This window comes from Schistocerca nitens, chromosome 7, assembly GCF_023898315.1.
Source record: "Schistocerca nitens isolate TAMUIC-IGC-003100 chromosome 7, iqSchNite1.1, whole genome shotgun sequence".
NCBI lineage: Eukaryota > Metazoa > Arthropoda > Insecta > Orthoptera > Acrididae > Schistocerca > Schistocerca nitens.
The window spans coordinates 389,952,578-390,196,370 of NC_064620.1; the positions used below are offsets into that span (position 1 = coordinate 389,952,578).

The 243,793-nt window shown below is 39.6% G+C and overlaps 2 protein-coding genes across 6 annotated transcripts; one reads left to right on the plus strand and one right to left on the minus strand.

Annotated features, from left to right (window-relative positions):
- The first annotated feature begins 37,685 nt into the window (after nucleotides 1-37,685).
- On the plus strand, nucleotides 37,686-67,956 carry LOC126194714 (eukaryotic translation initiation factor 2 subunit 1). Of its 2 annotated transcripts, none has more exons than XM_049932957.1 (6): nucleotides 37,686-37,842; nucleotides 37,928-38,188; nucleotides 56,774-57,002; nucleotides 67,018-67,250; nucleotides 67,367-67,482; nucleotides 67,594-67,956. In XM_049932957.1, exons 2-6 carry the CDS (start codon nucleotides 37,951-37,953, stop codon nucleotides 67,786-67,788), a joined length of 1,011 nt encoding a protein of 336 aa, XP_049788914.1. In that variant the 5' UTR covers nucleotides 37,686-37,842; nucleotides 37,928-37,950; the 3' UTR covers nucleotides 67,789-67,956. The 2 variants fall into 2 exon arrangements, with proteins under 2 accessions (XP_049788914.1, XP_049788915.1); XM_049932958.1 differs by having other exon boundaries at nucleotides 37,687-37,842; nucleotides 37,913-38,188.
- On the minus strand, nucleotides 64,932-241,084 carry LOC126194713 (reticulon-4-interacting protein 1 homolog, mitochondrial-like). Of its 4 annotated transcripts, none has more exons than XM_049932953.1 (9): nucleotides 240,556-241,084; nucleotides 240,232-240,466; nucleotides 229,873-230,018; nucleotides 215,303-215,458; nucleotides 200,035-200,327; nucleotides 183,014-183,199; nucleotides 172,323-172,497; nucleotides 172,027-172,217; nucleotides 64,932-65,174 (listed from the first exon to the last, which is right to left on the minus strand). In XM_049932953.1, exons 1-9 carry the CDS (start codon nucleotides 240,601-240,603, stop codon nucleotides 65,105-65,107), a joined length of 1,500 nt encoding a protein of 499 aa, XP_049788910.1. In that variant the 5' UTR covers nucleotides 240,604-241,084; the 3' UTR covers nucleotides 64,932-65,104. The 4 variants fall into 4 exon arrangements, with proteins under 4 accessions (XP_049788910.1, XP_049788911.1, XP_049788912.1 ...); XM_049932954.1 differs by lacking the exon at nucleotides 64,932-65,174 and adding an exon at nucleotides 107,552-109,064 and having other exon boundaries at nucleotides 240,556-241,083; XM_049932955.1 differs by lacking the exon at nucleotides 64,932-65,174 and adding an exon at nucleotides 133,259-133,371.
- Nucleotides 241,085-243,793: the final 2,709 nt, after the last annotated feature.

The window sequence follows — 243,793 nt, forward strand, 5'->3', positions numbered from 1 at the left end:
TTAAACGACAAGCAAATATTTGAAATGATGTCTTTTCTGCAACACACTATTTACACCTCAAATTACTGTTGATGAAGCACAGACTGTAATCATGCATCACTGTCGCTTGTCCAACTCTCTCTGAAGTTGTAACACTTGTAGTTTTATTTCAGTGATAAACAATGAACTGCTCTAAATTTCAGCAACATCCGTGAAAAAAATTGCACCAGTAATATGGAAAAAGTAGTATATTGTGTTCTGGAGGTCCAAGTGTTTTTGCTATACATAAATGGTTTCTCATTAAGGAGTTTAGAATAACTACCTTTCTAACCTCCTGAGATCTCAGTCTGATGTGTATTTCTGGAGCTATTATCATTTCCAACAATTTTTGAGTCATTTTGATTTTTATCTATCTATCATGCAATGAAAAAAGTTAAATACAGTGGTTATCTCATTATTTCTGGAGGCTCTGAACCCACAACAAAAAATGGTGGGTGCCTGTTTGAGGTATCAAAATTGACCCCCTCTCACACCACAGGGGCAGGGGCTAGGATGGTTGTGTCTTTTGCCATTGGATGTCCCACTTCAAGACAAATAACTTCTATTACAATCATTTTTAATGCGATTTGTAGATTTCCAGATATTTCCAAAAAGAGTTTTAAATGCCTGACCCTCTGCATAGTGTCTCTCCTAGGGCAGGCGCGTTTTCTCGGGTATTTTAGAAGATATTTACAATTTTGTTTTTGCAGTATGTAGTTGGAATCAACTCACAGGAATAATGTTCATCATCTCCTTCGTGCTAAGCCTGCTGTCGACAGATAACGTCACTTTGTTTCTTATTACAAACAAAATGATTTTTAAAGGGGAATTTTATGAGACCATTTGACAGAGTGATCCCAAATTAGTCTAGTGCTATATTCCTTTTGGAGATATGCATGAATAGGAATAGCAAAACACAAAGAATAACCCGTACTCTAACAGTGATTGAGAAGTGCTGCTGCATGGTGGTAGCAGTCAACATGGGCAGGGCAGCACATATCAACAAAACAAATATTGCACTAGTCTAATTTGGAACCACGCTATTGAATGAGCAAATAAAGTTCCAACTTAAAAATAATTTTGTTCATAACAGGAAACAAATGGATGCTTTCCATTGAAATTTAGTGTTGCATAAAAGACATGATCAGCAGTATCTTTTTTAAGCTGAGTCCAGCTACAGATTGCACAACAGTAATTGCAAATGTCTGCCGAAAGATCAGAGAAAATGCGTCTGGCGACCTTTTGGAGAGACATCCAGCATACAACTAAGTATTTCTGTTCAAGAAACTATAATATACAGTACATTTTAAAACACTTTTTCCTTTTTTCTGATATTGTACTTGAGTGATAAGGTTATCAAAACATCTATTGCATTCCTTTTTGAACTAAAGCCAGATTTGTCAGAAGAAAGTGCAATCATTATTGTATTATATTGGTGACTAATTCTATTGCTCTCATATTGCAGTTGATTGTTGACTACAAACTTCATGGGTGAATAAATGCATTACAATGTTTGGCCAATATTCCCAGTTATTTTAACAGGTGCCTACAAGATATACTTGTATGAACTACACATGTTGTTGTTCTTGTGGTCTTCAGTCCAGAGACTGGTTTGATGCAGCTCTCCATGCTATTCTATCCTGTGCAAGCTTCTTCATCTCCCAGTACTTACTGCAACCTAAATCCTCCTGAATGTGCTTAGTGTATTTATCTCTTGGTCTTCTTCTATGATTTTTACCCTCCACACTTCCTCCCAATACTAAATTGGTGATCTCTTGATGCCTCCAAATCTGTCCTACCAACAGATCCCTTCTTCTAGTGAAGTTGTGCCACAAATTTCTCTTCTCACCAATTCTATTCAATACCTACTCATTAGTTATGTGGTCTACCCATATAATTTTTAGCATTCTTCTGTAGCAACATATTTCAAAAGCTTCTATTCTTTTCTTTTCTAAACTATTTATCATCTATGTTTTATTCCCATACATGGCTATAATCCATACAAATACTTTAAGAAAAAAATTTCTTACACTTGAATCTATACTCGATGTCAACAAATTTCTCTTCTTCAGAAATGCTTTCCTTGCCACAGCCAGTCTACATTTTATATCCTCTCTACTTCGACCATCATTAGTTATCTTATTCCACAAAGAGCAGAACTCATCTACCACTTTAAGTGTCTCATTTCATAATCTAATTCCTTCAGCATCACCTGATTTAATTCGACTACCTTCCATTATCCTTGTTTTGCTTTTGTTGATGTTCATCTCATATCCTCCTTTCAAGACACTGTTCAGTCTGCTCAAGTGCTCTTCCAAGTCCTTTGCTGTCTCTGACAGAATTACAATGTTGTTAGCAAACCTCAAAGTTTTTATTTCTTCTCCATGGATTTTAATTCCTACTCAAAAGTTTTCTTTTGTTTCCTTTACTAATTGCTCAATATACAGTCTGAATAACATTGGGGATAGGCCACAACCCTGTCTCACTCCCTTCTCAACCAATGCTTCCCTTTCATGCCCTTGACTCATATAACTGTCATCTGATTTCTGTACAAATTATAAGTAGAATTTGGTTTCCTGTATTTGACCCGTGCCACTTTCAGAATTTGAAAAAAAGTGTTCCAGTCAACATTGTTAAAAGCTTTCTCTTCTTGTTGTTGTTGTTGTGGTCTTCAGTCCTGAGACTGGTTTGATGCAGCTCTCCATGCTACTCTATCCTGTGCAAGCTTCTTCATCTCCCAGTACCTACTGCAACCTACATCTCTATGTGTACAAATGCTAGAAACGTAGGTTTGCCTTTCCTTAATCTGTCTTCTAAGATATGTTGTAGGTTCAGTATTGCCTCACATGTTCCAGCATTTCTATAGAATCCAAACTGATCTTCCTTGAGGTCAGCTTCTACCAGTTTTTCCATTTGTCTGTAAGGAAATCGTGTTAGTGTTTTGCATTGGTGGCGTATTAAACTGATAGTTCGGTAATTTTCACATTTGTCAATACCTTATTTCTTTGGAATTGGAATTATTATAATCTTCTTGAAATCTTGCTCTCCAGACGGTAGTGTTTAGTCATGGCTGGCTCACTCAAGGCTACAACTAGTTCTAATGGAATGTTGTCTACTCCCAGGGCCCTGTTTTGACTTAAGAATTTTAGTGCCTTGTCAAATTCTTCTTGCAGTATCATATCTCCCTTCTCATATTCCTCTAAGTCCTCTTCCATTTCCATAACATTGCCCTCCAGTTCATCACCCTTCCGTAGATCCTTTATATACTCCTTCCATCTTTCTGCTTTCCCTTATTTACTTAGAACAAGTTTTCCATCTGAGCTCGTGATGTTCATATGGGTGGTTCTCTCTTCTCCAAAGGTCGCTTTAATTTTCCTGTAGGCAGTATCTATCTTACCCCTAGTGATATATGCCTTTGCATCCTTACATTTGTCTCCTAGCCGTCCCTGATTTGCTATTTTGCACTTTTGTCGATCTCATTTATGAAACGCTTGCCCTCCTTTTCGCCTGCTTCTTTTAGTGCATTTTTATATTTACTCCTTTCATCAATTAAATTCAGTATCTTTTCTGTTACCCAATCATTTCTACTAATCCTTGTCTTTTTACCTACTTGATCCTCTGCTGTCTTCACTATTTCATCTCTCAAACCTACCCATTCTTCTTCTACTGTATTTCTTTCTCCTGTTCTTGTCCAGATTTCCCTAACACTCTCTCTGTAACTCTCTACAACCACTGGTTCTTTCAGTTTATGCAGGTCCCATCTCCTTAAATTCCTACCTTTTTGCAATTTCTTCAGTTTGAATCTACAGTTCATAACAAATAAATTGTGGTCAGAGACAACATCTGCCCCTGGAAATCTCTTGTAACTTAAAACCTGGTTCCTAAATCTCTGTCATACCATTATATAATCTATCTGAGACCTACCAGTATCTCCAGGTGTCTTCCACATATACATCATTCTTTTATTATTCTTAAACCGAGTGTTAGCTATAGTTAAGTTATGGTCTGTGCAAAATTCTACAAGAAGGCTACCTCTTTCGTTTCTTATACCAAGTCCATATTCACTCAATACTTTTCCTTCTCTTCCTTTTCCTACTATCGAATTCCAGTGCCCCATGACTATTAAATTTTCGTCTCCCTAAGTATCTGAATAATTTCTTTTATCGCAGCATACATTTTTCAATCTTTTCACCATCTGCAGAGCTAGTTGGAACATAAACTTGTGCTACTGTGGTAGGCGTGGGCTTCATGTCTATCTTGGCTGTAATAATGTGTTCATTATGCTATTCATAGTAGCTTATCCATGCTCCTATTTTTTTTATCCATTATTGAACCTACTCATGCATTACCCTTATTTGATTTTGCATTTATGACCATGTATTCATCTGGACAGAAGTCTTGTTCCTCCTGCCACCAAACTTCACCAATTCCCACTGCATCTAACATTAACCTGTCCATTTTCCCTTTTAAGTTTTCTAGTCTACCTGCCCAATAAGCGATCTGACATTCCACTCTCTGATCTGTAGAACGCCAGTTTTCTTCCTCCTGATAACCATGTCCTCCTGAGTAGTCCCCACACAGAGATCCGAATGGAGAACTTTTTTACCTCTGGGATATTTTACCCCTACACATATAATTCTAAAAACTTTGTCTTGTGCAATGAATACTTTTTGCCAAAGTGAAGAGTTACTCAATTATATTATCCTGTAAGCTAACAGTGAGTGAAAATATGTTGACTTGCTGATATTTATGTTGTCTTATGGTAGAAATAACAGTACCTAAACACCTTACTACGTTTACTACATGGTTTTTACAGCTTAAATTTTCATTTATATGCATATCCAGTTACATTAAATTTTTCATTCTGTTCGTATATATTTTTATTAGTAGACAACATTCATAGCAGGTAAGGTATTTTTAACAGTACAAAACTGAATCATCTGTATTTGTGTCAACGTTTAATTCTTTCATATAGTATTATAACTGACAATATTATTTTGATAAGTTAGACAAGACCCACATCCGACGGTATTTCAACATTTAAAAAATTTATCATATGCTTAGGGATGGTGTACACATCCGTTTCAGTAGAGCACTGCATTGGGAATCCAAAATATGATTGATTAAGCTTCCAATTACTACTTAAGTTATGTTACTGACATCTGCAGAATTACTTTCCTTATAGAGAGGCCTAACAATGGCATATTTTTTATCTATCTGGGAAGAGACATGGGACTAATGCCTTTTTAGTGTTTTTTGGACATTTCATCAAAGCCATAACAAATACAAACTTTTATTTTTGAAGGACATAATAATATTATTTATTGTGGATGGGAATCTGTGAAAAAATCTCATTTCACTATATTCTCATTCTTTCATGTACTGTTTTCGTTTCTCTTCTGATCTTCTTGAACAGATTTTCTCACTTACTTTTAAAACTAAATTATTAAAAAATATCTGGTACACATGAACTGGTCTTCACGATACTTCAGTTCTCTTTAGTAGAAACATTATCAGTTTCTAAGACTCTTTAAAAATCTCTTTTTTTAGACAATCGGTTATATTTCATTGGTTTCATAGTGTGATCGGTCTTTTTCTGACAAGACGAGCTTATGCTGGACATTTTTCTTGAAATGTTATGGTAGTGATCATAATATGACTGTACTCCTACATTTTTACTTGATCTGACTGTTTTTTAATTGTCTTTCTTTCTTCCAGAAGATACATTAAAATAGATACAGATCTAAGGGTTCTTTGTAGACTTCCATGTATTACATTTAATTGTTTTCTGGGAAAAACTGCTATGAACTTATTTTGATTTAGAACTGGCATTAGGTTCCTTTTAAACATCTCCCTAGCCAAAATGTATCAAGTTTTCTTGAAATATTCCACTATTTGGTCATTAATTATTGTTTTCATGGAGTGTTCCTATACTATACATGCAGCTAAAGTATGTAATGATACTGACTGTGCCTTGTGATCTGAGATCTAAGAACAACAGATGATATAGTCTCCAATGTTAATTCATAAGCATCTGCTTCAATATCCCAATCGATAGAAAATTTACTTATTTTTGAATTTATATTCATTTCTAATGAAAGTGACAACTTCTCCTTTACCCAGATATGGTGTATATGAATATGCTGCTAAATTGTAATCATTTACTACAATGCCTTGAATTCTGAGCTTAGGCCCAACATATGTTATAGTTGAATTTGACATCTTCAGAACAGTATTAATGGAAATGGAATCATCAATGAATCATTGAACAAACTGTTTGATGCAGCTTTCAATTTCTGTGAAAGTTCTGGCATTGAGTGTAAATTCTATAACAAATGAATAAAAACCATAATATGAAACTTCACCAGCAATTTTGAAGTCAAGTACCTGAAGGAGGTATACTCAATGATTAGCACCATTTATCAGAATTAAACAGACAGATTCAGGAATGACATAAGTTGTGGATGCATACAGAGCACTGTAACTTTTGTTTATGTCTACCATCGATAACTAAGAAATTAAAAATGATGTGCTGTCCTGATGATGTTTTTAAAACATGTGCATACATGCCCCCCACCATCGTTTTTAGTCACTGATAAATACTTCCACACACTCAATCTGATTTTCTACTTACACTGCATTTAACATGTCATTAAAAGAAATAAGTAGTCCATTTTCTAATGCAATTTCGCAGGTTTTAGATTAGGCATTCACAGAAATGCTAATGAAAAGAACACAATCCAATAAAAGTTGGTTATGAGAACATATGCAAAGAAAAGTGTTTTCTGAAGAGGAGAAAGTGTAAATCGAAAAGTAAATGAATGAACCCAACTACTTCTGAATACCTATTGAACTATATTTCTTGTTCCATACAGAAGTCAGATACACATTTGAAAGATGAGATGACAGCTTGCCATATATTAGATGTAACACTGAGACACCTGATGATGGAGATCTCTTTATTGCCACTGTACTATGATGAGTGGATTTCTAAAGTCACTGTCTCTACATTTGTGTGTTATTTTGGCTACTGTCTAAAATACCCAGAAGATAACTCACAAACTAAGACTTTTATCTCAAGAGTTCTTCTTTGTTCTATTTTTAGTGTGAGTCGAGGCTCTGACAAGCCGCAGGTTCTGTACAATTCAGATTGTGTAGTAGTATTCTGATTATAAGCAAATAAGCCAGGAACACCACTTTCCTAATATGCATGTTTTTCTATAATACCAACTGCAAGGAAGAAAACAAAACTGCACTTTGTTACAGCAAATTTTATTGGCGTCTACAAGTTTGTATCATTCTGTTTTGCCAGTACAGATAAGGATTGATAAAAAGAAATACTGCTGTTTCCTTTGTGTACCAAATGTGCAGAAGAAAAAATACGGAAACTTAATCTCAACTATGATGAAATAAGATATTTTAGGCTTAGACAACTGATAAAGTAAAGAAAGTTGTGGAAAAAAAGGCTACAAATTTTAGACATCTGTATGTATGGTATTTTAGAAATAAAATCAACATGTTTAAAAAATATGTAATAGCATTTATGATTATAAAAGTAGCAACCAGTCCTCATAATTTTCAGTCCAGTGAGTTATATATCAAAACAGTGAAATAAAAGTTGAATATTGAATTAGATCCTGGTAAAGTAAAAGAAAATCCCAGAATTCATTATCATGAAAATTTAGACAAAAAAATTAAGTAAAACAGAATGTGTTACAGATTTACAACAACTTTGTGAGATACTACTGGATGATCGATCAGTAGTGTAGCACTTGACACAGTCACGTTGATTAAATATTTTGGCCTAGCATTGCAGAGCGATATGAAGTGGGACAAGCATGTAATGGCAATTGTGAGGAAGGCAGATAGTCGTCTTTGGCTCATTGGTAGAATTTTAGGAAGACGTGAGTCATCTGTAAAGGAGACCGCTTATAAAACACTAATATGACCTATTCTTGAGAACTGCTCCAGCGTTTGGGATCCCTATCAGGTCAGATTGAGGGAGGACATAGAAGCAATTCAGAGGCGGGCTGCTAGATTTGTTACTGGTAGGTTTGATCATTACGGAAATGCTTCAGGAACTCAGATGGGAGTCTCTAGAGGAAAGGAGGCGTTCTTTTCGTGAATTGCTACTGAGGAAATTTAGAGAACCAGCATTTGACGCTGACTGCAGTGCAGTTTTACTGTCGCCAACTTACATTTCGCAGAAAGACCACAAAGATAAGATAAGAGAGATTAGGGCTCATACAGAGGCATATAGGCAGTCATTTTTCCCTTGTTCTGTTTGGGAGTGGAACAGGGAGAGAAGATGTTAGTTGTGGTACGAGGTACCCTCCGCCACGCACCGTATGGTGGATTGCGAAGTATGTATGTAGATGTAGATGAAAATATAGATATAAATTTTGTTATGAGAATTTTTGAGGATTATTCTGTGGAAAATAATACAGCCACAAATATTGTTATAGCAGCATTGAGTAAATCAAATACGAGGCTTAAGTTGAATGATATATTAGATAAGCTAGGAGAATCATTTATATATTTTGATACAAACAATATAGTATATATTCATAATGGTAAAAGTACTATATAAACAGGTTGTATGCTGTGTGAATGAACTGATGGGAGAAGGATACAACTGATTTAAAAATTAGACATTGACTGGACCTAAAAGTTACTGTCTAGAGAAAAATTATGAAAATACTGTGATGAAGGCAAACAGATTTAGCTTCAACTGTAAGAATATTAAAAAGTTTAATAGCAAATCAATGAGAAGATTAATTGAGAATGAAGTGAAAGAAAAGATATCATTGGAGTACAACCAGAGATGTTAACACAAAAATTTAATCAACAAGTAAGTTAAGAAAGAATTCTCACTTAAGTATGATAAAAGAATAGTTCAAGAAAATTATGAAACAATGCATAAAGGTAATTAAACTAAGTTTTTATTTTTTCTGATGCAAAAAATAACATTGGGAATTTCTGTTAAGCAATTATGTAAATGCAACAGCTGAGTGCGCTCAAGTGACCCATTTAGTAGTTCCAAGCTAAAATTAGTAAAAGAAGGCCACTCAGTTTCTATAGTGAGGCAAGTTTGGTTATATTGTTTGTCCGTGGTTTCTCTGTGTAATGAAATATTTCTTTTTCTAAAATCATAGACCATTTTGCAGGTACAAGTTTAAGGAAAACATTTAACTACACCAGACATTAAACTCACGAAGTAAACAGCTCTTGAATGACATTAATTGGTTATATTGAAGGCTGAAATTAATACATATGGGACAGCACTTATTCCAAATTAACTTTCCATTTCCATTTTGTTTTTTTAACACTGTCATATTGAATAGACGAGAAAGTTTTTTGACTCTCCTAATTCACCATTTCAGATGTGAGGTGTCAGCTGCTTCGCTTGTGACCCATGGAAGACTGCCAACACAGCACATGAACTGATTCAATCCTGAAATTTATGTAATGAAATGGAAAGTACGTGGATATAATTCATTTACCTCAGTGGACAGAAAGTTGCCTGCTAGTGTAGACAGTTTCCAGGTACTTTGGAAATTTCTGAAGTCTTCAGTTCCTTCCGAATTTGTTTAATACCAGTGCAAAACCAGCAGTTCATAAAATGAAGACTCAGCTTAGGAGCAACGTCCCTCACAAGACCTTTGCAGCCTCCAGCTTTCGATACCTCAACACTAATGTTATCCAAATTATTTGCAAAGTCATAAAAAAACGTCGCCTCATAAATTGCCCTTATAAAGTTTTGCCGCAACGATATTTTCCACATGGGTAAGAACATTGCAGACGCCTTTTGTCTGATATGTGCGCAGATTTTTTCTTTTAAGCCGTGTCCTACTTAAGTGACAGAAGCTACCGACAGCTTCAGGCGGAAAAACACAGCCGAATGTGCCAGGTATAGTTACAGAAGTGAGCTACATCTGTGTCGCTGCCTGTCTCCTGCGGCAACTGGCGACGTTTTAATTCAAACGTGTTTGAATCTTGTTGCTGCAGCACGTGCGACAGAGAGCAGCAGCCACATGTGTTCTTGGCAAAGCAGTGGAGTGAACGCGATGGCAGCTATGAAATACGTATCATCCGATTTTAATAAAAATATTCGGTGTAAAAATTTGAGTCTTCCACATCTAATACATTGATATCTTTGTTCGATAAAGGTCAGAATTTATTTTCGTTATTCGTAGTAGTTACTGTGCTGTACGAAATTGAGTACATTTTTAAGAATTTGTAGAGGTAAAATCACATTGTGTAGACTTTCCGCATACATTATTGTGTATGAAATGCAACCAACATACCTAAATTGTATTTAAAGTTGAGACCAGAATGATATCTCTTTTCATTTTAGAGATATTGTTTGCTCTATCCGCAGATGGGTCGCTCGCAGCGCGTCCGAACCTTTCCTGCGTTTTGGGAATCAAGTGGTCCTAAAAATCGTCATATCTCATAAACGGTTCAAGATATCGAAACGACGAGTTTTGAATATGACAGCACGTAAAAAGGACTATTTTATCGTATGATTAACACTCGATACGGTTTTGTAAACGCGTGAGCAGAGCAAAAACAGACTCCCTATAAATTACACGGTCAGGTTTAGTCCGAATTTTCATAGCCAAACAAAGAGAAAGAGATAGATAAATGGGGCATCAAAGTGACCAGCGTGAGGTCTAGCTTTGCATCAATATATTTAACTGCTTGCAAGTAATCAGGGTAATTAACGAAAACTTAATTAATGAGTTGATACAAAATAGAAATATTTCACTAAAAGCTGGGGCCAAGCTATGTAAATGAAGTGTCAAAAATTTCATCTGTTTAATGCCTAGCTATTTTGCACATAAAATGATACATTGGTGCGGTATTTAAATGTCAAAAAGACTTCCTTTGAATCAAGTACCAAAGTTAGGATGTTCGAGCACAGAAAACGTAAGGAAGGTGAACGATGAGTCATGCATGCTTTCTGAGAAAACTTGAAAATAAAAAATTATAGAAATCTGACAAATATTTTATGAAATGATTTGTGTAAAAGAAATAAGTAAATCAGAGAATCGTTCTATGTGCCTTTGAATGATGCTCGAAATAATGAGTAGAAAATGACATGCACCAAACATTTCCCTAATATTATTTATTTCATACTTTTAGACAAATCATTTCACAGAGTGTTTGACTTACTTTTCAAAAATTTTGTATGCTTTACTTCTACAGACTATTTAGTTTAATTGAAACGCTTGGCCTTAAAACTGTATGCTGCTGAATTACGTTCCCAACACGAAATATCTATAAAATTTCATGGTTCACTGTAATTTATTAAGAATTTAATGTGTGTGATACAATGGGATAGGTGTGTATACACATAAAAAGATCAAATTCTTTGGCAAAACCTTAAAAATATACTTAGAGTTGCTGCGTAAACAGTATACATAAAACATTGTATAAAGAATTTTAACTGAGTCAGTTAAAATATAAAAAAAAGCACATGTAATTGAACTGAACATCTTTCTGTGCTCGTAACCACAGTCTGCAATGCTACCGTTATAACATTTTTTTTGTTCTATATTGTTCGTTGAATTTGTTCATGACAGACGTCTGTTGACACCCGTTTAGATTGTTCATTGATCATTCACTCAGTTTTTTATTACAGAGGGTAGCTAAACCCTCTGACCGAATTTGCTGAGCTACATCTACATCTATATCTACATTTATACTCCGCAAGCCACCCAACGGTGTGTGGCGGAGGGCACTTTACGTGCCACTGTCATTACTTCCCTTTCCTGTTCCATTCGCGTATGGTCGCGGGAAGAACGACTGTCTGAGAGCCTCCGTGCGCCCTCGAATCTCTCTAATTTTACATTCGTGATCTCCTCGGGAGGTATAAGTAGGGGGAAGCAATATATTCGATACCTCATCCAGAAACGCACCCTCTCGAAACCTGGCGAGCAAGCTACACCGCGATGCAGAGCGCCTCTCTTGCAGAGTCTGCCACTTGAGTTTATTAAACATCTCCGTAACGCTATCATGGTTACCAAATAACCCTGTGACGAAACGCGCCGCTCTTCTTTGGATCTTCTCTATCTCCTCCGTCAACCCGATCTGGTACGGATCCCACACTGATGAGCAATACTCAAGTATAGGTCGAACGAGTGTTTTGTAAGCCACCTCCTTTGTTGCTGGACTACATTTTCTAAGCACTCTCCCAATGAATCTCAACCTGGTACCCACCTTACCAACAATTAATTTTATATGATCATTCCACTTCAAATCGTTCCGCACGCATACTCTCAGATATTTTACAGAAGTAACTGCTACCAGTGTTTGTTCCACTATCATGTAATCATACAATAACGGATCCTTCTTTCTATGTATTCGCAATACATTACATTTGTCTATGTTAAGGGACAGTTGCCACTCCCTGCACCAAGTGCCTATCCGCTGCAGATCTTCCTGCATTTCGCTACAATTTTCTAATGCTGCAACTTCTCTGTATACTACAGCATCATCCGCGAAAAGCCGCATGGAACTTCCGACACTACCTACTAGGTCATTTATATATATTGTGAAAAGCAATGGTCCCATAACACTCCCCTGTGGCACGCCAGAGGTTACTTTAACGTCTGTAGACGTCTCTCCATTGAGAACAACATGTTGTGTTCTGTTTGCTAAAAACTCTTCAATCCAGCCACACAGCTGGTCTGATATTCCGTAGGCTCTTACTTTGTTTATCAGGCGACAGTGCGGAACTGTATCGAACGCCTTCCGGAAGTCAAGAAAAATAGCATCTACCTGGGAGCCTGTATCTAATATTTTCTGGGTCTCATGAACAAATAAAGCGAGTTGGGTCTCACACGATCGCTGTTCGGAATCCATGTTGATTCCTACATAGTAGATTCTGGGTTTCCAAAAACGACATGATACTCTAGCAAAAAACACGTTCTAAAATTCTACAACAGATCGACGTCAGAGATATAGGTCTATAGTTTTGCGCATCTGCTCGACGACCCTTCTTGAAGACTGGGACTACCTGTGCTCTTTTCCAATCATTTGGAACCCTCCGTTCTTCTAGAGACTTGCGGTACACGGCTGTTAGAAGGGGGGCAAGTTCTTTCGCGTACTCTGTGTAGAATCGAATTGGTATCCCGTCAGGTCCAGTGGACTTTCCTCCGTTGAGTGATTCCAGTTGCTTTTCTATTCCTTGGACACTTATTTCGATGTCAGCCATTTTTTCGTTTGGGTGAGGATTTGGAGAAGGAACTGCAGTGCGGTCTTCCTCTGTGAAACAGCTTTGGAAAAAGGTGTTTAGTATTTCAGCTTTACGCGTGTCATCCTCTGTTTCAATGCCATCATCATCCTGGAGTGTCTGGATATGCTGTTTCGAGCCACTTACTGATTTAACGTAAGACCAGAACTTCCTAGGATTTTCTGTCAAGTCGGTACATAGAATTTTACTTTCGAATTCACTGAACGCTTCACGCATAGCCCTCCTTACGCTAACTTTGACATCGTTTAGCTTCTGTTTGTCTGAGAGGTTTTGGCTGCGTTTAAACTTGGAGTGAAGCTCTCTTTGCTTTCGCAGTAGTTTCCTAACTTTGTTGTTGTACCACGGTGGGTTTTTTCCGTCCCTCACAGTTTTACTCGGCACGTACCTGTCTAAAACGCATTTTACGATTGCCTTGAACTTTTTCCATAAACACTCAACTTTGTCAGTGTCGGAACAGAAATTTTCGTTTTGGTCTGTTAGGTAGTCTGAAATCTGCCTTCTATTACTCTTGCTAAACAGATAAACCTTCCTCCCTTTTTTTATATTCCTATTAACTTCCATATTCAGGGATGCTGCAACTGCCTTATGATCACTGATTCCCTGTTCTGCACATACAGAGTCGAAAAGTTCGGGTCTGTTTGTTATCAGTAGGTCCAAGATGTTATCTCCACGAGTCGGTTCTCTGTTTAATTGCTCGAGGTAATTTTCGGATAGTGCACTCAGTATAATGTCACTCGATGCACTGTCCCTACCACCCATCCTAAACATCTGAGTGTCCCAGTCTATATCTGGTAAATTGAAATCTGCACCTAAGACTATAACATGTTGAGAAAATTTATGTGAAATGTATTCCAAGTTTTCTCTCAGTTGTTCTGCCACTAATGCTGCTGAGTCGGGAGGTCGGTAAAAGGAGCCAATTATTAACCTAGCTCGGTTGTTGAGTGTAACCTCCACCCACAATAATTCACAGGAACTATCCACTTCTACTTCACTGCAGGATAAACTACGACTAACAGCGACGAACACTCCACCACCGGTTGCATGCAATCTATCCTTTCTAAACACCATCTGTACCTTTGTAAAATTTCGGCAGTATTTATCTCTGGCTTCAGCCAGCTTTCTGTACCTATAACGATTTCAGCTTCGGTGCTTTCTATCAGCGCTTGAAGTTCCGGTACTTTACCAACGCAGCTTCGACAGTTGACAATTACAATACCGATTGCTGCTTGGTCCCCGCATGTCCTGACTTTGCCCCACACCCGTTGAGGCTGTTGCCCTTTCTGTACTTGCCCAAGGCCATCTAACCTAAAAAACCGCCCAGCCCATGCCACACAACCCCTGCTACCCGTGTAGCTGCTTGTTGCGACTCGGCTTTTCACCAGAGCTAGTTGTTGCCAATTCGTGTCTAACTGTTTATTTAGATCTGTATTTAGGATTTTCAGTAATGTAGTCAGTCATTATCCGACATTTATTGGCTGTTAAAAGTTCTCGATCATGTAAAAAGCATTCGTCTTTAATTTATTGATGAGGTAATCGAATGCTCCTCTGCTCATTCATGTGTATTCGAAGAATTTGTCTGGTGATCTACATAGTTGATGATACTTATGAAATTCTCCATGGAGATTCCTCCCTTTGTAAATTTCATGCATAGCATTCCTTCACACTTTATTTTCTTAGGGAAGGTTGTAGCCTTATACTCCAGCTACAGTATTCTACACTCCTGGAAATGGAAAAAAGAACACATTGACACCGGTGTGTCAGACCCACCATACTTGCTCCGGACACTGCGAGAGGGCTGTACAAGCAATGATCACACGCACGGCACAGCGGACACACCAGGAACCGCGGTGTTGGCCGTCGAATGGCGCTAGCTGCGCAGTATTTGTGCACCGCCGCCGTCAGTGTCAGCCAGTTTGCCGTGGCATACGGAGCTCCATCGCAGTCTTTAACACTGGTAGCATGCCGCGACAGCGTGGACGTGAACCATATGTGCAGTTGACGGACTTTGAGCGAGGGCGTATAGTGGGCATGCGGGAGGCCGGGTGGACGTACCGCCGAATTGCTCAACACATGGGGCGTGAGGTCTCCACAGTACATCGATGTTGTCGCCAGTGGTCGGCGGTAGGTGCACGTGCCCGTCGACCTGGGACCGGACCGCAGCGACGCACAGATGCACGCCAAGACCGTAGGATCCTACGCAGTGCCGTAGGGGACCGCACCGCCACTTCCCAGCAAATTAGGGACACTGTTGCTCCTGGGGTATCGGCGAGGACCATTCGCAACTGTCTCCATGAAGCTGGGCTACGGTCCCGCACACCGTTAGGCCGTCTTCCGCTCACGCCCCAACATCGTGCAGCCCGCCTCCAGTGGTGTCGCGACAGGCGTGAATGGAGGGACGAATGGAGACGTGTCGTCTTCAGCGATGAGAGTCGCTTCTGCCTTGGTGCCAATGATGGTCGTATGCGTGTTTGGCGCCGTGCAGGTGAGCGCCACAATCAGGACTGCATACGACCGAGGCACACAGGGCCAACACCCGGCATCATGGTGTGGGGAGCGATCTCCTACACTGGCCGTACACCACTGGTGATCGTTGAGGGGACACTGAATAGTGCACGGTACATCCAAACCGTCATCGAACCCATCGTTCTACCATTCCTAGACCGGCAAGGGAACTTGCTGTTCCAACAGGACAATGCACGTCCGCATGTATCCCGTGCTACCCAACGTGCTCTAGAAGGTGTAAGTCAACTACCCTGGCCAGCAAGATCTCCGGATCTGTCCCCCATTGAGCATGTTTGGGACTGGATGAAGCGTCGTCTCACGCGGTCTGCACGTCCAGCACGAACGCTGGTCCAACTGAGGCGCCAGGTGGAAATGGCATGGCAAGCCGTTCCACAGGACTACATCCAGCATCTCTACGATCGTCTCCATGGGAGAATAGCAGCCTGCATTGCTGCGAAAGGTGGATATACACTGTACTAGTGCCGACATGGTGCATGCTCTGTTGCCTGTGTCTATGTGCCTGTGGTTCTGTCAGTGTGATCATGTGATGTATCTGACCCCAGGAATGTGTCAATAAAGTTTCCCCTTCCTGGGACAATGAATTCACGGTGTTCTTATTTCAATTTCCAGGAGTGTACATTTTAGGGGCTCCATTTTAGAGAAACAACTGGTTGGCGCTGAGCAGCCATCTTGTAGCACAATATGGTCGCTCGCATGCAGGACACCCGAGCTTTTCGCCCGATGCTGCTGCTTGTCGTTGGGGTGTCGCATATCCAGAAGTCGCTCGCTGTCGGTTGCTTCTCTCGCTCACTTAGGACACAGTCTTAGATAAGCTATAATATCTAACATACGTCAGTAAGCAAAGTGGCATATCACATGTATTTCCATTTAGAAGGCACAAATGCTTTAGGTATTTTGTGAATCTTCTTGCTTAATGCATCACATAACCTACCAGTAGACAAACCAAATAATCTTTCACTAAAGAGCTTTCAAGATTCTCCAGCACATGTTGTTGATCGAGTTGAGCCTCTGTGAAGCTATGTGGAACACACAGCGTTTTTTAATTGCGTCTTTCAGTTCCAGAAGTCTGTTCTTTTGCTGTGAAACTCTAGGTAACGTCTACTTCTGCCTCATATCTGACATCAAAGACAATTCACATTAATTTCACTTTTTTCACCAGAAGATAATCAAAGTTTAACAGGAATGGAAACACATGGTAAAATATGGAAACTCAGGAATTCTATTACTGATGTATGTTCATTGCAACTCAGGGACCATACGATACCGAAATGACGCTGAAGTAGATCTTGATTAAATTTTGCTGTCAGGACATAGCTGAGACTTCTTTTTCAAAAGTAATCAGATAGTCCTAATTTACTTTCATTTCTTAGAGAGTGGAGAGGTTTTTTGAAAGCGAAACTTTTACTTCTAATGGGGAGAACGCTTCTCCATTACATTACCATTTTGCAAGGCTCTGATTTATTCTGCAAAGCTCCCTTAGGAAACGAAGAGTTAAGTGCGTCCACTAAATTGTTCATGCTAGTGAATGATACTGTTGATTCACTGCCTTCGAGTCCTACCGCTTCAATTTCCCTGAAGTACTTTATTCTGTTGGCTACTGAGTTACTGAATAACTGCAGAGTCAATTCGACTTTCATTCGCTGATAAGACATCGGATCCAAGTAGGTGAGAGTTAATTTGGACAAACTTTTAATCCGGAGAATGCTGGGGAATTTTCTAACGCATAAATTTTTCGATAAAAATTGTCGACAAGTACCTCAGCTTTATCACAAAAATTATTTCTTGCCAATTTTATTGCATGCACAGTGTCTGAAAATGTCCAAAATATTCTGGTGTCGTCAACCATACTTGCTATAGGCCAAATAACTTTCTGTTTTTGCTACTAATTCTTACATTTTGCTTACTGAGTTTAGAACGATCAAGGAGATTTCATCTTACACATTTCATCTGGGTTTCGCAGAAGATTTATTTTGGTATTCGCTGTTCTTCATTTATTACATAATCACACAACATCTGGTTTCTTACACTTCGATATTCTTTTTAATGCAATTACTGCAGCATCTGGCAATGTTTCATCCTGTAAATTTTCCTTGGCAGAAAGAACACTCAGCAACATTGTAACTTCTCGTTCAACATTTTCTTTGCCGTGGTTTCTCTCTTGTGAGTATTTTACTGGTGATTTTCTTTTGTGTAATACTTTCGGTAGATATTTCAGTTAATCTTGGAAATAAATGAGGAACTGCTCCTGGTTTTGGAGACTAACTTTGTCTCGGAATTTTAACTTGTTCACTGTCGATGACAAAGAAGTCTGGTTTTGTGATAGGTTGCTGAGTGAAATGTGAATCACACAAAACAATTATGAGTCAGATCTCTCTCACTCATTTGGAAAACCCTTCTTCGTTTTTTGGAGGGCTGAAAAAACGTTTATCCTTATTTACTCTACAGCCAGATTTGCACTCTGGAATGAAACACATTGTCATTTTTTATTCTTCTTCTTCTTTAAATATGATTAACTATAATTCTTTACATCACTTTATCACCGCAGCCTTCCTCTGCAAATTTCACTCACAACACTTTTAACAAAATCATAAAATGAGCAAAGGCACTATCAAACACACCTTCCAATACTGCAAATTCAGTCTCAAGCGACAGTGTTGCTCATAGTTCGTGGAGACTCCACATGTCCTATGCTACCTTTAGTAATGAGTTGGGAGTCAGCATACTTTCACTTCTACTAGTTATGATCCATTAATAGATGTTATTTTATTTATCTAACAGTTTTCTGTTTTGTCTGTAATATTTTTTTATTTTTTATTTTACACATAGGAAGATTGTGCTACTAATTAAACACAGATCTCCAAGGAAAGTGCATTTGTATTTAATTAAAATCTAATTAGTCTACCTAGTGAGCATTACTTGGTATGTGCAATGATGCAGGAAGCAGAAATGATATTGTTAAGATGATTTATTTATCACATCAGTATTAAAAATAAAATAAACTATCTTTTGAGATAAAGTTTTTCTTACTTATTTTGTTCCCAAATTAGATGAGAGCAGACAGTTTGATAACTGTAAGAGACGAGGTGTGAGCATTGTTAAAGTGAGCTTGGATAGGTAGTGAGAATGGTCTCAGAGAAGAGGTAGTGGCTGCTCTTCAAATTGTTGCTCCAACACATTCATAAATTTAGCTTCAGTCCTGGTCTAAACTAACATTATTTTCTGTATTCAACTGAGACAGAATAAAGTTATAGGTACTATGCATATATTTTTCACTATGTTTTTTGTCGTCAGTCTTCTGACTGTTTTGTTGTGGCCCACCACAAATTCCTCTCCTGTACCGACCACTTCATCTCAGAGTAGCCATTGCACTCTACATCCTCAATTATTTGCTGGATGTATTCCACTCTCTGTCTTCCTCTACAGTTTGTGTCCTCTACAGCTCCCTCTCATACCATGGAAGCCATTACCTGATGTCTTAAGAGACACAGTTTTTGCCCTCTACTGCTCCCTCTTGTACTGTGGAAGTCATTACCTGATGTCTTTTAACAGATGTCCTAACATCCTGTCCCTTCTCCTTGTCAGTGTTTTCCACACATTCTTTCCCTCTATGATTCTGTGCAGAACCTCGTCATTCCCTGCCTTATCAGTGCATCTAATTTTCACCATTCGTCTGTAGCACCATATCTCAAATGCTTGGAGTCTTTTCTCTTTTGTCCGCAGCTCGTGGTCGTGCGGTAGCGTTCTCGCTTCCCCCGCCCGGGTTCCTGGGTTCGATTCCCGGCGGGGTCAGGGATTTTTTCTGCCTCGTGATGACTGGGTGTCGTGTGATGTCGTTAGGTTAGTTAGGTTTAAGTAGTTCTAAGTTCTAAGGGACTGCTGACCATAGATGTTAAGTCTCATAGTGCTCAGAGCCATTTGAACCATTTTTTTCTTTTCTCTTCCTGTTTTTCCGCAGTCCACATTTCACTACCATACGGTTCTGTGCTACAAACGTATATTCTCTGCAATTTCTTCCTCAAATTAAGGCCTATGTTTGATAATAGTAGACTTCTCTTGGCCAAGAAAGCCCTTTTTGCCAGTGCTAGTCTGCTTTTGATGTTCTCCTCGCCCCATCAATCGTTGGTTATTTTGCAGCCCAGGTAGCAGAATTCCTTAAGTTCATCTACAATGTGACTATAAATCCTGATCTGAAGTTTCTCCCTGTTTCATTTCTGCTACTTCTCATTACTTTCGCCTTTCTTCGATTTACTTTCAACAGATATTCTGCACTCAATAAACCGGTCATTCCATGCAGCAGAACTTGCATTCCTCCTCATTTTCACTCACGACAGCAATGTCATCAGTGTATCTTATCATTGATATCCTTTCACCTTGAATGTTAAACCCACTCTTGGACCTTTCTTTTATTTTTAACATTGCTTCTTCGATGTATAGATTGAAGAGTAAGGGCAAAAGACTACATACTTCTCCTGCACTGTTTAATCCAAGCACTTCATTCTTTGTCTTCCAGGCTTATTTTTCCGTTTGTTTTGTACATTTTGTACATTACCCATCTTCCCCTACAACCTACCCCTGTTTCTTATCAGAGTTTCGAACATCGTGCACCATTCTACATTGTCAAACGCTTTTTCCAGGTCGACATACCCTATGAACGCGTCTTGATTTTTCTTTAGTCTTGCTTCTATTAACAACCACAACGTCAGAATTGCGTTTCTGGTGCGTTTACCTTTGCTAAAGCAAACTGATTATCATCCACCACAGCCTCAATGTTCTTTTCCATTCCTCTGCATATTGTTCTTGTCAGCTATTTGGGTGTATGAGCTGTTAAGTTGACTGCACGATAATTCTAGCACTTATCTACTACTGCAGTCTTTGGAATGGTGTGGAAGATATTTTTCTGAAAGTCAGATTGTATGTCGCCTGACTCATATATTCTATGCACCAATTTGAATAAACGTTTTGTTGCCACTTCCTCCAATGATTTTAGAAATTCTGTTGGAATTTTATCTATCCCTTCTTCCTTATTTGATCTTAAGTCCTCCAAAGCTCTGTTAAATTCTGATTCTAATTCTGGATTCCCTATCTCTAGTAAGTCGACTTCTGTTTCATCTTCTATGTCATCAGACATATCTCCCTCCTAACACAGGCCTTTGATGTAGTTGCTCCATCTGTCTGCTCTCTCCTCTGCATTTAATAATGGAATTCCAGTTGCACTCTTAACGTTACCACACTTGCTTTTAATTTCACCAAAGGTTGTTTTCACTTTTCTATACACTGAGTCAGTCCTTCTGACTATCATTTCTCTTTCGATTTCTTCACATTTTTCAAGCAGCATTTCGTCTTAGCTTCCCTGCTCTTCCTGTTTACTTCATTCCTCAATGACTTGTATTTCTGTATTCCTGAATTTCCATGAACATTTTTGTACTTTTTTCTTTCATCGATAGATTGAAGTATTTCTTCTGATACCCATGGTTTCTTCGCAGTTACCTTTTTTGTAGTTATGTTTTTCGTTCCAACTTCCGTGATTGTCTTTTCTAGAGATGTCCATGTCTCTTCAACTCTACTGCCTACTGAGCTATTCCTTATTACTGTATCTATACCCTTAGATAACTCGAAGTATATCTCATCATTCCTTAGTATTTATGTATCCCACTTCTTTGGATATTGTTTCTTCCTGACTAATCTCTTAAACTTAAGCCTATTCTTCATCGGTACTACGTTGGATCTGAGTCTATATCTGATCCTGGGTAAGCCCGACATTCCAGTATCTGATTTCGGATTCACTATCTGACCATGATGTAATCTAACTGAAATCTTCCTGTACCACTCAGCCTTTTCCAAGTATACCTCCTCTTGTAAGTCTTGACTAGTTGAAATTTATTACAGAACTCAATAGTCTTTCTTCTGTCTCATTCCTTGTCCTAATCCCATATTATTTTGTAACCATTTCTTCTTCTCCTTTCCCTACAACTGCATTTCAGTCCCCCATTACTATTACATTTTCATCTCCCTTTATGTACTGTATTACTCTTTCAATATCCTCATATACTTTGTCTATCTATATGATCTTCAGCTTGTGATGTCAGGCTGTATACCTCAAATATCATTGTCAGTGTTGGTTTCTGCTGATCCTGATCATCGACCTGTCCACAGCAACACACTCTCTGATTTACATTTACATTCATAATGAATCACTACTCGCCTTACACCATCTTATGCTGCTGCTGACATCACCCTATAAACATCTGACTAGAAATCCTTATCTTCTGTCTATTTCACTTCATTGACCTCTACTATGTCCAGACTAAGCTTCTGCATATCCATTTTAAATTTTTTAGCTTCCATAACATGTTCAAACTTCAAACATTCCACGCCCCGACTCATTGGGAGTTATCCTTTCATTGATTACTCAATCTTTTTCTCATGGTCCCCTCCCCCCCCCCCCCACTTGACAGTCTCTTCCCTGAGATCTGAATGGGGACTATTCTGAAATCTTTTGTCAAAAGAGAGGTCCTCATGACACTTTTTCAATTACAAATTACATGTCCTGTGGATACTCGTTATGTGTCTTTAATCCAGTGGTTTCTGTTTTCTTCTGCATCTTCATGTCATTGATCCTTGTTGATATTTTCGCCTTTAGGGGCAATTTCCCACCCCAAGGACAAAAGAGTTCCCTGAATCTCTGTTGGCTCCTCTACCCTCTGAAAGCACAATGAGGGTGACCTCTCGTGCCAGAAGTCTTCGACTACCAATGTTGATTATTAATCAAAGTTAAAGAAGTGATAGGTTTTGAACTTGGAACAGAGGACGTTTTGATCACTAATCAAAGATGCTAACCCTAGACCATGGTTTCACTGTTTAATAACTCGAATATTCTCTATATTAAATGTAATTATTTTCAATTTTTTAATGATTTCAGTTAAATTTTAAGTATACAATATATACTGTATATTAAAAAATTACGATCATAAATTCAGTTTTTACGTGTCAGAGCTTTATCTCTGCTTCTTGAGGGTAGCATACTATGAAGCTATTAATTTTGAGGTTGTTCTCACTTATTAATGTTTTAACATTTTTGGTAAGGGAGTCTTCATTTTTTTCGACAGTTTATTTTAACATGAAGCATCTGTGAAACATTCCAAAATGAAATGATCAAAATCTCTGTATTCTTATGGATGTTCACTGCATGTGTACAGATCTACCACTCCAATCCCACAGGGGTGTGCGTTGAAAGATGCATGTCATGTCTAAAAACTGATGTGCCATGCCACCTTTGGAGATTCTTCTGATTGCACCTCTTCTTTTTTGTATATTGCACTGGACTGAAACAAATGAAACACACATTTCCTGCTGTGATGTTTGCTAGTGCTGTTCCCATTGATTATATGCCTCTTTTGCGAAACATGGAGCAAAACAGAATAAGGAAACCACGTAAAAATCGGGTGCATTTCTTTGATGCTTTCTTTGGCGAGATGATATGCTACTTCATTATTGTGAATACCTGAGTGCCCCTTTATCCACATTACATGTACATCTTAAGTTTTGTTGTTGACTGTCGTTATTAATTCATAATGTTGTAGATAAAACTGTTATCAGCTTTCCACTTTCGATGCTTTAATTGCTCCAGAGCACTTCTAGAGTCAGTCAGAATTAGTGTGTTGATCCCTTTTTCAGTTCCTAACTTTACTGCTTCTTTAATAGCTGCCACATCTGCAATGTAAATACTTCATAATGGAGGTAATAAAAACTTTTTAGCTAATTTATGACTACCATATAAACTTTAAGCTCTTGGTCCATTCTGTCATGTAGATAAAAAACTTCAGATTGGGAAACTGTTGTTTTATATTCTTTACTGAACACTGATAACATTCCTTTCTTCCATAGTCCATTATAGAGCGTATTTGTCCATAGTCAAGGATGAGGAGTATGTCTGGTTGGGCTCCTCACTACAAATAAGACAATCAGTGGTTTTTCTGTTTTCATAACAGTATCATTAAGATGTTGTGTCCTGGTTAATCTGCTACCTAGAAAAAGCCCTAATACCTTTGCTGATGTTTGTACATTAAATCGAAAAGGTCTCAGGCTTATCTTTGTTGGGTACGTTTGGTGTTTTCATATAAAGAAAAATACAGAATATTTTGTGACAAATGGAGACTGTTCCTCAGCAACCATTCATATATAGATCAACGGCGTTATTTGTCCATGATCAACACAATTCCAGGCTGATGGACGCTGTATATGTGGAGACATCATCTACATATTGTAGCACATGAGTAGTGGGGCCAAATATGTTTTCCAAATTTGCTACAAAAAAGGCATATAAGAGGGGGTTTAGAATAGCACCATGAGGTAGTCCTCTATACACTGAGAAGAGTCCATATAAATTGTTGTCTTGCTTTCTAATGTACACAGTTATACTGTGTAGATAATTTTGAAGAAGATCTAAGTGGTCTAATGTCTGCAAGAACAATAAAACGTCAATAGAGACATATGCTCCCAATATATCCAACAATAAAGCTGGAAGATAACTTCTCTTGTCAAGTGTCCATCATGATGATACTTAAATAGTCAACAGTGCTCCTCCCTTTCCAAAAGCCACACTATGACAATGGCAAAATTTTATTATGTTCCAACCACCACTCAAAATGTAATTTGAGAAGGCATTCAGAAGTTTTTGTTAAGCACAACGACAGTGCAGTTTGACGATATGACTCTGCTGTTGCAATATTTTTACTGAGCTTTAGTGCATGTACAATAATATGTGTGGTCCATTGTTGAGGAATTTTGCTCTGTGCGCATATTGCATTAAAGATCTGTAAAAATAAGTTTTTGATTCTGTAGGTAACCTGGATATCAAAGAGCAATTTATTTGATCATTTCCCAGTGCTTTGTAAGTAGAATATATAAGTACTATTTCTAATTTTTGGATTGTGAAAGGTTTTGCAAATAATTCAGTACATGCCTGTGCTCCTTCATGAATTCTCTTTCCAAACTGTAATATGTCTCTTTCTACTGCTGAAGGTGCAATAATACCCATGAAGTCTTCAAGCTAATTGTTTATACATTTTGGCAGTAGAGATTTCTTGTTGACTGTTCTCATCATTGCCCAGACGTCTGAGAGATGGGTATTTCTTGCAAAACTTTTGCATCATTTTTCCAGGAAGGTTCCTTTTGCAGTTTAAGAATTGTTTAGCTTTAGCTCAAAAATTTTCCCATATGGTGTTGCACTTGTACTGTGTAAATGCTAATTTACATTGATCAGCTACATGTGAATACTCAGCGTTCTACATGGCACAGTTCGAAATTTTTGATTTCTTGTCATCTTTTTCTGAGGAATGGAGGCTGGGTCTCCAGCTTTGACTATATTTACAAATTTACTGTAGATGTTAAGGCACCCTTCTCACAGGTCAAATGTACTACGTTCTTTGTCTAAAAGTCTTTGATATCTAGTCAAGTTTGCTTTCCTTACATTCCATCTTGATTTTGGTTAATAGGTAATATCAACTGGTGAATTATATAACGATATTTCAATTCGAAAATGATTGTATACTGTTGGATATGAGTTAACTTTCCACTCAAAAGTGTCTGCTAGTGATGATGCACAAATAGATAAATTGACAGCCGATTTTCTCCAATGTGGCACAGTAAACGGTGTTGGAGATCCATCATTTAACGTAAATCAATTAAATTCATCCCTTGTATCAAAAATGGATTGCCCAAGGATGTCATTGACTTCACACCCCAATGAAGAATTATGAGCATTAAAGTCTGCACGACTGTGACCTCAGTAGTTAAGTCCCATAGTGCTCAGAGCCATTTTGAGCCAAAGTCTGCAGATATTAAAAATGGTAGATTTAACTGATTAAATAATGATTCATGGTAAATGATGACAGCCAAAACAGTTACAGGATAAAGATTTATTAAAATTCTTGCCCAAGGTTTCGGTATATGTAAATATTCCTTCATCAGAAGAAAAATATCTAAAATTACAGCTTGCAATGGAGATTAATAAAACAATTGTGCCAAAGGTGTCTTCAGCAGTTAAGACAACTTCTCCATTTATACAACGTGATTATGGGCTCAGGGTCAATTTGAACAAAAAAGCGACTCCTGATTTGGTCTCTGTATAAATTGTGGATATATACAAGTATGATAGGATAGCTGTTAAACTAAAAATTAGTTATTCGAAATGCTTAAAACAAGGAATAATATAAAGTTTTAAATTCTTGGAAGAGTGGCACAGCTGCATATGGTATTTACATGCCAACTGTTAATTTGACATAACGCACAGCATTTTCATCTTCAAGTGTTATTTCATTCCTAAATGCATTTGTGGCCTCTGATTAACCTCTGTACGAACTCTATTTTTGGATCTAACATTTGGGTTTCGTCTGCCTTGTATTTCACTCTAGGCACAGATATAATGCCATAACCTGCTGTATAATATTAATAACCACCCATATGATTTCAGTTGACGCCATGTTGAAAGCTGTACAACTATGCAGAATTTGTTGTGTCCTTTGTGAAGGATGTCGCACGGTGCCACCACAGAAAGTCACAAGCTGTGGCGCCACATAAGTTGCGTGTGTGAACCTGGCTTTAGTCATCCTTCTGATGCTGAGTACTTTTATCGGTGATCCTATGGCTTGAATTAATTCTTCATCAGTAATGACTGTTTACTGTGAAGCAGCGACGAATCTGTTAAAATGTTTGCAGCCTATGTGGAGTTTTGGTCTATTCTAATTCTGTTTCTCCCAACAGATCTGATGTTTGTTAGGATCCTTCAGCAGTCTGGTTTTGTTTGAAAAATCCGTTCTTTCCTTCTATTCTTGTGTAAGATGGAGCTGATGAATCGACTTTCTACGATTGTCTTTGGGAATAAAGTAGGCCTACACAAATTCTATGTCTGACACTTTAACTGAATTAGCACTACTGACCATAGCATGTATTCAGATTGTTTTCACATCGGTTTGGAAGACATTTCATAATGCAAGGTAATATAACAGGTATCTGTGTGTTGCAAGTTATTGTAATGCAGTATTTGTGGAGTCCCTTAGTCAGTTTTATTCAGTAATTCCTCTGTTTTGCCTGCTTTTATACAAGTATATACAAAGGACTTTCAAGAAACATTAACCTCTGCATAAAAAGTCTGGAAGCTCTGTTGTAAAAAATAAAGAAATAGCGGTTGCTGGTGATTTTAATGTGGATTTATTGAAAAGTTCTGTCAGTGAACAAGTATTGCAATCGGTAACATTGTCATTCAATTTAATTCCTACTGTGAAATTTGCGACTAGGTATGTAAACGCTATGAGACTGCTATTGATTATATCTCTGGAGACAAATCTAGGGAAAAAAAGTCATATCACAAAAGCAATAGTAAATGGGCTATCTGACCATGACATGCAGCAACTTGTTTTAAATGTTGAAACATGCCAGGAAAAAAAATCTATTAAATCTGAGGACAGGAGGGTAACAAATCAGACAAAAATTGAAAATTTTAGGAGATTGCTCAAAACATGAACTGAATAGATGTTTACAATACTTCTGGCACAAATGGAGAATACAAAACATTCATTAATAAAGTTACTTTCTCTTTTGAAACTTGTTTTCCTCCAAAGGTAACTCAAATCAAACAGAAGTCTAAAAATAAATCATCGATTACACAAGAAATAAAGGTATCATGTGGGGCAAAAAAGAAAATGTATTTGCTATCAAGGAACAGCTCTGATGTTAGCATTGCAATGCATTACAAAGAATACTGCAAAACATTTAAGCAAGTAATCCAGAAATCTAAGCAGCTATATTACGAGAAAAAGATAATTACATCAGGGAACAACTTTAAACCTATATGGGATATAGTGAAGTCAGAGACAGGTGGAGCCAGAAAGGAAGAGGAACAGATACCTCTAAAAATAAATGAGACATTGGTAACAAGTGTATGTAGTGTTGCAAACCTGTTAAACAAATACTGTGTGGGGCTATCAGGTTCAGTAAGTGGTGCAATGAAATATATGAGTCTGATCTCTACAAATAATTTCAGTGAAATGGAAATGACACTCACTTCTCCCAAAAAAGTAGCATCCATCGTAAAATCCTTAAAATAAAAGTATTCTAATGGTTATGATAATACATCAGTAAAGTTAATCAAAGAGTTTACATGTGAGTTGAGTTCTATCTTAAGTTACTTATGTAAGCGATCTCTTATTGGCAGAACATTTCCAGAGTGGCTAAAATATGCTAAAGTTAAGCTTCTTTATAAGAAAGGGGATAAAAGATACTGTGGCGGCTTTCTAGTATGCCGAACTGTAGAATAATACGCAGTTGTTCAGAATAACTTTTATTACCTTCACACTCGAAAGCACAACGATAAACACAAACAACTCCAAGTCACTATGCCAACAGCAGCAAAGGTTATGCTCTAATACGTCAGCGATACGATCGCGCTAAACTCACGTGGCAAAGAATATCAAAGTGTTGCCACATCAGCCCCTTTTTTTTAAAACCGGGTGCTCCCAGTATGCCAGGGAACTTACACTTCACTTGTCTACCTGCTCTTGTAACCATTGTTAGAAACCGATCCTGTTCTTCCTGTTCCTCTGTGTGTGTTCCTGGGTTTTCGTCCATGTTCTCTGGCCTCACCATGATGGATTCCTCGTTGGATGAACTTGACACTATGGGTTGAATGCCGGGAATGTCCGCGCCGTTGTACGCGGGTTTGAGGCGCTCAATGGACACTTTTCTTGATTGCCGTTCTTCTCGATTCTGAACCAGCGTTCACCTCTCTCTATTACTCGGTAGGGATCACAGTATGGAGAAACGAGTGGTGGGCGTACTGCATTGCCTCTGAGCCACACATGAGATGTTTGCGTCAAGTCTTTATACAGAAACACCTTTCGTTCCCCGTGCCTGACAAGGCTGGTATTCTGGAGTTTTCGCATTCTGCTGCTAAGTTGTTGTGCAAACTGCGTGTAAAGCTCTGAAGTGGCCAATCGAGAGGATTGTGGCGGGATTAATTCCCCTGGGACTCTAAAATCTTCTCCATAAACTAATTGCGCGGGCGTGCACTGTAAATCTTCTTTCACGATTGTTCGTAATACGAGGAGGACCAGAGACAGTGGTTCGGGCCTATCAGACGTACTACACCTTAGATCAGTTTTGAGACTGCGGTGAAACTGCTCCACCATCCCCTTGCTAGCTGGATGATAACTAGTTGTACGAAAATGGTTGCAACCGCATAACTGCAAAAGTTCCTTAAAAAGCTAGCTCTCGAACTGTCTGCCCCGATCAGCGGTAATTTCGTGCGGTACACCAAACCAAGAGAACCAGGAGCATATCAATGCTTTTGCTACTGACTCGGTTGAGATGTCTCTTATGATGTAGGCCTCTGGCCATCTAGTGAAACGATCGATGACCGTAAGCAAATACTGGTGGCCTCCAGCATGTGGAAGTGGTCCCACAACGTCGACATGAATGTGCATAAACCTTGCTGACGGTATTGGAAATTGAGCTACTGGTGCAAAAACATGTCTGCCGATATTACTGCGTTGACACATTAAGCATGCGCGTGCCCAGTCTTCCTGTACCCCTGGCCACACTACTTTGGCGGATACTAGTCTTGCTGTTGCTCAGATTCCAGGATGAGAAAGATCGTGTAAGGCCTTGAAGATCTGTCGGTGGTATTCTTCTGGTATGTAAGGTCTTTGTCTTCCTTTATTCACATCACACCAAATCCCTTCTGGTGAATTCGGAATCGAAATGCGTTTAAGATGTAATGCCGTTGGATGGCCCTGTAGGAGACAGCACAGGAAAGGATCATGTTGTTGTGTTGTTGCTATATCTGACCATCGTACGGCGTTCAAACTAGCACAGTTGCGTAATAAGCAGTCTGCTACCAGGTTATTCCACCCCGCTATGTGACGTATATCCGATCTGAACTGTGCGATGTATTGTATCTGTCTACATTGCCGTGGTGAAGTGGGGTGTGTGTCACTCTCAAAGATGGCCACTAGAGGTCTATGATCTGTGAAAATTGAGAAATATTGCCCCTCTATCGATGAACGGAAGTGCTTGCCTGCAAGGTACATGGCCAACAGTTCACAGTCGATTGCGCTCCACTTTTGCTGCCTTTGGTCCAAGGTTTTTGAAAAAAGGCAAGTGGCTGCCATTCACCACTAAGTTCCTGTTGCAGTACCGCTCCTACTGCTGTCTGGCTTGCATCGACCATATTCGCCAAGGACGAATGTACTCTTGGGTGAGCCAGCAAGGTCGCTTGTCACAAATATTCCTTTAATCTATGGAACGCTGATTCAGCCTCTGATGTCAGTGGTATTACACGGTTTCCTGTGGTATTTCTTCCTATGAGCAGAGCCGTGAGTGGTTCTTGGGCTGTCACTAGGTGAGGTAAATGGCGGCGGTAGTAGTTGAGAATGTCGAGGAATCGGTGAAGTGCTTTGTGTGTTATTGGGAGGGGCATCCGTTGAACTGCCTCCACACGCTCAGGCAGCGGTGACAGATCTGCTGCCGAGACCACATATCCGAGAAATTTGACTGCCTGTTTGCCCAATGCACACTTTGCCTCATTAACTAAGATACAATAGGGTTCAAAACGCTGTAAAAGCAGTTGCAGGTGTTCTTCGTGTTCTTTCGCCGATGAAGAGAAAACTAAAACATCGTCCATGTAGCAAAAAACGAATGGCAGCTCTCGTAGCACTACATGCATAAAACGCTGCCAAGTTTGGGCCGCGTTTCTAAGACTAAATGGCATAAAGTTATATTCAAACAGGCCAAACGGCGGGATCACTGCAGTTTTTTGAACATCTGCTGGTGCCATTGGAATTTGTAAGTACGCTTTCGCACAGTCTATCACACTGAAGATGGTAGCAATGCCGATATTATAATTGAAATCCATCACATTGGGAACAGGATACCGATCGGAATTATTCGAGAATTGAGTGCCCTAAAATCACCACATATCTTTTTTGCGAACCATGTGGATGGGTGAAGCCCACGCACCGTCTGACCTAGTTATTACACCTGTCGCCAAAAGTCGATCAAACTCCGCTTGCGCCGCAAGCAGTTTCTCTCACGTCTTGGACGGAATGCAACTGGTTGGCCGGGCTTCGTGCGGATGTGATGATGTGTCTTATGAAAGCACTTCCTGGTGGCGTTCGCCAGGCGAATGACTGCTGAAAAGCGTTGAAGTATGCTGCAAAAAGATGCATCCTCCTTCGATGTTGTCACATTGCCTACAACAAACGAATCGTTGCATTTGAGAAACTTCTTCTTGCGTGGCTCACACATGTGCGTCCCGCATTATTGTAAGCACGAATTCGTAACGACGCGTTGTGGCACGGAGGAAGTGGTAGAATGACCGGGCATTTCACACTGGGCATTTGCCCCGATGCGGAAGTGAGGGGAGGCAATGTCTTTTCCTTGCGTATCGGAACCAATCGTCGATTGACAAGGTCTGGCATAAAGTGATATTTACACAAGAAATCTGCACCAATAATAGGGTCCAGTAGGCTACATCTGCTATTATGAAAGTCCATACCAGTTTGAAATCAGACTCGAGATGTAGCGCCAATCATTTCTCACCCTAAGTGGGGATTGCAGAGTTGTTGGCGACAGGGAGCACGTGATGTGACATAGTTTTTTGGATGTCACTATTTCTTCTAGGATACACACTAACCTCTGAACCTGTATCAATCAGAAAATTTTCCACAGATGCAAGGCATTGGATGAATAGTCTGTCCGATTTTCTAACAATAGATATCGTTTTCTTAGCACCGTTTCGTTTTCCTCCTGTCTCCGGGCGCCTAAAAGATTGATGACGAACGTTCGCACCCATTAATGACCGTCTCCGAAGTTTGCGATGCTGCAGGGTTGGGTACATTGACGAGCAGAATCGCGGGAGCGTTTGTGGAACCAGCACTAATGTTCTCGCTGGCTCTGAGGAATGTTATTCCTACGTCAGCTTAGTAAATGTTGTTGGTGCTTGGCGACTCGGACGTTAATTTTTGCCACTTGTGCTACCAACTATTCCATGGCGGATTCTTACGATGTGTGCTGGTGATGAGAGGAAGTGATGCCTGAACCGGAATCCATGGTGTCCGACTCTACAGGGAGGTCCATTGATAGTGACAGGGCCAAATATCTCATGAAATACGCATCAAACGAAAAAACTACAAAGAACGAAACTCGTCTAGCTTGAAGGGGGAAACCAGATGGCGCTATGGTTGGCCCGCTAGATGGTGCTGCCATAGGTCAAACGGATATCAACTGCGTTTTTTAAAAAATAGGAACCCCCATTTTTATTACATATTCGTGTAGTACGTAAAGAAATATGAATGTTTTAGTAGTACCACTTTTTTCGCTTTCTGATAGACGGCGCTGTAATAGTCACAAACGTATAAGTACGTGGTATCACGTAACATTCCGCCAGTGCGGACGGTATTTGCTTCGTGTTAAAATGGACCGTTTACCAATTGCGGAAAAGGTCGATATCGTGTTGATGTATGGCTATTGTGATCAAAATGCCCAACGGGCGTGTGCTATGTATGCTGCTCGGTATCCTGGACGACATATCCAAGTGTCCAGACGTTCGCCAGGTAGTTACGTCATTTAAGGAAACAGCAAGTGTTCAGCCACATGTGAAACGTCAACCACGACCTGCAGCAAATGATGATGCAGAAGTATGTGTTTTAGCTGCTGTCGCGGCTAACCGCACATCAGTAGCAGACAAATTGCGCGAGAATCGGGAATCTCAAAAACGTCGGTGTTGAGAATGCTACATCAACATCGATTCCACCCGTACCATATTTCTATGCACCAGGAATTGCATGGCGACGACTTTGAACGTCGTGTACAGTTCTGCCACTGGGCACAAGAGAAATTACGGGACGATGACAGATTTTTTGCACGCGTTCTATTTAGCGACGAAGCGTCATTCACCAACAGCGGTAACGTAAACCGGCATAATATGCACTATTGGGAAACGGAAAATCCACGATGGCTGCGACAAGTGGAACATCAGCGACCTTGGCGGGTTAATGTATGGTGCGGCGTTATGGGAGGAAGGATTATTGGCCCCCATTTTATCGATGGCAATCTAAATGGTGCAATGTATGTTGATTTCCTACGTAATGTCCTACCGATGTTATTACAAGATGTTTCACTGCATGGCAGAATGGCGATGTACTTCCAACATGATGGATGTCCGGCACATAGCTCGCGTGCGGTTGAAGCGGTATTGAAAAGCATATTTCATGACAGGTGGATTGGTCGTCGAAGCACCATACCATGGCGCGCACGTTCGCCGGATCTGACGTTCCCGGATTTCTTTCTGTGGGGAAAGCTGAAGGACATTTGCTATCGTGATCCACCGACAACGCCTGACAACATGCGTCAGCGCATTGTCAATGCATGTGCGAACATTACGAAAGGCGAACTACTCGTTGTTGAGAGCAATGTCGTTACATGTATTGCCAAATGCATTGAGGTTGACGGACATCATTTTCAGCATTTATTGCATTAATGTGGTATTTACAGGTAATCACGCTGTAACAGCATGCGTTCTCAGAAATGATAAGTTCACAAAGGTACAGGTATCACACTGGAACAACCGAAATAAAATGTTCAAACGTACCTACGTTCTGTCTTCTAATTTAAAACACCTACCTGTTACCAACTGTTCGTCTAAAATTGTGAGGCATATGTTTGTGACTATTACAGCGCTATCTATCACAAAGCGGAAAAAGTGGTACTACTGAAACATTCATATTTCTTTACATACTAGACGAATATGTAAGTAAAAATGGGGGTTCCTATTTAAAAAAAACGCAGTTGATATCCGTTTGACCTATGGCAACGCCATCTAGCGGGCCAACCATAGCGCCATCTGGTTTCCCCCTTCAAGTGAGACAAGTCCCGTTCTTTGAAGTTTTTTCGTTTGACGCTTATTTCGTGAGATATTTGACCCGTTCACGATCAATGGACCACCCTGTAATTTGCTGTATACTCCCGTGCTTCTATTGTGGTTTGTATTGACCGTTGCACAAGCAGAAGATTAACTTAAATTATTTGCTATGGTGTCTGCCTTCTTTGCTAATGTCATTAACGGTACATCTGTGCGGCGATGATGGCGTGGATGTTGGCTGGCAGTTTATGTAGCCACAGTACCCGTAAAGATTGTTCTGGCAGCAAATCTGGGCCCGCCAATGTGCGTAATGACCTGAGGACTTGCGACGGAAGCTTGTGTTCCACATGTTGTTCAGTGAAGATTTTTGAAGACATAGTGTCGGTAAAGTGTAGCGTTGTATTAGAGCCTCTTTTAACACTGCATAACTGCGTTGTGACAAGGTATCTTCCACTTCTTCTATCACTTCCAAGTCTAGACGTGAAACCAGAATGTTGAACTTATCAGTATCACAGGCTACCTTGCGTTGTTGAAATATACATTCCGCCTGTGTGAACCACAGCTATGGCTTCGTTGTCCAGAGAGCATGGAGTTAGACAGTTCCTTGGCCTATAGGCGTACTTCTACGTTCTCCTTTGGAAGAGCTTGCGGCAGGTGACGTACTTTGGTCCTCTTCGAAACTATTTGCCGCTACTGATGTCGGTGTAGTCATTGTTCCGACTTGATGTGTGTGAAATCTTATGGGACTTAACTGCTTAGGTCAACAGTCCCTAAGCTTACACATTACTTAACCTAAATTATACTAAGGACAAACACGCACACCCACGCCGGAGGGAGGACTCGAACCTCCGCCGGGATCAGCCGCACAGTCCATGACAGCAGCGCCTCAGACCGCTCGACTAATCCCGGGCGGCATTCCGACTTGATGTGTGTGCTGTTGCGTCTTCTTCGTGGGGTCACCACTGTGGCGGCTTTCTAGTATGTCGAACTATAGAATAATATGCAGTTGTTCAGAATAACTTTTATTACCTTTGCACTCGAAAACACAACGATAAACATAAACAACTCTAAGTCACTATGCCAACAGCGGCGAAGATTATGCTCTAATACGTCAGAGATACGATCGCGCTAAACTCAGGTGGCAAAGAATGTCAAAGTGTTGCCACAATACGGTCAAACAATCGACCAATTTCACTTTTGCTGGTTTTTTCGAAAATATTTGAAAACCTTGTGTTCTAGCGTCTTCTTAAGCATGCGACAGTATTGCTGAAGCGCCTAAACAAGTCAATATTTGCAAAGCGAATGATGTCAGATGTAGGAGGTATAAACATAAAAGACTTACATACTTTGCTTACTTTCATTCAGTTATGTCGTATGGACCATTTTTTGAGCTAACTCAACAAACCAACCAAAAGTTTTTAGAGTGCAAAAGTGTGTAATAAGATTCATTTGTGGTGTAAATTCAAGAGACTCATGTAGAAACCTGTTCAAGAAGCTGGATATTGTAACCACCGCTTCTCAGTATATTTATTTCTCAATGAAATTTGTTGCAAATAATAGACCTCTGTTTCCAACCAATAGCTCAAGACATAGTATCAATATAAGGAATAAGAACAATCTACATAAAGATCTAAGATCACATACCTCAGTCCAAAAAGGGGTCCAATATTCAGGATGAAACATTTTTAATAAATTGTCATCAACCCTTAAAAACTTGGTTCCAGATAAAGTACAGTTTAAACAGAATTTGAAATACTTTTTGGTAGGCAACTGTTTCTGCTCTAATGATGAATACTTAACAGGGGCTGGCCGGAATGGCCTGGCGGTTCTAGGCACTACAGTCTGGAACCGCGCGACCGCTACGGTCGCAGGTTCGAATCCCGCCTCAGGCATGGGTGTGTGTGGTGTCCTTAGGTTACCTAGGTTTAAGTATTTCTAAGTTCTAGGGGACTGATAACCTCAGATATTAAGTCCCATAGTGCTCAAAGCCATTTGAACCATTTTTGAACTTGACAGGGACTGTTAGGCCACCTTAGTTAAAAATGTCTGTTAGATTTCACTTTTGACACCACTTGGCCACAGTGGTCAAGATTAGATCTTTTGTGTTGGTGCATAGATTTATGTTTCATTCTGAGGGTGTATTAATTCTGTAGATATTAGCAGTCCCAGTTTACTGTAATGGATTCACCTATTTCGACTATCTCCTGACAAATGATCAGGATAGTGAGTATTGTATTCAAATGTTTTGTGTTTTTTTATGTTATACTTTCTAACATGTTCCACACCCATCAGAATTATCTCATTTTTGGTCAATGGGACGAAAACTAAATCTAATTTTTTTCCATCTGTCTCATTATATAAACGTGTGATTTTCAATTTACAGTTTGTAGCATCGACATCCATGTCAAACTGCTCACTGTCTTCGTGCTGGTTAATTAGAGGCACAGCCTCACATACATCTGTGTACCATTGCTCCTGTATTGCCAGTTCACCCCTGTTCGTCCGTAAATTGAAATGGCCACCTTCATCGTATTGCCCACTTTCCATATAAATTTCGAAACTCGCTAAAAAACGCCATTGGGCGCTGCAGCTGGCATTAAAAGTTGAAACTTATTTCACAAAGCGAGAAAATACAGGGCGACGTAAGCAGCTAATTCTATTTACGCTGCTTGACCATCCAGTGCAAAGAAACGGGATTTTTCAGTTCTGTTGGAATTAGGTCTGGACAAATGATATTCGCGTTCGAACGGGCCTGAGATTTCCCGATACGCCGCAGCGCTGTTTATGCTCTCGAGGTTGTACGAACAGTCACTTGACACTTGAACCGCGCAGCGGGATTCCAAGGGAAACTCAAGAATCTACGAACTAGCCGCAACAATAAGCTATGATTCTGCTTAAAATCTGAAAAGTTTGTACAACACTTAACAAATCCCTATTGTGTTTACCGAGCGAGGTGGCGCAGTGGTAGCACACTGGACTCGCGTTCGGAAGGACGGCGGTTAATCAATCCCGCGTCCGACCATCCTGATTTAGGTTTTCCGTGATTTCCCTAAATCACTCCAGGCAAATGTTGGGATGGTTCCTTTGAAAGGGCACGGCCGACTTCCTTCCCCATCCTTGATGAGACCGATGACCTCGCTGTTTGGTCTCTTCCCCCAAACAACCAAACCCCCTGCACATCACCTTTCCCCTTAAATATAGGGATTGGGATCCTATAGTGTTTGAACAAATTTACAATACGAGTTCTCTTACAGTACCGCTATGTATGGATGTACAAACATTTACGGTATGCCGATTTTTCAGTAAAGATAAAAAAGACGAAAACGTTGTTCTCCAAAAAATTGTACTTGACCGAACCCAGCATTACATTTTATTTGTTTATAGGAGGTCGTAATGATGTAGCAATTAGGTTGTAACCGAGCAATTCACTCTGCATTCACATATTACAGTAACAGACAAAAACGTTGCCAGATTTTAATCAGTTTTAATACAAGACATAATCATTCTGACGAAACAATCGAGGAGGTTAATCAAGAATTAGAAGCCGAACAAACGAAATACGTCGTAATAAGGCGACTGTACTTTTCGCGAATATGAATTATAGCGGCAAGACCTGTCTCGCAGGTAGTACCCCAGATGTAACTATACCGCGGGGCGAGTGAAAGCTCGAGAATTGGAGACGAGCATGATTGCAATCTTTTGTTTATTTATTAGTTATGCATGGTCGTAGAGACAAAATATTTGTCTTTGTTTCACAGCTATTTTTAGTATAAAAATGCACTGCGTATTAAAAACGCTAAGGCAGACCGTTCTGATACTACCAATAAACGCCACTAGATCGAAGGTAGGCCAGGGGGTGCTGACGGAACCCTAGATTTCCCAAACTGGGACGTAAACTGTTCGTAAAGTAGTTGGAATATCTTGTTGAATGATTATCTTTGCCGTTATTTGACACTGTTTCCAGTATTTTATGTCTATATGAAAGGGACTTGCCGAAGGTCTTTGCGCTCGCGGGTTCCACACATGTATTTTTCGATGTGACACGTAATTTTGTGTGTGTGTGTTGAATTTCGTCGTGAAATATATTTAATAACATCCCAGGCCAGTAGGCTATAGCTGTTGGACAGTGAGTGAAATAGTATGGAAGTAAATACACATAAATAGCTTTTCCAGATGGCTTCACACATGAAAACTAGTTGTCGTTGTTACAGGAGCCCAGCGCTAGTTGTCAACAATGCCGCTATCTTGCAGATTTTATAAGGAAAAGTATCCGGAAGTGGAAGATGTTGTTATGGTTAATGTACGCAGTATTGCGGAAATGGGGGCGTACGTCCATTTATTGGAGTACAACAACATTGAAGGAATGATATTACTTTCAGAACTTTCCCGTCGTCGTATACGATCAATCAACAAACTGATCAGAGTTGGAAAAACGGAACCTGTTGTTGTAATCAGGGTCGACAAAGAAAAAGGTAATTTGATGATAATCTCAATTACTTACACAACAAGATTCCTGTGCTTACTTTAGTGCAGTGCCATTAATGCTAGGGTTTCTCCAATAGAATGTTGTGGTCCAGGATGTATAGGCTTGTTAGTGTTTATTGTCCACTCCCTCTAGGGAATGTTGGATATTTTTTTTTTTTTTACTAAAAAAGATCATAGATGGAACTAGTTTTAGATTTATTTTTCCAGAAACCATGCCGAATATCAGTGACAATTTGTTTCCGCATACAAATTTCATTAAGCTATTTTATATTATAGGCAGTTGGTATGTATTTATAAATATTTCTTTCTTCTTCCTTCTTTCGAAGTTACCACTTTAGTAGAATCATTAAACAGTCGAGAAATGTGCCTTTCAGAACGGAATTGATTATATTGAGAAGAGGCACTGAAATGTTTACAGCAGCCTATGTTGTCTTTTTGATTTAATGTGGAAAACTATAATTTCCTGGTGATATTTTTTTAAAGGGCGATACAACATGAATGATTTCATCCCGAGTAGTTTCACAGATATAGATTAAGGAACAAGTGTGCAGTTCGTTTTTCTGTTTGTTTCTTTTAGGGTGAAGTGGGGTAAGTGTAACCATGGGGTTAGTGTAACCACGGCTTATGGTGCCTTAAAGAAGCTGTATTTTTTACCTCTGACCTATCACACATGTTAATTTACTCCTTTCTTTGTTATAGTTAACCATAAGTTGTCAAATCTGACATAAATTGGTAATTAATTTTTGGACTTGAATTGACGTCTACATTTTCACTCTGCGAGAGAGTGACATGCTCTGAATTTGGTGGTCTGTCATTTTCGCAGTTTTAAAGATAACTGCACAATTTTTTGGTTACAAACTAACTTTTGCATGATAATTTCAAATATGAGATTCGTTTTACTCTACTGATAAAGCTCTTCATATGCCAGGCATGGTTACACTTACCCCAACTTTTTCCCATGTGGGGCAAGTGTAACCAATCGGCTGGGGCAAGTGTAACCAGGGGGGGGGGGGTTACACTTGCCCCAAACAAACTTACCGGAACATATTTATTTAAGTTATAACCCTGTTTTTGCCATCACACTAGATCAACTAAACTGACCTTCCTGTGTGTGAAATCTAATTGAGACCAAAGTTAACTCATCACCAGAGACATCATCAAGGGGTAAAAATGAGCAAACGTGACTGTTCCAATCTCCTCACTGCTGTATGGAATGAAACACCACCTGAATTTGTGAAAAGTGGTTTTCAAAAAGCAGGAATATTCCCTTACAGTAGAGAAGTAATTGATAAAACTAAATATGATCCTGAGGCATATAAAAGATATGTAGCTCATACCAAATCTTTGGCAGAAACTAATCCATTGCCAGCTCTCGATAATGCAGCCATAGACTGTGTGGAAACTATGTCTCTAACAGAAAGTACTCAGATTTTTGGGAAGCTTCCAGATGAACAACCTCCAGAATTTTATAGGCCTACATCTACTGAGCCCTATAGTTCTCTCAGTATCAGAGTTCTTTCTCAAGCATTCCCAAGCTAACCAATGTTTCATTATGTTCTGGAACTTCTGATTTGTCATTTGAAAGGTTATTATTGGAAACAGTCCAACAGTGTAGTCCCACTGGTAAAACAAAGAAGAAAAGGATTGCACCAGGAGCTGAAGTTATCACTTTTCAAGATGCCATCTATAAAGAAAAAGATTTTAAAGGAAACAAGAATAATAAGAAGAAAGCAAAACAAAAAAGCATTATCGGCATAAAAAAGGGCTTGGCAATGAAAAGTAAATCTTCCAAACAAAGTGCTGTTACTTTATCCGAAATGGCATCTCAGAATGTTGTGGAAAAAAAAAAAATCACGGAATTCTCACGTGGGTAACAAGAAAAAAGACTGGAATTTGAATCAACAAGTGAAGAAAGTGAAACTGAAGGAGGCCTATCTTTAATAAGTAGTGATGAAGATGATAACACTGGATGATCTCAGGAAAGAAATGATAAGCTGTGAAGAAGAAGAAAAAGAGGCAAACTTTTTTGAAGCCAAAGATAAAATTACAGTTGGAAAACTATGTTCTGGTAGCTTTTGCAACAAAATGTAAGAAAGTTCATTTTATTGGCCAAGTTACCAAAATTATTGATTTAGGAGATCCAGAAGTGATTTTCCTCAGATCCAAAAGTAAGACAAAGCATGGCACCACATTATATTGGCCTGATAGAAGAGATGAGACGCAAGTTCCCTCCTCTGATGTCATTTCAGTGCTGCCTGAGCCTACTTTGGGTCACAGGGGAGACCTGACATTTGGTGTTACATTTGATTCATACAGCATTCACTGACTAAATAATAGTTAGGGCCTAAGTGTGAATATAATAAGTTGAATTAGGGCAGTTTAGCATTAAACACAAATTGGCAACAACTTTAGTTCAATTACCATGAAAAATAATAGAAAGTGAACTTATAAAGTGATTTTTTTTCTTTTCACTTGAGACTAGATATTTTATTATTTTTGTCAAATTGCCTATTAAAGAAAAAAATATTACTTTTGTAGAATTTAAACTAATAAATTACTGGCCTAAAACAAAAATAAATCATCTATGATGCATTCTGCTTCAGTGTTTTATGGTTTAGGCTAACACTTATATTTTTAGTTTAGCTAACAGTTTCTGTGTATTTCATAATATACAAAGAGGCAAGTGCAAAAAAGTTCATATCTTGAGTAACATTTAAGGTATTTTAATAATTTAAAAATCCTCAAATTCAGTAAAAATTGGGTAATCAGGTCACTTACCCCAAGTCTCTCTTACAATGCTCTGTGTGGGTACAAGAAGGCGGGGTTACACTTGCCCCGAACCATGGGGCAAGTGTAACCTCACAACACAAAATTTTGAAAACAATTATTTGACCATATAATTTTTTCTTTCAGAAACAAATTGTATATTGTTTAAAAGTCAATAAGTCAAACTTTAATCATGAGAAATTGCAAAATCATATCTTCAATAACAAGTTGACAATTTGGTGTCAAAGTTGAACTATGCCAAAACGTGGTTACACTTACCCCACTTCACCCTACCTCTTTTGTCAATGACTGTTTAATTGTTTATGATATCTGCATATGCCATTGTGTTTGCTCCTGTATTTTTTTCATTGTCGATAGATGCTCTGTGTAGGGAAGGGGGGGGGGGCATTGAAGAAATGAAATTGAATTATTTTGCAGTGTGTGTTGTTCCTCTACTAATTTGGAGACAAGGTTTTCAGGCAGTTTTTAACCACTCACTTTCAATTAAACATAAGTGTAACTTTCAAATTAAATGTGGACCACATCAAGTATGGTACATTCATGGACAGTAAGGATAGTTCCTTCACAGTTGAATTGATTTGGACTATGAAATCAATGATTCCCAATTACTCCATGGATTTGTCAACTGATTTTTGTAATGTTTTAAAGATTATATCCCCTGGTAGTGTTGTTGAAGGTTTTTACGTTCATCTAGGAAAGTGATTTAGCCCGTGAAGTGGGGTACGTGTAAACCACGTTTTGGCATAGTTCAACTTTGACACCAAATTGCCAATTTGTTATTGAAGATATGATTTTGAAATTGCTCATGCTAAATGTTTAACTTATTGACTTTTAAACAATATACATTTTGTGTTTGAAAACAGAAATTATATGGTTAAATAATTGTTTTCAAAATTTTGTGTTGTGAGGTTACACTTGCCCATGGTTCGGGGCAAGTGTAACCCCGCATTGTTGTACCCATACAGAACACTGTAAAAGAGACTTGGGGTAAGTGACCTGATTACCCAATTTTTACTGAATTTGAGGATTTTTAAATTATTAAAATATCTTAAATTTTACTCAAGATATGAAATTTTTTGCACACGCCTCTTTGTATATTATGAAATACACAGAAAATGTTAGCTAAACTAAAATATGTTAGCCTAAACCATAAATCACTGAAACAGAATGCTTCATAGATGATTTATTTTTGTTTTAGGCCAGTAATTTATTAGTTTAAATTCTACAAAAGTAATATTTTTTCTTTAGTAGGCAATTTAACAAAAATAATAAAATATCTAGTATCAAGAGAAAAGAAAAATTCACTTTATAAGTTCACTTTCTATTATTTTTCATGGTAATTGAACTAAAGTTGTTGGAAATTTGTGTTTAATGCTAAATTGCCCTAATTCAACTTATTATATTCACACTTAGGCCCTAACTATTATTTAGTCACTGAATGTTGTATGAATCAAATGTAACACCAAATGTCATGTCTCTCCTGCGACCCAAAGTAGGCTCAAGGCAGCACTGAAATGACATCAGAGGGTGGAACTTCCGTCGCATCTCTTCTATCAGGCCAGTAGAATGTGGTGCCATGCTTTTGTCTTATTTTTGCATCTGAGAAAAATCACTTCTGGATCTCCTAAATCACTTATTTTGGTAAGTTGGCCAATAAAATGAACTTTCTTACATTTTGTTGCAAAAGTTACCAGAACATAGTTTCCAACTGTAATTTTATCTTTGGCTTCAGAAAAGTTTGCCTCTTCTTCTTCTTCTTCTTCTTCTTCTTCTTCTTCTTCTTCTTCTTCACAGTTTATCATTTCTTTCCTGAGCTCGTCCAGTGTTATTATGGCCCCGTTTTCTGCATCACTACTTATTACAGATAGGCCTCCTTCAGTTTCACTTTCTTCACTTGTTGATTCAACGTCCAGTCTTTTTTTCTTGTTACCCACATGAGCAATCGGGGATTTTATTTCCACAACATTCCAAGATGCCGTTTCGAATAAAGTAAAAGCACTTTGTTTGGAAAATTTACTTTTCATTACCAAGCCCTTTTTTATGCCGATAATGCTTTTTTGTTTTGCTTTCTTCTTATTATTCTTTTTTGTTTTGCTTTCTCCTTATTATTCTTGTTTCCTTTAAAATCTTTTTCTTTATAGGTGGCATCTTGAAAAGTGATAACTTCCTGGTGCAATCCTTTTCTTCTTTGTTTTACCAGTGGGACTACACTGTCGGACTGTTTCCAATAATAAGCTTTCAAATGACAAATCAGAAGTTCCAGAACATAATGAAACATTGACTAGCTCGGGAATGGTTGAGAAAGAACTCTGTCTGATACTGGGAGAACTGCAAGGCTCAGTAGATGTAGGCCTATAAAATTCTGGAGGTTGTTCAGCTGGAAGCTTCCCAAAAATCGGAGTACTTTCTGTTAGAGATGTAGCTTCCACACAGTCTATGGCTGTATTATCGTGAGCTGGCAATGGATTTGTTTCTGCCAAAGATTTGGTATGAGCTACATGTCTTTTATATGCCTCCGGATCATATTTAGTTTTATCAATTACTTCTCTACTGTAAGGGAATGTTCCTGCTTTTTGAAAACCACTTTTCAACAATTCAGGTGGTGTTTCATTCCATACAGCAGTGAGGAGATTGGAAAAGTCACGTTCGCTAATTTTTTACCCCTTGATGATGTCTCTGGTGACGAGTTAACTTTTGGTCCCAAGTAGATTTCACACTCTTCGAACACCGCTACATCCATTGGCTGTAGGATGTGACTTGAATGAGGGGCAGCTTTATTATTGTAATATCATTTTCAATAGCACTTTTAATCACACAATCATCAATGTGTGTAGTGTGGCCATCATAGATTAGAAGGATAGGTCTATGTGGACCACAAAATTTCAAAAAAGATTTTTCAAAATAATTTTAAAAAATGTTTGACTCCATCCATCCATTTACTGAAGCAGCATAGCAGCTTACAGGAAAAGGAGATTGTGGTGGTGGTGCCATCCAAGTTTCCCAGACGTTCTTACCCTTGAACACTATGAAGGCAGGCAGCTTGTCCCCATCTACATTACCACCAAGCAACACAGTGGTAGTTTCCCTAGCAGTTCCCGCTGTGATTCTTGAAGAGGGAGGATTAGCTTTACCAACAACTTTGGTTTTTGTGGGTCTAGAGAGAAACTAGTCTCATCAATATTAAATATCTGCTTTGGTTTGTTTTCAACGTCTAAGTCTCTGAGTGTTTGTTTCAGAATATCAAAATAACCCTCAATGATGAAAGGATCAGAGCCAGCTATTTTTCATGCATATTCAAGGGTCTGTGGCTTTTTTATAGACAGTTTATGCCTTTTCTTGAGCCCCAGGAACTAGTCTTCTCCAGGTATACAATTCTTCAACAGATTTGGTATTTTATTTCTTCTTATGTACTTCCCAACCAATTCCAAAACTTCCTTCCTGCTTAGGCCCCACCCCCACTTTTCTAAAGTTGTCAGCCCATTTGCTAGTTGCCGCTCTTTTTCATATGGGATTACTGTAGATCGTCCTTGAGAAACACTTTTAACACCATGAGAACCTCTTATGTGTTTCTGAAGTGTTGAGTAGGGTATTTGATATTTAACACTAGCCTGATGCATTGTACAAATTCCTCTTTGTATATAATCAATTGCACCAGAAAACTGTTCTTTTGTGTAGGAAGTAGCACAGTTAGTCTCCCTCTGGTAGTTCCTAACCATTTTGGCACTTAATGTTTCACAGATAAAACTTGGCCTACCACACTAAGTCACAAATCTGAAATAAAACAATTCAACAATGGGATAGATAAATTATAAAAGATTAGGTTTACTCATGTGTAACTAATTTTTCCAAGAGAAATACATTCTAACCTTGCTGATGAGCCCTCAGTAGTCCAACCTCTCAATACTCCGGCACACATATGAAAAGACGACACAGAAATGAAACTTCCTGGCAGATTAAAACTGTGTGCCGGACTTAGACTCGAACTCGGGACCTTTGCCTTTTGCGGGCAAGTGCTCTACCACTGAGCTACACAAGCATGACTCACGCCCCGTCCTCACAGCTTTACTTCCGCCAGTACCTCGTCTCCTACCTTCCAAACTTTACAGAATCTCTCCTGTGAACCTTGCAGGAATAGGACTCCTGAAAGAAAGGATATTGCGGAGGCATGGCTTAGACACAGCCTAGAGGATGTTTCCAGAATAAGATTTTCACTCTGCAGCGGAGTGTGCGCTGATATGAAACTTCCTGGCAGATTAAAACTGTGTGCCGGACCGAGACTCGAACTTTACAGAAGCTCTCCTGTAAAGTTTGGAAGGTAGGAGTCGAGGTATTGGCGGAAGTAATGCTGTGAGGATGGGGCATGAGACGTGCTTGGGTAGCTCAGTGCTAGAGCACTTGCCCGCGAAAGGCAAAGGTCCCGAGTTTGAGTCTCAGTCCGTCACACAGTTTTAATCTGCCAGGTAGTTTCATATCAGCGCACACTCCGCTGCAGAGTGAAAATCTCATTCTGGAAACATCCCCTAGGCTGTGGCTAAGCCATATCTCTGCAATATCCTTTCTTTCAGGAGTGCTAGTCCTGCAAGGTTCACAGGAGAGCTTCTGTAAAGTTTGGAAGGTAGGAGACGAGGTACTGGTGGAAGTAAAGCTGTGAGGACGGGGCGTGAGTAGTGCTTGGGTAGCTCAGTGGTAGAGCACTTGCCCGCGAAAGGCAAAGGTCCCGAGTTCAAGTCTCGGTCCGGCACACAGTTTTAATCTTCCAGGAAGTTTCATAACAGCGCACACTCTGCTGCAGAGTGAAAATCTCATTCTGAACACAGAAATGACTTATCATGTTCAACATTGTTGTAAATCAAACAATGCTTCACACACTGTACTGTATTTATAAAAGGAAATGTGTTTTAAAAATATAGTAGACTTAAATAAAAAATAAAATATATCTCACACAAACTCAGTAGGCGTACAAATCCAGAACATCAGGTATTCTGGTATCCATATGTACAGGAAGGCCAGTTCAGTTGATCTAGTGTGATAGCAAAAACAAGGTTACGGCTTAAATAAATAAATATGTTCCGGTAAGTTTGTTTGGGGCAAGTGTAACCCCCCCCCCCCCCCCCCCCCCCCGGTTACACTTGCCCCACATGGGAAAAAGTTGGGGTAAGTGTAACCATGCCTGGCATATCAAGAGCTTTCTCAGTAGAGTAAACGAATCTCAAATTTGAAATTGTCATGCAAAAGTTAGTTTGTAACCAAAAAATTGTGCAGTTATTTTTAAAACTTCAAAAATGACAGACCACCAAATTCTGAGCATGTCACTCACTCAGAGTGAAAATGTAGACGTCAATTCAAGTCCAAAATTAATTACCAATTTATGTCAGATTTGACAGCTTATGGTTAAATATAAGAAAGAAAGGAGTAAGTTAACATGTGTGATAGGTCAGAGGTAAAAATACAGCTTCTTTAAGGCACCATAAGCCGTGGTTACACTAACCCCATGGATACACTTACCCCACTTCACCTTACATAACTGATGGACTGACACTATATTTACAGTAACATATGTTAGAAGCAGCACATTCATTGTACTGCACATTGAGTTTTGATTAAACTACCAATGTTAAGGCAATTATGAACAACTATTACATTTTGGTCAGAGCATAAGTTTTGCATAACACTGTGTTACCTAAGAAATTTATTGACAAAGCAGATGGAGAAATGTTAAATCAGATATTATGGGAAGGACTTTCTGAAGCCATCTTGTCCCTAAATAAATGCCTTATACTGGAATCAGATGGAATAAACTAATAATTGGTTCTCTTTTATTTCCTACCCTCAAACCCCCCCCCCCCCCCCTACACACACACACCTTCTCTCTCTCTCTCTCTCTCTCTCTCTCTCTCTCTCTCTCTCTCTCTCTGACTCTGATATACAGTTGCTGAACGACTCAAAGAAAACCTGAATCTCATTTCAAATATATACCCTGCTCATATAATTATTCTCAGTAGAGACTTCAATCTATCCTCGATATTTTGCCAGAAATACATGCTTGAAGTCTGTGGTAGGCATAAAAAGAAATCTTAAATTGTTCTGGATCCTTTGTCAGAAAATGATTTTGAACAATTACTTCGGGAGTCCACTCAAAGTGTAAATGGTTGCAAAACCAGTTGACTCTTTGCAACAAATAATTCTGAGCTAATGGGTAACATCATGATGGATCAGGGATTAGTGACCACACAGTAATTGTAGCGAGACTAAATACTGTAACACTGAATCTCACCAAAAATAAATGCCACATACATCTATTTTTAAGAAAACGGATAAAAAGAATTACTCGGTGCCTTCTGTCGAGACAGTCTCCATTCCTTCCAATTGGATTATGTAAGTCTTGACCAAATTTGGTTTAAAGTCAGAGAAATACGTAGTATTGATGGCAGTTGAGTGATATATACCAAATAAACTAGTAAGAGATGGCGTTGATCACACATGGTGCAGAAAACAGGTTGGAACACTGTTGCAGAAGTGACTAAAAAAGCATGCCAAATTTAAAAGAACACATCATCCCGAAGATAGGCAAAGTTTTATAGAAGCTCGAAATTTGGCATGATCTTCAATGAGAGGTGGTTTTAATAGGTTCCACAATGAAACAGAAAATCCAAATAGGCTGTGTTCATATGTAAAGTACAGTAGGGTCAAGTCACAATCAATACCTTCAATGCACAATAGAACAGTAATGTTACTTATGACAATGCCACTAAAGCAGATTAGATTAGTACTTGTTCCATAGATCATGAATACGACACTTCGTAATGATGTGGAACGTGTCAAAATTGTTCTGTTAGTAAACCCAGTTTTCCAATATTCCTTCACCAAAGACGGTGGAGCAAATGTTTCAGAATTCAAAGAGAGAACAACTGCCAACATGAGTAATTCAAAATTAGATATCCTTAGTGTAGCGAAGCAGCTCAAATCACTTAATAGAGGCAAGACCTTTGCTCCAGATTGTATACCAGTTAGGCTCCTTTCAGAGTATGCTGATACAGTAGCCACATATTTAGCAATCATGTACTATCACTCACTTGTTGAGAGATCCATACCTAAAGACTGGAAAGTTGTAAAAGTCACACAAGTACTGGAGAGTACTCTGCTATATTACTAAAGAGTAATCTGCTAAATTACAGACCCGAATCACTAATGTCATTCTGCAGGAGGACTTTGCAATATATACCATGTGAGACCTTAACTTTTCCCGGCGAATCGAATGTTCAAATAACTTACAGGTTTGCTGCCGGATAACGTCGTCGAACACCGCCGATATTTCGACAGGAGCACACCCTGCCATTCTCAAGGCACAAACACCATTCAGTAATTTTGTCTGCAAAACATTCAATTCACATAAAGTTTTTGAAGTCAGACACCTTTTCTTCACGAGTTGTATACAGAGATAGGTACTTCAACCCTTTTTGGCTTGTGTTTTGAAGGTTTTTGCTTTGAGAAAAATTGTGAGTATTTCTGAAGGTAATCATTATGAATTCTTTACATTGGGTAATCTGCTTCTTTTTAAGTAACTAGTTGTTAGCAGAAAAGTAACTGAAGAGCTTTTTAACCTGGAAGAACGTGACAAGTTGTGGTTTCTAAATGATGCTCAGAAACATAACATAGCAGCTTGCAAACGTTTGAGGGGAAGGACATGCTTATCATGTGCACCACTGAAAAATTTTACATTTTTAGACTCCAAAGTAAGAGTTAAAGAGAAGAAGCTGCAGTGACATTTTAATGGTCGCAAAAATGATGCTGCTCAATTTGTAGCAAGATTACTTACTAGATGAATGGAATGTTCTACGGTTTGAAAAAGATGATCCAGCTTTAGATTACAAAGGTATTGACATTTACTGGCATACGCACATCTCAAAAAGAGACTGGAGTTACAGTATCCATATGTTTTCACACTTGTTAAGGCTTCTTCTACAGTTGCCCATGGAAATACATAGAGAGAAGATATTCATTTCAATGCACACATTAGGGGAAGTCAGGGCAACAGTGACCAAAAAGTTTTTAAACAGTGTTTTGACTGAGGGTTGCTTTGGGACAGTACACCCATTTTGGCCATTGTCTCACAACTCATTAGGTATAGACAGCAAACATGTGCAAATTATACTGTTTATAAGGAAGATGTAAAAGAAAATGCATGAATGAGAAGAAAGCAAAAGAACAACAAAACGAAAGACATTTTGAACAAGAGATTAAAAGATGAATTTATTCCTGAGTTTCCCAGAACATTTTCGTGCTTCCTCCTTTCATTGATCAATTGAAGTATTTCTTCTGTTACCCATGGTTTCTTTGTACCTTTTTTTTTTACCATTGTTTTTCTTTCCAGCTTCTGTTATTGCCTTTTTCAGAGATGTCCATTCCCCTTCAACTGTACTGCCTACTGGACTTTTCTTTATTGCTGTATCTACAGCCTTAGATAACTTCAAGCTTATCTCAACATTCCTTATTATTTCTGTATCTCACTTCTTTTTGTTTCTTCCCGACTAATCTCTTAAACTTCAGCCTACTCTTCATCAGTACTACATTGTAATCTGAGTCGATATCTGCTCCTGGGCACACTTTACAATCCAGAATCTGATGATGATGCCCAACTCATAGAATGTTATCCTTTTGTTGATTATTCAATCTTTTTCTCATGATCACTTCCACTTTGGCAGTCCCCTCCTGGAGATCCAAATGGGGGACTATTGGAATCTTTTGCCAGTGGAGAGATCATTGTGACACACTTTTTCCATTACATGCTGTATGTCCTGTGGATGCACATTATGTGTCTTTAATGCAGTGGTTTCCATTGCCTTCTGCATTCTCATGCCGTAAATCATTGTTGATTCTTCCTCCTTTAGGGGCAGTTTCCCACCCCAAGGGCAAGCGAGTGCCTTGAACCTCTGTCTGCTCCTCAGCCCTCTTTGACAAGGCTATTGGCAGAATGAGGGTGACTTCTTATGCCAGAAGTCATCGGCCACCAGTGCTGTCTTAATGACATGGAATGGTCTGACGGCAGATGTAAGAGCTTTGTGTCCAACAGATACAATTGGGAACCAGTAGTGTCACATTTATTTAATATATAGTTGAAACATGGCATGCAAATGTGCTTGATTCCCATGCAAAAACATACTTCAAGTGGATAAAAGACAATTATACAGCCTTCATTTAATTATTAAACATGGTAATTACTGATCATAACTCCCCCCAGGGGATCCACAACTCTTTTGTGGATACGTGCGTAGCGAGCACGGGACCCCGAGCTGATGTGGCCTTCCTTCCTTTCCGGGCTGCATACCTTCCCTTTCCGCATCCTTCCCCATCCCCCATCTTCGCCCCCCCCCCCTCACCTCTGGCTCTTTCCTTCCCTTTCTCCCCCTCTGGGGGTATGGTTTGTGCCTACGTCTGGAGACGGACGCTTGTAAATGTACCACATTCTTCGCCTTCCTTGCTTGTAAGTCTTCATCCTTCCTTTGTCCTTCTCTTTTCCTTACCTCTTCTCTCTACCCTTTTCTCCGCTGCGGCGTTTGAGACCTCTCTTCTTTCCTTTCCCTTTCTCTTTCTTCCTCCCTGTGCATGTCTGAAGGCTGACCCACGCACTTCCATGCGTAGCCGGTGACGGGGTAACGCGTAATTCCCCGCCCCGGGTAGACAGGTAGGACACGTACGTACCCCCTGGTAACGGCCAGGCCCAGGGAGGGGTGATTACCCGAGCTGATACCTTCCGAAAGTGCCGATTGGTCCCTCCGTCCGTTTGTCGGGAGGTGTGACCTGAGGTGTGAACAATCACCTAAGGCGGGAGTGCCCTCAGAGAGGGCCCCCACAAGGGAGGAGCGAGCCATCGGAGACGCTGGTAATCATGGGGGATTCTTCCGCAATGGTTTCCTCACCTTCCACTATGTCTGCTCACAAACGTAAGTTCACTGAGTCTCAGCCACAGTCAGTTCTTCCATCGTTGCCACAGTTCCTTGTTGTTTCTCGGTCTGACGAAGGTCACGACTTCTCCACGGTCAACCCTTTCATTATTCAGAAAGGTGTCGACGCAATTGCAGGTCCAGTAAAGTCTTGTTCCCGATTACGGAATGGCACCCTGTTGTTAGAAACAGTCAGTGCCCTCCAGGCCCAAAAATTGCTGCGTACCTCACTACTACACACTTTCCCTGTCCGGGTGGAACCGCACCGTACCTTAAATTCCTCACGTGGAGTCGTTTATACACGCTCCCTCGATGGACTGTTTGACGAAGAAATTCAGCACACCTGTCTGACCAGGGCGTAACGGCTGTTCATAGAGTTATGAAAAGGGTTGACACGAACATCATTCCAACCCGCACTGTCTTCTTGACATTTGACAAAGTTCAACTCCCATCGAAAATCAAAGCAGGCTATGAGATAATTTCCGTTCGCCCTTACGTCCCAAACCCTACGCGTTGCTATCTGTGTCAGCGGTTCAATCACACCAGCCAGTCCTGTTTCAATCCGGCCAAATGTGTTACGTGTGGCAGGGATGCCCATGAGGGTGCTTGTCCACCTCCATCCCCTCGCTGCATCAACTGTATGGGTGACCACGCTGCTTCCTCTCGAGATTGTCCCGTTTTTAAGGACGAAAAGCTCATCCAGGAAATTAGAGTAAAGGAAAAGGTGTCGACCTTTGCTGCTCGAAAATTATTCGCCAGTCGACAGCCCACCGTGCCTCAGAAAGGAAAATACAGCACTGTACTTGCTTCTCCTCGGCCAACAAAGGAGGCGGCCACGCAGACTTGCGACCTCACCTTTAGTGCCACGGTCGTCAGATCGGCCAGCGCAAAGATCGCACGTTCAACCTCACCATTTTCACCTGCCCACTTTCTGGCTCACCCTTCGTCGAGTTCTGCTAAATCTCGAGCCCAAAAGTCAGACACCAAGACTTCGAAAAAAGAGCATACTCGTGAAGAGTTTTTACGTACGGCAACTTCCCAACCATCGGTTCCTCCTTCCTCTAAACATCATACTTCCAAGAAGGCTACAAAGAAACCCAGTTCCTCTCCTTCTCCGCCAAGGCGTGTCCCATCTACAGCACCACCTGGTGGAAATCGCCCTCAGCCGTCTTCTGTGTCGCCGAGGCGCACTGCTGGCGGCCGATCAACCGGCCGGTCGCTGGTGGCAGGAGCTGCTCCTGACCAACCTATGGATCAGGATCTGCCTTCGGCTGAATGCCATTCCATGCTGTCGGTCGCAAGCTCAGAGCAGTCGTTGAGTTGACAGTGACCTTGGTCACATTCCTCCATTTTCTGTTCACCCTATGTCCATTATCCACTGGAATATCCGCGGTATTCGAGCCAATCGGGATGAATTGTCGATCCTCTTACAATCCTACTCGCCGGTCATCTTCTGTCTTCAGGAAACAAAGCTGCGTCCCCATGACCGCTTTGTTCTCCCTCATTTTCAGTCCGTCCGATATGATCTCCCCTCTGTTGAAGGCACTCCAGCACATGGAGGACTCATGATTCTTCTCCATGAAACTCTCCATTATCACCCAATCCATTTAAACACTTCCTTCCAAGCTGTCGCCGTCCGTCTTTCCCTTTCCGGATACACGTTCTCTCTTTGTACTGTATACATTCCATCGTCCACACCAATGGCACGAGCTGATCTCCTTCATCTTCTTGGTCAGCTTCCACCCCCATATTTGCTGGTTGGGGACTTCAATGCCCACCACCCGCTTTGGGGATCTCCACATCCTTGTCCACATGGCTCACTATTGCTAGACGTCTTCCACCAAGCAGATCTAGTTTGCCTCAACACTGGGGTCCCTACATTTTTGTCTGCCTCCACGACAAATTTCTCTCATTTGGACCTTTCGGTCGGTACTGTTCCGCTAGCTCGGCGCTTCGAATGGTTCGCCCTTGATGATACACACTCGAGTGACCGCTTTCCATGTGTCCTTAGACTGCAGCCTCAACTGCCCTACATGCGCCCGCGACGCTGGAAGTTTGCCCAAGCCGATTGGACACTTTTTTCGTCTCTAGCGACATTCGATGACCGTCACTTTCCCAGCGTCGACGATGAGGTCACACATATTACCGACGTTATTCTTACAGCTGCGGAACATTCAATACCACGCACCTCCGAATTGCCCCGGCACCCCCCAGTTCCTTGGTGGAACGAGGCATGCCGTGATGCACTACGTGAGCGGCGACGTGCTCTCCGCGTTTTCCGCCACCATCCTACTTTGGCCAACTGTATCCGCTATAAGTAGCTCCAAGCGCGATGCCGTTGTGTCATCCGCGATAGCAAGAAGGCAAGCTGGAAATTCTTTATTAGCTCATTTAACACCTTCACTCCCTCCTCGGAAGTTTGGAGTCGGCTTCGACGGTTCTCAGGCGCGCCTAGTTTCTCCCCGGTCTCTGGGCTCACTGTCGCGCATGACACATTAGTGGACCCCGTCGCAATTTCTAACTCGTTGGGTCAGCACTTTGCTGAGATTTCGAGCTCTTCAAATTACCCGCCAGCGTTTCTCCCGAAGAAACGTGCAGCGGAAGTGCGACCTCTTGCTTTCTCCTCTCAAAATCGCGAAAGCTACAATACTGTTTTCTCCTTGCGGAAACTCCAACATGCACTCTCTTCTTCTCGCTCCTCCGCCCCAGGACCGGATGGTATCCACGTCCAAATGTTGCTGCATTTATCAACCCATAGTCTGCATTACTTCCTTCGCCTTTATAATCGAATTTGGACCGACAGTACTTTTCCCAGACGATGGCGGGAAGCTATCGTCGTTCCTGTTCCGAAACCTGGAAAGGACAAACATCTCCCCTCTAGCTATCGCCCCATTTCTCTCACGAGTAGTGTCTGTAAGGTTTTGGAGCGTACGGTGAATTACCGTTTAGCGTGGTGGCTGGAATCCCGCAGTCTTTTAACACCTGCCCAATGCGGATTCCGAAAGCATCGTTCTGCAGTTGACCATCTTGTTGCTCTCTCCACTTATATCGTGAACAATTTTCTCTGGACACGCCAAACAGTAGCAATATTTTTTGATTTGGAGAGAGCATACGATACCTGTTGGAGGACAGGCATCCTCCGCACACTGTTCTCTTGGGGCTTTCGAGGTCGGCTGCCCCTTTTTCTTCGCGAATTTATGGCAGAGCGCACATTTAGGGTGCGGGAGAACACTACTCTCTCCCGTACTTTCTCCCAAGAAAACGGGGTACCCCAGGACTCCGTGCTGAGTGTTGTACTGTTTGCCATTGCCATCAATCCAATTATGGATTGTCTCCTTCCTGATGTCTCGGGCTCCCTCTTTGTGGACGATATTGCGATCTACTACAGCTCTCAACGGACCAGCCTTCTTGAACGACGTCTTCAAGGATGTCTCGATCGCCTCCACTCTTGGAGCATCGAAACCGGCTTCCGTTTTTCTCCCAGTAAGACCGTTTGTGTTAATGTTTGGCGACGTAAGGAGTTTCTTCCGCCCTCCTTACATCTAGGTCCTGTCAACCTTCCGTTTTCCAACGTTGCTAAATTCTTGGGTCTTATGTTTGACAGAAAACTGTGCTGGTCCTCCCACGTTTCCTATCTTTCGGCTCGCTGTCTGCGATCCCTTAACACCATCCGTGTCCTGAATGGTACCTCCTGGGGAGCGGACCGAGTGGTCCTTCTCCGCCTCTATCGCGCCTTAGTGCGCTCAAAATTGGACTATGGAAGCATAGTCTACTCCTCTGCTCGGCCGTCTATTCTTCGGCGTCTCGACTCTATCCACCACCGTGGATTACGTTTAGTGTCTGGAGCTTTTTACACCAGCCCTGTGGAAAGCCTTTATGCTGAGACTGCCGAACCTCCGCTGTCCAATCGGCGAGCAGTCCTTCTGAGTCGTTATGCTAGCCATCTGTCTTCCATGCCTGCTAATCCAGCCCATGACCTTTTTTTCGACGCCTCCTTTGATGTAGGGTATGCAGGCCGCCCCTCCTCCCTACTACCACCGGGAGTCTGCTTCCGTCAACTACTCCATTCTCTTTCATTCCGCTTTCCTAAAACCTTCTTGACAACTTGGGGTACAGCACCGCCTTGGCTCTGTCCCCGGATCTGCGTGCTCCGTGACCTTTGTCGATTTCCCAAGGATGGTACCCCTTCACTTGTTTATCGTCGGGCATTTGCTGCTCTATGTGCACAAATGACGGACGCCACATTTATTTACACCGACGGCTCGAAAACATCGTTAGGTGTAGGGAGTGCCTATATTGTTGGCGACACCCCAAATCTATTTCGGCTTCCCGACCAGTGTTCGGTTTATACTGCGGAGCTTTACGCTGTTCTCCAGGCTGTCCACTACATCCGCCGCCATCAGCGGATACAGTACGTTATCTGCTCAGATTCTCTCAGCTCTCTCCTCAGTCTCCACGCTCTTTATCCTGTGCACCCTCTGGTCCACCGGATTCAGGACTGTCTGCGTTTGCTCCACCTGTGGGGCGTCTCGGTGGCGTTCCTCTGGCTCCCGGGACACGTTGGTATCTGTGGAAATGAGGCGGCCGATATTGCAGCCAAGGCTGCAGTCTCACTTCCTCGGCCAGCTATTCAATCGCTTCCCTTCGCCGATCTACGGAACGTTTTATGTCGTCGTGTTGTTCATTTATGGGACACGCATTGGTCGACACTTACCCATAATAAATTGCGGGACGTGAAAGCTCTTCCTTGTGCTTGGACCTCTTCCTCCCGAATGCGTCGTCGGGAGAAGGTAATTTTAACTAGACTCCGGATAGGGCACTGTCTTTTTAGCCATCGACATCTTTTAAGCGGCGATCCTCCCCCACTATGTCCCCACTGCTCTCAGCTGTGGACGGTAAGACACCTTTTAATTGAGTGCCCCTATTTTAATCCGTTACGCTCCCGTCTACAGCTATCGCCTGATATATCGTCGATTTTAGCAGATGACACGCGCTCCGCCGACCGCGTTCTCAAGTTTATTAGTGCCAGTGAAACGACGTCAGTCATTTGAAACTTTTTTTGGGGACAACCAACCCCTTTCTGTAGTGGATTTTTAAGGCTTCCTTCTGTTTTTAGTTTCTCCAATTTTATGACTTTCATTCTCATTGCTGCTGGTTTTAAATTTCGGTTTTTTACTGTTTCCTAAGTCACGGACCGGGCGCTAATGACCATAGAAATTTTGCGCCCCAAAACCAAAACAAACAAACTGATCATAACTGTTTCTTTTACACCCGTAAATGCTAATTATTATCTAGAACAATTCATTATCCTTATACTAGATTACATCTATTGAGAACTGTTACTTTATTGCTACATTATTTTTGAACTGTCAGTAAATTATGTAATACTATTTTGGTTTGTTGTACTGTCCTCCCCAAGATACAAATGTTTTATTAATTGTTATATAAAGCATTTTGTCGTTATTCGGATATATCACGGTAGTTTTGAGCTTCCATCCAAAAAATCTTGCTCAACTCGACAGCACAGGAGAGTGGGTGATTGAAAGATACTGAAGATGAGTGGAGAGCAGAGCCTGTCCTACCCTGCCTAGATGATCGAATAATTGTGTAGGTAAATATCTCTCTCTCTCTCACTCTCTCTCTCTCTCTCTCTCTCTCTCTCTCTCTCTCTCTCTCTCTCTCTGTGTGTGTGTGTGTGTGTGTGTGTGTGTGTGTGTGTGTGTGTGTGTGTGGGTTTTGTAGTTTTCTTGAGAAAATTTTCTTTTGTATTTGTTATTTATGTATTGCCGTACATAACAAATTGCTGTAATTACCTCTTGGATTTCACACGTGAAATAATTTCAGGTTACATTGATTTGAGCAAGCGACGTGTATCTCCAGAAGATGTTGAGAAATGTACTGAACGTTTCTCTAAGGCAAAAGCTGTGAATTCAATTCTTCGGCATGTCGCAGAGCTGTTGCAGTACGAAACAGATGAACAACTTGAAGAGCTGTATCAAAAGACTGCATGGCACTTTGAGGATAAACTGAAGAAGAAAGCATCTGCTTATGACTTCTTCAAACAAGCAGTACTGTGAGTAGCTTTTTGCTTAGTTTTTGGTTAATGTAGTATTGTATTTTATCTATATCTTACTCATGGATCTAACAACAAAAACAATCAATTTTTGACAAAATAATTTGTGTAGATAAAAAATCTACTCGCCCATACGGTGGCAGAACACACACACATAAAAGAGAGTTGCATTTAGGCAAGCTTTTGTAGCCAGTGGCTCCTCCTTCAGGCAGAAGGGTTGAAGGGGAAGGTAGAGGGGTGAAGGAAAAGGACTGGAAAGGTCTAGGAAAAAGGGGGGGGGGTTTGGGATCCCTTCAACTCTCCTGCCTGAAGAAGGAGCCATTACGTCCGAAAGCTTGCGTTATTGCATTCCTTGTTTATGTGTATGTTCTGCTGCTGCTTGGTGAGTAGATTTTTTTTTCATCTATACAATTAAATTGCTCATGAATCTACATCTTCCCCATACAAATTAGTGAAATGTGTTCTAGATATAACACAGTGCGATATTGAGAATTAAATGATTGTAGAGATAAAGAAGACCATATTACACACCAAAAGCTACTGTTTTAAGTGAAGTTTACCTGACAGCTTTTACACCATTGTTTTGTATTGAGTTTAAGAGGCTACCGATCAAGGTATGGAAATGACTTGTTGCTTAATTGTAGTGATCAATCAGTATGCCCTTTCTGTATGGAGCATCATATAGATCCCATTATACATAGTGTTTCTGTCCCACACAATACACTTCATGAGATTGTTGGGAGGACTGAGTACAGAAGTTTACATTTTCAGTTAATGTGGTACCAATGTGCAGTAGTAACCACTGGTGTTGTAACATCTTTAATGTTGTTCTGTCAATCCACAGTTGCTATTACAGGGTGTATACGGCCCGGGAGATCCAGAAAAAACCCGGGAATTTTTCATTGTTTTAGTTTTCTATTAAATTTTTGTAATTTTGACTGGTAAGAACCAATACTCTAACAAAGGATATTACTGTATCCCACTACTACAGAATAATACTTCAACAATAAAACATAAACGAGAGTAAAAAACGAAAATAACTTAAATTGCAAAGGAAATGTGCCGTATACGACGACGACACACAGTGCTCATGTAGGCATCTGCTAACAGAAAATTGTGTCAAAGGCTTTAGGAAGACTATGTAATGCTTCATAACAACAAATTGCCTCCTATGAGTGTAAAGTCACTACTTTAGATTTGTTTTAGCATTTAAGAGTGGGCTCATGCGCATCCGCAGTTGAGTCGCTTTTGGATAGTACTCGTAGATTCTCCCACTTCTGGCTACAGGCATGTGGCTGTTGGCTGCGCAAGCAGTCGCAGCAAGCAGCTAGATGCTTCCGGAAAAAGGGGGCACCAAATTCATATTCTGGAGGAAAACAAACTTGTTTCACAAAGCGCCTAGCATCCAGCGCACATTGGTCTAGATTGTTCATATGATTTTGAAACGCATCACTGTTGGTTTGTTTATGGAAAAAGTTCAAGGCAATCGTAAAATGCGTTTTAGACAGGTACGTGCCGAGTAAAACTGTGAGGGACGGGAAAAACCCACCGTGGTACAACAACAAAGTTAGGAAACTACTGCGAAAGCAAAGAGAGCTTCACTCCCAAGTTTAAACGCAGCCAAAACCTCTCAGACAAACAGAAGCTAAGCGATGTCAAAGTTAGCGTAAGGAGGGCTATGCGAGAAGCGTTCAGTGAATTCGAAAGTAAAATTCTATGTACAGACTTGACAGAAAATCCTAGGAAGTTCTGGTCTTACGTTAAATCAGTAAGTGGCTCGAAACAGCATATCCAGACACTCCGGGATGATGATGGCATTGAAACAGAGGATGACACGCGTAAAGCTGAAATACTAAACACCTTTTTCCAAAGCTGTTTCACAGAGGAAGACCGCACTGCAGTTCCTTCTCTAAATCCTCGCACAAACGAAAAAATGGCTGACATCGAAATAAATGTCCAAGGAATAGAAAAGCAACTGGAATCACTCAACAGAGGAAAGTCCACTGGACCTGACGGGATACCAATTCGATTCTACACAGAGTACGCGAAAGAACTTGCCCCCCTTCTAACAGCCGTGTACCGCAAGTCTCTAGAGGAACGGAGGGTTCCAAATGATTGGAAAAGAGCACAGGTAGTCCCAGTCTTCAAGAAGGGTCGTCGAGCAGATGCGCGAAACTATAGACCTATATCTCTGACATCGATCTGTTGTAGAATTTTAGAACATGTTTTTTGCTCGAGTATCATGTCGTTTTTGGAAACCCAGAATCTACAATGTAGGAATCAACATGGATTCCGGAAACAGCGATCGTGTGAGACCCAACTCGCGTTATTTGTTCATGAGACCCAGAAAATATTAGATACAGGCTCCCAGGTAGATGCTATTTTTCTTGACTTCCGGAAGGCGTTCGATACAGTTCCGCACTGTCGCCTGATAAACAAAGTAAGAGCCTACGGAATATCAGACCAGCTGTGTGGCTGGATTGAAGATTTTTTAGCAAACAGAACACAGCATGTTGTTATCAATGGAGAGACGTCTACAGACGTTAAGGTAACCTCTGGCGTGCCACAGGGAAGTGTTATGGGACCATTGCTTTTCACAATATATATAAATGACCTAGTAGATAGTGTCGGAAGTTCCATGCGGCTTTTCGCGGATGATGCTGTAGTATACAGAGAAGTTGCAGCATTAGAAAATTGTAGCGAAATGCAGGAAGATCTGCAGCGGATTGGCACTTGGTGCAGGGAGTGGCAACTGTCCCTTAACATAGACAAATGTAATGTATTGCGAATACATAGAAAGAAGGATCCTTTATTGTATGATTATATGATAGCGGAACAAACACTGGTAGCAGTTACTTCTGTAAAATATCTGGGAGTATGCGTGCGGAACGATTTGAAGTGGAATGATCATATAAAATTAATTGTTGGTAAGGCGGGTACCAGGTTGAGAGTCATTGGGAGAGTGCTTAGAAAATGTAGTCCAGCAACAAAGGAGGTGGCTTACAAAACACTCGTTCGACCTATACTTGAGTATTGCTCATCAGTGTGGGATCCGTACCAGATCGGGTTGACGGAGGAGATAGAGAAGATCCAAAGAAGAGCGGCGCGTTTCGTCACAGGGTTATTTGGTAACCGTGATAGCGTTACGGAGATGTTTAATAAACTCAAGTGGCAGACTCTGCAAGAGAGGCGCTCTGCATCGCGGTGTAGCTTGCTCGCCAGGTTTCGAGAGGGTGCGTTTCTGGATGAGGTATCGAGTATATTGCTTCCCCCTACTTATACCTCCCGAGGAGATCACGAATGTAAAATTAGAGAGATTAGAGCGCGCACGGAGGCTTTCAGACAGTCGTTCTTCCCGCGAACCATACGCGACTGGAACAGGAAAGGGAGGTAATGACAGTGGCACGTAAAGTGCCCTCCGCCACACACCGTTGGGTGGCTTGCGGAGTATGAATGTAGATGTAGATGTAGAAGTTGATTTCTGAATGACTCATAAGTTGATTTTGGAATGCGTGCATAGTGTACGTGATGTCACTGTCAGAAGAATACTCGTCACATCTAGAAATAAACTTTCCGCAGACAAAAGGGGACAGGGCTATACGAGCTGAGCAGAGTTAAGCCGAGCAGATGAATGCCAATCGCTGTCTGATTATGTGGTTGATTGGGTTTGCGAATGATCAGTGTTGTAATTATTAGCGAAATCCGTAGATTCAGACTACCAGAATGGAAATAAACGACTAACAGGAATAACAGGTGAGAAAGATTACGTATTATCTTCTCAGTGTATCTAAGAAGAAGAAATTTTGACAGAAAATTTTAGGCCAGATCACTACACTAGATAGGCCCACTTGTACAGTCCCTGATTAGCAGCCACTTAAGTTCTATTCTGGAAGTAACGCGGAAAATGTGTTGTACAAACATGTAACAGTGCCTAACTGGAGAATAATTGCGGGATAACTAAACCTGTGATTCTGGCAGGGTTAGTGAATTTAATCGGTGAACAAATTTTGACAATGGCAGGAATAGCTACAGAATTGGTGAAGATAAGATTGTTTGTTAGAACGAGGAAGGGGAAGAAATGGGGACATCACACAAATTATAGAAGAGTAAGACGATTCCAAATTTATTTAAAAGTTTCATAATAATACTTTTCGATCTCATGCTTGAGAAACTGGTGCACATGAATGAAATGTGAAACTGTTTCCTAACAAAGTTTTTTGCTTGTAGTAGGTCTTATAGGCATTTGATACTGGTACTTCGTGAATTATATTATGTCGTGTTGTAAAAATGACCATTTGTGCCAAAACAGTCTCGTTTATTTGGTGTGTGTTACAAAATTGCTGCTATATTAGAAAGGCCTATTTTGTTTTATCTAGCAGACAGTGACAAAACAGACGTAATCAGATTGAGAAACTACACAAGTCTTTGATATATTTGTATTAACAGCTTTTTCAGTATTAGATAATGACATTTTGATTTTTCCTGTAGCAAAATGTTTGACGAACTTTGATGAGGTAATAGATTCTTTCACAGAAAAGAAAGCACGCCATGTAAAGCTGTAGCAAGATCAGAGAGAAGGAAAAAAATGATAGGAGCTAAGGATTGAAGAAATGTGCACTTCCTTGCTTGTCTCTTGTCTCTATTGGTTTTATGTATCCTGTATTTAATTTTATGTCACACAAAACAGCAAGTTATTGGCTGATAGACAATAAAGAGTACGAATTTTCTGAAGAGTTCTTGTTCTCCCGATTACAAATAATCCCATGCGCTATTTTTTTTTTTTTTTTTTTTTTAAAGAGAGGGGCAGCCTGTCAAACCGGCCGACTGGGAGCAGGAGAGGCACCACAGGACATTTCAATTTCCACTGTCCGGAATATAGTTCGTTGGCATCCATTACAAAATATACACATTTCATTTCCACAGAGCGAAATACAGTGACGTGCGATAGAAGAATGATGTATGAAGAGGCGTGGCACTGCACTTTGGCACACTTAAGACTAAATAATATGTCTTACATTTCTTTGAACGCATATGTTTTATGTTTCAAACTTTTCAGAAAGACGAACATATTTTTGAAAATTAGATTTTTTTTTTTCAGTATTGACCCGGTTAGCAAATATTGTAGATCTGGGGCTGATGCGCAGAACAGTCTGGGTTATAGTGGGTAGTCTCCATGTGATCCGTGTTTACATTTAGGGGTTTTGCTGTTTCCCCTTCGTTTACTCTCACTTCAAATGAAAACAAAACAGAGCTATCAAGTGAATTATAATACATTCACAAAATTATGGAAGGCTTAAATACGTTCTTAGTTTCAGATTTTATTTTATTTCCACCTTTCTGACAGTCAGGCATTAATCGCCTTGCAGAACAATGAAGTTAGTTTTGTCTGTTTGGTAAAGAAATTTGACTTTTATTAACCTTTTCCACAGAGGCAGTCAATGTATTTGAAATGAAATGTTTAATTCCAGTTTCAACTGTTCGCTGCATTTCAGGTGCACATTTTCATCTTTTAGCATGTATGGCATTATGCCATAATAAAGAACCAAACATGATATAATACAGTACTAGTGCTCCAAGGAAATTCACATCCTGTAAACCACACAATCAAGTTAGAAGAATGCTGTATGAAGAGGCGTGGCACTGCACTGTCATCGGCTGGCGAGATCACGTGACATGAGCTATGACTGGCTGCAAAACTTCATCGCAATCTCGATTTCAATGATTCGGAAAGTAACGTGGTGTTTGGTGAAATTCCAATGTATACTTTCGTAATACGAAAATACTTCATTGGGAATCTGGACATACGAATGTGCACTTTAAGTACACACTTTGAATGTGCACATTTTAGTATGGTTCGCGAAATTCCGATGCTCTTGGAGTATCCTCTGGTGTCTTGTTTCTTTTATGACATATTAATGTTTTACACATATGAACGTACGGGCTCCTTATGTCATGTTAGCTGCGCAAGCACGGTGTCGCCTGTTATCTGCACTCTCTGGCAACTGCTGAAACGAGCCTGTTTCTAACAAGTCGCAGGAAAATATTGCGACTGTTAGTTTGAAAAGCGTTACTTTCAAAGTAAATATCCTTTTACATAAGTTGAACTATGTGCGAGAATACACCATGAATTTCTTAAATTACAGAGTGTTTGACTCTCATTTAAAAATCAACTCTTTGATGACGAGCTATTTAGAAGAATTTCGAACCCAGAAGATCAGACATTTATGTCATTATTAAAAATTTTACTGGCATATCTGTGTGATATATCTTAAAGTGTAAGACGCACAGAAAAGATCAACATTGTATGCAGAAGCTTAGTTTCACTTGCAGCTTATTAACCTTTGAGACCAATAATATATGTGAAAGCTTTTCTTTTCTTGTAGCAACACTATTTATATTAATTTAAACTATTAACTTCCCCTATTTGTGTGTTCGTGCTACTTAACAGTGATGTTGCTGTTGTCTGACTACATCACGCGTCCTACGCTCTGAATATCCGCTGTCATCACCTGGCGAGATCACGTGACATGAGCTGTGACTGGCTTACAAAAGTGCATCGCAATCTCGATTTCAATGATTCAGAAAGTAACATGTGGTGTTTGGTGAAATTCCAATGTATACTTTCATAATACGAAAATACGCAGCGTACCTGTTGCTGCACTTCAAAGATAATTCCAAAATGTGTCTTTTTCCCTGATTTTTGTTTTCTAAAGTGCCGAGAGGTTCTACGCCCGTGTATAAAATCATAACCATTCAAAGGATTGATAAGTTTTGCAGTTTCGAGGGAAAATACACTGTCACTTAACACGGAAAAAGTGTTTTCACCCGGGACAAAGTGCATTTTTAACCGGGAAAAATCCGGGAATTTTTTTTCCTTGTCCACGTATACACCCTGTATTAATGTTGTATTAATGGTTTTTAGGTTAAGACTGTCTGTCTGAAATGGAATAAAGGCAATATTTGTTTGTCTAGAAACATTCTGCCTCAGTTTATTAAGTCATCACAGTGGCCTGAAATATGTATGCATTTTCAACTTGCATATTCTGCTATTGTGCCTGGCAGTTGCAGTTACATACATGTGCCACATACAAATAAAAATTATACATGGCTCTTCTATCTAAAAATCTTTAATATAACGTTAAAAGATGTGCACCATCTGTTAAAGTAGCAAGACCACGGTTTGTGGTACAAACTCTATTACAATTACTAAGGATCAAGAAACAACCTGAAATTGATTCAGCTTCCTCTGAGAGTCCTTGTCACATGTGCAACTACATATGTTTACATTTGTGAATGTCTTTGGAAGAAGTAATTAGTTGTTAGGCATTTTGTTCCTATATGCTGAATGACAGTCATTGCTTCCAATGTTTTGTGGTTTTTGAGATGATAATTGTTCATTCACATGGAATTTAGATCACTTTGTTGCTTGTAAAGGGTGTCCTGCCAGCTGTGAAGTGTGATAATGAGAGGCATCTAAGAGAGTAAAGATCATGCTTGCACTGTTTTCAGTGAATCTTTGAAGATTTTAAGAGACCTATATTTCTTTATAAATTTCATTCACTGTTTCTACATACGTAATGCAACTAGATATGGGCTGAGTGGTTACATTTTTGTTATTGTTTCATTAACTTGTTGCCCAGATTTATGGAAAATTGTCATAATTGAACATGCTGTCTCTTTTTCAAACTGCAATGAGAATCCTGTCTATAATTATTTAATTATTCTGAATCTGCCTGGCCATGATACTACATGGTGGAGTGATGTGAACACTCTACACTCTCTTACATAATATTCCCCACCTCCACCCCTGCCCACATAACAGACAGAGTCATAGTTCCACAACAGTTTCGTAATTACACCGGAGTCAGTTTTTACTAGCACCAGTTGGAAAGTGCAGTCGGTGATCTCAGAACAGGGAACAACACGTCATCATATGGTGATAAATATGACACTTTATTTAATAATGAAGAGTAAAACCTTTGTAGAACTGTCATGATATATAACTTGGCAAGAAAGCAAATCCCTGTCAGATATACATGGCAAGAGTGCAGACAGTCATATAAATTTGTACTTTCTTCTTATGCTATCTTTTTTCTCTTCTTTCAGCTTACATATTTGATTCGCTTTAGAGATTTTTTCCTCCCAGCTGATGGATTTCCTGTTATTTGAGGCCTGTAAATAGAAAAAAATAAAGCTAATTAGTTTAGGATGGCAAGGTAAAATTTGTTTCATGTGCTTGCATATGGAGTGAATAGCATCATTAACGAATCAATACAAGTTCAGGTTGATATACTGCTTTCCTCTTGGTAGTCACGTAACATAGTTTCAGTGAAAAGATTCAGTGTAATTCTTGTGACAGCATTGCTAGGTATAAAGTTTTACAAAGTTGCCTCAAGCCACTTGTTCTCACCAAGGTCATGCTGCCCCACTGTGTGCTACATGTGCCATATACTGCTTGCACATGAGTAAACTAAGTTCACCTTTAGAAGATTCTGCGCTTGGCTGCTTGTTTCATGTAAGAGAATACCTTGCCATTTAAGGCAGACAGTAATTTTAACTTTTGAAGATGATGATAGGATATGCTCTAACACATTAGCAAATAACTAACATACCAGGTGGTGTCTTAGGCAGCACAAATCATACAGTAAGACAGAGATTGAAATATATAGAACAAATAATTGAAGATACATGCTATGAGATAATGGGATTGTGGAATTTGTGTTGCAGGATACAACAATTTAATCAGAAGATTGGTAAGGAGCTATAGGCTTATAATTTTTGTTACACATTTAAGAAATTCTATTAATATTAGACTGTTGATAAACGGCAAGCATTATTACTGCTTAGCTATGGGGAAACTAAAGGGAAGTTGTTATATGAGGACCACCAGCTTCAGTATAATTCCTTGTGTTCGCTTATAACTAGTGTGCCATGGGTTTAGTAGTGTGTCCTTAAAACTAGTCTGGAGCATTTCATAGTGTGTGCTTGAAACTAGTTTGCCTTAATATTTTCTTTTTGGTCTGTTCATAGCAAAACTAGTGCCAACAATATCAGGAATGCCTCAATAGTTTTGAACCTGGTGATATTAAATTTTGACCTAATACAGTATTACTACATTTTGATATGAACATCTCTCTCTTCCCCCCACGCCTTTTTCGGAACATACAAATGTAGGCAAACAATCGATAGCAAAATTTTAATTATTGTGAAATAAAAGTTTTAATAGTCTGTTGGTTATAAGCCCAAGTGCATGAAAATGTCAGCTTATTATGATACTGACCTAATACATAAACATAGTACATAGCTAATAAGTTTGTCAGTAGTTCTTGGATTCTCATTTTCTGTCAATAGTATTCACATAAATGCCCGTGTAATTCCTTTAGCAGTTATGCACATTCAGACAGTACTTACCTAACATGAGCATCGACTATATAGTCACTTAAGTTTACCACACTCCCCATGTTGATCATAGGCATCGACAACTGTTTCCAATTTAAATAAGCAGCATCATGTATTGTCACAGTGAGTTTTGGGTCCTAGGCGATTTTCGCTTGGCCTAGTTACTGAAACCAGCTGTGACAATAAATACATTTTTATGCAACCAGAGCCACTATTTATTTAAAATATAATATGATTGTTAATTAGGCCCATTATCAGGAAGGACCTGTTAGAAAGGAGTAAAATTTTCCATTTCATTGCAACAGTGAAATATGAGGTTGGCTCTTGATCTTAGAAATTCTGTTAAATTGATGTGTAAATATTAAAGGGATGAATGAAACTTAATTTCATTGTAAACAAACAAAATTGTAGGAAGTTTATAGTGAGCACTATTAAGATCAAAAGCTCTTTTAAATAATTTTTATTTTATCAGTGAATCTGATAGTCATAATTTAAAAACAGATTGTGTAGGTAGCATTGTTTGTTGGGAATGTGTGATTCAGTGGATTAGAGTTCCTTTTACAGCATTTCCATTATAAACAAGAATTAATCATGTTATTTTTCATGTTTACATCAGGGATCCATCAATACTGTTAGAATGCGGTCTAGATGAAAAAACGAAAGAAGTACTTCTAAACAACATCAAGAGGAAATTAACATCACAGGCAGTGAAGATTCGAGCCGATATTGAGGTTGCCTGTTATGGCTATGAAGGGATAGATGCAGTGAAAGCAGCCCTCCGAGCTGGATTGGCTTGTTCGACAGAAGAACTGCCAATAAAAATCAATCTTATTGCACCTCCGCTTTACGGTCAGACAATTTCTAATGACTTATTGTTACAATAGTGATAAATGGCAGTAATAAGGGTCTTTTCAAACTTTTTTAGATCTGTCAGTTATATTGCATATTTCTGTTTTGATCTACAGTTATGACAACATCAACACCTGAAAAGCAGGATGGTTTAAAAGCATTAAATAATGCAATCAACAAAATTGAAGATACTATAACAAATATGGGAGGAGTATTTGCAATTCAGATGGCTGTAAGTATTGTGACATGTAAAACAGTGTGCATTTACAAAAGTTCTTTTTTTTAATTCTTGAAGTCAGTCCCATGTTTACTGAAAAAGCTAATTCAGATATATTTTTGACAGCCTAAAGTAGTTACTGCAACAGATGAAGCAGAATTGGCAAGACAGATGGAACGTGCTGAAGCAGAAAATGCAGAAGTGGCAGGAGATGATGATGACGATGAGGAAGAGGGTCAAGTGTTCAGTGGTGAGGATGAAGAAGGTGGTGGTGATCAAGAAGGATCAGTTGAAGAAAATGGGAAGGCTGAAGAAGAATAACACATTGAAGCAACAAAAAGAAACATTTCTGCTCAACCTGAAGAGTAATTATTTAAGTGAAGGGAGTTTTCTCCCTCCACATTTGAGGAAAAATCTTCGTTGAAGTATTTAAGTGATGTTGTGATGTCTTTTGTAATTTAAATTTGAATAAAAATAGGATTATGGATATTTCTCTTTTATTATTGCATGGTGGTTGCACAGAAAGTAATGCCTCACTTTTTCTCAGTCGACAACAATGTTGCGAATGTGGAATGTTAGGTCTGAATTCTGTGAAGTTCTTGAGTGCACGTGCAAGATTTGTTTCTTCCAAGAGACAGGGTAGCTGCTGCAATGTTTCAAAATGCTATCTGTAAGTGATGTATGTTATAAGCAGTGCATCATCATTAACTTTCTCACAGAGGGGAAAGAAACTGTAGGGAATATTCACAAATGTTTGTGTGTAGTCTATGGAGCAACTGCAATTGGTGGGAGGACAGTTAGTTGCTGGATATAGAGGGTGAGGCCATCTGAAGGCACTTTGATGGAGCTTGCAGTGAGCAGGGAAACCATCCACAGCTGTCAACTTGACATGTTGCAGTATGCTGATGTTCTCATTCATGACTATCGATGCATTATGATTCTGCAGTTGGCACTGCTGCTGTCAATCAGCAAATGAAGTGTGGATGCAATTATCCTTACTCTTGGATATTCAATAGTGTATGCAAGATCGATTCCATGCTATGTTATGGTGGGACATAAATCTCACAGAAAAAACAAAACAATTTTTTTCTGAGTTGTAACATTTTGAAACTGAGGGGAGGCCATCGCATCCTGGATTGTGACACAATGATGAAACCTGGGGTTCAGCATTTTGATTTAGAAACAATAAGATAACCAAAGTAATGAAGTAATCTTCATTCTACACAGAAGAAAAAATTCAATGTAACTGCTTCTGCCAGTAAGATCATGACAACTGTGAGGGAGTGATTCTAAGTGTGATACCAAGAGACAGTACTGTTAATTTGAAGGCATATGTGGTCACATTAACCACACTTACAAAAGATTTCCAGCAACTTTGCCACTATAACAACCCACAGGATGTCTCTATTCAACATGATAACACTTAGCCACAGACAAGTTTGAGGACTTATTAACACATCATGAAACAAGGTTGGGCAGTTTTACCCTACAGATCTGACCCAACTCCCTTGGACTTCCAAGTGTTCCGGGCACTGAAGGGTAGCATTTGTGGAAGATATTTTGAGGAGATGAGGTGGTGATTCGCACAGTGCAGAAATGGCTTAGTGACCTGAAGAGGAACTGGTACTGATATGGCACACAAATTTGTGTATCGATGAAGGAATGCCACAGAACTGGAATGAGCTTATGGAGAGAAATAGGGTGTGTAGGTAAAACTCCCTTCTTTCGTGCGTGTAATAAACAACTGCTGAAGAAAAAAACATGGAGCATTACTTCCTAGGTCCCTTTGTATTGTGAATTATAAATATTTGAAGACACATTTGACATTTTTTTAGCAAAGAAAGGAAAACAAATGAAGGATGACAGTTTCGTTGAGTAAACAAAGATGTTAATTATAAACCTGAAATGTCAGCTACATAAATGCAGGTGCAAGTATTAGTACATGAAAGCCATTTAATGAAATTATGAATGAAGTTATTTGTGAATAGCACGTGTGTGTGTGTGTGTGTGTGTGTGTGTGTGTGTGTGTGTGTGTGTGTGTGTGTGTGTGTGTGACCAGTCATATTACAATACAAGGTATCACTAGCTGGTGAAAAGTAATGTACACAATGCTGAATTATGTCAACTATGAGGAACTTACATAATAATAATGTGCTTTCAGTTGCACAGTCATAACAGAAGACTAGTTGGTGCCACATTATAAGTTCGGTGGTTAGGTTACACTTTGTATTTGAAGGAACAGATTCTAGTATGGTGCTGGTGATTTAGGTTTCCCATAATTTTTCCTAAGTAATACAATTTCTTCAGTTAGCTCACATTGAATTATTTTACTATCATTGCCCGTCTGATTTAGTGTCTCCTTTGTCGAATGATAAATCTCAATGGTAATACATCAATGATAGAGATAGATATATTGGGAAAGAAAGCAATATTACAACCTAATGGAATGTGGCTCAACTGAATCATCTCTGTATCACAGTAAAGGTGGGTTTACATCTGTGTCATTTTCCGTGCACACTAGGTGCATGCAGCCGTTGCACAAAGACGCAAAGAGGAGCATATGCTGGTGTAAAGTCGTGCATGCCTCTGAATTGTGTGCAGGGGGGTGCAGGAATCTTCCCACACCAGACGGAAAAACATGCTCTTCTACTTGCGTGTGGAGCAAGGACAGCTGTACGGCAACTTACTGCAAGGTGTAAATGCACCTTAAGCATTGTTATCCACCCAGCAGCACACTACAATGGTTCTTGACGGAAAGGTGTGACCAAACGAAAGCAACTGCTAACTTTGTACCCCATACCACACGTACGCCTTTGGTAACAGGAACAGCTACTTTCGGAGCTCTTTTAAATATGTACAATGAATAATCTTAATATTTGATGAAATGTCAGTCTTGCTTCATCAATACTTGCAGTCTTATCACATAAATACTTTTGTTATAGGTATCAACTATTTCATATTCTATTTAGAATTTGTGCTGGGTCTGCATCTCAATTTTCTTATCATTCATTATGATGCTGTGCTCTGCTGATATTTACCAAGTGCACATCCCATTTTGGTGGTCTCGCGGTTCTAGGCGCGCAGTCCGGAACCGTGCGACTGCTACGGTCGCAGGTTCGAATCCTGCCTCGGGCATGGCTGTGTGTGATGTCCTTAGGTTAGTTAGGTTTAAGTAGTTCTAAGTTCTAGGGGACTGATGACCACAGCAGTTGAGTCCCATAGTGCTCAGAGCCATTTGAGCCACATCCCATTTTCTGTGAAATGTTTCATTCTCTCATAGTAATTTTACCCTCTCCATCAGCCTCCTTCAACTTCGAAGGGCAGATGAACATACAATTCAGTCATGACAATAAAAACAAGGTGTGATCCACCTATGGCATTGATTAAATTGTTTACTTAGTTGTCTTGAAAAATTAATATCATCATTTAACTGTGCTAGAGGGATCACATTCTACATCTGCATCTACATCCATACTCCGCAAGCCACCTGACGGTGTGTGGCGGAGGGTACTTTGAGTACCTCTATCGGTTCTCCCTTCTATTCCAGTCTCGTATTGTTCGTGGAAAGAAAGATTGTCGGTATGCCTCTGTGTGGGCTCTAATCTCTCTGATTTTATCCTCATGGTCTCTTCGCGAGATATACATAGGAGGGAGCAATATACTGCTTGACTCCTCGGTGAAGGTATGTTCTCGAAACTTTAACAAAAGCCCGTACCGAGCTACTGAGCATCTCTTTTTGCAGAGTCTTCATCTGGAGTTGACTGCAGTTCCAACACAACCACAGTTTTAATCTTTACGTCTTAGCAGATCGGTGGAATTAAAATTTTTCTATGAAGAGGCAGGACAGCCCATTCACATGGCTAAAAGCCTTTTACTGAAGCTTTTAGGTTTTCCCAACTATGAGAAGTGCAAATTAAATGTTGAGACTTTTTTTTTTTTTTTTTTTTTTTTTTTTTTTTTTTTTAAAGGGCACACCACCTGACAGAGAAACTAACCCAAAATAACTTATGAAAGTGAACTAACAGTAAAAGTGATTGTAGCAAATTAAATTGAATTGTAACAGCTGTCATGATTGACTGGAGTGTGGGGGGAGGACCACGTGCTAGAAATTTCAGATTAGATGATCCATAAATGATAACATGAAAAACCAAGGAGGCTAATCAGAGGTGTGCACGAGGCAAAATACACCTCTGTCCAATAGTGCATGAGGTCACAGAATGTAGCTGGGAGCCCATTACTTGTTTTCGAATGGCAGGCACAGATGTGAAGCCATTACGATGGCTTGGAGCACTATCCGACTACCGCATTTACTCGAACCTAAGCTGAACCTGAAAAATGAGACTCGAAATTCAAGGGGAAAGAAAAGTTTTAGACTGCACCTCCAAATCGAAACGTAGTTGGTCCATTGTAACATGAGACACAATTTAGGCCGAATGGATGAAGAGACAGCTACAGTAGTTTGGTTCGAGTCGTAAGCTTAGCTTAGCAATTAAGCTTTACCAGGTAGCAATTGCTCTGTGTCAGGCGCTCCGTCTGTATTTATGCGGGTACCCTTTCTTTTTCACGTGCTTCATCTGGTTTACAACGATTGCTCATTTTGCTTTGATCTGGTAAGTGCCGTTCTCTTTGTTATAGGTGTTTACATCACACTATGCTGAAAATGCATTATTGTACTGTGTCGTGCATTGTTTGTCGCATTCTGATAATGAGTGTTTACGACTTGTCGCCGCTCGCATCATGGCTTGCTTTTGTGCATGCTACCATTGCTTACAATTAAAAAAAAAAAAGAGAGAGAAGAATTGTCTCATTAGCGAAACAATGGCAAGAGACTGCTATTTGTGGTTACTTACTTTGCTGCTTTCTTTGATAATGATCAACAAGAACCAAATAATAGACTGCGTATGATATTCTGCACAGAAATTAGTCAGCTTAGATTTAAAAATCTAGTCGGTTGCTGTGCTTCATTTCTGACTGTATCACTATTCAGCATAAGAATAATACGAATATAAACATGACATGATATGTATATTCTTCTGTGTTTGCTGTTGTCTCACTCTAGTTTTGTAGTTTATTAGGCAGACAGGATTTAAATGAGATAGCAGCAAACACGAAAGAATACATGGCATAATGTTTACATTCGTCTTCTCCTTTTTTTTTAATTTATTTACTGATGCAGAGGTTTTGGCGCCAGTATTTATCTTTGTTCCTGCAAAGCATGCCTGTGTAGCGCTACATATATTCGACAGCAGAAGTTAGTTGTTGTGGCACCTACCAACATTTTTCAGAACTTCCGCTTCCTTTGCACTCGATTCTAAGCCACAGGCGGTTTTTTTTTTATTACAAAAACTGGAAAAAAAGTGCGGCTTAGATTCGAGTAAATACAGTATCCTCTTTGTGATGGTCAGATGTGTTCAACTAGAATCTAAACAATGAGTATGCGTGCCATCAAGTTCCCATGCAGTCCAACATCGGCCCACTGTTGCATCCAGGGCGAGGTTCAGGGCATTTTAGCAGATAAAATTCAACCTGGCATTCCTAATGGGCCAAAATCATTCGATGTAAAAGTAATTCTGAGAGTACCTCAAGGGCATGTTATAGGTTGGTAACTGTTTGCAATGTACATAAACGATCTAGCGGATAATGCTGAAAGTTCCGTAAGGTTGTTCAAAGGTGATGCTGTGTTATGCAGGTTGTCTCTCCTAAGAGTTATCAGGTGCATTTTCTCTAATATCTCACTGCATATTTGCAACACAACTGGAATCAGCCCAAACAAATACTGTTCACCATGTCTTTCACGTGACACCCAGTGTCAATGGAAAGCGTCGGTTTGTTTCCCCGTTACAAAGAAAATTATTTTTGAAAGCAGAATTTTATATCCCCATTCGACAGAGTGGTCCCACAGTATAGTATGATATTCATTTTATCAGTATTCGATGTGTGTTAACAGGACAACAAAGCATCATGAAGAATAACCAGTACTCCAAAAATGACAGCACCGCTTGGCCAACGCTGACTGCTGCCACTATGCAGCAGCACTGCTCGGTTGCTGCTAGAGCACTGGTTATTCTTCGTGTTTCACTGTATCTGTTATTACATATCTCTTAACCAAATATCACACTAGGCTAATTTGGAGACTTTATCGAATAGCTGTATCAGCTTTGCTTTACAAATAATTACCTTCTGCAAAGGGAACCAAACTTATGCTTCCCATCAACACTGGGCATAACATGAAAGATGTGATGAGTGTTTGGGCTGACTCCAGCTACATATTGCAAAAACAAAATTGCAAAGATCGGGCAAAACATCAGAGAAAATTCGGATGATGAATCTTAAGGAGGGACTCCTGGTATAATACACTATGTGATCAAAAGTATCCGGACACCCTCAAAAACATACATTTTTCATATCAGCTGCATTGTGCTGCCACCTACTGCCGGGTACTCCATATCAGCGATCTCAGTAGTCGACATTGTTAGACATTGTGAGAGAGCAGAATGGGGTGCTCTGTGGAACTCTCGGACTTCAAACGTGGTCAGGTGATTGGGTGTCACTTGTGTCATACGTCTATATGCGAAATTTCCACACTCCTAAACATCCCTAGATCCACTGTTTCCAATGTGCTAGTGAAGTGGAAATGTGAAGGGACACGTACAGCACAGGCTGACCTCGTCTGTTGACTGACTAGAGACCCCCGACAGTTGAAGAGGGCTCATAATGTGTAATAGGCAAGACATCTATCCAGACCATCCCACAGGAATTCCAAACTGCATCAAGATCCACTGCAAGTACTATGACAGTTAGGCGGGAGGTGAGAAAACTTGGATTTCATGGTCGAGTGGCTTCTCATAAGGCACACATCACACCGGTAAATGCCAAACGATGCCTTGCTTGGTGTAAGGAGCCTAAACATTGGACGACTGAACAGTGGAAAAAATGTTGTGTGGAGTGACAAATCACGGTCCACTTTGTGGCGATCCGATGGCAGGGCGTTGGTATGGCAAATGCCTGGTGAACGTCATCTCCCAGCGTGTGTAGTGCCAACTGTAAAATTCGGAGATGGTGGTGTTACAGTGTGGTCGTGTTTTTCAAGGAGGGGGCTTCGCCTTGTTGTTTTGCATGGCAGTATCACAGCACAGGCCTACATTGATGTTTTAAGCACCTTCTTGCTTCCCACTGTCGAAGAGCAATTCGGGGTTCATAATGCACACCTGTGGCAGAGTGGTTACATGACAATAACATCCCTGTAATGGACTGACCTGCACAGAGTCCTGACCTGAATCCTATAGAACACTTTTGGGATGTTTTGGAACGCTGGCTTCATGCCAGACCTCACTGACCAACATCAATACCTCTCCTCAGAGCAGCACTCTGTGAAGAATGGGCTGCGATTCCCCAAGAAACCTTCCAGCACCTGATTGAACGTGGAAGCTGTCATCAAGGCTAAGGGTGGGCCAACACCATATTGAATTTCAGCATTACCAATGGAGGGAACCATGAACTTGTAAGTCATTTTCAGCCAGGTGTAAGGATACCTTTGATCACATAGTGTATGTCAAGTGCCTGAAAACTAAAAGAAAAAGCTGAAGACCAGCAGGGGACTGACACTAAGTTCAAGGTCTGGCTCTGACACTCAGCATATATAAATGTAATTTTTTACATATAAATAAGCAAAAAGACCCATTACTATCTGATTATACCACTGGGAACAGTAAGAACCATAAAAATATATGAATAACTGTAAGAAGCAACCTAAAGTAGAATCACCACATAAAACTAGTACGAAAAATAAATGTCAGATTAAGATTCCTTGGAAAGATCCCACAAAATGTAATTCAACCATGAAAGAGGTAGCTTAAAAATCCCTTGTATGACAGATTCTTCAATAACAGCTGTCACTTGGGGATTCAATTAGTAAGCACAAAAGTGTCACTGTAGTACAGAGGAAGTTAATACGAGAAAAGTGTTGTGTATTATGTGGAGGTTCACTTTTAAGACCAAAAGAAAATACTTTCCAAGGACAGTTAAGCAATGTATTACTGCCTCCATATGCATGTTACAAAATGAAGTGATGAGAAAACCAAAGAAATTTGATCTTATTACCAACAGTCGGCTTACTCGTGCACCATTTGCAGTTCGAGCAGGAAAGGGGTGTAAATCAGACGCACCCTCCTCCACATTGTAATGTGGGTTGTGAAGTATAGTTGTACATGTGCTCTGCATTTCTTACTAGTTCAACTTACTACGGATCCTGTGTACTTAAGCAATAATGCAGTATAAATCAATAATGCAGTATAGGTCATTTTCATAGACAAACTGTGATTTCCTGCGGACCCACCAGTAAATAAAAGCCAGCTGTTTCCCTTTCCAACAAATGAATTTGTGTGATTATTTCTCTCAGACACTTGTATGACATCAGTGACTCAAGTTGTTCCTCATTCTGTAATTAATGGACATGAAATTTTACATTCCATAAGGTGCATTACTTTATTCCTCTACAATAAGAGCCAGTTTAAAGTCATTGCACTAGGCTGACAAATTTTGTCAGGGTACTGCTACAATTTTCATCAGTTTTGAATTGTAATTTGATTTGTATTATCAGTGAAATAGTTTACACTTTGGAGATACATTGGGTCCTTTTATTTCTAGGGTATATATGGCTCTCTCATAAGTTCGGTGGGTTCCTTGCATGGCTGCTGAAGATCAGTACAATCTCTGAATGAAGTCATCTCTGGGTGGTCGAGGGTATATCAGATAAATCTGGCGGGTATTCTTCCAATCATGCTAATGCCGTTTGACATTTTCAAACCTTCGTTTCCTGATAGATCACATGAGAAATGTGCACAGTAACTTAATTCTTCATCTAGATAAAGCCTTTCTCAAAACTAGTTACATGACAAGTAGGTAGATGTTTACACTATGTTCCAAATTCCTCACTGACAACTTCAGCGTACTGATCAATATGTGCCAATAACCCAATTCAGATAATTTGAAGTAACGCTTCAACCTAGATAAGGAGCACCCTGGCATATTAAAACTGTGTGTGCTGGACTGAGACGTGCACTATGTAGGAGAGCTTCTGTGAAATTTGGAAGGTAGGAGATGTACTGGCAGAATTGAAACTGTGGGGACAGGTCGTGAGACATGCTTGGGTAGCTCAGTCGGTAGAGCACTTGTCCATGATAGGCAAAGGTCCAGAGTTCGAGCCACGGTCCGGCACACAGTTTTAATCTGCCAGGAACTTTTGTATCAGTGCACACTCTGCTGCAGAGTAAAGAACTGGGACTGCGCACATTACTAAAAGCTATTTGTTGTGGCATATTAGTGTTTGACCGTTTTCCAACCTTGAACTCTGCTCTTATGTTGATAACACGTGTAATCACAGTCAGTCGAGTGAATGACTGTAGGTAAGCAGTTTACAACAGACAGGTTTTGTATTTTGCCAGAAAATGTTGTGTACAAAGTTTGGCAAAAAAGGAATGCGACTGACTGATGCTGCAAGTTTGTGTAATAAACAAATATTTTCAATAGTTGTTAACTTCAATATAGGATCTGTTACTTTTGATTTTCTGTCACTTAGTATTGAGTTGTGATAACTACTGTTGTTTAGTTTTGGATTATTTGCCACAGTTAAGCTCAAGTTCATTGCATGAAAGAGAGATCAGAAAACATGCTAGGTATCAGGAAGGAGTCAAAAGCAGCAGTGCAACACCTATAGCCATACTTTGACAGTTACACGGTATTTAATACTAACAAACTTTTTATCCTTTTGTTTTTGTGCCAACATCTGCAACCCTCTTGCCTGGAATATTTCACATGTTGACTGCCACAAGGCTTCTGGAGGACACAGCACAGCCTTACTGCTATGGCAGCCAATGGTCTTATGGTAGTCAGTGTGTCAAAGAATCACACAAAGACTGACTTTGATCACTAGGTGTCAATATCAACATGAATTAATAGGGTTTTTGGCATATGATCGGACTGTGTGTTGGTTATGTTGATTTCTGGATCTGAGATTAATAAACACTCATGCCTGAGATGGGATTGCTAAAGATTGTTAAACTTATATATAACGTGTGTGTGCGTGGGGGGGGGGGGGGGGGGGCACATGCAAACTCTTCGGTCACTTCGAAAGGGTCAACAGAAAGGTCCGATCTTACTCGTCGGCTTTGACCCGTGACGTAAGCGTGTTGTGCTGTGTGACGTCATTACGGCGCGGAAAACCTAATACATGGTTTGATGTACTCTTGTTTAAAGAACATGTATACGTAATATGAAGCAATTTGATGAACATATTGATCTGTAGCGTAGCCCACTTGAGGTTAGGTTGGGAGTTTTTTTTTGGAATGCGGCCGCGGCAGCGGCCGCCTATGATTCGAAAATATTGATTTGACACTAATGAAGCCTGTGGGGGGATGGGGGGGCACTGCAGACTCCCCCCACCGCATAACGACATATTTAGTTTCTCCCCACCCAAAAACCCCCAATTTCCCACGCTTGTCCCGTTACAGTCATTAGGCTTTTTGTGAAACTTGTGTATTTCAGTGTTTACAATACGTATTCGATGTTTTTATATCCGCCATATTGGAATTGTTGTTTATGGTCGTTTCCGCGGTATTTGTGACGTCATGGGTCAAAGCCGACGGGTAAGATCGGACGCTTCTGTATTTCCCTTCGAAATCAATGTGTTACGGGTAACGTTCAGATGCCATGGAATGAGTCAAAAAGTTTTAAACATATTTTAATTTAAAAAGTAATAAATACTAAATTGAAAAATCATTTTACAATGACTGCCTTACTGCACTGAATTTGTACAAGTCAGATTGTACTAATACTCGCATATTTAATATTATTAGTAATATGCACACACCAGTTGGTTCTACTAAGAAATTCATCAACGGAGGAGGAGGAGGAGGAGGAGGACTTGGCCACCAGTAAACCTTTTAGGCTGAAACTGAACTTTATTGGTTGTTAAACAAGTTACCGGTATTGAAAATGTGTGCTCCTGAATAATGGAGACCTTTTTGGATCAAAATAAGTTACCTTAAATCTTTGTGAAGATTATTTTTATTTCTAGTATTGATTCCAAGAACTGTGCTGTTTTTAAGAAGCAATATATTTTCAATGAAAAATTTCATTACACAATAAATGTATTGGGAAGCAGTAGTTAAATTCCTAGTTTCCTAAACAGACCTCTGCAGGAAGTCCTTGAGTTCACACCTCAAATAATTCTTGTTACATGTTTTTGGACCTGGAAAGCTTTCACTTAGCTTGATGAGTTACCCTATAAAATAATCCCATGTGATGTAATGGAATGAAAGTAATGATAGTATGTTAGAATCTTCATTTTCATATCCCCTATATTGGACAACATTTGCATTTCAAATAGAGATTTGTTTAGGTACTTCAGCTGTTCTGTGGTGTGTTCCTCCCAGTTGAATTTATAATTAAACTGTAATTCCAAAAATTTAACACTGTCCATTTCTTCTATCTATTTGCAATAATATTTTAGGTATATAATGGTGCGAAATCTCTTTACAAGTTCTGAACTGCATGTAGTGTGTTTTTACGAAAGAAATGGCTAGGAACCATTTATTAATGTCAATGAAAGTTTTATTAACTGATCTTTCTGAGACTACTCTCGATTTGCTATTTATTGCGATGTTTATATCATCTGCAAACAAAACGAACTTGGCATCTGGTTAAGATTAAAACATGTACTGCAAATGCACATGCGACCCCCCCCCCCCCCCCCCCACACACACACACACCTGCTCGCACAGCTGCACTCTCAGGCTGCTCAGGCCAAACTGGAATTCAAACTTGTTGAATGTGAACAAAAATTTGTAGTGGAAATCCCAAAACCCAGGTCTGGTTCTGTTTCACTGATGATATCTTCATGATCTGTCCTCCAGTCCAGGACATCCTAACCTCATTCCTTTACAACCTCAACATCTTCCCTCCTCCTGCTGTCCACTTTACCTGGTCCTTAACATAGTGTCCCACATTCAAGGATGTTGGGTTGACCTCCTCCTCTCTGAGGACTCAGTCCACACCTCTGTCCACATTAAACCCACCAACCACAAACAATATCTGCTTTTTGACAGTTGCCATCCCTTCCCCACCAAAAACTCCCTCCCATACGACTTAGCCACCTTGGGATGACATATCTGCAGTGACAGCAGCTCCCCTGTCCAGTATGCTTAATATATCGCAAAGGCCTTCACAAGCGGGCATTATCACCCAGATCTAGTCCACATTTCCCGTGGCATATCCCCACACAGTGCGGGTAAGCCACTACAAACACCATAGTGAATGTATTATTGTGGCCAAGATAGACATGAAGCCCACACCTACAACAGTAGTACAAGTTTATATGCCAACTAGCTCTGCAGATGATGAGGAAACTGATGAAATGTATGATGAGATAAAAGAAATTATTCAGATATTGAAGGGAGATGAAAATTTAATAGTCATGGGCTACTGGAATTCAGTAGTAGGAAAAGAGAGAGAAGGGAACTTACTAGGTGAATATGGATTGGGGGTAAGAAATGACAGATGAAGCCACCTGGTAGAATTTTGCGCAGAGCATAACTTAATCGTAGCTAACATTTGGTTCAACAATTATGAAAGAAGGTTGTATACATGGAAGAAGCCTGGAGATACTAGAAGGTATCAGATAGATTATATAATAAATATAATAGAGGGAAACATTCCACGTGGGAAAAAATATATCTAAAAACAAAGATGATGTGACTTACCAAATGAAAGCGCTGGCAGGTTGATAGACACACAAACATACACACAAAATTCAAGCTTTCGCAACCAACGGTTGCTTCATCAGGAAAGAGGGAAGGAGAGGGAAAGACAAAAGGTTGTGGGTTTTAAGGGAGAGGGTAAGGAGTCATTCCAATACCGGGAGCGGAAAGACTTACCTTAGGGGGAAAAAAGGACAGGTATACACTCGCGCGCGCGCACACACACACACACACACACACACACACACACATATCCATCCGCACATACACAGACACAAGCAGACATTTGTAAAGGCAAAGAGTTTGGGCAGAGATGTCAGTCAAGGCGGAAGTACAGAGGCAAAGATGTTGTTGAAAGACAGATGAGGTAACAGCCATGGGTACCAAGATGGCCCCCTCGTACGCCAACCTATTCATGGGTCGCTTAGAGGAAGCCTTCTTGGTTACCCAGGCCTGCCAACCCAAAGTTTGGTACGGATTTATTGATGACATCTTCATGATCTGGACTCACAGTGAAGAAGAACTCCAGAATTTCCTCTCCAACCTCAACTCCTTTGTTTCCATCAGAGTCACCTAGTCCTACTCCAAATCCCATGCCACTTTCCTTGACGTTGACCACCTGTCTTCACGCGTCCGTCCACATCAAACCCACCAACAAACAACAGCACCTCCATTATGATAGCTGCCATCCATTCCACATCAAACGGTCCCTTCCCTACAGCCTAGGTCTTCGTGGCAAACGAATCTGCTCCAGTCCGGAATCCCTGAACCATTACACCAACAACTTGAAAACTTGTGTCTGTGTACGTGCGGATGGATATGTGTGTGTGTGTGTGTGTGTGTGTGTGTGTGTGTGTGTGTGTGTGTGCGCGAGTGTATACCTGTCCTTTTTCCCCCCTAAGGTAAGTCTTTCCGCTCCCGGGATTGGAATGACTCCTTCCCTCTTTCCTGATGAAGCAACCGTTGGTTGCGAAAGCTTGAATTTTGTGTGTATGTTTGTATTTGTTTGTGTGTCTATCAACCTGCCAGCGCTTTCGTTTGGTAAGTCACATCATCTTTGTTTTTAAGACAGAGATTTAGGAACCAGATTTTAAATTGTAAGACATTTCCAGGGGCAGATGTGGACTCTGACCACAATCTATTGGTTATGAACTATAGATTAAAAGTGAAGAAACTGCAAAAAGGTGGGAAGTGAAGGAGATGGGTCCTGGATAAACTGACTAAACCAGAGGTTGTACAGAGTTTCAGGGAGAGCATAAGGGAACAACTGACAGGAATGAGGGAAAGAAATACAGTAGAAGAAGAATGGATAGCTTTGAGGGATGAAGTAGTGAAGACACCAGAGGATCAAGTAGGCAAAAAGACGAGGGCTGGTAGAAATCCTTGGGTAACAGAAGAAATATTGAATTTAATTGATGAAAGGAGAAAATATAAAAATGTAGTAAGTGAAGAAGGCAAAAAGGAATACAAACGTCTCAAAAATGAGATCGACAAGAAGTGCAAAATGGCTAAGCAGGGATGGCTAGAGGACAAATGTGAGGATGTAGTGACTTATCTCACTAGGGGTAAGATAGATACTGCCTACAGGAAAATTAAAGAGAGCTTTGGAGAAAAGAGAACCACTTGTATGAATATCAAGAGCTCAGATGGAAACCCAGTTCTAAGCAAAGAAGGGAAAGCAGAAAGGTGGAAGGAGTATATAGAGGGTCTATAGAAGGGCGATGTCCTTGATGACAATATTATGGAAATGGAAGAGGATGTAGATGAAGATGAAATGGGAGATATGATACTGTGTGAAGAGTTTGACAGAGCAAAGACCTAAGTCGAAACAATGCCCAGGAGTAGACAACATTCCATTAGAACTACTGACAGCCTTGGGAGAGCCAATCCTGATAAAACTCTACTGTCTGGTGAGCAAGATATATGAGACGGGCGAAATAACCTCAGACTTCAAGAAGAATATAATAATTCTAATCCCAAAGAAAGGAGGTGTTGACAGATGTGAAAATTACTGAACTATCAGTTAAATAAGTCACGGCTGCAAAATACTAACGTGAATTCTTTCCAAATGAATGGGAAAACTGGTAGAGGCTGACCTCGGGGAAGATCAGTTTGGATTCCGTAGAAATGTTGGAACACGTGAGGCAATACTGACCCTACGACTTATCTTAGAAAATAGATTAAAGAAAGGCAAACCTACATTTCTAGCATTTGTAGATTTAGAGAAAGCTTTTGAGAATGTTGACTGCAATACTCTCTTTCAAATTCTGAAGGTGGCAGGGTAAAATACAGAGAGCGAAAAGCTATTTACAATTTGTACAGAAACCAGATAGCGGTTATAAGAGTTGAAGGGCATGAAAGGGAAGCAGTGGTTAGGAAGGGAGTGAGACAAGGATGTAGCCTATCCCCAGTGTTATTCCATGTGTATATTGAGCAAGCAGTAAAGGAAACAAAAGAAAAATTCGGAGTAGGTATTAAAATCCATGGAGAAGAAATAAAAACTTTGAGGTTCACCGATGACATTGTAATTCTGTCAGAGACAGCAAAGGACTTGGAAGAGCAGTTGAACGGAATGGACAGTGTCTTGAAAGGAGGATGTAAAATGAACATCAACAAAAGCAAAATGAGGATAATAGAATGTAGTCAAATCAGTCGGGTGATGCTGAGGGAATTAGATTAGGAAATGAGACACTTAAAGGAGTAAATGAGTTTTGCTATTTGGGGAGCAAAATACCTGATGATGATCGAAGTAGAGAGGATATAAAATGTAGACTGGCAATGGCAAGGAAAGTGTTTCTGAAGAAGAGAAATTTGTTAACATCGAATATAGATTTAAATGTCAGGAAGTCGTTTCTGAAAGTGAAACAAGGACAATAAATAGTTTAAACAAGAAGAGAATAGAAGCTTTCGAAATGTGGTGCTAAAGAAGAATGCTGAAGATTAGATCGGTAGATCACATAACTAATGAGGAGGTATTGAATAGGATTGGGGAGAAGAGGAGTTTGTGGCACAACTTTACTAGAAGAAGGGATCGGTTGGTAGGACATGTTCTGAGGCATCAAGGGACCACCAATTTAGTATTGGAGGGCATTGTGGAGGGTAAAAATCGTAGAGGGAGACCAAGAGATGAATACACTAAGCAGATTCAGAAGAATGTAGGTTGCAGTAGGTACTGGGAGACGAAGAAGCTTGCACAGGATAGAGTAGCATGGAGAGCTGAATCAAACCAGTATCAGGACTGAAGACCTCAATAACAACAACAACAACAACAACATCCCCACACACCCCAAATCCTTCCAACACCCCAAGAACCCACTAAAAATGAGTGGCTGGTCATCACTCAATACCACCATGGGTGGGAACAACTGAACCACATCCTTCATCAGGGCTTTGATTATGTATTTCATGCCCTGCTATGAGGGTCATCATACCCAAGATCCTTCCCACTCCTACTAATGTGGTGATCTGTCATCCACCCAAAATCTTAGTTTGTCCTTATGCCACTCCCAATCCCAACTCCTTGTCACAGGGATCACATCATTGTGAAAGACCCAGGTGCAAGAACTGCCAAATCCACCTATCCAGAACTTCCAAATCCAGTCCTGTCACAGGCCTATCTTACCCCATCAGAGGCTGGGCCTCCTGTGAAAGCAGCCATGTTGTGTGCCAGCTCTGTTGCAACCATGCTCAGCTTTTTAGATTAGATTAGATTAGATTAATACTTGTTCCATAGATCATGAATACGACACTTCATAATGATGTGGAACGTGTCAGGCTAATAAAAGATGTCTGTACAAGATATTACATTACACAAAATATTGCATGACACTAATGTTTAAGTTGTTGTTGTGTTTTTTTTCCCCTTAATTTATATCTAAAAATTCAGCCAATGAGCAGAAGGAGTTGTCATCCAGAAATTCTTTTAATTTATTTTTAAATGTTAGTTGGCTATCTGTCAGGCTTTTGATGCTGTTTGGTAGGTGACCAAAGACTTTTGTGGCAGCATAATTTACCCTTTTCTGTGCCAAAGTCAGATTTAACCCTGCATAGTGAAGATCATCGTTTATCCTGGTGTTATAGCTATGCACACTGCTATTACTTTTGAACTGGGTTGGATTATTAACAACAAATTTCATAATTATTTTGGTATGGCTACCAACCATCTACTCACCAGGATGAATGGCCACCACCAAACTGCAGCTAAGAGGACAGTGAACCATACTGTTGCACAACATGTATCTGAGCATAACATTATGCTTCACAACCCAGCCATCTGGAACCTCCCCTCCACCACCAGCTTTTCTGAACTACACATATGGGAGTTCTAACACATTTTCCACTCCCAAAATCATCCCAGCCTCAACCCACAATTACCTACTGTCCGTACATCCTTCACCCAACAGTTTCTGCTACCCCCCCCCCCCCCTGTCCAATCATCCCCTCCCAACTCACATCCCATCATCCTCATTGTGCACTATTCTCTGCCAGTGCACCCACCAATGTTTCCCCCTTCTCTGCTCCTCTCCTTTCTGCTCTTTAATTCCACCTCCCCCTCCTCTTTCCCTACCATCACCCAACACTGTAGTAGTCTTGTCTGCCACCTCTAGTCCCTGCATGTTCTGCCAGGTAGAGCACTGCTTCCTCTTCTCCCACATGTACCCTGGTATCCCTCCTGCTTCCCTGCTGCATGTGGTGTGTGTGTGTGTGTGTGTGTGTGTGTGTGTGTGCGTGCGTGCGTGTTTAGTAAGGCTTTGGCTAAAAGCTTAATGTGTAACAATCTTTTCGTAGTACCTGCAGGCCAAAGTGTCATCTCTTTGGCAAGAAGAAATCTATCCATTCTGTAATTGTTGATATTCCAACATGGACTTTCCATTGTTTGACTTAAAAGGATGTGATTTACACAGTAAAATGCCTTTTACAGACAGAATAGCAAGATTATATTAAAATAAACAACAAATATTCTATGGGATTTTTCTTAAATCTATGCATTAAACATGTTCACATTTTGATGAGAATCCAGAAAGCTTGTATAAAGGGCTATAGAAACTGACAAATAGCAGAAAATCCCATTACACCATGACAATAGTGAATTTTAATGCAAAAGTGAGACAAATATTAAAGGAGTATTCATCAGTGAGGAACTTTGATTACATTATCAGATATGACAGAAGCTATACGCAAGAAGAAGCTGCTAGGTACATAGTCATGTTTACCCTAAACACATTCCTCAAGGGTAACATAAATTAAAAAATGAATTTGATAACGACCAAATTAAACTAAAAGTCAAATTGACTCTATCTTATTAAACAACAGAGATATTGTACATGATCTGATGATCACAAATCACTTCCCAACCTCCAGTAATCATACACTAGTTGGAGGCAGAGCAAATATACGTGCATAGCTGGAAAGAAAGAATCTCATCAATCTGGAAATTAGAAGTGTAAATTATGAGGATTAAATTAAGAACATGGGAGTATATCTGAATACATTAAGCAAGAAGTTCAGGAGAAATGGATAATTACTGACAAAGTTGCTTAGACGCACAACAAAACACATTGCAAATATGAAAAAAAAAAATAATAATAATAAACAGCATCAACAAGAAGACAAGTGAACAACATTATGTCGAATTAAACAAAACTAATAATGTCTACAAGTGGATCTAAGAAGATACATTGGAAAATTGGGTGAAAAAAAAACAGTAAAATAATAGTAATATGAAGAATCTCAAAGAAAACTGTACATGTATTGAAACTTCCTGGCAGATTAAAACTGTGTGCCTGACCGAGACTCCAACTCGGGACCTTTGCCTTTCGCGGGCAAGTGCTCTACCATCTGAGCTACCGAAGCATGACTCACGCCCGGTCCTCACAGCTTTACTTCTGCCAGTATCCCGCCTCCTACCTTCCAAACTTTACAGAAGCTCTCCTGCGAACCTTGCAGAACCAGCACTCCTGAAAGAAAGGATATTGTGGAGACATGGCTTAGCCACAGCCTGGGGGATGTTTCCAGAATGAGATTTTCACTCTGCAGCGGAGTGTGCGCTGATATGAAACTTCCTGGCAGATTAAAACTGTGTGCCCAACCGAGACTCGAACTCGGGACCTTTGCCTTTCGCGGGCAAGTGCTCTACCATCTGAGCTACCGAAGCACGACTCACGCCCGGTCCTCACAGCTTTACTTCTGCCAGTATCCCGCCTCCTACCTTCCAAACTTTACTTTTAATGTTCATTAGATGCAGAAAAAGATGGACACTTAATAATGACATTCTGACTGAGATGTATAACACCGTTAGATGTGAAGAAAGGGAAGTACTGGAACATGATGCTTTTTGAATAGCTATGATTATAGCTAGAGGAAAACTTAATACAAAAAGGGAACTAACAAGGTAGTTTCACAAAGTCTATGGATAGAGGCAATTCCTCGAAACTAGAATATTTCTCTAATTGTTTCACTTGGTGAGAAATTTAACAATGGAAACTCCAGGTAGGAATATCAGCAATGTAGGATAAGACAGATTGCTTCTTACCATAAAGAAGATGCGTTAAGTTGCAGATAGGCATAATTAAAAGACACTTACATGAAGCATGAGATGCTGGAGTTGGCGGTCATGTGTGCATGAGATATGCTTGCTTGTGTGTATGAATGATGTGTGTCTCTCTTTTGCTGATGAAGGCAGTGGCCGAAAGCTTTATGTAATTGTCTTTTATTTGTGCCTGTCTGCAACTTAACGTGTCTTCTTTATGGTAAGTAGCAATCTGGCTTTTCCTACATTCTTGACAAGAAATTAAAGAGACAAGGCTACGGACCTGTCCCCACCCCCTGCATAATGAACAAAATATACACTAATATTATCACTAACCACAGAAAAAACATTAGATTTTTAAATAAGTAAAGGAAAGAGCAGGCTTTAGAGGAAGATGTAGTACAATGGATCATTTGCAAGTCTTGAATGAAATTATAGAAAGGAGCTTTGAGTATGAATTACCACTCTGCCTGGGATTTGCGGATTTTTAGAAAGTTGATGACTCAATTTCAACAAAATCAAAGGTTTGGACATGGATATATTATAATGGACCATTTGAAAGTTGTGACTGAAATTACAGAAAGGAGCAATGAGCATCAATTACCACTAGTGCCTTGGATATTTGGATTTTTAGAAAGTTTTTGACTCAGTTTCAACAAAATCTATACTGATCAATTCAACCTATTCATCAATGTAGTGGGAAGTTCAAAACTGAAACAACAGCCACACAAGGAGATTCCATATCACCTAAACTATTCACAGGAGCCTAGAGGAAGCACCCATATCCCTAAATAAAGGAGGAGCATTAGTTAGTGGAACATATACCTGAGCCATCTTTGTTTTTTGTGAAGGCATTCTACTGTTCCCCTCCAATGCAGGTAAATTTCAATAACAACTGCCAGAACTTATCTTCTGAAATAGACAACAAACACACATTCACACAACTGCAGCTCACACACACATAACCACCGTCTCTGGCTGCCGAGACCAGAGTTAGGTGTTTCATAGTCCTTTTGTTGTGCCTGTCTCGGACTCTCTATCTCTGTTACATGCTGAGTAGAAATCTATACCTTTCGCAATATTGTCAAAAAGGATGTATCCAGTGGACCTGTATGTGAAGCACTGTGCCTTGCACAGAATACTATGCATCTCCTTGCCCTCCTCGACATCTTGTGAAGCACCTGAGTAGTTACACTTCTTCAACACTTTTGTGCAATTCTTCACTAGTCTTGTACTGACATTGAGCCACACGAGACATAAGAATTCCTGATAATGAGTTGTCTGGCATGGTAAGAACTGGGCTTTGCGGTGGCCATTTCAATGGGGCTGGAAATGTTTCTGAATCACACCCAATGCAGCAGCTTTGGAATGGTTCTCAAGGAACTCCAGCACATGAATGGCAAAGTGGGTGGAGTGCTCTTCACACATGTTCCATGATTCCATTGGCTTTGAGATGAGATATTAACCATGTTTGCAATATGTGATTTACATCCACTTGAAAAAAATATGGGCCAAACAGATTTTGTGATAACATTTCAGCCCATATAGTAACAGGACACAGGTTTTTTTCCAACTCTTGGAATTAATGGGGATTTCTTTAGACCACATTTCTCCTGTTTGAACTGTGACATATTACATATCTATTAGAAGATAACACTCTTAATTGAGATATAGTATTTGGTAATTGGGCTAACATGGAAAGCTGCAACTTGCTGTTCCACGATGTTGCCAGATTAATTCACAAATGTTGTCTAAATCATTTTATTTTCAATTTTTTAAATGTTGTCATGTATTGTTGACTGTGGTACCTAATGTTCAGCTGAGCTTTTGTGAATGGATTGCGCTCATGAAAACTAAGTGTTACAGGACATACACTCATCAGACGTAATTGGTTCCTTATCCTCTGGCCAAGCACTGCATGGCAGCTTAAGAAGTATGCATATGGATGCATGGATTGTCTCCTACAGTTTGTCACAACTGCACAATGGTGCATTTTAAATAAATTCATTGCAAATCATGTTCTCCAGAGAAACAACCATCATTTCACAACACATAAGCTGCAATAAAATATGCTACATTCAGTTTGCTACAGATAATTCTGTTCATGTTGACAGTCAGCTATCACACAATAGAGTAGTTGCACATCTAGCAAAGTAACATACACTAGATTTCAGGGACTGATGACAAATGGAAAGCTCCTTAGGAAGACACAGTCATGAGACCCAGCAGAAGGTGAATGGAGCTACCATGATTCATACACTAACATCACAGTAAATCTACTTGCTTATTAGGTATGAGATTGACAACACTAAATTGTTTAAAAGAACTAGCAGTATCCATTCAGTGAACACATGACACAAGAATACCCTTCATGTTGTGAGCACATCCTTAACTAAAGTGCATCATCATACACACATTTTCAGTAGACTTTCACAATAGTTGAAGATTATTAGCTACAAACAGGTTTACAAACCCAAAACAAAGACTTTTCTTCTTGCAAACTCTTTCTGTACCTGCATGGGTATGTAAGGTTTGTCCACTTAACTGTGCTAAAGGAATGTTATTCATGGAAATAATATTCACCTATGAACAGTTTAGGCACACTTGATTGTAGTATTATAGCTGCAAATCATTGAAATTAATTGAAAAGTGCAAACAACTATTGTTGCAAATTGATTGCTTGCCAGGCAATCTGACTTAAGTTTTGCATGGATTTTCAAATCCACGTTAGTCCTGGGATGGTTCCTAACAGCTGGTACGGCTGATACCCTCGCCTTTCCTTGTCCATTATTTAGAATTGTAAAATGAAGTAAATTCCTATGTTATGTGTTATTAGTACTGTGATTTTTATTTTTATTCTTTAATTCCATAGTTCAAAATTTTACTGTATATATTTTTTTAAATAAATTCTGGGCGCATTATGGTGTATGTTCTATGAGCTTCTACCATTAATACACAGGTTGAACTGAATAAAAATACACTAACACATAATGTCATGTACATAATCATAACTAAATTTCTACATTATTAATTTTGTCATGTTGCTTTAGTCAGATAATTTTCCTACGCTCATCATACAGGATTGATCAAGATTGTTGAAGCAGAGTTTTGTTATTCTTCAATATTGTTGGATTGCTTTCATTTCCAATCATGAGTAGGCAGTTCACAATGAATAATCACTTTGTATCTATTGCTACTGATTTGCATTAGAACCTTGAATTAACATAACATCTCATTGTGTTTGTCTGCTGTAAATGGAGAATGGCACAATTAATTCATGGAGTAACAGTGACAAAACAAGTGAACTTAAACAATGAAGCTCAAGCATCTGACAAGCAACACAACAACAACAACAACAAAAGGTGTGGGCACCTCTGCCCACCCCCACTTCCATGCACCCATAGATGGGGAGAGGGGGTGAGGGGTTACACACCTCAGCATGCACATGCAGTAGAGCTAGTTAACAACTGATTACAGAATAAGTGCAACAACTACTATTTTCTCTTATATTACATTCTTTCTACCCTTGTTTTCAGCAGTAAGTGTGCACCTATACTTAGCTCCTATTTTGCTTTTAGTTCTGAGCTTTAGGTCAAATATTTGTATTTTCTTTCCACTCTTGATAACAGTTTTCTTTGTGTTCCTGACAGTGTCCACAATTTCATTGCAAAAATGAACCAAAATTGTTATGATATGAGGATGTTAATGCAGGATATGTTGCATGTGAAGTTGTTGTTATGAGAAATCACAAAGGTGACCATTATATATGGGTCGTAATATAGCTTGGAGTAGGAAAACCCGTGTGCATGTGTGTATATGCATGCGTGCATGACGCAGTACACACTCAGTTTGGGGAAGGAAATTGGTGGTGTGCTTTTCAAAGGGACCAATCTGGCATTTGCATTAAATGGTTTAGCAAAAATGTGGTAAATGCCAATCTTAGTGGCTGGACGTGGATTTGAACCACCATCCTCCCTAATGGGTGTCTATTGTGCACCTTTCTTGTTTATAGGGTTTGCTGAATTAAATTGCTCCCAAGGTCCTTGTGTCACAAGTGGTGAATATTATGAAAAAAATTGATTATCTTCCATGCTGATGTAGTTATTTGCTTCCCACAAGAGCCACTACTTAAGTTCCACAGTGAATTCTGTTGTGTAGCAAAATGACCATAGACATTTGGTTAGGCAAACAAAATGACAAGATTATAATGCCACATGTATTCTATGGGTAGCATGCCACAACAGCCCCACCTCCCGCCCTAGTAGATTCTGGGAATTACTTCCAATGCAAGTCATTTGAAAAATAATGATTTTAGTTCCACAATGTTGCTGATAAAAGTACTATTGATCTGAAAGATATTTAAGTTCTCCGTTTTGTTTGTGTGCCTATCAATAACTCAGCACCTCCATTATTTGGTGAGTTCTACCTTCACTCCTTAAATTATTTATATTCTACCAAGTCCTTTCCATTACCATGTATGTAAGAAGTGTGGTAGTCTTCAGCTTTAAGGATTAGCAATTCATTCTGAATGTGGAAGGTGATACTGACAGTAACTAATGTCACCTGATGACAGAATAAGACAGTATACGAAGTGAGACAAGAAAGTAATGAGACTGATGTGAAAAACAAATGTTGCTTACCATTTTAGTCAAGTTTAGTGTTGTCTCCTTCAAAGGAGTCCCCTTCTGATTGCACACACTTTTTCCAGCACTTCTGCCATTGATGGTAACATTTCTGGAACTCATCTTCTGTAATATCCTCCCTCCAAGACCCTCATTACAGCTTTTTGGACATCTTGTGTTGTTTGAAAATGGTGTCCCTTGACTGCCATTTTGACTCTTGGAAATAGAAAAAAGTTGCATGGAGTGATATCTGGTGAATAAGGTGGCTGTGGTAGTACTGAAATTTGTTCTGGGGTTAAAAATTGTATGGGATGCAGAATCCAATTATCACCAATGTTGGCATGGACGCGAACTCTTTTACGAAGTCTTTCTAAAATTTCTTTGTAGTAATATTGGTTAACTGTTTGTCCAGGAGGCACCCACTCCGATTGATGTTCAGTTCTTCTCACGGATAATCTTCGACCAGATCATACGAGTTCACGCACCCTGGCCAAGTTGACATCCATCCGTGAGGTTGATGGTCATGGTCTTCATCTTCAACATTCGTTCTGCCTTCACTAAACATTTTATCCCAACGAAAAACTTGAGCTCTTGACATAACCTCCTCTCCAAAAGCCTTCTGAAGCTTACCGCAAGTTGTCGTCATGTTTTCACCCAATTCAACGCAAAAAGAAATGGCATACCATTGCGCAATATTATGTGGTTCCATTTCCATGACGAGAGACACAAATACGTGTTAACTTATTACAGCACAACTCACGACTGAGCAGTTGCATCGATGTGCTGCTTGGACTAAAAGCAGCTTATAGACCAAGGTCAAAGATATTGTGCCTACGCAAGCCTGCAGGGTTGACACATCTTGCAAAGAAAATATCAGTCTCATTACTTTATTGTTGCACCTCGTATAGGAAAGACCATTGCAGAAGCCAGGAGCTTAGTCATCCTGAAGTTTAGTCAACCAGCAAATATGTTTGAAACACTGATTTTATAGTTGTTTTAGTGTTTCATAATGCCATGGGCTAACACTTCAAAGGATTTTATCCAAATTGACCCTGGCAGTGAAATCCTGCTTGCTCTACTCTACTGGTTTATATGGCATGTAATTATGTGTCAAACTGTGACAAAAGTTTACAGAGGTTATATATGTCATATTAAAGCTCATAAACTCTAGCAAAAATCTTCCTCAATTGAAGGTAAGATTGACTGACCCCACTTTCTTTTTAAAACTGTTTGAAAGCTTTGGTTTCTATTGAGAAAATGACTTATGACCCAATGATTTTTTTAAATTCTGTCAACAGAGGATAACTGTGTATTTGGCAACTTACCTAGTGGCCAGTTATTTTGCTATGAAATGCAGAATTCTTTCAGAAAGTGTTCCACTAATCATTTTGAACAAAGGATTTTTCTTGGTATTCTTTCCCTCTCTGTCGTTTAACACCATAAGAGACTATGACAAGTAATAGAAGGCGTTTCTGGAAGCAATTTTTGCAGCCCAAAAGCACTGCATTCCTTCTGTGGCCACCTGTATTCTCTCCTCTGTTCAGCCGCTCTTTTGCTCCTGCTCATCGTGGAAGCCCTTAGAGTTGTTGGTCAGTGATCTGTACTTTGATACATTAGAGATGTCCTCATCCAGCCTATTGCTCTAGAGGTCCTTCGAAACTTTCTTGGAAGGATCTCAAGAGCATTTGTTGGCATATATAAAGTTCTACTTATTTTTGGGAAAGAAATCTCCTGATACATGACAAAAGAGACAGTAATTATCACCAAGGTGTTGTCAGTTTTTTTATGTAGAGAAAGAACTGTGGTAATCTTTAATCTATTGTAGAACACCAACCTGTATGCATCCATATGAACAGTATATAAAAGTGGTTGTAATATGTATGCTATTTTTTAAACATAATTTAATAGGCCAACTTACGGCACTTGAAATATATATGTTTCATCTTGGGATTTCTTGTAGGCCAACTCAAAGCTGCAGCTAGCCACAAATTTAAGTCCATTTCTTCTGGACTCCACTGACAATTTACAATGACACTCTGGAACACGGGTCCCTTGAGAAATGGATATAAGGAAGAGTCTGAGGAATAGAATTAGGTTTGAGTCCCCAATTTGCCACAGACATTTGACAAGCTGAATACTCTGCTTAACATAGACATTTGATTCCTTCAGCTATTATTTACACTAACACTCCCTTTTATAATCATGCATATTTTATCATTTTTCATGAGGACTGTAATAAATTTTCATATTTCTGTGGCTGCCATCACTTTCCTGGACTGCACATTTCTCTCCAGACATGAGCCAAATATACCTGGGCTAAGTTTGATTGCCATCATGCTATTTACAGTCTTAAACGCTTTTTAGAATTACATACAAACAGTGGAGGAACCTAAGGTGGGAGGTTACCCAGGAATATATCCTTGACTTCTCCAATTTCATATCCTGTCATTTAGAGGACTGATTAAAACGTGTGCGGGTTTCACACCTTATGGAATTCTCAGAGCCAGAGGTCATGCAAAAGTTCTGCAAATCCAACCACTGACTTATGTGTTGCAATGTATCTAGCTTAATGTAATCCAACAGATAAAAAACTACTCACCAAGTGGTGGCAGAAGAACATACATATAAAAAATATGGTGTATGCAAGCATTTGGAGCCAGTGGCTCCTTCTCCTGGCAGAAGGGTTGAAGGGAAAGGAAGAGAGGCGAAGGAAAAGGACTGGTGAGGTTCAGGAAAAGGTGTGGACTTTGGAAAAGTCACCCAGAACCCTGGCTCAGGGGAGACTTACCACATGGGTTGAGGAGGAAGAGAGTTTCCTTCTCATTCTGTCTGGTAAGTCTCCCCTGACCTGGGGTTCTGTGTGACTTTTCTGAACTCCACCGCTTTTTCTTCATCCCCCTTCCTTCCCCTTCAACCCTTATGCCAGGAGGAGGAGCCACTGGCTCTGAAAGCTCGCATACACCATATCTTTTATATGTGTGGTTTCCTGCCGCATTGGTGAGTAGAATTTTTATCTATCCAACTAATTATAATTTCAAAAATTTATTATTTTCATTGACTTACCTGGTTTGTGTTATAAAGTTAATTTCAGTCACACTCTCAAATCTGTTGATGTATTTTTTATGTTCTATTATTCCAATTTTTTTTATATTTTAGAATGGCTATTTCTTCCCCTCTCTTATCATTACACACTGGTTCCCTTTTTATAAGCCAAAAGTAAGGATATTATAATACATAAATATCACGCTGGGAGGAAACAGAGGAAGGCTGAGGAAAGTTAGAAAGGAGGGCCGGTCTTTCAGAACTCAATTCTGTTCACATGAGTTGGGATCCCCTCAGCCTGTTGTCTGAGTGACCTGCTTCTCCTTTCTAATGTTTCTCAATGCAGCCAACTTTCCCTATGAGGAAGGAACTAACAGTCTGGCACGCAAAGATTTTTATCTACTTTTTATATGTTTCTATATAATTTAGGAGCAAACAGGTACATAAATAAGACTGATAACTACACACACACACACACACACACACACACACACACACACACACACACACACACACACACACACACACCTCTACAGCTACATTTTCCCAGCCGAGTACACCATCTTGACCGGGGTACGGGATTGTGTCAGATAGAATGGATGAGTGGCACAAGGAGGTGGGAAGAGGGAGGGAGGATTGGGGAACAGCAAGTGACTGCTAGGAGGGAGACAGAAGGTGTGAGGGATAGGAATGTGTGAGGCAGCAGGAGCACAGGATAAGAATATGACAGATACGAATGTTATGCTGGGTTCATGCAGCAGAAGATGATAATGATGTGAAGGAGTAGACTGTGAGACAGTGACAGAAAGAGGATGGAGATCTTGTGGCTACAGGGTGTGGATGCAGGATGAGTAAAGTTTGTGTCCTGGGGCAGAGTGCTGGCAGATGTGAGGCAGGAGGCTATCAGAGACTCAGGCCTGGAGGATTGTGGGAATGAAGGATGTGTTGCAAGGACAACTCCCATCTCTGTAGTTCATAGACTCTGGTGTTATAGTATTGAGGGAAAGAGTCCAGTTGGCACAGGTTGTAATGCAGCCATTGGAATAGATGATTATGATGATGATGATGATGATAATGATGATGTTTGGTTTGTGGGACACTCAACAACGTGGTCATCAGCGCCCGTACAAAGTCCCAATTTTTGCACAGTCCATTTTCTTTTCACAATCCAATCTAGTCACTCTCACAAATGATGATGATGATGATGATGATGATGACGAAATGATGAGGACAACACAAACACCCAGACCCCACGCAGGGAAAATCCCTAACCCAGATGAAAATTGAACCCGGGAACCTGTGATCCAGAGGCAGCAATGCCCCTAGACCATGAGCTGCAGACATTGGAATAGAGCATGTTGTTCTAAGCAGTGTGCTCTGTCACTGGATGGTCTTGACCACAGTTTGGTGAAATACATTAATGTCTGTGGACAGCTGGTTGGTGGGTGGTTTTTTATCAGTCTTCGACTGGTTTATGAGGCCAACTAGGAATTCCTTGCCAGTGCGAACTTTTTCATCTCAATAGTATAACTTGCAATCTACATCCTCAATTATTTGCTGGCTGTATTCAAATCTCTGTCTTCCACTACAGTTTTTTCACTCTACAGCTTCCTGCAGTACATGGAAGTTATTCCTTGTCAATGATTTCCACATATTCCTTTCCTCTCTGATTTTGTGCAGGACCTCCTCGCTCCTTACCTTATCAGTCCAAGTAATCTTTAACATTCTTCTCTAGCACAATATCTCAAATGATTTGATTCTCTTCTGTTCCTGTATTCCCACTGTCCACATTTCACTACCATACAATGCTGTGCTCCAAAAGTAAATTCTCAGAAATTTCTTCCTCAAATTACGGCCTATACTGGATACTAGTAGACTTCTCTTGGCCAGGAATGCCCTTTTTGCCAGTGCTAGTCTGCTTTTCATGCCCTCCGTGCTCTATCCATCATTGATTATTCTGCTGCCTAGGTAGCAGAATTCCTTAACTTCGTCCACTTGGTGGTTCCCAATTACAATCTTACATTTCTTGGTGTTCTCATTTCCATTATTTCTTATTACTTTTATCTTTCTTCGATTTACTCTCAGTCCATATTCTGTACTCATTAGACTTTTCATTCCATTCAACAGATCCTGTAATTCTTCTTCACTTCCACTCAAGATAGCAATTCTCATCGGTGAATTTTATTACTCATATCCTTTCACACTGAATTTTAATCCCACTCTTGAGCCTTTCTTTTTATTTCCATCACTGCTTCTTCGACACATAGATTGAACAGTAGGGGCAAAAGACTACATCTCTATTGTACACAATTTTTAATCTGAGCACTTTGTTCTTGGTCTTCAACTCTTATTGTTCCCTCTTGGTTCTTGTATATTACCCCTGTGGCCGCCCTCCGTCAATCTGCTGTCATCAACTTCTCTGACGTACGATATTTATGTTGTTATCTACTGTATACGCCTCACTATTCGTTATATCTGTACCTCAGATGGAGCAGCCACAAACATCTTCACTGTAACATTGACTAAATTTTGGGTTTTCATGATAATTAATGTTAAGTTTTTGCTCAGTCGATCACCCTTCATTTGTTGCTGCGTTAACAAAGACATGATAGTTAATATCTTTGAATGTTACTTATTAATTACTAATACACACATAACTTTGGAAATCACTTTAGTTTTTTTATTAACAACATTCAATAATAATTAAATGATCGTGGATGATTGCATTTCATATAGAGGGAAAAGGAAGGTTGATCCTACAATTGCTCTCAGCAATTATGGCAACCAAAATGACTGGTATTTTTATTGTTCATCACTCAAAGATATTATAGCAAGGACTAGGATCCTTTACTATACCTTTACTATACTACAGTAAATTTTCTTGCAATTCAGCAAAAGTGCCCTGATCCCTTCCATAGTATATCACACAGAAACACCCACTATATCACACGCCGCAGCTACGCAGACTTATTCAGCACAGACAAGAGAACTAACAATACCCGTGCATGGTTTATACAGCATAATTTAGAAATAAAAGTAGCCACGTTAAGCTGTCTTTGATTTCCCTGAACCACTACTTTGCTGCGGGCATTATTCTGATGAGAGATTATACATCGATAATTTTAATTAAAACTTTTTTGATGCTATTAATTATTATCAATATTATTGATCACCTCTCCCCTCTATGAAAATAAGCCTGATAATACTGTAATTAATTAAAAGAATGGTTATATCCCACTTTTCCTGCATCTAATTTTCTCAGAATTTTGAACACCTTACACCATTTTACATTGCCAAATGCTTTCTCCAGGTCGACAACTCCTATGAGCGTGTCATGATTTTTCTTCAGTCTTGATGGTTGGTGGTTATGCCTACATTAAATGCTGCACAGAAATTGAACCAGAGATGGTATATGATGACTGCTTTCAAAGGAGACCCTGCCTCTGATGGGTTAGGATAGGCCTGTGACGGGAATGAAGTAGGATGTCCTGGGTCATTGTACTGAACAGGTATTGTGCCTTGGTCATTCAGAAAATAAGGCACACTGGGCAACAGGATGGAAGTGTGTGTGGCATAAGAAGGGACCAGGATATTACATAGAGCAAGTGGGCAGTGGAATATTACTTTGGGAAGGACTGTGGTAGGATGTTCTTTATTTCCAGGAATGATGATAGTTAATTGAAGCCCTGGTGGAGGATATGGTTCAGTTGTTCTAGTACGGTTCAGTTAGTCTAGTTCAGAATAATATTGGGTGATGCAGGAGGTGCTCCCTTGTATCTGGTTATTGGGGGTAGTGGGAAGATTAGGGACGCGTTAGGATTTGGCGCAGGAAATCTGTCTGTGGGTTGGGTTTGTGGGGTGGGGAGAGCTTACTGGGCCAGAGAATTCATGTGGAGTAACAGTATGAGAGTAATTTTTCAGTATGGAAGCGGTAACAGTTGCCAAACTACAGATATCATTGATGGTTAGTGAGCTTGATGTATGGAAAGAAATTTGGATGAAATCGAGTGTGAGTCAATGGGATTGAAGAGTACTAGGTGCAGCAAATGGGAAAGGTGTCAAGGTTATGGAGGAACGAGGATAAGGTGTATTGGCCCTGGTTCCAGATCATGAAGATATCATCAGTGAACCTGAGCAAGACAAGGTGTTTGGAGTGGCTAGAAAGGTTTCCTCTTTATCTTCCCCCTCACCCCCTCAGAGGAGAAGTAGTTATGAGTAAAGTTGTAATTAGTTAGACATTAAGGGGATGAGATGGTGGTTTTATGAGTGGGAAGGACTTTGAGAGAGGCAGTGTTCGATAACTGCAAGCCCATGAAAACGGAATATGTAGGGAGGTGGGGTCAACAGTGACGAGTAGGAATCCATGTAGTAATAGGGTGCTGATGGCTGAAAGCTGGTGAAGGAAATGGTTCATATCTTTAATGTGGGAAGCTAGGCTAGCAGCAAATGGTTGGAGATACTGGTCAACAAGATCAGAGATTCTTTCAGTCATAGCACAGAAATCAGTGACAATGGGACATCCAGAACTGTTGGGTTTATGAATTCTGGGAAGCATGTAGAAGGTGGGTATTTGAGGGTGAGGAAGGAGATGGATTCAGGGTAAAGATTTTGATATGGGCCTAATGATATAAGCACAGATTAGAGGTTATGGAGGACTTCTGGAATGGGATCACTGTAGCAGGGCTTGTAGGTGCAGGAGTCAGACAGTTGGCAGATGACTTGTGACCAAAATCTGGCCCTTATATATCATCACAATAATAATGATAAAACTACACATTGTTCGAAGTTCAATTTACAGAAAGTACAATTAAAACTTAACTCATTAATTAACTGAATACATCGAAAAATTACGTCTTTATAACAGTTTCTTCTACTGCGAGAGTTAGGCCAAATTATTTGTTTAAATCATGAAATTGACAAATATCATTATTCAAACAATGCTTTTGATAAAACTGTTAACTACTTTGGAATTAATTCAGGGCTGGTTTTGCTAACATGTTTTCAAATAGGGCCAAATAGATACTTTAAGAATACAATTAGTTGTTCTTCCAAACGTTTATAATTAGTACAGAATTTATATTTGTTTATACATCAACAATAGAATTTAAGATACGAAACAATTACTGATTTCTCCCTATAATGAAAGTATTAACTAGGAATAGTCTAAATAAATTAGAAAATAAATTACATACATAAAACTAAGCACAAAATTAGATCTGGTGTTATATTCTTTAAAACAGGGTCAACTTTCCTCTTTCATGAAAATGCAGATTAAAACTTACGCATGTTTATGGTACTTAGTTCAAACTGAAAAAACGAATTTAAGGAGGCAGATGGCAAAACAAGAGGGGAATTAAAATTATCCCAGATTGCTTCATCACAAGGTGACACATTTCCATTGCTCCACAGTCCAATTTCAAAGATCTCATGCCCACTTCGAATGTAACTGACAATGTCATTGGGTCAATGCAGGAACAAGTAGGTATTGTTTGTGGCAGAATCTTATTTTTAACAATGCATACTAAATGATACACTCCAAAACACTTGTGCATGGATCGGCATTGTACCAGATCGCCACCTATTCTGCTTTACAGAGCAAGAAAGCCTATGAACTGTATGTTTTGTGATGAGAGAAGTGGACATCTAACACTTTGTCATACCTACTCATTATTTCTCCACCTGTCAACCACTTTTCTTAGATGGTTGTAACAGTGGCATATGAGCAATTGATCCATTTCTATGATAATTGTAACAAGATTTCAGGCCACAGCAATCTGTACTTTGTCAAAGTCACTTCTATTGGTGGACTTTCCCATACTTCTATTGGTGGACTTTCCCATTTGCAGTCCATATCTTGCTAGAATGCTTTCCCGTTCATTTTTACTCTGCTTATATACTTACCTTACCATACTATGCGGCTACAACACCACCAGGCAAAATTCAGTCTTGTAGGGGCCAGTGGTCCTAATGTTTTGGCTTATGGAATGATGTGGCACAGTGGTTAATATAACAAACTCACATTGGTGAGAAGCAGAATTAAAATTCCAATTGTTTCCTGAAGTTTACACATATAATTCTGGGTGCATCACAGTTAATATAATGAACTCACATTGGTGAGAAGCGGAATTAAAATTCCAATTATGTTTCCTGGAGTTTACACAAATAATTCTGGGTGAATGCTGGGATGTTTGCTAAATGTTTCCACACCTTGTTTCCTTCTTCATTGTTTTCCAGTCTGAGCTAACATCCTCAATACGGCATTAAACTCTAATCTTACATCCTTCTTCCTAGTCAAACAGCTTGAAAACTACAATTTTAGTTCACATCTACATCCACCAGTGAGCAAAGATATGTTAGTGTTTTTGTTTTAGGCTGAGAGTATATTCCTGTTTTAAGTTTTCAAAATATATGCCTATACCATCCAAACCAAGAGAAATGGGAGACAGCAGTGAAGGAAAAAAGTAAAGGTGTACAAAGGTGACAGGTGTATGAGAAGAAAAGTCATTCTGAGTGGGAATAAAGTGACATCCAAATGTTTAATTTACTAGTATGAGTGGCATACAATAAGTAATGCAATACTTTTTTTTCCTTTCAGTTTTGTTGAAAAAATGCACAATTTTTTGTGGGACATGGTGGAATATTCCTGCCTTTGCCCCTATAGTTTCAAGGAGTTCTGATAAGTAGTGGCACTACATGTATTTTTCAAAATGGCATCTGTAACAGACACACATTACTAGCGGAGAGCTGTCATTGAGTTTATTTTCGCAGAAAACCAGAGCATGTATTTGCAGAATTCCAACAGAGGTGTTGTCTGTGGCAAGGTCTCATGTTTAACAATGTGCACTGAATGGTATGCTCCAAAACACCTGTGCAAGAGTCAGCTTTGTATAATACCTGCCACAGATCACCACCTGTTCTGCTTTACAAGGCACGCAAGCCTATCATTCTAACAGATTTATGGTTTCTTTGTGCTGGAGGATAACTTCAGTAAACCTCAACATTACATCTGAAAGAAAGTATGCATTTCTGTTCTAATCAAAAATGCCATACAATCATTATAATTGTCATACCTAAGGTGCACCTCAGAGCTGAGTGGTTAGTGTAGCTAACTGCCATTCAGAGAGCTTGCTGGTGAACAAAAGCACAATGAGTCACTGGGTGAGGTGCCTGTCATCATTGCAGCAAAATTGCACAAATCTGTCTGACCTACCACATGCCAGCCAGCTGCACACAGTTGTTGCTGTGAATCCTGCAGTGTTGGAACATGCAGACACTCATTCGAGGTGATCGATGGATTAGATTAGATTAGATTAGATTAATACTAGTTCCATGGATCATGAATACGATATTTCTTAATGATGTGGAACGAGTCAAATTTTCCAATACATGACATAATTAAGTTAATTTAACAACATACTTAAGTTAATATAACAACTTTTTTATTTTTTGTGTTTTTTATTTATCTTTTATTTTTTAAATATTTTTTTCTTTTTTCTTTTTTTATATCTAAAAATTCCTCTATGGAGTAGGAGGAGTTGTCATTCAGAAATTCTTTTAATTTCTTCTTAAATACTTGTTGGTTATCTGTCAGACTTTTGATACTATTTGGTAAGTGACCAAAGACTTTAGTGCCAGTATAATTCACCCCTTTCTGTGCCAAAGTTAGATTTAATCTTGAATAGTGAAGATCATCCTTTCTCCTAGTATTGTAGTTATGCACACTGCTATTACTTTTGAATTGGGTTTGGTTGTTAATAACAAATTTCATAAGAGAGTATATATACTGAGAAGCTACTGTGAATATCCCTAGATCCTTAAATAAATGTCTGCAGGATGATCTTGGGTGGACTCCAGCTATTATTCTGACTACACGCTTTTGTGCAATAAATACTTTATTCCTCAGTGATGAATTACCCCAAAATATGATGCCATATGAAAGCAATGAGTGAAAATAGGTGTAGTAAGCTAATTTACTAAGATGTTTATCATCAAAATTTGCAATGACCCTTATTGCATAAGTAGCTGAACTCAAACGTTTCAGCAGATCATCAATGTGTATCTTCCAATGTGTATCACAATCAAACACCTCGTTGCTCAACTTGACATCTCTGTTGGTAGTCTTGACACACTCATCCAGCAGCTGGAGTACTCAGAGGGATGTGCACGCACTGGATTCCTTGCCACATAACAGGAAACCGTATAGAGCAATGAAGGACCATCTGTGCAGAATTGCTTGCACATTAAAAGGCTGACCATGACAATTTTTTTGACAAACATTGTCACAAGTGACGAAACATGGGTTTATCGCTTCGAACTGGAAACAAAACAGCAATCTATGGAGTCACACCACACCTCCTTTCATTTGAAGAAAAAGTTCAAAGCCACACCCTCAGCCAGTAAAGTTATTGTGACATTCTTCCCTGAAGAGATTATTCTGTTTGATGTCTTCCCTCGTGATACAATATCAGTCCTGGTGTGTCTTCTTGTAAATGACAAAGCAAGGCCTCACACAAGTCTGTGCAGCCCAGTGGAACTCAAGAAAGATGACTGGACTGTTCTTCCTTATCTACCATACAGCCTAGATCTCGCACCTTGTGGATTTTATCTGTTTGGCCCAATGAAGGATGCACTACGTGGGAAGCAGTATGTGGATGACAGGAAGATTACTGATGAAGCAAGACATTGGCTCTGACACCGATCAGTAAAGTGGTACCACGGGGGCAGACAGGCCATCACAGTAAGGTGGCATGAGGGTGTTGCATTGAGCAGAGATTAAGTTGACAAATGTGGTTTTGAAGCCAAAAGAGTGGGGAATAATATGGTGTACCAGAATCCTGAATAAAACTAACCTGCTCTTAGAAAAAAAAATGGTTCGCATTACATATGGTATGCCCCTCATACAAAGATGATTGTACAATTTATTTGTGTGCAGCCATGTTCTCCAGGTAATTACTCCAACATTGTTCAGGCTGGAAAGAATAAACTTTTTCTAATAGGAGTTATCATTGTAACAGATTTAATGTCTTCTTTGAGCTGGAGGATAACTTCAGAAAACTTCAACATTAAATTCGAAAGAAGTGTACGCATTTCTTTTCTAATCAAAGATGCTGTACACTCATAACTGTTATATATAGGGTCTACCTCATAGATGAGTGGTTAGTGCGACTGACTGCCATTTGGAGTTCTTAGATTCAGTTCCTAGCACTGACAGGGATTTTTACTTGGTGTGTGTGTGTGTGGGGGGGGGGGGGGGGGAATGGAGTACACTCAGCCTTGTGATGCCAACTGAGCTACTTGATTGAACAGTGCTGACACCAGCCAGCGGAGTTAACTTTTTTACGTAAATGATACAGTGCAGGATTTGTAAAGCAATCAACAACTTTATATACTGTTTGTCAAACTTTTCCTAACAACTGAGCCCCTAGTTACAGACGGGCAAAAAATATTGATATATGTAAAAAAAATCAATATTTTTCCATAATAATATCAATATATGTAAAATTTCAAGGCCAGGGCAAAATCGGATAACAGCTGAATTATGGAAGTATGCTAGCAAAACTGCAATTTTCTTACTCCGGAAACTTTTTGAGGAGATATGGAAGAAAGGAATCATTCCACATGAATGGAAAATGGCCCTGATACATCCTCTTCACAAAAAAGGTCCTAAATCTGATCCCAACAACTATAGACGGATTTCCCTAGTGCATGTGACCTACAAGATATTGTCCAGAGCTTTACTAGAAAGAGCAGAATCTCAGTTGGATTGCCAAACTGGGAAGTATTAAGCAGGGTTTAGGAAAAGAAGATCCTGCCCTGGACAGACCTTAAACCTCAGAAACATTTTAGTATATCAGAAGCAGAGGGCAAAACCATATACAGTGACTTTTGTAGACTTCCAAAAAGTTTATGATTCCATAGATAGAATGTTGTTGTTCAATATTTTGAAGGAGCTTAGCTTGGAAAACATCATCAAGGAGACGCTCACAAATACATCCTCTAAAGTCAGAACTATTGGAACCTTTTGAGATCAGAACAGGGGTCTGACAAGGGGATGGTCTCTCACCCCTGCTGTTTAACTGGGCACTCGAAAAAGTTGTGCGGGAATGGAATGCAAAAACGAGAGGGGCAATAAGACTTGGACTAAAAAACAAAGGAATCACAATTATGTGTTTCTCATTTACTGACGACATGGTGCTGCTCGTGTAAACATGGGAGGAAGATAAAGAACAAATTGCCAATTTACAAGGGCAGGCAGGGAAGATAGGACTTAAGATTTCTTATGAAAAAATGAAGATTGTGAGGAATATACTAGATACTCCTAAGAGAATTAAAGTAGGAGCTCAAAAAATAGAGGTGGTTAGGAGTTTCAAGTACCTAGGGGAATGGACTGAATGGAACAACCTTGAAAGGAAAGCAAGAAGGACCAAAATGGAACTAGCTTTCCAGCAAACCAAAAACACACACAATAAGAAAGCCCTCTCTTGAAACACCAAAATAAAGCATTATAACACAGTAATTAAGATGGAAGCACTCTATGCAGCATAGACACTAGTCATGGCGAAGAAAGGGCAAATGGAGAAATTCGAAACCAAGGAGAGGAAAATTTTGAGGAAGATCATGGGTCCCAAATTCCAAAATAACAAAGAAGTTTTCTATAGAAATGAAGCCATCTATACAAAGTTGGAGAGACTCTCGAAAACCACGAGGAAAAGGATGATTGATTTCTATGGACACATACTCCGAATGAATCCCAGTAGACTAACTAAACGAATCTTTGACTTCTTTTACAAAAAAAGGACTAAACCCAGTCAGTTTAAGGAAGTGGAAAAAGGATTTGAGACAACTCCAGATTGCCGAAGTCATGTTAAAGAATGATACAGCCACGACTGTGACCAAAGACAAAACTAAGAGGTTCCAAGCTAAGATCAACGCCAGGAAACTGATTCAGATATCAGAGGAGGAAAGAAAGAAGAGATCCAATAGAATGAAGAACTTGGGGGGGGGGGGGGGAGGGAGAGAAATCGATATATATCGTTGATGTCTAAATTATGATGGATATATTGATTACTCAATATTAAATATTGTGTGTTGAAAGTGATATTTTTTACTGTCCATCTTTTCTCCACTCATAGGCACTATAGTTCTCATTGGCAGATTTCTTGCCCATTCCAACTACTACCAATCTTTGAAATCCAACAGTAAATGTCCTACAATGGGCTTAATTTAATTTCATATTCACTATTACAAATGAGCACCAGATCTGAACTTGAATGTATAAGCACTGGATATCCATGAAAGTGTTACTTCTATGTGTCATTTCTACCATTGCAAATGATACTTATGAGATGCAAAACAAACACGTTTGGTGACAGCACTGTATGAGAATGGTAAAAATTACTACACCCTGTTCCTTATCCCCTGAGTGCCTGGATCAAGAAAAGAGGGCACACTGTAAAAGTGACATAGACTTGAAACAGAAGTCACACACACTTACTGCACTGGTATTTACTGGAAAATTGAGTCTTGTTGTCTGAAATGTTCCATGCACAGAACACATATCAGAAGTCGGTTTCATAGAATGATAAACATGTAGCTTCTAGCTATCTGTACACACTTCACACCTTTTGTTTTGGGTGTAATTGTTTACATAATACTACAGTCACACTGAAGGTCATGAATGACCCACAATTACGAATATTAGTTTTTAATTTTTAGACAAAGCATTACATACCAGACATTTTTGTCAGTTTTCAATTTCTTTGCACACATTTTCCCATCATTCTGTACATCTGAAAATTTTCTTGCGGTAGAAGTCCATTCTGCCTGCCTGGATACACTGATGCATCACCTTCTGGGTGTTTGACAGCACTTCACAGCTGACAGTAGTCGTATGGTGCCAAATTGAGACTTTAAGGAGGTTACAAAGTCCACCTGCCCCCACAGTGAAATGAGTAGTGTAAGGCTGCATGGTATAGGGTTGCAGGATAATCTTCTTCCCAAAGCATTTGTCATGCAGTGCTTCAAAAATATCAGGATTTTGCTGGCAGCATTTATGATCTGTCCTGGTTAAAGAAAATCAACCAGAAGATGATTCCCATAACTTTCACAACAGATCACACTGTCTTCTTTTCTTTTTTGATGGTGAATTCAAATGGTGCCATTCGATACTCTCACATTCTGTTTGAGGCTCATAATGACTTTCATAACTTTCCACAACACTCATAAAAACACTGTCTCCTTCATTCTGAAATAACTGAATACAGCTTTGAATAGTGGTTATTTTCTGAACCTTATGTCCTTTGGCTAATAAATGAAGGGTGCAATGAGCACAAACTTTCTGATAGCCCAAACTTTGAATTATTTCTTGCACTACGCTACATTCTACTCTGAGGGTTTTTTGAAATTTCATTCACAATGAGATGTACAGCGCTTGAAGTGTACTCATCAACTTTTCACTTGTCGCATACCATGAAGACTGTTCAAGTGGCAACCTGAACATATCTCCATGTGCACACTGAAGTTGGAGATAAATTTCAGCAGCAGATTTTTTCCTCTTGAACAAGGTATTCAATAACAGCATGCTGTTGAAAATTTTGTGGTCACTTGAGAGAGGTGGTCATTCATTTAATTGCTGGAATAGCAGTTATAACAAAGGACTGACCATGACTTTCAGTATCATGCTGTACAGTCTCATGATAACACCAAACATGTCAGTACTTTTATATATAGTGTTTTTAACTTCTACAACAGTTAGAATATCCTGTGTCATTCAAAGGTCAAGAAAACCAGAAAAAAGGTAATCTATTCTGATTTCAGTCAGAGAACACTGACTTTATAGTGAACTTTCTTAAAATTATGAACTGTAAAGTGAGTTGAACAACTGTATTTGAAGAATGTGTTGGGTTGAATTACACTACATTATTTTCTTGGCAGTGCCTTTATCTGGAAGACATGGCAGAACTACTGAAAAGTTGATACATTCATTATGTTTACAGATAAAGGAGATAGGTCAGTATTTAGATTGGAATGACCTGCACTTTGAAGGTAGGGATGTCAGTGCGTAGTATGATTAATGGGAACAATGGAAAATGCATCTTGACAATGAAATAACGTCTGAAAACATCTCTGATTTATTTGTAATTGCTACATATTTAAAAAAATATATGCATTAACAATGTATTTTAACACTTAACAAAATATTTGTACTGTAAGGCACTATATTCATTTTATTAGTGCTATATACCAGTATTAAAACTGTGTAAGATCATCCTTTCTTAATTACCCTCCTACGAACTGCTAGCTTTCATACAATGAAACAATTTTAAAGCTTTATTGTCACACACTGCAGGTCTCTGCTAGTTTATTAATCGGCGCCTTGAAATCATTTGATCTTATAAGTGGTAACACTATATCCAGCCACTTAATTGTTAGCACAATTAACCAATTAAGATTAGCCTCAGCTTAACAACAACTTTTAGTTCTCAGAGTTAATGCAGAACTGTCTCAAACCAAATATCTCAAAGATTTGTTGTTGTAACATCATGTAACTGCATAGTAGATCTTTTGCCTTATTGATTACATTTCTACAAGCACACAAACTGCTGGGTAATAACTGCAATGTAGTATCAAAACTTAAACTGACTTTGGTCCAAAAGACAGCTAACTGTGAAACATTGCGCCATATGAATAAAAATTTCCTGTTCTATCACAAAGCGCTCATGCAAGACGACCACTGAAAACCTTTTCTGTTGGTAGCAAGAGCAGAAACATAAATAACAGCGTGGAATATCATTAAAAAATTCTCAAATAATTCTACAGTGAAGTCACACAGAATGATTTATAGTGAAAGCTCTGTTTTCTTTTATTTCATTTTTTTCTCACCTTCAAATCAAAGAAACAGATCAGTGTCTTGTTGTAGTAAGACGACAAGAAGCCATTGATGTGACAAAATAAACAAAAATAATAAAAGTTTATTTGATAAAGTCTTCTTAAAGATTAACACACTCTTATTCCCATTTCATGCAAAATGCAATACAGTGATATACAAATAAGAAACCCAATTTCAAATAAAATAAATATTCTGTTTTTCTGAAATCCACAGTGGTATATTTGAGTCAATTTGTTGACAGTCCTGGGGATTTAGCTGAAAAAACATCTCCATAAAACAACTTTTTACTCTCTTAGAATTTTTCATGAATGAGTAGCCACCTGAGAGTAAGACACTCCAAAGAATGAAGAAAGTTCTCACTGAATGCACCAACATTTAGTTCAATAATTTTAGTTGAATATAAAGGAAGAAAACAGCAAAGCACCATAGTGTGGTTCAGTGTAACATTTAAAAGTAACAGATTACAATACACCATGCAAAATCAGCATACTGTCAATTACTACAAACCAATACGAACACCAACTAATATCAGCCCATTATACACATATTAACAAAATTAAACAGTAAATGGTGATACTGAAACAATAAATGCCCTGCAAATTAATGCAAATGCAGTTGCATTTATATGACTATTGTGAATCAATACTGTAGTTCATCAAATGGTGACACATGGATTTCAAATGACAAATACAATCTTGCATCATCCAGGATCATCTGCTCACTAGGGTGCATAAGCTCCACATGTACAGCCATTTGGAGATCTAAGACATACAAATGAGTCAACATTGGAAAGAATTTCTTTCTAAAAATTATTAAATTAATACTGGAAGATTAGCAAGTAATTCAACATTGTCCTGAAAATGGAAAATATTTCAGGTGTTTTCCAAGCTTGTCTCTGTACTTATGAAATGTAAAAGCCTTGCTCCAATAAATTAACATCAATAACAAAAGAGGAAAAGGTCTAGCTTTTCGTAATAATTATTTCATTCTTTCATAGACATCACACAGATTTTTCTAGCATTCATTTTGTTATGCACCAAACTCATTTCTTCCACATTCACAAGAATGAATACTGGTGAAGCACATAAGTCTAGAGCAGGGTCGGCCACAGTGTGCAAACCTTCACAAGTGCACAATGTGCTGCACACATGCGGTCCAAAACTCAGCCTGTCATAGCACAGTTCGGTACATCTCGGGTTTGCGTGGTCCTTCTCAATATAGCACAACATTTTATTCAGCAGTGGATGTGATACTTTCTTAAAGCATTTGGTGTGGCTTATTGTGGTTGACACAGTTTTCTTCAGTTAGGCAGAATAGAGGTGTAAGCGCTGTTTATCCTTTGCAATTTGTTTACGGTATAGAGGAAGTTCATAGCTCTGGTGGCTGTTAGCACAAAAAAAGAGGCAGTCCAATGATCTAACATTGCAATCCTTTAAACATGAATAGGAATCACAGAGGAGAAGTAAAGAACTCTCAGTATCTATTATGTAGTTGCATAATCAATGGATACCACAAATTTGCACCACGCACAAAGAAATCGAAGATTTAGTTGAAGTTGAAAGAGCTAAAAATTGTAATGAGCAGCAGGTGATTTGTATGTGAATTGTTGTTCTGTACATCAAGAAGTACTTCGTGTTAAATGTTCAGGCATAAACCGGAATTAGTGAATAGTTAATTTTCTGTAGTCCCATGCATTATTACATCATCAGTTGCAATAGTTTTTGATGGAACATGTTATACAGGGTAGCACAGATAAAAGGAGCCTGTGTAAGTGTGAAGGAAGTGCAGTGAAATTACAGAAGCAAAGAGCAAAGTGACCCCTGCAACATCAATACACAGCTGTACATGTCTAAACATATTCAGATACACTCGGTGTAAAGTTCGGATATCGATAGCAGCAACTTGACAGTTAATGACGTCTTTCAGTTCATGTACTGTGTGTGGATTAGTTTCATATACCTTGCTCTTCAAGTGCCCCCACAGGAAAAAATCAATGGTGTTAGATATGGCGAACGTAGTAGTAATAAATGTTTCCTGACAGTTCGTTCCTCAGTGAAACCATCATGGAGTCATTCCATGAATACCTTAGACATGTGGCAAGTTGCCCCATCTTGCTGGAAGAAGCTGTATTGTCTTTCATAGTCAGTGAGTTGGGCACAAAATGTATCAAAAATTTCTATATTTGCAACCATGTTTAGGGTTGTTGTTGTTGTGGTCTTCAGTCCTGAGACTGGTTTGATGCAGCTCTCCATGCTACTCTATCCTGTGCAAGCTTCTTCATCTCCCAGTACCTACTGCAACCTACATCCTTCTGAATCTGCTTAGTGTATTGATCTCTTGGTCTCCCTCTACGATTTTTACCCTCCACGCTGCCCTCCAATGCTAAATTTATGATCCCTTGATGCCTCAAAACATGTCCTACCAACCGATCCCTTCTTCTAGTCAAGTTGTGCCACAAACTTCTCTTCTCCCCAATCCTATTCAATACCTCCTCATTAGTTACGTGATCTACCCACCTTATCTTCAGCATTCTTCTGTAGCACCACATTTCGAAAGCTTCTATTCTCTTCTTGTCCAAACTGGTTATCGTCCATGTTTCACTTCCATACATGGCTACACTCCATACAAATACTTTCAGAAACGACTTCCTGACACTTAAATCTATACTCGATGTTAACAAATTTCTCTTCTTCAGAAACGATTTCCTTGCCATTGCCAGTCTACATGTTATATCCTCTCTACTTCGACCATCATCAGTTATTTTACTCCCTAAATAGCAAAACTCCTTTACTACTTTAAGTGTCTCATTTCGTAATCTAATCCCCTCAGCATCACCCGATTTAATTTGACTACATTCCATTATCCTCGTTTTGCTTTTGTTGATGTTCATCTTATATCCTCCTTTCAAGACACTGTCCATTCCGTTCAAGTGCTCTTCCAAGTCCTTTGCTGTCTCTGACAGAATTACAATGTCATCGGCGAACCTCAAAGTTTTTACTTCTTCTCCATGAATTTTAATACCTACTCCGAATTTTTCTTTTGTTTCCTTTACTGCTTGCTCAATATACAGATTGAATAACATCGGGGAGAGGCTACAACCCTATCTCACTCCTTTCCCAACCACTGCTTCCCTTTCATGCCCCTCGACTCTTATAACTGCCATCTGGTTTCTTAAGAAATTGTAAATAGCCTTTCGCTCCCTGTATTTTACCCCTGCCACCTTCAGAATTTGAAAGAGAGTATTCCAGTTAACGTTGTCAAAAGCTTTCTCTAAGTCTACAAATGCTAGAAACGTAGGTTTGCCTTTTCTTAATCTTTCTTCTAAGATAAGTCGTAAGGTTAGTATTGCCTCACGTGTTCCAGCATTTCTACGGAATCCAAACTGATCTTCCCCGAGGTCCGCTTCTACCAGTTTTTCCATTCGTCTGTAAAGAATTCGTGTTAGTATTTTGCAGCTGTGACTTATTAAACTGATAGTTCGGTAATTTTCACATCTGTCAGCACCTGTTTTCTTTGGGATTGGAATTATTATATTCTTCTTGAAGTCTGTGGGTATTTCGCCTGTCTCATACATCTTGCTCACCAGATGGTAGAGTTTTGTCATGGCTGGCTCTCCCAAGGCCATCAGTAGTTCTAATGGAATGTTGTCTACTCCCGGGGCCTTGTTTCGACTCAGGTCTTTCAGTGCTCTGTCAAACTCTTCACGCAATATCTTATCTCCCATTTCATCTTCATCTACATCCTCTTCCATTTCCATAATACTGTCCTCAAGTACATCGCCCTTGTATAAACCCTCTATATACTCCTTCCACCTTTCTGCCTTCCCTTCTTTGCTTAGAACTGGGTTGCCATCTGAGCTCTTGATATTCATACAAGTGGTTCTCTTCTCTCCAAAGGTCTCTTTAATTTTCCTGTAGGCAGTATCTATCTTACCCCTAGTGAGACAAGCCTCTACATCCTTACATTTGTCCTCTAGCCATCCCTGCTTAGCCATTTTGCACTTTCTGTCGATCTCATTTTTGAGACGTTTGTATTCCTTTTTGCCTGCTTCATTTACTGCATTTTTATATTTTCTCCTTTCATCAATTAAATTCAATATTTCTTCTGTTACCCAAGGATTTCTATTAGCCCTCGTCTTTTTACCTACTTGATCCTCTGCTGCCTTCACTACTTCATCCCTCAGAGCTACCCATTCTTCTTCTACTGTATTTCTTTCCGCCATTCCTGTCAATTGTTCTCTTATGCTCTCCCTGAAACTCTCTACAACCTCTGGTTCTTTCAGTTTATCCAGGTCCCATCCCCGTAAATTCCCACCTTTTTGCAGTTTCTTCAGTTTCAATCTGCAGTTCACAACCAATAGATTGTGGTCAGAATCGACATCTGCCCCTGGAAATGTCTTACAATTTAAAACCTGGTTCCTAAATCTCTGTCTTACCATTATATAATCTATCTGATACCTATTAGTATCTCCAGGATTCTTCCAGGTATACAACCTTCTTTTATGATTCTTGAACCAAGTGTTAGCTATGATTAAGTTATGCTCTGTGCAAAATTCTACAAGGCGGCTTCCTCTTTCACTTCTTCCCCCCAATCCATATTCACCTACTATGTTTCCTTCTCTTCCTTTTCCTACTGACGAATTCCAGTCACCCATGACTATTAAATTTTCGTCTCCCTTCACTACCTGAATAATTTCTTTTATCTCGTCATACATTTCATCAATTTCTTCATCATCTGCAGAGCTAGTTGGCATATAAACTTGTACTACTGTAGTAGGCATGGGCTTTGTTTCTATCTTGGCCACAATAATGCGTTCACTATGCTGTTTGTAGTAGCTAACCCGCACTCCTATTTTTTTATTCATTATTAAACCTACTCCTGCATTACCCCTATTTGATTTTGTATTTATAACCCTGTAATCACCTGACCAAAAGTCTTGTTCCTCCTGCCACCGAAGTTCAGTAATTCCCACTATATCTAACTTTAACCTATCCATTTCCCTTTTTAAATTTTCTAACCTACCTGCCCGATTAAGGGATCTGACATTCCACGCTCCGATCCGTAGAATGCCAGTTTTCTTTCTCCTGATAACGACGTCCTCTTGAGTAGTCCCCGCCCGGAGATCCGAATGGGGGACTATTTTACCTCCGGAATATTTTACCCAAGAGGACGCCATCATCATTTAATCATACAGTAAAGCTGCATGTCCTCGGGAAAAATTACGGCTGTAGTTTCCCCTTGCTTTCAGCCGTTCGCAGTACCAGCACAGCAAGGCCGTTTTGGTTAATGTTACAAGGCCAGATCAGTCAATCATCCAGACTGTTGCCCCTGCAACTACTGAAAAGGCTGCTGCCCCTCTTCAGGAACCACATGTTTGTCTGGCCTCTCAACAGATACCCCTCCGTTGTGGTTGCACCTACGGTACGGCCATCTGTATCGCTGAGGCACGCAAGCCTCCCCACCAACGGCAAGGTCCATGGTTCATGGGGGAAGATGTTGAGGGTAGTGTCAAAAAATATTGGTCCAATGATGCATATTCCTCTTACACCACACCATACACTGACTTTTTCATCATGGAGCAGTTGCTGACATACAGTCTTAGGGTCTTTCACTGCCCAGTACTTTGTGTTCTGTGAAAAGATGAAATCATGCTTTATCATTCATGATGCAATGGAAGAGGTCTCATTGATGCTATTCAAAAGCCACGTGCAATAATCTACAAGTTTCTGACTGTCATCCTGCCGTAACTGTTGCACAACCGTAACACAATATAGCTTCACATCAAAACTTTTCAATATCTGCGGGCAACCCTTCCAACTTACATGTGCCTGTTGGGCCAATTTATGTGTAGACATCTTTGAGCTCTGAACAGTTCTTCATTGTATGTCCACAAAAATAGCTGGTGTGTGAACAGAAGGAATTCTTTGTCATTTTACATTTTGCACAGATCCGTAGGTGCACCAATTCTCTTCACTGGTAGTCCTCTGTCCAGATACATGAGCCCAAAAATGTTTAGAGTTTCCTTAACTGAATCTGTTTTCACATATGCTTCCACAATTTCAACTCTTTCTTTTATTGAGAAAGTCATTTAGCAGACAGCAGAGAGAAGTGTCTAACTTCACTGGTGAACTAAACTGAAATGTTCACAGAAGAATACTAACAGTACATTATTGCATAAAACTGTCCATTGTTGTAGATGTTTACTCTATTTCAAAGTCGAAATACTGCATTTGGATTCAAAAGGGATGTGGGCTACTTTTAACTGCATAACCCAGTATATTACTACACAGTTCGTTGGTTAAGTCAAAGGACATGTCTGGAATGTGTTTTTGATTTAAGACCTCCTATTGCTGAATTTTTGAAGGATAAAGGAAAGCAAGAATGAAAATTAGAAGAGCAGGAATGGATTGCAGACCTTGCATTTTAAATAGAGTTGACTGCTGACTGTCTCCAGTAAGACAGTGCAAGGTGAGAAGCAACTTATTTCTGACTTTTTGGCGAAAATGGATGCATTTAAAAAGAAAACTGCACTGTGGAAGGAAAACCCCTGACAAGGAACACTATCAATTTCCCTAAGCTCACTGGCTTTAAAGAAAACACGAATTTTCAACAATTGATTGCGGCATTGAAAGAATTACAGGAATAACTTTTGTAAATGTTGGAGGATACTGGCATACATCTGTTTTGAGATCATTTGCCATTTTAGTTGAAAATATACCTGCGCGTCTGTAGATGGAACTGGTAGTCCTGCAGTGTTATTCCTGAGTAAAAGACAAATTATTTTTCACTAAAACTGTCCAGGTGTTCTATGTCGTTTACTTCAGGAAGAGTTTTCATGTGTCCATAATGAGGTTATAAATATAATATCAATGTTTCGACCAATATACATACACTCCTGGAAATGGAAAAAAGAACACATTGACACCGGTGTGTCAGACCCACCATACTTGCTCCGGACACTGCGAGAGGGCTGTACAAGCAATGATCACACGCACGGCACAGCGGACACACCAGGAACCGCGGTGTTGGCCGTCGAATGGCGCTAGCTGCGCAGCATTTGTGCACCGCCGCCGTCAGTGTCAGCCAGTTTGCCGTGGCATACGGAGCTCCATTGCAGTCTTTAACACTGGTAGCATGCCGCGACAGCGTGGACGTGAACCGTATGTGCAGTTGACGGACTTTGAGCGAGGGCGTATAGTGGGCATGCGGGAGGCCGGGTGGACGTACCGCCGAATTGCTCAACACGTGGGGCGTGAGGTCTCCACAGTACATCGATGTTGTCGCCAGTGGTCGGCGGAAGGTGCACGTGCCCGTCGACCTGGGACCGGACCGCAGCGACGCACGGATGCACGCCAAGACCGTAGGATCCTACGCAGTGCCGTAGGGGACCGCACCGCCACTTCCCAGCAAATTAGGGACACTGTTGCTCCTGGGGTATCGGCGAGGACCATTCGCAACCGTCTCCATGAAGCTGGGCTACCGTCCCGCACACCGTTAGGCCGTCTTCCGCTCACGCCCCAACATCGTGCAGCCCGCCTCCAGTGGTGTCGCGACAGGCGTGAATGGAGGGACGAATGGAGACGTGTCGTCTTCAGCGATGAGAGTCGCTTCTGCCTTGGTGCCAATGATGGTCGTATGCGTGTTTGGCGCCGTGCAGGTGAGCGCCACAATCAGGACTGCATACGACCGAGGCACACAGGGCCAACACCCGGCATCATGGTGTGGGGAGCGATCTCCTACACTGGCCGTACACCACTGGTGATCATCGAGGGGACACTGAATAGTGCACGGTACATCCAAACCGTCATCGAACCCATCGTTCTACCATTCCTAGACCGGCAAGGGAACTTGCTGTTCCAACAGGACAATGCACGTCCGCATGTATCCCGTGCCACCCAACGTGCTCTAGAAGGTGTAAGTCAACTACCCTGGCCAGCACGATCTCCGGATCTGTCCCCCATTGAGCATGTTTGGGACTGGATGAAGCGTCGTCTCACGCGGTCTGCACGTCCGGCACGAACGCTGGTCCAACTGAGGCGCCAGGTGGAAATGGCATGGCAAGCCGTTCCACAGGACTACATCCAGCATCTCTACGATCGTCTCCATGGGAGAATAGCAGCCTGCATTGCTGCGAAAGGTGGATATACACTGTACTAGTGCCGACATTGTGCATGCTCTGTTGCCTGTGTCTATGTGCCTGTGGTTCTGTCAGTGTGATCATGTGATGTATCTGACCCCAGGAATGTGTCAATAAAGTTTCCCCTTCCTGGGACAATGAATTCACGGTGTTCTTATTTCAATTTCCAGGAGTGTATTTGAAAGGCTTTTTCCAAGTATAAAACTAAATAAGTCAGGATTATGAGGAAACCCGGGCGATAAAAAAATCTGTGAAACTGTCTGCATCTGCCCATATTCTGACAGTTTATGCCACAAATACACTCTAAGACAAGAAAACCAATGGACCATGATGGATGGAAATCAATAGATGTGATGTACTTGTGAACAAATGATTATAGTTTCACAAAAATTGTATGATTTATGCAAGAGAATGAACTTCACAAATTGAGCAAGTGAATAATGTGTTGGTCCGCTTCTGGCCCTTATGAAAGTAGTTATTCAGCTTGGTGTTGACTGATAAAGAGTTGCTGGAAGTCCTCCTGAGGGATTTCATCCCAAATTCTGTCCAACTGACATGTTACATCATCAAAATCCTGAGATGGTTGGAGGGCCCTGCCTACAATGCTCCAAATGTTCTCAGTTGGCGACAGATTCAGTGAGCTTGCTGGCCCAGGTAGGGTTTGGTAAATAAGAAGACAACAAGTAGAAACTCTCGCCTTGTGAAGGTGGGCACTATCTTGCTGAAATGTAAGCCCAGGATGGTTTGCCATGAGGGCTACAAAACTGGGCATAGAACATCATTGGTGTACCGCTGTGCTGTAAGGGTGCCGCGGCAGAGGGCTAAAGGGGTCATGCTACGAAAAGAAATGGCACCCCAGACCACCACTCATGGTTGTCAGGCCAAATGGTAGGTGACAGTCAGCTGGTATCCCTGTGCTACCCGGGGAGTCTCCAGACATGTCTTCAGCCTGGAATCCTTCAGTGACGAGTTCTGCTTTGAACTGAACCCCAATGACCAGCAAAGACATGTCTGGACATGCCCCAGACAGTGGTGGGACACCTGTCTGACTGTCCACTGCAATACGGCCTGACATCCAGGAGCGATGGCCTGGGGTGCCATTTCTTTTCATAACAAAACCCCTTTGGTCATCATCTGCAACAGTCTTACAGCATAGTGGTATGTTGACAATATTCAATGCCCTGTTTTGTTGCAATTTATGGCAGGCTATCCTGGGCTTACATTTTAGCAAGATAATGTCCGCTTTGCACACGGCGAGAGTTTCTACTGCTTGTCTTCATGCTTGCCAAACCTTCTTGGCCAGCATGGTTGCTGGATTTCTCCCCAACTGAGAACACTTGAAACATTACTGTGAGTACCCTCTAGCCAGCTTGTGATTTTGATGATCTAAGTGCCAGCTGGACAGAATTTGGCACAATACCATTCACGAGGGCATCCAACAAAAAATGTCAAGCCGAATAACTACTTGAGTAAGGGACAGAGGTGCACCAACACATAATTGACTAACTCAATTTGTGAAGCTCTTTCTCTTGAATAAATCATCCAATTTGTTTGTCTGTACATTACATCTACCAGTTAATTCCTTCGTGCTGCAAAATTTCTTTTGTCTCTGATCTATGTCATTGAGAAAAATTAAATATGAAACAAAGCCCCATGCAGCACTTTCACAGTTTCCCCTCCCCTCTCCCTTGCCCTGCTCAGAGAGTGTAACATGGCAGAGGGGGAAGTGTGCACTCAGATGAGAGAGATTCGCACGCTTTCAGTGAAAAAACAATGATGGTCGAGCCATTTTTAAAGCAACAAAGCAAATGTTATAAAGAAGCCATGAATGCAAAATCGATCAAGCAACTGTAAAAATTCAATAAGCCAATGCTGCATGAAATGTTATAAAAGTTTGACTGAGTCCCTCAAAATTATACCTTCCAGTACTTAAGTACACTATTCTGCAAAATAGTCTATGGTTCCTGAAAATGTATGTGTCCTGCCCTATCTGTGTATGTTATCAAAATAAAGCCTTATCTGCAGTGAAATTATAAAAATAAAACAAAAAGACACATACATGTTTGTGTAGAATCTCCTCTACCATCAATTTTACATATCAGTAATGAAACAAATTTATTTGTGAAATATGTAAGGAATCTTCGCATACAGTCATGAAAATTGTCTGTGTATTTTATATCTTAAACAGGAATTGAGTTTGAAGAAAGATATCATTCTACCTGGCTGTATTTTAAAATTGTACTTTATTACGCACTGCTGGTTTTGAGCATTGCTTATTTTCAAGCGTGCAAAGCCACTGTGGTTTGTGATAACGCATAATGAGATAATGCTTTTTGACAGCCATACTGCACACAATCACATATGGCAAACAATTTTTATTTCTCGAGGATGATGTATTCACATATGTTATACATACACTTGAAAATGAGCAATGCTTTAAACTGGCAGTCCTAAATAAAGTACAGTTTTAAAATACAGCCTACAGGAACAACGTCTTTCTTCAAATTTATCAAGACTCCCCTCCAGAAGAAATAGAGAAATGGCAAATTGGCCAAAGGCATACACTAACAAGGTATCAAAATAGTGTCTACAAAAACACTTATGACAGATCTACAAAACAAAGGTTTATGAAGTAGAGTTTTGTATTTTTTCATTCCTGGCTGCCCTTTATGTGCTGGCATAAGCTGTCACCACCACATCAGTCTATCAGAAGAGAGGCCAAAGACAGATTCGCAAGCAATGAGCCGCCAACACCCTCTCGACTGCCAGTATTTAGATCGCCGCCGCGGACCGGAGTGTTGTCAGTCACAGCCAGCCAGCCCAGTCGCAGACAGAGTCAGTCGCAGTCAGCTCAGTTACTAGCTCAGTCGCTATTCTAGTTGGTGTCTGTCAGGTCATGTCACTGGCTATGAGAGTGTAAAGTTTATAGTGAGACTTGTACTTCATCAGCAGTGAGGCTAATGTGGACTATTATGGAAGAGCTTGTACTACAGCAACTTGCATAAAGAGAGGTAGCCCTCTGTTTATGTTAATAAAGAACCCTGTTAATACATGTGTGCAGTTTTGTTGTAGAAAGAGGATACTGGCCACCAAACAACATCCTCTCCTTGCTTCTCATGGCACATGGTGCTACAGTGGCAAAGAGACAACACAAAAGTGGTGACAAGGATAATTCTATGCAGAATGCAAGTTAATTAACTTGGCCACAGATTTTGCTTGCGTCTCTTGTCTTTTAGCTTGCAGGGGTAGTCATTTTGCTGATTTGCTGTTGTGTTCTTGCATGTATTCCAGGAGGGGAGCTGCAGAACCAATCAAATTTCTCTTTCCAGAGGCTTTGCTTGCTTTTTTGCTATAATGTATTTGTGTAAACCATGGTTATCCTGTTCCCTCCACCCCCTACCCCTGTGCCTCAGCCGCAGATGACCAATGTGATAGATCTAACACAAGATTTTCAGGGTCAACAAATTGCTGCCTTACTGACGACGGTACCACAACTACTGCCTACACAAGCTGTGTTGCCTGCACAACCGCAAATGACCAGTCCAACAAGTGCTGCCAACCAGCATACCCACGTTCCGGAAATTTAACGGCACAGAAGAGCAATGGCTTGAATACCTAAAGCAGTTCCAAGCGCACTGTCACGTTCATCGTGTTCAAGGCACTGTATAGCTACAATACTTTCCTTCGATTGGGGGTCCCTATTGTTCAGGTTAATACAAAAACTCTTTCCAATGGCATCTCCTGACAAAATCAGTTAGAACAAAGTAATTGCTGCATTAACTCAGTACTATGACCAGCAAGTCCAAGTAGTTGCAGCCAGATATCACTTTCTTCATTTGCAGAAAATGCCAGAACAGATGTACCATCAGTGGTACACAGAATTAATGGCATGTCTAGAAAGTGTATATCTAAGTGTAGTTGTGGCAACTTTTACAATGATTTAATAATTAGGGATGCAATAACATTCAATGACCCAGATAGCTGAATATGGGAACTGATCTTAAAGTATTCTGATCCATCACTTCCTCAAGTATTGCACATCTTAGAGCAATATGATTCGGGTGTCATAGCAGCCAATAAGTTTGAACAGGCCCCGATTTGTTGGTTCGAGTAGCCCCTCTTCCGACCATCCCAAGCAGCCACAACAACAAGTGCGCACACAGCTGTGTGGACAGCCAAGTAGACTTGTGAATTTAGTGAGGTCTTGCCCTGGATGTTTTGCATAAAAGATAGGATTGCCCATCACGTGCCACAACGTGTTACACTTGTGGAAAAACAGGCCATGTCCAAGCAGTTTGTTTGCAACAGCACAAAAACACCAATTTTGCCTGCTTCCAGAAAAAAACAGGTTCCTGCACATGCAGTGAACTTTGTGTTTTCCAAACCTACAAGAGGTTCTGACAAAAGTAAGATTAAGGTTGTGCCTCTTTCTCACCCTAGTGCTGTGCAACAATGTTCTAACAAACTATTTGTATAATTACTGGGCGTTGTGTGAACTTTCAGTTAGACACAGGTGCCTCAGTTACTTTGCTTAATCGTGCCACGTGCGAACAGTTAGGCTCACCATGCCTTTTTAAATCTAGCAAGCACCTCACTGTTTACAATGGAGAGGACATACCTAAAATCAAGACACAGAGAGAACATTTTCGGTTTAGATACCTATGATTTGTTTGGACTTAGCATCCATGTGCACATACTTTCCATATCGGCTTTCACACCAAATGACAGTGTCGCTAGCTTGCTTAAAGAATTTCCTGAACTATTTTCAGAAAGAATGGGAAAAGCCAATAATTTCGTAGCACACGTTACACTGAAAGACAATGCACAGCCTAAGTTTTTTCAGGCCCACACTGTTCCAATTGGTTTAAGAGACAAAGTAGCCAGTGAATTGAAAGAATTGCAAGATAATTGAGTAATTGCTTCGATTCAAGGTAGTCAGTGAGCAAGTCCTCTCATTTTGTTGCCTAAGCCTTCTGGTCACATCCACTTTTATGTTGACTTCAAGTCCGTAGTTAATCCACGGACAATAGTTGACACTTATCCATTATCTCGCCCAGAGGAATTCATGGACAGGCTTGGTGCAGGATGTTACTTTCCTTAGATAGATTTGCGTGATGCCTATTTGCAAATTCCATTGGATGAAGAATCTCAGAAAATATTTGTCGTATATATACACTTAGGACTGTTCAAGTATTTGCGTTTGCCCTTCGGCAGAGCTTCTGTACCCACCATTTTTCAACATTACTTGGAACAGCTGACTGCAAAGATGCCATTTTGCTCAAACTACCTTGATGATATGGTCATCTCAGGCTGTACACCAGAGGAGCACATTGCCAATTTGCACACCCTTTTTCAAGTATTGTCAGAAGCAGGACTCAAACATCGTCTCGAAAAGCGTGACTTTTTTCAAACTGAACTACAGTACTTAGGTCATGTGATAAAGAGTCAGCATGTGCACCCCCTCCAATCTTATTTGCTAGTAATCCGTGACCCGCCTGTTCCTTGAAATGTGTCTGAACTGCAGTCAGTACTAGGCACAATGACATACTACATTCGGTTCATACCGAATGCCGCTCAGATCGTGGCTCCATTGCATTGCTTGCATCATAAAAATGTACCTTTTGTGTGGACTAAAGATTGTCAAGATGCAGTTTGGAAACTCAAAAATGCTTTATTTAGTGACAGAAGTTTAGTGCATTTTGACCCTGCCAAGCCAGTAGTTTTGCAAGTTGACTCTTCTTCCTAGGGAATGTGGTGCTGTGCTTTCGAACAGAATTGGTACACGAGACAGAACTATTGCTTTTGCCTCAAAGTTGTTAACTCAAACTCAGAGCAGTTATTCACATCCTGAAAAAGGGCTCTCGCTGTTTTCTATAGTGTGACAAATTTCCATCACTATTTGTATGGTTGCAGGTTCTATTTAGTGACAGATCACAAGCCTTTGCAGTCCTTGTTTCATCTGTCAAAGCCGGTTCCTACATGCATTGCTCAAAAATTGAAATGCTGGGCTTTGTTGCTTTCGCAGTATCAGTATGAAATTGTGTACAGACCTATGGCAAATCATGGCAATGCACTCAACCTATTTCACCTTCTGATTGGGCCAGACTCTGATTTTTGTGCATCTGCCCCATCTTGTTGCCAAATCGATGTGCAGGACTCTGAATTGCTGAAATCTTTTCCCTTGTACTACAGAAAAATAGCATAGGGCATGGAAGAAGACCCAGGTTTCAAGATTTTGTTTCATTACATTCGCATGTCGTGCCCTCATTCATTGAACAGTATCCAGAACTCAGTTGTGTGCTGATACTTTGCTCATCGGCATAACCTTACAATTGTACAGGGTGTGATTCTAGTTCAGAATGACAGTGGACAATCACATGTGCTTATTTCCAAAGAACTGCAAAAGGATGTGTTGCAATTGCTCTACCAAGGATGTTGCTCATCGGCATAACCTTAAAATTGTACAGGGTGTGATTCTAGTTCAGAATGACAGTGGACAATCACATGTGCTTATTCCCAAAGTATTGCAAAAGGATGTTTTGCAATTGCTCTACCAAGTATGTTGGGGAATTTTTTGCACTAAACAGTTAGTACGACAGCATTGTACTTGGCAAGGCATGGATGCCCACATTGAACAGATGGTGTCACCATGTTACGCATGCATGGAGTACCAATCCGCTCTGCCACAGACATTCTCAGCTAAACCTAAGTCTCAATTTCCATGGTAACAAGTGCACATAGACTGTGCAGGACCATTTTGGAACACTCATTGGATCATAGTGGTAGACTCTTTTAGCAAGTTCCCATTTGCAGTGCCTATGAACTCTTCCACATCACATAGCACCATTCAAGCATTGTCCTCAATTTTTGCATCAAAGTGAACAGCAGACAACAGTTCACTTCACATGATTTCGAATGGCATCCGTCATCTCACAAGTGCTCTGTTTCAGCCGTGGTCCAACAGAGAAGCAGAACGCTTTGTACACACTTCCAAACAACAGATGGCCAAGCTAAGCACCACCAACATTTGGGGACAGGTGCTGCAACTCTTTCTCGCCTCCTATCGCTCCCACCCACAAGACGGACCATCACCAATGGAACGTGTGCATGACCACCGCCATTGGACACTGCTACACCCAACACAGTGTCCGGCACCACCAATGGTCACTAGTATTGCTTTGCGCCACATGGTCTTGTTCTTTTCAGGGTTTCTGGCAACTGTGGGTACTGGGGGAGAGGCATGATCCAGGAATGCATTGGCTCTTCTACGTATTTGATTGCAGGTCCACCATCATCGCCCCACGACATGCCCTCAGGTCTGGACATGTGCCGTGGCAGCAGTTTTCCAGAGGATGTTCTTATTGCCTTGCAAGCCAGATGACGGGGTATGATCAGGAGTATGCCATCCTCCACAGCTACAGCTCCCGGCTTATCTCTATGTCCTGTGTCGTGCCTCCCTCGCCAATGTCCTTCGCAGCCTCCCTACAGGATAGTGCTGTGGCATTTTGGGGTGGGGGGAGAGGAATGTGCTGGTGTAAGATGTCACCAGCACACTGGTCGGCAAAGAGGTTGTGAGAAGATCGATAGTAGGGGCTGGAGCAAGTGCGCCTAACAGCAGAGACGCCAAAGACAGATTCGCAAGCAATGCGCCGCCAATACCCTCTCAACCGCAAGTATTTAGATTGCCGCCGCAGAATGGAGGGCCCAGCCAGACACAGACAGTCAGGCCAGTCACAGATAGAATCAGTCGCAGTCAGCTCAGTCACTATTCTAGTTGGCGTCTGTTGGTTCATGTCACTGGCTTTGAGAGTGTGTTGTTTTTATAGCAGAACTTGTACTTCACTGGCAGTGGGGCTAATGTGGACTATTATGGAAGAGTTTGTACCACAACAATTTGCTTAAAGATAAGTAAGTCTCTGTTTATGTTAATAAAAAACCTTGTTAACACATGTGTGCAGCTTTGTTGTAGAAAGAGGATACCAACCACCAAACATGCTCTCCTTGTTCCCCAAGGTGCAACAAGAGTCTACAGTGGCAATGAGATGACACAGAACTTTTTAAGGTTCAATTTTTGTCAAGTTGTTATCAATGTCATGTAAGAAGTGCAACAATGATTTTGATAAAATGAAAATCACTGCTTACATTAAGACTGATTTACTGTTTCTGCCTCAAATATAAACAAACTGGTGATTTTTCATGAAAACACTTGGAAATTTAAGAGAGAAATGTGATGCATTTCTGTTTTGCTAATGACTCTCAATTAGCACTGGGAGTGTTGTGGCAGACATGGGAGGCCAATTATGGTAGTGGCAGTGTGAGAGAGTCCTTGGTCATTATGAAGTTTCTACACTGTAAGAGGGTTGAGAAAAGAAGAAAACTACATATCAAAGGTCTGTGAGTAATCAATGACATTTTCCAGTCTAAAAAATCTTTTTATACTGCCCTTGCTTTAAATTCCTTTCACTTTCTGATTTTAACAATCCTCCTTAATGTATCCTTTTTAGTGAAAAGAAAAGCCCGCAGAAGGATGAATGTCTACCTGTTTCACGTATGTTATCGTCTGCATTAATTTTCCATAATGTCTTCCTCATTTATCACTCATACAGTACTTCTTAAGCATTTCAGTAATCATGGATAATTTATTTATTTTTTTCTTCTTGCAATGCAATCTGCTATTAAGTCACTCTGATTTAAAATTAAAGTAAAACATTTATGTTAATAATATTTGAAACACAGCAGGAACCTCTAGGTACTAGTCACCAAACAGGAAGAACTGGAGTGGGTTGCAGAGATATATAAATTAAAAATATGGTTGAATTTCAAGCTTTTGCAGGGTCTCACTAAAAGTTCATGTTGTTGTTGTTGTGGTCTTCAGTCCTGAGACTGGTTTGATGCAGCTCTCCATGCTACTCTATCCTGTGCAAGCTTCTTCATCTCCCAGTACCTACTGCAACCTACATCCTTCTGAATCTGCTTAGTGTATGCATCTCTTGGTCTCCCCCTACGATTTTTACCCTCCACGCTGCCCTCCAATACTAAATTGGTGATCCCTTGATGCCTCAGAACATGTCCTACCAACCGATCCCTTCTTCTGGTCAAGTTGTGCCACAAACTCCTCTTCTCCCCAATCCTATTCAATACCTCCTCATTAGTTATGTGATCTACCCATCTAATCTTCAGCATTCTTCTGTAGCACCACATTTCGAAAGCTTCTATTCTCTTCTTGTCCAAACTATTTATCGTCCATGTTTCACTTCCATACATGGCTACACTCCATACAAATACTTTCAGAAAAGACTTCCTGACACTTAAATCGATACTCGATGTTAACAAATTTCTCTTCTTCAGAAACGCTTTCCTTGCTATTGCCAGTCTACATTTTATATCCTCTCTACTTCGACCATCATCAGTTATTTTGCTCCCCAAATAGCAAAACTCCTTTACTACTTTAAGTGTCTCATTTCCTAATCTAATACCCTCAACATCACCCGACTTAATTCGACTACATTCCATTATCCTCGTTTTGCTTTTGTTGATGTTCATCTTATATCCTCCCTTCAAGACACCATCCATTCCATTCAACTGCTCTTCCAAGTCCTTTGCTGTCTCTGACAGAATTACAATGTCATCGGCGAACCTCAAAGTTTTTATTTCTTCTCCATGGATTTTAATACCTACTCCGAATTTTTCTTTTGTTTCCTTTACTGCTTGCTCAATATACAGATTGAATAACATCGGGGAGAGGCTACAACCCTGTCTTACTCCCTTCCCAACCACTGCTTCCCTTTCATGTCCCTCGACTCTTATAACTGCCATCTGGTTTCTGTACAAATTGTAAATAGCCTTTCGCTCCCTGTATTTTACCCCTGCCACCTTTAGAATTTGAAAGAGAGTATTCCAGTCAACATTGTCAAAAGCTTTCTCTAAGTCTACAAATGCTAGAAACGTAGGTTTGCCTTTCCTTAATCTTTCTTCTAAGATAAGTCGTAAGGTCAGTATTGCCTCACGTGTCCCAGTATTTCTACGGAATCCAAACTGATCTTCCCCGAGGTCGGCTTCTACTAGTTTTTCCATTCGTCTGTAAAGAATTCGTGTTAGTATTTTGCAGCTGTGGCTTATTAAACTGATTGTTCGGTAATTCTCACATCTGTCAACACCTGCTTTCTTTGGGATTGGAATTATTATATTCTTCTTGAAGTCTGAGGGTATTTCGCCTGTTTCATACATCTTGCTCACCAGATGGTAGAGTTTTGTCAGGACTGGCTCTCCCAAGGCCGTCAGTAGTTCCAATGGAATGTTGTCTGCTCCGGGAGCCTTGTTTCCACTCAGGTCTTTCAGTGCTCTGTCAAACTCTTCACGCAGTATCGTATCTCCCATTTCATCTTCATCTACATCCTCTTCCATTTCCATAATATTGTCCTCAAGTACATCGCCCTTGTATAGACCCTCTATATACTCCTTCCACCTTTCTGCTTTCCCTTCTTTGCTTAGAACTGGGTTTCCATCTGAGCTCTTGATGTTCATACAAGTGGTTCTCTTATCTCCAAAGGTCTCTTTAATTTTCCTGTAGGCAGTATCTATCTTACCCCTAGTAAGATAAGCCTCTACATCCTTACATTTGTCCTCTAGCCATCCCGGCTTAGCCATTTTGCACTTCCTGTCGATCTCATTTTTGAGACGTTTGTATTCCTTTTTGCCTGCTTCATTTACTGCATTTTTATATTTTCTCCTTTCATCAATTAAATTCAATATTTCTTCTGTTACCCAAGGATTTCTACTAGCCCTCGTCTTTTTACCTACTTGATCCTCTGCTGCCTTCACTACTTCATCCCTCAAAGCTACCCATTCTTCTTCTACTGTATTTCTTTCCCCCATTCCTGTCAATTGTTCCCTTATGCTCTCCCTGAAACTCTGTACAACCTCTGGTTCTTTCAGTTTATCCAGGTCCCATCCCCATAAATTCCCACCTTTTTGCAGTTTCTTCAGTTTTAATCTACAGGTCATAACCAATAGATTGTGGTCAGAGTCCACATCTGCCCCTGGAAATGTCTTACAATTTAAAACCTGGTTCCTAAATCTCTGTCTTACCATTATATAATCAATCTGATACCTTTTAGTATCTCCAGGGTTCTTCCATGTATACAGCCTTCTATCATGATTCTTAAACCAAGTGTTAGCTATGATTAAATTGTGCTCTGTGCAAAATTCTACCAGGCGGCTTCCTCTTTCATTTCTTAGCCCCAATCCATATTCACCTACTACGTTTCCTTCTCTCCCTTTTCCTACACTCGAATTCCAGTCACCCATAACTATTAAATTTTCGTCTCCCTTCACAATCTGAATAATTTCTTTTATTTCATCATACATTTCTTCAATTTCTTCGTCATCTGCAGTGCTAGTTGGCATATAAACTTGTACTACTGTAGTAGGTGTGGGCTTCGTATCTATCTTGGCCACAATAATGCGTTCACTAAGCTGTTTGTAGTAGCTTACCCGCGTTCCTATTTTCCTATTCATTATTAAACCTACTCCTGCATTACCCCTATTTGACTTTGTGTTTATAGCCCTGTAGTCACCTGACCAGAAGTCTTGTTCCTCCTGCCACCGAACTTCACTAATTCCCACTATATCTAACTTTAACCTATCCATTTCCCTTTTCAAATTTTCTAACCTACCTGCCCGATTAAGGGACCTGACATTCCACGCTCCGATCCGTAGAACGCCAGTTTTCTTTCTCCTGATAACGACATCCTCTTGAGTAGTCCCCGCCCGGAGATCCGAATGGGGGACTATTTTACCTCCGGAATATTTTACCCAAGAGGACGCCATCATCATTTAATCATACAGTAAAGCTGCATGCCCTCGGGAAAAATTACGGCCGTAGTTTCCCCTTGCTTTCAGCCGTTCGCAGTACCAGCACAGCAAGGCCGTTTTGGTTATTGTTACAAGGCCAGATCAGTCAATCATCCAGACTGTTGCCCTTGCAACTACTGAAAAGGCTGCTGCCCCTCTTCAGGAACCACATGTTTGTCTGGCCTCTCAACAGATACCCCTCCGTTGTGGTTGTACCTACGGTACGGCCATCTGTATCGATGAGGCACGCAAGCCTCCCCACCAACGGCAAGGTCCATGGTTCATGGGGGGGGGGGGGGGGGTAAAAGTTCATTCTGCTGATTAATCTGGAACATTTTACTCTTCTTTGTGTGTGTGTGTGTGTGTGTGTGTGTGTGTGTGTGTGTGTGTGTGTTCTACAGCACATATTGTTCTATTAATATCCAAAAATGAATACTGAGCATTAAGTACAGGTTTAAAAGCCTCTTTAATTTTATGGTCTAATAGAGGATCTGGAAACAGACAAGTATGGAGTACTCACGGATTAAATGTTAAATCTTATGGTCATATGGAATTAAAGGAGGATTCATTGTTTACAAATAATTAAATGTTGAATTTATGTGAGAGACTACACACTGAGGACATCCAATTTCCCACAACAAAATCCCCAACCTACTCATGTGTGTACAGTTTGAGTCACTGACAACTTGTTTTTAGAATCAACTGTTTCATAAGTTAACAATGCTGGAAAAGACATATTACCACTGACTGTAAAGAAGACCTGTCAAGTTACAGACAGGCACAATTAAAAGACACTTACATATAGCTTTTGGCCACAGCCTTCATCAGTAAAACAAACACACGCACACACACGCACGCACGCACGCACACACACACACACACACACACACACACACACTAGCAAACACGCCTCATACCCACACGGCCATCAACTCCGGCATAGGCTGTGGCCAAAAGTTTATATATAAGTGTCCTTTAATTGTGCCTGTTTCCTTTATGGTAAGTAGCAATCTGTCATTTCCTAGACTGTACATATTGCTATCCGGAGTTTCCACTGTTTGTTTCAGAAGTTACATTCAAATGTAATAATAAATCCTTTATTTGACTGTGATGGTCAAAAAAACAGTTTCATCACTTAGGTTTAGGTAATAAAAAGGAAATATTTTACAAAGAGGCCATAAATAAAAACTCAGAGATTTTAGAGATTGAATTAACATTCAGCTGAAGTACCAAAACAAGATGGATAACACCTGGAATTAAAGTATCTTGTACCATGAAGAGAGCAAGCCATGTTTGATTCAGGATAGTGTCTGATCTACAATAACATTACTAAAGGCATCGTCAAATGCTCCATGCTATATCCATTGATCAAAAAGCATGCACTGTGCACAAAATAATTAAAAAGGTGTCAACAACTGTGACACGATGATGATAGAGTCAAATCAATAGCTATCACATTCAGTGTACATAGAGTGACAGAAAGCATAGGAATTTATAATAAAAAATCAAATGCAGATATATTAATACTTAGGCCTAAATGAGACAACTCACCGAAAAGCAGAAGTCTAGGGGCCAACAATCAATGACTGGTATCCATAGATCTATGGATACCAGTCACTGAATGCTGGCTCCTATTCTGTATGGACTAGAGGTGGGAATCTTCCTACACATCAGTCATGGAGCCTGCAGATGATGTAATATATTGCCGAAACTGGTTGCTCAAAAAAACTATTGGAAATTTAGATGGCTGAAAGATGTCTTGATTCGACATTGTGAAAAACAGAAGCATCAAGTCATCGATAGGCACACACGAAAAGAAAGAAAACTTACTAGCTTTCAGAGTAAACCTTCTCTGAGCTAGAATACAAACACAGAGAAAACACATTCACATTTACACATGCAGGCATTCAATCCTATGCCCTTCTCCAGTTGGATGCACAATATTACATTTCGGCAGGTGGACTAGGTTGTGATGGTGGTTGTGTCGGGTAATGTGGGTAGAGGAAGAGAGCAACAGAAGACAGGCAGATGATTTTTTTTTTTGGGGGGTGGGAGGTGGTAGGGGGGAGAAGGTGGTAGGGGGGGAAGGTGGTAGGGGGGGAAGGTGGTAGGGGGGGAGTGGAGGGGGGGTTGGCTCTTGGCTTGGTGGAAGGCAGCTGGTTTTCCAGCTAGAAATGAGGAAGGGAGGGGTGCCAGGTACACAGGCTAAGCATGTGATACCTGGGTTTCAGAGCCAGTGGGGAGCGGTGCATGCTGAAGGTGACATGGAGAGATGAATGGAGAAGAGCTTTCAGGACGGAGGAAGTGGAAACTGTTGGGTGGAGCATGTGGGGACAGTGGGTTACCAGAGATTGCGGCCAAGTTGATTACGGGAGTGAAGGACATGTCGCAAGGATAACTCCCATCTGCATGTTTCAGAGAAGATGGTGGTGGAGAAGGGAAGGATCCAGATCTCGCGTTGTGAAGCAGCCTTTGGAATTGAGCATGTTATGCTCAGCTGAATGTTTTGCCACTAGGTGGTCAACTCTGTTCCTGACAACAGTTTGGTGGTGCCCCATTCATCCTGTTGGGCAGCTGGTTAGTATCGATTCTGACATAAAAAGCTGTGTGGTGTTTGCAGTAGAGTTGGTATATGATATGGCTGCTTTCACAGGTGGCCTCTCTGATAGCATAGGATAAGCCTGTGATGGGGTTGGAGTAAGAAGTTCTGGATGTATGGATTCAACAGGTCTTGCACATTTGGTCTTCCACAGGAATATGATGCCTGTGGCATGGGGTTGGGAGTGGGAGTGGCATAGGGGTGGACCAGTCTACCTGGTGGCACAACATGCAGCTAAGCATAACATGCTCAATTTCAATGGCTGCTTCACAACCCAGGCCACGAGGAGCCTTCCATCCACCAGCAGCTTCTCTGAACTTCAAAGATGTGACTTATCCTCCATCCTTCACTCCCGTAATCATCCTGTCCTCAATCTCCAGTGTCTGACTGTACCCACACATTTCATCCAACAGTTTCCCCTTCCTCCATGCTGTAACCCCCTCCCAGATTCATGTCCTGGTATAACCTTCAGCTTGAGCGGCTCCCCACTGGTTCTGACAACTGTGCATTACATGCCTGGCCCATGTTCCTGCCAACCCTCCCTCATTCCTAGCCAGCAAGCCGGCTGCCTTCTGCCAAGATGCTAGCCACCCACCTGCAACTCCTCTCCCTGCCTCCTACCTCTCTTTCCCTTTACCCACCCCAACCTACTCCAACTGCCAAAATGCATACTGTACGTCCAGCCAGTGCCATGAAGGGGCATAGGAGTGCGTATGAGCACATGTGTATGTGTGTGAATGTGAATGTATTTTCTGTGTGTATTTGACTCTAGCTCGAAAAAGGATTACTCCGAAAGCTAGCGTAAGTTTTCTTTCTTTTCATGTGTGCCTACTGACGAGTCAACATCTCTGCTTTTCAGTGAGTGGTCTCCTTTAATACAAAAGTATTTACATTCTACCAGAACTTTCCTACAAAAAGAAAATACAGAAGTGCTGTATCTACACAGGCAGACACCACATGCATCGTCAACAGATTGCAGCTTCAAACATACAGACACTACATAAATAAAGAAAAAAGTAACCAGAACACTGAAAAGCTGTAATATGTTTCACTAGACAACTGTTTCTAATGTACTATTAAAATTTTCTGCTGAATCGATGGAATATGTAATAGTAAAGCCGATATACGGAGTGGTCAGAAACAATGTGAAAAGCTTGTAAGGCTGTTGCAGAGTAGATAGTCCTGAGAAATAATTATTAAGAAAAAATTCAATATTTCAAGTTAATTAGCTTTGAAGCTAGCCAATCAGGCCATTTCACAAAGAAATTCATGTAGTCTGCCAGATACAGTTAGTTTCAGTCGTCCTCATAGCATAAGTGGTAGCACGGCAGACTGCACAGGCTCTGGCTTGGATTCAATCCTTACTACCATCCCATGTCCAGTACTGAATTGCTCTCTTGTTTGGTTTTAGGAAATCAAATGAACAACAAGTTTGGCAACACCATCTCTGGTGGGCAACTTGATTTTGCGTGCACAATGGCCTGATTGGCTAACTTCAATGCTAATTAACTCAGAAACAGTGCAGCATATCAAATCTTTTTCTTAACATTTATTTCTCAGCACAACCTATACTGTAACAACCTTACAAACTTTTCATACTGTTTGTGACCACCCTGTATATAAACAGACATAAAAAACAATGATCACAGAACCAATTCCAAGCTTTTTCAGCAATTTCAGAAAAGTGACTAAAACAGAATGGTAATCAATGAGTATGAGAGAAACTGCTATTACTTCCTCAATGTATGGCTTCTATACAAAACTATCTCCAGAAAAAGCAGTATCTGAAAGTTAAGCAGACATGAACAAGTAAAATTACTGCATAATGATATTGTGTGTTCATATCAAAGCCTTTAGATGTACATACCATAAATTGTACTAGAAATTGCAGTATCTGTGCATTAACGACACCCTACCCTACTATAACTATGGGAATAAAACTAGACTCACAATACAAGAATGTCACTTATGGCAACCTGAAGAGCTAGGTATTTGATCTGTTCCAACTCTTGGCATTCATGAATAATTCATCAAATACATAAACGGTTGTTAAAAATATCAACATTCACAATTGAGATGCCATAATGATTAAGACTTATCATCATTTACGTCAGGCAAAGGGAAAGTAGTAACTGAGTAGACCTAAAACTGGTTAACACCACATATTTCAACTCTTAATTTTACAAAATTCATATTACGCAAGGAAAATCTAACAGTGAAACATGTGGGAAAGGGAGTTAAACATTAGTGGTCACATACTAAATGATCCCATACCTAAAATTTATTGACATCACTGTGAATAACAAACTGAAATGGAAACAACACAATAATAAACTGATCACTGCACTGTACTTACCAGTATCTGTCAAGTTTCTTAAACTGCATAAAATATGGTAATTTATTTTGCATACTTCCAGTCTTTGTTGCCCTACTGGATAGACTTTTCAGTAAACGAAGTTAAAGCCCCTGAAGGATGTATCTACAATTGGTCAATAAGAAATTGTGTGACAGTAACCATACAGCTGACAAACAGGTCCTCTACAAAAACTCTCTCTTGGTAGTACATTTACTCTTTCATGACATTTGCAGCCATTAACAAAATCATGTTACGACAATACAAGACATAATATAGATTCTATAGAGACTTTATTAGCAACTTTCCCAACAAATTTTAAGATTAAATGGATCCCTTTTAACAATGCAATAAAAGTAACAATGCAGACTGTAAATATAACTTGTCAAAAAGCAAACAGAATCTTTGTATCATTGGTCAAGGAACCTACCTGACTGCTACACCACATGGGCCATTGAAGCCTCCCAAATGGAACTCATTTGCCTGAACTCCAGGGATGGAAACTTTCTCTCAAACATACGCCTTTGAAGGCATCACCTAAAACAGATCCATGATACAGCAATAAGCACCCATATGGCACCACCTTATGCCAACCTATTCATGGACCATCCAAATGAATCCTTCCCAACCACTCAGAATCATTGATGACATCTTTGTGATCTGTACTGAGAGTGAGATCCACCTACCCACATTCCTCAAGATCCTCAACACCTTCTCCCCCCATTTGCTTCACCTGGTCCTTCTCTACCCAACAAGCTACCTTCCTCGATGTTGACCTCCACCTCACGGATGGCTACTTCGGAACCTCTGTCCACATCATACCTATCCAACAATACCCCCATTTCGCCAACAGCCATCCATCTCACACCAAGAAGTCCCTTCCACATAGCCTAGCCACCTGTTGTGTCAAATCTGTAGTGACAAGGAGCCTGTTTCCAAACATGGCAAGAGTTGCATTCAGGCCTTTAGAGACCAAAATTATCCTCCCAACCTCATTCAGAATCAGACCTCCCAAGCCCTGTCTCTCCAGTCCCCTATCACCTCCCTCACACACACCATCTAACTTTCACTGTGCCCTGATTTGAGCAATGTCCAACTGACCTCTGCCTCCCGCAGTGGTATTCTGCCACCAACCAAACCTATGCAACATCATTATCCATCCCTACTCTCCCCACCCCCTGCCCCCAACTCCTTGCCTTATGGCTCACATCCCTGTGATAGACCTAGATCCAATATCTGTTCCATACATCCTCCCACCACCACCTACTCCAGTCCTGTCACAGGCATCTCCTGTTACAGGGCTTAACAACTTGCTGACTTTGAGCATGGGCACTCAGATCTGTTTAGGTTCTTGCTCATGAGTAAACCCATTTTTGTGGGTGAAAAGGTAAAATTCTTCACACTGCAGATTGAAATGCAAAGACATTGTTATGTTGCCATTGCTACTATTAGATGGTGCTGTTGTCAAAATTGACTCTCCCCTGTTTCAGAGTTGGCACCTCTTCCATATTGTCACAACATCATGTGCGTATGCATTGCCCTCACTCCCCACAATGCTGCAACTACTCTACAGACAGAGCATCAGTCATGTTAGGATATAAATCAGGATTCGTAGTGCAACTAAATGGGAAAATTAAAAAGTTTCCCGTACCCAAGCTTCAAATAACTAATCTGTGGTGCAACAGGGAATATTAAGTCATTATAGATTTATACAATAATTTTCCCCAGGATCAATTTCCTCATTTAAATAAGTCTCCATACATCCTGCACCCTGTTCCTCATGACAATGGAGGGAGAGCAGTACTCACTGCTTGCAGGTCTGCACTCACCATCTGCTCGCAGAGCACATTTGCGGAAGCCTTGTCGTATCCATCAAAGGCAGAGCTACCTGTGAAAGAACCAAGTCATCTACAAAGGCAGCTGAAACCACTGTGCTGCTTTCTATAAGGGCATGACAATTACAAGCTCTCTATCTGCATGAATGGAAACTGCCAAGCTGTGGCCAAGAGACAGCTAGACCACCCAGTTGTTGAGCAAGCTGTCCAACACGACATGCTTCACTTCAGTGACTGCTTCACAGCCTGCAACATCTGGATCCATTCTTCCCAACACTAGCTTTTCTGAACCATGCACTGAGAACTCTCCCTACAACATATCCTTTGTTCCTGCAATCCCTCTGGACTCAACCTTCGTTAGTCCCATCATTCACCTGTCTAACCTCTTCCCTGTTCCCACTCCAGCAATACACTCCCCTTCTCTTCTGCTAATGCATCCAATAGTCTTTTCCCCTTCTTTTCTCTCCCCTCTTCCTCTTCTGCTCCCCACACACCACACCACCCCTCCCCAGCACAGCATCCCGACCATGTGCTTCCTTCTTTAAATATCATTAGTCTTCCGACTGGTTTGATGCGGCCCACCATGATTTCCTCTCCTGTACTAACCTCTTCATCTCAGATTAACACTTGCAACATAACCTCAATAATTTGCTGCATTCCTCATTTGCTGTATGTATTACACCCCCCCCCCCCCCCGCTCACACACACACACACACACACACACACACACACACACACACACACACCTTCATACCTCCTCCCCATCTGCACAATCCACCCAGATTGCTGCTTAAGTCCGATGCAGTTCCAGTCCGCAGTAACGCCATAGAGGTTGGAGACTGTGGTCATGTGTGTGTGTGTGTGTAAGTTGTACTTTGTGAATGTGTGTGTACTTTCTATATCCAAAGGAGGCCTTTAGGCCAAAAGCTTAAATTGTTAGTAGTCTTTTAACTGTGCCTGTCTGCAACTCAGTGTCTTCTCTATGCGATGAGTAGCAATCTCTCATTTTCATAATACTGTTGTTATTCCATCCTGGACTTTCCATTGTTCAGAATGAGACTGACGGGACGTGCAAACTGGTAAAGCAGGACTGGCTAGAGGAGAAATGGGAGGTTGTGGAAACATGAATGACTAGGGGAAGATAGATACTGCTTATATGAAAGTTAAAGAGACCTTCAAAGAAATGAGAAGTAACTATGAATATCACATGGCAAACCAGTACTAAGAAAGAAAGCTGAAAGATGGAAGTAATTCATAGAAGAGCTATACAAGGGAAATGAAGGAAAGAGGCAGTAAAGGAAAATAAGACAGGAAATAAGTACTGCAACAAGAATTTAACACAGCTCTGAAAGCCCTGAGTTGAAAAAAGTCTCCAAGAGTTGATGGCAGTCCCCCAGAATTGCTGGGATCCTTGAGAGAGCCAGCCATGAAAAAACTATTCCACTTGGTATGCAAGGCAGTGAAACACATTCAAGACTTAAAGAAGGCAGGTGCCGAAAGCTGTGAATATTAACAGTCCATAGTTTAATGAGTCATGGTTGCAAAATACCGACATAAAGTATTTACAAAGAATGGAAAAATTGGGAAATGTTGTCCTTGGCAAAGATCAACTTCAGTTCCTGACAAATGTAGAAGCACACAAAGCTATTCTAAAGGCAAACTTATGTTTGTAGCATTTGGAGATTTAGGTGCTTTCGACAAGGCTCTCTAAAAAATGCGCTTTGAAATTCTGAAGGCATCAGAGGTAAATAAAAGAGCAAAAAGTTATCTACAACTTTTAAAGAAACTTGACTGCAGTTATGTAAGTCAAAGGACATGAAACTGAAGCAGCAGTTGAGAAGGGAGTGATACAAGGTTGTAACCTCTTCCTGATGTTATTCGATATGGAAAGAAAAATTAACATTCAGGGAGAAAAAATAAAAATTTTCAGGTTTGCGGGTGACATTGTAATTTTGTCAGAGATAGCAAAGGAGTTGGAAGAGCTGCTGAACAGAGTGGATAGAGTCTTAAAAGAGGTTATAAGATGAATACCAATAAAAGTAAAATGAGGGTAACAGAATGTAGTCGAATTAAATCAGGTGGTGATGAAAGATTTATGTTAGTAAATGAGACAAAAAATAATTGACGAGCTTCGCTATTTTGGCAGCAAAATAACTGATGATAGTGGAAGTATAGAGGATATAAAATGCAGACTGGCAATAGCAAGAAAAGCATTTCTGAAGAAGAGAAATTTGTTAACATCCAATATAAATGTAAGAGTATTTATAAATGTTATGCTACAGAAGAATGTGGAGAATTTGATAGTTAGATTGAATAAGAGGAGGTATGGAATTACAACAAATAAGACAGTCACCTACTGTATATCAAAGCTGTAAATTAGCCCACAGGCCCCACCAGAGGCACTCTTGATTCAGCATCAGCAGTTGTTTTGTTTAATGACGCATCATGTGATGAAAGAGTGAGTACCAACTGTGCTGTGTCCACAAATCTATTGTGGCATGCTGAAGAGAATTGCTTCCATGCTGTTCATTTCACCATTTGTGAAGTCTGTTTCGACAGAACAGTGATTTTTAATACAATTTACAACACTCATTGTCTTGCTTCTTATCAAAACAAATCTTATATTATTTAGGGTTAGAATGCCAATAAAGCTGTGTGCTATAACGGCTGATTACTTGAACACTTGCATAAGTTATTCTGGCAACTGGTGATCCCAATATGATAAAGCTTACAGATACTACAAGAAGAAATACAGTTGTGACTGACCACAGAGTTTTCAAACTACTAAACTGCAAGGCTCCATGGTCACTGTAGGTCTGACAGTGTCATGATTTGCCATGTGATTACCGCCATTCTGGACTCACAATCCAGCTCTCTAGTTTTCACAGAAAGAACCACAGATTGCATGAAGTTTGCTCTAGTGGTCAGTCAGCTCAACCACCACTATGTGGCCAAAGTTTAAGATGTCATCACAGCACATTCTGCACTAGATTCATAGTGGAAGCTGAAGGCAGAGTCAAGTGTTAATGCAAGAAGACATCACAGACAGGAAGACGTGGCAGTACCTGACGCTCCTGTGTAGTAAAATTGACGTGGAAATGGTACTTGACATGTTACTCTCTGACGTAGCCATCTTCTGGCTCATATTAAAGCCATAATGGCATCTCAGACGGAAATGGCCTTAGATGTTGCCACAGATCTGGCTGAAAGGATTCAAGATGCAATCATGCCACCATCAATCAGTACTTTAGCAACGCCATGCAACAGAGCCTCTTTATCGACAGTGATGTGGGCAGAATATGATTGCCTGTCAGACAAGGTGGACATTCTGGCTAGACAAATGAGTAACTGGTGGCTCCAAGCAGTTACAGCAAGGATCAAGGTTATTACTGTACAAAATTCTGCAGTTGTTCCAGAATGAACTTGTTGGTTCTAAGGCAGAGATCAGTCACCTACGACACCAGAAATTTGGGAATCAGGCACGTAAGTGCACCTCACCTTGCACCTATCTAAACAGCAGCAGTAGTTGTACTGATAAACAGTCTCTCAGCATCTCTATAATGAGCTATTCAAAAATAAGGAACAGATTTCAGATATTTATTGCTTCCAAACTACAAAAGATGGAAATACAATTCCAATGTTCGGAAAGAGAAAAGTTCAAATTTTTAGCATTCAATTTGAGCACCATCACAAATATTAAAATAGTGGCTCATTTCCTGCCACACACAAAGCAACTAGTCTCTTGTTATCGAATTCACAGCTTCAGCAACGCAATGTCACAGACTATCAAAAGCATCAGGCATATGGGGAGATAAAAATGCAGTCTTTTACACAACCCCACAGATAAGTCACAAGGAGTGAGGTCTGGAGATTTGGGAGGTCACTGTGATGAAGTTCATCTTCTGCTCCTCCTCTTCCAATCCAATGTCCTAGAATAGCCTCATTCAGGTGACGTCGGACATGCTTGGAGAATTTCTGCTCCTCCTCTTTCTCGGGGATGCTGACTTTTTACAGGCGACATCTGCCCCACTCACCCGAGTTGTGAGAACCTCTTTACTGCAACTCTCACTAGATCCAAGACTAAGGGGAATTCACCTATCCAGATGAGATGAGCTCTGCTTTTAATGAGCAAAGCAAAGCCTAGAAAATGCTGTACTCCAAGCATACCCTGCACTGGATGCACCATTCGCATTAGTAGTTGATGCCAGCAGCAATTCGATGGTACTTGGCAAACACTTGCCTTTTTCTGGCAAAAGATCTCCACTTCTCAATGGAAATAGTGTGTGTATTATAGTGAGATTTTGTCTGTGTATGAAGCAATCATATACTTTTAACCACAGTTGGAGGCCAGACTGTTGTGACTCGCCGATCATTTAAAGTGCCGCCGCGCAATTACGCACGTCCTCTACGTGCGGCGCTGTCTGCCTGCCAGCCATGCAGCAGCGGCGCCACCTAAGCGGCCAGCGGAGCAGCGGCCGCTAGACTGAGACTCAGTGCTTATCTGAACGCTAACGTGTTCACATGTCAACTTACTCTGTGACATATATGTGTTGTGTCGTTTCGAAATATACTTGTTAAACTAGAAGTTCTAACACAGACAACTTGCGGTCTTTAACAATCACAAGCTGCTTATCTATACCTTCAGACAGAAAAATAATATATGTTCACCACAGCAGTACAACCACCTGCAATTTATTACTCAATTCAGCACTGATATCTGCCACATTTATGGCATAAATAATGTGGTCACTGACTGTCTGTCCTGGGTTTACAGTGTGACAAATTTTATTGGTTTTACTTGGTTCATAAAGGAAAGGATTCTGATGAGCAACTTCAGAAGCTACTGCACGATGTATTGTCCAGCCTTCAATTACAACTTGTCATGTTTCTGGTTTTGATGTCAAACTACAGTCTGACATTTCCAGTGGAAGGTCTCCCCTGTTTCTGTCACATTGTTCTGCAGATGTGCTTTCAATAGCCTCCACAGCCTATATCACCATGGAATCAGAGCATCGACTCACCTGGTGTCAACATGTTTTGTCTGGCCTGGTTTCCAGAAGAATTGTGATGAGTAGGCTTGTGCATGCATTCAGTGTCAGCGCAGTAAAACAGCTCATCACGTCTGTGTGCCCACTGGAGAATTTCCTGATAAGACAGCGTATTTTGTGCCTGTGTATACTGATGTTGGGGTCCACTTCCTACTTCCAATGGTCACCATTACCTATTGACTATCACTGATTGTTTTTTTTCCTTTGGCTGCAAGCTATATGAGCTAACAACATATTGGCAGAGATGCGGCCTTCATTTTCATTTAGAATTGGGTTTCTCACACTGGTTACCTGCTGCACATTACTACAGTCAGTGGCCAACAATACAAGTCAGCAAATTCTGTAGTGCTCTCCATCACCAGACAACCAGTTATCTCCAGGGGAGTGTCTGTTGATGACTCAATGTCCATACTACTCAGCAAATTGTTACCTTTACTCTTAAATTAACTGCAAACAATATTCAGGCTCATTGTAAAATGCTGTTTAAACAGTTGGGGATTCTAACTGAACCATCTGTTTGCATCTGTCAATCCATTACACATATTAAGAAAAGTAAATATTACACTAATAGCTCTATCCGTGAGTGTGGAACATGAACCAGAATCAACTTATACATACTGAGAAATCAAACTGCACAATAAATTGCACACAGAAATGAAAGAGATAGCAAAAATCAGTTTGTTTTAAGAGAATTAAAGCTTTCTTCTTGACTAATATGCATAATACAAGGAAGGATTACTCAAATAACACATCATATAGAATGATGATAAAGCTTTTGATAACAGTTTAACAATCAAACCTCTGTCATTCACAACATACTTTCAGACTGCAATGCACTTTACTGCAAATTTGTAAACCCAGCACCTGCGATGAAAGGTCCTTATCATCTTTCAGCTTCCCGATCTCATTATTTCCTAAATATGTAGAGATTATGACTCAGTTTTTCAAACTAACAAATGGGAACAAATAATGAATGTAATGGAGAGGAAGGAGTATCCTCATGGTCTTGATGTCAGCTGAAGGAATTGTGTGGGAGTGTACAATGTGAGCAGTGACTCATAATGAGCTATGAATTAGTATAACATTAATTTTTGAATGTCAGCAATGAGTCATGATGTGCTGTCAATAAATAGTGAATAATTACTTTTGGGATTAACTAGACATATAAAGAATTATATGCCTGCAGATTTGTTAACTTCTATTGTTAGTTAACCTGACATGTCTAATATCATTGTAAAATGATCTGTGGCTGAAAAAAACAACTAATTTTTGTTAATGTTGTTGTAGTCTTCAGCCCAGAGACTGGTTTGATGCAGCTCTCCATTCTACCCAATACTGTGCAAGCTGCTTCATCTCGTGCCTACTGCAACCAACATCCTTCCAAACCTGCTTAGTGCATTCATCTCTTGGTCTCCCTCTACGATTTTTACCCTCCACACTGGCCTCCAATACTAAATTGGTGATCCCTTGATGCCTCAGAACATGTCCTACCAACCAATCCCTTCTTCTAGTCAAGTTGTGCCACAAATTCCTCTTCTCCCCGATTCTATTCAGTACCTCCTCATTAGGTACATGATCTATCCATATAATCTTCAGCATTCTTCTGTAGCACCACATTTTGAAAGCCTCTTTTCTCTTCTTGTTTAAACTACTTATCGTCCATGTTTCACTTCCATACACAGCTACACTCCATACAAATACTTTGAGAAAAGACTTCCTGAAACTTAAATCTATACTTGATGTTAACAAATTTCTCTTCTTCAGAAACGCTTTTCTTGCCATTGCCAGTCTACATTTTATATCCTCTCTACTTTGGCCCTCATCAGTTATTTTGCTCCCCAAATAGCAAAACTCATCTACTACTTTAAGTCTGTCATTTCCTAATCTAATTCCTTCAGCATCACCTGATTTAATTCGACTACATTCCATTATCCTCATTTTGCTTTTGTTTATGTTCACCTTTTATCCTCCTTCCAAGATACTGTCCACTCCATTTAATTGCTCTTCCAGGTCCTTTGCTGTCTCTGACAGAATTACCATGTCATCGGTCAAACCTCAAAGTTTTAATTTCTTCTCCATGGATTTTAATTCCTACTCCAAATTTTTCTTTTGTTTCCTTTACTGCTTGCTCAATATACACATGGAATAACACTGGGGATAGGCTACATCCCTGTCTCACTCCATTCCTAACCACTGCTTTCCTTTCATGCCCTTTGACTCTTATAACTGCCATCGGGTTTCTGTACAAATTGTAAATAGCCTTTGTAATGTCTCTTGCAGGGGTCTCTCCACGATATTTTCAGAAATTTTTTATAAATTATATAACTCAGTACATATTTCGAAATATCTCTTCTTATCTTACCGATTCCTAAACTTTAATATACAATGATTATCAATGCAAAGTAGTTTCAAGCCCTATTATTCCTTGGGGCGTGCATTTACTCCATGGAATTGCTTCTCTGCTATCTATGTTTTCTCTTATGAAAAGAAGGATTGAGATCTTGAGGATTAGCCAGGAAAGAAGTAAGATGTATATGTACGTATTGTTGAGCTAGTCGCCACCTTGATGAGATTCTGTATGAGAAGGAATTTAATACATGAACTAAACAAAAGTAAGTGCGTTCGCGTATTATTTAACTGATTATTATTGACAGTGTCTGCTTACTACACTGTGTTGCACGGGATCAGTGGGGAACGTTTGATTTACACTGGACGAACCTGCCGTTTTGTATGCTCAAGATATCCAGTTTATTACTTCCAATAAATAGGCTAACACGGTCTTACCAGCAGATCTCCGGTCTTCCCCATGTGATCACCAAAAGTTAATAATTATTACAAATGTTTTTAGGAGATCGACTGACTATTTTGTCGCACCGAGACTTCGAAATTGCTTCAATGCCTTATGGAATTTAAGTTAAGCTCAATTTAATCAGGATAGAACAGTATTGAACTGTGTGAATGTGATAAGCCCGCTTTGTGAATGAAAATTCCCTTAATATACGCATGTTTTTTACTATCCTGATCAGTGAAGCTAAATCAGGCCGGTGTGAGAGAGGTTTTTAAATTTTAGATCATTCCCTGTATTTGACCCCTGCCACCTTCAGAATTTGAAAGAGAATATTCCAGTCAACATTGTCAAAAACTTTCTCTAAGTCTACAAATGCTAGACATATAGGTTTGCCTTTCCTTAATCTATCTTCTAAGATAAGTCATAGGGTCAGTATTGCCTCAAGTGTTCCAACATTTCTATGGAATCAAACTGCTGTACTCCAAGGTTGGTTTCTACCAGTTTTTCCATTTGTCTGTAAAGAATTCACATTAGTATTTTGCAGCCGTGACTTATTAAACTGATTGTTCAGTAATTTTCAGATCTGTCAACACCTACTTTCTTTGGGATTGGAATTATTATATTCTTCTTGAATTCGGAGGGTATTTCGTCTGTCTCATACATCTTGCTCACCAGATGGTAGAGTTCTGTCAGTGCTCGCTCTCCCAAGGATATCAGTAGTTGTAATGGAATGTTGTCTAATCCTGGGGCCTTATTTCAACTCAGGTCTTCCAGTGCTCTGTCAAACTCTTCATGCAGTATCATATCTCCCATTTCATCTTCATCTACATCCTCTTCCTTTTCCATAATACTGCCTTCAAGTAGATCACCCTTGTATAGTCCCTCTATCTATGTACTCCTTCCACCTTTTTGCTTTCCCTTCTTTACTTAGAACTGGTTTTCCATCTGAGCTCTTGATATTCATACAAGTGGTTCTCTTTTCTCCAAAGGTCTCTTTAATTTTCCTTTGGGCAGTATCTATTTTACCCCTAGTGATTCATGCCTCTACATCCTTACATTTGCCGTCTAGCCATCCCTGTTTAGCCATTTTACACTTCCTGTTGATCTCATTTTTGAGACGTTTGTATTCCTTTTTGTACACTTCATTTACTGCATTTTTATATTTTCTCCTTTCATCAATTAAATTCAGGATCTCTTCTGTTACCCAAAGATTTCTACTAGCCCTCATCTTTTTATCTACTTTATCCTCTGCTGCCTTCACTATTTCATCTCTCAAAGCTACCCATTCTTCTCCTACTGTATTTCTTTCCCCCATTCTTGTCAATCGTTCCCTAATGCTCTCTCTGAAACTCTCTACAACCTCTGGTTTCTCAGTTTATCCAGGTCCCATTTCCTTAAATTCCTACCTTTCTTTCCGTTTCTTCAGTTGTAGTCCACAGTTCATAACCAATAATTTGTGGTCAGAGTCCACATCTGCCCCTGGAAATGTCTTACAATTTAAAAACTGGATTCTAAATCTCTGTCTTACCATTATATAATCTATCTGAAACCTTCCAGTGTCTCCAGGCCTCTTCCACAGATAAAACCTTCTTTCAAGGTTCTTAAAACAAGTTTGAGCCATGATTAAGTTATGCTCTGTGCAAAATTCCACCAGACGGCTTCCTCCTTCATTCGTAGTAGCTCACCCACCCTCCTCCTTCATTCCTTACCCCCATTCCATATTCACCTACTACTTTTCCTTCTCTTCCTTTTCCTACTATCCAATTCCAGACACCCATGACTATTAAATTTTCATCTCCCCTCCCTATCTGAATGATTTCTTTTATCTCATCATACATTTCTAAAATCTCTTCATCATCTGCAGAGCTAGTTGGCATGTAAACTTGTACTACTGTAGTAGGCATGGGCTTTGTGTCTATCTTGGCTACAATAATGCGTTCACTTTGCTGTTCGTAGTAGGTCGCCCGCCCTCCTAGTTTTTATTCATTATTAAACCTACTCCTGCATTATCCCCTATTTGATTTTGTATTTATAACACTGTATTCACCTGACCAAAAGTCTTGTTCCTCCTGCCACCGAAGTTCAGTAATTCCCACTATATCTAACTTTAACCTATCCATTTCCCTTTTTAAATTTTCTAACCTACCTGTCCATTTAAGGGACCTGATATTCCATGTTCCAATCCGTAGAACGCCACTTTTGTTTCTCCTGATAATGATGTCCTTCTGAGTAGTCCCAGCCTGGAGATCCCAATGGGGGACTACTTTACCTCCGTAATATTTTATCCAAGAGGACGTCATCATCATTTAACCATACAGTACATATGCATCCCCTCGTGAAAAATTACAGCTGTAGTTTCACCTTGTTTTCAGCCGTTCGCAGTACCAGCACAGCAAGGCCGTTTTGGTTAATGTCACAAGGCCAGATCAGTCAATCATCCATACTGATGCCCCTGCAACTACTGAAAAGGCTGCTGCTCCTCTTCAGGAACCACAAGTTTGTCTGGCCTCTCAACAGATATCCCTTCACTGTGGTTGCATTTACAGTAGGGCTATTTGTATCACTGAGACGCGCAAGCCTCCCCACCAACGGCACAGTCAATGGTTCATAGAGGAGAGGAGGGGGGTGGGAGGGGGGGTGGGGGGACGCATAATTACCTAACTATATCTCTCATCAAGGAATGTTACCAAAACAGACATGTTTAAATGATTTATTTCCAGGTCGAATTAGTTTTCTGGTAATCCTGTAAAAGGATTCAGCTTTAATAAATGGAGCCAAGCCTTTTAGTCTAGTGATGAAGTGATTGTCTGGAAAGCAGACGGTCTCAGAATCGAGTGCTAATTGGAGCACAGATTGTTCCAGTTTGCTTTTAACATAGCCTTCACCTCTCAACAATGTGGAGGTTCACTAGGAATGACGTGTGGTTCAGATTCCACACTAAACTGTAGGTCCCATTTCCCAGAAGTATTACTGGGGTAGGTTAGGGGCACACAAGTAGCCGCAGTGATGTTCAATTGAAATATTATTAATGGAGACTATGAAAAAAAGGAACTGGTTACAGCTACCACCACTGTGAGGCAGTAACATTATTCAAAGCATACAGTAGTTGATATTCAGGTTTGCAAAGTCTTCTCACTTGAAAACATAAAATGTGTAAGTTTGATATAAATGAGCAACATCCACCAAGCGTTCATTATATGCTACTTTATTACTAATATGTTTGAGCCTCTTCAGATGAAAGTATGATATGACAAATCATAGTTTGTTTATGGCTGGAAGCTAGTATGATGTGTAAAATGACTGCTTCTGGCCACAGCCTATCCAGAGGGAGAGATACCTCAACAGAGAGGAAAAAGAAATGCACTGAAGATATTGTGTATTACTGCTTCACTAAAAGATCACCGAGTTAAATTAAGATGTGTATTACATTACATTATACACATCAAAAAAAGTTTGCATCACACCAGTTCCCACAACTCCTGACTGAGTGGATATTGTATCACAGACATAGTCCCTTCGACTGTTCAGAGATGTCACTAAACCCGTACAAAGATGTAAACAACCATGCATGAGCAGCGCCGATTAGACGGAGGGGGTCTGACAGCTGATCAGTTCCAGTCACTCCACCAGGAAGGACGTATACGGCTAGTGATGTTTGTAGTTCAACCATGCCTAGATGGTCAATAACGCAGTTCGATCGCATCTGCATTGTTACTTTTTGCCAGGAAGGACTCTCAGCAAGGGAAGTGTTCAGGCATCTCAGAGCATGTTGTTCAGACATGGAGGACATATAGAGAGAGAGGAACTGTCGATGACATGCCTCGCTCAGGCCGCCTAAGCGCTACTACTGCAGTGGATGACCGCTACCTACGGATTATGGCTTGGAGGAACCCTGACAGCAATGCCACTATGTTGAATAATGCTTTTTGTGTAGCCACAGATACAGGCATGCATCAATGCAGGAGGAAGTGCTATTGGGTATTAGAGGTACCGGTGTGTACAGCAATCTGGACCACCACCTCTGGAGGTCTCACTGGATGGTGAAACAACGTGCAATGTGTGGTTTTCATGAGCAATAAACAGGGCGGAAATGATGTTTATGTTGATCTCTATTCCAGTTTTCTGTACAGGTTCTGGAACTCTTGGAACTGAGGTGATGCAAAACTTTTTTTGATGTGTGTGTAATACAAAGTTCACCTCCACAGCTGAGTGGTCAGCACGGCTGACTGTCGTGCAGAGGACACAGATTTGATTCCTAGTACAGCCAAGAATTTTTCCTTGTTGGGAGGAATGGGAAAGGGTCCACTCAGCCTCATGAAGCCAATTGAGGAGCTATTTCAATCAGAAATAGTAGCTCTAAGGTCTGCAAAACTGATAAAGCCCGAGAGAATGGTGTGCTGACACCACAGGCCTCCATACCCCATTCATATGATGCGAATGGCTGAGGGTAACATGATGGTCAGTCAGTCCTGACTGCTCCTTATGAGGCCACAATGGCAGAGGTTTATTCCTTTATTATATTTTGTACATAATACAAGTGAAAGAACTCTGCCATTGCCGGTCCCAAGCACAGGGCCTCATCTCACAAGTGATGAGGAAGGAGGAAAGAAAGGAGTAACAACCTCATTAGGAAATCCTGGACCCATCTGGCTCTGGACAGTAGCAGCCTATGAGGGCTTCTGCCTAGGGTTACAGGTGAAACACCAACACCCAGACATGTCTGTGTGGTAGCAACCAGTGCTCTGGTCAGCAACTGTTGGCTCTGTGAGCTCAGCTGTGATTGAATCTTCTGGAACTCAAAACTCCAGTCACAGTTATATGAGATCCTTTGGGATTTCATTACCAAAACCGAATTAGAGTGTCTAAAAAAATGCCAAGACTAAGAGAATTTTATATGAGAACACTCAACACAAACACACTACTGAAACCAGGTAAATTGAAACAACTGACAAACACCATGGATCAATCCCATATCAAAATTCTAGCAATTCAGGAAGCACAATTCTCAAATGAGAACCACTTTGACTTGAAAGCCAATACAAAATATCAGAGAAAATCAGCCATAATCTTTCCATGAAGAAATCTTAAACTCTTTGGAACTGGATTTGTAGTGCACAAATTGATATTGGACTCTGATATAGATTTTACTTCAAAATTAGAAAAAATATCAACACTCATGATACAATCCAGGAATAAAGCCTTATGCACTAATCAATGCACAGGCTGCCACATATAACTACAACAAGAAAAACCCAGAGATGATAGATGATTTCTGGGAAGACCTGGATGAAAACACCAACAAAATCCCCAAAAAGCATGCGAAAGTGTAATTGGGTGATTTTAATGCCCTGATTTTAATGCCCATTTATGCAGGGAAAGAGAATTCAAAGACAACTGGAAAACACACAGCCCAAAAGAGGGCAAACAAGAATGGAGGGAACCTAATAGACTTTTGCAGGAATTTCAACCTCAAAATAAATGTCGATACAATTCCAGAAACCACACAAGAAACTATGAACTTTGAAATCCCCTAGGAATGACCTAGGAACATTTCAGATAGACGGCATAGTGATATTCAGGGGAGGGAAAAAAGCCAGATAATTATGAATACAAGAACAAGAAAAGGATTTTTCTAATCTGATCACCACCCACTGAAAAACAAAGTGAAATTTATACCCACCAGACAAATCAAGAGGACCAACATAACTTTCTGAACAGAAACAGTCTCTACAATTAAACAAAAAAGAAATGTTGTTGTTGTTGTTGTTGTTGTTGTTGTGGTCTTCAGTCCAAAGACTGGTTTGATGCCGCTCTCCATGCTATTCTATCCTGTGCAAGCTTCTTCATCTCCCAGTACCTACTGCAACCTACATCCTTCTGAATCTGCTTAGTGTATTCATCTCTTGGACTCCCTCTATGATTTTTATCCTCCACGCTGCCCTCCAATACTAAATTGGTGATCCCTTGATACCTCAGAAAATGTCCTACCAACCGATCCCTTCTTCTAGTCAAGTTGTGCCACAAACTACACTTCTCCCCAATTCTATTCAATACCTCCTCATTAGTTATGTGATCCACCCATCTAATCTTCAGCATTCTTCTGTAGCACCACATTTCGAAAGCTTCTATTCTCTTCTTGTCCAAACTATTTATTGTCCATGTTTCACTTCTAATAACAGAATAAATTGAGAAAAATGACTGTAATAGCTGCACTGAGCTGTCAGAAAAAAAGAAAGAACTGATAATGGGGCAACTGCCAAGAAAAAGGAAACACAGATGAGACACAGCTATAGAAGACAGAATACAAGCCAGGGAAAAATTGAACAGTCATAGAACATCCAAAAAATAGGAAGAATTCAAAATTATACAGAACACCACTTCAAAAATAACCTGTAGAGACAAATAGATGTTACAAAAATGAAGGTCGAAAGAGAGAGAAAATGACTTTAACAATAATAACATACAAAATTTTTACAGAACATTCAGAGAAAATATGACAGGATATCAACGACCAAACTAGTGCTTCAAAAGATGAGATGGAACACTGGAGACAAATCCAAAAAAGAACTCCAACATATTAGCGCAATACTTCGACAAACTACTAAACTGTTATACAGCAACACAGAATCAACATTTTGAGAAGCCAGAACATAACCTTGCAGCGAAACAAGTGCTGTGTCATTGTGAGAGATACAGAAGCAAGTGAGTTGTGCCGGGACTTACCCCAGTCACTGCTACCAGTTCTATGTCACCATAACGCACCTGCGCTTAAACATAAAGGATTCCACCATAATCTAAGAGTGAAATTAAAAATTAAAATACCTCTTCCAAACTTTGTCAGTGTATGCTTCAGTATATTAATGTTAACATTGTGAAGTCTCAGAATGATCTAATGAATACATTTCTCTAAATATATTAAGAAAAAAATAAGTGTCACTAAATAAGAAAGGTAGAAAGCTAAAAATTGCTCAAAATGCATGTCACAATCAAAAGTTAATGTCTCAACTTGATCGGAGCAATATTTTTGTCAAAATCGGCATTTTTACGAAATTTGAAGGCACTTAATATTAGACTCAGAAAGATGAAAATTCGTACGTAGCCTCAGTTTCAAGTAAAAAAATAACTATGTGACTCCATTAAGTGACCTCTATTAGTTTTTAAGTTATTTACTAAAAACCATATTTGCAATGAAAACATCCTTACTCATAATGGATTATGTATCATTTGTATTTGTTATAGAAAGTTCTAATTACAGCACTTGATTACAATGATGAAATAATACTGTTGTACCAAGTTTCTAAACTTCATTGTACATAACAATCAATCATTACAAGGAATCTTAAACAGGCAGTTTTTCAAAGGTCATGTTCTACTGTTGTCTCTCCATTTTAAAAATTCTAGCTGGCAAAGTTTAAATGCAGCTGAGCTAAAACTTTTTCAGTAACTAAAGCAAATTTAACTTATATAAAAATTAAGAAGATTGTAAATTATTAAACAATAGAAATATTAATTAATATGTGCCCGAGAAAGCAGCCCTTTAGATGATGCCACCTGTGTTAGAGCAGTTGATAGCAGATGTTCTGTTCGGCAATCTACTGCACCCATATATAAATCTTCACACTGTGATATCAATCTGTCCGCATCAGTCAAAAGCCAGTGTGCACTGTGTCTCAGATGACATCAGAGCCAGACAGCTACCAAATGTGTTTTCAGTAAAAGTAAGATGTGAACTTGCAAGGACTGTGCACCATCCTGGATTTAGTTTTCACAGAATAATTTTTTGTGAGCCACTCGTAATGATGACAAAATCATGTGACAAGTGGTGAGATTAGTTTCCACTTTTAAGGTGAGCAATTAACTTTTGGTGATTAGAAGTCAGCACGGTAGACCATTTTACAAGGAACTTTCCATAGAGGTTGCCTCTGAATTGCTAATAGTGCTTTTTTGATAGGGACATTATTATTATTATTATTATTATTATTATTATGAGAAAACCTTTCTCAGACGTTATGTTATTATTATTATAAGGAATTTGTGCGTGTGAACTTTTTGTGAATGTATTAATCAATTACAACTCATACATTTTCTTTCAGCGAATACAATGGGTGATGTGGACTTGCACACTGGAAATTACGGTCAGTATCTCCTCCATCGCTTTCTGGTTGACTACGCTTTTGTAAATGACAAAATTAATTTATCCACTGCCCCACAACCTGGATTCCATATCCCCAACACACAAGGAGCATATAAAAACTATAAAATCACTGAAATATAACAAAGCACCTGGAGAAGATGGACTGATTTACGAAATCTGGAAATTAGACCATGGGAACATTACATCCAAAATACATGCAATCATCTGAAACATCTGGGACAATCATCTAAAACATCTGGGAAACAGAAAAGATACCAGAAGAATGGTAGCCAGTCCTAATACACCCCTTCCCCAAGAAAGGAGACAACCCAGACCCTAATAACTACAGAGGAATTTCACTACTGCCTGTGACATGAAATTCTTTCCAAAACCCAGTTAAATTAGCTAAAGCCTCTAAAGGAACCATTGCAACTAAGGAAGTATTTCCATTAATGCCAAATGAAGACACTATAGTACAGTAGTCTTACCAGAGGCCTTATATGCCTCAGAAACAGCTGTAATCAAGCGAAGAATGAAACTCGAGGAGATGGGTAAACAAGAGAGGAAAATACTGATAAAGTCCAACAGTTTGATTGAGAAAGAGCGGATCTGAATAAAGAAACCTGCAAAAGAGCTGTACGAACAGATAGAGATCATTACAAACAACATTAAGAAAAGAAGGGCAAAGTTCTACAGGCACATACAGAGAACGAATGAAAACAGACTGACCAAGAACATTTTTAATGCAGTCAGCTACCTCTATTCTAACAAATTATGTACTTGAAGATGTTTTTAAATTTTGCATAGGTTTAGGAATGTCTGACCACTCCGCATAATTCATTGAACTAGCAAAAACGAAGAATGAAATTTCATGTAACAAACGCCACAAGAAAAGGAACTTCAATGAAAAAAATTCAATTATATTTAGAAATAAGTTAAGAGTGGTTGAATGGCCTTACAACATCTGTATTTCAAGTAATAGTAACCTTAACAAATTTTTAAGTAGCTTTCTTGAAATATTTAATGAAACTTTTCTATTTAGAACCACATGCAACAAAACAACTAATAAACTTAAATGGATAACCCATGGTATAAAAATTTCTAGTGCCATGAAGAGGAAAGTACACAATAAACTGAAATATAATAAAAACAGATGTTTTACTGAGTATGTTGATCATTATAAAGCTATATTTGAAGAAGTTGTGAAGATAGCCAAACAAACGGCAAACAAGTTCATTGTACAACATAAGAGTAAAACAAGAGCAGTGTGGTTTGTTGTCAAATCAGAGGTAGGTGTTAGAGTTAGTAGTTATGAAATATCTAGGATTAAAGTAGATGACAGATTTATTGTACACCCATCTCAAATATCAGTGTGTTTACATGAATTCTTCATAAATGTGGCAAAGTCAGATGCTGATGTAGCAGAGTATCAGAGTAAAGTAAATCCCTCTGGAATCCCCCAAGAATCTGAGTATCTACGGATTAAAAAAAAAGAAAAAAACATCACAATAAAGGATATGGAAAATGTTATATTATCATTAAAAAATAAAAACTCTGCTGAGTGGGATGGGATACCCACTAAAGTGATCAAAACAGTGTGTGGCATAATAGCACCTTCCCTAACTAAAATTTTCAATCAGTCTTTTGAACAGGGATGCTACCCCGATGTTTTGAAGTATGCTGAAGTCAGACCTCTGTTCAAGAAAGGGACGAGGGAAGACTTGGGAAACTATCGGCCATTTTCTATTCTTCCTGTCCTGTAAAAAGTGTCAGAGAAAATGATGTTATAAGTAACCAATTTGGATTTCAACCAGAAAAAGAACACTCTGGATACAGTGAATAACTTTGCTGAAAAGATAGGCAAATCATTGTATCACAGGAGTACAGTTGCAAGCACCTTCTGTGATCTCACACAAGCATTTGACTCTGTGAACCATGACTTGCTTATCTACAAATTAGACAAATACGGGATTAAAGACAATGCTGTAAACTGGCTAACATCATACTTACACAACAGAATGCAAATGGTATCTATCACCTCACCTCAGATGCAGTGAATTCTAAACGGAGTACAATATCACAAGGTGCACCTATAGGCTCCATTTTGCTGCCAGTACTGTTCCTATTCTACATAAGTAACTTGTCCATAAATACAAATTCCCCATCAGTTCTGTTTGCAAATGACACTTCTGTTTTAATTGAAGATGACACTGCAGAAAAAATCCTGAAATCCATCGTAAGCATACCAGATACCTTAGTAAACTGGTCCAGTTAAATGGATTGAAACTCAATATTGCAAAAACCCATACGGTACATTTCAAAACCAAACATTCAAAATGTGTGGAACTTAAAATACAACATAGCAGTCAACCTATGAAAGAAGTTGATAGAGTCAAGTTCTGGGACTACATGTGGACAAGAAGTTAATCTGGAATACACTTCCTATCAAATAAACTAAGCAGTTTTGCATTTTCAGTGCAAATTTCACTGACTCAAGTAACTGAAAAATTGCTTATCATAGTTATTTTGAATTTGTCATTAGATATGGGATAATTTTCTGGGAAAGTTCAAGTAGTGTATCTCGAATACTGAAACTACAAAAGAAAATTTGCCAATACTGCGTAACAAACAGTCCTGTTGCCCGTTTTTTTTTTTAACTACAAATCCTGGCTGTTCCCTCCTTATACATTTATGAAATTATAATCTTCCTACATTGCAGGAAAAAAAATATTTGAGGAGTATCATTTTAACCATACTAATAACACAAGAAATAAAAATAATTTTATGCTACCCACACACCATTTGAAATTATATGAACAGACTCCACAGTTTATGAGGATGACAATATATAACAAGTTAATGGGCAAAAACATATTTAATATGGAGTCAGAAATTTTAAGAACAAGGCTACAGCAGGTTCAGTGGGAGAAATGCTACTATTCAATAAAGGAATTCATAGAGGATGAAATGATAATTTGAGCAAGGGGTAATTAAGTGTTATATTTCATTGTATGTATATATAACAAAATTGTATTATTATTATTATTATGCTGTCTGTTAACATCAGCTGTTCTTTGTTTATGGAAGACCTCAAGAAAATAAACATCTCCACAGATAACATGACAGACAGGAAAAAAAAAAGATTGAAAATAGAAATGGGGAAAGCCTGAAGAGAAGAATACAGGAAAGAAGTGGATGGAAGAGAGGAAGAAGAAACACTCCCTTTGTCAAAAAAGTTCAGGACAGGTTTCTCCTTATTTCTGAATTTGCAATACTAAAAAGGAACAAACATAGTTTTTATGTTACCTGGTACACATGCGTTCTTGAAATGATCTTGAACAAGTTTCCATGCAAACTCACCTCAGGGCTGTGTTTAGCAACATACAGTTTGGGTTCTCAACACATTAGATGGTGACACAATGGATGCTGATTGTGAGCAAAGAGTGAAGATTAAGTTCTGTGTTAAGCTCGGGAAAACCTGTAGTGAAATCGGTACAATGATTAGGCAGGCATATAGAGAAGAGGCACTTTTAAGAAGTCATGTTTTCGAGTGTCACAAAAGGTTTCATGAAGGCAGAAATTCAGTGCAAGACAATCCTAGAATTGGTCGCCCATCTGCAGAACATACAGATGCAAAGAAGAAGTGTGTAACACAGTTATTGCAAAGAAGACGGCCGTGTAACTGTGCATGCGACATCAGAAGAACTTAATTTGAATTGTGATGTGTGTCATAAGATTTAGGGAAATGGAAACTTAATGCAAAACTTGTCCCTCACACACTAACAGACAAACAGAAAGAGGAAAGATGAAGAATTTCTGAACAACTGGACACAGCCAGATGTGGTACCACATTTATATTAAAGATTATTGCTGGAAATGGAAGTTGGCACTACCAGTATGACTCTCACATGTAGCATCAAAGTGCTGAGTGGAGGAGTCTTGGATCACCAGCCTTGAAAAAAGTCAAATGACAGCCTTCAAGAACACAGACAATGTTGACAGCATTCTTTGGTACTAAAGGATTAGTTCACCATGAGTATGTCCCTCCAGGTCAAACAGTGAACCAGACTCTTCACGTCAAAGTTTGTGACAGGTAGTTTGATATCGTCACCCTGATATGTGGCACTGTCAGGACTGGCTCTTACTGCATGACAATGCAAGACATACAGCACTTTATCTGACACCGAGTATCCGACCAGATATTCTGATATTGACATCACACATCTGCCATATTCGCGCGACCTCTCACCTTGTGATTTTGTCTTGTTTCTGCTAACGAAAAAGTGACTGAAAGGAAAGTTTCATCAAGATATGGCAGACATCCAGGGCTGTGACAAATGAGCTTACATGCATCACTATTGAAAATTTCCCTGCTTGCTTCCAAGACCTCCAGAAACGTTGGCAATTGTTTATAGATAGCCAAGGGGACTACTTCGATAGGAACTAGGATCATTACTTGTTAAGTGCAATTTTCTATTTTTTTAAAAACCTGTCCTGGAACTTTTCTGACAAAGGGAGTATGAGAAGTTTTTGGGAAGAAGAAAGGAAGGGACAGAAAAAATGCCATAAAACTGATTGCACTGAAACGCTCTCCTTAAGGGGGAATTAACAATGATATCTGAGCCATGTGGGCTTGGCCTTCTGCTGATTTCGCCCCTCATTGATGATCTCTGTCTGAGTAACTCTGGAGGCACTTTGGTGGCACCATCGGTGGGGACAGAAGCAGTAAAGCAGGAAGGTTTTGGGAAAGAGAGTGCGGTGTGTGAAGCGACGTGGCTGGGGGTGCAAGAAGTTTGGAGTTCTATATGGTACATGAGAACTTATCAGCTCCTGTGAAGATGCCAAGCCTGGTTTTGACTGTCAAGTATAGCAGTTTACATAAGTGGGAATGATATTTGGGAAGACACAACACCAACTTGGAGGTTATTTAGCCATTTCATGTGAGTGTAGAAGATCTAGCCTCTTGCAGGTTTAAGGAGTGGAAGGATACAGGCCATCCCGTCCCAGTTAAGTAACTCCAGTGTATGTCCTTACCTCTCACTCTTCACCTTCCATGCCCCTCCCTTGCGTGGGATTTATGCAACCACCATTCATAATTAATAGCAGCTATTTAAAAATCATTTAATGAAAATTGATCAGCAAATTTTGGCTAACTGTAACTGCCTATTCACTGATTGTCAATTTTTTTTTAAAAATAAATCTGTATTTTTCTTTCTACTGAATGACAGTGGGCTCATAATTAACAGCAGCTGTTTGAAAGTAATCTATTTTTCAGAACATTTTTCACGGAGAACAGCAGTTTTTCTTAGTACTTTAAAATTAACATAATGTATCTCGACCTTAAGAAACTATTATTTTTGTGGTTACTGGTTTCGGTCAGTTACTGACCATCTTCAGACCTCATACTGACATATGAATATAGAATGGATTACGAGGGATGTATTCACATAGTAGTAACACATAAAATATATCTTATATAACAAATAATAAAAGAAGAAATTATACCCATGTTGGTAGGAGGCGGTGGTGAACGGAGCAGGCATTATGAACTCCACAAACATCAAATGCTAAGGATAGCAACGCAGCCATTGCTTAAATAAACAATGCTCTGCCCATTGCACACTGAACTACATCAGCGACAGCCAATCAAGCATACAGAATGTGAAACAGTTGTTACAATATGGTTTATACAGAATGATTAAACGAAAGCTAATAACAAATGAAGAAATAGGTGCTTTATAATATTGTATGGCAGCAAAGATGGTGATCAAGTGATGCTAATGGTTCCCATGGGGATGGCCTGGTCATATCGATATGCACCACCCAGCAGAAAAGGACTTAAAGCATTGCGACAGTGGCCATCAAATATGTACTGGCATCCAAGTCAACATGTAGAAATGCATGTGTGGTATTGCATATTGCTCCTAGATCATAATGGCAGTGGAAATATTGTTTGACTGATGCTGTTATTTACCATTGAAGTGGCATGGAGGTGTCAATGTGTACATTTCACAGGTGAAGATTTGAAAGTTGCAACTACGATCAGTTGTTACAATATACTGGCATGCAGATAAGATGACTGTCGTATTATGTGTCAGATCCCCTAGATGACACTTACCACGTAACTAACAAGATAACAAGTAAAGCAGGGTACATGATACCTAAAGCATGAAAAAATATCAATTACATCAGAAGAACTAAAGCACAAAATCTCACTGATCCATCGACGTATTCGAAAACATAACACAAAAAGCATAAGAAACTGAAGTTTAAAAGAACTATGAACATTGTTGTTTACAGTTATTCCAAAAAACAGGCGTACACAATGTCAGATATATAGAAATATAGGTTACATCACCATAATATAATACACCAAGGAACCATCTAAGTAGTAATAAATGTAAAACAAACACATAAGCAGTCAAAAGTTAAAAGATACTGTGACTGTAGTTGTTTACTGTCATAAAACTTTTATAAAATAGCAATGAGCATGACATTACAATTATTATATAGAGAAATAAAAGAGGAATAAATGTGAACAGAAGTAAAACAGCATTCTTTAGTTAGCCTACGGCAAAATCATCACATTGCGTGAAGGGTGGCACTGCACACAACCTGAGCCTAATTAAGATAGTCATGAATAAAAAATAGGAATGTAATCTGCCAAGAGTTTAAAATAAAGTGCACAAACTTTATTACAAACATCAAACCATGACATAAAAATTAAAAGAAAAAGTAAATGAGGCATGGAACAGCAGGAACATTCTATAGTAAGTCTTCAAAAAGATCATAGAAATATTTTTCTCTTAAGTCTAATTGCTCATAGGGTATGGATAAGGATTTATTTTTGTAGTGAGCATAAATTTCTATCTTTCCTAATTTTTTAAGTAACAATCCTTTAGGTGCAGTATGAAGAACTTTTAAGTTGTAGATCCTTCTGAGTGATTGTGATGTGTTAGGTGTTGGCCAAGTACTGATTTATTATGAGACCTACCTGAAGTATGGTCCTTATAATGAGTAGTGAAGTTCCTAGCTGTCTGACCAATGTACTGTTTATCATAATCTTCACACAATATTTTATAAACAACGAAATTGAGATAGGTATTACTGCAGTTTCTAATTGTATGTTTCAACCTATTCTGCAAAAGATTATTAGTACTAAAGGCTATTGTCAAATCTTTTTTCTTGAAAAAGTTATCAACTTTGTCAGAAATTAAGCACATGTATGTCATTTTGGTAAATTTGCTATCACAAGTAGTAAGATTGTCATCAGATTATTGCAATTTACAGAGCAAATAATCAAATTCATTGGGGTGCAAACAGTTAGCTTTGACAATTTGCTTTAAAATGTATAATTCATTTTGGATTGCTGAAAGTACTCTTGCTTTCAACTATTTCTCATTCAGTGGCAATATCTATTACTTTCAAGCAACTCAATGAACTCTACTATTGCACTCATGATCTTATTTGAAGCAACTGTATTGCAACAACTGTTTTACTTCCTGTATGTCTGACTGGCTATCACTGATGTAATTCGGTGTGCAGTGCACAGAGCATTGCATATTTGAGCAACAGCTCCATTGCTCTCCTCGGGCCTGCTCCGTTAACAGTCACCATCAGCCAACATGGATATAATTCCTTCTTTCTTTATTTGTTATATAAGATGCATTTGCACACATCCCTCTTAATCCATCCTATGTTCATATTTCAGTATGAGGTCTGAAAATGGTCAGTAACTGGCCGAAACCGATAACCAAACTTTAGGTCGAGACTGTTTACGTTCATTTTAAAATGAAAGTCATTTGCTTAAATCTGATCAGTGAATTTTGGCTAACTGTAGCTGCTTATTCAGTGAGTGGTTGTTTTTTCTTTTTTTTTTTTCTTTCTTTCTTTCTTTCTTTCTTTTTTTTTTTAATTCTGTATTTTCCAATCTACTGAATGACAGTTGGATCACTATTAATAACAAACGTTTGAAGACAATTTGCTTAAAACCTGATCAGGGAATATCGGTTAACTGTAGTTAACTATTCAGTGACTGTTAATTGTTTTTAAAATTCTGTACCTTTGCTGTCTACAGGGTGACAGTGTGTTCTTAATTAATGGTAGCTGTTTAAAAGTCATTTAGTTAAAAAAGACTGCTCAATGAATTTTGTACACTGCAGTTAATTGATTTTTGAGTCTGTACTTTTGGTGTGTAGTTAACGGCTAGTTGCTTGTAATTAGTGGCAGCTGTTTAAAAGTAATTTTTATAAAGTCTACTTTAATGTGATTGTTTTTAAAATGTGTTTGACTTAAATAAAAGTAAGTTATGTATTAAAGATGATGAATGCTGAAACATTATATGGGGACACCAGTCCCTCCATTATGCTGACTCGATCCCATAATTTCCGTCATGAATTCCTAGTTATCAACTGGTATCCCAGAGCGTAGTTACTTTCCTTTTTCTGGAAAGACCCAGAGGGAGCAGGGGATGATGGTCATCTTTTCCCTTCTTGCAACAGTGTTCTCAGTTACTACCTTACTTGTGTCAGCAGTATAACTGTATTTGGTTACTACTATTTTCCAGGTAGCAATCATCAGCATGGAAGACAGGCCATGCCCAGGGGTAGGCTAGCTCAAGAAAGACCACCTTTTGTATAAGTTAAGAATTAGGCAGCAATCAGGTGAGGACACAGTACTTGAATTGGCTGCTCATTTGCACGGTGTAGTAGGGGAAGCCTTGGACCTCAGACTGGTGAGATAGGTGCTATGCTCATTGATGGTTTTGTGGCTTTTGTAGGACTGCAGGAAAATGTGAACTTCTTATGCAACAGTCAGCTTGTGCACACAAAAGTATAAAGGACTCAAGCACAGGTGACACACCGAGTGAATCGTCTTTGTGATTTAAAGCAGGCATCCCTGATGCCCAATGAAAGTACTGCTGTTGATAGCTTAATTAGGGAGTTACAGGTACATCTGGATCTTCTCATGTTAGATGACCTAACGAGTGTAAGCAAGAGGAATAATCTGTGCCGTCAGGAGAGTAAGCAGGAAACCGAGGGACAAATAAATGTGGTCACTTCGAACGCTTTAGCTAGGTTGCCAAACCCCGTTTTGTATCTACTACAAGGGATTAGTGACCTTCCTATTGAGCAAGTTGAACAGGTTGAATTTGTGTTATGGTTAACAGTTTGGTTTGATTTTCATGCTGATGCATTGTGCATTTCACATGCCATTGTTCTTCAGCTTCTTTATTGGTTGAACTGTGGAGTTTTCAGCAAATTTTCTTTTAGATTATGCAGAGTGAAGGATCCCTTTGTGATTTGACACAGTGTATTAGTCAACTGAATTTGTTACACCAGATCAGGCATCAGTTGGAGCACAAGCATTTTTGGCATGTGCAATATCAGCATGAGACCTTGCTTCAATACATTGACGAAATCCATACTGCTGTGCTAGCTCTGGGTCTGCAAGTAGTTGAAGGTGATGTGTTTAATACCATATTAGCAGGCATGAAGCCTAAGGACTGATTACATGCAGTTTTTTGTAGAAAATCTACCACCTTTGTGAAATTAGATACCACGGTTGCCAAGATGGGAGGTTTAAGATTTGCTCATGAGCAACAGTAGGCAGGCAGTCACCTAATTACTCCATCTGAGTGGAACCAGCACGAGGCCATGGGCTTTGCACTTGGTAAGGTTAAACCTAAGTTTCAGGTGTGGTGATAGTCGACACTTTGTGTGGTAATGTCAAGTGAAGAGAGGCCTGTGTTCAAACATCTGGTACTATAGGACAATGGCAGGAAGAAGTATCCATCATCCTGTTAAGAATTGGTCCCATATTAGAGCAGTGCAAAATCTTATGCTTCCATGTGTGTGTGCCCACTTGAATGATGAGCCTGCATGAGCTATTTTGGATTCTGGGAGTTCCGCTTCATTACTTCATTATAACTGGTATCTTGAATTAGGGAATTTGTGTAGAATGCTTTCCAGTTCCCCCCATCAAGAGATGTCATGTGGTTAATGGACAAGAGTACCTCTGGTAGTGGAGTTTTGGGGCAAGTTAGGCACACTGAATTTTACACAGCCTGTTAACATTGTTATTGCTAAGAATTTGTCAGTTAACTTGATACTGGGCTGTGATTTCATTGAGTGTACCAGTCTGGTTTTTGATATCAAGCGCATGCCTTTTATTTCAATCTTTGCCCTGAGGCTAGGATTGAGTTCATGTTGGCAATCTCAACTGATTAATAATGTGCAGTCGGGAGTCGTCTGAGTTTGCCACTGATCATTTAGAACCTGGTAAGGCTAGGCAGCTGTTGAGTGTGTTATCCCGATTTCCCGTTGTCCTCACAAACAAATTAGGCGTCATTAGTAAGACGCAATATAAGGTCCACTTGGTTGACGATATTCCTGTTCATCAACCACCTTATAGATTATCGCTACTCACGATGAAGATTTTGCACAGGCTAATTAATAACATGCTCCAGGATGGCTTCATTAGACCTTTGACTCGTCCCTATACTTCATCGATATTTCTTGTTCCTAAAGGACAGAGTGACGATTATCCGCCATTCATCAATTACAGTGCAGTCAACCAGAAAGTCATCTTGGAATCAGTTCCATTGACCTCCCGTCACAATTGCTTCATCTGGTTTGCTGGTGCTGTTGGTTCTCTGTAGTGGACCTCAATCAAGCCTGCTGTCAGATAACCTTGACCAAAGATTCCAAACCAGTAACTGCCTTTTATTCTGATTGGAACTTTTAAGAGTTTAACTGCGTTCCTTTCAGACTGTCTACAGGTGCAACCATGTTGTGTCTCATCTTCTGGACCACATTTTGGGATATCTTAAGTTCAAATCCATTTATAACTATCCTGATGATGTGGTGGATTACAGTTCCAAGTTCACAGAGCATTTGAAGCACCTCGAAGAAGTTTTGTTATGTCTAATGGAAGCCGGGCTCACTGTCCAGCCATCTAAGATTACATTGGCTTGCCCTTGTATATCCTTTTTGGGCCAACTGGTCTCGGATTAAGAGGTCAGCACTGATCAGGAGTGGACACGTTCCTTGTGTGACTTGCCACCCCCTTCCCTCCCCGACACCCCAAGTGTTAGAAGGGTGTTGCCAGATTTATTGGAATGGCAAATTTCTTTCAGAAGTTTGTTCCTAATTTCGTCCAACTGGTGGCAACCTTGAATAACCTGTCCAAGAAAGGCGGGTCCTTCCTTTGGTGGGGGAGAGTCATCAAGCTTCCTTTGAGGCAGTTAAAGCCGCCCTTAGCAACCCTCCTGTATTAGTTATTCTGGATTTTGGCAAGCCATTCACTGTTTAAAGTGATGTGTACAATTCTGGGGTAGCAGTGGTACTCCTCCAAGAACATCAGGGGGGAGCAGCATCCTGTCAACTATGCATCATGCTGCTTATCTCCCACTGAATTAAAATATTCAGTGTATGAGTGGGAAGCTTTAGCAGTTCTCTTCACCTTGGAGAAGTAAGTTCTACCAAAAGGATAGGAAATTTGTGTTCAAGACTAATGATCAGGCACTGAGTTGGGTATTGACTCCCTCTCCCCGAAAAACTGCTAGGTTGCTCGTTGGGCAGTCCACATCTCCACATTTTGTTTTAAAGTTCATCATATCAGGGGTTGAGACAACAGCAAGGCCAATGCTTTAACTCGCATGCATGAAGACTGCGACTCCCCTCAATATGCAGAGGACGGTCGCCAACTTGCCCTGGGCGGTGCTGTGTTGACTGATGTTCAGGAAGAAGGTTCCCATACTACCAACTTAAAAAGAGAGATTTTTTTAAAATGACAAGCACATAGATGGGTAAGTTCTTAATTAAGGTATTGTGTGTCAAAAGGGGAAGGGTAACACGCATTCAAAATTTGTTTGTCTCAGGTATTGGTTTCCATGATCTTTAGGTATTTTCATAGCTCCAGGGTGGGCTGTCATTCAGGTCTCCATAAAACTTTGACCAAAATTAGACAACATATGATTTGGCCATCTATGTGCAAGAATATATGTCCATTATGCGGGGGAGTGTCAGTTATGCAAGCAAGGGAAACCCAATTCTAAATCATGCAAGGGTCTTCTCGGGTCTACTCAAGACTGCAGACCCACGGACAGTCTCTTTGTCGACTATGCAGGGCCCCTTCCGTGTAGCAGGGTGGGGGGATTGGGGGGGGGGGGAATTGTTACATCTTGGGGGTATTGGATGGGTTTTCCCATTTTAGTTGGTTAATTCCCAGCCACAGGGTCACTCGTAGCCAATCTGTACAGTCTCTCACCAAAACTTGTACTGTCTTTTGCTCTACTTTACCCTTGCTCCTTACTACCCCCAGCCATCCTTTGTTGATTGTATTAATAGGTATTTGGAGGCTGCATGGATAATATTTCATGTTAGATCTCAAAAACACTGGGACCTTTCTATCCCATGGTTAAACCTTGCTTATAATACTGCTCAGCAAGAGGCTATCAAGGTTACTGTAGCCTCATTAATCCTGGCCTACCTGATTAAGTCTCCCTTGAGTAATCTTTGGATCATTGATGAGCTGCTTCCTGAGTGAGTGTCTCCCTAAATCATCCAACATAACTGGGAGAGAGCGAGACGCAATACAGAGCTCGAGCACATGTGTCAGCAATGTAGGTACAATTGTGGGGGATGCAAGTTCAAGGGAAAGGTCAGAGAGCACACGTTTGTGTGTAAGTTTAATGTTGAAGCCAAGGCTAGAGCATTCCCTTCTAATAAACTGGTTCACCATTTTATAGGCCCCTCTAAAATTTTAAGATTTCTGAGTCCATTTAATATACTGGTTTGTAATGAATTGAATGCGAAGATCTCTAGAGTACATGTTAGTCAGGTTAGGGAAGACAGCTAGCCCCATCTTTACCCTCTGCCCTTGGTGCCGAACCATGGGGGAGGGAGGTTGAGCCATATGGGCTCAGCCTTCTATCAATTTTGAACCTCATTAACATTTTTTGTCTGGGTAACTTTGGAGGTATGCTGATGGCACCATCGGTGAGGACAAAAGCCACAAAGTAGGAAGGTTTTGGGAATGACTGTGGGGTGTGCAGAGCAAGTTGATCAGGAATGCAAGAGGTTTAGTGTTCTGGATAGTACACGAGAGAACGAATCAGCTCCTGTGAAGGAACAAAGCCTGGTTCTGATTATCAGTTATCACCTGCCCTGCAAAGGCGTTTCTGTGAGTGGGTATAATATTTTGGAAAATACACCAGCAACTTGATTATTTGGTTGATACAACACCAGTGAAGACAGGTCGGCCTCTTGCAAGCTTAAGGAATGGAAGGACGGTGGCCATCCTATCCAAGTTAAGTAACTTCAATGGAGTTCATCACACATAATTAATAGTAGCTATTAAAAGTCATTTGGTTAAAATCTGATCAGTGAATTTTGGCTAACTGTAGCTGCCTATTCAATGACTATTATCGTTTTTAAAATTCTGTACCTTGTGTGTATACTGAATGAAAGTGGGTTCATAATTAATGGCAGCTGTTTAAAGGTCATTTGGTTAAAAAAAAACTACTAAGTGGATTTTGCTAACTGTAGTTAATTGTTTTTAAAATTCTGTACTTCTGGTGTATAATTAAGGGCTGGTGGCTCATAATTAGCGACAGTTGTTTAAAAGTCATTTTTTCTGAAGCCTGCACAGTCAACTTTACTGTTGATGATTTTTAAAACTCGTTTGACTTTAATAAAGGCAAGTAACGTATTAAAGATGATGAACGTTGAACCAGTTATGTGGGGACTCCAGTCATTCCATTAGGGTGACCCAACCCCAAATCTTCCCACTTGAATTCCTAGTTACAACAGATAAATTTATTTCAGCAAGGAGTTTTTATGGTTTTGACTGTTTCTTACATGTGAAAAATTTCATGTGAGATTTTCCTTCACACATGGAATTTTCCACACTTAAGAAACTGAGACAGAATTATTACAATTTTAATTATGCAAACTGCAGTTCTACGAGCAGATTGTTTCTTTTTTAAAGATGGAACAAAAATGAGGAAAACGTGTAATCCCAGAATGTGGAATTAGATATCAGAAAAAAAGGAAATTTCCCTGATAACTACAAACTGAGAGAAACAGGTTGTTACATATTGGAGTAGTGCACGGAAAATATCTGAATTCTGGACGATCCTTTCTAAACTCTATTGAACAGAAGGCAACCAGTACTGATGTGTTGGTGAATGTGCCAACACCTTGTAGATAGAGGAGGCCGAAATGCACGCTATCTAACGCAGACGGGCGTGAATTCTGGAACAGGATAAGTAGTGAATTCTAATAAGAAAAGTATGCAGCTCCTCTAATACTTAACTTTTATTTATCCTTGTTGTGAATACAGCATTCTTGATGAGACATTTCATACGATAACTATCAAACTATGTAAGGCTAATGGCGCCTTGCTAAGTCGTAGCCATTAACTTAGCTGAAGGCTATTCTGTCTCTCGGCAAATGAGAGCAAAGGCTTCGTCCGTATAGGCGCTAGCAACGTCGTCGTACAACTGGGCTGGCGAGCTCTCGTACGTCTCTCGAGACCTGCCGTGTGGTGGCGCTCGGTCTGCGATCACATAGTGGCGACACGCGGGTCCGACATGTACTAATGGACCGCGGCCGATTTAAGCTACCACCTAGCAAGTGTGGTGTCTGGCAGTGACACCACAAGTACCACAAGTGTTTTTATTTGATCCTCCTTCCAAAAAAGGTCTGGATATTAAAACAAATGTGAATATCTGAATAGTTTTCTATACAAGTACTTGAAATATATATTGACTATTTTTCAACATAAAACATCATAATGAGATTTTCCCTCTGCAGCGGAGTGTGCGCTGATATGAAACTCCCTGGCAGATTAAAACTGTGCGCCCGACCGCGACTCGAACTCGGGACCTTTGCCTTTTGCGGGCAAGTGCTCTACCATCTGAGCTACCTACCGAAGCACGACTCACGCCTGGTCCTCACAGCTTTACTTCTGTCAGTATCTCCCAGGCTGTGGCTAAGCCATGTCTCTGCAGTACCCTTTCTTTCAGGAGTGCTAGTTCTACAAGGTTCACAGGAGAGCTTCTGTAAAGTTTGGAAGGTAGGAGACAAGATACTGGCAGAAGTAAAGCTGTGAGGACCGGGCGTGAGTCATGCTTCAGTAGCTCAGATGGTAGAGCACTTGCCCGCGAAAGGCAAAGGTCCCGAGTTCGAGTCTTGGTCCGGCACACAGTTTTAATCTGCCAGGAAGTTTCATACCAGCGCACACTCTGCTGCAGAGTGAAAATCTCATTCTGGAAACATCCCCCAGGCTGTGGCTAAGCCATGTCTCCGCAGTATCCTTTCTTTCAGGAGTGCTAGTTCTGCAAGGTTCGCAGGAGAGCTTCTGTAAAGTTTGGAAGGTAGGAGACAAGATACTGGCAGAAGTAAAGCTGTGAGGACAGGGCGTGAGTCGTGCTTTGGTCGCTCAGATGGTAGAGCACTTGCCCGCGAAAGGCAAAGGTCCCGAGTTCGAGTCTCGGTCCGGCACACAGTTTTAATCTGCCAGGAAGTTTCAGAAAACATCATGGCGACAGAGATATTTGCTATAACTGTGTATAAGCTTTCACAATCTCTTTGCATAAATACTTTGGCTTGTCCATTGAACCATGTCATCTGGTAACATATTCTATTTGTAATTACAGAAGCAATAAACAAACATTGTAAAATTATCATGAAAGCACGTACTTTGTAAATATGCTGTTGCTTTCCCATTTAAAATGAATACCTTCTGCTTATCAATTTGAAATTACTTCATACTTACATATGTACACTAGTAACTGTCAACAGATAAAACCTGTTTAAATCTACTTGCTGTAAGGATGGAAGCCTATTCACAGTGGACATGTTTAGTCATCATGTTACTAATAGGCATTTTCACTGCTCAAAGAGAAATAACATGACATTTGTAGAAGAAGTAGCAAAGGCATTTGTTTAATTTCTATTGAATCTGCAATGATTCCAAATTACCTGTTTTACGTTCATTAGGTACTTATAAAAAGTTCTTTGTACCACAGTGCAGAAACCCTTTCTTTGTACAGGAAGAAACCCCTAAGTTGAACTTTAAAATGTAGTGTGCTTATCTGTTTTAAGATAATGCCAATTTCATAGAATGAGGATGATTAAATTATTAAACTGGATGAAAGACTCATTCACAATTTTATCAACAAAACTCATTATCAATGAGATAAAAAGGTGGGATCTCATTACTGGGTAGTTATTTCCATCACTCAGAGATTGTAATTGTGATGTCTCACTATGTTGTGGAATGAACAGTATTAGAATTATAATACACTTTCTCAGCAAAATGTAGCATTTATACAATTTCTATTTTTTTCATATATACATGTAATGATTTATAGTTAATTGTTTTAAATCTCTCTCTTAAAATAGTACATCCTTTTGGGCTTGATTGAAAGTTTGAGTGTGTCACACAGTTCAGAAATGTATTACCAATGGACAACGAAAAATGATAATTAAACAACAAAAATTCAGCAGCTTGAGATAAGATAACCAGAAAGAGAATTAAATCACTGTATGAAATAGTAGCCCGTCCATCACCTTCATTAATAACTCTATCTTCTCAACAAGATTGTTTCCCAGATATATTAAAATATGCATAAATAAAACCACTCTTCAAGACAGGACCTTGAGAAGATATGGGAAATTATCATTCCATCTTTCTTCTTTGGGTTTTGACAAAAATATCCAAAGAAGACAGTTGCCAACTTAGTATAAAACTCTATTGTAAAACATGAGATTATTTTGAAAAACCAATGTGGTTTCCAGCAAGGGAAAGACTATAGACACTATAAATAATTTTGTTGACAACATTAGCACCTCACTCCATGAAAAGAATAAAGTGAGAGGAATCTTCTGTGACCTCACTAAGAGCTTCATCACTGAAAACCACATCTTACCTATCTGCAAACTAAAGGCATATGGGATTAAGGTCAGTGCACAACAGTGGCTTACCTCATATCTATCTAAAAGAAGACACAGAGTAATTATTTCCTCAAATTTAGGAAATTAGCCTTCAAAATAGAGAATTGTAACATAAGATGTCCTCCATGGTTTTATTCTCACAAGGGAGACTCTCCATCGCATCCTCCCTCAGAGTTAAAATGGTAAGATGGCCCAGTGGACAGCCCATCAATAACAGAACACAGATCAAGCACGAAAACAGGGAGAAAGTATACTGAATTGTGAAAAAAGAAGCAAAATAGAAATAGAGAATGGTCCATACTTAAGGTATGCAATCTCGAGCAAACTGGCAGAACCATGTGTTGCGGTTGTGTGGACACGTTGTTGGACTGCAAAGTGGGAGATCCTGTTTAAATCTCCCTTGTGACCCCCCCCCCTTTTTTCCCACAAAATTATGAACTGTCCATCCAGTCACTGATGTGTCCATTCTCCTTCCATAGTCTGGGAAATTGTCATACTAAACACTGATTTTAGAATATGATCTCTCACCAAAATGAAAACAACAAATAAATGGATGTAAACTATGTTAAAACAAGGGATTTCAAGAGTCAAAACTTCCAAAATGAAACACAAGTATCATACAACGTGGCTCTTGTGTAGAACAAATAGGAAGTACACCTCACTGTTGCAAATGGACATTACATCACGTCACAGACACAAATTTGAACACAGTAAACAGGCACGTCCATGACCAGCTCGACAGTTCATAATTTTGTGAGGGTGAGGGGGGAAAAAAAAAAGAAAGAAAAAGAAATGGTGTGGCACTTCAAGTTCACTCGATGTTGCCCTTCTTAAGCTTGGACCATTCACTATTTCTGTTTTGCTTCTTTTTTCACAGTTCAGTACACCTTCCCGTTTTCATGTTTGATCTGTGTTCAGTTTTTGACAGGGTATCCACTGGGCCATCTTACCATTAAATCTGTGGGGAGGTGTAATGGAGAGTTTCCCATGTCAGTCCTATCTTCTTTCTGTTCTATGTTAAAAATATGGCCATTAATGAGAACTCTGTAGCAGTTCTGTATGCAGATGATACATCTGTTTCAATTGATGATAATCAAGCAGAAAAATCTCTGACTACATCATTAATACACTGAATAGATTAGAAACATGGTTCCAGCCAAACAAGATGACACTAAGTACCTTGGAAATGCATATGGCATAATGTAGGATCCAACAGTCAAAGTCCCAGGAAATTGAAATAAGCCATAATAATAATGGCATAGAAGCAGTGGAATATGTTGTCTCTCTAGGACTCAATCTAAATAAGAATCTAAACTGGAATATGCTTATTGAATACTTCTTGAGTTAATTATATAGCTTTATGTTTGAACTGCAAGTATTATCCTATGGCACTGACATGAACACCCTGAAAAGGCATACTACAGTCATTTCAAACAGCATTAAGGCATAGTAGGCTACTATTTTTTTGGAGAAACTCTGGTAATATGTTGAATATAAAGAATATTCAGAAAAAAATCATCAGAAACATAAGTTCTGCACATACAAGGGAATTGTGCCATCCATTACTTAAAAACCTGAATATTTTTTTATACAGAAAACAAGAATTATTCATGAACAGTCAATTCATCTAACACCACATTATGAGGCAAAGTTCACATATGAATCACTTTCTGTACTGTAGCTGTGTAAACCATACTTAGTCTGAATCTTGCTTTTATTATTGTTTATAAATACCACATAGGAAGAAGTACGCTGAAAAGTCATCATAAGAAGATCTGTGAAGAGGGCTCTGCAGTATTTGTGGCTATCTGCTTTACACAATGTCCTTATTATTTGATTTTGCTCAATAAAAGCTCTATTGACTTTGGTTGCATTACTGCATTAGATTATTTAGGTCAATATGCGACATTATTGTTCATATTTTTTAAAATATTTTTGTAAATATTTTATTGAAACTGTTAAAGCAGAAGTAGAGACATCTTGTTTGAAGCGAAATCGATACTGAAACTCTTTGATAAGATTAAAGTGAATGTACATATTAAGAAAAAGGGTGTAATATTTACTTTTAAATATTGTAAATATATCTATTTGTTATAATTATTAAATGTAAAAAGGTGATGTAATGTAATTATGTATGTAATAGTTACTGGCACTCACTCAGGGCTGTATGAGACATGTGTAGTATAAAAGATGGAGTAGTTCCGTCAGGAACGAAAAGCTGTGTAAGTGTAGGAAAAGGTGGGAGCGGAAACGTTTGGCGCACTTTGGTGGGCGCGAACACAGGCAGTCAGTGGCCAGTGATCTTAGAGGTAGCACGTACAGTGCCAGCATAGTGTGGAGTGCACCATATTGTTGCATCTTGCCTTGGTTGGAAACTGCAGTTTATCACAGCCTGGTATGGGGAGAAAAACGAGCTATTGATTATAAGATGGATCATTGCTATGAAGAGGAAATAAGTCCGACATGGATAACTGCTCTTGGACGTTCTGATATTATGTAGCAGTTGCCACCAATGCCACCGTTGCTGATCACAGTTTACAGGGTATGACATTTTAGCTATGTATTATAGTGTGTGCCAGGAAGTTGAGATGTGCTTTAAGAATAATAACCATCATCCAAATTAACAATTGTGTCCACCTGGTAATTTATAATTAACATTGCTATTATGTTCTGTGTTAAAATGATTACGTAAGGTTATGCCAAATTCAGAGACCACATTAGATAAATTGTTTGCTGCTTTCGCACTACGGATTAATGAAAGGAAATACTAAGTTGATGATTAATGGTGATAAATAGTAACGTTAAACAGTTTATAGTGAATCAATGAAATGTTGAGTACCAAATATGTTGATGTAGAACCCCCCCCCCCCCCCCCCCTGTCCAAATTTACTTTGTTTTCATGAAATCAGTCTGTTTGATTAAGCAATTTGGTGCTGTAGTTTTGTTTCGAGTGGCTAAACTTTTCTTGTATTGCTGAACCATCTTTTATCTAAATCTAAAGTGAAGTCTGTTAGGTAAGTAGGGAGTTGCAATCTTTTCTGCTGTCCTACTCAGCTTCATTACGTGTGCCTAATTAGACTGGCGAATAATAGTGTACCACCAAGCACATATATCGCTATCGATGCAGAATAGTAGTCTAACTACTGTTACTTGCCATACCTCTGAACTAAGTACTTATCTGAAGAAACGAGTTAAAGTCTGATGCTTATTCCCTAGGTTAAGACACACGGTTATTACACTTGTTTTTGTGGTTTTGCTGTCCGGATAGGTAACTGTATTTCTGTTTGTTACATTGCTTATTATTAACAGTATAGTATAAAAATATTACAGTTGGCTTTGCATGACAGTATTTTTTGTAAACCAATTCAGAGAATACAAAATGCAACGAAGTATTGCATCTGGTTTTACACATCAGGATAGCAAATAACACACACAAGCCAAAAGGAGGAATATTACAAACTGACTTAGATGAAATTGTATCATGTTGGAAAGAATGAGTGTAAGATATTTTACAATTTCCACTTATGATTCCTCTACAAAAGTAAAGAAATCAACAACTCAAAAGTCAATTTTAACATTACAGTGCCTAATTATTCATGGTCCTTTTAGAGACAGTATGTTCTCTCCTTTCTTTGACCTGTGTACTGTCCTATTTAACTGGTTATTTGGTGACCCATAGCTTCAAATGAATTGCAGCCTAGAAAATACACATAAACAACTACTGGGCAAAAATGAAAGTTATGTTATGTTCCAGAAACATACTGGAATCTGCTGAAAGTTTAACCCCAAATCTTTGAATTAGTCATCTGACATTAAATGTACACTAAGGCACAAAATACTTTTATATTTTCATTTAAGTAGTTTATCTGAATTTATTTCTCAGAATGTAGAACAAGAGAACTAAGCATGCTTTTAGGATTGACTGAAATACTAATTAAAATTTAATGCCAACTATTATCGGTATATTTGAAGCGTATTTAAATCACAGTGATCATCTTCATTGGAGACTCACCTGAACCTTATTATTGTCTTTCCAACTGCATCACAAGAGTCAGCATGCTGGAAGGCAAGTTCTGCATCCTGAGGTGAAAATATTTTGTCCACAACTGGCTGAAGACTTCCATCTTCTACTAATTTTCCTAATTCATTCAGTGATACAGGAGATTCATCCATTAAACTCCAAGCATTAGCCCCAACACAGACCTATCACAAAAGAACTATCAGTTATCAGATACAAACCTGACCAATTAAACTGAGCATATACAGCCAAATCCTAAGTTTAAGTACCCTTGAAATATAGGGACATACCCTAAAAAAGCATTTTAAGCGAACCCAGAGGCTGTACAAAAATCGAAAAATGAGCCCATAGTTATCAGCAACTAATGGGCTTGCTACAGTTGTTATAACAAGGCCATCATCTTTGCAAAATTTTAGGCACAGATCATCAGCTGCATGTCCAACTGTATTGAAGACAAAATCAAACCTTCAAACAAAACGAGAAAACAAAAACATTTACAGTTCAAAAGTATGGTATCATCAAAGAACAAATATATTATGTTTACTTACAATGACATTTATAAGTGATTTCTGTTAAAGATTAAAATAAAATGTTACTAGCTTTATTGTCACTTAAGATGGCCGCAAGTGTAGAAGTGTGTGATTCTAACTTGAGAAATAGTTATGCAGTTAAAAAGGAGTTTGTAAGAATTGTACCACTGAAATAACAATGCTAAAAGAACAGATTGCAAGCTTACAATTCATAGTCAGTGCTTTAAGAAGCAATATTGATTCACTCGAGAAAGAAAATCGGGATCTACGATAGAAGCCAACATCAAGTGAAGTGATGCAAGTCAAAAGCAATAAATTGTCCAAGTGGATAAAAATGTCATATAAAGATGGTTTTCCAACTGCAAAAAGAACAACAGACTCTGCAAAAACTATCAGATTTTCTGTTAGAAACAGATATCATGTTTTGCAAACAAGTGACTATGATAACAACTCTCCAAGTGATCATGAACTTGAAAAAATCAGTGAACTGAAAATGAATAGAATTTTTACTAAAAATGTCAACAACAAACACAGATCATCAGGGAAAAAGAGTAATGTACTATTACTAACAGTCAGTCATGGCAGAAATCTATCCAGCATGTTCCGTGAGAAAAATCGCGACATAGCAGTGACTAGTGTAGTCAAATCAGGGTGGGAAGTAGAAATGTTGTAGACATTAACTCTCAGACAAATTTAATCTAGGAAAATGACTTTATTGTCTGTATAATGGGTTCACAAACTATGTGGCAAGAAAATGCTGCAAAATTTTTTACAAGCTAACAGTAATTGCCACACTGACTCATAGGCATGATCTAATTTATAGTTTGTGTGTAAACAAAGAAATTCGGAAAACACACATTAAAATAAGGAAACTGCATTCTTAATACGCTAAGTGCAATGTACTGGGTGTAAGCAAGCTGCATTGAAATCTGCACACAAAGCATGGAATGCATTTGAACTATGAAGGGAAAAGATTTGTTTGTGATCGGGTTAGTGGAATAATTACAGAAAGAGTTCTAAGGAATAAAACAATCTATCAATTTTCTGGACATCCTTCCAACAACAGGGAGGAAAACAAAATGAACAAGAAAGAAGAACAAAAATACAACACTGCTGACGTTCCTAATTTAAACTAAAGGTATGTGATGCTGTAAATATGATTCCCAATTACCAAATCTAAAAATTTATCACCATAATGTGCAATCCCTGCATAATTATATCGATGAGATTAATGTACTGTTAACAGATAAACTTAATGATACGTCTGTGTTACGCATTTCTGAGCACTGGCTTAACCTAGAATTAATCCAGATTATGAAAATAAACAAATTCATTTTGGCTGCTTATTACTGCTGGAAAAAACAGCAAGCAGGGTGGGGTAGCAATCTACACAAAGGATAATTTAGATTTTATTACCCTACCAGACTTAATTAGATCAAATGTTGAAAAGAATTATGAAATTGCAGCTGTAAAAATTACTCAGTTCAACCCGGTTATTGCTACAGTTTACCGATTACCATCTGGAAATTTTGAACTTTTCTTAAACAAAAGGGAGTCATTGCTAAATAAAGTAATTAAATTAGATTGTGAGTTGATAATCTGTGGTGACTTCAATATTGGTTTTCTCACAAATAGTGAAAATGAGGAGACCCTTTTGAACTTTTCAACAACTTGTAGTTGAAAGGCTCAAGTAAAAGCCGCTACCCGAGTAACAGAAACTTGCCAAACAGTTCTAGATCAGTTTCTAGTCAAGAAGAGTTTACAGAACACCTCACTAAAAATTTTCAAAGCAGGTTTTAGTGACCAACTTGCCCAAATATTAAGCATAAAAGTACACAAGGCAGTATTATTAACACATGTCTTTCAGAACCGCATGTAGAAGTTATAATCAGGATAATGTAAACTACTTCAACAACTTATTACAGAAAGAAAAATGGTCAGAAGTGTACAAAATGAACGATATAGATGAAAAATTCAATGCTTTCATTGACACATTAACCTATTTCTTTGAAACTGCATTCCAACCGAAAACTTTAACCATACGAACCCTAGAACAAACAGCTGGATCATAAGGGAAATGAGGGTTTCATGCCAGAAGAAAAGACTACTTCATGAAAAATGTAACTCAAAAAGTTCCTCACACGATGCACGCGATACTATAAAAAACATTCCAAAATATTAAGAAAAGTAATAAAAGCAGCAAAAATGATGCATAATGATGAATTCATTTATAATTCAGCTAATAAATCAAAAGCTTTGTAGCGTGTTATAAAAAAAAAAAGAATCTGGAGAATACAGACAATGTTGCAAAAATACAACACTATCACATAAAAAAAGAAAAGTAACAAACCCCTTAGAAGTAGCCAACACATTTAATAACTTTTTCACAGGTGTTGCTGATAATACGTTACAGCCAAACATTAAGAGCACCCAGGCAAATGGATATAAAATAAGTGCATGTAGAGGATCAATGTACATCAGTTCTGTTTCACAAGATGAAGTAGCTAAAGCAATAAAAGGACTAAAAAATTCCAAGTCTGCAAGCACTGATGGTATATCTGCAACAATATTAAAGAAGAGTGCACCAAACCTAACTGAAATACTCAAACATTTATGTGACTGCTCACTTCAGGCAGGCACTTTCCCTGATGTATTGAAAACATCAAAAGTTATTCCTGTATATAAAAAAGGTGATAAAAACAATGTAAATAACTACAGACCCATCACAATTCCCTCCTGCATCTCTAAAGTACTATAAAAAGTTATGTATGACAAACTTATGAAATTTATAAATAAAAACAGCATCCTGTGTAATGAACAACACAGGTTCAGAAATAAGAGATCAACGACAACTGCTATTTACGAGTGCATCAATTCCATCCTAAACCTGATGGACAAAAAACAAGAATCAATAGGAGTATTTATTGACTTGTCAAAAGCTTTTGACATGGTGGATCATAAAATCCTGCTATCAAAGCTTGAAAGATATGGTATTCGACTTCTGTCCAACAAATGGATCAGTTTCTTCCTGACTAATCGTAAGCGGACAGTGTGCGTCAAGTACACAAATATTAAAGTAAAAACTGTATCTGAACACTTATCTATAAACAAATTAAATGTGGTGTACCCCCAGGATCACTAATGGGACCCCTTCTGTTCCTTCTGTACATAAATGATCTAAACTTAAATTATGATGCACATAAAACAATCATATTTGCAGATGACACCACAAATCTACTAAAAGGAGACAATGAACAGTTACAGCAGACAATAAATGCAGTCATGAAACAACTTAGCAGCTGGGCACAGAGTAATCAGCTTGTAATAAACAGTAAAAAAACCATTGCACTAAAATTCCTAACAAGAACACGTTAATCCCATCAGTCTCTATCAATGACAAACTAGTTGATAACAATACTGAACCCAAATTCTTAGGACTTTGGCTGCAGAGCAATGTCAGATGGAATAAGCATATTGAACTACTCAATGCAGAACTTATCAAAACGTGTTACCTTCTTTGCTCATTAAAATCATGCCGTAATCAGAAAACAGTAATGAATCACGCCTACTTTCATTCTCATCTTAGATATGGGGTCACCTCCTGAGGAAACTCTAAAACAGATAATAGCACTTTTAAACTACAAAAAAGGGCCATTAAAATCTTGTTTTGGTGCAAGCCTAGAGACTGTTTAAGAAATCTGGTATTCCTCCATGCAATGTGTATACATTATGGAAACCCTTTTGTTCTTTACATTAAATGTAATAGATAAGGACTGAAAAAAAAACCTGTGATATACATGATCACCTTACCAGACAAAACAGAAACTTACATATAACTCAAATCAGCACAGCTCTGTGCCAAAAAGGTACTTTTCACATGGGAGTTAAGCTCTATAACAAACTTCCTGAAAACGCAAAAGCTATTACTGAGGTCAATATCTTTGGAAAATCTCTAAAGTCATATTTACAGCATCACTGCTTTTACTCCATTGAAGAATATTTAAATTCATGAAGTGTGTTATAAAAATACTTATGTATAAAGTGTATTATTGTAACCTTAAATACATATGCCTAGAAATGACTTTCAGCTGTATATTTATAACTTGACTTGTCCAATGTCCTATGCATAAGCTGCTTTGTAGACAACAGGACGGCTTTGTAGACAACAGGACCAATAAAAATACAATACAATGCAATCAAGTGAATGATGTATTCACAAAATAAATATCATCACTGTATTTGCAGAGTAATATTACTTCTCTACAGTCCTGGCTAAGATTTGTACTCTTGGAGTGTGCACATATTCACAAACCCAGAAACACAGCCATATCAGGCCAGTGCTTCCCTGACACCCTCCACCCCCCCCCTTCACAACCACCCCTCCCCAATGCTCAGAGTATTTTTCTGTCCATGCAATAAATTTCACTCGTAACTGAAAATGTTTGTTAATAATGATAAAAATACAAACAAAACAATTTTACTTATTAAATATATGTTGTTGTTGTTGTTGTTGTGGTCTTCAGTCCTGAGACTGGTTTGATGCAGCTCTCCACGCCACTCTATCCAGTGCAAGCTGCTTCATCTCCCAGTACCTACTGCAACCTACATCCTTCTGAATCTGCTTAGTGTATTGATCTCTTGGTCTCCCTCTACGATTTTTACCCTCCACGCTGCCCTCCAATGCTAAATTTGTGATCCCTTGATGCCTCAAAACATGTCCAACCAACCGATCCCTTCTTCTAGTCAAGTTGTGCCACAAACTACTCTTCTCCCCAATCCTATTCAATACCTCCTCATTAGTTACGTGATCTACCCACGTTATCTTCGGCATTCTTCTGTAGCACCACATTTCGAAAGGTTCTATTCTCTTCTTGTCCAAACTGGTTATCGTCCATGTTTCACTTACACACATGGCTACACTCCATACAAATACTTTCAGAAACGACTTCCTGACACTTACGAGGGCAGTTCAATAAGTAATGCAACACATTTTTTTTCTGAAACAGGGGTTGTTTTATTCAGCATTGAAATACACCAGGTTATTCCCCAATCTTTTAGCTACACAACACTACTTTTCAACGTAATCTCCATTCAATGCTACGGCCTTACGCCACCTTGAAATGAGGGCGTGTATGCCTGCACGGTACCATTCCACTGGTCGATGTCGGAGCCAACGTCGTACTGCATCAATAGCTTCTTCATCATCCGCGTAGTGCGTCCCACGGATTGCGTCCTTCATTGGGCCAAACATATGGAAATCCGACGGTGCAAGATCGGGGCTGTAGGGTGCATGAGGAAGAACAGTCCACTGAAGTTTTGTGAGCTCTCGGGTGCGAAGACTTGTGTGAGGTCTTGCGTTGTCATGAAGAAGGAGAAGTTCGTTCTGATTTTTGTGCCTACGAACACGCTGAAGTCGTTTCTTCAATTTCTGAAGAGTAGCACAATACACTTCAGAGTTGATCGTTTGACCATGGGGAAGGACATCGAACAGAATAACCCCTTCAGCGTCCCAGAAGACTGTAACCATGACTTTACCGCCTGAGGGAATGGCTTTAAACTTTTTCTTGGTAGGGGAGTGGGTGTGGCGCCACTCCATTGATTGCCGTTTTGTTTCAGGTTCGAAGTGATGAACCCATGATTCATCGCCTGTAACAATCTTTGACAAGAAATTGTCACCCTCAGCCACATGACGAGCAAGCAATTCCGCACAGATGGTTCTCCTTTGCTCTTTATGGTGTTCGGTTAGACAACGAGGGACCCAGCGGGAACAAACCTTTGAATATCCCAACTGGTGAACAATTGTGACAGCACTACCAACAGAGATGTCAAGTTGAGCACTGAGTTGTTTGATGGTGATCCGTCGATCATTTCGAACGAGTGTGTTCGCAAGCTCCGCCATTGCAGGAGTCACAGCTGTGCACGGCCGGCCCGCACGCGGGAGATCAGACAGTCTTGCTTGACCTTGCGGCGATGATGACACACGCTTTGCCCAACGACTCACCGTGCTTTTGTCCACTGCCAGATCACCGCAGACATTCTGCAAGCGCCTATGAATATCTGAGATGCCCTGGTTTTCCGCCAAAAGAAACTCGATCACTGCCCGTTGTTTGCAACGCACATCCGTTACAGACGCCATTTTAACAGCTCCGTACAGCGCTGCCACCTGTCGGAAGTCAATGAAACTATACGAGACGAAGCGGGAATGTTTGAAAATATTCCACAAGAAATTTCCGGTTTTTTCAACCAAAATTGGCCGAGAAAAAAAATGTGTTGCATTACTTATTGAACTGCCCTCGTAAATCTATACTCGATGTTAACAAATTTCTCTTCTTCAGAAACGATTTCCTTGCCACTGCCAGTCTACATTTTATATCCTCTCTACTTCGACCATCATCAGTTATTTTGCTCCCTAAATAGCAAAACTCCTTTACTACTTTAATTGTCTCATTTCCTAATCTAATCCCCTCAGCATCACCCGATTTAATTTGACTACATTCCATTATCCTCGTTTTGCTTTTGTTGATATTCATCTTATATCCTCCTTTCAAGACACTGTCCATTCCGTTCAACTGCTCTTCCAAGTCCTTTGCTGTCTCTGACAGAATTACAATGTCATCAGTGAACCTCAAAGTTTTTACTTCTACTCCATGAATTTTAATACCTACTCCGAATTTTTCTTTTGTTTCCTTTACTGCTTGCTCAATATACAGATTGAATAACATCGGGGAGAGGCTACAACCCTGTCTCACTCCTTTCCCAACCACTGCTTCCCTTTCATGCCCCTCAACACTTATAACTGCCATCTGGTTTCTGTACAAATTGTAAATAGCCTTTCGCTCCCTGTATTTTACCCCTGCCACCTTCAGAATTTGAAAGAGAGTATTCCAGTTAACGTTGTCAAAAGCTTTCTCTAAGTCTACAAATGCTAGAAACGTAGGTTTGCCTTTTCTTAATCTTTCTTCTAAGATAAGTCGTAAGGTTAGTATTGCCTCACGTGTTCCAACATTTCTACGGAATCCAAACTGATCTTCCCCGAGGTCCGCTTCTACCAGTTTTTCCATTCGTCTGTAAAGAATTCGCGTTAGTATTTTGCAGCTGTGACTTATTAAACTGATAGTTCGGGAATTTTCACATCTGTCAACACCTGCTTTCTTTGGGATTGGAATTATTATATTCTTCTTGAAGTCTGTGGGTATTTCGCCTGTCTCATACATCTTGCTCCCCAGATGGTAGAGTTTTGTCATGACTGGCTCTCCCAAGGCCATCAGTAGTTCTAATGGAATGTTGTCTACTCCCGGGGCCTTGTTTCGACTCAGGTCTTTCAGTGCTCTGTCAAACTCTTCACGCAGTATCTTATCTCCCATTTCATCTTCATCTACATCCTCTTCCATTTCCATAATACTGTCCTCAAGTACATCGCCCTTGTATAAACCCTCTATATACTCCTTCCACCTTTCTGCCTTCCCTTCTTTGCTTAGAACTGGGTTGCCATCTGAGCTCTTGATATTCATACAAGTGGTTCTCTTCTCTCCAAAGGTCTCTTTAATTTTCCTGTAGGCAGTATCTATCTTACCCCTAGTGAGACAAGCCTCTACATCCTTACATTTGTCCTCTAGCCATCCCTGCTTAGCCATTTTGCACTTTCTGTCGATCTCATTTTTGAGACGTTTGTATTCCTTTTGCCTGCTTCATTTACTGCATTTTTATATTTTCTCCTTTCATCAATTAAATTCAATATTTCTTCTGTTACCCAAGGATTTCTATTAGCCCTCGTCTTTTTACCTAATTTATCCTCTGCTGCCTTCACTACTTCATCCCTCAGAGCTACCCATTCTTCTTCTACTGTATTTCTTTCCCCCATTCCTGTCAATTGTTCCCTTATGCTCTCCCTGAAACTCTCTACAACCTCTGCTTCTTTCAGTTTATCCAGGTCCCATCCCCATAAATTCCCACCTTTTTGCAGTTTCTTCAGTTTCAATCTGCAGTTCACAACCAATAGATTGTGGTCAGAATCCACATCTGCCCCTGGAAATGTCTTACAATTTAAGACCTGGTTCCTAAATCTCTGTCTTACCATTATCTATCTGATACCTATTAGTATCTCCAGGATTCTTCCAGGTATACAACCTTCTTTTATGATTCTTGAACCAAGTGTTAGCTGTGATTAAGTTATGCTCTGTGCACAATTCTACAAGGCGGCTTCCTCTTTCATTTCTTCCCCCCAATCCATATTCACCTACTATGTTTCCTTCTCTCCCTTTTCCTACTGACAAATTCCAGTCACCTATGACTATTAAATTTTCGTCTCCCTTCACTACCTGAATAATTTCTTTTATCTCGTCATACATTTCATCAATTTCTTCATCATCTGCAGAGCTAGTTGGCATATAAACTTGTACTACTGTAGTAGGCATGGGCTTTGTGTCTATCTTGGCCACAATAATGCGTTCACTATGCTGTTTGTAGTAGCTAACCCGCACTCCTATTTTTTTATTCATTATTAAACCTACTACTGCATTACCCCTATTTGATTTTGTATTTATAACCCTGTAATCACCTGACCAAAAGTCTTGTTCCTCCTGCCACCGAACTTCACTAATTCCCACTATATCTAACTTTAACCTATCCATTTCCCTTTTTAAATTTTCTAACCTACCTGCCCGATTAAGGGATCTGACATTCCACGCTCCGATCCGTAGAATGCCAGTTTTCTTTCTCCTGATAATGACGTCCTCTTGATTAGTCCCCTCCCAGAGATCTGAATGGGGGACTATTTTACCTCCGGAATATTTTACCCAAGAGGACGCCATCATCATTTAATCATACAGTAAAGCTGCATGTCCTCGGGAAAAATTACGCTGTAGTTTCCCCTTGCTTTCAGCCGTTCGCAGTACCAGCACAGCAAGGCCGTTTTGGTTAATGTTACAAGGCCAGATCAGTCAATCATCCAGACTGTTGCCCCTGCAACTACTGAAAAGGCTGCTGCCCCTCTTCAGGAACCACATGTTTGTCTGGCCTCTCAACAGATACCCCTCCGTTGTGGTTGCACCTATGGTACGGCCATCTGTATCGCTGAGGCACGCAAGCCTCCCCACCAACGGCAAGGTCCATGGTTCATGGGGGGATTAAATATATACTGAGAAGTTTATACACACAGGGATATTACAGTACTATGTGAAATACAGAAAAATATAATTAGTGGCACGGAGTTACCTAGGTTAAATTCTGTTAAACTTGAAAACTTGTCTACTTTAAAAATTACATAGGAAAAAAATGCGCACATAAATAATTTGAGCCACATGTTGAAATAACAGTCAGATTTTATGTAAAGTCAAGAATATTGCTCACAAGACAGTACTTAACTAATAATGGTCTCAGAAATGGTGAAGTTAAACAAATAGGTCCTTGAGGCAGGCTTTTCACTACAGGTCTATCAGGCCAACCTGGAAGCAGTGGCGTACATCAGCAGCCAAAAGTAAGAAAAGTGTTGCAAATTAACTGAAAACTCTCAGGTCAAGCAGGGTCTTGGAACCTTTCTGAAAACATTTCATACAGTGTTCAAGCAATGGCCTGACATGGCTGTGCTTCTGAGTTTGTAAGCATGTGCACACACCAGAAGCACAAATCTTAGCTAGGCCTTACAGAAGTAATATTGTTATCAGTCATGTTAGCTCCATGAAAGAGAATGTTTCATGTTATGAAAGAAGAAAGAGTTGCCCAACAAGAAGTTCTTTAATTCACTCTTAAAATCCAAAACATTATTTACAAGAGATGTTACAGATGCTCTACCAGGTTCTTCAATACATATGTATCCATTTACCTGACCCATTTCTGTACTAGTGTTAACTCTTGAAGTTTTTTTAAAGCTTATTTTTCACCCTAGTGCCATACTCATGCTTATCACTATTTCTAATAAAAGACAAATATTACTAATGGCAAAGAACACTAATGAATATTTATAATGTGAAGCAGCTGTCAAAATTTCAAGCTTTCTTGAAGAGGTCCCTGTAAAATTTTCTAGAACTAACACCAGATACAATTCTTACAACACACTCCTGTATTCTGAAGAAACTATCCCTGTAAGTTGAGTTTCCTGAAAACATTATTCCATAACTCACCAGTGAACAGAAATACTCAGAATAAACTACTTTCTTCATTTTTAATTAACTTTAGTAGTAATCATGAACACCACAAATGTAGCCAAACTAAGGCACTTCATAAATTCTAGGATATGACTTTTTCAGTATTACCATTCCTCACTTCTTCTACAGATCAGGCCACAGAGTGATCAAAAAATTAGGAAACTAATGCAACTTTCTAATAAATGAAATAATACGGTTTCAATTTAATTTAATAACATATTACTATCAACTACAGTCATTTTTGTAAAAGGAAATCAATGTTTTGCCACACACACAGGTATTAACCATAAACATGAAATCTGCAATCACCTATCATGTTCTGAAAGCTGCTTCTCAACATCTGGCTGCTGGTCAGAAACAATACAGTCTGCACCTAAAGCTTGCGCAACTGGTATTGCCCTGTGTGGACAAGTCACAGTTACATGAACACCCCACAGACGCGCAAGCTGCAGTATTATCACTCCGACAGCTGTACATCCAGTATGGACCAATATTCTGAAACAAACCACACAAGTCTCAAACATACATCTGCATAAATTGATGACCAATTCCTTAACAAGACTTGACATCTAGCACAAAAAGGGGCTCAAAGTGAACAAAAACACTAACAAAAATTCTGTTCAAAGAATGAGAATATAAAAAGAAGCAGCAAATAATATGGGGTAAAAATAATTGTGAATCCACATCTAGGGAACTGGTGTTGCCAATAAAAGAGACAATGATAAACAAGTGAAAATTCTGTAGTGGAAGTGGCAAGCAATAGACTGAGATGACAGATGTCATGGGACATGATATGTACATATACAGATTGCGGCAGTATCGCATATGCAAGGTATAACAGGGCAGTGCATTGGCTGAGCTGTCATTTGTACTCAGATGATTCATGTGAACAGGTTCCCAACACTATTATGGCCACATGACGGGAATTAACAGACTCTGAACATGGGATATTCAGTTTCAGAAATAGTTAGGGAAGTCAATATTCCGACATCTACAGTGCCAAGAGTGCGGCGAGAATTCCAAATTACCTCTCACTGCAGACAACATAGTGGCTGATAGCCTTCATTTAATGACTGAGAGCAGTGGGGTTTGCACAGGAGCTGTCAGTGCTAACAGACAAATAACACTGCATCAAATAATTACATAAATCAATTCGAGATGTACAACGAACATATTTGTTAGGTCAGTGTGGCAAAATTTGGCTTTAATGGGCTATAACAGCAGACAACTGATGTCGCCTGCAGCTCATGACCATATCGGTTAGACCCTAGACAAATGGGACTGGTCAGATGAGTCCCAATTTCAGTTGGTAAGAGCTGATGGTAGGGTTTGAGTGTGGCACAGACACCATGACGCCATGGACCCACTGCAAAAAAACACAACAAACTGGCGATGGCTCCATAATGGCTGTGTTTACATGGAATAGATTCAACCATCTGGTTCAACTGAACCAATCATTGACTGGAAATGGTTAGGTTCAGATAACAGCTGATGATAATGCAAATGGTCTCCAATTAGCAGAACATAATCATTTCCAGTCAATTATCAGTTCAGTTGGGCCAGATAACCCAGCCTATTCTATGTAAATACAGTGCACACCGTTATAGTCATCACCATCCTGCACAATGCCATGCTGATAACTTCGGTCCATGGCTTTGTGGGGTCTGCGTCACACTCAAACCCTCCATCAGCTCTTACCAACTTAAATCAGTACTCTACAAATTATTACACTGCTCATGGTGTCCCAGTGTCTGAGTGAGTGGTAAAATTATAGCACAAAGAACCACATGGAAGGGATAATAACTAGATGTTCATGTTCAGAGAGAGAGAGAGAGAGAGAGAGATGAACACTGGTAAATAGAGATCAGCAAATATTCAAGGCTTGGCTAAATACTACATAATCAGTGGTGATTCTCATGCGTGTTGGAACATATAAAACATCATCATCATCATCAGGATTTATTTCCAGCGAGCTGGGTACGAACTTTGTGAACGATATGCCTCCATTGGTTTCTGTCCTGGTATAGCTTTTCCCTCTCCACTACATCCCATGTTACTCCACTCCTCTTGACATCTTCCTTAACCTGGTCTATCCATCTCTTTCTAGGCTGCCCAATTGGTCTTCTTCTTGGTACCTCCATCTCCAAATACTGGCGTGGAGTTTGAGTCGGGTGCATTCGCTTCACATGACCGAACCACTTCAATCTCAAAGCACTCATCTTCTCCTCTGTAGTCAATGTTACCTGCAGGTCTCTCCTTACATAATCATTCCTGACTTTGTCTCTCCTAGTTTTTCGTAGAGCTGAGCTAAGGAACTTCATTTCACATGCCTGTATTTGACTTTCTCCTCTCTTACTTATGACACAGGCCTCTAGACTATACATCATGATAGGCAGGAGATAAGTTTCATTACGTTGTCTGTTTGGCTCTTTGAGGGACTTCCTTGTCCCAGATTAGATTTTGTACTTGGTGGAAGAAGCTAGATCCTTTTGTTATTCTGTTTAAGACTTCTAGTTTGGAACTTCCATCACGTGATACAATGCTACCCAGATAATTGAAGCTTTTCGTACATTCAACCTTCTCCCCCTCCAGTATGATGTGACAAGATGTAGGTGTCCTGTTCACCTTCATTGCCACTGTCTTGTTCCTACTCACAGTTAACTTGAATTTTTTAAATTTTGTGTCCCAGTAATCTAGTCTCCTCTGAACTTCCATTTACGTCTCTTCCCAAATGGTGATGTCATCAGCAAAAACAAATGCACTGAGATCTTCATTTTCTTCTTCCTTGATTTCTTTCATGATTGTGTCCATAAACATATAAAAATAAGAAATTAAACAGTAAGAATTCTATTATATCTTTTTCACAAATGTACTTAGATAAATGGTTTTCAACAGTCACTCTGTTCTGCAACATATCTGCTCCACCTGCCCACAAGAGCTTGTGAATGTCCTTAGGGGAGGTAGAGAGGAGAAGGGGGATCATTTCCACATTGCCTCCATGACATGAAGATTATCTGAAAACTTTTGATGTACATAATGGTAGTTCTTCACACCATATAGGGTGTCCCAGCTATCTTGTCCACCCAAAATATCTCTGGAACAATAACAGCTATTGGAAAACGACTTTCACCGGTATCAATGAAGGGCTGGGGCCCATGAATGTACATATTTGGAAACATTCTAAAACGAAAGCATATGTGTTTTTTAACACAAACTTATGTTTTTTTAAATGGACCTCCTATATTTTTTCTTCAGCAATCCATAGCATGACAAAGCACATACACAATGGCATTGATTGCATCGCAATATTCCCATTACATCCCGAGATATTGAGACGCGAAGTTGACGTTTGAAACACCCAACATGCGCTGCTAGCACACGTCCTGAGGATCAGGCGTGAACCCCATGCTGCCGGTATTCGCGATGTGATTGACATGTGTAATCACACCTCCATACTTATCAAGAGGGACACTTACTTGTCAATCACATTGCGATTACGGGCAGCATGGGGTTCATGCCTGAGCCTCAGGACGTGCGCTAGCAGCGCATGTCGGGTGTTTCAAGCGTCAACTTCGCGTCTCAATATCTCGGAATGTAATGGGAATATTGCGATGCAATCAACGCCATTGTGTATGTGCTTTGTCATGCTATGGATTGCTGAAGAAAAAATATAGGAGGTCCATTTAAAAAAACATAAGTTTGTGTTAAAAAACACATATGCTTTCGTTTTAGAATGTTTCCAAATATGTACATTCATGGGCCCCAGCCCTACATTGATACCGGCGAACGTCGTTTTCCAATAGCTGTTATTGTTCCAGAGATATTTTGGGTGGACAAGATAGCTGGGACACCCTGTATATTCCACACTTAGTGTGCACAGCCATATGAGGGTAATATTGTAATTGTGCAGCAGTACTTTCTGTGAAGGAAAAACTCTTCAGCTCTCTTAAAAAAATAAATCACTGTAATTAGTACTAATCATACTTGGTTCTTTTCTTGGAAGTGCACCAATAGAGGATCTTCAACGGTCCAAAAGATCATTGTGATAACTTCTCCTATGGATGCCTGTGTCTTTTTTTCTTGGCTGTAGATCAATTCCAACAATTATCTCTTCCTCTCTATGTAAAATAATGGAAAGGCAACCAATCACTACAGTGGACTGATGTGTGGAGCATAGAAACATGTACAGAAAACAGTATACACACTAGCTTTCAAGCTCTTGTTCTTCTTCTAGTAAAGGTACACACATTCACACACACAAGGCCACTCTCTGTCTCTTATGGGGTGCAATCAGGACTCTTGTTCCATCGTAACTCAATCTGAAAAATAAGTGAATGTCCCACACGCACATAATGCTCTAACTGCTTCTGAGATATTTTCTGCCCTGCACACTTGTAATTATTGGATGACCACCTCAGTCGAAATCAGTTACACGCTTTTCTTAAGTCAAGTACAGAATGGATAATACTGTATGCAGTACCATGACATGTGCTGAATTTCGTCAACAGCAGCTCAGTGTTGCTGCTTCGCTGTGTCTGTTTTCACAAGCATCAGTATTCCAGTCCACTGTTCGTTGCTGATGTCGCATTCTGTTTCTTTTTATAATTCCACTTATTCACTCTCCCTTTCTTTCCATAATGGTTGCCACACAGAATCTACATTCTACTGTACATTTCAGAAAGTTCATTAGCTATGACCACAAAAGATGAATAACATCATGTTGATCCTGTGCGATGCGCTTTGCCAGTGGTCAGATCATATTTCATACACAATCATACAGGTGCATATAATTTAATCATCATGATATCTTTATAGCATATTGCTAATCCCATAAAACTGTGCATACATCAACATTAGAGTTCTAATAAAATGTTGGTTATTTGATGATTTACCTTCATAGCCCACTTCTTGCACCGATGTTTACTGCATGCCTTCTGGCCACCTTTGAAATGAGCCTTCAGTTCACTCTGAACATGGTCAAATGGCATTTCTGATATATCAGTGCAAGAAGTGGACTAAATCTGATTCCATACCAAAAATCTAATAATTACAAAATCAGTAATTAGTGTGTTAGGAGCTGACATATTTGAAGGCCATGAAAACACTGAAATTACACAATATGTTGTAAAAACAGGTCAAGATTCTGGAACTGTCCACATCTGGTATAAACTCTGAACATCTAATTCCAAGATAATGTAATATCACACCACGCCCACCAACCAGCTAATGCACTCCGTCCACTTCCAGCATTATAATTAGAACCTGGATTTTTAGGTAGTTACGTGTTCTTTACCTACACTTACACGCAGGTGAAATTGTCACCATATGCTACCAACATACAACACAATGGAGCTAAGTCAGGGGACTCTGGACAAGAAAATGTTTGTATGTTTACCATTGAAACTTAGTTCCTGTGTTTACCTGAAAACAGATGTCTACGTTCATAACTGTGATGTTTATAAATAGCTCGTTATTGAAAGTTTTGCCTGGGAGAACTATTGCCTGAAGTTCGTGTACTTTCCTGTGATACATGCAGGGAACCGGATGTGATCATCTGATGGTGTATGGCAAACTGTCTGGAAAAGCCCAACTTTTCCACAGCCACTGCAGTGGGCCCAGCGATCTGTACACTTTGCACATGGGTGCACTGTGAAGCAGTCTGGACATGACAGAAGTCCCCACTGCCACAGTCAATGTGTTACGATTGCGATTTCAGAGCCCACCGATACATCTCACACTGATAATTCATGATGCTACCATCTTGGAAATGGTTTGCAGGTATTAAACATTCACAGAAAGTGATGTGGTATGCTGACCGTTGCTACCTGCTGTTAGCCACGTGATGCTCATTTTCTGCCTGTGCAATTCTGAGTGTTCACAATTTTCAAAGTATCTTCCAATGACAGACTGTATAGTCTGAGGGCTGATATGTGTGCTTCCAGAGGACTGATATGTGTGCTTCCAGACTGATGCCAACTGGACAACTGTGTGTCTAATTAGAGTGTCTGCAGGTGAGATTTTGCATGCTGGGTTCACAAAAGTAAAATTGCATTGGTGACAACCCTTGTAAATCAGTCACCCAGGAGCGATACATCTGATCAGGTTGTTTGTGGTACTGATGAAATTTGAGTTACGAAGCGAGTGCATGAAATTGTTTCACATAACAACTCAAAAGCAACATGCACATTTCTATTAATTTTAGGGTGACTTGATTCGAGAGAGGGCCCAACTTCTTAAAGTAAGAAAACCATATCTGGGGACTCCCAAGACAGAAAGACCAATCCTAGCATACTGTCATCAGTTACCTGAAAGGCAGTGAAGTCCTATTGCAGCTACTGTAAATGTGTGTCCCAATCCTCTTTAGCATCATTAAATGGTGGAAACACTGGTGGAAGACTCTCCACCTTGGAAGTAATCATTGCCTGTATTGGTTGGGTACCCATTATCTGCAGTTGATCTCTCATGAGCCAAACTTCTTGAAGCAGCAACTAAATGTGCTGCTGCTGTTGTTGTTGTTGCTATTACTGAAACTGCTGTTGCAATTTTCATAAGCTCTGCTTCCATGGTACTCTGATAACCCTTTATCTCACTGCCAATTACTGTGAGCAAAATTCAGTTGAATGTCAGGTATGACTTGGATGAAACCCGATGAGGTTGGGTCGACTATTCTGCAGCCATCAACAGCAGATTGCCAAGTGGGAATAGTAAAGACAATAACAAGAAAACGGACAAATGGAGATGGCACCACAAATAAACCAAGTCCAACAAATAACCTGGAAAGAGAGAACTTGAGACATAACAAAAACAGAAACCAAGAACCAATGGTGCATTATGAAAAGATGATATCAAAGCAAATACACCACTGAGTCCCATGTCACAACGTGGCAGAACTTATAGGGTGACCATGGCCTCTAATCTGCTGGCAGAATGGTGTGTGGTGCTGTGACAAGGCAATTCTAGTGTCCATGATTTTCACAGCTTTGTCTGATGGCCAAGATCCAATTCCATTATCTCCTCTAGTCTTTCAAAGTCGCCAGGCCAGGATACCAAACTACCTTCGCAGGAATCATTAGAAACTGTTAAGAACATCAAATGCATCTGAAATCAGAAGTGATATTGCACAGAAGGCAGTGAATAAGTTTGACTCTGTTTTGGCAAAAAATTCACAATAATCAAATTTTGCTACTACTTGAAATACCCTCAGTGAAGGAGAAGAAGGCGCTCCATCAGACCTGTCTCCAGGAATATTTCAGCTCCTAAAATGTGCACCACAAACATCTTCTGATGTGGAGGACTCATTTTCCTCCTACAAAAACAGTCTTTCTGACCGGCTAGATTCTTTGACTGCCGAATATTTGAGGAAGTACCTGGACATTCACTCACTGCACTCAAAATGAAAGGTAAGGTATGTGTGGTATCCACCATTATTAAATCTCTGCACTGAGCAGCAGCATACCCCATTACACATGGCTGAGAAATGCATCACTGGTCACACTACTCTGTGTGGGGCCCGCTGCTAGCATCACAGGGCGCATTTGCACGTGCACGCTTCAAATCACAGCGATTGGCCCACCATAACACTTAGCGATTGGCTGTCCAGAATATACAGTTACCCCAGCACCAGCTCCATTAACTATGGAGCCTTATTTAACGCCGCTACCAACATCTACAAGACAGTTCTCATCGCACTATTTTCTACTCCATGAATCGGAAGTGCTCGCTGCATTGAACTGTTCCGTCTCTTGGACTGGTGTACCTCCTACTCAGTGTTGATTTGGCTGCGCTCTGGGCTTAGAATCTGGCTGCTACATTGGAACTTGGACTTCAACGTACACTAGGCTTAGTATGGCAATGGACTTGTGATTTCCACCCGAACTCCACTTGCACTTCCCAGACATTGGTATAACCACCAGCAATTTATATAATTTTCAAAAAGTGTTCAACAACAACTTGGCACTTGGTGACAGAATTATTTGTATCAGTGTTGTTATGATAAACTGTAGTACTGCGAGGTATATATTGTGTTACTCCTGGTTATAACAGTTTGGTATCTTAATAATTTCAGTGAAGATGGGCATTTCAGTAAACAGATGTGACCAAAAATAGTTTTCATTTATTAGTGCAGCATACGCTTTCAAAATACAAAATTAAGTAAAGTAAATCTACTTTCTTGAGATACCTTTTTGTGTTGGGTATTTGTAAATGCATGCCAATATAATAGGCTATGTGGTTCAGAAGTTGATTTCAGATGAAACTATTGTTTTATATCATATATTTAATAACATATTTTCATATAATCACATATTTTCATACATACTTTACTCATTTTCATTACATAAACATGTCATATTTTGCATGATGATATTACATAAACATCTGGGCTCTAATTGTAATGTAGTGTTGTTATTATTTTTCTTTACTTTTTCTTTTGCTATTCATCAGATGCCCACTTAAGAAGAAATGTACCTCGGCTGCCATGTCAGTTTCACTTGTCATGAAATGAGAGTTTTAGAGCTGGCTTTTGTTCTAACAGCATTCATTTTGAGCAGATGTAAGTCAGAAATGTGCTTGCAACTGTATCTGAATTCACTCAAAATATATTATGAGTTCTTAAAATATTTGTGTTGTCTACATTATTTCAAGATCATCCTTTACTGCTATCTCTGTTGTGGGGGAGGGGACAATTACATTTGAGCTTATGAGCCAAAGAAGTAATAGAAATAGTAGAAGAACATTTTTAAAACACTGTAATAAACATGTAAACTTTGTTAGTAAATTTGCTAGGTTACTGATTCCTTCACCACAACATACTACCTCCTGTATGACCACAAAAGATTTTATTGGAAGTTGACTGCGGAGAAAAACAGGCATTTGTTCAACTAATGTCTTCTGCTTTGCCTGAGAAGATGAGTGTCTCAACATGCCTTGGCATATTTATAATCCCCTCATTTTTTCCTCAAATTTGCTCCGCTTCCCAGTTCATGTTACTTGCCACTCCATGTTCTCATCTAACGGAACATTATATGCATTAGTGATTTTAAACCCAGAGTCATGTTATGTTCATCTTCTATTACATTTGGATTAACACAAGCCTTCACTGAAAACTGATGTTCTTGCATCAAAATATGGCACTGAAGGATTTAAATGTATGTTCTCCTAATGGAAATATTCACCATCTGTGGGCACCCAACCAACAGAAACAGCATGCCACTCTGTGCAGTGTGGAATCAACATGCTCAGTTGATACTCAGCGACTAGACTCTTCTTACTTCACCATTGAGGGCAGCACACACAACTTGGCTGCCTCACACATGCCGCCTCCTAATGCATGCGTCATAAACCGCCAGAACGATTCGCATGCGCAGAATTCACTATAAATACCGTGAATGCATCAGGTCTCTTCAGTACTTTGTCTACTCACCTGAGAATGGCCGAACATCTCTGGGCCAAAAAATCGTGGCAGAATGTTGATGATATACAGTTGCAAACACATAAATTACTGGAAGAACAAATATGCCAGGAAAATTTTAGAAGTCACATCAAATACCTCTACGGGGAGAAAATGGTTCGGATATCCACAGACTGGATAAATTACGTGAGGAAAGAGCCAGGTTACTGTGCTCATTTAATTTCTTATTGAAATGTGGAGACAATAATTTGATTCCTAGAGTTGTTCACTTTATTAATAGTGTTGCTGCAAATAAGATTAAGAGCAGGGCAAGTATGGCCTTGGTTAGAGAACGCATCCATTTTACATGTTGAGAGTTAGAGGTGATTTCCAAGGATTTATTTTATTTACATCTGACGATTGCAGCAAGATGCTCCTCCCTTAGTTGGGATTGGATTGTTGGTGTAACTTGGGCCAAGGCGGACTCTGCCTATGGGGATAGTACAAATAGACAAAGTACTACGTTTAATGATCTCGCAACACGTAAACCGCAAGAAACTCCTTCTGGACGATCTGTTGTGAATCTCACGGAGAAATCATTTGACGATGCAACGATGTCAGTAATTGCGAAAGGTTTAAACTTTGCTCCTACATGTTCTTCACCTCCTTTAATGGATTTCACCAGTTCTATTGAGGAGGCTATTAGACCTCTTTCCATGGATTCTGTAGACGAAATTTGACAAGAATCATGTTGTACCATGCTGAAATGGAAGACTTTGAGGAGAAAGCTCTTGAGTCTGCCCTCTTGAAGCCCACTGTTTTTTCGGGTTACATAGATGATACTTTCATTGTATTGCCTCATGACAGACAAGAACTGGAAAAATTCTTTAATCATTTAAGGGGAGCCAGAATGATGAAAATGACAAAATTAACTTCTTTTTCATTATAAAATTATTTGGGGTTTTCTGAAAAAAACAAATCAAGTTTCACTCTTCTAAGTGAATTCTAAGTGTGTTTTTTATCACTGAAAATTTGACGTGCCACGTAAATTGTTGTAGCGACTTGGTGTGTCAACTCTGATGGCGCTGCTCGCTGGTTGCAAGCATGGTATCTTTGCGGAATTAGACAGTGTTTTGTTTTCCAATGTTGTATGGCTTTATCTCTGTGACAAGTGACTGTCCATATCGGTAAACATAAACGCTGTACCGTGTGTGTTGACTTGTGGAGTTTGCCTTGAGTTATTTAACTGATCAATTTTGCGTATTTGACGAATTTTGCTCACACTTGTTTTACATATTTGGTTTGTGGACATCAATATGCCCCGTTTCGGCTATCAAGTGTTTAAGAAAAGGCACAATGTGTGGAAGAAGAAATCTTTTGTTGTTTCGAAGGGAGATGCTGCTCAGAATTCTTCACTGACTACTCCAAATGAAAGTGACAGAACTTCTTCCAGCAAGAAACTTTGTGACAGCAAAGAAAAATTTGGAAACTATGAAAGTCACAGTAATGATGTAAATGAAATAATTAACATTTCCTTGCTCTCTAATATTTTGAAACATAACGTATTATGCAAAGTTTGTAGAGAAAGAGGACTGGAATTGAAAATAACTTCACATCTACATCTACATTCATACTCCGCAAGCCACCCAACGGTGTGTGGCGGAGGGCACTTTACATGCCACACATTGGTTTGACATGTAAAATGTCATTGAAGTGTAACAAATGTGCTGCACAAGTTTCATTTTCTAATTCTAACAGTATTTCTCATAGTGGTAATAGTGGAAAGAAGGTGTATGATATAAATGTTAGGCTAGTGTATGGCCTGCGTTGCATTGGCAAGGGCAGTGCTGCAGGGACAATGTTATGTGGAATTATGAACTTGCCAAAACCACCAACCAAGTTTGGATTTTATAATGAACTGGTGGGATCTTCTGCTGAAGACGTTGCTCAAGCAACAATGAAGAAAGCAGTTGAAGAAGCTGTGACAGATAATGGGAATTGTAGAGATTTAACTGTTGCTTTAGATGGATCATGGCAACATAGAGGTCATAAATTTCTAAGTGGAGTTGTGACAGGTACCAATGGAGACAGTTGCAAAGTAATTGATGTTGCTATTCTCTCAAAATATTGCAAGTGCGAGGGCAATACCAAGGACGAACATAGTGAAAGTTGCGATGCAAATTTTCACGGCACGAGTGGAGCGATGGAAATAGAGGGAGTGAAAGCTATTTTTTCCAGATCACAAGGAGTGGTATAATGTATGATACACTAACTATCTAGGAGATGGTGATTCTAAGGGATATAAAGCTGTAGAGAAACTCAAACCTTATGGCAATGAAATTCACATTAAAAATCAGAGTGCACTGGACATGTGCAGAAGCGCATGGGGGCTCGCTTGCGCAAACTAAAGCAGACATTTGGATCCCAGAAGCTTAGTGATGGTAAGACCCTTGGAGGAAGATTGACAGATGAAGCAGTTGATAGATTGCAGAGGTATTATGGGTGTGCAATTAGGCAAAATACAAGAGGCATTGAGTGTATGAGGAGAGCAGCATGGCCATTATTTTTTTATACTGCATCAACAAATGAGCACCCACAACATGCACTGTGCCCCACAGGTGATGACTCATGGTTTAAGTACCAATCAGGAAAGGAATATGACCATAAAAACAGTTTGCCAAATGCTGTACTTGATGTAATTAAGCCCATATTCAGAGATTTATCACAGCCAAGTTTATTGGAAAAGAGTTTACATGGGAAAACACAAAATCCAAATGAAAGTGTAAATAATTTAATTTGGATTAAGGTTTCCAAAAGAGTGTTTGTACAGATAAAAACATTGCATTTTGGAGTGTATGATGCAGTGGCAACTTACAATGAAGGAAACATTATCAAATGTGATGTGCTGAAATGTTTAGGTTTCCAACCAGGATGCAACCCCATTTCCACAATGTGCCTAATTGATGAGGAAAGACTAAGAGGTGCAGGAAGAAGAGACAAAAGTCTACAACATGCAGCAAAAAGGAAGAAAAGGCCAGTGAAAAGGAAACTTAACACTGGAAAAAGAAGAGGATGCTGATAATCCATCATATGGGGCAGGAATGTATTAAAAAACTTTGGAAGCCATTTCCCATAACTTTAAAATTTTCATCTTTGAGGAAAATTTTCTCAAAAACTCCTAAAAGTATATCAATGAAATTTACACACAATATTGTTTACTTCTTTTCCTTCATTTTTGTAACAAATTGTAAAAAAAAATTGTATAATTCAAGAGTTATAGAAGAAATGTGCAAAATTTTAGAGAAAAAATAAGCATGTTTAAAAAAATTATAAAACAAAAACCAATAAATATTTCTTAACATGGCCATATGACTTTGTACAGAAATATTCAATGAACATGTAGTCCAAATTTCAGAGCAATATATTTAATGGTTTTAGAAAAAATGTTCCTTCTATTTGCTAAAATTAACATGGAGGTGATGGATTGTTCAAGCTCCCCTTAAACTCTTTACATGAGAACATGAAGTTTACTATGGAGATTTGAAAGATGGGACTTTACCCTTTTTAGATGTGTTGGTGCATTGTAAGAATGATGGCTCTTTGGGACATTCGGTGTACAGAAAACCCCCTCATACACGTCTATATATTCAAGTGTCCAGCTGCCATCACCCCGCACAAATCGCCGGGGTTCTCAGCACTTTAATTCATTGGGCACATGTAATATTGGACGCTGACAGCCTTCACGAAGAATTAGTGCATCTGGAGAAGGTTTTTAAAGAGAATAGAGTATGGCTATAATTCACATAAAATACAGAAGGCCATGCACAATTATAATAACAAGAAGCAATGCTCTGAGGAGACTGATGATGACTATAAATCAACTGCATTCCTTCTATATGCGGCGAGCGTATCTTCTAAAATAGGCAGATTGCTTAGGAATAATAATAATGTCACCTTCCATCCACCAGCAAAGAGCAGGGCCTTAGTTGGATCCATTAAAGACGATTATCAATTGCGGAAGGTGGATGATTGTAAAATTACCTGCGAGTGTGGCTCGGCATATATAGGTCAGACGACACGAATGGTGCAGGAACGCTGTGTACAACATGAAAGACACAATCGTCTGTGGCAAACCTTAAAATCAGCAGTAGCAGAACATTGCATTTCCATGGGACATTCAATGGAATACAACAACACCAAAATTTTAGCAGCGGTTTCCAGCTTCTGTGACTTTTGTAATTAAAGAATCCAAGGAAATGTGTCTTACTGACAATTTAATGAATCATGATAACAGCTTTCAGTTGGATAAAAATTGGAATCCAATTATCAAAATTATGCGGTCACAGCAGAATCAACATGCTCAGTCAATACTTAGTGATTAGACTGTTCTTACTTCACCTTTGAAAGCAGCACACACAACTTGGCTGGCTCGTGCATGTTCCTCCTAACACATGCACCGTAAACCGCCAGTATGATTCGCATGCACGGAATTTGCTGTAAGTACCATGACTGCATCAGGTCTCTTCAGTACTTCGTCTACTCACCTGGGCCAAAATATTGTGGCAGAATGTTGATGAGATGTGGCTGCAAACCAGAAAATTACTGGAAGAAGAAATATGCCAGGAAAATTTCAGAAGTCACATCAATGCCTGCATGCACTCCCCACAACTTCCACATATTCAAGGTATTGGTCTTCGGGCATTGTCTGATGTTCTCCCTGGTATCTATCCCAGTTAACACCTGCAGGTCCATGTCACCTGGTTCATGGACCCATGCCGACTGCTGTTCATCAGCGACAAAGGCTGCTATTGCATTTCAGTACCACAACTGGACATCCACTGAGTGGTGACATGTGGCCTTTTCAGATGGATCCATTTTATGCTCCACCGAACAGATTGGCATTGGCCTGTACAGCATGAAATGTTTGAAAGCAAACATCCAGGCAAGAGGAGAGCACATTATGGTCTACAGCAGGGGTGGGCAAACGTTACACACGGCTCATGAGCACACAGCGCTGCACGTGTGCTGCTCGTGCGCAATCGTCGAGCGGGGCCGTGGCGACAGCCGGCAGGTTGCGGCAGTGTAGTACCAGGCTAAGCTGCGGACATTGATGCGAAGCGACCACTACGTAGTGAACGTTGTATTTCAAGAACCGGAAAATGCAGAATGAAACAAGGAAACGGAGAAATGGAGATTTTCTATCTTTTAAAAAGTAATGGGAGAATCATTTTTTCTTTGTGCAAAAACGTGAAAATTCAAAATGTTTAATATGTGGCAGTATTCTCACTGGTCAGCAGAAGTTTAGCATTGAAGGCCATTATAATAAATTTCACAAGGACGAGTACAATTTACTGTCGGATTCTGAGCGGATGGGGAAATTGACTGAGCTTAAGAAGAGCAATCTGACGATGCTCGATGAATCTGTCATAGTTGCTGTTGTCACGAGAGATCTGCAACTTTCTTTCGTCATGTCTCTCATCTAACTGATTTAACATTTTATGGAGCACTGTTTTCAATTTTTCAGGACGACAACAATAGCCCAGCGGTACGTGCAAGTTATAAGATTGCACTTCATACAGTGAGAGCTGGAAAACCATTAGCAGAATTAATAAAGGAGCAAAGATCAGAGATGAAAATTTAGGTAACTGTTTGCATTTGTCTGTATGTAGAAATTTTCTTCGAGATATTAAACGTATTGTAAACTCCACCTGTGATAATTAAATAAAACGTATCGTAGGTAATAGGTACTCTTTCAAACCATGATTTCTTTCAAGCACTCCTACTAACCTTATTCCTTAATTCAATAAAGCAAGCTAGGAAACAAAACGCATTACAGAGGAAGGAGTGGACAGAGGATATGGTGGGGAGGGGAGACAAGCGGGTGGCCAGCTTGCCCCTGTGTGCACGCAGAATACCTGTTAACTGCACGCGTGCAAGTGCACTGCACACATGCAGGATTCCTGCCCGCCCCTGGTCTACAGAATGTTTTCATTGCACTCCCTGGGACTTCTCATCATTCTGAAAGGTACCACTTCCTCTCCCACATGCAGTTTGTTTTTCCACAACATGATGGCATCTTCCAGCAGGGCAATTCAATATGTCAAACTCTTCACAGTATGCATTTGTGGTTCGAAGAGCACAAGAATGAGTTTAACGTACTCCCCTGGCCAGAAAACTCCCCGGATTTGAACACAATTGAGAATATGTGGGGCAATGTCGCTCAACCTGTTCTTGCCATGGATCCTCAACCAAGTGAAGCTGGCCACGACTCTAGAGTCAGCTTGGCTCCGTAGGCTTGTTGGCACCTTCCAGAACCTCACTGACACTCTTCCTGCATATCTCGCTTTGGTCCACACAGCAAAAGGTGGTTATTCAAACTTTTGACAGGTAGTCCCACCAATGTGAGTGGACAGTGTAGTACACTTCTGCTGGGCAGAAATTCCCTCTCTGCCTGTGTTAGTCAGCTTGTTATGTCTTCCTTGCTTCATGCGTCATGTGTTATTTTTCTTCCAAAGTAGCAAAATTTCTTCACTTGGCCTAATTCATGGCACCCCCAATTTTTATGTTAAGTACTGGTAACTTTTCCTAGTTCATGGTCCACAATTTTTATATTAAGTTTACACTAATCTCATTTCTGCTACTACCCACTGCTTTCATCTTTCTTTGGTTTACACTCAATCCATAGCATGTGATCATTAGACTGTTCATTCCATTTAACAGATCCTGCAATTCTTCCTCTCATACACTGATGATAATGATGTCTTCAGTGAATCTTATCATTGATATCCCTTCTCCTGAATCTCTCTTATTTCCATAATTGCTTCCTCAATGAACAGACTGAACAGTAGGGGTGAAAGACTACATCCCTGTCTAATACAACTTCTAATCCATGGACTTTATTCTTGGTTTTCCTTTCTTATTTTTCCCTCTTGGTTCTTGTACACATTGTATATTACCCATATTTACCTGTAGCTTACACTTTTTTGCTGAGAGTTTCAAACAACTTGCTCCAATTTACATCGTCAACTTACTTTTAGGTTGTCAAATCCTATGAAAAGAACTCTCTGGTGCCTTTATCTTTCATAAAGCCACACTGATCAGTATCTAACAGATCCAAAGTTTTTGTGGAAACAGGGTGTGCAAATTATTTTACAGCACAAGTCATAATTAAGTCAACAGAAGTAACTAGAGTCTTGAACCTGCTCAGTTCCATTCCCATCAAAAGATGCCATGAAAGTGGAGCTACACAGTTTGCAAAGCCACAAAGTTTTTAAACTAATGGCTCTTCCCATTTGTGGGTAATGCTAATGCCAGCAACAAAAATGGCAAATGGAACATTCTGCTGTGGTGCAACTGTAAGAATACAACAAATATGCACGTGATATATTGGCTAATTATAAACAAACTGTCAGAAATACTCATTATTGCCTGATCAAAAATTAGGTGATTAACCCCTGGACACAGTGACAACATTTAATGTATAGAGGAATATGTATAGAGTGATTTAAAGTGGAAAGACCATGTAAAACTTGTTGCAGAGAGGGCAGATGTGTGACAGATTTACTACATTAATGTAATTCACCAGTAAAGGAAATAGTTTGCAAAATTTTCATTTCACTGATTCTTGGATGCTATTCAACATACAATAAACTTATTAGTTAGGATCAATAAAAGAGAAAAAAAGGTTTACTGTTAAAATTCCAAGAGTTAATTATATTACAAGAGCAGCTGAGTAACAAATTACTTTCTGCTACAAAAGACCATGACAGGCAATTGGACAAATTTGAAGTCATACAGAAACTTAACAATCTTCTTGTGGCAAACCATTTGCAGTCACAACATGAGAAGTGGGAAAGGACAGTGGACAAAAAAGTTCCTTCCACCACACATTGGTAAGGTGGCGTGAAGATTATGGATGCAGACATACATCAATTTTACTCACCTTTTCCCACTAGCAGCTACGGAATTCAGATGAGCCTGAGAAACAACTGCATTCCATGCAATCATTCCTGAATATGGGACACTTGCTGCAACTTCAAATCTGATTCCTTTAGGCTTTTTAGCTATTAAGTTTTCTGTTATAACAACATATTCAGCAAGAGTTCCAGAGAGCCAGTATGGAATAGAAAACCATACTTCATCACCAATATCAAAGTGATTGACCTTCTGACCAATTTCTATGACAATGCCGGCACAGTCTCTACCCAATACAATTGGAAATTCTTGTTTCACATTCTGAAAAATAAATAAATAAATTACTGTTAATACACTCTGGAAAAATGAATTCTTTAGTTTCTTGTTATATATTAAAGTTTACCATGCTATGACTGTTAAAATTTTCTGTAATTGTCTATAACATTTGAGAATGAATATTTCACTCTGAAGTGGAGAGAATGCAGTAAAGAAAAATACCAGACAGATTAAAACTGTATGCCAAATGCTGCTCTGATTCAAACATGGATCCTAGATTTTTTGTGGCCAAATTTGAGTCAGACAAGGATATTGTAAGCAGCAGCAGGCAGACTGTGAATGAGTTGTACTGATGCAGACTGGTGTGACCAGGATAACACCATAAATAGGACTGGTATGAATTTATGAAACTGTAAGTTTCGGTATACCAAAGGAGAATACATCCAGAGGGGGCCTTGAAGCCAGCCATGATAATTAAGCTTAAGTAGACTGAAAAATAAACAGAAGATTCAGGTGAGAAGCTCACTGGATTCAGAGGTTAAGCCTTGGCATGTGTTCATAACGTTAAGGCCATGTTCGGCAAGAAATCCAGGTATACAACTGTGGCAGTAAATTTTTTATCCGATGCTGCCAGTTAGTGGAGTCCACTACAACATACTCTTCATAATCCAGTACAATTGTTGTGGAATTCTTACTAGCTGGGAATATCATAGAACCATTGCGTTTCAGTGGGCGGATGGTGTGTGGTTCACTCAAATTTAATACTATCACATTTAGCACAGAACTGGAGAGGATGGAGAGGCATAGTTGGAAGTAAGTAACTACTTACAGGCCATTAGGAAGAAAATATGGGGAAATAGTGTAACGCCTTACAGGAATAATAGACTTGATTTTTCCAGACAGAGTTACATATCATCCTTAGATGTGTGCAATGTACAATTACAAAGGAATACTACATTATAAGTTCCCATGCAAAGAACCAAAGAAATCATTGATAATAATGGCCTTGTAAGGCACTGCAGACTAGACCCTTAGTAACAAACAGGATCTACAGGAAAGACTGACAACTGCATTTAGACGGCAGTTGGCTGGGTCTCAGGCTTGTTTGTATCTGGAAAGAAAGGGGTTGCTGTTGTGGGGGGCCAGGCTGGGTTTTTGTACAAAACACAGAACTTGTTGTTTGAAGCCATCACCTGCAAACAAATCCCCGGTAAGGCAATGGATATCTTCATAGCACCATCCTATGTTAACCTAGTCATTGACCATCTAGAAGAATCCTTTTTAACCACCCATAACAAGAAACCTCTCACATTATTCACTGATGGCACCTTCATTATCCGGATTGAGGATGAGGACATTCTATTCACATTCCTCTAGAACCTCAACACCTTCTCCTCCATTCATTTTATCTGGTCCTCCTCAACACAACAAGCAACCTTCCTCGATGTCGACATCCACGTCATGGATGGCTACACTAGCACCACCATCCACATTAAACAAACCAACCACTAACTATACCTCCACTTTGACAGCTACCATCCACACCACACCAAAAAATCTCTTCCATGCAGCCTGACCTCCCATGATCGCTGCATCTCTAAAGTGCGCGTCATTTATGTTGGCGGCCGAGTTTAGGTTTGCTCTGCGCATCTGACGTCACAAAACACAGTCAGCCAATGAACAGAGAATGACGTTTCCAGATCTCGACTGCAGAGCAGAGCACGGACGAGTGTCTTCAGTTTTAGAAACGTTCAGTCATAAATAAAGTAATAGAACAAAAGCAATGTCTTGATAGCAGACTTTCTTTTATAGAAAGTTTGGAAAAAGCATTCTTTATACCAATTGCTTCATATTCTATTAATTAATTAAACCAAACAAGCAATAAGACTCCCAATTCAGGCGACAGCAAGGAAAGGTGATTGTATCAATCTCACGAACCGCTTTTTCGCAATAAAGAACAACGGTAATTGTTTATTTCCTATTGTACTTCGATGAAGTGTGAGTAATTCGTAGTCATACCAACAGTGTTTGTCAGTATTTTGCGTGACGTGTTAGACTCCTCATTAACCTACGTTATAGGATGAGCTGCAGTAGCGTAATGGTTAAGGCGCTGAACTAGTAAGCGAAAGGTGAAGAATTCAAACCTTGTGCGGTGCTTAATATTTTCTTTTTTTAAAAACAATATCGAAGTATCTTACCTCACAAATTTTATTTGTTTGATTGCAATTTTTTTGAAATTTCTAGTGCTTTGTCTCTTCATTAACCCTTTCGCTGCTGGAGACACGTGCTCCCCGCATTCCGCACTGTGCGCGACTTTGTCATCACTGCACTGCTCGCCTGTGCAGACACATGGTGTTCTCACTGCTTTGACACACGTATCATTCGATTTCACAAAAACTATTTGGCCCAAAAATTAGATTTTTATACATCTTCTTGACTGATACCTTCCTCCCATAAATGACTTAATTTTGTTTCGATGTTCGACCCAGTTATTGTGCAGCATTAAATATAGTAAACCATTGCACGAAATTTTGAAGAGTTTTCAGAGGTAAAAGTCCATAGCGTATACTTTCCCTATGGTCAATTTTAGTTGCCACAATGTTGAGAATGAAATGTGGACAAGATACCTAAATTTCATATAAAATTTACTGTATAACAATATCTCATTTAATTTAAGTACCACATAGGTGTCGTATGTAATATTGAGAAATATTCCGTCTTTTGTGACTGTAATAAAAGTTTTATTTACACTGGGAGCGTTTGGCTTTATTTTAAAGCACTTCAATCAATCAAATATGGGTTGTTTGGGGAAGGAGACCAGACAGTGGGGTAATCGATCTCATCGGATTAGGGAAGGAAGTTGGCCGTGCCCTTTCAAAGGAACCATCCTGGCATTTGCCTGGAGCGATTTATGGAAATAACGGAAAACCTAAATCAGGATGGCCGGACACGGGATTGAACCGTCACCCTCCCGAATGCAAGTCCAGTGTGCTAGCCACTGCGCCACCTCGCCCGGTATGAAATTTAGGTATCTTGTCCACATTCCATTCTCAACATTGTGGCAACTAAAATTGACCATATGGAAAGTATACTCTATGGACTTTTACCTCTGCAAACTCTTCAAAATTTCGTGCAATGGTTTACTATATTTAACGCTGCATAATAACTGCGTTGAACATCAAAACAAAATTAAGTCATTTATGGGGGGAAGGTATCAGTCAAGAAAATGTATAAAAATCTAATTTTTGGGCCAAATAGTTTTTGTGGAATCCAATGATAAGTGTGTCAAAGCAGTCGGAACACCATGTGTCAGCACAGGCAAGCAGTGCAGTGACAAAATCGCGCACAGCGCAGAATGCGGGGAGCACGTCTCTGTAGCAGCAAAAGGGTTAATGCGGCCATGGTGGCTTTACTTCATGAACTGCGCGCTCCCCCCTAAATGTTAAGTTTGCGAACTATACTATACTATGGTGCTGCTTCTCTTAGCGCGTGCGTCGTGTGCAACTGGCAACGCAGCAATCTCCCGCGTCTGGGCGGACATGCCCGAGCCGCCAAGATAAAAGAATTGAACTATAGTGATGAGCAGTCCCTCTCCAAATATGCCAAAGGTCTCACTAAGGCCTACAGAGATTGAAACTACCCTTGCAGCCTTGTCCAGAAACATATTTTCGATGCCTTGTCTCCCCAGTCACCTATCATCCCCCACATACTCACTGTCAAACCACAAATCAGCACACCTTTGATAAATCACTACCACACAGGACTGGAGCAACTGAATCATATTCTCCACCATGGTTTTGATTACCTCTCATTGTGCCCTGAAACAAGAAATATCCTCTCCACCACTCTACCTGACCATCTCACAGTGGTACTTGCTACCCATCCAACCTACTCAATATCTTCGTCAGTTCTTACTCCTTCCCTGCTCCCAAACCCTTGCCTTATGGCCACAGCAGACTCAGATGCAATACCTGTCTCATACATCTTTCCACTACAATCTACTCCAGTCCTTTCACTAATATCTTCTACCCCATCAAAGGCAAGAATGCTTGTGAAAGAAGCTATGTGATCTACAAACTTAACTTTGACCACTGCGCTGCATTCTATGTGGGAATGAGCACTTACAATTGTCTGTCTGCAAGAGTAGCCACCACTAAACTGTGGCCAAGAGACAGCTGGCACACCCAGTTCAAATCGTGCTGCCCAACACGATATGCTTTACTTTATTGACTTCTTCACAGCCTGTACCATCTGGAGGTTTCCATCAGCACCTGCTTTTTGTGAATAGCTGTGGTGAGAATTCTCTCTGTAACATACCCTCCGTTCCTCTAACCCTGGTCTCAATCTTCACTAATCCCTGTTTTCCACCTTCCTATCTTCTTCTCTGCTCCCATTTCAGTACAATACATGCATTCTATGCCGCCAGTGCACATACATAGTCCTTCCCTCTTTTCTACCTCTCTTCTTTCTCATTCTCCCCCCCCCCCCCTGATCCTCCTGCAGGACAACCTCCCAATGCTGCTCCTAGCAGCCCTATCCTGTTCTCACCATGACCCTACATGCTCCTACAGGCAGCAGCAGCATCTTCCCCCACGCATATCCTGCTATCCCTCCCCATCCTCACCCCATGCCTCTTCCATACCCCACTACCTACCCCTGCTAGACTGCTGTTTGTCTCAGATGCAGCTAAAGTTGGGATGAGCCTGTCTATTTCAGATGCAATTGAAGCTGGGATGGGCTTTAAAGCCTAAATGACAGTGGCCATGTGTGTGTATGTGTGTGTGTTTTACTTCTGATGAAGAACATAGTCCGAAGCTGAACATTTCTACCATTATTTTTCATTGTGCATGTCTGCAACTCAATGTCTCCTGCACGTGATGAATTAGTAGCAATTGATCCTTTCATTGTTGTTGTACCATTCTAGACTTTCCATTGTTTGAACTTGTTGGTAATTGTTGTTGTTGTGGTCTTCAGTCCTGAGACTGCTTCGATGCAGCTCTCCATGTTACTCTATCCTGTGCAAGCTTCTTCATCTCCCAGTACTTACTGCAACCTACATCCTTCTGAATCTGCTTAGTGTATTCATCTCTTGGTCTCCCTCTACGATTTTTACCCTCCACACTGCCCTCCAATGATAAATTTGTAATCCCCTGATGCCTCAGAACATGTCCTACCAACCGATCCCTTCTTCTAGTCAAGTTGTGCCACAAACTCCTCTTCTCCCCAATTCTATTCAATACCTTCTCATTAGTTATGTGATCTACCCATCTAATCATCAGCATTCTTCTCTAGCACCACATTTCGAAAGCTTCTATTCTCTTCTTGTCCAAACTATTTATCATCCATGTTTCACTTCCATACATGGCTATACTCCATACAAATACTTTCAGAAACAACTTCCTGACACTTAAATCTATACTCGATGTTAACAAATTTCTCTTCTTCAGAAACACTTTCCTTGCCATTGCCAGTCTACATTTTATATCCTCTCTACTTCGACCATCATCAGTTATTTTGCTCCCCAAATAGCAAAACTCATTTACTACTTTAAGTGTCTCATTTCCTAATCTAATTCCCTCAGCATCACCAGACTTAATTCGGCTACATTCCATTATCCTCGTTTTGCTTTTGTTGATGTTCATCCTATATCCTCCTTTCAAGACAGTGTCCATTCCATTCAACTGCTCTTCCAAGTCCTTTGCTGTCTCTGAGAGAATTACAATATCATCGATGAACCTCAAAGTTTTTATTTCTTCTCCATGGATTTTAATGCCTACTCCGAACTTTTCTTTTGTTTCCTTTACTGCTTGCTCAATATACAGATTGAATAACATTGGGGAGAGGCTACAACCCTGCCTCACTCCCTTCAGTACGTTTTTACTCATAATTTAGAATATAAGTTCAATTAGTACCAAATGGGCATATAAAACAGTGTTTTGAGTGGTCACACAGGCATATACCTTACCGACACCAAATATCATCCTGTTGAAGATGACACAGCTGTCAGTCGGTTGATGGCCAGGAGGCAGAGTTTAGTTTTGTATTATGCATGCCATATCATTCTCCACCACTATTTCATATGCACATGACCTGTTTGTCACTAAATATTTCATTCCACAATAGCCCTTTGACTGCACGTGCATGACATTGTCTTGCCACATTGATCAAATTCATTTTCAATAATGATTTTTGAGGACAGAATATAAAAATGTTGGGACTACACACAAACAAAAGGAATATCTCTTATGTGAGTGTCTTCAATGGTTAACTTGTGGATTCCTTTGAATGCTAAGACTGGAAGTTCTTGATCCGATTCAGATTTACATATGAGATCTTTACAATCCGGATTTAGTGTGAGTAAAACCTACTTAATTTTCTGAAGCAGTTCAATTCTTCCTCTGTTGCGATAAAGTTCATAGTGTGTTCTCTATTTCCCATGTTTCTTACTGTACAACCATATTCACCATATCCTTAAAGTTACGAACAGTTTGTTAAAAGAAATACTCTGAATTTGAATCTTGCTATTTAGCCCTCAGTTACTTCTGAATCAATTGGCTCAACTTTGACTTGTGTGCTGACTCATCTAGAGTTTCGAGCACCTTTCCTGTTCCATCGATCCTGTATTTTTACCCTTTCTTATTTCTTTTCTGAGATTTGTCTTGATACAGAATTTAAAAATGAGACTAGAAATTAAGCATCTTTTTTTTTCTTCCACCTGCCTGGCCATTTCAAGTTGATCTGTTTAGGTGCCTTGTAAATACACACTTCTCTTGCGCTTCAAATATTGTTATTCTAAAGATCTCCAAGTGAGAAATATAATGGTGGAAGCAAAATTATTGCACAATCTATCTCAAATACTCATTTAAGAAGCTTCAATTTATGCTGCACATGTACTTACTACTTATTTCAGCAAAAGATTTAGTCCAGTTTAGATTTGATTAGGTACACTGTTTGTCGCTCAGAGTCACAGTGAAGAGATCCTCCAGGATTTACAACACACCATAAAAACAAGAAAATATAACATATATTTACAAAACAAGGTATATTCTAATGTTCCTTCCACAGACCGTATGTGAAATGATCCTCATGGATATGAATTAAAAAAAAATCATTTAAGAAGTAAAAACAAACTTATCTTTGTTGTTGCAGTCTTCAGTCTGAAGACTGGTTTGATGTAGCTCTCCATGCTACTGTATCCTGTGCAAGCCTCTACATGTCCAAATAATTACTGTAACTTACATGCTTCAGAATCTGCTAACTATATTCATCTCTTGGTCTATCTCTACAATTTTTAACCACCACACTTTCCTCCAATACTAAATTGGTGATCCCTAGAGGTCTCAGAACGTGTACCAGCAAAAGATCTCTTCTTCTACTCAGGTTGTGCCAGAAATTTCTTTTCTCCCCGGTTCTATTTGGCACCTCCTCATTAGTTATGTGATTTACCCACCTATTCTTCAGCAGTCTTCTGTTGCACCATATTTCAAAATCTTCTATTCACTTCTTGTCTAAACCGTTTATTATCCATGTTTCACTTCCATACATGGCTACCCACATAAACACTTTCAGAAAAGACTTCTTAACACTTATATTTATGTCTGACGTTAATAAATTTCTTTTCTTTAGAAGCACTTTTCTTGCCATTGGCAGTTTACATTTTATATCATCTCTACTTCGGCCATCATCAGTTATTTTGCTAGCCAAACAACAAAACTCACCCACCACTTTACGTGTCTCATTTCCTAATCTAATTCCCTCAGCATCAGCAATCAATTACATTTAATTATCCTTGTTTTGCTTTTCTTGGTGTTCATCTTATATCCCTCTTTCAAGACACCATCCACTTGTTTTAACTGCTCTTCCAAGTCCTTTGTTGTCGTCAGCAAACCTCAAAGTTTTTATTTCCCCTTCCTCAACTTAAATTCCTGCTCAAATTTCTCTTTTGTTTCTTTACTGCTTGCTCAGTGAACAGACTGAATAACACTGGTGATAGGCTACAACCGTCACTCACTCCCTCTTCAAACACTGCTACCTTTCTCAATCACTGCTGCCCTCAACTAATAATCGCCATCTTTTTTGTTACTGTACAAGTTGTAAATAGACTTTCACTCCTTGCATTTTACCCCCGCTACCTTCAAAACTTCAAAGAGACTATTCCAGTCAACACTGTCAAAAGCTTTTTCTAAGTCTGCAAACACTTTAAATGTAGGTTTGCCTATTCCCAACATATTTTCTAAGATAAATTGTAAAGTCAGTATTGCCTCACATGTTCCTACATATTTCAAGAACTCAAACTGATCTTCCCCCTAGCTTGGCTTCTACCAGTTTTTCCATTCTTCTATAAATCATCCGTGTTAATCTTCTGTGACCATGACTTATTAAAATGATAGTTCAGTAATATTCTCAACTGTCATTACCATCTTTCTTTGGTACTGAAATTATTAAATTCTTCTTGAAGTCTGGGGGTATTTCACCTGTCTCATATATCTTGCACACCAGATGGAAGAGTTTTGTCATTGCTGGTTCTCCCAAGGCTGTCAGCAGTTCTGATAAAATGGGGTCTACTACTGGAGCCTTGTTTCAACTTATTGCTCTGTCAAATTCTTCTCCCGCCTCATCTTCATCTATGTCCTCTTCCACTTCTATAATATTGCCTTCAAGTTCCTCTTTCTTGTATAGACCCTTTATATACTCTTACCACCTTACAGTTTTCTCTTCTTTGCTTAGGATTAGTTTTTCATCTGAGCTCTTGATATTCATACATCTGCTTCTCTTTTCACCAAAGGTCTCTTTCATTTTCCTGTAGGTGGTATCTATCTTCATCCAAGCAAAATATGCTTCTAAATCCTTACATTTGTCCTCTAGCCATTTCTGCTTTGCCATTTCCTGCCAATCTCATTTTTTTAGATGTTTGTATTCCCTTCTGTCTGCTTTATTTTCTGCATTTTTATATTTTCTCCTTTCATCAGTTAAATTTGGTATCTCCTGTGTTATTCTTGGATTTCTGTTAGGCCTTGTCTTTTTACTTCAAAGCTATTTGTGTGTCTTTTATTGTATCCCTTTCCCCTGTTCTAGTCAATTGTTACCTAATGCTCTGTCCAAAACTCTCAACAACCTATCCAGGTCCCACCTCCTTAACTTCCTACCTTTTAGCAATTTCATCAGTTTTAATCTACAGTTCATAACCAGTCAACTGTGGGTGACTGTGATCAGAGTCCACATCTGTCCCTGGAAATGTCTAACAATTTAAAATCTGGTTCCAAAATCTCTGTTTAACATTATATAATCAATCTGAAACCTCCCGATGTTTCCAGGTCTCTTCCACATATAAAACCTTCTTTCGTGATTCTTAAACCACGTGTTAGCTATGATTAAATAATGCTTTGTGCAAAATTCTACAAGAACAGCTTCCTCTTTTATTCATTTCTTGTACTTAATATGCGACCATAATTTTTCATTCTCTTCCTTTCCGTACTATCAAATTCCAGACCCTCATAACAATTAAATTTTTGTCTCCCTTAACTATCTGAATAATTTCTTTTATCTCAACATACATTTCTTCAATATCTTCATCTGCTGGCATACTGATTTGTACTACTGTGGTGGCTACTGGCATGCTCAACAGCTCCTCTTCAACTTATCCATTGTCCAGGCAGATTTTCATCCCAGTAGGATCTGACTCATCTCTGGGGTAGTGAGGCAGAGTGACAACTTGGTGTAGGTAAAATCTTTTGTCTGCTTCAGAGATTTTTGAGGTGACCTACTAAAATGTTGCAACACAGCAGTGCTGGAATCTAGACTATTTGATGTTTTTTGGTCAGCCAGACCTTTACTCATGCACATCCTGAACAGTACCATTGGCTTCAGTTTATCTCGAATATGCTAGATTGTTGTACATGTTGGTGGCTGAGTTCCGTACACATTACACCATTGCTGTTGTACCTTTATCATATTTTTGCACTTCCAGTACCACTTTAATATGGTCTCGCATTGCTCAAACGACAATCTTACTTCATTCATTGCTGCACTTTCATCTGTTGGAAAAAACCCATGACAAACTCTGTTGAGAAAACAATGGACTACACTACCATGTAAAATTGCAACAATATATCATTTTGTTCCAAAGATATCAACTATCAAAGAGAGTCTACATTTTCCTGCACCCCTCTGTACAGGCACTTTTGCAACAACAAATCATGAGTGAATTGGAAACCTCTAAAATGGTATGGTATTCTCCCTCCCTCCCCCCCCTTTTTTTTTGCAGTGTATTTAAATATTTTGCAGTAAATCTATACGACAGAAGGTGTCAAGGAAATTTGGTCAGCGAATTAATTTCGAAAAGAAATTGGAACTCACATTCAGCAAGGAAGGACTGCAGCAAAATGGAGAGACGCCCACAAAATCCCCCTTCATCCAGATGACTGAAGATATTTCCTCTCCAGGTGGTATCATATACTTTCTCCAGATCAGAAAATACGCCAAAGAACTGCTGTTTGCATAAGAATTAGTCTTGCATCACATGCTTTAATTGGAGGAGATTGTCAAGTGTGGACTGGTATTTCCGAAACCCAGATTGCAAATGGCTCAGCAGTTCCTTGTTCTTAAACGTCCACTCTAGATGTCAGTTTATCATCTGCTCAAGGGTCTTTCCTATACAGTAAGTGAGCACCACACTCCTATCTGGAGATAACCTGTCCTTCCCTGGCTTTAGAAGTGGCATTAGAATCACCTCCCATCACGGATCTAGATAACAGCTTTTGGCCCACACATTATTGAAGAGGCATAGTAGAATTGCTTTTGCCTCCACTTTTAGGCATCGTAACGTGCCATATTGAATTCTATTGGGATCTGGAGCACTGTCACCTGCAGCGATTAATGCAGACTGTAGTTCTCACATGGAATATGGCTCCGAGCTGTGAGAATAAATGTCTCCGAGCTGTCAGACAAAAACCTCTGTTTCTCCACATGTTGGAATTGATGATGTATGTAACAGGTGGAGGTCAAAACAGAAAAGTATTCTGTCAGCACTGCATTATTTCCCTAGGTGCCGTTTGGAGGACACCATTCTTTAATATGGCAGAAATTGGACCTGGACCTTTGTTCCCTGGGATCTTCTATACTGATTCCCATACATTCGTTAGTGGAGTGGAACATTCAATCGAGGTTACAAATTCTCTCCACACACTAAATTTTCTCCGCTTGATGGTTCAACTAGTTTTAGCCCTTGCTTGTTGAAAGGCTGCAGGATTGTCTCCACTTGGTCTGCTCCTAAGCCAACATAATGCAGCACACCTGTCCATAATTGCTAAATGGAATTTCTTGTTCCACCAAGGGATGGCTTTTCTTCTAGCCTGGCGAGAAGACATAGGAATTCAAGAATCGGCAGTGTGATACATCACATTTGTGATATGGGTCACCCCATGCTGGGTACTGTCAGTGTTGGAATACAGCCAGTTGGCTGTATAGAGGCCAGTTTGCCCTGCTGAGCATCTACTTAGGTGGTATCTGTTTAGGCATGGTAGTCACAGCTAGGTGAAACCCGATGGGAAAGTGGTCACTGCAGAGTAAATCATTGGCTACTTCCCACGTAACAGTATCTGCGAGGGCAGGAGAGCGTACGACTAGATCTATGGCAGGGAACGAACCAGTAGCCATGCAGAAGTGCATCATTTCCCCAGTATTATGTACATTAACAGCCTCTCAAATAGCCAACTCTTGGGACAGACAGTAGAAGAGCTCCAGAGCACGTTTTGCATTGATGTCACCAAGTAAGAGGAATGAGCAGGGGAGTTGTCGCATGAGATCATTAAGAGCTATGCCATGAAGGGGTTTCTGCAGTGAGATGTACGCAGAACATACTATAAGACAAGATGGTGCATACATTGCCACTACAACCACTTTTTACTCAGAGGTGAGAATGACTGGTAAGTAATGGTGTTTCATTGATGAACACAGCTACACCAACCTTTGCTAAGTCACCATGTCGGTCATCCTTCCTGTGAAGTTTAAATCTTGGCAACACCAGAATATCTGTGGCCTTGAAGGCAGGTGCACACAGATTGTTCTTGTACAATTAGTTTTAATTTCTCTAAATGCATCCAGTAACCATTCACATTCCACTGAAGGACAGGAGCTATCTTAACCAAACGGTTTAACACTCTCTAAGTCCTGTAGCCTGTGAGGTGTATTCAAAAGGTTGGGGGGAAGAGAAATAGATGGGCATGATGGATTGCCCAAATATATGTCTAGGTCCATCAGACAGTCTTTCCTGCCAGATGCACTACAGTTAGAGGGCTTGAAACTGTGCTGTTTATACTTGACCTTCCCATCCAGTGGTTTTACGTTCTGTGGGGAGAATGGTAAAGAAGTAGATATAGATGTCTTTTGACCAGACTTCTTTTTTGGAGCAGAAGGCACCTACTTTTCCTTGGAAATCAACACTAGTGTGTCTAGCAAGCTAATAACTGCAGCAGTGCCTTGGTAAGTGCAGCTATGAGCACATGTGGATGTGCTAGTATCTTGGCAACTGACTGACTGGTGATAGTATAGAATGAGGATGTGAATGTTGAAGGATGGCTAGCTTCAAAAATCTTTTTTGTCGCCAAATACACAAGTCGGGATCATGAACGTCTAAATCACATCTTCCACAAATCAGCTTCCCTTTGCACACTGTAGCTGTGTGCCCAAATCTCTGGCATTGAAAGCAACACATGGGATTGGGGACACATATAGATGGACTCTAAGAAGTAAGAAACCAGCCTTCACGTATTCAGATAACATGGATGAATTAAAGGTGAGTATCAAGGTAGGTGTTTTAGGTTCCACACCTCAATTAGTAAAAACAAAACCCTTACAGCATCACTTTGTTGTTCATCTGTCTGTCTGTCTGTGTGTCCGACTGTCCAAAACCCTTTTTCTCAGAAACGAGCAGACATATTAAGTTGAAATTTATGTCACATATTGAGATCTACAGTTCCTTGGTGATGAAACAAAGTAAAGTTTGTAATCAAAAGACATGGCCATTTATGTCATGTTTTGATACTCACAAATTCATGCATCAAAACCCACGGGATATTTCCTGTTGACCTAGAATCATGAAACCTGGAAAGAAGCAAGGTTTCGCAGTACAACCACAGGAAAAAGTCTGAATACCACTTATTGTAATTATATCACATAAAAAAAATTGTTGTCATTTTTCTCAAACTGTTTGTTTGTCCATCCATCTATTACGATCCCCTTTTCTCAGCAAAGGGTAGGCGTATCAAATCGAAATTTATTTCAGATACAGGCATTTATGTCACATATTTTGATACTCCAAAACTCACTCATTAAAACCTAAAAGGATACTTCCCTCTTGACTTGCAATCATGAAATTTGACAAGAAAAAAGATTTCACAGCACATGAAAAGAGAGAAAAATCATAAAAATGTTAATTTGTAATTTATTTCATACAAAACAAATATTTATTTTGTCATTTGTTATCCGACTTCAACCCTGAAATTAAAATATTCTCAAAAGTCTTGCAATCCTCATGACCGAAATCTTGCCACTACCAATGCTGGTAATAGGAAAAAATTATCGAGATACTCGATTCTTCAATGGATGAACTGTGCATATATATAATTATGTTTGTATGGAACCATCAATTTTTCCCCTAATTCACCATCCACCTGTTTCAACATATTTCTCACCTTGAGTATACCTTCGCTTTGCCATTCCACTAAAAGTTCATTAGGGACCAGATACATAAGTTTACTACTCGATATGACAGTTCAAATGGCTCTGAGCACTATGGGACTTAACTTCTCAGGTCATCAGTCCCCTAGACTCAGAACTACTTAAACCTAACTAACCTAAGGACATCACACACATCCATGCCCGAGGCAGCATTCGAACCTGCGACCATAGTGATCGCGCAGTTCCAGACTGAAGTGCCTAGAACCGCTCAGCCACAACGGCCAGCGATATGACAATTCAGCTGTAATTGAGGGTGTTGTCATTTCAATAATTATAAGATAATCTCCAAGTGTTTTGCTTTACAGTAACTTGGGTGCTTGACTGAACATAATTGTCTCTATCAGCAGTATACCATTCTATAACCTTGTAATACAGGAGTTCCAACAATTGCCTCCACACTTTCTTTTACATAGAATGAGGATATTCTTTTGAATATGCCCTCTTCTCACTTGACAACAATGAATACATTATTACATATTGATATTTTTCTATTAATGGTGTTAAACACTGACATAGATGTGTCACGTGGGCTGTCCACCCATGATCTCTTTATGGAGTGGATAGGTAAACTCCCCAGTGGATCACCCCTTCTGCTGAGAGTTTGAAGTTTATTGTTATTGTGAGCCATTTTGATTTTGTGAGTTGCTAAGGAATCGTTCATCCACCCTCCCTAAGTAAGGCTTTTATAACTGTGGTACGGTGAATCAGGTTCCCCAAAGGTCACTTGCTAATGACTGTTCTACCTCAACAGCCATGCATCTCATTGGTACACGGAACATAGACCCCCAGGTTTGTACCAACTTTGTGATCCAAGCAGTGTGATCCAGGTGGTGAAGCCAAGATCCCCATTCTCTGTCACACACAACCTTCCACTACCACACCACACAGTGGTTGCTGATGCATATCCAGCTCTTGGAACCTGGGGTTGCCAAACCTGTACGCAGAAAATAAATGCTGAGCTCCCTGAGGTGTCACATCAGTTTTTTTTTTTTTTTTTTTTCCTTCACTTTCTTGGTTTCAGTTTCTCCATTGAAACAACTGCGGCCTGCCAACTGGGTAGCAATGAACTTACTTCTTAGCTGTACTATAGAGCTGCTGTTTATCTGCTATTAGTAGCTTAAAATGATCGTGCTCTTTTCCAGGCATGCAACGAGAGATTCTCGATAAAATCTGAGGTACAAAAGAGGCCAGTCTTGCAGTATATTCAATGTAAAAGCAAAAAGGAGTTCTATCACATTTTGGACTTGCATTCTAAAATAAATACACTGAAGCACTTCACTTACACTATTATACCTGTGGAGTAGTCTACGCAGCACTCTTCCATAGCCAGAACATATAAGAATATCAACAGGATCTACAGAAGCTGCCTTCACTTGTATCAAAAGTTCATCAGGTTTTTTAACAGATGGGATAGGCACATCATCAAGCAGCTGAACAGCCTGGGAACAATAAATAAAATGCAATAACACAAGAAATCAAACAAAATTGTTAGGCCTATGATTTTTCACTCAAATTAACAAATTTTGTAACACTTACAGTAAAAGGAAGAACTGTGTTCTAAAAGTCAAAACTTGCTGGAGAAACCTCTATAGTTGTAGTAACAAACAACAGATGGAATGTACAATAAAAGAGTAAATCAACCATCAAAATAAACAACCAGAAATGGCTATGTAAAGATATGCATCCACCAATACGTTTCTACCCAGAGAACAGCTAAGTAACTGATCAACACTCAGTACGGATTACAAAGCCTATTTCTCACTGAAGCATTATGCATTATCTGAGATAATAATATATTAGCACAATCGTATCCACATATTAATGCATTTTTGAGATCCAGGAAATAATATGAGCTATGGGGATAATGTGTGCTCTAAAAGGCACCATAACACCACTGAACCCTATGGCGCAGCAATGTGGATATTGGGCATATTGGCAACCAATTGTGGGCAGTAGCTGGTGATATTCTATCGGCCAAAGACAAAGCACGCAGTGCAAAGTGAGATGCTCTCACATACCAGCTTAAGGTGCACAACACCTCTCCATGAAGTTGATCTAGCTATCCACATCGGCTTCTGCAAAAACTTACACAGTTCAACAAGCATCTATGGATATGAATATATGAAGATGGTATCTGTTCTTTCATACAGTCCAAAAGAACAGATACCATTGATGATCTTGCAGTTCTTGAAGAATGAAATTACAATGATATCCACCGCCTGTAAGCAGCTAATGGTCTGGATTTCATTGTAAGTTCATTCTTCGAGAGCTGCAAGATCACCAATGGTATCTATTCTTTCGGGCATTGTTCAAACTCTTACGGGAATTAGTAGACTGACTGCCGCGAGTAATGAGTATAGTGGGCAGGGGCACTACAAATATAGCATGTGGATAGTAAGATGGAAATGTGGGTCTCATGGGGGGCATGCCAGAGACAAGTCCCTGCAGTCGCACTATCCTGTGTGTCCTCGATGGCTCAGTCAGATAGAGCATCTACCATGTAAGCAGGAGATCCCACGTTCGACTCCCAGTTGGGGCACACATTTTAAACTGTCCCTATTGATATTTACCAACGCCAGTAAGCAGCTATTGGTCTGGATTTCATTGTAATTTCATTCAGCATCTATGGAGGTCAGCAAAGGTTCACAGTGGCAGTGTTCAATCATTTGTACATGCACTCAAGGTGTTCCTTAGATCCCATCAAGGAGGAAAACCTTCATTAATGTGGAATGCGTCCAGGAATATGAAGAAAAGACAAGAAAATCACAAAAACTTAATTTGTATGTTGCATTAACCGAAACTATCACAATACTCCTTAATGCTATTCATACTTATGACAGTCAAATTTGATCAAGAAAATCTGAAGGGAAGCTGCCACTTTGAAAAAAGTTGCTGCCTCTTCAGTCATTTTACATAGCTGCTGTTTGCCTGACATTTGTACCTTAATATCACTTTTCTACAATATTATTTTTTAAAGATGATGAGTCCTATTTGCAGTAGTTAGCTAGTTACACGTTCATAGATCATTTGAAAGAGGCTTTTATTGAAATGAAGTGGAATGAGTCTGTTTACACGATATATACACATGATCACTGTTAACATTAATGAATGCATGATTTTCAGTCTTACTCATGCATTTAGACTTAAAAACTAGGCCTTTTTTCATTTTATATTACAGGCTATCAGTTTTTAAATAGAAATTCGTCCATGGAACAGGAGTTCTCCATCTTAAAACATTTTTGTTGCAGCGTAAATGAATTCCCTTCTGAGCTACTGACAGTTTTAACAGTGGGTAATAAAGGTAATTTTTCCCTCTAGTGTTGTATATATGGACATAACTGTTCTTCTCAAATTGTGATGGATTTTTATCACAAATTTCATTAGTGAATATATGCATTTTGATGGTGCAGTTAAAAAGCCTAACCTTTTGAAGAGGTACCTACATGACAACTATGGGTGAACATCACATTTTGTTCTTATTGCTCGCTTTTATGCAATCAATACTTTCTTTTTAACAAAAATATTCCATAAGAGGTACTGACAAGGAGAGGACGCTTACTTGTCATCGCCAAATTCGTCCAAATTTATGGTACATGTAGGGCGTGGTGAGACAAGAAAATGCACCAAGTGGAAACTCCATACAGCCAAGCATTTAGGAAATAAAAGGAATTTTGATTTAGCTCTATCACCATGGGCACCTTATCAATTGTCCCTGTGACAGTTTGTTTAGGAAGCAGTGTTTGGCTCAGCAGTAAGAGATTGGATTTGCAATAAAAGGGTCGCAGGTTCATCTCCACCTGGTGGATAATTTTTTTGTGCTCCTTGGCAATGCATACACTACTGACATCACAATTAACTGCAACATCAAAAAGGTAATTATATTAATTTATGTAAGCACAAAAGGTATAGTCATAGGATGTAATGCAGGACTGCAGACATTTAAAAAGGGATTGCAGTTAATGTGCACACAGGAACATTGTGTATGTAAATCGATACTTCCATTCTTTTGCAATTGATTAATTACATGTACCGGGGTGATATTCATCAAAGAAACGGGAAGCAATAATTTTGACCGCATCTTGTGCACATTATAAATGCTGCATTTTTGCAGTGACATGGTTTTTTTAATGTCTCCATAGAAAAACAAACTTGATTGACATTACGAGAACAGCTTCTTTCATTGCATAGCCCAGCAGCGAACCACGCGTAATGCAGCATGTCGCTGAATACGTGCGGGGGTAGCTAATGATGTATATTGGAATGTAGTTTGATGCAAGCTTCTTGGGAAGTGATTTCTTCTTCTTTCTCGATGAGGTAAGTGGTGTTTTGGCATTTTATTAGATTTTTTACCTGACATTAAAAATATACATCGCAGGGTTGCACTAGCGGCATACATTTGGGGGTAATTATTTTGATGCTACACGTTGGTAATCCATCTTCATCTTGGAACAGTTTGTCGTATATTTGTGGATTTGTTTGTCGTCCCCCTGAGTCAATCAACAGAAGATATTTATTCTCTTGCACAAAGGGCTTCATCACATGAGTTAAATATTTTTTGTAGAAGTCTGTTATCAGCTTACCGGATTTTGAAGAAGGAGCACAAAAATATTTGCCAATGAGCGGAATCGAACCTGCGACACTTTCAATATGAAACCATTCTCTTACCCCTGAGCCAAACACTGCTTCATAAACACATTGTCACAGGGACAACTGATAAGGTGCACGTGGTGATAGATCCATACAAAATTCCTTTTATTTCCTAAATGCTTGGCCATCTGAAGTTCCCACTTGGAGCACTTTCAAGTCTCACCATGCCCTACATGTATCATGAATTTGGACGAATGAATTCGGTGATGATGAGTAGGCATTCTCTCCTTGTGAGTAAAATTATGAAAAATATGTTGGTAGGTTAATTCATTTATTTCCAAGACTAGCAACCACACAAAAAGCAAAACTAGCTGAACTTAGTTGCTTGAAAAGCTCTGTAATATGCTTTTTCCAGTTCAAGTTTTCATCAATATGTACACACAAAAATTGGAGCATTCTACCCTATCCATTGGCTTCTGTTCATGTGCTACATCAGTTGGTATGACTTTCACAGAACTAAATACAGTGTGTTTTCTCAAAATTTAAGGAGAGTCCATTTTCAGAGAACCACCCTTTTAGTTCTTTGAAAAACATCATTAAAGCCACTTCTGTTGCTTATAGGATTTATTATAACTCGAATACCATCTGTAAAAAGTACCAATCCCACTTGCTGGATGTTGTGTGGAAGGATATTCACATACATAAGGGAGTGGAAGAAAAATTAAACCTTCTAGGGCACCCTTTGTGATTTCTCCCCAGACCTTAACATTCCCTAGCCTTGCAACATTGTTTAAATTATTCAGCACAGCTTTTTGCAACTGTTTGTTCAAGCCTGTTGTGTATAAAGCTTTGATTTTTTTCTATTAATTTCAGTCTAGGATGTTGGTGCTCCTTTTAGCTGCTGATAGTTTTTGTGGAATGATCTTTTTAATGCATTCTCTAGCTTCTTCAGCTGAACCATTTAATCTTGTTTCTGCTGCTACATTTAGAAAACGATTGTCGACGGCCTTGCCGTAGTGGTAACACCGGTTCCCATCAGATCACCGAAGTTAAGCACGGTCAGGCTTGCTAGCACTTAGATGGGTGACCATCCGGTCTGCCGAGCACTGTTGGCAAGTGGGATGCACTCAGCTCTTGTGAGACAAACTGAGGAGCTGCTCGATTGAAAAGTAGCAGCTCTGCTTACACGAGGATTAATTCCATTAGTTATCCATAAATTACTTTTAACAGGTTTTCTGTAACTTTTTAGGAAAGCAACTTTCAAATATTGACACATTATGAAAATAATTGAATACGACATTAGCATCTCTTTCTATGTGGGTTGCCTAGAAAGCAATGCACCGCATTTTTTTTTCTTCAACAGTTCTTTATTGAACATAATGAGAAATACACACCTGAAGGAATAGTGTTTTATCTACACACCCTATTTTTCCACGTAATCTCCATCCTGTTCTATGGCTTTCCTCCAGCACGAAACAAGGGTGTGCATACCCCGTCGGTACCAATCCTTGTCTTGGTAGTGAAGCCACTGCTTCACTGTGTGAATCACCTCCTCATCATCCTCAAAATGTCTTCCATGAATGGCATCCTTTAATGGCCCAAACAAGTGGAAGTTCGCTGCAGCATGGCAGATGTGACAGCCGTGGATTTTCTCCCCGACCGCTTCAAGTCATGGAGCTCCACCGAACTGCCTTCTGATGACCTCAACCTCCATGCCCAGCGACTAACTGTACTTCTGTTGACAGCAGGTGCTCCATAGACTTCGCACAAGGGTTTGTGAATATTTCCCACAGTTTTTTTTTTTTTCCTTTTTTTCTGCAGTGGGCAATCAATGACGGCACATTGCTTGTAACATACATCACCAACAGATGCCATTTTCAAATTGTCCTGCAGCTACGCTATCTGTCGGAAGATTCAGATACTTGGCACCCTTACTCAATAAACTTCAAATAATACATATGTAATGTTTCGCATTCATAGCATTGTTTTCAGCTAAGAAAAAAAATGCTGTGCATTATTCTCTGGACAACCTTTGTATATAAATCGTATTCCATACCACCTCTTTTAACTTGTTCCTAAAATACTGAATCCTGTACACAATAACAAGACCCACTGATTTGCATGAACCTGTCTAAGGGCTGCAAGGTGCTATTGTTTATTTCCATTAATTGTGCTTCATGATCAGATAGTCCATTAACAATTTCGTACACAATAACTGCTTCAGCCTGAGCACTGCCTACAAAAGTGTTATCAATCAGGGTCCTACTACCTTGCTGCATACAAATTGGACAATTCACTGTTGAAGTTACACTGAAACACCTAAATAATGATTTCAGTTCATTTTTCCTATCTGTATCTTTTAAGAAATCTATACGGGAATCTCCAAAAACTATTAACTGATTCTTCTTCCCTGACATGTAACTCAATAATGCTTCTACATTTCTCATAAATAGCTGAAAGGTTCCTAGAGAGGGTCTGTAGACTGTCACTATTACCAGAAAAGTGTTCTACAGTAACAACTCTTGAGCACATGCTTTTAGGCTCTGATCTACACAAAAATAAAATTATTTGTTTCAATATTTTTGACTTTGTGCTCCTTTTTCCATATTAACTCCAAGCAAAAATCTATAGTCCAATATTTAACTTCTCCAGCCCTGTAGTTACACAGTATCCAAAGAAGCACACACCATTTATCACTGCAAATTTTTTCACATCGTCAAGGCATATATGAGGATTGAATAGAAAGTAAGGCCTCCACCTACGTTAATTGGGTTTGGATGGGAATATTTTAATAAATCAAACACATAAATAATCCTTAGAATGTGATCTTTAATTACCAGTATTCACTTTTCCATATAATCACCAGCCAATTGGATACATTTCTGCCAATGATTAACAAGTTTACTGAAGTCGTCACGGAAGAAGTCGACACACTGTTCCCGCAACCACAATCTCACAGTTCTCTCAACACCTTCATCAGAAGCATAATGATGTCCCCGACTCCTGTCACAATTGAATGGAGAATGGCGTCACCTTCATTCTCATAATGCAAAAGGAGTTCCTGGTAAATTTCAAGTCTGTGTGCTTTCATTTCAGGAGTCAGCATCCAGAGTACCCATCGTGCACAGATCTTCCAATAGCCCAAGCAAAGCAATAATGTGACCCACATGTTCTTGTGAAATGCCAATTGTGCTTGCAATTTCTCTCTGAATGATATGGCGATAATCCTGAATCAATCTATCAACATTTTGCTTGTGAAACTCGTGGCTGCTGTCACAGGACGTCCAACTCTTTGTTTGTCACACAGGTCAGATGTTCCCACCTCAGCATCTTTAAACTTACCCCCCCCCCCCCCCCCCCAATGACGCACAGTACTCACATCAACACAATCACCATAAAATGCTTTCATTCTCTGATGAATCTCCTTTGGGGTGACATCTTCTGCTGTCAAGAATTCAACGATGGCACGTTGCTTAAATCGCATTGACCAACCGTCTACGTAGGGTTCCATACTTTACACTGTAACAATACAACCATTCAATGCTAAGGCTTCCCGTCAACCGAAGCTGTAGAGAAGAGGCTACAGAAAAAGCCAGTACCTGCCACATACTAATGCTCCCAATTGTTGAAGAGTTACAAAGGTAGAGGCATTACTTTTCAGTCAACCCTCAAACAAACCTCATCTTTCAATTAATAGCAATCCACTCAGCTCTCTTTTTAGATGGTCGACAGCCGTGTTAACCTAGGACCAGTAAGGGTGCTGTAAAATCTCCAAAAACACCACATGCATTTCTGCTGCTGCTGCTGTTGTGTTGGCAGAATAGCCAACACCGTGTTACTAGTGGAGGCCGAAATGCACACGTTTTAGCTCACGCAGGCTGGCGTGAGGAGGGAAGGACTATAGTGACGTGAGGTCTGGAACATGACAAGGAATTAGAATTCAGAAAGCGGACGTAATTAGTTTGATACTTAACTTTAATCCATTAATGATGAACATCGCTCTTGATGGTACATGATTCACAATATTAACTCTTCAGAATACATTCGTAGTAACTGAATATGGCGCCTTGCTAGGTCGTAGCAAATGATGTAGCTGAAGGCTATGCTAAACTGTCGTCTCTGCAAATGAGAGCGTATGTAGTCAGTGAACCATCGCTAGCAAAATTGGCTATACTACTGGGGCGAGTGCTAGGGAGTCTCTCTAGACTAGAACTGCCATGTGGCGGCGCTCGGTCTGCAATCACTGATAGTGGCGACATGCGGGTCCGACGTATACTAACGGACCACGGCTGATTTAAAGGCTACCACCTAGCAAGTGTGGTGTCTGGCGGTGACAACACAGTTGCTATTTCCTCCAGGTCTCCTTTAACAATTCTAAGTAGCTAGGCAGGCTGTTTCCTGTTCCTCCTAATATAAGTGCCTGAACCTCTTCATCAAAATCTCTGCACAAGGCTCCTATATTCTCTGTCAATTGGCTATGCTGGGTACTGGTTTTCACAATACTTGTGACCTGGTATTCTAGACATAGCTTTTCCAGCAGCATTTACCGAGCGAGGTGGCGCAGTGGTTAGACACTGGACTCGCATTCGGGAGGACGACGGTTCAATCCCACTTCCGGCCATCCTGATTTAGGTTTTCCGTGATTTCCCTAAATCGCTCCAGGCAAATGCTGGGATGGTTCCTTTGAAAGGGCACGGCCGACTTCCTTCCCCATCCTTCCCTAATCCGATGAGACCGATGACCTTGCTGTCTGGTCTCCTTCCCCAAACAACCCAACCCAACCCAGCAGCATTTGGCAAACACCCCTCCCATGACCGCTATCTAACAGCAGGACTCTTTTCATCCTACTTGACTTTTCTACCAACCTGGCCTTAACATTGTTCCTACTACTCTACTGCACTTTACTTTGTTCAAAACCTACAAATACTACTTCTCATGCAGCACTGCAATGAACACTGCTATTTGCCATGTTAACTAACAGAACCTTTCAAATCCATGGATCGAGATATTCAGATAACTTGTAGAAAGAGCAGCTAATAAAACATTTTTTAATTTTCTTTTGTATTGGTTGGGAGTCCTGATTTCATACTTTATGTTACATAAGAGTTCTTGAATATTTTCTCATCTGAGTACAAAAATCTGCCCGGAGCCCTAGACATGGAGGCAAAGTCCAAATGAAAATTATTTTTGTGTCCTGTGTTGCAATTACATACATCACCATTACCCTTCAGTCTAAAGTCGTTCATGCATGAACAATCGGACTTCAGTCTGTGAAGTGAACTGGCCTCTCCAGTTAAGTAATGTCCTCATGTTGAGCACTCATTAACCAGGGCACCTCTGGTCAGAATACCAGGTCACAAGTTTTTTCAAACCTAGTGCTGGACTGGGGCAGGTTGCAGAGGATTTAGGTTCACTATGTAGAGGCTTTACTAAGGAAGATACCGTGGTTATTATGGGCGGGCCAGGCAACAGCATTCACAGAGATCTGGGGCACAGCATAGTGTGTGACCTGGCAAAGATTACATCAACATCGAGTTATACCAGTGTGGGTTTGTGTCAGTTCTGGAGCGCCACCACCAACCTCATTCGAGCTCTTCTGTCAGGAGAGTTAATTTGGAGTTGGAACGGCTACTTGGATCTGGTGCAGGGTCACACATTGGTGTGGTTCCTGTTGATTCACTCTGTAGGTGGGACTATACTAGTCATGGCCTACACCTCAACAAGAAAGGGAAGGGTAAACTGGCTGGGCTGATAGCAGGAAATTTAAAGAGGGGAGGAACTACATCTCATGGTGGAAACTCTTTTTTAGTGTAAGATCAGTGTCCAGTGGGAAACTCAGCCAGGCAAGTACTAAAGATGTTAAAAAAGTTCAAGGTACTCACAAAAGTAAAATGAAAAATAATGTTAGTATATTTCATCAAAATATTGGGGGATTGAAGAATAAAGTTGATGAGTTTCTGCTTTGTTTAGAAAATATAGAAACTGAGAATGTAATAGATGTACTATGCCTGTCTGAGCATCACATTGTCACTGATATGCAAAAGGTTAGCATCAATGGGTACAAATTAGCTGCACATGTAAGTAGAGATAATATGATGAGAGGAGGAGTTGCCATATATGTCAAAAGCTTCCACAGTGTAAAAAATTTAGAAACTAAAAAATCTTGTGTAGAGCAACATATGGAAGCATGTGTCACTGAACTTAAACTAAATGATGGTACTTTCATAATTGTAACAGTGTATAGGTCCCCCTCAGAGAATTTCCAGCTATTTCTAGAAAACTTGGATGCTTTGTTGTGCTATCTGTCAGACAGGGGGAAGAAAATTATCATTTGTGGGGATTTCAATGTTGATTCCCTGAAAGAGTGTAATAAGAAGAATGACCTTGTAGTATTACTCAGTTCTTTCAATTTGAGCTCCGTCATTGATTTTCCTACTCGGATAACAAAGAACAGCAGTACATTGATAGATAAATTTTTTATAGACCAAGATAAGTTAAAGGACATAAATGCTTATTCTGTTGAGAATGGTCTTTCAGATCATGGTGCACAGCTAGTTACAGTACATGACATAGCTCCATGCAGTATACCAAATCAGACTTTCAAAGCAGTGCGTTCAATTAACTATATAAATATTGCAAACATTAAGGAAAGCCTACAGCAGCTAGACTGGGATGAAGTGTATAAGGAACCCGATGCAAACTTGAAATATAACTTATTTCACATTTGAGAAAGTAATGTATTCAAGAGTAAAAATAAAGTACTAACAAAATGTCAGTTTGGTTTTCAGAAAGGCTTTGCAACAGAAAATGCTATATACGCTTTCACTGATCAAATATTAAATGCTCTGAATAACTGGACATCACCCATTGGTATTTTTTGCGATCTCTCAAAGGCCTTTGATTGTGTAAATCATGGAATTCTTTTAGATAAGCTAAATCATTATGGTTTGAGGGGGGCAGTGCACAAATGGTTTAATTCATACTTAACTGGAAGAATGCAGAAAGTTGAAATAAGTGGTTCATGTAATGTTAAAACAACAGCTGATTCCTCAAACTGGGGGGCTATCAACTACGGTGTCCCACAGGGTTCGGTCTTAGGTCCTTTACTGTTCTTGATATACATTAATGACTTACCATTCCACACTGATGAAGATGCAAAGTTAGTTCTTTTTGCTGATTACAAGTATAGTAATAACATCCAAAAACCAAGAACTAAGTGACGTAATTGTAAATGATTTTTTTCACAAAATTATTAAGTGGTTCTCAGCAAACTGACTCCCTTTAAATTTTGATGAAACACAGTATATACAGTTCCGCACAATAAATGGCACAACTCCAGTAATAAATATAGACTTTGAACTGAAGTCTGTAGCTAAGGTAGAATTTTCAAAATTTTTAGGTGTGTCCATTGATGAGAGGTTAAACTGGAAGCATCAAAATTGATGGTCTGCTGAAACGTCTGAGTTCAGCTACGTATGCTATTAGGGTTATTGCAAATTTTGGTGATAAGAATCTCAGTAAATTAGCTTACTATGCCTACTTTCATTCACGGCTTTCGTATGGCATCATATCCTGGGGTAATTCATCGTTGAGTAGAAAAGTATTTATTGCTCAAAAATGTGTAATCAGAATAATTGCTGGAGCCCACCCACGGTCATCCTGCAGACATCTATTTAAGGATCTAGGGATCCTCACAGTAACCTCACAGTATATATATTCACTTATGAAATTTGTTGTTAATAATCCAACCCAGTTCAAAAGTAATAGCAGTGTGCATAGCTATAACACCAGGAGAAAAGATGATCTTCACTATGCATGGTTAAATCTGACTTTGGCACAGAAAGGGGTATATTATGCTGCCACAAAAGTCTTTGGTCACCTACCAAAGAGCATCAAAAGCCTGACAGATAGCCAACTAACATTTAAAAATAAATTAAAAGAATTTCTAGATGACAACTCCTTCTACTCATTGGCTGAATTTTTAGATAGAAATTTAGGGGGAAAAAACCAACAACTTAAACATTAGTGTCATGCAATATTTTGTGTAATGTAATATCTTGTAGAGACATCTTCTATTAACCTGACACGTTCCACATCATTACGAAGTGTCATATTCATGATCTATGGAACAAGTATTAATCTAATCTAATCTGATGGTCAGATTTCATTGTCCACCAGATGTAACCTAGGTCCATGTATGAAAAAGAGAGGAGGATTAGGGTGTAACAACCTGTTGACAAAGAGATCATTCAAGAGAGAACAAGATCAGATAGTGGAAGTATTGGAAGGAAATTGGCTGTGTCCTTTCAAAAGGAACCATGCAGGCAGTTGCCTTAGGCAATAAGGAAACTATGCAAACCTAAATCTGGATGACTGGAGAGGGATTTGAACTGCCATTTCCTGAGTACAAATGCAGTGTCTTATACTGCACCACCTCAGTGACAGGTTCACACATCTTAAGAAAAGGGGCACAAACTATTGACAGACATCATACTACAAAGTGCACATGCACACAATGGTGTACATGCTCCCAGCAAGATATTATCCTTGATGAGAACACTGATAATGCCTTACAATTCTTTTCACAATATTGGAATAGTTGTAACAAGTTGCAGGGTTACACCAAACCAATAGAAGAGAAGAATCATACTCCATGCTAACTTGTTACTCACTGGTCCTGTGCCCACTGCATTCGGCAAGCTACAAAGGACCTTTGTGTGATTGGAAGGCACCTGTCAAGTTTCCTAGCACACTCATGAATCCCATCAAAGATGACGATGGTTCATGAAAGACGGAGCTCAACCCCATCAAAGCAAGAGAGTGTTTGATGTCCTGGAGGAGCACTTTGGGGAGCGCATTCTGGCCCTGGGGTACCCAGAGGCCACTGTCATGGACCTCGATTGGCCGCCATATTCTCCGGATCTGACCACATGTGAGTCCTTTTTGTGGGGCTATATGAAAGACAAATGTACAGCAATAACCTGAAAACCACTGCTGGGCAGAAAACAGCCATTCAGGAGATCACTGACAGCATCATTGTTCTGACACTTCATCAGGTCATGCAGAATTTTGCTATACGTCTGCACCACATCATCGCCAATGATCGCAGGCATATCGAACATGTCATAACCTAAATCTAAATACCTGTAATGACGTTTAATTGTTGAATAAAGTGTGTGCACGCCATAACTTGTAATTAATTTATGTTTTTTCCATATAGTTTAATAACTGTCAGGCTCTACTTTTGACACTAGACTTGAAAAAACGAGTAGAGTAATGAGTACAGCAACATCCCAAACAGAAACACGGCTACCATCTAAGACTACAATATGCAGAAGAATAAAATGTCAATTAGAAGAATAATATCAATTACCAATATGCATCAAAGGGAAATATTATGATCAAATAAAGCCAAACGTTCCCTCAAAGCCCTGGTTGCACACAATTAAGGCAAAAAAAAAAAAAATTATCAGCACCATAATAGGAGCAATCTTAAATATTGCTTGGTACAGCACTTGCCCGCGAAAGGCTCAGGTCCAGAGTTCAAGTCTGGGTCCGTCAATGTATTTTAATATGCCAGGAAGTTTCACATCAGTGCACACCTTGCTACAGAGTGAAAATTTCATCTGGAAACATCCCTCAGGCTGTGGCTAAGCCATTTCTGCACAATATCATTTTTTCCAAAAGTGCTAGTCTTGAGAGGTCCACAGGAGAGCTTCTGTGAAGTTTGGAAGATAGGAGACGAGGTACTAGCACAAGTAAAGCTGCGAGGTCAGGTCATGAGTTGTGCTTGGGTAGCTCAGTAGGTAGAGCACTTGCCTGCAAAAGGCACAGGTCCTGAGTTCAAGTCTTGGTCCACCACACAGTTTTAATATGCCACGAAGTTTCATGTCAGTGTTTGTTCCGCTGCAGAATGAAAATTTCATTCCGGAGGTGCAATCTTCACCAAATACAAATCTGAGATAACCCTTGTTGAGAATGTGATGGAATAACAGTAGTGGATATCAATCACATATCTTTTGAATGTTAACTCTATGGAAATCAACAAACCTATTTCATACAACTAATACGTCACCAACCGTTACCAACTACTATATCAACTCTCCTTGATCAGAATAATATTGCAACTTTCAAACTAATTATGAAATTAATTGATAAACACAGCCTCACTCTGCAAATCTCCAAAACACTGAAAGATGGCTGAATGGCCTTCACGCCAAAATTCACAACAAATAAATAAAAATAAAAAGGTAGTTATTTTAAACTGAAATACTTAGATATATGTCTCACAGAGAATGTCAGTTGTTAGATTATAGTGGAGAATATTTAATATACATATACAGAGTGAGTTGCATAAGACGTAACAACCCCTTTATTCCGGAGGCAATTGCACGTATCGGCATGCGGTTTTCAGCGAATCATAGCAGAGGCTGTGCATGCTGCATAGAGCACGGCAACTCGGCCTGCTGGTCGCGCGAGGCGTGTTTACAGTCTGCAGCCGCTTCTGACCGCTTCGACCTTCAATTGTACAATATTTCCCAGTGTCTTTTAAGTGAAGTTTGAATCACAATAGCAACATGTGTTACATCACTATATGCGTCTTTTCCAGAGCGTTCGGATGGTGGTAAAAAAAGTATAGCGTTCCATTTAAAAATCATGTACTTTCCTCATTATCTTGGTCAATATAAACGTTGTGATTATTGTGCATGTACCAAAGTATGTGCCCCATAGTCCACTATGATTCGCCAAAAACCGCATGCCGATACGTGCAATCGCCCCCGGAATAAAGGGGGTGTTACATCTTATGCGACTCACCCTGTATAGATTATATATGTGCCTGTAAATGTTATCCTTTTATATCACACATTTATTTTACATGCCTGGGTCAGTCTGCTTATAAAACTGAATGATGCACCTGATACTCTCCGATTGAATTTGTCAGCTAGAGTCCACAGGTAAAAAATAAAAAAATATATATGTATATTACATTTCTAGTCAATTCTGTGCAGAATATTTTCATTTCTTATCTTATCGGTCCACATAATTTTCAGCATCCATCTGTAACAATATTTTTCTAAAAATTAATACTGTCATTTACACAACTGTTGCACTTTTTATTGTTATTGTCATTTACCTAATTATTTAGTGGATGCTACTGGTCCCATAAAAATGCCCAAAAGTGAATAAAGCTGTTTACATTAAGTTTTACACAGACATTGCACTCAAAAAAATTAAGTTAGTAAATACAGTATACAAAAAAACTTACATCTATTCCCCCATAATAACTGCAGCCTATTGCCTTCATCCTCTGAGAAGATTGTGGTGTCCTCCTCCATGATAGTCCAATAGTAAAGCCAAGAGCTCCTCCAACCACAAAGAATAGGCAGCTATAATACACATTCAAGTCATATGCTGCAGAGAAAAAGGATAATAAAGATAGACAACTGTGTATCCTTGGAAAACAGACTTGGTACAAGTGTACAACAACAGAAATATGGCAATAAAGTGTGAATGTTTTGGGTCAGTGAATACTCTCATAGTACTAGAAAGAAAATGTAAGACAGCACATGGAGTAAAGGTTTGCAAAGGGTGATAACACGTAACTATGTCAGCAAAAGGTACAGTGGGAACAAAATCTCAGACACTACAGAACAGAAAAAAATGCAAGTTTTTGGGAATACTGCCTAAGTTATTTGGAGTTTCTCAGATTAGATATAACACAATAAAACTAACAGGAAAGCTCTAGTTTGAAGAAAGGTACTGCTTCCTCACTTATGAAAATTGCTACTTGACTCAATATTTACAGAAATGGTCAGTCCTTGGATGTATATAATATGACATTTTAAAGTCAGTCACTACAAACATATATTTTTATTTCATTTTACGTGGATTCATAAGTTCTTGTTTTATGTATGACAGGAGCTAATTGAAGACTTTTTCTACTAGAATCAAGGACCTCAGTCTGAAACAAAAACAAAAACCAAAACCTATATGGAAATTATTTTTCTGTATTTTACTGTGGATGGTTTGTAGGTGAGGACAGTAAACAGCATATTTTATTGTGGATCTGTACTGTTGTTCATAATTAGCACCAAATGCCATACAGAGTAAATAAACTGGGAAGTCAGTGTAAGAATTCCTATACTTTTAAAAAGGCAACTGTAAGATGTGCAGTTATCTACATTATGCTGAGTTCTTACTGCTTAGTTTTCATTTCCCAAAACAATAATTCATAAGGGAGACTTTTTAAAGTGTACACAATTCCAAACTGAGCTTCTAGGTTAGTTTATCTGTTTATTGACTTCAGTTCAGCTTCTTGTCTTGCTGGACTCCCTCGCCCTCCGTATATTATTACACATGATAAAATTAAGATAAAATGTGATACTATATATGAATAAAATAAAGATACAGAAAAGAAACTAGCAAATTTCTCAAACACATCAGTAATATCAAATACAAGCCTGAAAAACAAAACATGGGAAGAGAAACAATTGAAATTCTATAGGCCTTGGCTGCTTCTTCCGTTACTGTATGGAAGTGAGTCATGGGTCATTTATAAACAAGAGTTTATAACTCAGGTTGCAGAAATGAGATTTCTCAGATCACTGGAAAAAACTGCAATCAGCAAAACTCTTTTAATGAATGACTTATTTCATCATAACTAGTTTCAGGCCTAAGTCCATTGTCAGATGGCAGCGACCATTTTTTGTACATATTTCACACATCTATCCTATGATATAACAGAATATTCAGGATTTTCCTGTTGTTGTTGTTGTTGTTGTTTTTGTGGTCTTCAGTCCTGAGACTGGTTTGATGCAGATCTCCATGCTACTCTATCCTGTGCAAGCTTCTTCATCTCCCAGTATCTACTGCAACCTACATCCTTCTGAATCTGCTTAGTGTATTCATCTCTTGATCTCCCTCTACGATTTTTACCCTCCATGCTGCCCTCCAGTACTAAATTGGTGATCCCTTGATGCCTCAGAACATGTCCTACCAACCAATCCCTTCTTCTAGTCAAGTTGTGCCACAAACTCCTCTTCTCCCCAATTCTATTCAATACCTCCTCATTAGTTATGTGATCTACCCATCTAATCTTCAGCATTCTTCTGTAGCACCACATTTCGAAATTTCTATTCTCTTCTTGTCTAAACTATTTACCGTCCATGTTTCACTTCCATACATAGCTACACTCCATACAAATACTTTCAGAAACGACTTCCTGACACTTAAATCAATACTCAATGTTAAAAAATTTCTCTTCTTCAGAAACGCTTTCCTTGCCATTGTCAGTCTACATTTTATATCCTCTCTACTTCGACCACCATCAGTTATTTTGCTCCCCAAATAGCAAAACTCCTTTACTACTTTAAGTGTCTCATTTCCTAATCTAATTCCCACAGCATCACCCGACTTAATTCGACTACATTCTATTATCCTCATTTTGCTTTTGTTGATATTCATCCTATAACCTTTCAAGACACTGTCCATTCCGTTCAACTGCTCTTCCAAGTCCTCTGCTGTCTTTGACGAATTAGAATGTCATCGGCGAACCTCAAAGTTTTTATTTCTTCTCCATGGATTTTAATACCTACTCCGAACTTTTCTTTCGTTTCCTTTACTGCTTCCTCAATATACACATTGAATAGCATCGGGGAGAGGCTTCAACCCTGTCTCACTCCCTTCCCAACCACTGCTTCCCTTTCATGTCCCTCGACTCTATAACTGCCATCTGCTTTCTGTAGAAATTGTAAATAGCCTTTCGCTCCCTGTATTTTACCCCTGCCACCTTCAGAATTTGAAAGAGTATTCCAGTAAACATTGTCAAAAGCTTTCTCTAAGTCTACAAATGCTAGACACATAGGTTTACCTTTCCTTAATCTTTCTTCTAAGATAAGTCGTAGGGTCAGTATTGCCTCACGTGTTCCAACATTTCTACGGAATCCAAACTGATCTTCCCCGAGGTCGGCTTCTACCAGTTTTTCCATTCGTCTGTAAAGAATTCGCGTTAGTATTTTGCAGCTGTGGCTTATTAAACTGATACTTCGGTAATTTTCACATCTGTCAACACCTGCTTTCTTTGGGATTGGAATTATTATATTCTTCTTGAAGTCTGAGGGAATTTCGCCTGTCTCATACATCTTGCTCACCAGATGGTAGAGTTTTGTCAGGACTGGCTCTCCCAAGGCTGTCAGTAGTTCTAATGGAATGTTGTCTACTCCCGGTGCCTTGTTTCGACTTTGGTCTTTCAGTGCTCTGTCAAACTCTTCACGCAGTATCATATCTCCTCTTTCATCTTCATCTACATTCTCTTTCTATAATATTGGCCTCAAGGACATCACCCTTGTATAGACCCTCTATATCCTCCTTCCACCTTTCTGCTTTCCCTTCTTTGCTTAGAACTGGGTTTCCATCTGAGCTCTTGATATTCATGCAACTGGTTCTCTTTTCCTCAAAGGTTTCTTTAATTTCCCTGTAGGCAGTATCTATCTTACCCCTCATGAGACAAGCCTCTACATCCTTACATTTGCCCTCTAGCCATCCCTGCTTAGCCATTTTGCACTTCCTGTCAATCTCATTTTTGAGACGTTTGTATTCCTTTTTACCTGCTTCACTTGCTGCATTTTTGTATTTTCTCCTTTCATCAATTAAATTCAGTATCTCTTCTGTTACCCAAGGATTTATACTAGCCCTCATCTTTTTACCTACTTGATCCTGTAGTGTAAGTAAAATGTAAAATACCTTTTATATGAAGTAAATTCTCTTTCTTTATGTATGAGGCCTTTTACATTTTACTTACTCTACACATTGCAGCAGACGCCTCCATTTTTATAAACAAGTGTAACTGCTTTAACAGCATCCACATCTGGAGCCAAAGGGTGCACCCACCCCCCTTCCCCAGCTCTCAGGACAAGGAAAAATATAGTATACCCAGGTGTTTGTCTTTCAAAAAAGTGATTTAAAACTCAATTTTAACAGTATTGGAAATGGAACATTTTCATGGTGTCTTAAAAAAAATCACCACTCATCATCCAAATTGTTAAAAATACTCCCTACCTTAAGTTCAACCTCCCCCCCCCCCCCACACACACACAACCACTGAATGGGTGCCCTTGAACTACTCCATTTTTATATGTATAAGGAAATCATTAAATGTTTCAAAAGGCATCTTCTCAAATCAATACAAAATTTCAATACAGTTGGAAACACTATTGTAATCAGAAGAATCCTCATTTCTTAAGGATATGATTTTTGTAATATGATTCAAGAGGAACTGAGGTTAAGCCGAAAAACAGGTCAAAAAATGAAAAAGTCTGTAGTGACAAGAAGGAAGAAATTGCGCTAAAATTTACACTCAAAAAGTATACAAAATGAAGACAAGAGAGAATTAAAAAGGGATAAGACTGAGGAAAAAAGTGCAAGAAGAGAAGACAAGAAAAGAACATGTGATGTGAAACCACAATGCTCCAAAATGGTTGGGTCTATGCGTGGGAGACAAAGGCTGGTGTAGAAAGGAATTATGAAGAGGACAACTACAGACTGTCAAAGTTACAGCAAAGACTAGTGCACTGGCAAACAACACTGGTTGTTGCCTTGGGTTTCATGATTTATCAATGTAGAAGATAAATACTTGTCAAACTTTTATTTTCAGTCTGTCCCTGAGAAACCAGGTGCCAGGTGCACAGCAAATATTAAAGAGATATAAGACAGTGATTAACTAGAACTGGTCTAAAACAGGAACTGGTTTAATCAACAGCATCAAAACTTCACATTGAATAAATGCACGATAAAATGTTTCCCCCCAAGAACCCCCCCCCCCCTCCAATATCACACTGGGCTGGAACAACTGAACCATATCCTCTGTTGGCACTTTGGTTATCTATCATGCCCTGAAATGAGGAACACCCTATCTGAGATCCTTCCCATGCCTCCTAAGGCAGTTTTACATTGCCCACCCAATCCAAACAACATCCTAGTTCATCCCTACACTGCACCTGCAGGGATTGTATCCCTGTGGAAGACCCAGAGGGAAGACCTACCCAAACCACCCATGCAGTGCTTCCTACTCCAGTCCTGTCACAGGCTTATTCTACCCCGTCAGAGACTGGACCACCTGTGAGAGCAGTCATGTCATACACCAACTCTGCTGCAAACACTGCACAACTTTCTATGTCATTATGACTACCAACTACCTGTCCACTGGAGTGAATGGCTACTGCCATCCTATTGCCAAGAACAAAGTTGGTCACAACAAGCAGATGAGCATAACATGCTCAATTTCAAAGGCTGCTTTACAACACAGGTCATCTGGAAACTTCCCTGCCACACCAGATTCTCTGAACTACACAGATGGGAGCTATCCTTGCAAAACATCTTTCGGTCCAGTAATCATTGTGGCCTCAATCTCTCATACCTCCAACTTCACACCACCTTCAGCATGCGCTGCTCTACAACGGCTCTGACAACTGTGTATCACAGGCTTAGCCAATGAACCTGGCATCCCCCCTTACCACATTCCTAGCTAGCAAAACAGCTGGCTCCTTCTGAGCTGTTAGCCACCCACTGCCAATCCCTCTCCCTCTACTGATCTCAACACAATTCCCACAATAATCTAGTTAACCTGCTGAAAGGAAACACTGGCACTGTTTGTCCAGATGACACTATGTAGAGATATAGACATGCCTGTGTGTGCATGTTTTTTTTCCCCCTCTAGTTCAAAAAAGATTACTCTGAAAAAAACTAGCAAGTTTTTTCTTTCTTTTGATTTTCAGTGAGTCTTTCTTAATCCAAAAATATTCGCAGTTCCCTTCAGTCTGCATGTTAGGGCAAGAGCAAATGACTGGATTACAATTAAACCTTCCACATCCTTACAGAAGATAAATGTCAGCACTCATAAAGCGCTCTTTGGTCGATGAGAACTGGATAGCTAGCAATTTTAAGCCAAATGCATTGCTCAGAGATGTCACTTGTAGTTTAGAATCCTTAGAAATAATCTTAGTAAAATATAAAAATAAAAGATTAAGGTTTAATGTCCTGTTGACAATGAGATCATCAGAAATGGAACACGGATTGGGGAAGTGTGGGGAAGAAAATCAACAATGTCATTTTCCAAAGGACAATCCTGACATTTTCTTGGGTGAGTTGGGTTGATTTGGTGGAAGAGACCAAACAGCAAGGTCATTGGTCCCATTGAATTAGCGAAGGATGGGGAAGGAAGACAGCTGTGCCCTATCGAAGGAACCTTCCAGGCATTTGCCTGAAGCGATTTAGGGAAATCATGGGAAACCTAAATCAGGATGGCCGGACGCAGGATTGAACCATCATTCTCCCGAATGCATTTCTTGGGTGATTTATGGGTAGTACAGAAAACCTAAATCTGGGTAACTGGACAAGGAATTACGCCTTGTTCCTCCCAAATAAAAGACAAGTATCTTAACAATCACACAACCTTGTTTAATAGAATAATGTAACACCAGTTGTGATGTGGGTGACAGTTTGGTTTGCAACCTATTTCAAACATCTGATGATGGCATCAAGTATATCTCTGAGAATGGTTCTCATGGTTGTGTGATGAATGTGTCACTCTTTGTGAAGTACACTAAGATCTGCACGAAGCATTCAGTGAAATGTGTTACAATGGAGCTCATAAGAGTTACTCAGGAGAGGAACGAACAGACATGGGTGTTACTGATGAAACATTCAGGATTATCTTTCTGCACCTGGTACAACAATACTTGCACAACTAATGGCTGAAAGCATCCACAATTCCTTAAGTCTCTCTTATTTGTTGTAGCTTATGTAATGAATACTTTCTCAACTGTTTATTTATTGTCTCCCCCCCCCCCCCATTTGAAACAAATTCCCCACTTCTCATTGTAGTTTATCTACAAACCATAGTTTCTCAACTGTCTATGTACTGTATACCCATTTCAAACAAGTTGTTCCACCATACATTGACTTTCTTTAAATGCAAAAATGCCATGAAGATTATCTTTAATTCTATTCATTCTTCGGTAAAGGTGTTCTTATGGTGTCAGCAGCTTTTCTGTTGCAAGGTACTGTTGGTAATGGAATGTGTGATGAACCACAGGAAGTCAACGCGACAAAGCATACAGCAGCCAATGACATTCTTGTTTGTAATTGCCTATAGTTTGAAATTAAAGTTTGTTGGAATTTTTTTTTCTGTTAGGTTAGATTTAAATATATCATTGGAATTTTCAGCAAAATCAGAAATGAGACATCCAAGTATGTTATTGTAATGACGAACATATATGTCAGACTATGCTACACATCAGTCTATTATGGCAATCATATTTTCTTGTTATATTTATTAGTTTCGTCAACTCACAAATAAATTATCCCATTCCAATCTAAACTAGGCCCTTGGCTGTACTTCAGATCAGTATGTCAGCACATATAACTTTTTTTCCATTCATGTTTGTTAGCTTTGCCATCTCAGAACCAAACTCTTACATTCCAACATAACATAGGCCTCTGACTTCACTACAGACTAGTCTATCAGCACATCCAGCTCTTTCCAGTCGTCAAAGAAAGGTGACAATCAGTAAGCAACCTTAAAAGCTGTAGTTACCAGATTATTGAAAGTTATGGTGCTCTCCAATCAAAAACAAATGTAATCAGTTCATATCTCCTGCCAAAATAAATCATTACATTCAAGATTCTCACTGTCTATGTGTACTATCAACTGATTTGCTATAATCAGTGTCTATGAACTGCCAAAATCAGCATGCTACACAAGAGCTGCTGACACTATAAGAGCTAAACCCAATTTTTTCCTTCATTACTAAATGCTAGGTCACAACTGTTTTCCTAGTAATTTTATCATTTCTCAGACACAACTAATCTTCACTCAGTGAAACAGCAATTTTCATAACAATCCTCTATCATTCTTATCAGTTTTTAAGCATTTAGCATTAGGCTGACTGAACAACAGTTTTCACATTTATTCATTTGTTTCTTCCTCAGTAGTGTGATTCCATTGGTTTTCTGGTTAATTTCATACATCCCCAAATGAAATAACCCACTTCATGCACACTTCACTAAATTCAATGATTCTTAAGGCATTCCATGCACTCTGTATGACATGTTTCAAATCAAATCATTCAACGATAGGTCATTCTCTGACCATACTGCTGGATCACCTCTTTCTTGCACATTAACCTCCTCTACCTCCTTTATCTGTTGTGGCAACTCTTCTACATTGTACACACTTTCAAGATATTCTTCTCATATACATCTTTTTGTATTTAGCAAAGGCTCCTACCCCCACCACGCGCCAGGGGAGCCAAGGGCCCTAATGCGCTGCTTCCTGGACTCGGGTAGGCGCACCGGCCCCGGATCAAATCTGCCTGGCAGATTACCGAGGAGGGCCAGTTTGCCGCCCAACCTGGATGTGGTTTTTAGGCAGTTTTCCACATCCCACTAGGTGCATACCAGGCTGGTCCCCACATTCCACCTCAAGTTACACGACACACAGATATTTGAAGAAATTCGCTCTATTCCATGACTTACACTAGACGCAGACAGCTGGGGTATACTAATTCCATCCCGGGGGGTTTGGGGTGGCGGCACGAAGGGCATCCAGCCACCCTCTAAAATTAACACTGCCAAATCAATAGCAACATGGCCGATCCCACGCTGCAGTGGGACAAAGGCCACAAGAAAGAAAAAAAGAAAAGGCTTCTACACCCCCCCTCCCCCCACATTGAGTGATAATATCTACAGTTTCTTCCCTGAAACTACAATTTGTTGTTCTGTATACAAAATTATTTTCCACCAAATAAAATAAAAAGTACAGTGTTTTTTTGCACAAATACCAACAGGAGAGCTTTTCCCCCCTTGTGACATTACAAGTGGAACACAAGGAAATATTAATCAAGCACAATGTACTCTACAATGAATGGTGTCTTTTCAAGTGTAAATAAGATGATGACAAATGGAATGCAGAGATGTATAATAACACTGTCATCAAAAATGTTTTAAAAAATTCCTTCTAGTATTATCTCAGCAATAACTGATTCTGTGAGACAAACAAACAGAAAGTGCCCTAAAAATTTCAGAACTGGTATAGTAGGAACAATACAATAAAAGAACAACACCATTAATTTTATTTTCTCACATGACAGCACATGCTTTGAGGATTATTTTGGAAAAAAGATTTTTGGGAGTTACTCCTTTCCCTTTGTGTGACGTACAGTGTAATGCTGAACAATGTTTTTCACATAGTAAAATACAACAATGTAAGTATATGTATATTATTTTTCCTGCCTTGGTCTGTTTACTTACAAGTATTAGGTAATTTTGTTTACAATCGTTATACTTTATAGAACACACAACCAACAAATTTCACATAGACTGAAAAAACTGCAATTTATTTTCAAAACATTCACAAGAGTAATTTTGCATCATTACATGTATAACTAAAAAGGTCAAAATTTGCACACTTTAAAATGTCAGTAAATGAAAATGGAAAGATAGGAAATACTATAATCTGGTATGGTTAGGCCTAGTTATCTCTGTAGGGGGAAAATCTACATCAACATTCCGCAAAGCATACAAAGTGCATGGCAGAGCCAAGTTTCATTGAAATTCGAGATGGAGGGTGACATGGACTGGTTGACTTGACTGATGTCGCAAAGGAAACCAGTAACACTCTTGTTAATAGATCCAGCCTCTAACAGCATCAAATGGTGAGCAAGGTCTCACGTGAAAAGGTGGATGCCTTTTAAAAATAGCCAACTAAACTGCATGACATGTAGAAAGACTTTGCAGGACAATGTAAGAGACTGTAGTGATGAAGTCTGACCAGGATAATGTGTGTAGAATAATGGCTGTACTGAGACAACAGTTCATGGCAGTACTAGACTCAATCAATGAATTAAGTCCACTGTCTGCATTAATAATGTACTCTCTAAATCATAGTTCATGAACTGAACAGTGATTTGCAGAGTATGAATGGAAATGTAGTTTTCAGGTTAAGTTTTTTATCTTAACAGCAGTTACGGCCAGGTGTGTGTGCAATATGAAAGTTTTTTGGGGGCGGGAGGTTAACAATATGGTTTTTTAGGGAGCATTGTTGGTAGGACATGTTTTGAGGCATCAAGGGATCACAAACTTAGCATTGGAGGGCAGCATGGAGGGTAAAAATCGTAGAGGGAGACCAAGAGATGAATACACTAAGCAGATTCAGAAGGATGTAGGTTGCAGTAGGTACTGGGAGATGAAGAAGCTTGCACAGGATAGAGTAGCATGGAGAGCTGCATCAAACCAGTCTCAGGACTGAAGACCACCACAACAACAACAACAACAACAACAGAGAGCATTGTATGATACGGTGAATTTGTTTTCGTTAAAGGTTTGAAAAACATCATTTATTTCGTTCAGTTTAATTTTGTTTCATTAGCATCTGTTTATTATACTACGCTTTTACACCCCGACAGGGCCTCTGTACATCACCAAAGCCTTCAAACAGACCCCTTACGTTAGGACAAATTTTTGTCACGAGAATTAGCAAGCACTATTACACACCGAAAGTAAATTTCAATTACATGACTCGAATTTGTCAAAATAACTGATAAGTGGTAAATAGTGTGATTTTCTTTACCATCAGAAAGTACGATTCGAAGTACACGGGTATACACATCGTATATGTATTCTCGATTCGCTACACTTTTAAAGTCGTTTCCAACTCTCAGAACAGCGGCCCAAGTGTTATGTAGCCCCTCCTGCACATAAAGTCCTCGCGGGCTATTTAATGCTTCCACTACTGCATTTTGAATTTGTTCAGAATACACCTGCACACTGTTTCGGAAGTTCTGGGCGCTGCACAATAGTCGAATCTGAAAAACAGATTTTTGTTTTTTTAACAGAACAGCTTGGTCATGCTAAATAGTGTGATGCACCAGCAATATTTTTTCTTTCTAATTACCTGAAGGGCTTCTAATCTCTGCGATGCATGGAAAATTAGTTCATCCATCGCCGCGAAATCAGTTTACGAAGGTTATCTATTCCACATGTTTTAAGTAAAGGAATTCAGAATTCCATAACTGGTTAAAATGCTACTTCACTACGTGCAACCCTACGACCTGTCGGCACTTTGTATTGTGTGCTATTTTTATGAAAAACGTCAAAGGTCAACACATTCATTTCAAACTGGATTCAGAGCACGGAACCAAACATTTCCTTGCCTACCAAAACTTTTATACAGTCTTGTGAATGAACCATATTAATGTTTACATTCGTTAGTTTTCCGATTAAACGTTTAAATAACATAATATTTTCAAAAGTTTTATTTCTGCAGTCTTCTTCGATTTCCATTCCATACATATAACAAAGTCCCTCACTAATTAATCCTTTTTATATATAGCCATTAGATAAATACTTCCAATTCAAAAGCAAATGACTACAGATACCCCCCTTTCATGCAAATGAAGATAAAAAAAATTAGAAAACACAATGCCGAAGACAACCCGATATGTAAACAGTAACATAATCGATACTTCACGGACGAATACTACTTCGATACAGCATTCGTGTTCCATTCGATATACCCTGTAGATTGATTGATTCATCGTCATGTCGTCAAATGTTTGTACAATATTTCTTATAAAATAAACTTGGCTCTTTACAGTATATACAGCTCCTATACTTAGTTCAACTTTTCTAATCATGTCAAGTTAAATTCGTTACGCAGTACGATGTTCACGAGCATTAGTCTATAGTTATTTTAAATATTCATCTGCAGTGTAATAGCTATTATCTAGTAAATATTTTTTTAGCCTTTGACTAAAGGTGTGGGGTATGTTAAGATGGTATATGATGAGAGATGACAGTAGTGGTACATAACTCACGTAGCAGAATACATACAGGATATATAGACAAAATATAAAATAGGTGGTGTGTGATGAGAGATGACAGTGGTGCGTACTGCACATAGCAGAATACATATAAGAGATACAGACAGAATAGGAGTAACAAACAATAATTAAATTATCTTACTAAGTAGAAATATCTACCAGTGAATATACAGATTATTACAAGTAATTAAAATATTGTGGTACATAGTTCACATAGCAGAATACATAGGCCTATATGAGATACAGACAGAATATAGATAAGATACAATAATTAAATTATCTTACTAAGTAGAAACATCAACAACTGAATAAACAGCTTATTGCAAGTAATTAAAATTTTGTTTCAAGAAATTCATGTATGGAATAGAAACAGTGATTTAGTAGCAATTCCTTTAATTTAGTTCTCATTATTTTTGGGTTTTTGCTTGTTTTATGTCTGTTGGGAGGTGGTTGTATATTTTAATGCCCATACATTTAACCCCATTCGCATATAATTTTGTGTTGTGGGCTATAATTTGTAACTGTGTTTTGTTTCTGGTGTCATGTGTGTGGCGGTCTGCATTTCTGTCGAGGGTGTCCAAATGCTGTACTGTAAAACAAGCTGGTTCCAATATATAGATGCATGGCAGTGGCTGGATTTTTAACTGTTGAAATAATGGTTTACAGTGTTCAGTTCTTTTGGTTCCAGGGTCGTGAATTGTGCTGTTTGTGGTATACAGATTAATGTTTTTCCTTATATATATTACGTTTTGATAAATATATTCACACAAAACTGCCAGAATTTCTAACTTTTTGAACAACTCCTTACAGTGTGCCCTGTTACTGCTATTTGTTACTATCCAAACAACTCTTTTATGTATCTTGAAAATAGTTTGTGTGTTTCCAGCACTTACCCAGCAAAACATTATCCCATAACTGAGGACTGAATGCAAATACCCAAAGTAGGCTACTTTGAGGGATGAAACATCGCACACTGGTGCAAGGATTCGCTGGGCATAACATGCTGAAGATAGCCCTTTTGCTAAAATTCTCACATTCACTATCCATTTTAGCTGACAGTCTACATTCATCCCCAAGAATTTTCTGTCTGTTACACAATCAAGTACCTCATAGTTTACTTTCAGTGTAATGTCAATGGGTTGTTTATTTAGTGGGAAGTTTATACAGTTTGTCTTTTTGACAGTTAGTTACTTAGTTGCGTGTTCCATTGATCAATAGCACGGGATACTGTTATGATGTGTAACATGTCAAATGCACAAGAAATGCTAACAGGAATCAAGTTTTTTCTTTTTCTTTTTTTTACATTATAGTGTTATACCTAAATATTTCTATTGTCTATCCCATTCCCTTAAATGGCACAAAATCCTTATATTATATCTCCAGATTTATTTACTCATATTCAAGAATTCATCTATGTCATAGAAGGAGTTGTCAAGGAGGTATGATTTCAATTTGTTTTTGAAACTATTACTGCTGTATGTCACACATTTTATTTCATCTGGTAATTTATCAAAAGGTTTTATAGCAGCTTATTTTACCCCTTTCTGTGCCAAAGATAGGTTAAGTAAAGGAAAGTGTAGGTATTTCTTTTTCCTGGTATTGGAACCACGAATGTCGCTGTTGATTTTAAACTGGTCCATGTGGTTGAGAAAAAAATTCACTACTGAGTAAATATACTGTGGAGCAGCTGTTAGAATTCCTTACCTTTTAAACAGATGCCTACAAGATGTGCGTCTAAGAACGCCACACATTATTCTAACTTATTTCTTTTGAGCTGTGAATACCTTTTGCCTAAGTGTAGAGTTGCCCCAGAATATTATTCTGTATGACATCAGTGAGTGGAAGTATGCAAAGTATGCTAGCTTACTAATTTCTACATCCTCAAAATTGGCAATTATTCTGATTGCAAAAGTTGTTGAACCTAGTCGCTTTAGGAGATTTAAATATGAATTTTCCAATTAAGATTCTCATGTATATGTACACCCAAAAACTTAGTATGCTCTACCCTGGCTACTGACTTCTTTTGATGTGTTATGTTTATTGACGGAATAATACATTTTGCAGTAGAAAATTGGATGAACTGTGTTTTTTCAAAGTTCAGAGCAAACCCTTTCGCAAAAAACCAATTAATAACTTTTCCAAAGACCTTAATTGTATCATTTTCTTTTGGACTTTCTTTTACTGGATTAATAATTATACTTGTATCATCAGCAAACAGTGTCAGTTCAGAGTCTTGTTTCACGTAAGAGTTACTTTATTATTTAGTGACCAGTTGTGAATCTCTCTGAATTCTCTTGAAAAAATACATGG

Excerpts from the sequence above, each read along its gene's own strand:
- LOC126194714 (XM_049932957.1), top strand. The coding sequence starts at position 37,951 with ATGCCGCTATCTTGCAGATTTTATAAGGAAAAGTATCCGGAAGTGGAA. Across the intron at positions 57,003-67,017 it reads TTCTTCAAACAAGCAGTACT|GGATCCATCAATACTGTTAG; the intron begins GTGAGTAGCTTT and ends TGTTTACATCAG. Across the intron at positions 67,251-67,366 it reads TATTGCACCTCCGCTTTACG|TTATGACAACATCAACACCT; the intron begins GTCAGACAATTT and ends TTTGATCTACAG.
- LOC126194713 (XM_049932953.1), bottom strand. The coding sequence starts at position 240,603 with ATGGATGAACTAATTTTCCATGCATCGCAGAGATTAGAAGCCCTTCAG. Across the intron at positions 230,019-240,231 it reads TCGAATCGTACTTTCTGATG|CATATGACTTGAATGTGTAT; the intron begins GTAAAGAAAATC and ends TTTTCTCTGCAG. Across the intron at positions 65,175-172,026 it reads AAGACAATAATAAGGTTCAG|GCCTCAAATAACAGGAAATC; the intron begins GTGAGTCTCCAA and ends TTCTATTTACAG.